This window comes from Nuphar pumila, chromosome 14 (genome assembly GCF_984573655.1).
Source record: "Nuphar pumila chromosome 14, dmNupPumi1.hap1.1, whole genome shotgun sequence".
Classification (NCBI taxonomy): Eukaryota; Viridiplantae; Streptophyta; class Magnoliopsida; order Nymphaeales; family Nymphaeaceae; genus Nuphar; species Nuphar pumila.
In genome coordinates, this window is record NC_143262.1 from 23167255 (window position 1) to 23455612 (window position 288358).

Genomic DNA, 288358 nt, shown 5'->3' on the forward strand with positions numbered 1-288358 from the left:
AAAAGAACTCTAATAACAGTCCCAACTATATTCAATTATAGGTTCAAATCGTGTTGGGTCTTGGGGTAGTTCTTGCACCCTAACTTGACTTTCAAGGAAAGATCACTTGTATATGTACATTTTTCTATGATGCTTTACAAATGAAAAATCCTATTAAACCTTTCTGTACCATTTGCAGTTTTCTTGCCTTTTTTTTTTTGCCATCCTTTAGTCATAGTCAGTCTTTCAGTGAATTTTTGGCGTTGCCAACCATGATCCCCCCACCATGTGGAGGGCCTTTAAACCTTTTTCGTTTTGGCTAATGGGATGCATTATTGCTGTGACAGGCAGTGCAAGGCGTGGTGAACTACTACAAAGAGAACGCAGAAACACTGGTTGATACGTTCAAGTCGCTGGGTCTGAGCGTGTATGGGGGCAAGAACTCGCCGTATGCTTGGGTACATTTCCCAGGGAGGAGGTCGTGGGATGTGTTCAGTGAGATCCTGGAGAAGGCACATGTGCTCACAATACCAGGCACAGGATTTGGCCCAGGTGGTGAAGGCTTCATAAGGGTCAGCTCTTTTGCTCACAAGGACAACGTCTTAGAAGCTTCCGGAAGGCTGAAAAGTCTCCTCTGATTCATGTCAACGACCAAAAACCATCCCTCATTTCCACCCCTTTTCCCTTTTAGAATAATTGCTGGTCCATCCAACAGACTTAGACCAACTCATCATATATATATATATATATATTCCCTTGACAAAGATAAAGGAAATGATTTCTTGACTAGTCACGTCTAAACCATAGCGGTGGTTTCTCCATGTTAAATAAAAAGAAGACGGGGGCTCGGCTTGTCTGGCAGGAGCAGTTACTGCACGTCAACTTGTGTATGGTTGTATAACTGGTAGGGGTCTGCCTAACCCCAGTTTTCTCTGTCCAAAAATAAATAAAAAGAAAAAGCTGATAGTTGACTTATGCCACACGAGACCTTAAGAATCCAAACAATAAAGATTTCTCTCTCTCTCTCTCTCATGCAATAGTTCAGATCCTAATGTGGATCCAAACAGATCTGATGAACACCCAGATTCCGTTCAACTAAGCCAGATCCAATTAGATACTGAACTAAACGCAAAACCAGCATGAGAAGACCCCAATGTTAGACCTGGGTCTAGACCCATTAGATCCAACGACGGTTTAGAGAGAGAGAGAGAGAGAGCTCCAAAATGAACCACCAAAAGGGAAAAAATTTAAAATTTAGATACTTTGTTAGATAAGTGCATTCAAACACAAATAATTTCAGAACTGAAATTTTAGAAACCCAAAATGCAGAAGTTTAGAAGATTAAGGGCCTGTTTGGAATCTAGGAACTGGGACAGGAGTTAAAGAATTTGGCAAAAAGTTTGTCAAACTACCACATGGTGCCAGTTTGGAAACTGTTAACTGGGATGGGAAGTAGCATTGTCTTTACACTCAAAAATGGAATTGACAGCTACCACCTCTAGGAGGTGGTAACTGACAAATCCAGGATAAGGCCACTTCCCATCCCAGCTACTAGTTTCCAAACAGGGCCTAAATTTCTTGATTTGCATCCAAACGTGCCCTAAGCACCTTATACACATGTAGTTGGTGTCCCACGATCTGCCTTGGTCAGTCATTTGCTCTGATCGAGGCTAAGAGGACACTAAACATGATTCTGCAACATTTCTCTTTGAGCTCTCGCCATCGTACACTCATGCTCTACATAGAGGAAAGGATCAAGTCAGGCCTCTGAAAGTGTAACTGTCAGGGGGGCATTTGATTCATGGGCAACCCTGAACAAGTACACTGATGGTTGTCCATGTTATGTCCTGTACTGTCCAGGACAATTAAAGTGGTGTTCTTGCCCAGTGTTTGCATCAACCACTTTAGAACACTATCGTCCATGTGACCTGCCTTTGATTCATCATCACAGACAACTTGAACACATATATCATGGGGTTGAACAGCTATATTATATATCCCATTCTGCTTATAATTTCATTCAAACACATAGACATGTAATTTCATACCTGCTCATACATTCATTGGACAAACATATATTCCATTCTGTTTATAAATTCATTCAAGCACATATCGATCTCATCCTGCTTATAATTTCATTCAATCACATATATTTCATATCATGTTCAGTCATTCAAACATAGGCATGTAATTTAATATCCTGCTCATACATTCATTCAACAAATATATATCTCATCTTGCTTGTAGTTTCATTGAAACACATAAATTCATTCAAACACATCATGCTTATAAATTCATTCAAATACATATATATCTCATCATGCTTATAATTTCATTCAAACACATATCACATCCTGCCTATAATTTCATTCAATCACAGAATTCAAGAGGAAAACATAATGCATTTTTTAAGCAATAGTCAAAGTGTATGTTGGAGTATCCAATCACAAAGATCAGAAAAAAAAAAGACAAGTCAAAGAATATAAAAATGTATCCACCAACCACCCATAGCAAATATATCAACCAACCAACCATGCCTACACCCCAACCACCAATATACAATATAAAACCAAAAGAAACCCAAACACCAGGAAGAGTCCCACGGCAACTGAAATGCAGAATCTTTTGCTACATGTGTTTTCTGGTGCACCTCTCGCCACTGCTCTTTTTCTTGCCATGTACAACTACAACAGATTATCGGCTTCTACATCAAGGCATTGTCTTCTTGTCCTTTGGAAACACAAACAAGGTAAAAACATGTACTGTTATCAACTAACCCTACAACAACAACAACTACGCCTTCATCCCAAAACAATTGGGGTCGGCGATATGAACCAAAAAAGGAAATCATTCTGGGTCCTCCACATGAATCCTTCTCCTCCAATCATTTCTATCCAATGCCATGTCCTCGGTGAGGTTCAAAGCCTTCGTATCATTTCCTATCATCTCTATCGAAGTCTTCTTAGGCCTACCTCGACCTCTTTTGACTAATATATTTTTTCATTTGTCCATCCTTCTAAATGGAGCATCATTAGGCCTTCGCCGAATATGTCCAAACCACCATAAACGATTTTCTCTCATCTTGTTTTCAATGGATGCAACGCCTACCTGTAAGTTTTCCTTCTTGCTCCTGTATTGAGAAAGAGATGAGAGAGGGAGGGAGAGAGAGAGAGGGAGAGATCGATTGCGGCTGTCACGATTTCTGTAAAAGAAATCGTGACCTAAATGTGTATTTAAGTTTACATTACACTATGGGTCCGGGTCTGGTATATCCAGACCCGATAACAAAATACATGATCTTTACATGGACGGTGACATGGATCGGGTCGGATCCTGCACCTTTTTCACCCCCCCTCAAGTTGATCATAGTTTTGGACCATGAACAACTTGCTTTTAAGCATCCAAAAGCGATCCTTGGTTAACCCTTTGGTAAATATGTATGCAACCTGTCTTTCAGTACTGAGAAACTCAGGCTCAATCTCTTTTTCTTCAACCTTCTGTCTCACAAAGTGTTGGTCGATCTCAATGTGCTTGGCACGACTGTGATGTACTGGATTGAATGACATATTGATAGCACTTTGATTGTCACAGAGCAAGGTAGTGTGGGAGATCTTTTCTCCTACTTCAGTTAGAAGATGCCTGGATCTATATTCAGCCTCAATGCTTGATCTAGCGATAGCTTTTTGTTTTCTACTGCTCCAAGAGACTAAATTTCTTTCAATGAAGGCACAATATCCTGATGTAGATCTTCTTTCGTCAAGATCTCCTGCCCAGTCTGCATCACAATATACAGTAATTTCGTGCTCGTTTTGGCTATAGGACTGTGGTAAATATATCAATCCATCCCCAATCCTCTTGACCGCTTCCATATGTCCAGTGTGTGGCGCATGCATAAATTGAGACACTTGATTGACTGAATAAACAATATCAGGTCTAGTGAATGTGAGGTATTGTAACATTCCTATTATGCTGCGATACCTGGTGGGGTCATCACACAGATCTTCATCATGAGCGCTAAGTTTTTGATGAAATACACTCGGAGTTCCTAGAGGTTTGCAGTCTTTCATGCCTGCCTTGCTGAGAACATCTACGGTGTACTTGTGTTGAGTGAGTGTCAATCCATGAGCCTGGTTATCAACTTCTACACCTAGGAAATAGCGTAGAACTCCAAGGTCTTTCATTTTGAACCTTTGACCTAATAAGTCTTTTATTTCTTGGATGTGGTCCGCAGAGTTTCCTGTGATGATAACATCATCGACATAAATTAATAATAGAGTGGTCACAGACTGGCTTTTAAAGATAAATAATGAGTGGTCCAGCATGGAACGTGAAAATCCATGTTTCTGAATCTCTGATGAGAAGCTATCAAACCAAGAGCGAGATGCTTGCTTCAGGCCGTAGATGGCTCTTTTTAGCCTGCATACATGGGTTTTACAATTTTGTTCTTGATATCCAGGGGATTGTTCCATGTATACCTCCTCCTTTAAATCCCCATGTAAGAATGCATTTTTTACATCAATCTGCCTCAACTTCCATCCATGTTCAACAGCCAGGGAAATGATAATTTGAATTGTTCCCATTCTTACAACTGGACTAAAAGTCTCATCATAGTCTTGCCCTGCTTCTTGAGTGAATCCTTTTGCTACAAGCCTTGCTTTATATCGTTCAATGGTTCCATCTGACTTGTACTTGATTTTGTAGACCCATTTGCATCCGACAACATTTTTGTCAGGTGGTCTGGGAACAACTTCCCATGTTCCACATTTATGCAAGGCTTGCATTTCATCATTCATGGCTTCTACCCATTTCATAGAAGCTGCTGCCTGATAATACATGATGGGCTCTTCGTCCTTATTGATGGCAGTTAAAAACAGTTGAAAATCCAAGGAGAAGGTGTTATAACTAACCCACCTGTCAATAGGATGTCGTATACGGTATGATTTTCTGACTGCAAGGGTATGAGAAGGAGTAGGATTAGCAACTGAGACATGATCTGAATGGCTTGATGTTGTCGGTCTCTGTCTGGAATAGGCAATGCCTTTGTATCTGCCCGGTACTTCCTCTGCATTCTGTGACCCCGACGTCCCAGTGTTCTCAAATACCTCTTCTTCTTGTTGCACGCAATCTGAGGAACATGTTTCATTGGAGCCAGCAAAAAGTTCTGAGCTTAGCCAAGGATAGTAAATTTCAGTTGACATATTCGTTGTGTCAGCTCCGTGATCAAAATTTTGTTCATCAAAGACAACATTTCTTGAGGTTCTGATACGTCTGTTGGTGGGATCATAACACCTATATCCTTTGTAGTCATCTGCATATCCCACAAATCTGCACTTTTGAGCCTTGTCTTGAAACTTGTTTCTCAGGGACTGATCAATATGCACACAGCAAACACATCCAAAAACACGCATATCATAATAACTAGGATAAGTTCCAAAAAGACAGTGATAAGGACACTTATTTTCCAGAATAATCATAGGCAGTCTATTTATCACGTGCACGGCAGAATGGAAAGCTTTTGTCCATAGGTTGATGGGAAGATTGCTGTCATGAAGCATACTCATGGCACTTTCAACGATATGCCTGTGTTTTCGTTCAGCAATTCCATTTTGTTGAGGGGTATAAGGACAGGACACCCTTCTTCCTATTCCGTTATTTTGAAGAAAAGAGATAAAATCACGGGATGAGAATTCCCCACCTCCATCACATTGGAAAAATTGAATGGACTCAGAAAATTGAATTTTGACAAGGAAAAGAAAATTTTGAAACAAAGAGAAGACTTCCGACTTATTTTTTATGAAATATATCCAAGTGTATCGAGTATAGCTATCAACAAAGATTAGATAGTATTTGCTCCCAGATCCAGAGGCAACTGGGTCGGGTCCCCATACATCAGAACAGATTATCTCAAAAGGTTTTGAAGCTCTCTTATTAATGGAATGAAAAGGCAATACATGACTCTTGCAGGAAAGACAACTGGAACATTTGTGATTGTTCTCATCCCTATTTAGACTTTCTTTTGGAATGAGATTATTAGATACAAGTTTCTCAATGAAATGACCCCCACAATGTCCTAATCGACTATGCCATAAGAATGGCTTATTACATTCAGAAATACTAAAAACATTAGCAGAAGAGGATGAACACGACTTTAATGAAGGCTTTGAATTCAGGTAGACAGGACGAACAGCATGACAAGGAGCTTCTTCAAAGACATACATATTGTTTTGTCTCTTTCCTTCAGAGAATGTTTCCCTCGTGCGTAAGTCCTTGACCTGCACAGAGAAGGGAGTAAATTCAACTGAAGCATTATTATCATCAATAAGTTTGGAAACAGAGACAATATTTTTCTTAATGTCAGAGGCATGAAGAACGTCAGAAAGAGTAAGAGTGGAATGTGACATGGGAATGACAGTTTTTCTAACATGAGAAACAGGATGGTGGGATCTATCTCCAGTGACAATCTTACTTTTTCCAAAATAAGGAATGAGATTAGAAATCTTACATGCATCACCTGTTACATGAGTCGCTGCCCCTGAGTCGACAAACCAGATGCCTTCATCACTCTGCTTCAATTTCAACTCTGACAATGCAGATATCAGCATATCTTTAATCTCTCCACTACTTGAGAACTTCTTTTTGTTTTCGGTCTGTGGACCCTTTCCTTTATTCTCTGGATTATGCCAACAATTAGCCTTGATATGCCCCTTTTTGTTACAAAGGAAGCAGGTAGAAATGGATCTTGACCCCTGCGCATGAGCTAACATATTTGGAGTGGGAAGCAGACCACGCCCTCCGTGTCCACTTCGCCCTTGTCCTCCTCGTCCTCGTCCTCTACCATAAGACACCCCTGTGGCAAAAACTTCTTGAGAATTTGTGTGAATGTGAGATTCTTGAGAGAACCCTTTCAGAGTCATCTCATACTGAATTAATTTTGCTCGCAACTCATCAAAGGTAGGAAGGGCAGGGAGACACAACAGGGAAGTGACGATCATGTTGTAGTCGGATCCCAATCCACTCAGAGTCTGTTGTACCATATCGTTGTCACTCACCGCGCATCCTATAACTGCAAGTTGGTCTGTGATAGTCTTCATCTTGTTCAGATATTCCATGATGGTCATGGAATCTTTTCTCAACATCTGAAATTCCCTCTTGAGAAAAACCATTCTCGCCTGCGAAACTTGTGAATATGTTTGAACCAATTTTTCCCAAAGTTGCAGAGCAGTCCAGTTGTCGGGAATTGCAACAAGAACCTCTTGGGACAAGGTGGAAGTGATGTATGCAACCACTGACTGATTTTTCCTTTCCCAGTTGAGGTACTCAACATTCTTGACATACACAATTGAACTTACTCCTTTGTCGTCTTTTTCTTCTCTCGTAACAAATTCGAGTGGGGCGGGAGTGGTTCCATCAAGGTGACCTAAGAGACCTTGACTCCTTATAAAAGGAATGATTTGTCTCTTCCAAATCAAGAAGTTTGAGGTAGTTAACTTTTCATAAACGAGTTGAGTGAGAAAACTTGAAGAAAGATTGGATGAAGAGGAATGAAGATCCATGAAAAAGAAGTTTTAACAAAAAGAGGAACCCCTTTTGTTTGTTTTTGTTTTTTTTTTGAAGTATTCACAGAGTGCTCAGTCTGCAGTCAGAGAGGTTTTCTGATCGCCTTTTTTTTCACTGAGTAACTCAAAGATTGACGACCAGAAGCTGTCAGAGGGAGGACTGAGTTTTCAATGTGAATCCCACTCGTAACAGTCAGAACAAATATGATATGAGAAAAGACAGATGAGAACAAAGAAATGAACAGATTTTCTGTCGCACAGCAGGCTAGACAGCAAAAATTTTTTTTTATGTCAGATTTTAGAATCCTAGATTATATGTCGCACGTCTGCCCAAAAAGAAGAAGGGATACGCAAGAAAAGAGATTTGAATAAAGAAAGAAGATTCATGTGAAACAGAAACAAAAACAGGAGATTCAAATAAAAAAGGAGATTCACGTGTCCCAGATTATATGTCGCACGTCTGCCCAAAATAAAGAAGGGATACGCAAGAAGGGAGATTTGAATAAAGAAAGAAGATTCTCGTGAAGAAGATTCACGTGAAATTCACGACCTTTTTTATGTGCAGTGTTCACGTGAACCAAGATTCACGTGAATCCTGTGTGAACAGTTTAGGGATTCACGTGAGACGTGAATCCACTAAAGGAAGAAAAGAAAAGGCTGGGAAAACAGAAAGGGGAAAACGAGGGGGAGATTGGGAATGGAGGTAGAAAAAAAATCTGAAGGAAAGAAAGAAAGAATGGACGAAACCTCAAACCTTGATTTGCCGCACCTTCGAAATCCTCTTCAACCCTTAGCTGAACCTGGCTCTGATACCATGTAAGTTTTCCTTCTTGCTCCTGTATTGAGAAAGAGAAGAGAGAGAGAGAGGGAGAGATCGATTGCGGCTGTCACGATTTCTGTAAAAGAAATCGTGACCTAAATGTGTATTTAAGTTTACATTACACTATGGGTCCGGGTCTGGTATATCCAAACCCGATAACAAAATACATGATCTTTACATGGACGGTGACATGGATCGGGTCGGATCCTACACCTTTTTCACTACCTTCTTACGTATCTCCTCGTTTCGAATCTTATCTTTTATTGTATTTCCACACATCCATCGAAGCATACGCATCTCAGCTACACTCATTTTTTGAATATGATGTCTCTTGACAGCCCAGCATTCCGTACCATATAATAAAGCGGGCCTAATTGTTGGCCTATAAAACTTTTCCTTCAACCGTAATGGCATTCTACGATCGCACAGCACTCCAGTTGCACTTTTCCATTATATTCTGTTATCAACTAACCATACAACAACAACAACAACAACTACGCCTTCATCCCAAAACAATTGGGGTCGGCGATATGAACCAACAAAGAAAATCATTCTGGGTCTTCCACATGAATCCTTCTCCTCCATTCATTTCTATCCAATGCCATGTCCTCGGTGAGGTTCAAAGCATTCATATCCTTACCTATCACCTCCATCCATGTCTTCCTAGGCCTACCCCGACCTCTTTTAACTAATATATTTTCCCATTTCTCCATCCTTCTAACTGGAGCATCATTAGGCCTTCATCGAATATGTCCAAACCACCGTAAACGATTCTCTCTCATCTTATTTTCAATGGGTGCAACGCCTACCTTCTTACGTATCTCCTCGTTCTGAATCTTATCTTTTATTGTATTTCCACACATCCATCTCAGCATACGCATCTCAGCTACACTAATTTTTTGAATATGATGTCTCTTGGCAGCCCAACATTCCGTACCATATAGTAAAGCGGGCCTAATAGTCGTCCTATAAAACTTTCCTTTCAACCGCAATGGCATTCTACGATCGCACAACACTCCAGTTGCACTCTTCCATTTCATCCACCCAACCTTTATCCTATGATTTACATCTCCATCAATTTCTCCATACTTTTAAATGATAGATCCCAAATATTTGAAAGAATCATCCACCGGTATTTCTTGCTCACCAAGCTTCACTACACTCCCATCTCTATTTTGTTGCTTACTAAATCGACATTCCATGTATTCTGTCTTACTTTTACTCAACTTAAAACCTCTTGCTTCCAATGTCTGTCTCCATAATTCTAACTTAGCATTAACCCCAGCTCTAGACTCATCAATCAAAACAATATCATCAGCAAACAACATACACCACGGCACATTTTCTTGAATTGATCTCGTAAGCTCATCCATCACTGTAGCAAATAGGAAAGGGCTTAAGGCAGATCCTTGATGTAACCCAACCGTTATAGGAAAATTGGTTGTCACCCCTCCACAAGTGCGGACATTGGTTACTACTCCTTCATACATATCTTTAATTATACTAATGTACTTGAGAGAAACACCTTTCTTCATCATTGTCCACCAGAGAACGTCCCTAGGTACTCTATCGTAAGCCTTCTCCAAATCAATAAAAACCATATGCAAATCTTTGTTCCTCTCTCTATTTCTCTCAATAAGTTGTCTAAGAAGATGTATAGCTTCCATAGTAGATCTTTCAGGCATAAAACCAAATTGATTCTCCGATATCATGACAACCTTCCTCAACCTAAACTCAATCACCCTCTCCCAAAGTTTCATAGTATGACTCGTGAGTTTTATACCACGATAGTTTGTGCCATGGTTGCCAGTTGAGGAAGCGGGAGCGGGAAGCGATACGGGAAGCGGGAGCGGGAAGCGAGGCACTTTCAAAATTTTAGGAAGCGGGGAAGCGTGGGACCACTTAGGAGCGATTCGGGAAGTGTCTCGGAAGCGACCTAGGAAGCGTCTCGGAAGCGACATAGGAAGTGTCTCGGAAGCGAGGGGGAAGCGAAAAAAATAAAAATAAAAATAAAAAATACAAAAAATTTGAAAAAAACAGGGGAAGCGTGGGGGAAGCGAGGGGGAAGCGAGGGGGAAGCGCGCTTCCCATTAAAGGGAAGCGCGTCCCCCATTAAAGGGAAACGTGTCCCCCATTAAAGGGAAGCGCGCTTCCCAAAAAAAGGGGATGCGCTTCCCAAAAAAGGGGGACGCTTCCCCCCACGCTTCGGAAGCGCGACGTTCCGCGCTTCCCCTTTTAGCTAGGCGCTTCCGGTAACCCTGGTTTGTGCAATCTTGTATATCACCATTATTCTTATATAGAAGCACCAAAGTACTCTTCCTCCACTCATTATGCATCTTATTTGTTCGCCAAATCTTGTTAAAAAAGATTTGTCAACCATTCTAAACCTTTCTCTCCCAAGCATTTCTAAGCCTCGATAGGTATACCATCTGGGCCAACTGCCCTTCTTGATTTCATTTTCTTCAAAGCCTCTGCAATTTCTTTCTTTTGAATCTTGCGCATGAAGTCACGATTCATCTCATGAAAAGGAATGGAAAAGTCTCCAAGATCCTGAGCATGACTTTCATTAAATAGCTTATCAAAATAATCTTTCCATCTCTCCTTAATCTTCTCATCTTTGACTAAAACCCTTTGTGTTTCATCTTTGATACATCTAACCATACCCAGATCCCTCGATTTTCTATCTCTCATTTTTGCAATCCTATAAATATCCTTCTCACCCTCTTTGGTATCCAACTTGTCATAAACCTCCTTATATATCTTATCCCTCGCATTCCGAACTACTTTTTTAGCTTCCTTCTTTGCTATCATATATTTCTCCAAATTCTCATTATCACGACTTTTACTTAGATTTCTATAACACTCTCTTTTAACCTTAATAGCTAATTTGACATCCTCGTTCCACCACGATGTATCCTTACCTAGCAGTGCACCGCCTTTAGACTCACCCAATACCTCCTTAGCCACCTTTCTCATGCCACCCGCTATCTTATTCCACATATATTCTGAATCCTCCTCGAGACACCAATCAACTTCCTTAACTACCCGCTCTACAAACATTCCTTGTTTAGCTCCTTTCAGTGCCCACCACTTAATTCTAGGATCTATCCTATGTCTATCCCTTTTGCGGCATTGTCTAATTCTAAGATCTAAAATTAAAACTCTATGTTGTGTAGCTACACTTTCTCCCGGTATAACCTTACAATCGATGCAACAACCCCTATCTCTCTTTCTAAGTAGGAAAAAATCTATCTGACTCGTATTAACCCCACTTTTAAATGTTACAAGGTGAGACTCCCTCTTCCTAAACCAAGTGTTTGCTAAGATCATATCATAGGACAAACCAAAATCTAAAATCCTTTCTCCACTATCGTTTCTTTCTCCTATACCATAGCCTCCATGGATACTCTCAAATCCATCCCTACTAATGCCTACATGCCCATTAAGGTCACCGCCGATGAAAAGTCTTTCTCCATAAGATATCCCTTGTACTACTCCATCTAAATCTTCCCAAAATTGACGCTTAGTGGAATCATCTAAGCCTACTCGAGGTGCATAAACACTAATAATATTAATAATATCCGTACATAATACTAATTTAATAAGTAAAATCCTATCACCCTTCCTACGGACCTCAACTACATTATCTATAAACTCACGACTCATAGCTAACCATACAGAATATAATTTTAACCATAGCTAAAACCAAACAAATCATGCATATGCAATCATCAAACATAAGTCGCAAGTAATTGAAGTTATAAATATACTTACTTTGTTGCCAATCATTCCACATTTGAGCTGCTATTACATTCATTATATCATTGTTACCATGCATAACTAATTGCCTTTTGTTTTCTTCCTCGGGGTCATGTTGGTTATCAATATTATGTGTGAATTGTTAGGCATCTAGATTGTTTTTTATTGCATGAACAATTTTCACTTAAGTGGGAACAGGATATTGTACTTGATACTTTAAAACTGGAAATCGAGCTTTTAACAAACCAAAAACACATTCTATTGTTGTTCTCAACGAGACTCTTATGGTTATATAGTTGTAACGCTTGAGAATTTTATCGCATAAATAAATTTAAATTTTCATGGTCAAATTGTTATACGAGGGTATTTTATTTTATTTATATTGGATCCCAGATATTCTTTCGGATCTCCAATATCAGATCCCGAAAACCTTAATTGGATATCTAATATTAGATCCAAAATATTTTGTGAGGATCTTTGATATTGGATTTCTGATACCTTAAGTGAATTTTTCATCGAAATCACAAAGGTCCAATTAGAATTTTGATATTGGATCCATAGCATCTTATTTGGATCCATAATATTTTGTCAAAGGTTTGGATCTCTAAACTTAGTACCAAAAAAATTGGATCTTTGGGATGAACCCGGATATCCCTATTATGGATCCGAATATGTATTGGATCATGGATTCCCATGTAGAAGATCCAATCAACAAAATTTTAATACCTATATCATAATAGTAGTAACGTACGATTATTTTTTTATTATTATTATTCAAGCTATCTCGTGTAGGGAGCATTTCAAAAAAAATTGAAAGATGGAAATGAAATGTGTCACACGTGAGTGGGTTCACTTTGAACCCTAAAAACGTGGCCATTTAGAAAAAAAAATAAGGGAAAACGAGGAGGGGGGAGGGGGGGGGCACGAAACCCCCATTCATGCATATGAGGGTGAGAGGGGAGAGAAAACCCTCTCTAACTTCCCATTTTTCCCCAATCTTCTCACCCCACGACCTCTCTTCCTTCCCATTCATCTCCAACTCCCACCCACGACTTCTCTTTCTCCCTCTCACGAAAATCTTAAAAACCCTAGCATGTTGTGACCTCTCTCTCTCTCTCTCTCTCTCTCTCTCTCTCTCTCTCTCTCTCTCTCTCTCTCTCTCTCACGGTCCAGAGAAGGGGCTTCACAAAATCACGGTAGCAAGAGGGAAAAGCAGCCAATCTGTTACTTATTTTCTGTATAATAAGTAAATGCAGAAATCACTGAATAGCTGCATAAGACACTAGTTTCTGGGTTACGAATACATGACAAAATCAACTATTGCATAATTTCTGAAAGGTTCCTGCGTTTTTACATTTAATACAGATCTCCTGTGTTAAATATAGATGTCTGTGATTTTATTTTTCATTAGATTGTTTGTCTACGTTAAGATTCGTAACAAAAACTGACTATTGTTTATGTTCTGAAAAAGAGTTGCACATTTACATTGTTAACAGTTTGTTCTCTTTGGTTCCATGGCCAAAAGTCGATGGCTACAAGGTTTCAATACGTATTTTCTATACTACGTCCAATGGAAAACAAAATTTAGAACCTAGGTGTTACATTAGTCATTATTTTTCAGTGTATGTCAATAATTGAGATTAGCCTATGCGTGTTTCAATAGTTGTGATTTTTCTGTGTAAGTACAATAATGGAAATCAGGATCTGTGGGTTCATATTAGTAAATTTTTTGTATAAAAATATTAAGACAGAAATTACGGGCTGAGTTTATGCAGCGGAATATTTCTGTGTCTTGTTCCATGAATAAAAACTTGTGTTTGCTTATTTGTATTTCCTGAAATATTCTAAATGGAGATCGTTGTAGAACTCTACGTATTGCCATTTGACAAATCTGTGTTAAGTTCAATGACCAAATGGCTATTCGTATGAAATTCATTGACAGAAAATAATTTCGGCTTTAAGATCAATAACTGAAATTATTCTTCTGCGTTGAGGGCAATGACAGAAATTGGTTTTCCGAATTATGTTCAACAATAGAAACCCAAGTCTACATTCTTTTTTTTCAATAGCATGATTTTTTTGTGTTAAAGTTCCTGGACATAAATTGACTGGGGTGTTTTGTTCTGAAAAGAATCTACATGTTTATATTGATTAAATCTTTCTGTGTCAAACTTAGATAATAGAATTAAGTGTCTGCAGGTTAGCATTAGTTGATTGTCTGAAAAAATTTCAATGACAGAAATCGATGACTGCATAATTGCAAAAATATATGTTTTTGGTGTTAGATTCCATGATTAAAAATCAGTGTTTGCATGGCTGATTTCTTTGTAAGTTCAAAGCTAGAAATCAGTGAACAGCTTGTATATCCCCTGACCTGTTTATTGCTAATGAAATGTTGATCTGGGAGATGTCGTTATATTATCCCTAATCTATGCAATGATAAATGGGGACTACATGGTTTCCCCTGTAATTATCATTTTGTGACAACCGCGAACTGCATACATACCTCTGGAAATTTTCATCAAAGACAAAATAGTTACATGCATGGTTTGCTTCTAAAAGTCTCTGACAGCTCCATCACTTGAAAATGTAGTCAATAAATAAAAGACAGAGCAACAAAAAACAGAATCAGATAGCAGTTGGTTGCTTAATCATTCAGAATTAACCAAGATGCTCGGCACAACCACAAAATGTAGCTGCACCAGGAGAATCATCTGGTCAATGCAACCTGTCAGAAGTACCTGCCACAATTCATCACTTTCATTGCTATGAGCAATTCATGCAATTTTTTGAAAAAAAAGTTCAGGAAAGATGAGTGAAGCCTCAAAAAATGAGTAGGAGAAAACTTAGCATTGGTTATTTATAGTTCTGCAAAACATTATAGAAGGTTGACAAAAAAGATACCTTGATTTGGAAAGAAAATTGAAAATTAAAGAAGACCATCCAAGCTGTTAGGCACAGAAAGGAAAAGGGGTGGCAATAACTTGTACTAATAACTCCAATCCTTCAAATAAAGAACAATGAAACACAATTCATATTCTGATTATATATCTAGAACACTGTCACTAATATCGCAGATATTCTGAAAATGTCGTGATATTATCAACTATTTCAAGGTAGCCAATAATATCGAGAATATATCGCGATATTTTCAAAATATTGCCCAATAAAAATATCACGATAATATAGCAATATTTTTTCAGAAATTTTCTTTTTTTTATTTTAAGTTTGCATTTCCTACTTTTTTGTTTATTTTATATTTTAAAACATTTAAAACTATTTCTTTATATTTTTTGAAAGAAAAATAATGCAAAACTTATTATTTTCTTAGCTTTTTGTTGTTATTTATATATTTTTATATTTTTTAAACTCCCGAGATTTTCCCGAGATTTATCAACTTTTGAAAATCTCTCCGAGAAATTACCTTTAACCATACAGGTGACTATGATCTAGAAACAAAACATATGGAAAAACCTTCAAAAAAAGGTCAAAGAAAATTCTCAGTATATGGCCTCAGATGAGTAAGGATAAAATCAAGTCCTGTCACATAGTCAATCATGGTTAACATTGTTAGTCCTCTTGGGAAGGACTAACAATGTTACAGGATTTTTTCCTCTCTCTTCATTGAACCCTGTCACTGGATAGGGCTGGTAAATGAGCTGAATAAACTGAACTTTGAGGCATTCAAGCTGCGCTTATTTTTGTGGCATGTCAGGCTGAGCTCAAGCTTATGCAGAGCTCAAGCTAAGCAAGCCAAGTATGCGCTGTCTTGTTTACAAAAAAGTACATTGTTCCAAAGCTAGAAGTAACAGAATTTGAACTCTAATCTATTGAACTAAGCTCAAGCTGACTCGTTTAGTGAAAAAAAAATGCATTGCTCCAAAGCTGGACAAAATAGAATTTGAATTCTCAACCTATTGCTTGCAAGCCAAACACTTCGACTATTTATAATCTACACTATGTTATGTGATATAAAATATATTTAAAATCTATTTATTACAACTTAAAGAGCATGTATGAGCTGAACCAAGCAGAACACCTGGTGTTCGTATTCAGCTTGCCGAGCCTATTTCATGAGTTTGAACAAGCTCTTTACACGCGGAACAAGAGACAAAACACTGAGTGGCTCGTCTCTTTTCCCAGACCTACAGTGAAGCAGAAAGCAAAATAAGATTTTTGGACCTTTTTTTTTTTAATTCCAAGTGTTAGGAGAGCCTATGGGACTCATTTACAAGCAAAAAATTAGCAAAAAAAAAAACAAAGCCAGAGGCTTTTCTAACAATCATACAAGAAAATTGAAATCAGGATATTGTGAAATGATACTAGATCAGTATTAGGGAGCAGGTCTGGCTTCTAGAGACTGAGCTGCAGAAGAGTAAGGAAAATACTGCACATTTAGGAAATGAGAATCACTGAAGCACAACATACATTTTAAACTCCCAACTGCAACCAGCCATAAACACAAAAACTGAAACCACAGACAAAAGAGTATAGTTATAAATGCAACTTTCAAATTTGTTGAGAAGAACCCAGCAGTGATGAACGAGAAAACATTGAGCAACAAAACGTGGAAAGCCTCCACAGTTTCGGCCCTAATCACCTCTAAATTCTATTTCTGAATGGATAGGGATCAAGCATCTTTGCCAAGAGATTTGGGTTAAAAATACAACGGATGTTCAGTCGAACCTGTGGTATCACGAAGAAATCGAATGATATTCGAGCTTCCGATCCCATCTCCACACGCAAAAAACAAAAATCGACGTCATATCCTGGAAAATACGAGATGTTACGAGATCAACAAAGGAGTTCCAGGGTCAGAAGAAAAACCCTAGGGGAGGGAAGAAAGAGAAGAAACAACGGTGTTTTGATCCCACAACCCTAGGGTAGGGTGTCAACCTCTCAATAGGGAGACAATGCATAAAACTAAGGTTGGGGTGCCCTAGTGGGCCCTACAAGCCCCTCTAAAACGCATAGAGCAAACGGATCCCATTTTGATCCAAATGGAACCAACACCCTAAAAATTGATTTCTATAATTAAACCCTAAACTAAAATAAATACTAAATGTTATACATATATACGAATATTGTCTTAACGTTTAAATTAAACTCAAATCTAATTTCATTTAGTTATTTAAACCCTATAAACCTAATTTTGGTCGATCCGTTTGGGTCCAACCTGCATTATTCATGTCCATAAAAAATCCATCTCTTTTACTAAACCACGTCCTAAGTTTTTGCTAAAATAAAATAAACTATTCTAGCTCAAAATAAATTATTGTTTTAGATATTCTTTAATTAATCAATATCAAGATTCAAATTACTCGCTTAAATTATTTTTTAACCAAAATACCCTTAATGACTAAAATTTAAGCATGGCTAGCTAATTACATCTAGTTAGCCTCAAAAAACCACAAAAATATTTTGATAACTCACAACACCATAAAAAACATTATCTAATTATAAATTAAATATATTAAATGATTAAATACCCACAATAGTTTTGTAAATATCGATTATACCCTTGTGAGAAAAATTTGGTCGCCGACTAACTAAATACATCTAGTTAAGCTCCAAACACTGTGAAAACACTTTGATAAGTCATAAACACACTTAAATATATATTTTTAAGTATAAATTAAATATATCTAATAGTTAATTGCTTGAAATAACTCAAAAAATATCGATTATACCCTTATTGGCCAGAATTGAGTAATTAAGCGTGTAATACATCAATAAATATAATTTTAAAACTTGAAACACCTTTCTAACTCGATGATAAAGATGTTGCATTATTTATTTATCTCTCAAAAAACTCACAATAGTTCAAAATGTGATTCAAGATAGATAAATCAGGCTTAGCTTACTTCAACTTGTTTTTTATTTTATCTAATGTAAACTCAATATCGTACTTTTTTATCATTTTTTTCTCCACCACCCTCATTGTTCTATCTCTTGGGCCTCCATTTGTTTTCATCCTAGGGATCCAAGCTTCTTCCAACACACAATCAAACAAAAAATCCATTTCGTATTCCATTGTAGTTTTTCTTGGGTATTTCACACATGGGAATTTTGCACTGCTTGCACTTCATAATCTCCCATCACTGATAAGTTTGAGCATGCCCTTAGTTTTGCTTGGGAGATTCAAACTTTCTTTTTTTTGGTTGAGTAGTAGTCACATTTACTTGGCTCTTGGATGATTCTTCCTTTTCAGACCAAGTATTAGCCAAAATCCCATTGTACATGCCTCTTTTAAGGTTGTCTTCCATAAGAGGTTCTATCTATCAGCTCCACGAAAGTGTCTCATGTTTGGTAGCTAGAAGCCCTCTCAATGGTTGGTTAAAGTTATCCAAGATGATGTTGAGTGTATGAAACTCTTTTATGAGTTCTTTCATCTTATGATAAGTCTTCCTCTATCGATTTATGGTAGAGCTGGCTAATAGTGGGTAATGCATCGACTTTGTACCTGGACCTTTTGTTAATAAGTTTATCAATGTGGTAAATTCTTTGATTTAGTAAATGTCTAGAGTGGAGAACTAGGTCAAAGCATCTTCTTCTGGACTCTTAGGAAACCACTTGATCAAGACTCGTTCATTACTTTTATTATCCCCACAGACAACTAGGAAGAGAGCAATGTGGGTTTCGATGGGATAGCACTCATGGGTTCATTGCTCCTGCCCAAAATGAAGTCTTGAATCTCATAGGGTCTTATCTCCCCCTTCACATTTATTGGTGTAAGTTTTATGAAATGAATTTTTAAAGATAATTTTTGATAAAACGTTTTGTGAAAGCTAAACACCAAATAATAAAATTTGGCTCACACTAGGATGAGATTCGGGTCGAACTTAAGGAACGCAATGAAAAACATTTTATTCCACAGAAATGCAGTCTTTATTGCCTTAAAAATTTAAAAATAACTAATTATAATGAGTTACCCTTTTGCAGAGGGCTCAAAAAAAAACAAGTAGGCCTTATTACAAACCTAATTAATTGAAAATGGCCTTAAAACTAAAAGAAAAGAAAAAGAGAGGGTCTTCTTGTGGCTTGAGCTTTAGTTCCTTGCTATGCACTGCTTCCTCTAAACCAGCAGACTTATCAAAGCTACTAGTATTTTCTTTTCTCTTAGGGACTCTTTTTTGGGGCTCTTTTTGCACACGCAATTGCTTCCCTGCAAAACACCAAAAGATAAAAAGAAAACAAACAAAAGAACTATGCCTAAAACTACTGTTAGTTTATCAAAAACAAGAGTCAAAAAGTAAAACCAACTCTAACAACTTGTAACAAACTAAAGTGTAACAACTTAATAACAAATTATGAAACAAACTAACTAAAACTAAAATGTAATAAACTATTTAACAAACTAACTAACTAGAGACACATTCAAAACAACCTAACTAATCTTGAAACAAGAAACACGTTGAATCTAAAATGACTAGAGTATTATATATATATATATATTTTAAATTAACTAATTAAAAACATGAAACATAACTAAATTTAATCCGACTCATTAATTAATTAAACTATTTTTAGCAAGTAGACTAATGCTGAAAAAGAAAACACAGCTAATGAAGGGAAAACATGAATTAAGTTATAACCAAATTAATAGTAACAAAAAAAAAACTAAGACAATATAATTGAAAGCAAGACGTTAAATCTAAAAATGAGTTAATTAAAGCTATAGGACAAGAAAGATCTAATCTAACAAACTAATCTAAAAATGAAATTACTAATTATAATTAACCTAATGCTAAATTGTTCTATTAGCTAATGAATGAAATAAAAAAAAAAGATCTCAAACTAAACTGCAACTAATTGATTCTGACTAAAAAATATTATAAAAATGAACTAATTAAATACTAAAAAGAACAATGAATTAAATACCTAACTAACAATACTTGAACTAAAAAATGAACTAACTAAATTCACGCTTAGACTAACTGAACGATGCAGAGCTGAACACGGTTTAGCGTCAATCACGTTGGTGAGTGATTTGTGCTTGACTGAACACGCTATAGAGCTAGACGTTGTAGTGGCTTGTTATGATTTAACGCTCATGGTATCCACTCTGGCGGATATAGATCGGGATCACCCTACTCAGATCCGATAGATCTGCTTTGGATCACTTGACCTTGCTACAAATCAATCTGATCTAAAAACAGATCAATCTGATTGGCTCGACTGTCATGGGATCACGCCGACATTGATTCCAGCATTAATTTACTCGGCCTGCAGATGGCTATCTTTGCGTGAGACTCGCTGCAGTCTATAAAGATTTATTTTTTGACTAGAACTCGTGTGGTATTAATGTGACTGCAACTTGCGTTAGAAACAAAATAAAAGACGTCAAATCTGGCCAAGGGTCGGATTTGACCTCTTCGTTGCGTAATCCTCTGAACCGTCAGATCTGCGTGACTGTGGATCACCCAGATTTGAGGCTGAGGACTGCACAACAATTCAGATTGACTAAAAAAAATATCACAACTAACGATGCTTAAATTTTTTTTTAATTAATAAAATAAACGAAAACAAACTGTATATTATAGCAACTACTCTAACATATAACTAAACGTATAATATCATGCATAAACCACGTAACTTTACATGCAATATCTAAATAAATCACTATATGCATTCAGAAATTTAAAACATCTATTCTACTTGGAGAAAAAGTAACGAGAAAGGGGGAGAAGAGGCGTACCTTGATGGTATGTTTTCGACATAAGGGTTGAGAAGAAGAGCAGCCTTTCTCTGAGTTGTTCGTGCCTCCGATGATGGGGACAAGAAGAAGCTAGCGACAGATGAGACGAGAAAGCTAGAATAGCAAAAAGGGGAGAAAGAAGAAGAGAAGAGGGAGAACTGACTGGGATCGAAAAGGGAGAAGAAGAGAGAAGAGAGAGAGGAAGGAAAGGGCTGTCATGAATCCCTATAGGAAGACTTCTCCTTTGTCTTGAAAAATACTATTTATACTAAAAAATTTAGGTTAAAACAAAATTTTCTAAAAACTCCTATTTAATTTTCAAAAATTCTAAAAACTAATTTTTAGAAAGACTCAATCCTAAACTAATTAAAATATGACTCAAAAACTCTTAAACTAATTAAGATATTGTAAAACACATAAAGAAGGTTAAAATTGACGATTTTTTCTCATTTTTTATTTTAAAGCAGTTTCTAAAAAAACGTTGACAAGAATGGGTTCTTAATTCATTTTTTTCGACAGATCATGCATAAAAAAATGTATCTAAAATGCAAAAAATATGCATGATCATTTAAGTTATGGTGGTTAACATTTCTCAACTCTTCTTCTAATACGTGAACCCAAGCCTATGTGTCAATTCAGGTAAGGCTCCAATTCCTAACTTGGGGAGCTGGATCCTTCTGGTGTTGGATGGGCTGGCTTTACTTTACGAGAATGGACTGCTAATTTGGCTTGCTCTGCCGATACTGGGCAACCCTGACTTGGATTTCATTCTCGACCATCTTTTGTTGCATCTCTTGAATCATGAACCTTAGAGTAACATTTTCATCTTCCAGATCTTGATAAGTGGATCTGACAATGATAGCTTGCATGATCCCTTTCCCATTGTCTTTGGTATGAGATACTTCTTGGACCTCTTCTTCTTCCTCATAATCGATTTTTGGACTTTCCAACTAGTTGTGCAAATCACTGATCTTGAGTTGGACTACCTCTAGTGCTTGGCCATTTAGATTGCCTTCTGACTCTAGGATTAACTGTCTTTGAGCATTTTTGAAGCCCCTAGTAATATGTTGACCTAGACGCTAGGTGTTGGTTTCTAGTTTGAACTTTCGATCTATACTTGTGGATCCTGAATCTGTCTTGAACGATCCTTAATTCTTGAAAGGATTTGATTGAGTACCCTTCTTTGAGTCTCAACCCATCCAATTTGGGTCACAAGAACAAACAAAAGTCCAAACAAAAGCAACCATCACACAAATTTTTGAAAAACATGCTTCTTAGATCTCCTCAAACTCCACGGATATATGAGGCCTCTTCAACAGGTTCTAATCGATGTGGTTTCTTTTTTCAGACCTTTCACGGATATACCCAAACTTTTGTTCCTAGTATATACGATCAAGGCATCTGGCTTATAGGTTCTGTCACCATTATACCCAAACTTTTGTTCTTGGTATGGATGCGGGGATCCAAAGATCCAAAATGATGGGACTATATTGGGTTTTGAAAAATCCACAAGCAAAAGAGAGAACTCTATAAATAAATTCCTAGAAAAAGTGAATCCAGAGAGAGGAAGTAAACACTATGCAAACAAGGTCTCACCCAAGCTGAATTTTTTAACTTGTTGGATGTTCCAATTTTCCTAAGAAACTACGTGCCAAGAAATTCTCCAACAAGGATTTTCTAAGTTCTTTGCAAACAGGAAAAAAATTATGTTAAATAGGAAGCACTCAAATATATATGGCCAACCTAGGATTTCTAATCTAAGACAAACATAAAAAAATATAGCTTAGAAATTGGGGTTTCTCAAGCTAAAACACAAAAAAATAAAAAATTAGACATGACTAGCTTTCTAATGCCTCAAATTTCTCTGAAATCAGAGGCTAAATGACAAAAGTATAGCCCAAAGAACCTCAAAACAAAGAAAACAAGGGATCCAAACCCTATTTTTGGTCTCAAGAAGCAACTTTGAAGAAAAATAATGTTTTTTCATAAAAAGATCCCAAAATATAAAATAAGGCCAAGTGTGTTGGGGATAAGAAGAAACATATTTTCATGAATCTAACACTGGGTCACAGAGATCTGATCAAAATACCGTAAGCTATTTGGACCAAATTCAACAAATTTCTGAATTAGTGCAAAGATTTTGAAGTAGATAGGAAGGTTTTTAGGAGATTTGTTAAATAATGGAATTGACCTAGAGGCAATAAGCTTTCAAATGGCATAAATATCAACAAAAAATGATGTCAGATCATAGAAATATCACAACTACAAATGGGAAAAGACTAGATCTTTTCTAGGTTTTAGGGTGTTATTTCTTCAATTGAGGTCTAGATCCCGAGGCCAAAGAATCAAAATCAGGAAAAACAGTAAACATAAAAAACTTAGATATGGTCTTAGTTGTCAAACAAAACAAACCACTCAGAGAGATGATCTTCGATAACTGAGATATGACATCCACACTGAAATCTACCAAAAATGAACAGATCACAATAAAAAGATCTAGAGTCATATTTCAATGTCAAAATCGGAGGTTAAAAAAACTATTTTGGTAGGGCACCACATAGTTGTAGAGGGTTGTCTTAGATTTCATAAAAAAGATCACCAGAAAATGACACTTTGATGTTGAGATATCAACTCTGCAACAAGGACTGGTCATGAAAAACCTCAAGGCAAAAGGGTTATTTTCTTAGTTTTCATGCAAAAAAGAAAGATTTTCAAAATGATTTTGGTTCTGCACCGAAAAGGTTAAACGTATTTGTGTGAGTCAGATTTCAAACGCCTTAAGAATCTTAGCAAAATGACATATGATCACTGAGATACACATGAAAAATAGAGATGGGTCAAAGAAAGGACTTGCCCGAATAAGCTTTATGGATCCAAATCTTTGGTAGCTTTGATAGAAATGCTGAGTCTCACTCGGTGTGCCAAAAATTGTTGATATTCTGATTTTCCACCAAAAATAATGGTTTTAAAAAGACAAACAATACTTTTAAATTAGATTTTGCAAAAGTGTGGGTTCTCAGCCAGCAAGTTGATCGCCTTTCCTCTCCAAATGATGAGGGATCAACTCCAACATGATTGTAGCTCCTTGATCATGCATAATATTTGCATTTTATTCATCTCTATTTATGCATGATCTATGAAAAAATTGCATTAAAAACTCATCTTTATCGTTGCCTTTGGAAAATTGATTTGAAATAGAAAATTCAAGAAAATTTATATTTTCAAAGCTTGCCCTACATTTTTCGGTGTTTTATTAGTTTATTTTTTTTTTAATTCAGAGGTTAATTAGATTAGGAGTGTTTTACTAATTTTTATTTAGTTTTAGAAAAAACCTTTTTGAAAAACATGTTTTCTAGAGGAGGACACTTTTGGGAATTGTGAAAATATTTTGGATTTTCATAAAAATCGTATTTTGACCTAATTTTTATTATAAATACTTCTTTTTCAACCAAGAGAAGTCATTTTTTCCTTCTGCAGTCAGTGCCTCTCTGTCTCTCTCCCCCCTTCTTCCTTTCTTCCCCATTTTTGATCGATCGGTTGCCTACCTTCTTCCTTTGTTGCTTCTTATGCTTTTCACGCCTTCTTCTAAACGCCGTCATTGTCGGTTCCTTGCATCCTCTGTGCCGGAAAAAGAGTTGAAGTTCGTTTGGGTACAATAAGGTAAAAACCATCTTCTTCTCCCTTGTTTTACCATAGTTTTTAGTTTTCACATCTCATAAAACATAGCATCGCATGTAGTTTTATTTGATTCTACATATTTAGCATAGAATAGTTTAAATTTAGCATCTGAAAAATGAAATGAAAAAAAATATATAGCTTGATCTATTTTAGCTGATTTTCTTGATTTGCACGGAGATCGTTAGATTAATATTTTTTTTAGTTCTTAGTGTTGATTCACGGCAAGTGATATTAGTTTAATTTTTATTTATCAGAATCTGCAGCGTCTATTGTGTTTAGGAGTCATTAGCTTAAGGTTTTCTTTGTTTTGGTTTTGTTAGCCTTAATTGTTTCTTTATTATGAATTGAGTCCAACAATTTTTATTATGAATTAAGGAAATTGATTATTTCTTTGCTGAACTATTCATCTGATTTTTAATTGATCTCTGGTTTACTTCAGCTTGTGTTTAGTTTAGTTTTAGGTTTAGTGTTATCTTAGTTGTTTAATCATAAGTCATTAACGTCAAACACGCAATAGGCGTGATTGACGGTACTTAACCTGTTAATTTCACTTTGGTATTAGTCTAGAATAGATTAAATTAGCTTGTGTTCTGTTTTTTTTTTTGCAAACTTAAGTTTATTATTTTATTAGTCGTCAGGTTTCATTAGAGTAGGCATTAGTCATTTTTATTTCTATGCCTGAATTAGTTGACATCTTTTATTTACATAGTGGTTTTGAGTATATGTTATTTCATTAATAGGTTAATTCTATGGAACGTTTTATGCAATCCTTAGTTCATTATTGGGTACAACATTTGTTCTTCATATATTGATCTAGGTAGTTTAATTAAATAGTTAAGGCAGAATTTTCTTGGTTCATTTTCATCAATTAGTAGTTTATTACTTTTGATGTTGTTTGCTTCATACATGGTTCATGTCATAATGGTTATTTCATTAAGTGTTTCATTAGTTGTGTTAGCCCACATGCCATTTCATTTCATCAATATTTGTTAGTTGCTTATTTGATTCAGCTGTGATGTCTTCTTGGTTAATAGGTTAATCTTTTATTTTGTTAGTTATTTAATAGTTAAAATAGATTCAGATTCTAGGTAGTGTTACTTAGTTACCTTATTAGTTTAATTTCTTAAAAGTTTACTTCAGACATTTTATATTGATTGTCTACAGTATCCGTTGTGGCATGTCATTAGTTGTTTATTTTATTCATTGTTTATTACATTAGTCAATTCATTTGATTTGGTTTGTATAGTTGGGTAGACTGCATTGATTAATTAAAACCTGCATCTTAGTGGTTTAGAATTAGTATAAGTTTGTTTTGATTTGTTATTAGTAGTTGTAGTTAGTTGTTATTCAGTTGTTTTATGTATGTTAGTTCCGCTCTTTCTTTTTTTAATATTTTATTATTAGTTAGTTTAGACCTATGTTCTTGCTGAATTTTTAATGAATTAAATCTTAGATCTTGTTTAGTTTGCTCCAGTTTTACTGTGTTTTGTTAAAACATTTGGAAATGTGGTGAGCCTATTTTTGTACCTTCAAATTTTTATCAAAATACCTAAAAGGTCCCCTCAAAAGGCCCTTCGGGCCCGTAGAGCCCCTTGAAGAGCCCTCAAAAGAAAAGAAAGGTTATAGCAACAAAACAAGAGGAACAAAAGACTCAAGCATTAAAGACTTTTTCTTTTATTTTTAGGTTAGGTTTGATTTCATTTAATTCAATTCAATTTGGGGTCTGTAATAAAACCATTTGATTATTTGTTTAAGCCCTTCGCAGAGGGCCACACTCTCATTTATTTAATTTTTTTTTTTTTGACAATAAAACATACTTTAGATTGTGTGCTTGAATACAAAGTATTTCTCATTCCCTGAGTTAGACTTGGACTCCACCACTAGTGTAGACCATTTTTATTATTTGATGCATGGTTTGCACAAACATTTTTAATGAAAATATATTTTTAAAATACTCTATTGAAAAAGTTGCTTCACTCCTTGGATCAAATCTTCATGTATTCGAATGCACGTACTTTTGTTCGACCTCCTAAAGATAATAAAATGAGACCTCGGTGGTGCTAGGCATCATCAAAGCTTAGGAAAAACACAAAAACAAGGTAAAATATAGAGTTTGACTACCTTATTTAAATGCAATAAATACTGATAAAATATTAGAAATAAGAGAAAAATTGTAATGCCCCAAGATTTTAAACCCAAAGAATGCATAAAATTCAAAACTTTTATTTTTAAATTATTAGCAAAAACTTAATTTTTTTATCAAAACCTCGAGCGGGTTACAAAATGATCAATCACAATAATACTGAATTTATGGCAATTACCCAAATGATTTCATTTCATAGGCAGAGTAATTTACAAAATCTGAAATTACAGTAATGTTTTTCAAAACAACTGGTGAAGTTCATCCCAAAACTCAACTTTCGAGAAAGGAAAATAATTGGCTCTTTGACGCTGCCTCAACTTCCTGCGACCCTTCTATCTCAGCTACTTAGTACCTAAAATGGTTTTTGTAGAGGGCCAAAACAACCCCCAACAGGAATACAATAACTAGGCATAGATGCATAGAAACAACCATACATAAAATAACAGTCTTTTTATGTACATAAACAAATTATCAGTGCAGATAAATAACAATTTAATACTATATGCAATAATCTTACTCATGCATGATCATTCAGTTCATATACGACTTACCAATGTAGGTGAAGCGATCATCATAGGCATGAATAATTTATAATTCTTTTCAATTACATTGTCTTTCTTAGATGGTGTATATCATGTTTCACTGTATGCACAAAATACTTTTATTCCTCGTTCTTTATATTCTGCTAGTATAACGCAAACAATAGTTGGATTAGAGCCTCGGCTCAAAGGTATATTCAATCAATTTCTATCTTATTACCCTAGTCTTACTTCTCTTCCCCTATTCTCTAGTGATGGGCGAATCAATGAGAGAGAAACTACAACACCTGCATCTTGATATATCAAACTTGACTTTCAACTAAAATAATCTCACTACTACCCTATGACACCGGTGGCAGTTATCTCCTTCTATCTGTGGCTGGGGAAGCAATCCTTCGTGCTTTAATAAAATCTCATGGAGGATAGTACTCTCTTATTGTAAGTTATAAGAGAATTAACATACACATTCTTTATCATTTACTTAATTTTCTTGACATACATGCTTTAAACAATAATTATTTTTTTACAAATTCAATAGCCTCTACAAAGCACAAATACCTATGATTTTATTTAACATATCTTAAGGTTATCGGCCACCCATTTGGGACACTAACATATATCAGTCTAGTTGAATATGCACAAGGTTAGGAGCCACTCATTCGGGCTTGAGCCATCATAAAATAACAATCGCATAACATGTTTTTTATCATGGACATTTTGCAATGCATGAATACATCATTCAATATGCATTTCATCATTCATTACGTCATAAGCATAAATATCATACTAATATGCATCATAAATCTAGATTGTACTCATGCATCAAAATCCGATTTTTATTCATATGCTTTAAATTACGTAAACATTTTTAAGCATGCATATTAAAAAAGCCTCATTCACATACATATAATTATTAAAAAACTTCCGAAATGCATTCATGTGTACATGTTCATAAAATCAGAATTACATGAATTTGCTCCTAAACTTGAACATATGCATATTTTCATTTGAAACATATTTGAAATATTCACATATGGTTAATTTTGAAACTTTTTACGCACATACATATTTTTGCTAGTAAAATCCAATAATTTCTTTAATATATACATTTCTCACACTACAAGAATTCTGCGGATTAACAACGGATGCTATCCGACGCTAATCCATCGCAAATCTGTCACTGAATTATTTAGCAATGGCTTAGCGATGGATAATGTCCATCGCATAATCCTGGTTGCTAAATATCAACATAACTGATATGTCACTAAGCCGTCACTAATTAGCGACGGATGTAATCCGTCTCTAATCCTAAACAAGCACGGATTTGGTTTTGCGACGGAATGTAATCCGTTGCTATTTTAGCGACAGATTACATTCCATCGCAAAACCAACTATTAGCGACAGATGTTATCCATCGCTAATCTGTCATAAGATTTAAAAATAAAAAATAAAAAAAATGTTTGAGCAGGCTTGATTAGAGTTACCAATGAAATTCTTAAATATTCAAAAGATTCTTCCTTTCTTAAATCACTAGATTGATCTGCTTCTATGAAAATTTCATCAAATCTCATGTCTTTCTCTTTATCCTTCTTTATATCTCTAATCATCTCTAGGTAAGGCAACAAGATCTCTGAAATGCAGTAGACAGAATGAAGGTACAACTTGTAATCTAGAGATTCAAGAAACATTCCAGAATCAGTAAATTCAGAATCATACTCTGTTACTAAGCTCATAATGTTCCCCAAAGCCCAAGCAAGGCTTGGAATCATGACATGGCCATAACTAGATAGCTTTTTCTTGTCTAAATTTGTCATCTGAGCAAATATATCATCCTTGGATATCTGCCACCACCTGTGATTCCTTGGTTAGTTATTGCACCATTAAGATTCAGTCCAAAAAGCTCATAAAGATGGACATAACAGTTGATGCCTAAGAGAAATAACTAGACAAAATATTACACAAATTTCAGGGATTTGTCAACTACAGATCTTGACATCCAAGTAATTTAAGCAGACATGCATGATTATCCACAAGATTTGAACCAAGGAGAAAATGATGATGCAAGAAAATGTAGGAAAAAGTATTGATGCTCAAAGAACAAAAGCACAAAAGCAAATTGTTACAGAAAGCAAGCATTTAGTCATGCACTCATACGAAATCATATCAATGCAACATAATCAAGTCTTAGTGATTCTAGGAATTGCACTTTGTTCTATGAAAACTGAGAGCTGGGCTAGTACAAGAACTAGTCCAGTAAGAATTTTGTCTCCTTGTATAACATCAGGTAGATTCTGATCCATATATTTTGCTGGTATATTGCTACCAAAGAACATAATAAAATGATCATGAAGTGATTTAAAAAAGTCCTGAAATCCTTCTTGCACCCAATCAATGATAGAGTCTCTTAGCTTTGCCAGTAATTCAAGGTTCTCATCCAGGAGCTGGCGAAAGTCCTGCAAACGAGTAATCTCCAAATTGTGAAGCTGAAGGGAAAGACGAACAATGTTCAGAAAAATTACACAAAATAAATAAAATATTCACTTGTCATTAGGACATGTAGAACAAAGATACAAGTCAACAACCAAGAAAAGATATAAAAAGTGATTGTGCAATTGGCTTTGACATAGAATCATCAATGAGTGACTAAGCTACTCATCAAAGTAATGGCCATTTAGTCATTGGTACTCATTTTTCTAAGCCATTGCTTGCCTATAGTTCAATATTGGTTTTCAAAGAGAAACATTAAATGGTGTTCCTCCAAAAAGATTAGTTTGTTAAAGTAGAAATTGAATCAGTGGAGAAAGAAGATCCAAGTGCTGCACAATCAAATCAAGTTGACAAAAGACATTAATAGTTCAACCTCTTATTTCAGATAACTAACTAGAAGGGGAAAAAATCAAAATAGAGGAAAAAAAGGTATCAGTAGGAGATCCATGTTGCCTTGCATCACAACCTTTTTGCTACTCTCCAGAGCAATCTATCATGTTACACATAGACTAGCAAAGATTTTGTCATCGGTACTATCGTTTCTAAATCAGAGAAGCAATATAAAGAATGACAGTAAACGAATTCAAGTTTGTCGCCAAACAATAACTCAATAAACAGATCATTACCTTCTTCAAATTTGGAAACATTCACACCATCTTGCTTATCCTTATTTAACGCATCAACCAGATGACGCTGAAGAGTCTTAGCTGAAGCGACGAGATCCTCATCTCGTTCCGACCTACTTCTTTATGGATTAGCTTTATTCTGAACATTTTGGTGCTGCGACAGTAAAGAATTCGTAAAAGACTTCAACTTATCATCCTCATTACTGTTAACCATTCGCTTCTTTGCTGAACTTATGTTCAGTGTCCCCCTTGATGGTTTCTCCAACTCCTCTGTCTTAATGATACCTGTTTTCCCATCGAAATTTTTCTTGTGATCACCAACCCTAAATGAGTTTTGGACCTTCTGGCTCTCCACTCTCTGAGAAGCCAAGAGGCGAACTTCATTTGCCCTCTTCCTCGCAATGGCAGAATCCCTAACCTTCCTATCTGCCTCCACCCAAGCAACTGAAGCCACATGAGTCATTGAGATGGTGGCAATCTGGGCAGCTGCCAGAATGATCTTAGCAACCGAGAGATCAATAACAACAGGTCGCAGCTTGATGGGCACGCTTCACGCATGGTCGTTCTCCTTAACACGCCGCGAGCCCTGCATGCTTCAGCACCGCACACGTCATTGCCGACCACCCGGCCGTCCCTGCAACACTGCAACTCCATTTGACACACACTTTACCACGCGCCCGTTCTGGCGTAGTAACTTGTAGGTTTGGGGGCGGACGAGGAAGAGAAAGGAAAAGAAGAGAAGGCTCGAAGGTGGCTGCGTACAGTGAAAGGGGGAAAAGTGCGAAAGTAACGAAAAAAATTTTGTGCCCCCGTTTAAATCGAAAAGTAGCGATGGGTTCACGATCAAAACATTCCTTCCCAAAATCCATCGCTAATGAGTGACAGCGTAGCGATGAAAAAATTTGCGTAGCTCATTCATTGCGAAGTTGTGATGGATTTTGAGACAGAATGCTTTTGTCGCTAATCCATCGCTAATTAGCGACGAATTTTGAGACAAATTTTTTCTGTCGCTAATTTCAATTTTAGGGACGACTAATTTTCTCTAGCTAATCCATCATAAATTTGCGACAAAAATAATCCATCATAAATTTCCGTCACTAATTAAGGTTTTTCTTATAGTGTCATAAAATGTGTGACATGAATCACTTTTAAAACTATATATATATATATATATATATATAACTACGTAAATATGGAAATCCACATATTTTAAATAACCTAAAACTATGCATGTACATAAGTTATCGTAAACCTATCTCGTAATGTGTGTGGTCTTACAAAAAATAGAAAAATCCCAAAAATACCCTTAGGGATTCTCCTCAATAAGCATGACATGAATTGTATTTTGCCAGTGATTCAAATTCAAACTAGGATGCATGTGATCGCCTTGGGTTCCATGTTACAAGTATGGGAACGTGTGTGGGTGCGATGTTTGCACTCGTACGTGGATCCAATGATGGCAGTGATGGTGTGGGTTCCGAAACCACTGTGATAGTGGCGACGATACAGTGACTACAACAATGGGGCCCTCTCAACACGATGGCGGTGACGATAGTTCGCAAGCCACCCCCTTTTTTTCTTTTTCTTTCTCTTCTTTCTTTTTTTTTCCCTTTATGACAAAGGAGCAGAGAGAGAGAGAGAGAGAGAGAGAGAGAGAGAGAGAGAGAGAGAGAGAGAGAGAGAGAGAAAGAGTCGACCCTCACTTGATAATGGTCGACTTCTCTCTCGAGAGCAAGAGAGCAGAGGGAGGGGAAGAGTTGGGAGGATCTTTTTGTCCTGCCGGAAAACAGAAGAGAGGCATAGGGTGGATGACCCTCTGCTTGCCGAAAATCATAAGAGGAGGGGTAGGTGGCTGCCTCCTTTGCCTGACAAAAAACTGAAGAGGAAGGAGACGTTGTAGCATTCGGTAGGGCATCAACAAGCCTCTAGATAGAGAGGGAACAGAGTGGGAGAGGCGGCAAGTGGTTTCCCGCCTCTTGTTCAACCAAAACACAACAAAAAGAGAAGAGTTGGGGCTGGTGTCTGGCTATAATGGTGGCATCAGCTGCCAGTGGCAGTGTCGACTGGTGCTGCCACCAACCAGGTTTTGCTCGCAAAAAAAAGAGAGAAGGAGGAGTCGTGCTTTCCTCCAACTGTGAGAGGGTGTTGTGTGTTCTCCCCGAAACACAAATTTGCGTGTTTCTGTGTGTACGAAAGAATGTCTTGGGACCTGCGATAATTCATATGCCAATGTTTCCCACGATGACTTTATAATAAAATAACATACAAAAAAGGTAGATATGCTTTTGACGGAAATGTCCTCCCGTAAGATAGATATACGTTGGATGAAAATGTCCTGCTCCCCTTATATAGATTTGCACCTCCCACCTTTGTTTTTAGCTTGTGCTACAACACATGGTCGCCTTCTCGTTCTTGCCTTGTGTTAGATAGAAAACTTATCCTGGTTCATTCCTACCTCGTGGAGATAACTATAAACTGAACGACTAGTTTGATCATTGGTGGGCGTCAAAGAGGGATTTGTCGACCATCTCTTTTTACAGTTTTCTCTTCTTCTTTGTTTTCGTTAGGCAGTATGGAAAAAAACAATGATGCACAAACATTCCAACAAGTGCCATTAAAGCATCGTGAGTACCTTTCCATGTCATCATGTTATTGTTGACGAACGTATGTCATCGTGAGTGTCATTAAGGCACTGTTTTGTTATTGCAGGTAGATTATATCATTTCAACAGTTGGAAACTTGAAGACACTTGTAAGATGTTGGGACCTATTAACAAGAATGCTTTGTTACAGATGCAAGCAAGGGTCTCTACCCCACTTGGCATCATCCATTCACTCAGTATATACAATGTAACACAAATTGCGGTTGTAGTAACATGTATATCGATTTGTGAGATATTGTTTCATTTATAATATATTATGCTGAATTGTCGTATATCGATTTGAAAGATATTATGTGTTTTCAATTATTGATTTATGAAATATTTTTTTGTTTGTTGATGTCGATTTATAATATTATGCTGGATTGTCGTATATCGATTTGTAAGCTATTATGTGTTTTATAGTGATGATTTGTGAGATATTGTTTTGGTTGTTAATATCGATTTGTAATATATTATGTTGAATTGTCGTATATCGATTTGTAAGATATTATGTATTTTCTATTGTCGATTTGTGAGATATTGCTTTGTTTGTTAATATCGATTTGTAATATATTATGCTGAATTGCCGTATATCGATTTGTAAGATATTATGTGTTTTCTACTGTCGATTTATAAGATATTGTTTTGTTTGTTACTATCGATTTGTAATATATTATGTTGAATTGTCATTTATCGATTTGTAAGATATTACGTGTTTTTGAGTATTGATTTGTTAGATATGGTGTTGTTTGTTAATATCGATTTATAAGCTATTATGCTTAACTAATTAGTAGTCATTGTTATATGCATCTTGAATAAATCGTAGTAAACGTATGTGCTAGCTAACACAAATTGATATTTTGCACATGACAATGTTGAGCATATCAGCTAGTTGCAGTGAAGATGACGTATCTCAATCATTGGGAAGTCATGGCGCAATGGGCATCCGTACTATCAATGCACTTGAAGAATTGAATATGTGCACTAATGATGCACATGATAAGAAGGGTGTTGGCATTGGATTCACTCTTCACTTGAATATTCCAGCAAATGAAATGCAAATCGATAATGAGGTAGACGATCATGACAGTGTACTTGACAAAGGTGTAGGCACCTCAAGTCTACATGGTAGTACACTTGACTCTGTTCCCGTAGAGGGAATGCAGTTTAATAATGAGGAATCTGCATACAAATTTTATAATGATTATGCCTTAAAACTTGGCTTCAGTGTTAGAAGGTATTCTTGGGCAAAAAATGCATAAGGTGTCGTGGTGAGAAAGGCATATGTTTGTTTTAAGCAAGGTTGGAAGAAGTCAAGTGGAAATCCAACAAGGAGCAAGCTAGATTCAAGATGCGGTTGTCCAGTGAGAATGGTGTTTAGAAGACTTCTAAATGGGAAATATGTAGTTCGTACTTTAATCAATGATCATAACCATGAATTAGCCGCTTCATTTATGACTCCTATGTTAAGGTCACATCGTAAAATAACTGAAGCGCATGCTGTAATTGTTGAAATAACTGATACCGCCAACATTGCACCAAGGAAGACATATAATTTCTTTGCGCACGTAGATGGTGGTCGCGGGAATGTACCATTCACACCTATGGATATAAAAAACCACTTGAAAAGAAAGATGTCAAAAACATGAAGAATGAAGGAATATGTTCTTTGGTTGATTACCTACATAAAAAATCAAACATTGACCTTGGTTTCTTTAGTGCAATGCAATTGGATGAAGATGGGTATGTTGTGAATATGTTTTGGGAAGATTTAAAGTCAAGAGTGGATTATGAATGCTTTAATGATGTACTTATTTTTTATACGACAGTAAAGATTAATACGGAACAGTGGTCATTTAGGCAGTTTGTCGGAGTGAACCATCACTCACAGAGTTGCATATTAGGCGGCGCTTTTTTGTATGACCAGACCAAGGAAACCTTTGAGTGATTGTTTAGAGTATTTACACAAGCAATGAATGAGAAGCACTCTGAAGCTATACTTACAGATGGTGATCATGCAATTGCATTTGCAGTGTCACATGTATGGCCATATGCACATCATCGTCTATGTTTGTGGCATATCTTTCAAAATACAACAAAGAAGATAGGATACATTTTTAATCAGAAGACATGGTTTGATAAAAAGTATAGACAGTGTGTACTTGAGAGCATAAACGAGGTCACCTTTATGTCTGAGTGGGAGCAAATGATTCAGATATACGACCTTGAAGACTGTGTGTGGTTACAACATTTATATACAAACAAAGAGAAGTGGGCATTGGCATATAGAAGACAATACTTTTGTGCAGGTATGATAAGCACATAAAGAGCTGAATCTATGCATGCTACACTGAAAAAAACATTGTATTCCTGTTTAACAAAGTTTTGTTTCATGGAACAATATGAATTATTTGTAGACGGTCTTAGACAGATTGAGCTTGAACAAGATGTGAAATGCTTCAACACCCGTCCTGTAACTTTGGGCATGAAAATATTGACGCGACTTGCAGATCTGTATACACTAACTGTATTTGAATGAACTAAGAAGAAGGTTATACAGGTCATGAATTGCAACATAGAAGGACATATGCAATATTAGAATATGCACAAATACCATGTTGTATGGGATGGCAAAGAGTATCCAAAAAGGCAAAAAGCACATGTTACATATAATATTGACAACATAACAGTTTAATGTACGTGCAAAATATTTGAATTCAAAGGTATTTTATGTCGTCATGCATTAAAGGCACTTAATCAAGAGAAGATACAAGAAATACCTGAGTCATATATAATGCGATGATGGACAAGACAAGCAAAGATTGAACTGCTAGAGATAAATAATGTCAGTCCATCTAGTGTTGATGAGAAGTGCGAGATAGTCACCCGTTACCAACAACTATGTAGATCACTTATGCATGTTGCAGATTTGGCATCGAAAAGCGAAGTAGCCTATGTATATATGATAAACGTGTCAAGGGAATTACTTGAAAAAATGCAATTAATTTACCATGAGTCTGTTGCAGCTCGTGAAGACCAATCTAAGAAAACAGGATCGAACAACGTTGGTGAAAATCACGCTTTTCCTGACCCTTGTGAGAAGTTGCATCAAAGCGTAAACATCATCTTTGACAAGGCAAGAGTAAACATTGTAGATTATGATGAAAATATTTACCTAGCGAAGGGTATCAAAAGAAAACCCGCCTCTAATCGCAGTCGTCGGAGGACAAAGGGTGCACTGAAATTGGTTGGCAAGAAAATGTCTAAGAAACAACCAACCCCTAAGCAGCCAAGCCCTTCGCATGAACAGGTATGTAATACAATATATTGCTTCACATGTAAATTGTATTACGTGCAACCTATCAATTAGGGGTGGCAATCGGGTCGGGTTGGCGGGTTGGCGTGTCAGCATACCTCAACCCGAATCCGACTCGTTTATTAAACGGGTCGACTGTGGCAAACACAAACCCAACCCGTTTAATAAACGGGTAACCCGACACGACCCGCCAACCCATTTAATAAATGGGTTGGGTCGGGTAAACGGGTTTTCAGGTTCGCGGGTCAGGTTGGCGGGTTGACGGATCGGGTTGGCGGGTTGGCGGGTCGGGTTGGCGGGTTGACCCACCCGCCTAACCCGTTTATTAAATGGGTCAGCCGGGTTGGCGGGTTGGCGGGTTGGCATACCCCCAACCCGAACCCGACCTGTTTAATAAACGGGTTACGCGGGTCGACCCGTTTATTAAACGAGTTGGCTTAAGCCCAACCCGAACCCGCCTAAGAGGCGGGTTGGCGGGTTGTGTCAGAAATTGCCACCCCTACTATCAATATCTTACTTGTGTAATTTCCAACATACAACAACATACAGACGTGTACTATAATGTTAGAACCTACAATCCACCTGATCTGTTTGAGTGGAAGGATGGCATGAGTATGACAAGTCTTTTGGTATGTAATAATTTTGGGAGGATTTTAGAATTTCTTGTTGAACATAATGTAGTGTTTGATACTGTTCTTTTTCATGATAGGCGTTGTTCAATTTAAAAGCGAGCAACGCAACACAGGAATCGCGTGTGGATTCTTCAGCTTTAAACTAGTTGTAGCATTTAGCTTTTATATCTTACAAATCGTTGTAATGTTTATCATTCTATAATTCTTTGTTGTAGTTCTATAATTCTTTATTGTAAATCGATAATTCTTTATTGTAATTCTATAATTATTTATTGTAAATCAATAATTCTATATTGTAATGTTATAATTCTTTATTGTAATTCTACAATAGAAATCATACTATAAATATCATAAAAATCGATACTAGAAAATACATAATATCTTACACATCGATATATAGAAATTGAGCATAATATATTTCAAATCGATATACGGAAATCCAACATAATAGCTTACAAATCGATATTACCAAACAAAACCATATCTCACAATTCGATACTCAAAACACATATCTTACAAATCGCAAAAGGGATTAGCAATGTATGCGGTGTACAAAGACTTGTAATGTTCGCCCTTCATCAATAAAAATCCAACAAGCGATTAGAGAAGTGTACTGTTCATAAATCGTTGTGATGCTCACCCTATATGAATGCAAATCACAAAAGGGATTAGCGATGTATGAGATGAACAAAGGCCTGTAATGTTCGCCCTTCGTAAATAAAAATTCAATAAGCAATTAGATATGTGTACTGTTAAGAAATCATTGTTATGCTCACCCTACGTGAATAAAAATCGCAAAGGGGATTATCGTTGTATGCGTTGTACAAAGGCTTTAGACTTTTATCAATCATTATGTAAATCGTGATAGGAACACAGCTCATAAAAGCAAATTAGTGGCATTTTCACGCTACATAACGCTAAACGCTTGTTTGATTTTTATTTTTGAACACCTACCAGTAGAATGATTTGTTTAGTGGCATTTGTGTGCTACACTTAAATCGATGTTAACAAAAACATCATATCTCACAAATCGACACTAGAAAACACATATAATCTTACAAATCGATATACGACAATTCCATATAATATATTACAAATCGGTATACGACATTTCAACATAATCTCTTACAAATTGGTATACAACATTTCAACATAATGTCTTACAAATCGATGTTAACAAAAATATTATATCTCACAAATCGACACTAGAAAACACATATAATCTTACAAATAGATATACGACAATTTCACATAATATATTACAAATCAGTATATGACATTTCAGCATAATGTCTTACAAATCGGTATATGACATTTCAGCATAATGTCTTACAAATCGATATACGACAATTCAACATAATATATTACAAATCGATATTAACAACCAAAATAATATCTCACAAAAATTGGTATAATATCTTAAATTGTTGCGAAATTTACATTATTGTGATTTTAGCGCTTGAGGTGGCGATTTGCGTATTAAACACACGTGTGCCAGGTTCATAATTTTGGTTTATAGATCAATGTGAATTTTGTACACATTCTTACAAAATTTGTTTCAAGTGTCTGTACAAAAAAAAAAATAGAAATTGGAAGTTAAACAAAAAATTGCTATCTCTCTCTCAGCAGTAGAACGTAATCCTCTTCACGTTATCCTTCAAAACAGGTAGACATTTAAAATGACTTCCTCTTACTGTTGGGGGCCTCACGTCCTTCGTAGCTTTTTAAGTAATCATGTAGTCTGGATTTTTGTATCTTCCTCAACTAGAAAATTCTTCAATTCTTCGCATAGTTCTTTACGGAATCCAGGTTATATCATCCTAAAAAAAAATGAAAATGAGAATAATATAAAAATGTAGTCATCAATAATATAGGTTAATAAAACATCTTTAAGTATACAACATACAATGGTAAATTTTGGTGCTTGTCCATAGTATATTGCTTTAATATACTTCATTACAAAGATACCACAATCAACGTCATTATTTTGTAAAGGAGCATCCTCTGAGACGTGAAGCCTCCACGGGCCAATGTCGACACCTAACATGTCTTTCAAAAATCCAACTTGTGGTTTATGCAAAAGCAAGTAAATTTCGGGCCACGATACAAGATACGGTAATCTTAAAGATAGAAACTTACCAAATGCACAATGTCACGGTCTACATCAATGTCATAGTCCAAGGAGTTGTATAGCCATAATTTTTGCTCTCATACATCCAACACGTATAAGACCCAATGCTTTTCCGATTGCCACAATGTAGGAATCAATATCTGCAAATCGATTATAAAATATCTTAAAAAATGGATATGGAAATGCGTACTGATACCATAAAAATCAATGTTAAGAATCAACATATAAATCGATATTAAGAATCAAACCAATATCTTAAATCAATATTAAGATTCAGCATTGAATCAAAACAACATCTTAAATCGCTATGAAAATTCCTATTGATAGCTTAAAAATAGATATTAAGAATCAACAGAGAAATCAATATTAAGAATCAAAACAATATCTTAAATCGATATTAAAAATCAACATAGAAATCAATATTAAGATTCAGAGCAATATCTTAAATTGATATTGAGAATCAAAACAATATTCTAAATCAATATTAAGAATCAACATACAAATCAATATTAAGAATCTAAACAATATCTTAAAAATCGACATTTAGAATCAGCATAGAAATCGATATTAAGAATCAAAACAATATCTTAAATCGATATGCAAATTCCTATTGATAGCTTAAAATCAATATTATGAATCAAAACAGGATCTTAAATAGATTTAACATCTTACAAATCGATATGGTCACAAACCTTTTCACTTGAAAAAAAGTCTGCCATTTGGTCATCGTCACCCCAGTATTGTATTCCGTCTAAAAATCCAGTTGTGTATAGCATTCGGTGGACAATACTTTGTTGAACGAAACAATAATAATAGTAAGTTTAAAACACGAAGGTACATTAGTAAATAAAATAACAAAATAAACATATCAGATAACCGATATACCATAAAATAAGGGGTGACAACGCAGACCGACATGGTTCTTCCCTTGCTTTGAATATACATGACGAAATCGTGTATAGTCTGTTTAGAACAAATGTGCATTTGTTAATATACATACCCATGACATACATTAATGTATAACTGAGAGTGGTTTCATACGTACAAAATTATTGATAATGTGCCCTTCTGCAAATTCATCTCGCATCCAGTCGATGTTCTCTTTGAGCACTTTGTTGAGTTTTCTGGCACCTTGTTTTGTAGATACTGCACTGAAATTAGTTGAATATTCAGTAAAATAATTATAGCATTATATTCAGTAAATGAACTGTAAATGACGTAAAAAGGCCGAAGCAGGTTATAGAAATTGAAGGTACCCTTTTTTTAGCACGTTCGACTGAATTGTAGTGTCCTTCTTCGACATTGATACAACTTGCTCTTAAAAGGAGGTTAGAGAAACGTCGGTTTTTCTATTCGTTGCTCACGAAGCAGGTTATAGGAAAGGCTCATTTATTTCTTTGAATAAAACGTCGTTTGTTCCGTGCTATTAAAGAAAATGACTTGTGTGCCTTGCGGAACATGGCAATTCATTCATTTATTGTTCACGTCGTTTCACATCCCGCCAGTTTAAAAAAATCACGCAAAAAGAATATTAACAAATAATAAAATTACAATGTGCATTAATTAAAAGACGTTGTTGAAAGTGCAGTAGGATCGAGGCAACGAGCACTAGAGGGGGGTGAATAGTGTTTTTAAATATCGTCTTCGGAATTTTGACAGATTTTGAAAAATCACAAAGCAATCACACAAAAAACACAATAATTTATTCTGGTTCGGTCTTTCTCGACCTACATCTAGTCCCCAAGCAAAACCCGCTTGAGATTTCCACTATCAACCTTGTGTAACTACAAGATCATACAGACCAAATCCGGTCTCACTTTCAGTAACGCACCTACTGAAAGCAAACAACTCCTTTAAACCAAGGAGTCCTTCCTTTTACAGAAAAAAAAAGTAACAACTTACAAAACAACCTATGAGCCCTTCTTATGAATGCAAATGAGATGCAATTGGCTTTTGAGGTTGTTGAAATACTCTACTCACGAATTCACTGTCTCTCAAAGGAATTTGAGTGAAAAACTGAAGTGAAAAATATCAAGTGAGTGAGAAACTGAATATGAGTGAAAAGCAAAGAGTAATTCAATGTAATTGCATTCAAATTGATTGATTTTGAATGTAGAATGCACTCATATTTATAGTTGAAAGATTCCATACGTTGAGGGTATGAAAGGATGTCAAAACAGTCCATTTTGAACGATCAAAATGTTTGAAAAATGAAAAGACACGCCTTTTAAAAGTTTCAGAAAAAATGACAAAATTAGTCGACTGAAACAATAGTTAGTCGACTGATAATTAACTATTAGTAGACTAACAGTTATCGTCGGTCGACTAATGTGTTTATCAAGCCGTTTGAAAATCTGAGGTTTTGAAACTTAGTCGACTAGAGAAAAAGTTAGTCGACTAATAATATCATTAGTAGACTGAAAAACCTTTCAGTCGACTGCTGCTAAATTTTTCTGAAAATACATGTTATGTCCGGTCGACTAATAAAATCATTAGTCTACTGCTGCTAAATTTCCAGTAAACAGACATTCTGTCCGGTCGACTGATAAAACCTTCGGTCGACTAATTTGACAAAAATGACATTTTGTTTAGAAAATTTGGCGCGAAAGAATTAGTCGACTGGTGAGTCTATTGGTCGACTAATAAACACAAAAAATTAAATAAAGAGTTTTCTGAAAAGATTTTCATGAAGGGTTCTTTTAGAAAAGATTTTCTATAGACTTTTTAGGTAAAATGCAACTGAAATATGCACTCTAAGTAAGGCTCTTACAAGAATCTAAGACTTTTAATGAATTTTACATTTGCACACTAGCTTCAAAGATTCTTTATCGAATTCTTTAATGCTTGACATCTTTCTTCATTGCTGAAATGCAGTTGATTCACTTGTTCATCATCAAAACCTTGTACTTGAAGTATCATGTACGGCTTCATTGTCATAACAATCTCCCCCTTTTTGATGATGACAAACTAATCAAAGATGGAGCATGTAGATGCATAGATGAAGATTTTACTCCCCCTATCAATATGCTGTAAAACATTAAAAGTTAGTACATTCAAAGCACATATATCACATATTGATTGGTTTGCATTTCCAGCATTACTTCATGCATTTTTAAAACTTTTTCATAAATGCAATTTTCAATGCTTTCACATGATGTAATTTCCATGTCATGATGCAATATGCAATTTCTATCTTTTTCTCTTAATTTCTCATGCAAGTTCTATCTTTTTCTCCTAATTTCTCATGCAAGTTCTATCTTTTTCTCCTAATTTCTCATGTAAGTTCTATCTTTTTCTCATTTCCATGTGATGCAATTTCTCATGTAATTTTCATCTTTTTATCCATATGTAATTTCCGTCTTTTTCTCCCCCTTTGTCATAATAAAAAAGAGTAAGGGCAGAAATAGTATAAGCAAAATGCAAATTCAAGTTCAAAATATTACAACCCATAAAGTACCAAAGTTCAGTAAGAACATTAATCAAAGATCAAGAGAAGTGTTGCTTGATCATTTCCTTGAGTTCAGCAATATCTTTCTGAATTGAAGAAAGTTGTTGAGTCACATCTTCACGAAAAGTGTGTTGATATAGCTCCAAAGCTTCCATTCGCTGCAAAACTTCATCATTGTCTTGACTAGTAGAGAATTTCTTTCGTTTTGCTTGAGATGAAGGTGTCATAGAAGATGGTGAGGGTTCAGAGATTGATGGTTCATATGGTTCAGTTTGGTCAAAGTTTAAAGGAGGCAGATATTTTATTTTCATACGTTTAAAAATAGTTTGATCAAAGAACTCCTTTTGTTCAATATATTTTTCATTGGTTAAGGGTACTTTGAAATATCTGAAAATACGAGTAAGAAGACATCCATACGAAAGAAAAAGTTTTTGTTTCCACAAATTAGTAAAATACACGCTGGCCCAATTTACAGAAATATTTCCAAATAAGACATAAAGAGCCGTAGATAGATCTGTGGAATAATAATCAAAAGAACCAGTTTTAGGTAGAACATTATGGGCAAGAATTCGTCCAGCAATGCGTGCACGAGTTTGAAGATTGGTATTTTTGAAAGGAGGGCAACGAGGTGCACCGAGAAGAAGAATTTGTTCAAAAATTCTTTCATCATTAAGTTTAATAGTATTGAAAAGAGTTTCTTAAGGTGGAATATCTAGGATTTGTCCAGGCAGTTTAGAATCAAACTCAATTTCAACATCGCGAACAAGAGAGAAATGAAATCCAGTTTCATGATCAATTTGTAAATTTCTGTAAAACAAGTAGATCAGTAAAGGATAATGAAGGGGGTCTGCTCCGGCATCAAAAAAGGTGGGAAATGACTTGGAATAATTCTCTGATTTTGTAACGAGAAAATACGTGAAACATGACATTTCGACTTGGTAAAATAGGAAGTGCAGAAATCGATCCAAAAGTATCATATAAAAGAGGATTTCTGAGTAGTCTGAGAGAAAATCCATGACGTGCTTGTGGTGTAGTTAGAGAAGAACCTTGTGCGGATGCAGTCTTCTGACGAGGCATGGTTGATAAGGAACGAAAAAATTCACCTGTAAAAAAAAATTCGCAGTTGCAGAGAGTGATTGATCAACACAGTTGTTGAGAGAAACAGTTGGAGATGGTGTTGATGTCGGCTTCCAAATGCTTTAAAAATGACGTTCGACGGAAGGAAGATGTTGTTCAGTGTCGTGGCAGAGAACCAATGCAACAGAAACACTTTGTGCGATGCAGACACTGTGCCTTCTATGATCAAGGTCGTTGGTAGTGGCCAAAACAATTGACAGTAACAACCCACCAAAAGGGATGTCGAGTTTCCATGGATTTTATTCAAGAGTGAAGAGGCAAGGAGGAGTTCGTCTGCTACAAAAATAGAAGATGACGCGGTGGATAACTGCAAGTGAGAAGAGATTGCCACAAGCGGCGTTGGCTGAAGAGGCACCCTGTCACGGCAAGAAGATTCTGGCGAGGAGGGGTTCGACCGACACTCCGATGGATTTTCGGAAGAGACAAAAGAGAGAGAGAGAAAGGGTTTCGTTTATGAAAAGGGGAAAACATATACGGGCATGAAAAAAAATGAAACGGTGCGTTAAAAAGAAACGGGTGTTAAAAAAAAATGATTAAAAAAAATCCAAGGGGTATCGGGTCCCTTCAATTGAATTTTTTAAAAAAATATCAGTCGATTAGAATTTTATCGGTCGACTAATATGGTGCGATTTTGAGATTTTGTTCAAAAAATTAACATTTTATAAATCTAAAAATGAGCAAATGCCTAGTTCTCTCCTAATTCTCATAAAATCTTCATTTTTAAGTGGTTTAGTGAAGATATCAGCATGTTGTTCATTAGTGGATATAAAATTTAACAAAATATCTCCTTTTAACACATGATCTCTTAAGAAAAGATGTCTAACTTCAATATGCTTAGTTCTTGAGTGCTGAACAGTATTTTTTATTTGTAATTCTTCTATAAAGTTTGTAAAATTCAGAAAAAACATCATTTTTGCTTTTTAGAAAAATCACCCATGTAAATCGAGAATAATCATCTACTATAACAAAAGCATACTTGCTACCATTCAAACTTTGAATATTAGATGGTCCAAATAGATCTAAAAATAAAAGTTCAAGAGGACGTTTTGTTGAAACTATATCTTTTGCTTTAAAAGAACTCTTGATTTGTTTACCCATTTGGCAAGCATCACATAAGTGATCCTTCTTATATGGTATTCTAGGTAGGCCTCTAACAAGATCATTCTTGGATAACTTGGAAATAATTTTAAAGTTAACATGTCCAAGTCTCTTGTGCCATAACCATTGAATTTCATTTGAAACAATAAGACATTTTTCATTAAAAGTGGGTAACTCATATAGATAAAGTTCATACACATTGTTCCTTCTTTTACCTTTAAAAATGATATTTTTAGATTGAAAATCAGAAATTAAGCATAAATCATGTTAAAAAAAAATAAAAAACCTTTATCACATAATTGACTAATGGATAATAAATTATGCATTAAACCATCTACTAAAAGAACATTTTCTATCAAGGAAAATTTTGGATTACCAATGTTACCAATACCGATTACTTTTCCCTTGTTATTGTCACCAAAGGTGACGGTTCCTCCATCCTTACTTTGGAGGGTGAAAAATAACTCCGGCCTTCCAGTCATATGTTTGGAACAACTGTTGTCCAATATCCATTTGCTCCTTATTTTGTGTACCTACAACAAAATTAGAAGACAAAGCATTTGACCCTTTTCTATTTTTGGGTCCATGAGAGTTAGTCTTAGGAACCCATATCCATTTGGATTTTGGTTTTCTTTGATAAAAATATTTAGCATTTCTAGAGTAATCATGTCTAGGCTTATAAGCATTATAAGTTCCATGATTAGATGCATTTCTATTATAACTAAAAAATTTAGTTCTTTGAACAAATGGTTGAGAATATTGTCTCTGATTCTTCACCACATAGTTTGGTCTATTTTGAGTATCAAAGAAGCTATATCCCAATTCAGTTTTATTAACCGAGCATCTTTGAGAACCAAGAAGTCTTTCTAGATTCTCTTGACCATTTGTGAATTTGGTCACTATAGAAAGAAGATCATTTGATTTTTCTTTTAGACTAGTTATTTCTTTTTGTAAGAGATTGGTTATAATTCCAATTTCTTTTATCTCAAATGCTTGACAAGAGTTTTTCTTCTTGAGATCTTCAATCTCTTGAAGTAACACTTTGTTTTGAGAGTCAAGAATTGAATTTTCAGTTTTTAACTCTTTGTTTTTAGAACTTGGACTCTTAAATTTAGCATATAAATCATTGAATGCTTCTAATAAATCATCATACTCAAATTGACTTACCGAGTCTTCTTGTACTACAAAGCACATGTTGGCGACTTCTTTATTTGATTCTTCATCGAAAGAGGAGTCACTATCATCCCAACATGCTTGAAATGTCTTTTTCTTCTTGAATTGGTCCTTAGGCTTGATTTTGAGAAGATGACAATCTTTCTTGATATGTCCTGTCTTTTTTGCAGTTAAAGCACTTGACTTCATTTGGATTGGAAGAATCCACTTTCTTTACCTTTCTTTGAAATCTTTCCTTTTTGATGAATCTTTTGAATTGCCTTATAATGAGGGCAATATCTTCATCTTCTTCTGAATTTTCAGAGTCAGGAGTAGCCTTAAAAGCAAAAGATTTCTTCTTGGGTTCTTCTTGTCTGTCTTGAAGTTGGACTTCATATGCCATTAAGTTACCAACCAAATCTTCAAGAGTGAGAGTGTTTAAATCATTTGCTTCCTCAATAGCTGTGGTTTTTCTCTCCCATTCGGGAGTTAAACACCTTAGGATTTTTCTGACTAAATCCACTTGTGAATATTCTTTTCCAAGGGATTTTAGAGTATTAGTGATATCGGTTATTCTTGTTACCATGTCCGATATAGATTCATTTTGCTTCATTTTAAACAATTCAAATTTATGAACTAAAGAAGCGATACCTTTACCTTTGACGTACCTTCATGAGTCACGAGAAGAGTATGCCAGATTTTATTTGCTGTAGAGCATTGAGAGATGCGATTGAACTCTACCTTGTCAATGACACAATACAATGCATTCATAGCTTTGGCATTAAGTGAATCAGTCTTCTTTTCATCATCGGTCCATTGACTGAAATCAGTTGATGGCATTTGGTACTTTTCTGAAACAACTCTCCAAATTTCAAGATCCATGGATTGTAAGAATATTGTCATTCTCACTTTCCGGTATCCATAGTTTGTTCCGTTGAAGAGAGGAGGAAGAACAGAGGAGCATCCTTCTTTGTGCTGAGATGATGTTGTTGCCATGCTAGATGATGGTCAAATCAAAGTAATAGCAAACCTGATCTGATACCAAATGAAAGTGCAGTAGGATCGAGGCAACGAGCACTAGAGGGGGGGTGAATAGTGTTTTTAAATATCGTCTTCGGAATTTTGACGGATTTTGAAAAATCACAAAGCAATCACACAAAAAACACAATAATTTATCCTGGTTCGGTCTTTCTCGACCTACATCCAGTCCCCAAGCAAAACCCGCTTGAGATTTCCACTATCAACCTTGTGTAACTACAAGATCATACAGACCAAATCCGGTCTCACTTTCAGTAACGCACCTACTGAAAGCAAACAACTCCTTTAAACCAAGAAGTCCTTTCTTTTACAGAAAAAAGAAATAAGTAACAACTTATAAAACAATCTATGAGCCCTTCTTATGAATGCAAATGAGATTCACTGTCTCTCAAAGGAATTTGAGTGAAAAACTGAAGTGAAAAATATCAAGTGAGTGAGAAACTGAATATGAGTGAAAAGCAAAGAGTAATTCAATGTAATTATATTCAAATTGATTGATTTTGAATATAGAATGCACTCATATTTATAGTTGAAAGATTTCATATGTTGAGGGTATGAAAGGGTGTCAAAACAGTCCATTTTGAACGATCAAAACGTTTGAAAAATGAAAAGACACGCCTTTTAAAAGTTTCAGGAAAAACGACAAAATTAGTCGACTGAAACAGTAGTTAGTCGACTGATAATTAACTATTAGTAGACTAACAGTTATCGTCGGTAGACTAATGTGTTTATCAAGCCGTTTGAAAATCTGAGGTTTTGAAACTTAGTCGACTAGAGAAAAAGTTAGTCGACTAATAATATCATTAGTAGACTGAAAAACCTTTCAGTTGACTGCTGCTAAATTTTTCTGAAAATACATGTTATGTCCGATGGACTGATAAAATCATTAGTCGACTGCTGCTAAATTTCCAGAAAACAGACATTTTGTCCGATCGACTGATAAAACCTTCGGTCGACTAATTTGACAAAAATGACATTTTGTTTAGAAAATTTGGCGCGAAAGAATTAGTCGACTGGTGAGTCTATTGGTCGACTAATAAACACGAAAAATTAAATAAAGAGTTTTCTAAAAAAAAATTCATGAAGGGTTCTTTTAGAAAAGATTTTCTAAAGACTTTTTAGGTAAAATGCAACTGAAATATGCACTCTAAGTAAGGCTCTTACAAGAATCTAAGACTTTTAATGAATTTTACATTTGCACACTAGTCTTCAAAGTTTCTTCATCGAATTCTTCAACGCTTGTCATCTTTCTTCATTGCCTTAGCTAAAATGCAGTTGATTCACTTGTTCATCATCAAAACCTTGTACTTGAAGTATCATGTACGACTTCATTGTCATAACAGCTGTTTCATTTGCTAGTATCATCGATATGATGTTAGTATGTGTAAATGAATGACACGTAGCATAACATTAGTAGCGTGTCAGATCCTAAACCCTATACTAATTTTATGCGACATTTCTTGCAACTAAAGGAATCACTATACATAATAAAATCAAAACTAGTAATCGCTATAATTGCTATCACAGGAAGTACAAATCGTGGTAACTGCATAATCACTATACCTATTAATCACTAAACTAAGTAGTCGCTATTACAAGAAATGCTATAAATAATAAACCCTAAACCAGTAATCGCTAACGTAAGTACAAATAATGGTATCTTCATAATCGCTATACTGAGTAATCAACATATTAAGTAATCACTATCACAAAAAACGTTAAAAGTAATAAACTTTAAGCTAGTAATCGTTATACAATTTAGCAAACGTAAGTACAAATCGTTGTAACTTCCTAAACACTATATATATTAAGTGGTATACAGAGTAATCACTATCACAAGAATCACGATACATAATAAACCCTAAGCCAGTAATCGCTATTGTTATCGTCGCGAAATTTTTCCCCGTCTTCCCTTCCTTGCGGAAGAGAAAGGAAAGAGGAAACGCTTTCGCGATTCAAACTTGACCGGATTTTGGAAATTGCTTTTGAAATACTCGCCTCCGTTTTTAAAAATTGCGGGAAAATCCATGGGATGGGGCTCGACCTGTCGGTACGAGGTTCGACCGTTCCTGCCGCCTTTAACAGTTGTAATCGAACCAAGGACCAAAATTGTGCTTGACTTAGAGAAATTATCAAAGTTATGTTCTATCCTAAATGCACAGAGAATTTAGGCATGTGCTATGAGATTTTGGAAAATGCAGCTTGGGAAAACATGATGTATGCTTGGAAAATATTTGGAGTTGAAAAGATTCTCTTTGGAAAAAGATGAAAGTCAATTTCTCAGGAAAACTCATGTGAAAAAAAGGGTTTTTGAAGTCACGGGAAAGTTCATGAAGTTGTGGGAAAATCATGAATGGTTGAAAATCCTGGGAAAATGGAAGTGATTCTTGAGAAAAGATGAACCTTTTGAAAAGGGAAACACTTCTTAGGAAAACTTGAACTTTGAGAGTTTTCTTAGGAAGATGATGGAAGATTTATAAGAAAATTCATTGGAGAAGGAAATTCAAAACTTGGAGAATCGAAATCCTGGGAATTTTACCTTTTGAAATACTTGGAAATCGATTTTGGATCTTGGAGAAAGATTGGGAAACTCTTTTGAATCTCTTAAGAAAATATCATTTTCCAGGGAAAACTGTGGAGAAACTTGTCTTTGGAAAACCGATTTTGAAAAATCCTTAGAGTTTCTTGAGAAATCGATTTCTTGAGAATGAAGTTTTCTTAAGAAAGTCATGGGAAAACCAATGATTTCATGATGCAAATGATATGAGTGAATGAGAGCATTTTGAAAGATTTTCCAAGAACTTTGTTGGAAAAATGTGTATTAAGTCAATGTAAATCCTTCACATATTCTGACTGTGGCCATGCATATGTTCAGAGTTTATTTGATTTAATGCACATGATTTTGAAAACTTTGGAAATATGATGTGCATTTTAAGATAGCCTAAGAGTGCAGGCTCAATGTGACTAGTAGAAAGATGATGGATCTGGGTCTCATCCATATTCCAACTAGGGCCGTAAATATGGATTCCACCGAGTTCATCAACTCCCTAAGAGTTGGTGCACGTGCCATTCGTGAACATCCATAGTGCTTTTGAAATAACAATGCATGAATCATATAAGCAGGATATTGCATAAATTTAAACTATATGATATGCATCCTAGTCTAAGCAGGAAATTAACTCTCTTATTCTAAAATTTACATTATTACATCACTAAATAAAGGAAATAAAAGAAATTTGCAGACTTCAGCTCCTTCTTTTGAATGTCCCTGCCAAGTTTGAAATAAAGTTAGCTCAAATATGTGGGTTTTTCCAAGATTTTCCAATAATATTATGAAATTATTGGATTTAATTGGATATAAACCCTATTCTCATGCTTCCTTGATGTTTTGAAATGATGAAAATGCAGGGAATTCAGTGGAAAACAGTTTGAAATTCGGAATTGGTGGTCAAAATGACCAAAATACCCCTAATTATAAAGTCATGCCTTTAAAATCAGGGTTTTTTGAAGGAAAACTTGGTAAAATTGAGATTTTGAAGTTCAAATTGAATCAAATGATGATAAAATGCAGTAAGAGATATGATGACATGCTGCTAGACACATTAAGACTGTAAAATCAGAATTTGGTATTTTGCAATTTATCAAAAATAACGATTTTCGCTTGTTTTTCGCTTGGATCCGGGTCCTGCGGGACCCTGTTTTGGTATTATGGATGATCCGAACCTCAAATGGATTCCAAATTGCACCAAATTCGATATGAAGCATCTAAACACTCTGATAAACAATCTAGAATGCTAAAAATCACGAAATGATATGATTTAAATGCTAAAATCAAGGAAATTCCTAAAAATGATGGATTTTGCCTATGGATCCGAACCAAATGCAATGCCTAATATGATAATGCAAGATTTACACCATGTAAACTTTTGATATTTTGCATACTGCTAAAAGACCCGAAATGGAACATTTTTGGTTTTTATAGCCTCGGTATTTGAGCCAGGGTGAGTTCAATAATAGAGATTTAGTTCTAAGAGAGGTAAAAATCACACTAATCTGATAAAAAATGCTAAATAAATACAAAACAGCCATGGAAATTTATGAAATTAATCATAGTTATGCACTACATCTACATGAACAACTTTCATGTTTATGACTTTGGCATTTGATCAACGGAAACACAGATAAAAATATAACTATTTCTGCCTAAACTAACAGAACAGACAAATGTAGCAAAACAGGGGGCTGACAAGAAAAATCCGAAGCAGGGGCCAACACTGTTCTAAAAATTACAGGCGTTTATATTCAAATAGAGGACATCTCGGACACCACTTTCACTTTTTACAGTTTTGGATTTGGAGCAACACACAAAGAGAAACCATAGCCCTAAGTCGATCCAAGATCTCAGAGGCCCAAATTAGGCTCTGACACGTGTCCCGAACTCTCGGATTTTTGTCAGACAATAAAAAAAATCATAAAAATCTTAAAAAATCATATTAAAAACTAGACATTCTCCCAAATTCATAACATTTTTCGAATCGAAAATCGGATCTTCCCTGAGGGATATATCGATTTTACAAGTCAAAAAATGATTTTCAAAACACATCCCGGGTGACAAAACCCGACTTGCCATTTTGAATGTTTACCGCAGTAAACAAATTCAAATGCCTCTTAATGTTTGGCACACTTTTAGGGACACCTAAGGGCGCATTTCGTGATTTTTTTGGGATTTTTAATAAAAAATAAATGCATGAAATGACGTATGGACTGACTGAAAAAAACAGAGACCTACTGAAAATAAGCAGAATTGAAATAAATGCTAAATTAATCCTAATTAATTCATGAAATGTACTAAATGAATGAAATAAAATGCAAATTAAATATAGCTAACTACATACATGTTAAAAATCATCAAGGAAGTATAATTATGTATTTTTATATATGTCGTTTTATGAGAAGCTCAATCCATCCCTCGGATGAGCTCTTTCTTCAAACGACAACACGAATCAAACCAAAAGAATTATCATAGTGAAATCAATAGGAATGAAGGCTTACCTTGTGTTCTCCAGCGGTTTTGGAACTCACAAAATGAGTAGCTACCTTGATAATGGGCTCCAGAGGGGCGTGAATCCAGAGGAAACCAAGAAAGAATGAAAATGGAATTCTGAAGTTCAATTCTCAAACAGGGCTCTCAGAGTGATAATGCTAAATCCAAAAGAAGCCCCCCTAGGCTGGGCATGGGGCCTTGTATTTATAGAGATTTTTGGAAAATTTTGAAATTCAAAGAAGCTTAATCTGAGCCCTCCATGTGGCGCCATCTCAGAGGGTGTTGTCTTGGAGTTTGAAATTCAAATTCTGCTTTATTCTGGAAGGAGGAGAGACTTCCATGTGGCGCCATCTCAGAGCATCCACATTGCCATGTGTCAGAAGGTAGGAGCAGAGGAAGCAGAAGACGCCACCTCAGAGGGGTTTGAATTCTACTTTTTCTGATGAAAGGAGAGACTGACATGTGGCGCCATCTCAGAGCATCTTCATTGACATGTGTCAGAAGGAAAGGCAGAGGATTCAGATGGTGCCACCTCAGAGAGAGTTTGAAGTTTAAATTTCTGCTTTTTCTAGAGGAAAGGAGAGACTGCCATGTGGCACCACCTCAGGGTGGCTCCTACAATGACATGTGGCAAGAGGGAGGAAAAGGGACACGTGGCACCATCTCACACAAAATAGAAAAGGTGAAGTTCAGGATTTGCGCCACCTCAGACTGGAGTTTGAACATTTGAATTCTAGCTTTCTCTGAAGGAGGCAGAAAATGACATGTGTCCTCTACTTTTTCTAAAGAAAGCAGAGAGAGACACATGTCCCTTGCTTTTTTTGAGAAGAGCAGAGGGTGACATGTGTCACTTGCTTTTTCTGAGAAAAGCAGGGAGTGACATGTGTCTTCTACTTTTTCTAAAGGAAGCTGGAGATGACATGTGTCATCTACTTTTCTGAGAAAAATAGGAGGGAGACATGTGTCCTCTGCTTTTTCTGAAAGGAGCAGAGATTGACACGTGTCGCTTGCTTTTCCTGAGGAAAGGAGAGAGTGACATGTGTCACCTGCAGGAGACATAATTCAAATGGTGCCACCTCAGGGGAGACAAGTTCTACTTTTTCTGAACAGGACAACACATGACACGTGGCATCTCATGGTGACCTTGGAATGACACTTGGCACAGGGTGAAGATGGTAGACATTGACACGTGGCATAAAATAAAGAGGATGACTAATGACATGTGGCTGCATCTTAAGGTGGTCCTACACTGACACGTGTCAAAGGGTGGCAGAAGAGAGAAGGTGACATGTGGCGCCAACTCTAGGTGAACCCTATGCTGACACATGGCAGGTAAATGAGAGGAGAGAGAAAGGACAAGTGGCACCAATCCAGGGGACAAGGCTCCTATATTTTTGGGTTTTTCAAAATTCAAATTTTTCAAAAGAAAAGCCTATGTGACACCACCTCAATGTGGGTCCCACATTGCTTTTTTTATTGAAATAAAAACAACAACCTCTTTTTGGAATTTTCATAAAAATTTGGACTAATTGGTAGAACAGAAATTTTGAAAAGAGTTGTCCCCTGTAGGGAGATTTTGTAAAAGGAAGATATTTGAAATTGTTTGACAAAAGGGGCAAAATCTAAGATGAAATTTATCTAGATTGTTTTCCTGAGGAAATATTTTGAAATTCAGAGCCCTGGGGGTAAAATGGGAAGAATTGATAATTTTGAAGACCCAGGGTTTTGAAATCAATTTTGAAAATAGTTAAAATTCGAATCTGGATTGAAAATTTTGAAATCAAGAGTTCTGGACCTCGAAATGACATGCTGTGCAGTGCAGTGATATGAGATGCTCATGCAATGATATGCAATGTCATGTCTTATGCAATATAATCTTGAACCAAGACTTGGAGATGCCTGTCTCCTGTCACGAATAAAATTTTGAACATCTGAGCTAAAATAGGGAGACTTTGAGAGTTCCAGATGAAATTTAGACTTTTACAAGGTCCAAACTCAGAAAATGACCATTTTGCCCTCCGGCGATTTCAAAGGCTGAATGATGATGCTTGGTGAAACTGTCGGGGAGGTGAGTGAAAATTTGGGGTGTTTACAGCTATATGTAAGTACAAATCATGAAAGAGTTAGTGGCACTTCTGTGTTACACTTATTAAGGAAAGAATTATATAATTACAACAAAGAATGTCAGAATTACAACATAGAATTATCGGGATACACAAATCATATATGTTTATTTACTTGCGCTTGACGACTCAGATAGACATAAAACTCGTCTTTTGCTTGCACTTGGTGGAGTCTCTTTATTCGGTGGCCTCTTCGTTCCCTTGATCTTAAATAACCCATTGGTAATCATCTCAACCAACGACCCAATTTATTTACTCAAATTCTGCATGTCCTTCCGTAACTCCTTATTCTCACTCTCCAGCATCGAAAACCTTTGGTTGGATGATACTTTCTCCTTTGGGAGTTGTGTTTGCTCCTTATCGTGTACTGCAACAAATGGAATCATAGTGTCCGCCAAATGGACACAATGGATGTTACGTCTATGCTGGAGGACGACATGCTTGGGGACAAGAGTGACCTCACTTTCTGGTTGTTTCTCCTCAATCTGTCGATTTCCATGCATGAGTTTCCAATATTGTTTGAAATAGTTGGGGTCATATTGTCATTCTTTATAATCATATGGTATGGCACAAACACCTTCTTTGTTTCAGTTATCCAATTGTTTTGTGAAGCGTTTGTGCCAATTCACGTTTGTGGCCCTACCACTATTCATCTTCCTTTTCAATGCCACATGCAATTTTTGGTATCGACTGCCCCAAGCCAGCTTGTAGGAGTACTCAACTACCGTGCTGCATCTCGGCTTCACATTTGCTAAAGAGCCAAATATTGCAGACAGACAGTCTCACAACCTTGGTAACAACCTCGTCGTCCTCTCCATCCCCATAAGGTTTCCATATAACCTATATAATCAAGATTGTGGTTTAGATATAGACATAATTATTCATGCAAAATGCGATAACAATTTGTACTAAAGAAGATAAAATGTTGAATGCGATTATTAGTTAAGAATGCTAAACATTACAACGATTTAATGTAATGAAAGTAAGATGCAAATATGATAACGATTTGTACTAAGGAAAATGATATAATGAATGCGATGATTACTTGAGAATGCTAAACATTACAATGATTTATGGTAATGAAAATTAGATGCAAAGGCGATGATGATTTATACTAAGGAAGACAAAATCTTAAAGCGATGATTACTTAAGAATGCTAAACATTACAATGATTTATGCTAATGAGAGTTAGATGCAAATTCGATAATGATTTTTACTAAGAAAAATAAATTCCTAAAGCGGTGATTACTTAAGAATGCTAAACCATATAACGATTTACGCTAATGAAAGTTAGATGCAAAGGAGATAATGATTCGCACTAATGAAGACAAAATCATAAAGCAATGATTACTTAAGAATGCTAAACATTACAACGATTTTAAACCATTTACCTCATTTAATTGCAGCCCATCTAAAATGAATTGAGCATTTTTGCACTTGACATTTATTGAAGCCCACACGCCGATCATGGAAAAACCACAAACCACAGAGCCACATTGAGGATGCAAGGCAACAATATGCTCCCAAGTCCAGGCCTACAAAAAACAATATATTAGTAAGACTACAACCTTCAATGAGCTTAGTTCAAAAACACTAAATATATAATAAACAAATACCTGAACAAATGGCCAACCCCCCCCCCCCCCCCCCCCCCCCACAGTTTTCATACCTATACTCGCACCGTAAACTTGATTGTATAAGTGTGCGAGCATAGCAACACCCCATGCCCAATTGTCGACTTCATCTAAGTCTTCCAGGAATTGCAGCCACAAGTAACTTATTCTCGAACCAGAACAATTGGAAAATAAAGTTAATTAAAAAAAATAAAGAAGGAAGCCACACAACTCTTGGTCAGCTGCTTTAGATGTACATGCAGCGGACCGGCCTTCTCATTTATTATGAAAAAAACTGAACTTTCATCGATGAGAAATTGCCTCCACCAGAAATACACTCACGTCATTCCTCCATCGACATTCTTAGAAGGGTCGTGCAATTGTCCCTTGGGTTATAATTTGAATCTCGTGTTAAGACAACACTTTCATGGCACTTAAGACCCGTAATTCATGCCACATCTTCTAAGGTCATGATCATCTCAAAACTCCCAAACTGGAATGTGTTTGTCTTATGGTTCCACTTATTGACCAGGTGGGTCATGGTGTTCCAACAATTTTTAAAATAATGTTGGTCCAGAAGGCCGCCGAAGTGCATCTTTCGTAATCGGTCCTTCTCATATTTACTCAGCTTTCTAAACCACGACAGAAATACACTGCCCTTTCAGTTTTTCACCTGCTGCTATGCTTCTCTTCTGACCTGCCTGTAACACAAAATATCAAATCACAGTTAATCGTTATACCTAGTAATCTCTATACAGAGTAATCTCTATCACATTAATCGCTATCGCAGTAATCGCTATACAGAGTAATCGCTATACAGAGTAATCGCTATAGATAATAATACCTACAACAATACACCGTGATATATAGTAGTGATTAACATACCTTGGTCACACTTTTCTCCTCTTCATCCCCTTCCTTCCTCTGCTTTTGTACTTCTTCCTTCCATCCATCCTTTGCAACCATCGTATGTTTTTTTCTTTTTTTTTCCTTCTCTTCCTCGTCCTGCTTCTTCCTTTCTCTTTCCTTCTCTTCCTCGTCCTCCTTCTCCTTCATTTCTCTTTCCTTCTCTTCGTCGTCTGCCTTCTCCTTCCTTTGTCTTTTCTTCTCTTCCTCCTTTTCTTTCTCCTTTCTTTGCCTTTCCCTCTCTTTCTCGTCCTCCTTCTCTTTCCTTTGTCTTTCCTTCTCTTTCTTGTCTACCTTCTCCTTCCTTTGCCTTCTCTTCCTCCTCCATCTTTTTTAATTGCCTTTCCCTCTCCTCCTTATTCTTTTTTTTACCTTTATGTCTCCTCTGCCTCCTTCATTTGCCTTATCCTCTTTCGCTGTGCTAAAAACTCCTTCTTCATCTTTTGCCTTTCATTTTCTTCCTCCTCCTTCAATTGCGTTTCTTTCTCCTCCTACTCTTCTTGCTTCTTCCTTTGTCTTTCCTTCTCTTCCCCGTCCTCCTTCTCTTTTCCTTTGCTTTTCCATCTCCTCTTCCTCCTTTTGCCTTCGCTTCTCCTCTTTCTCCTTATTCTTCCTTTGCTTTCCCCTCTCCTCCTCCTCCTCCTTTTGCCTTCGCTTCTCTTCCTCCTTCTCCTTATTATTCCTTTGCTTTCCCTTATCCTCCACCTCCTCCTTCCTTTGCCTTGGTTTCCTTTGCTTTTTTTTCATTATCCTCTTCCTTCCTTTCATTTTGATTCTCTTCGTCATCCTTCTTCTTCTTTTTCATCATTGGATTACTATCTTCAATATCTGACGGATTAGGCTTCGCTTTATACTTTACCAGTTGCTCCTTTCTTTATCATTCTCAATCTTCATTATTCTGTAGTACGCTTCTACTTGCTCATACAAAGCATACTCTTGGACGATTTCGTCAAGAGTTTTTCCCGCTGACGACGAAGTGTTTCTTCTCTTAGGAATATAAGCCATTGGTAACCTGCACAACACAAAAACTTACCAAGACGGCAAAGGGTGCTCCAACAAAATAAGATGAAGCATTAGAATTTTTGTGGAACGATTAGAGGGAAATATTGTGAAGAACTCCTTTTATAGCCGAGTAGTTTAATGCTTATGGGACCCACCAAAGATTTTTGTCGGTTCACATTTTTGGCGGTTCACATCTTATAATAAAAGATTTTAAAATGATGTCATTGTCGGCCACAAAGATCTGCCTTTGTTGCAAAAATATTGTCATAGTATAACGCAAGCAGATGATCAAATATCATATAAATCGATATGGAAATTACTATTGATAGCTTATAAATCGATATATAGAATTAGGATAGAAATCGATATTTAAAATCAAGTCAATATCTTCAATCGATATTAAGAATCAAAACAACATTTTAAATCGATATGGAAATTCCTATTGATATCTTAAAATTTGATATTTAGAATCACAACAATGTCTTAAAACAATATTAGGAATCAAAACAATATCTTAAATCGATATTAAGAATCAGCATAGAAATCGATATTAAGATTCAAAACAATATCTTAAATCGATTTGAAAATTTTTGTTGATATCTTTAAAATCAATATTTAGAATCAAAACAATATCTTAAATCGACATTAGGAATCAAAACATCTTAAATTGATATGTAAATTCCTATTGATATCTTAACAATCAATATTTATAATCAAAACAGTATCTTCAAGCAATATTAAGAATGAAACAATATCTTAAATCCATATTGAGAATTAGCATAAAAATCAATATTAAGATTCAGAACAATATCATAAATCGATTTTAAAAATTGTATTGATATCTTAAAAAATGATATTTAGAATCAAAACAATATCTTAAATCAATATTAATAATCAAAACAATATCTTAAATCAATATACAAAATCATGATAGAAATCGATATTATGCTGAATTGTCGTATCGATGATTAATATATTATGCGATATGTATATCGATGTGTAAGATAGTAGGTATTTTCTAGTATTGATTTTTAAGATGATATACAAAATTTTGCTTGATACCGATTGTCCTTTCGTGAATTAATTTTATGAGCTTTGTATAAGTGAACATGTCCTACCGCGATTTATACAATGACTGATTCATAAAAGACCAAAAGGAAAATACAGTAAACAAATCGACACGATGTTTAGGCATAGTAAACTATAAATTAAGTTAACTTCAACGATACATTACAACCACATTCATTTACAAAATATATGAGTGTTGCACATTCTTTGCTTCTCATGCAAATATCCTCAACTGAACATTCTTTGCTTTCAGAGTATTGCACATTCTTTGCTTTCAGAGATCCTCCAATGTTATCACTCCTGGCACAGAGTTCATATTCCGGCTAGCAAGATCTCTAGAGAGGTATATATGTGATCGGCACATAGAATCGCTTTGCAGCAGAAAATGAGCACACTCTTGAGAATATGCTTCACAAGCATCAGCTCAGGCATTGTCCCCTTGAAGGAACTGATTCTATGTGCATATTTGTTATGAAGTATATCGAAAGTAGGCAAATATTTTTTCAACTACGAATTACAGTTTACAAACAATGGAGGGTCCGACAGTGGGAATAGATCACATAGATGAACATCAACATCACCCCTATCTATCATGCAAAATATTTGTGCTTGCTTCGGTATGGCGGCAACGATTGAAGATGATTATGGTCGTTATATTCTGTGTAAGCTTTGATATACTTCATGACAAATACGCCAAAGTCGTATGTGTCATGAATATATTGATGTATACACAGAAGATAACAACCATAATCATCATCGAAGATTATACAGATTTTTCCTCACGACATGAAACAACTACGTTATCAACATCAAAACCCATCTATCAAGCACAGGTAGAAGGAACACAAAAGAACAAAGAAGAAAGAAAAATACAAGGGAGAAAAAGAAGAAGAATGCGGAGGAGAAAAAAGAAAAAGAAGTTGCGCTGCCGCAGAAAAGAGGAAGAGAAGTTAAATAGATTAGGGTTTTAGACATGGATAACGAGTCAGGTAGGGTCAGGTCAGTTAGGGTTTTACATAGAATAAGGTTTTACACAGATCTATATTAGGGCTTTACATAGAATAGGGTTTTACGCATGTGTACATAAATCGATACGACATTTAGACTTAGTAAAGTACAAATCAATTTACAACTTGATAATTATTAAAAAGTTGTAAATCACTATCACTGTTATATAGAAGAAGTGTTCTATCACGATCTGTATAGCAACAAACATTGAGTTAAAGTTGAAAATCGTTATCACTGTTTTATAGAAGAAGTGTTTTATCAAAATCTGTACAACAGCGGACCTAAATTGGAAATGATTTATCTTATTGCGATTTGCGTTTACCAGCTTTGTCTATGTGAATGATATCCTATCACGATTTGCTTTTATGAGGGTTTTCTACTTGAATGATATGTCGTATCACAATTTACCTAATGACTGATTCATAAAAGGCGAAAAGGAAATAGCTGTAAACAAATCGACACAACGTTTAGACTTACTAAAGAACAAATTGACACGATGTCTAGGGTTTAGGATTTAGGGTTTAAGGTTTATGTTGTAGGGATTGGGGTTTAGGGTTTAGGGTTTAAGGTTTAGGGTTTAGGGTTTCAGGTTTAGGGGTTATGGTTTAGGGTCAGAGTTTAGGGTTTAAGGTTAGGGTTTAGGGTTTAAGGTTTAGGGTTTAGTAATATATTAAAGGTTTAGGCTTTATGTTGTAGGGATTGGGGTTTAGGGTTTAGGGTTTAAGGTTTAGTAATATATTAAAGGTTTAGGCTTTATGTTGTAGGGATTGGGGTTTAGGGTTTATGATTTAAGGTTTAGGGTTTATGATTTAGGGTTTAGGGTTTCGGGAAAAGGGTTTAGGGTTTCGGATTCAGGGTTTCAAGTTTAGGGGTTATGGTTTATTGTTATTGTTTAGGGTTTAGGGTTTAGGGTTTAGAGTTATGGTTTAGGGTCACGTGAATCACTATCATCAACAATTATAATTCACTATTGCATCAAACATATAAATCATCCATAAATTAAACGTACAAATCGTTGCTTTAAACTTATAAATTGATGTATAAATCACACTCTTCATAAGTACATATCGTTGTAACGTTTGGGCTTCAACAGTAAACCTTGTTGTACGATTTATCAAACTTGAGTACAAATCTTGGTAACTTTATATATAATAAATCGTTACTGCATTAAATATATAAATCATTGTTGCTTTAAATGTATAAATCATAACTCATAAATCATGTTGATTTGGCTTTGTTACCAAAATATGTGTCATTCATTTATAAAAGAAACATCGTTTCACATCCCGCTCGTTGTCAAAAATCGATATGCCTTGTGAGGTCTGTATTCGGGTTGATGATTTATGAGATTTACGCAATGATGTCTATGTCAGCCACAACGATTTTCCTTTGTATAGAAAATATTGGAATAGTATAATGCAAATCACGGTTGTAGTAATATACTATCGATTTGAGAGATATTGTTTTGTTTGTTAATATCGATTTGTTAGCTATTATGTTGAATTTCTGTATCGATTTGTAATATATTATGCGATATGTATATCGAGTTTTCATTCTCCTCATTCTTCCTTTGCTTTTCCTTGTCTTTGTCATCCTTCTTCTTCTTCATCATCTTTAGTTCTTCCTCATCCTTCTTTGTTTGCTTTTCATCTTCAATATCTGATGGATCAGGCTCCGCGATTTGTATTTATGATTTATGAAGTTACCACGATTGCTGTTGTCCAGGGTTTGTGAGGCATAACAGTACTTACATTTATCGTATCGATTTGTAATATGAATAAGCGATTATGTTGAATTGTCGTATCGATTTGTAGTATATTATGCGATATGTACATCGATTTGTGTATTCAAATCGTTGCTCAGTTAGTGATTTCTATTAAATTCGTTGCGCATTTTTTGAAGTATGAATCATTGTAAATAGATATTATATGTTTGCTAGTGTCAATTATTACGATATTTGTCATATGAATCACGTCAAAACATGCTAATACTATAAATCGTTACTTTTATTGGCATGGTAAATAATAACTCGGAGATCATTACAAATAACTGAATCACCTTTCCTTTGGCAGGGTCAACCCATTCTTTGTAAAGATCTTCAATTATTTCTCTTCGATGACTATGTACAACCACCAATTGAAATAATATTAAACGTAACAAACATCTGAGAAACTGTATCGATTTGAATGGTGCAGTGGGCTGCCATTACGAATGAGCTCGTTTGCTTGCAAAGGATATATGGGATCTGACCCCTGATACAGAGTTGTTGTCAGAACTTCTGCAGAAGAACCTGGAGCTACCAACTGCAGAGTATACTTTTGCATCTGCTCTTGCTGATTTAATATCTGATAGATCCTCAGTTGCACGACAAAGGGTGGTCTGACAACAGGCGACAGTAAAAGGTGGTCCAGCAGCAGACGATGGTAAAAAGTGCTCCGGCAACAGAGGACGACAAAGGGTGCAACCGCAGCAGCAGACGACGACAAAGGGTGCTCCTCTGGAGGTGTAAGGGTGATCCGGAACGGAGAGAGCAACATATTTCGAGGTTGAGACTCTTCAAGCATAGGTGTTTACTGCTTAGGGCGAAAACAAAAGGTTATCCTCCATTTTCTGGCTAGAGGAGATTTTGGTACATTACTAGAAACGGCGTTTCATGGCGCTAATGGCAGGAAAGGATACTTAAGTCTTTGCAAATGCACCAGACTTTGATGCTAAGTGATGCAGACACACACGGGGAAATGAGCCCCACATGCTTACATATGTGGCGCTCATTCAGACCTGAGAACACGCACCTGCGTGTTCCGAGGGGGGACATATAACCTGCTTTGTCCAACTATTGAGTGAGAGAGAGAGAGAGAGAGGCGATTGGGGTTGAGGGAGGGAGACTCAAGTGAGGGGTCCACGTGAGAGAGGAACAAGAGATGTGGGATGCTTTTATAGGCAAAAAAAGAGCAAAAGGGGGTAGGGACACCCTATAAGAGGGAGGGTTTTACGGTGAGAACAATGAGAGAGGGGGCTGATGTGAAAGGACAGGCTCATAAATAGGGCAGGGGTCATTTAAACGAGAGATGTGAGAGGTGATGGGGTGGGTATTTGGGCCTTGGGTTTGATCTGAATGAGATCCAATCTTAATCTATCCATTGAGGGGATGGGTATTTGGGTTTGGATTTGGTGAGACCGATTTGAGTCTTATCAAATCTAAATTCAATCTATATATACTTATTATTATACATATATATATGCACATGTATATTTGATTAGATTTATTCGAGTCTCAAGTGGACCCAAATCCTATTTATTTAAATGAGATTCATTTGAGTCTTAAATGGATCCAAAATCTTATTATATATGTTTATTTTTGTGGGATCTATTTTGGTCTTTCAAACGGATCTAAATTCTCGTTTGACTTGGCGGATCCATTTGGATCTCAAATAGATCCAAAATCTTATTTTCTTAATGGGATCAATTGGGTATCCAAGTAGATCCAAAATCCTTATTTCACTTAGTGAGATCCTTTTGAGTTTCCAAATGGATTCAAAATACCATGTTTTAAGTGGGATCTATTTGGGTCTTAAAATGGATCCAAATCACTTTCTACTTTAGAAGAGGATCCATTTGGGTCTCAAATAGATCCAAATCCCTTCTAGGTCCAGTTCAAGTCTAAATCCATTTGGGTTGACCCGAATCATTTGGGTAGTTTGAACTTACATTGGTGTTGGTTGATCCTCTTGGATCTCCACTGAGATTCAGATTCAAATACTTTATACAAAACCCTGTAGTTGCCCAATTAAATAGCGAATAACTTACATAAATGTCAAAATATTATTGATAATTACTTAATAATTTATCAATCAATAATGGCTAATAAATTCCAACAAATACCAAAAAAATCCTTTTTTATTTATTTTAAATTTCTAAAAAATTATGGGTATTACAAAAATGATGAAAGAAGGGACTCACCACAAGCTTAGGTAGCCCTCCTAGATGACTTGGTAAGTGCAGGGTGAATCCAACAGAGCTTCCATAGGACTAAGGCTCTATGGATCTGGGTACGACTAATAAACTTAGTAGGCTAACTCTATGGATCTAGAAGTAGGTCAATTGGGCTAAGTGTAGCCACCTAGGCTAAAGCAGGTGTTAGTGCAATAAAATTCCTCTACTATGGTTGTAGATACTGAAATAAGAAGGGTAAGCCCCTATTTATAGAGTTTAAGATGAATTATGAAACTTGATATAGGATCCAGTTTTTATGAGGCTTTGGACGCAAATATCTAGATTCAGCTATTTGATTGGCTGGATGTTTAAGGTATCAAGCTCTGATTGGCCTAAATTGTATGGTTTATCTTAAAGGGTGTTTTGTTAAATATGCTGAATAAGTTTAAGGTAGGTTAAATGGGCTTGATTTGGTTAAGGAAAAGCTTAATCACAAAGTTTTAATGTTTTTGGTAAGTAGGATAGGATTTATCCTTATTTTCACGTGTCCCAATCCAAAATTGGCAACCCTCGGTTTGACAACAAGTCAAATTTTGTTTGACTCTATCTAATGACAAGTTAAAAGTGTCGGATGACAAGTCATGGATTCTAACCATTGTCTAACGAGAAGATAGGTGGTCTAACGACAAGTCAAATTTTCTAACTTGTTGTCAGACAGTGATCAACGACAAGTCAATTTTTTTGACTTGTCATTAGACAAAAATGACCCCGACTACACTAATAGACTAATTTGTTTTGGCCATAACTCCCTAGTCAGATGTCCTTTTGAGGTAATTTTTGATGAGTTTGAAATCTAACATTCTCTGCGTTAATTCATCTTTTAATTAAAAAACTAAATTTGATCCTTTTTTGTAGTCAAAATCACACTAAAAATAGGAATTGTCTGAAAAGACGTGTTTACAACCAAACAAGTTAACTTGTTTTGACTATAACTTTCTACTTCAATATCATATTTTCCTGATACTTATCACGTTTGAAAGCTAAGAATCTTTAGTTTCAACTTTGTGTTGGACAAAAATCTTGAAGATATCATTTTAAAAGTCAAAAATATATTTAAATCAAGTTCTTTTTTATAAATACCCGAAACACCTAGCTTTCAAAAGGGATTCTCACCATAAACTATTTTGGTCAAAATAAGGGTGTTTACACCGAACAATCTTAGTTAATGGCCATTCGCTGACTAAGTGCTGATAGGGAGAAGTTCCCTCCCTTGTCGGATGTTAGGACTCGGCCCTAGGAAGGGGAAAATTCTACAATAGGGCTTAGGGTTTGGTAAAGCCTACCATCTGGAAGGGTCGATTTTAGCAGCTGAGCTCTGAATTGTCTAATATAAAAGAGGGCAAGGGGGATGGAAAGTAGTGACTGACCTAGCATGATTCCCAATAGGGGTCATTTGATACTGTTCCAAGGTTGATCGTCTATAGGATATGAAGGAGATGATCAATTCCACCTCTAATCAATCTTTCAGGCAAGAAGTGAACCAAAGAGTGAGTAATAGAATTCTCTCAATAAACTTCACGAATTCTAATCAAAATCAAAAGTACTTATTTATAGAACCCAACCAAGAAGTCTAAAGAAATCAAGAGTTCTAAACCAAGAATCCTAACCCAAGAAAGCTAAGAGTCATAATTCAAGAAAACCAATAAAACCTAAAGAAATAACACCTCTAATTAAATAATTTCAAGAAACCAAGGATCTAGAAGCTAGATAAGGCTGGACGTCCCCCGAGGATGGCCGGTTGGGGCTCCTAGGGTTGGGTTGAGTTTAGATCTGGATCAGGTCAGATCTGAGGTGGTTCGTAACAATCCACCCCTCTCAAACTCGCCTTGCCCACAAGATGAGAACTTTGAGTACTGCTGCAATTCATCCTTAACCTACAAATGCATGCATTGGCTAGACTTTGTTGTTCCTCTTCAAACTCGGTGCACAACTTGGCCTCAAGTATGGTCTGCTTTCATTTCTTTCAGTTTCACTTGACTTCTAAGAGCCACGAAGGAAACACAATATTCAATGGATGCAAATCAATCGAACACTGATTGAGAGAAGCTAATGGTGGAAGGATGTAGTTTGTTGATGATCCAAATAGATAGAGTAGTTGGTGCCAAACAACTCCAAGCAGATTCACTTGTAATTTATGATCCAAAGTAGAAAGATCCAATTGTAATGACTTTTAGATCCAATTTAAGTAAGGGGGGAGGTTGATCCAGGTCCAAAACCGATGGCAACTGATTTGGGGTATGAGAACTAGTAAGATCTGGTTTGGGCCACCCTGTAACCAATCAAGAATGGGTATGAACCGATTGTAGATGGGTATAAACCGGGATTTTGGTCTCTATTTAGAAAGAAGCGATTCCAATTAAAATTGGTTCTCTCTCTCCCCTATCACAAAGTGTCCCACCTGATTGGGAATGGGAAGAAGAGGGAGAGATGGTGGTGCCCGTAGCCACCCCACCTAAGTCTTCAGGGTTAACCAGTAGAGGGACCACCATCCAGCCAAGTTCGTTAAGTGGAAGGGCAACAAACAGGTGGAGGATGGATCACCGACAGTCAACCCCTGGTTCACCAAAAAAAGAAAGAAAGAAGGAAGAGTTGTTGGGTAGGCTTCGTTCGACAGGTGGAGAGAGGGAGAACATGATCGAGCAGCGACAACAACAGGGGGCCGAGAAGGAAGGTGCACTCCGGCAAGAACTTCTGCAACACTCATTTTATTCTATCAGACCCTTCATCTACAGTGTTCATAAGACAATTCATGACACTCTTAAGATTTTCGAAGGATTTGTTAATCTTCTCCATAGCTTAAATGAATTTTAAACTCCCTACGTTTCGATCAATGTGATGATAAGATCCTGAATGGATTCAATAAGGGCATGAGCCCTTGCTGTTGTGAAAAAACATCCTGATCTGCCTCAAGGACACAGATTTACCATTCTTGATTCTGCAAAAAACCTTGCTCTGATGCCACTGTTAGAACCTAACCCTAAGAAGGAACACATTTTACAAAGAGGCCAAGGGGCAACAAAATGACACATCTAAAACACAAATAGTAATTTCCAAGGTAGGAGGGAGAAGCTCAATCTCACCTGTTATGCGAGCTATGCTAGGATGTGAAGAGGGAGACTTTCAATCCCTCAAGTTGTAAACCATGATTAAAAAACAAAGAATAGAAGAACTCTTAATAATCTTTATTAATTTTAATCAAAATCAAAAGTACATATTTATAGAATACAACCAATAAATCTAAAGAAACTAAGATTCCTAAACCAATAATCTTAACTCAAAATAGCCAAAGAGTCCTAATCAAGAAAGCTAAGAAAACCAAGAAACTTAAAGAACGTAATACTCCTAATTAAAGAACTTCATGAAACCACGTGCCCCAAGATTCATAACATTGGATCTAGGTATAGAAGAGAGGGGTGGAAAGGAGAGAAGTTGGCAGCAGCTACTGCCAACAGCGAATGATCCAATCGGCCGACGGGATATCGTTGATCGGACTCCAGCAACTGTCAAGCGCTCACCCTGCCAAGTTTGTTCCAACTGAGAATAGAGACCAGTAGAATCAAAGAAGGCTCCACCGGCTATTGTGAGGCATTTAACCACTTGGCCGGTGTCGACCAGGCCAACTCTAGCTGGTGCTTGTGGGGCTGGTGGGCATCTGGCTCCAGTTGGTGCTTTAGCAACAGTAATTTCAAGAAAGGCCGCTACTTGATCACCTCCAAAAATGCTTGGGTGGGCTGCTCAAACGTGAAATAGGGTTTATCATGGGAATGGCCAAAAAATTGACTCCACAATGTGAAGACCTCGAGTTGTGCTTCTATTGGTGAAAACATCATACCACCTGTGTGTAGAAGTCTAAATAAAAAGACAACTATAAAATTTTGACATATAATTTTTTTAAAATAGAAAAAATATATACATATATATATATATATATAAGTCTAAATAAAAAGGCAAGCATATAAAAAAAATTGCAATATAGCTATAATAATATTGGAAGAAAAACATTTCAATTGTTTTACTAACTTTGTTGTGGATAGAAGCCTGAAATTCTACCTATTGATTGGAGTTGTAGTCGGCACAACAGCTCCACAAGACCAACAGGAAAAGAGGCCACACACACACACACAGGGTCCACCAACCAATGGACCTCCTTTGCAGGAATTTCACGCTCAATGTCACCCACGTCCATGTCATCAATGTCGAGAATGTGTTTCAACCAGCTTATGACACGTGTCGGTGCATTACAGTTCGTTTTCTCAGAGGTTTCTAGAATGGCTGGCCCCATCCTTGTTTTTTTTTGCCACGTTATTGGACCTAATATGATAAAGGTACTTGGGTCACCATCTTTGATGGGGATCGATCCGTTAACCTGCCTCGGGTCAGTCCAGTGCTTGGTCCATGTTCTGGTGAAGCCAGTCCTGGACATGACATGATTGCAGTGGACCTACTCAAACTAGCGACGAGTGACCTGAAACTAAGCCAAGTTTCCATCATTGGGCTACCCAAAAGCTGCATCACCACCTTGCACTCCGTTTTGTGGTCCAAACCGAGTTCCGGCTCTGGTTTTGAAGGTAGTTTATATATATATATATATATATATATATATATATATATATATATATATATAGTCACTAGAATATGATTAATGAAAACTAATGTGTGAATCGTGATTTTCAAAGATTTTTTGTTCTTTTCTCTTGAATCTAACCATACTCATGCAAGAACTTACTCTTGAATAATCTGATTTTGATGAAAAAAAGAGAATTTTTTAAGGCTTTAACATCAATGACTCATAATCTTCATAAATATTCAAGCATTCAAAAATAATATTTTTCATCAAAAATACACGATCCAAATTCCTAACAAATTCACCATGCCAAGCAAATCCACATGATTGGATTTGCAAAAAAAATGTTACAAATGCCCACATTGCTAGCTCTCACATTCTAATATATATATATATATATATATAAGCGCATTTATGTGAAATCTATTTTGAAGGGAAAAAGTGTTTAAGATTTGGCATTTTCATCTCTCTCTCTCTCTCTAAAAAAAAAAAAAGATTTGGCATTTTCATTTCTACAAATTTTAGGTCTGGGAGAATCGGGCAAAGCTGCCATTGGGACCCGACCCATTTGGTTGAGTGCGTGAACCAGGATTTTAGGTCTTAGCAGGCCAGATCTTGCTGAGGCCTGGCTTGGCTTGTTGATGGGCCATGGACCAAGTCAACTGGCCTATGGGCTGTCAATGTGCCAGTTAAGTCGGCAATTCAGCATAATACTTTACAAATCGACACTACAAAACACATAATATCTTACAAATCGATAAATATATCGTAAAATATATTACAAATCGATATGAAAAATCAGCATAATAGCAAACAAATCGATATTAAAAAACAAAACAATATCTAACAAATCGGTAGTATGTTACTAAAACTGTGATTTGAGATACAATGCATATACTGAGTGAATGGAGGATACCGGATGGGGTAGAGGCTCTTCCTCGCATTTGTAAATAAGCATTCTTGTCAACAGGTCCTAGCGTCTTACAAATATCGATAAGTTTCCAACCATCGAAAGGACAAGATCCACTTGCAATAACAAAACAATGCTTTAATGGCACTCAAGACGACATACGTTCTTCAACGATAGCATGACGACATGGAAAGGTACTCACGACACCTTAATGACACTAGTTGGAATGTTTATGCGTCATTGTTTTCTTCTATTAACGAAAAAGAAAAAGAAGAGAAGACTGTAAAAAGAGATGGCCGACAAATTCACCTATAACGCCCACCAATGATCGAACCAGTCGATCGCGAACACAAAAATGTTTTGTAACACAAGGCAGGGACGAGAAGCCGACAATGTGTTGTAAAATAGGCTAAAAAACAAGGCGGGAACCTCGACTCGAAACGACAACAAAGTTTGCGTTGTCAAAGGGAGCTTCTGTTACAACAGTTGGCGCAAAAGTTTACTGCTTAGAGCGAAAACAAAACGTTTGGACTTTCAAGAGTTAACATCATACTTTTTGGATGGAGGACTTTTTTTGTCCTTTTCTCGAACCGTCTTTTCCCTTCTTTTGAATGGAGGATATTTTTGTAATTTTTTTGAACTGTCGTTTCATGGCGAGCATAGCAGGAAAGGGTACTTAAGTCTTTGCAACCACACTAAATTCTGATGCTAAGTGATGCCGACACACACTGGGATAAGAGCTCTTATTCATGGCACTCATTGGGACCCCCAAACACGAGATGTAGCTAACAGTCATCTTCGAGGGAGAACACACACTACCCTCCCAAAAAAAGAGCAAAAGGGGGTGGGGACGCCCAATAAGAGGGAGGGCTTTAAGGTGAGAACAACGAGAGAGCAGGCTGATGTGAGAGGGGAGGCTCATAAATAGGGCATGGGTCATTTAAACGAGAGATGTGAGAGGTGATGGGGTGGGTATTTGGGCCTTGGGTTTGATCCAAATGCGATCCAATCTTAATCTATCCATTGCGAGAATGGGTATTTGGGTTTGGATTTGATGAGACCCATTTGGGTCTTATCAAATCTAAATTCAATATATATATATATATATATATATATATATATATATATATATATATATATATATATATATACACACACACACATGTATATTTGATTAAATTTATTTGGGTCTCAAGTGGACCCCAATCCTATTCATTTAAATGAGATCCATTTGGGTCTCAAATGGATCCAAAATCTTATTATATATGTTTATTTTTGTGGGATCCATTTGGGTCTTCCAAATGGATCTCAATTCTCATTTTACTTTGGGGATTCATTTGGGTCTCAAATAGATCCAAAATCTTATTTCTTAGTGGGATCAATTGGGTATCCAAGTGGATCCGAAATCCCTATTTCACTTAGTGAGATCCATTTGGGTTTTCAAATGGATTCAAAATACCCTTTTTAAGTGGGATCTATTTGGGTCTCAAAATGGATCCAAAGCACTTTCTACTTTAGAGGAGGATCCATTTGGGTCTCAAACAGATTCAAATCTCTTCTAGGTCTGATTCAAGTCTAAACCCTATCTAAATCCATTTGGGTTGACCCGAATCATTTGAGTAGTTTGAACTTATATTGGTATTGGTTGATCCTCTTGGATCTCCACTGAGATTCAGATTCAAATACTTTGTACAAAACCCCGTAATTACCCAATTAAATATCGAATAACTTACATAAATGTCAGAATATTATCGATAATTACTTAATAATTTATCGATCAATAATGGCTAATAAATTCCAACAAATGCCAAAAAATTCCTTTTTATTTATTTTAAATTCCTAAAAATTTATGGGTATTACAAAAATGATAAAAGAAGGGACTGACCACAGGCTTAGGTAGCCCTCATAGATGACTTGGTAAGCGTAGGATGAATCCAACAGAGCTTCGATAGTGCTAAGGCTCTATGGATCTGGGTTCGACATAATGAACTTAGTAGGCTAACTCTATGGATCGAGAAGTAGGTCAATTGGGCTAAGTAGGCTTGGGCAAAGTGTAGCCACCTAGGCTAAAGCATGTGTTAGTGCAATAAAATTCCTCTACTATGGTTCTAGATACTGAAATAAGGGGGGGTAAGCCCCTATTTATAGAGTTTAAGATGAATTTTGGATCTTGATATAGGATCCAATTTTTATGAGGCTTTGGACGTAAATATCTAGATTCAGCTATCTCATTGGCTGGATATTTAAGATGTCAAGCTCTAATTGGCCCAAGTTGTATGGCTTATCCTAAATGGTGTTTTGTTAAATAGGCAGAATAGGTTTAAGGTAGGCTAAATGGGCTTGATTTGGTAAAGGAAAGGCTTAATCACAAAGTTTTAATGTTTTTGGTAAGTAGGATAGGATTTATCCTTATTTTCACATGTGTCCTAATCCACAATTGGCAACCCTCTATTTGACGACAAGTCAAATTTCTTGACTTGTCGTTTGACTCTATCTAACGACAAGTTAAAAGTGTCGGATGACAAGTCATGGATTCTAACCATTGTCTGACAACAAGATAGGTGGTCTAACGACAAGTCAAATTTTCTAACTTGTTGTTAGACAGTGTCCAACGACAAGTCAAATTTTTTGACTTGTCATTAGACAAAAATGACCCCAACTACACTTATAGTCTAATTTGTTTTGGCCATAACTCACTAGTCAGATATCCTTTTGAGGTAATTTTTGATGAGTTTGAAATCTAACATTCTCTACGTTAATTCGTCTTTTAAGTAAAAAACTAAATTCAATCCTTTTTTGTAGTCAAAATCACACATAAAATAGAAATTGCCTGAAAAGACATGTTTACAACCAAACAAGTCAACTTGTTATGACTATAACTTTCTACTTTGATGTCATATTAACTTGATATTTGTCACATTTGAAAGCTAAGAATCTCTAGTTTCAACTTTTTGTTGGACAAAAATCTTGAAGATATCATTTTAAAAGTCAAAAATATATTTGAAACAAGTTCTTCTTTATAAATACCCGAAACACCTAGCTTTCAAAAGGGATTCCCATCATAAACTATTTTGGTCAAAATTAGGGTGTCTACACCAGCCAATCCTAGTCAATGGCCATTTGTTGGCCAAGTGTTGATGGGGAGAAGTTTCCTCCCTTGTCGGATGTTAAGACTCAGCCCTAGGAAGGGGCAAATTCTGCAATAGGGCTTAGGGTTTGGTAAAGCCCACCTTCTGGAAGGGTCGGTTTTAGCAACTGAGCTCTGAGTTGTCTAATATAAAAGAGGGCAAGGGGGATGGAAAATGGTGACTGACCTAGCATGATTCGCAAGAGGGGACATCTAAAACTGTTCTAAGGTTGATCATCTATAGGATATAAGGGAGACGATCAATTTCACCAGCTTGCATGAGAAGGAAGGGAGGGTAGAGGGAGAGACTCAATCTTTCAGGCAAGAAGTGGACCAAAGAGTGAGTAATAGAATTCTCTCAATAAACTTTATTGATTCTAATCAAGATCAAAAGTACATATTTATCGAACCCAACCAAGAAGTCTAAAGAAATCAAGAGTCCTAAACCAAGAATCCTAACCCAAGAAAGCTAGGAGTCATAATTCAAGAAAACCAAGAAAACCTAAAGAAATAACACCTCTAATTAAAGAATTTCAAGAAACCAAGGATCTAGAAGCTGGACAAGGTTGGACGTCCCCCAGAGGTGGTCGGTTGGGGCTCTTGGGGTTGGGTCAAGTTTAGATCTGAATCATGTCAGATCTGAGGTGGTTCATAACAAAATCTCCTTGCTCATAAGACGAGAACTTCGAGTACTGCTGTAATTCATCCTTAACCTCTAAATGCATGCAGTGGCTAGACTTTGTTGTTCCTCTTCAAACTCGATGCACAGCTTGGCCTCAAGTATAGTCTGCTTTCGTTTCTTTCAGTTTCACTTGACTTCTAAGAGCCATGAAGGAAACACAATTTTCAATGGATGCAAATCAATCAAACACTGATTTAGAGAAGCTAACGGTGGAAGAATGCAGTTTGTTGATAATCCAAATGGATAGAGTAGTTGGTGCCAAACAACTCCAAATGAATTCACTTGTAATTTATAATCCGAAGTAGAAAGATCCAATTGTAATGCCTTTTAGATCCAATTTAAGTAAGGGGGGAGGTTGATCTAGGTCCAAAATCAATGGCAACTGATTTGGGGTCTGAGAACTAGTAAGAACTGGTTTGGGCCACCCTGTAACTAATCAATAATGGGTAAGAACTGATTTTAGATGGGTATAAACTAGGATTTTGGTCTCTATTTAGAAAGAATCAATTCCAATTGAAATTGATTCTCTCTCTCCCCTATCACAAGGTGTCCCACCTGATTGGGAATGGGAAGAAGAGGGAGAGGATGTGGTGCCCGTCGCCACCCCACCTGAGTCTTCGGGGTTAACCAGTAGGGGGGCCACCATCCGACCAAGTTCGATAAGTGGAAGGGCAACAGACAGGCGCATGATGGATGCACCGACAGTCAGCCCCTTGGTGCACCGGAAAAAGAAAGGAAGAAGAAGGGAGAGTTGTTGGGTAGGCTTCGTCCGACAGGTGAAGAGAGGGAGAACGTGATCGGGCGGTAGCAACAACAGGGTGCCGAGAGGGAAGGGGCACTTCGGCAAAAACTTATGCAACACTCTATCTATTTTGTCGAACCCTTCATCTACAGTGTTCTTGAGACAATTCATGCTACTCTTAAGATTGTCGAAGGACTTGTTAATCTTCTCCATAGCTTAAACAAATTTCAAACTCCCTACATTTTGATCAATGTGTTGATAAGATCTTGAATGGATTCAATAAGGGCATGAGCCTTTGCTGTTATGAAAAAAGATCTTGATCCGCCTCTAAGGATACAAATTCGCCATTCTTAATTCTGCAAAAAACCTCGCTCTGATACCACAGTTAGAAATTGACCCTAAGAATGAATGAATTTTACAAAGAGGCCAAGGGGAAACAAGACGGCACATCTAAAACACAAATACTAATTCCCAAGGTAGGGCTCCTACAAGGTAAGAGAGAGAAGCTCAATCTCACCTATTCTGCGAGCTATACTAGGATGTGCGGAGGGAGACTTTCAATCCCTCAAGTTGTGAACCATGATAAAAAAAATAAAGAATAGAGGAACTCTCAATAATCTTTATTAATTTTAATCAAAATCAAAAGTACATATTTTATAAAATACAACCAATAAATCTAAAGAAACTAAGATTCCTAAACCAATAATCTTAACTCAAAATAGCCAACGAGTCCTAATCAAGAAACCTAAAGAAAGTAATACTCCTAATTAAAGAACTTCATGAAACCACGTGCTCCAAGATTCATAACATTGGATCTAGGTATAGAAGAGAGGGGTGGAAAGGAGAGAAGTTGGCAGCAGCTACTGCCAACAGCGAATGATCCAATCGGCCGACGGGATATCGTTGATCGGACTCCAGCAACTGTCAAGCGCTCACCCTGCCAAGTTTGTTCCAACTGAGAATAGAGACCAGTAGAATCAAAGAAGGCTCCACCGGCTATTGTGAGGCATTTAACCACTTGGCCGGTGTCGACCAGGCCAACTCTAGCTGGTGCTTGTGGGGCTGGTGGGCATCTGGCTCCAGTTGGTGCTTTAGCAACAGTAATTTCAAGAAAGGCCGCTACTTGATCACCTCCAAAAATGCTTGGGTGGGCTGCTCAAACGTGAAATAGGGTTTATCATGGGAATGGCCAAAAAATTGACTCCACAATGTGAAGACCTCGAGTTGTGCTTCTATTGGTGAAAACATCATACCACCTGTGTGTAGAAGTCTAAATAAAAAGACAACTATAAAATTTTGACATATAATTTTTTTAAAATAGAATATATATATATATATAGAAGTCTAAATAAAAAGGCAAGCATATAAAAAAAATTGCAATATAGCTATAATAATATTGGAAGAAAAACATTTCAATTGTTTTACTAACTTTGTTGTGGATAAAAGCCTTCATGCACGGCCATAAAGATGACAATGAGTGGTTTCACTGGTGAAATTCTACCTATTGATTGGAGTTGTAGTCGGCACAACAGCTCCACAAGACCAACAGGAAAAGAGGCCACACACACACACACAGGGTCCACCAACCAATGGACCTCCTTTGCAGGAATTTCACGCTCAATGTCACCCACGTCCATGTCATCAATGTCGAGAATGTGTTTCAACCAGCTTATGACACGTGTCGGTGCATTACAGTTCGTTTTCTCAGAGGTTTCTAGAATGGCTGGCCCCATCCTTATTTTTTTTGCCACGTTATTGGACCTGATATGATAAAGGTACTTGGGTCACCATCTTTGATGGGGATCGATCCGTTAACCTCCCTCGGGTCAGTCCAGTGTTTGGTCCATGTTCTGGTGAAGCCAGTCCTGGACATGACATGATTGCAGTGGACCTACTCGAACTAGCGACGAGTGACCTGAAACTAAGCCAAGTTCCCATCATTGGGCTACCCAAAAGCTGCATCACCACCTTGCACTCCGTGTTGTGGTCCAAACCGAGTTCCGGCTCTTGTTTTGGAGGTAGTTTATATATATATATATATATATATATATATATATATATATATATATATATATATATATATATATATATATATATATATATATATATATATATAGTCACTAGAATATGATTAATGAAAACTAATGTGTGAATCTTTGATTTTCAAAGATTTTTTTGTTCTTTTCTCTTTAATCTAACCATACGCATGCAAGAACTTACTCTTGAATAATCTGATTTTGATGCATAAAAGAGATTTTTTTATGGCTTTAACATCAATGACTCATAATCTTCATAAATATTCAAGCATTCAAAAATGTTACAAATGCCCGTATTTTTAGCTCTCATATTCTAGTGATATATATATATATATATATATATAAGCTCATTTATGTGAAATCTATTATGAAGGGGAAAGGTGTTTAAGATTTGGCATTTTCATCTCTCAAAAAAAACAAAAAGATTTGGCATTTTCATTTCTACAAATTGTAGGTCTGGGAGAATCGGGCAAAGCTGCCATTGGGACCCAGCCCATTTGGTTGAGCGTGAACCAGGATTTTAGATCTTAGCAGGCCCGATCTTGCTGAGGCCTGGCTTGGCTTGTTGATGGGCCATGGACCAAGTAAACTGGCCTGTGGGCTGTCAATGTGCCAGTCAAGTCGGCAAAAATAGGACTTGGGTGCAATCGAGATCAACCAAACACGGGCCAAGTTTTTGGCTGGGCTCGTTATTCAACATAAACATTGAAGCAATGCTAGGAATAGCCGCATAAACACATTGCAGAAAACCTCAATTGCATGAAACAACCAATACTGACCGATTGAGGGTCATTGTTGAGAGCAATTGTGGTCATATTAATCATAATCAATCTCTGCCGTGCATCTCATTTTGGTGCTGTGAGAAAAGTGAGAGTGGGGCCCATGCACACCTCGATCGAGTGAGATGTGCGGTGGTGGTGTGTACCACCAATTTGATTATACACACAATACAACTGCCATTGTCATTGCTAGGTGCAACACTAAAGTGTTTCTTTCATATATAGCATGGAGTGCAGCAGCTTCATGCAACAGGCAGAAAGACTCCTGAAAGCGTTTGCTAACAACAGGGATCGATGCAAATGGGTCAGACCCAGGATGTAGGGATTGCAATTTTTGACTGTTTCGAAATTGATTCAGATCTGACTTTTCATATTTAGTTGTTTTGGATCCAAACAGTTTGCATCCCTAGCTTACAATTTAGAATATGAAAAAATACCAAGGGTATGTTAGGTTGTCTTTTTGCAAAGTGAAAACACTGTTTAAAAGAGATTTACTTTCAAAATTTCATGTGATTTACTTCCTAAATCTCAGTTTTGGGTTATGTGCCAACTTACTTTTATGAGGCTTATTTTGAGGATATGTGCTAATCTTTTTTTTATTTTTTTTTATGTTGGATTGCTTTTAGGGTATTGTTCAAATGAGATTTACTTTTTAAAATGTGTGAATCTCATATCGAGCCAAACATACATCTCATGTGATTTGAAATTACATAGAAAAGTGAATCTCATTTGAACAATACCCAAAAGCAATCAAACATGAAACTTTTTAAGAAGCCTCTTAGAAAAAAATTTAACACGTAATCCTGAAAATGAGAGATTTAGAAAGAGAATCTCATTTCATTTGTGTGAGATTCTTGCGGGCTCCAGTGAGATTTTGAAAGTGAATATTTTTAAACAATATTTTTACTTATCGAAAAAAACAACCAAAGGTATGACCCATTATAAACCAATAGGAACCAATTTAGGCAATCAAATGCATCTAATCAATCTTCTCCACAATCTGAAAATATACACTGGCATCTAAGATAAAGAGGCAACGGCAGTTAAAGCAATTTGCATCACCACCATTTATTATCACATTGAGAGGTAACCCAGTCCCATTCTATACATGTACGAACCTCACGCACTGGTAGTCAGTTGAGAAGTAAATCCGCGACATCCCGGAACACCATGCTTTACTTTTGTTTTCGATTGTCCATTTGGCACGTTCACCTGGGGGGGGGGGGTGAATAACAGACAGCAGAGGACAGGACAGCATGTCCTGTCCAGTATTGTCTGCAGACTGGACAGGATGGGCAGTCCGGCGCTGTTCCATGGAGGGGCACGGAACAGTGGGGGATGCCTATTTTGCATCCAAGGGATGCACCAAACAAGCATCCGCGCATCCTGCGTTTGCGTGGGCGAGCGCTCTGGGCGTCCCTCAACGCATCAAACGCTACCCACTGTCCCCCAAAAAATTACAGGACCCATCGAGGCGGTAAGCAGCCTAACTACGGTGTTTGGTGCGCCGTTCATCACATGGATGAATTGCATGGATTACCGTCAGAGTTACACCTGATCTGATCTGATCCCGGCAGAGTTAGATTGGCACAAAAGAGCCGTGCTTTTGTTAGTCCTGCCTTTGAGAACCAGGTGAGACTGAACCACACCTTGACTTGATCCACATACTGCAGCAGCGTGCCTCGTCCAAGACGCCTGCCTCATCCTTCCGTTCACCTTCTTCTGCCGTGTATCTTTTTCTGGCCACTTTTTCCGGTGATTGAGGTCGTCGACATAATTGTAGTCGGCATGAGACCAGTCCTCTAGCAGATAATTGAGCCGCTTTGATATTCTTTGGATCTCATATGAGTCTAGTAGTGAGTTAACCGGAGAACCTGGGCTGGGGCTATTGCTTGGCTGGCTAGATCGATCACACTGTTGTTGATCTCTAATCTCCTCGAGCTTGAAACGAGACGGCCTTGGTGGTTGCTTGGTCCTTGATGGATCGAATTCTCGAGCCGATTTGCCTTCGTTGCCCGAACCATGCAGGTACCAAGCCCATGCCGCAGCCTTGACCAGCGCTAACTCGTCGTCCGAACAGCCCGATCTCGATCTCCGGTTGCTCATAGAAGTTAAGCTTAATTTTAGAAAGGAACGGCTGCAGTCATGGAGATCATGGGGGTTGAGAGAGAGAGAGAGAGAGAGAGAGAGAGAGAGAGAGAGAGAGAGAGAGAGAGACCTTCGCGTAGAAAGAACGATGATTTTTTGTCAGACGGTTTTCAATTATTTGCCTTCACTAAGCCAATAATTCCATCAGAAGGGCCGAGGCCACTCAGAGAGAGAGAGAGAGAGGGAGAGAGAGACGCCAAAAAGTTTAATCAGTTCAGAAGCTTCTGTGGTCTTGCCATCTAAAACAATTTTATAAGAAACAATAGAAGTCTTTCTTTATGATATAGAATATAAATGTCATGTGAACAACAGGTAGGGGCCAGACTAACCCCACCCCAGCTTGATTATAAAATAAATAATTGTCTTGTAACAAAATATGTTATTGTTACCCCAGAAATGGACTGCCCAAATATCCAAATTATACTCACTATTTGTTTCTTTTACTTTTTGATAGCTTTAACATGTTCAATAAAAACTCATTGCTTATTCCCTTAAAAAAAAAAAAAAAACAGCTCGTTGCTTATGTAGGGTATGCTTTTTTTTAGAATATTGATATACTGTATCTAAACGACTTATTTTTTAGCCAGCAATTATATATATATATATATATATATATATATATATATATATATATATATATATATATATATATATATATATATGAAAAGTGATAGCTGCCTAACACTTTTTGTATTTACCGCCAGCCTACCATTCTACTTGTTTTTTGCAAATCTGACCCTGCAGATGTGTCACGCAATTTGTTAGGAAATGATACTTGGATCATGTTTTTTTGATAAAAAAAGATTATTCTTGAAGCATTGAATATTTTTTTAAATTGTAAACCGTTATTTTTTAAATCTTATCCAAAAGTTGATTCTTACAAAATCAAGCATGCATGTAAATCACATTTGTATGTACAGATTACAGAAAAAATAAAAAAAATCCTCCCAGTCGGCTAAAAAAATGTTAGACAACTACCACTTATTATATATATATATATATATATATATATATATATATATAATCCTTTAAACTTTTTTCTGTATTTGTCGGAATATTTTTGGAAATGCCAACCAATACTGACGAATAAAAACAACAGCTACGGTATTTTAAAAATTGTTTGTTGTTAACCTACTTCATGTTGCTTAATGTCCATTAAAAGCCGTGACATTTAGAGTCGATTATCACTATGCAATTAAATAATCATCATGATGATTCACATGTATGCTTTCATTTACTAAAACATGTGCAAAAGAAAAAAAATAAGCATACATCCCTTCTGGTCTTTTACGTTTCTATCCTTTGTAGAGAATCGATAGGTCCCAACTCCCTAACCTATTTATTCTCCAAGCAACATCACTTTAAAAAATCATGTTTGCAAGTATTTTTTACCTAATCTTAATTCATAGATGCATTTATAATTTCTTATTTATTAAAGACATACTATATATGGTTTGAATTAATCAAAAAAAAAAAAAATTGAACATTTTATCGTAGAGTTTTATTGCAATGTGAACATTAAAAAAAATCCGAAAACATCTTAGTTCAGATTAAACAAATATCCTGGTTTCCGATCCCTAATGAATTCTAATGCTTTGATCCTTAGATGTAACTGGTAGGGATCTGCCTAAACCCAGCTGGTCAAAAAACAAAAAAAAAGAAGAATAATCAAACATCTGCAACTATATATATATATATATATATATATATATATATATATATATATATATATATATATATATATATATATATATATATATATATATATATATATATATATATAGTTAGGAGACTAAATTGGTTCGGACCTACCAATTCCTCTTGATACTTCATTTCTTGAGAAGGTAGTTGACTATATAAATCACCCATCCTATATATGGATCTGGGTAAGGATGGGCAATGGACTGGATTTGAGCTGCCAAGCCAATACGAATCGTGTCCGACCCATCCTGACTGGTAACGGGCCTGGCCCAGGTAGGGCAAAATAAAATACCAATGGGGACCCGCACGACATGTCCTGTCTACTAGTCTGGCTTAAAGGGCCTGGCCTGACCCACATGGACCAGATAATAATTGGGCCTGACCTGAACCCTATCCGAATTGTTAAATTATGTATCTGGCAAGTTGGTAATTGAAAAATAATTCTACAATAAATATATGTATGGCTCATGTGGAATGAGATGCAGAATTCTCTGTATCATTCTCTATTCCACCTGTTCTTTTAATGAAAACCATGAGCCTATCAACAATTAAGGTGTTAAGGTTTGTAGTTGTTTATTTTTTTTCTATTTTCTGTGTGCCATTCCGGGCCTAACCGGTCCAGGATCTACGGACATTAACAGTTGCAAGCCATAGTTTGGCATCAAATTTGCTTATCTACTTTTTTCTTTTTAATTTCAATGACATTAAGTTTTTATAGTTTTTTAGTTTTTTATTGATATTTATTGAGGTGAAACTCTGGTTCAAGTAGTAGGGCCCAAGAGAGATTGATGTTTTGCCATATGGCCTACCTCAAGCAGATAAGACCCCTTGATCACCAGAGAGATTACTGCTTTAGCTCTAAAGAAAGAGATGCACACCCCTGGTATCGAACTCACCACATCATTCAACTTGAATGCCTTGAGCTGATCCACCTAGCCAAGTGTGCGGACCCTTGTGAGCTTAACCACGTTGCATTGTTTACTGTAAGAAAAATTAGATCCTACCTGATTGACATTACTTGTTAAGGCAATGTTATTCCCACACAAGGGGTATTTACATCTGCACCTATACTTCCTAACTAGGGATGGCAGTGAACCGGGGTAGGGGCGGGGCACAAGGTCTCCACCCCCGCCCCGTCTCAAAATCCTGCCCTCCATCCCTGCCTCCATCCACACATGGGTTTTGATTTTAACCTCCCTCCCCGGTCCAAATGGGGCGAGGCAGGGGCCGTTTCCCTTCGGTCCATTGGCATCCCTAAAGAAGAATTGGGGACGGGGTGAGGGAAAGCGTAAGTCCATCCCCGTACAGGTTTTGATTTTAACCTCCATCCCTGCCTCCATCCTCGTTTCATGTCCTCCATCTCCGATCCAAATGAGGCAAGGCCGGGCGGGGCCCGGTTTTCCCCCATCCCTATTTCTAACCAACTTTTTGAGAATTATTTTACCCTGGAGGAGAACTAGTAGCAAACGTTTACCTTGATACCAGGGGTTGGATTCTCTCTTTGACCAAAGCATGGAATCCGAGGACAACAGTCACAGTCTGAGTGCGTTTGTTATTCAACTTCCCTGTGAATTCTAAATGATGATGCAGTGAAGTCTCCACTCATGAACATGCCTATTAGTGACATTGCTCATAGACTTTATTATCAGCATTAATGCGAGAATTATTACTAATCGTACGTGGTGATGGGAACTGTTGAAAAAAAAAGAAGGATATCCGTAAATTCTACCGTTAATTCAGTCGCTAAATGTACTGTATGCATTGGTGTTTACTGCAGCAAGTAGGTAAAAGATGTGGGTAATTCCCCGCCAGTTGAGACCCAAACCTGAGGACTTGTAGGGGGGACCACTATAGATCGCACTATGCACAAACAAAAAACTGAAAAAGAGAAATCAACCACACAAACAATAAAAAGAAGATTTTACATGATTTAGAAGGAGTCCACAGTCGCACTGAGATCCTCTATTAAATAGATTGAGATACACACATTTTTTTACAAGAGATGGATTGTCCTCTTTAAATACAAAGAGTGTAGGGCTAACTATACAAGGGTAAAATTATAAAACTACCTTCAAAATATTTTTGCCCCGCGAGGCTGACGCCTCCGAACTCCATCTCTCCTACCTGAGGCGAAGGGGCTGCAACCCCTTGCCAACTTACCATGAAATTGGATCCATAGAAATTAAGAATTTATATCAAAATAGGAATCAGGCTCCACACTCCTCCAACCAAATTATTGTAAGCAGCCATATTTTTGAAAATCTTATGGTTTTATCATGATGTTTTTAAAGATCAATGTAATTAGGGGTGGCAAAACCTGACACCACCCGCCAACCCGACTCTTAGGCGGGTTCGGGTTGGGCTTAAGCCAACCCGTTTAATAAACAGGTCTACCCGCCTAACTCATTTATTAAACGGGTCGGGTTCGGGTTGGGGGTATGCCAACCCGCCAACCCGGCTGACCCGTTTAATAAACAGGTTAGGCGGGCGGGTCAATCCGCCAACCCGTCTGCCAACCCGTCAACCCGCCAACCTGACCCGCCAACCCGACCCGCGAACCTGAGAACCCGTTTACCCGACCCAACCCATTTATTAAATGGGTTGGAGGGTCGTGTCGGGTTACCCGTTTATTAAACGGGCCGGGTTCGTGTTTGGCCCGTTTAATAAACGGGTCGGGTTTGGGTTGAGGTATGCTGACCCGCCAACCCGTCGGGTCGACCCGCCAACCCGACACAATTGCCACCCCTAAATGTAATATAAAAAAAAGTGATGGCCATTAGGAAAGTATTTGATTTAACAAGTACAAGTCCCCGGCATACAGCTAGCTGGGTCGCCCGAGTGGTAGCAGCTTGGGGAGAAGGTGCTGTCCCCTTCGTCCCAGGTTCTGACTCGAAAATACTGATTTCTTTGGCATGGAAACTCTAAGAAACATTCCAATCTTCTCAACTTATTAAATCGGTATTTTCCTAGTATCATATATATAAGATGATGTATTAATGATGCTATATATGGAGGCAAGATTGCACCGGTTTCTTTGCATGCAAATTCTAAACAGAAATATGCAAAATCTTGTCAATTGAAAAGACAACAAAAAAGGAGCCCCGCCACATGGCAAGGTCTTGTTGACCATGGCAAGTTTGACTTGCTGGGGTTGACTGAGTTGGGTGGTAGCTGCAACTGGTGCCCCAATAGAAATGATCAAAATGCCCTCAAAAAGAAAAAATGGTTTAATTTATCTTTTTTCTCAAAACAAATCACAAGAATGCCATCCAAACATTTCAAATAATCTTGTACATGTCTCCCCCCATGTAGTTGAATGATCCCGTCAACTTTGGGTTGGACGACTATGACCTTCAGGATGAAAATACCCTCAAAATTGCCCGAAATACCCCTAAACTTATTGAGCCCGCTATGAACTCACTACAACTTCATTTTCGATGAAACAAAAATCGTTCTCAAACTTTCAATACGAACGGAACCACCAATTATAAAATATGTCTCAAAATTTTTATTATCTAGGTATTACATAAATTAAGAAAAACACCAAAAAAATGTTGTATATTGCAATTAATTAGCTCAAAAATAGCAAATTAAACTGAATGCTAAAATAATTTTCTTTTTAATTACTTCAAAATTTCAAAAATTTAGCGGATATTACATTTGAAAACTGGTAGTTGGGATGAGAGTTAATGCATTTGGGATGAAAGTGGCATTGTATTTACACTGAAGCATGAAATTGACAGCTACCACTTCTTGAAATGACATTTCCCATCCCAGCTACTAGTTTCCAAACAGAGCCTAATAATAAGAACCTGTTTTACTGGTTGGGGTCTACTTTCCTTTTTTTTTTTTTTTTTATCCAAGACAATTATCAACAGAACACATTGACTGGCCTCCTGTTGGTAAAATCTTGGCCGGTTTCCACTACAAACGAACTTCACAATTAATCTCTCTCTCTCTCTCTCTCTCCATTCATTTAAAGCTTCCTCTTTATGGATTAATAAAGTATAGCTCTATGGCTTTGGATGCTAAAGAGTAAAGACATCCTCCGACCCACCTCGTCCATTCTCATGGTTGAAATATAGTTTGCAATACATGAAACTTCAACAAATAATTAAATACTAAATACATTATTTGAGGGGTTTTGCATTCAAAAAGGTGGTTTATAAAAAAAAATAAAAAATGAGTTGCAAAAAAATCAGCAAACAATACATACCAGTTGAATTCAGTTTTAATTGTATATAACATGGTAAAAAAACTTTTAACCGGTCTAGTTGGGACATATCAGAATCGTTGTGATCTGATCCAATTCGGATCCATAATTAAGATTTTCTGAAAAGTAATTTTTAGTATAAATTTTCATGTCCCAAAAGTTTCTCTCAAACGAACGTATATTTTTGCTGGTCTTTTGAAAAAAAAAACGGAGTTTCAGTTGTTTTTTTTTTTTCATTTTCAAAGTTTTATTGAAAAAATCCTGTTTTTAAACGGAGTTTTGCTAACTATGCGTTGAACTAGATTTTCAGTTCTAAAATAATAATCCAAATTAAATTAAAAAATAAACTAGATTTTCCTACGAAACTTGGAAATGTCAAATACATTAGAGTTAATCAAGAAATTTGCTAAAGACATTGACCTAGTTTGAATCTAAGTACAAATTTAACTCAATTTAAATATCAAAATGGATCCTTTTTTCAGTTCACATAACATAAAGTACCAGATTCGAAATAAAGATCTGAAACAACATTATCTGAATTAGTACTTAATTCGAGTCACGCTGCATTGGATCCAAAGGTCTGACCTGAGTTATGATTAAAATCAATGATATCTCAATGTGAAAAAAGGTAAAAAGATATTATTTTTATCAAATATAGGCAGAATTTGGTTCATGTAGTTTTTATAGGAGCTGAGTATGGTTTTTCTTATGGTGTGTCCAATTGGACCCGAGTCTCGACTCAGTACTAGCACCTTAAAGTCAATCCTTATTTGGACCCATCTAGGTTCAACCCGTGAATTTGAGATCCTCATATCTCAAGAACCTAAGATCTGAGATCGGATGGATTTAAACACACCCCTAAATCATGGCCTATATTTGGAAATCATAGTCGGATCCGTATTGGAGGTCCGACTAGACCCGATCTGTTTCACACATATCCTACTTATGTGGGCAACTCGGTTAAATCACACCGACAGAGGCAGCAGAACCTTAGAGTCAGATCCGGGTCCGGACCCACCAGGTCCAGAGTGAGACCCGCTGAGTGCATTGTTTGGGGCTGTTTCATCTGAAAGGGCAAGAAACAAAGTAGAAGAAGGAGAAGAGGAAGAAGAAGAAAAGATGGATCCCGATTCGGTTGGATCAACGTTGTCTGGTTTGGCTCTCGGAAATGTAATGGCAGCAGCAGCTCGCGACTACCAAAAGGTTTTCTTTCTTTTCACCATTTCCTCCTCTCCTCTCATCCAATTTTCTTGATGCTGTTGTCCCTCTAATTTTGTTGAGGTTTTTTTCTTAAAAAATCTTCATTTGGATCCATTTGTCTTCATAAAATGCCAAAATGAGATATTGGTGAGATGCCGATTCATAGATGAGAAATCATGGAAGCATACAATTCCTATTATCGATATTCTCTGATTCTCAATGTAGAGTAAACATCAGTTTTTACATTGCTTGTTTTTGGTCAACATCTGCTTAATTGTTTCCTCTCTTTTTGCCTTTTCATACACGAGTTGTGGCATATTTCATGGTGGGATTTTAACTCGAACAAGTTGAATAAGATGGTGCCATGTTACTACTATCCCATCTATCACGTTTTGCTGCAGTGAACTTTTTTCTTTCTATAGTTTTCTTTATAAAATAACTAAAAGGTCAGGATACCATTCCAACCATCATGATTGATGGTGATGATGATGATGATGTCATTGTTGTTATTGTTTTTGCCATTGTTAGAAAGGGTTGTTGCTGTGATGACAGGTTAGATGTAGATGCTGCAAGGCCTAGGACTCATCGGTTGTTCATAAACATGGCCGTGGTTACTTGCCACACCCAACCTTGATGATAGCACTATGCTTTTCCATTAAGATAGTGTTCTTATCATTTACAATGAAGATGAAGTATAAATCAACATGAGATATTGAATGTCTTCTATAATGGATGGGGAAGATATTGTTCGGCTGATAATGAGACATGAGAGGCCTAATAACAGATCAAATCACCAAAATTCCGTGGCCATCCCCTGCCTGAATTTTCAAGGTTGTTGATCAGCTATGCCCCACGGACAGTTTACCTATCATGATTGTCCTGTGCCCATTATGCTTGACACCCCATGCCACTTCATGGATGCAATCAAACATATGTTGGACAGAGTCAATTGATCAGTATATCGGGTTTTCTCTCAGCTCCCCCCTCCATTTCTTGTTCAATCGGTAGATTGTGTGAAGGATAAGGGAGATCATCCAACGGCTGTAGAATGGACGAAAGTGATTTCTAAAATATTCAAACGCTAAAATTTGATACTAGATAAAGTCTGGGACATCCTAGCTTGTGTGGGTGATCGGTGGTGAGGTATTATCTTTCCTAAACCCATTTTGGTTGTGCATCTATTTCTGGGGAGGATAGCAAAACAAGCTGCCCTGTTGATACAAGGAGCTTGGTTGGTGGCACAGACCCCAGCCAATGTTTTCTCAATAGTGACGGGATCTATGCTTGATGGTTGGGCTTTGTTTGGCTAGAAAGGAAGGTTCTTTGATCTTTCTTTTTTTTGCTAAACCTGTGTTTTTGACCTTTTTAGGGAACAAAAGAATGTTTGGACTTAAAAAACTGAATTGGCCCAATACAATGGATGTGGAGACTGGATCTAGATTAGGACTAGAGACTAGTTCCAGATCTGGAACAACATCTGACCTGATTATTAAGTTTATATCAAGAACTAATGTGATGACGCGCCCAAGACAAAATGTATTTTGTGGAGAGGCATGTTTTAAGTTGAAGGCTTCTTTGTCATCCTCCCATAGATATTCATTGATCTCATTAACCACTTCATTTCATTATGGAGATTGGATATCAAGCTATATAATGGTACTCATGGGAGAGGAACATGGGATGGCAGAACAAACTGCAAAAATTCAGCATATTAAGTGGATGATTTTGGAGTATGACATTGTTAAGATATGTATATAATATTATATATGTATATACGTATATACATATATATATATATATATATAATATACATACATATGTATACATGTATATATGTTATACCCAAGTCAACTATTGGTTGACTTGGGGATGGCTGGTTGTTGGACTGCTGGTGGACTAAGTCCAACAACTAGTCAATCTAGCCGTTGGACTAGGTCCAACAACTAGATTGGTTCCCCTATCTCTCCTTTTAATCCCTCTCTTTTCTCTCTTATTTTCTATATAAAGGGTGGGTGTGTGCCTTTGTATTTGTGAGAGAGTGATGGGTAGTTTTCTAGGTTTTGAGTGTTTGAGTGTTGCAGTGAGGCTCTTTTGTAATTTTTCATTTCATTTGTATTATTTGAATTTCATACTTAATGAAATTGTTTATTTTTAAGTATTGTGTTCTATGGATATTTTCATTGTGAATGTGTGTTTAACTACATTGTATTCTTGACTCATGAGACACATTTTGGAGTGCATTGAGATCTGTACCATTTTGTGACATGGTATCAGAGCGAGACATTAAGGTCTTGAGAAAGATTCATATTAATGGATGGTATGGATTTACGAATTTTGTATTCCAGTATGTATCTTTGGCTTTTCTATTTTCATATATATGGTAAGTGTTTATAAAAGGGTTATGATAAAATAAAATGTTTTTGAAATATGTGATATGTGTAGTGAAAAATTATACTTTGCAAAATATGCGGTTTCTTAAAATCTTATGTGTTTCATGCTTTTGCAAAATACTAAATTTCATTTTTGAATGTCTCTTAACGTGTGTGTGGACTATCTTTTGGATTTCTTTTTTTTTTGTAATGTGATCAAGCATAAAGATTAAAAAGATGTATTGTGTGATCCTTTTTTAATATAAACGTGTTTTCTATGTTCTCGTAAGGTCTTTCTATTATCATGTGAATGTGTTATTTCATGTATGTTTGAGTGATATTGTTCTATTAAGTAAAACTATTTTCAAATGGCTTGTGTTGGATTAAGGCATCTTTATGTATATACCTCAAATAGTCTTTATTAAATAGCATAAGCATGACTTGTTATCATATACTCAAACCTTTTTTTGTACTTATCTTAGTGGTTTCTTTTTTGTGTATTGATATCTTACATCATGCATCTTGGAGATTGTATATTCATTGCATTGTGAGAAAAATATCTTTTTTAATATGATCATATGTGGGTTCATAGTTATGTATGTTACTAAAATCTCTATGGCTCTTTGCGAACATTTTATAAACAATGTCAACATTTTTATGTTTTTGCATAGCTCTTAGTTGGCTTTTTGTATCTCGCCCACTAGTGGTTTTGTATTTGTGTGATTGTGCACTTAGCTCTTTTGGAATCTCTATGTGTTGCCTTCAGTTGCCTCATAGTAGATTTAGATCTAAAGATTAGATATGTTATTCTTGTCTATTTAGTGAGATTTATTGGATCTGTTGTATAAGATATGCCTTTGTGCACTTGTTTATTGAGTAATGGACTTATGATCTTTTTAAAGATTCTCAAGCATCATAATTTGCATGCTTATTTGTTTATTTACTTATTTAATTTTGTAAAAATTGTCATAAGACATCCTATGTTGCATTGCATGTGATTGCATCGATTGACATATTGATTGTGTATCTAATTGCACTAATTCTTATAATAAGGTTTTCATCTAACTTTACTAGATTTGATTTGAAACTTATTTTTTCAAATCGGTTAAAATTGATTTTCGTGAGTATTTATTATCTTCTTATGACATTGTTTTTGTTCATCACAAAATTTTATATATGATGCATTATCTCTCTTGGCCTTGTTGTTGAGTCAGGGTTAGCCATTGAGGTGAGTTATGTGTGCACCCCATGTCATCCTATCAATCTAGATTCTCAAGGTTTATGAGTGACGTGTTGTCACTTGTCTTGGGTCTCAAGAGTTATGAGTGATGTGTTGTCACTTGTCTTGGGTCTGATTGATGGTTGATTGGCCTCTGAACTCATTATTGATGTTGTTGAGGTGAGTTATGTGTGCACCTCAAATCATCTAATCAATTTGCAATTATCAAAGTTTATGAGTGTCGTGTTGACACCAGTCTTGGATCTGATTTATAGTTGATTGGCCTCTGGATCCATATATGCTTTCGTTGTTTAGAAATGTTTGGTGGGGTAAGTTGTGTCCACTTCATTTTATGTCAGATTAGATTGTCAACTTATGCTTTGGCTCTAACTGACAGTTGTTTGATCTCTGGATCTGAGTGTGTTGTATCACTCATTTGTTGTATGACCATTGTTATTATGGATGCTTGTAACTCTGTTTATCTGTGATGGCAATCTATTTTTGAAACCATGGTGTTTCGAAAGATTGTCAAAATTGATATTCTTATTAATAACATTAGTGTGTTTCCATTACAAGCTTTCTTACCTTGAGTGTCTTCTCTTTGTTATGCCTCTTATCTAAGTGTCATTATATGTAGACAAGAGATGTTTGTTTACAGTTTTTGTGTGCATGTTTAGCCCATAAGTGGCATTGTGATTATGCTCTTGTTATAGTAGCTGATATACTCATGTTAAGTGTCATTATATGTAGACAAGAGATGGTTACTCACATGTTTGTGTGTTTGTTTAGCCCATAAGCGACATTGTGATTATACTCTTGTTTTAGTAGTTGATACACTCATGTTGAGTGTCATTATATGTAGACAAAAGATGTTTATTCACAATTTTGTGTATTTGTTTAACCCATAAGTGACATTAAGATCATGCTATTGTTTAGTAGCTGATATACTCATTTTTAGTGTCATTACAAGTAGACAAGAGATATTTATTCACACTTTTGTATGTGTTTTTAGCCCATAAGTGGCATTGAGATTATGCTCTTGTTCTAGTCGCTAATACACTTAATTTTTGAGGATTGAAGGTCTAATGAGGTGATTGCTTGTGGTGGTCAAACTAGTGTTTTAATTTATGAAATTCATTCATTATGATGTAATAAGATTTTTTAATCTCTTCATAGTTTTTTCTAAACTCATTTGCTCTTTTATGAGAAATGGTTGTTGAAATATGTTAATGTATTTTGCATTATGCTTTAGTTGCATGAGTTATTCCATGATTGTTGATTGTCTTGCATAATTTGCATAAGTGTATACTTTTCAAGCATATAATCAATAAAGAATATATTTTTTACTTGTTTGTGTTGCCCTTCGTTGGCGTTTTGTATTGTTCATTCTTAGACTGGTATGTGCTTTTGCATTTTGTTTTTGTAATTTCGCATACTCTATTACATGTTTTTCTAAGCATTTCATTAGTATGCCCATAGTGGCTATTGTGTGCATTTAATTGCTCTTGAGATTGATCTCACTTTGTATTACTTTTTGGTAAAACTGGTGCTTGGGCACTTCTATTGTATTTGTGTGGATCATCACTGGGATCTCTTTTTTCTGTTATTTTCAAGCATGTGTTCTTGAAAGATTGTTTATTGTTATTAGTCCATATGTGACTTCTTCATTGGTTCTAAATTATTGCATGGTTCATTCATATATGCATTAGTTGTTGGTTTAAATATTGTTTCTAATTTATCCATGCTTATTTATATCTTCCACTATGTAAAGATGATTTGTTATTGAGTTATTTCTTCATAGTATTAATAATGATGAAAATCTATGATTGTTATACATTAATATGCTTTTTATGATAGAAGAATGTGTGCATGATTTTCACGAATGATGAAAGTGATAAATGACTATCGTGTTTGAAATTTTTCGAAATTAATTTTTACTTTAAATGATTTTGAAAATTGTTAATTTGACTTATTAAATATCTTTTAAATATTGTATGTTTGTGTGCTTGGCCATCCTCTCTTCATAATATATAGTTATTTCTTATTAGATTGCTCTTGTTTTGCTCTCTTTATAGGTTTTCAAAATATTGGAGGCATTGATAATTATAAAGACAGTTTGTGCATATCAAAGAAGCTCTAGAAGCCCCTTCAAGAATTTGTATTATGAAGAACATGTTGAAATCTTATGTAATGAGATTTTTTTGTAATTATAAATTTACGGTGAGTCACCGTAAGTTTGAGGGGGGTGTTAAGATATGTATATACATATACATATTGTATATGTATATATATATATATATATATATATTATACCCAAGTCAACTATTGGTTGACTTGTGGATGGCTGGCTGTTGGACTGCTAATCTATCCGTTGGACTAGGTTCAACAGCCAGTCAATCTAGCCATTGGACCTAGTTCAATGGCTAGATTGGTTCATTTATCTCTCCTTTTAATCCCTCTTCTCCTTCTTATTCTCTATATAAAGAGTTGGTGGGTGTCTTTGTATTTGTGAGAGAGTAACGGGTAGTTTTCTAGGTTTTGAGTGTTGTAGTGAGGCTCTTTTGTAATTTTTCATTTCTTTTGTATTATTTGAATTTCATACTTAATGAAATTGTTTATTTTTAAATGCGTGTTTAACTACATTATATTTTTGGCTCATGGGACACATTTCGGAGTGCATTGGGATCCATACCATTTTGTAACAGACATGTCCATAGAAGTGTACTGTTTTGAGGAAGTTTTCATTAAGAGAGTTGATGGAAAAGGGAAGCCTTGGATAATTGGAAAGCGTTTTTAGGAAGAGCATGATTTGTGTGAAGAAAATGTACTCTCTTGAGGATGCACCAACAGTCTTGGATGCCTAGGGGAGGGAGGAAGGGTTGTGATTTGCTCATTTATCATTCTCTTCATCTGCTCGGGGTGGAAATTTATTTTGAGTCTATCAAGAACTTGGAACTAAAGTTCATAGAGATGGTGGCTAACATTAATAGGGGTGCATCAAATGTAGGAACACAAGAGGTAATTGGGGAATTTCTTTGAAGGATTGGCTAGAGCATAGAAGTAGGTTTAGGGGAATCACACTGTTAGTTCCTCATGGGAATTGGCTTGTGGAACATCTGCGGCCTCAATGATGAGCATTGACAACTCTTTTCTGTGAATCTATTGCATGAAGGCAAACTCAACATATTTGAAGTAGTTGAGACTAAAGTGGGATTGATTAATAAATGCTGGGATTTTGTGATAAACATGCCAGGGGGCTCTCTAAAGTTATCTTGGTTTTATGGTGTCAATCATCAAACTCATGTTGCATGCATATCAGGGACCATTTTGTTATGGTTTCTTTCACTTATGGGTTTGGAGATAGCCAATTTCAATGACGCTAGTCTATGGACTAGAGTTGAGTTTGCAGAAAACGTTTCGAAAGTGCTCGGTTTGGAGTTTCATACCCGCTTGTCTTACGTGTTGAGAGGTGATTGATGTCAAGCTATGTGTTGAGGATGAAACCAGAATGCTTGAAAAGGGGTTCCAACATGGGGAAGTACGAAGAATTTGTAAATAAACAGGAATTTAGTTAACATCCCATCAGATGGGGAATGAAATAAGTGTTTCTTGGTGTCACATGATTTTTTAAGAGGTTCTAAGGTTTGGTTGAGGTTAATGAGGCCGGGAAATTTTAAATCATGGTGTTGTTGCCGTGGAATGGGGTGTGCACACGTTGGTGAAAGGAAAATTTAAATACAAGTGTTGGTGGGCACAATTATCATACCAAGGTTGTAAGTAACGTATCGTAACCCGCAATGTTGTGAAAAGAGTTGAGGCGAAGCAAGGCGCTCCACCAAACACTGAGGCGAGGCGTAAGCCTCGAGGCCTAAAGCGTAAGCCTCAATTTTTTTTTGAAAACTTAAAAAAAAAACTATAAAAAATATCTAAAATTATAAATAAATAAAAAAATGCTTTATTGATGAAGCAACAACCGACAAGAAATAAATACCGAAAAAATATGAGATTAACATGTAAAAGTAACATTAATGCAACAACTTGATCTACGTAAGTATAAGAAACTCAAAGATTCACATGGTGCCCCTAAAAAAATTGAGCCAATGCTTTATCTAATCCAATGAATTCAAATTCATATTCAACATATATTACATTGAATTTCAAGAAAAAATTGAGATCTAAATGCAGTTGCATCAAAGGATGACTCCCTATCCATGTTGATTGTACATTAAACAATGAAAAATAACATTATTTTGATATTCAAATAAAACCAAATAAATTCAAATATAAACAAAAATCAAAGGGAATCATGGATATGTTTAGAAAGCAGCCAAAAAAACCAATAGGAGCTCGACTTGTTTGGTAGGAGCAGCTAGTGAACGTCACCTTGTGTTGGGATGTTGCAGGTTAAAACCCAATGGTATAATTGTATAACTGGTAGGGGTCTGACTAACCCCAGCTTGCCTTTCAAAAACAAAAAAGAATGGAAAGAGATAGAAACAAGACGAGAGAGAGAGAGAAATACAATACTCGACAAAGACAAAGAGCATGAGATGAGAGAAACAGGAGAGAGGACAAACAAAGAGAGAGAGGAGGGAAAGAGAGACGAAAGAGAGGGAGACACAGACATAGAGAGGGATGAGAGAGAGAGATATACAAACAAAGAGAGACGAGCGAAAGAGGAGAGAGAGAAAGATAGACAAAGAGAGAGAGAGAGAGGCGCAGGGAGATCGAGAGACAGAAGAGAGAGAAACAGAGGAGGTTGAGAGAGAAGCGTACCTTCTTCTTCTTTGCTAGAGACGCAGGAAGACCGAGAGAGCAGGAGGGAGACTTTGGGCTATTTAGCCTTAAAATTGAGTCAAATGGGGCTTTGACCCCCATTTAACTCGTTAAACATGAGGCGCACACCTCATGCTTGAGGCGTGCCTTACCCTGAGGCGCACACCTCATAGCGTATGAGGCGTATGCCTCAGGGCAAGTGCGCCTCAGGCTTGCGCCTCAAGGCAAAAAGGCCTTCACTTTAAGGCTAGGCACACTTTTTGCGCCTTGAGGTATGTTTTTAACACTGGTAATCCATATCGGTCGGGTCCAAAGTAAGATACGTATCATATCGTATCTTAAAAAATTGTAAAATTCACTAAATTTATTTTTAAAAATCTAAAAAAACAAAAAAATCATAGAATATAAGACCACTATATTTATGTAATAAGATTAACTAAACATAGATATGTCATTAAACATTTTAACAACTACACATCTAATCACCACAAATATAATCGGTTAAGACAAAATAATGATACATTCAAAAGCCAAAAGGTTTTCATAACTCATTACAAAAGTTAAAGTTATATTTTTTAGTTACAGAATGCCATGCTAAGGAGAAAGGCATAAAAGATAGAGTTCAAAAACATATGTTTATATAAAAAAGTCATCTTCAATATCAAACTTCAACTTAATGATTTCTTTCGTTTATTGCATCGTTCAGTGGCTTGAGATGATGATGGGTCATCTTCATCTTCTGAATTAGGGACCACCTCTGGCAATTTTTCTCCCATAAATGTTGCACATACTCGTGTTTTTTTTTATCCTCTATAAGACTAGTAAGAAGCTCAACACGAATATTAGTAGGAATGCGATGTATACATAATTTCATGATGGAGTTTCTGTGCCCCACAATATGTCATTTAAATCTATACAATCTTCCATGCATTATGAAACCACAAAAGTTACACTTCACTATTTCTTTAAAACATATCTAAGTCAACCAATGTACAATATTTTAATGGCGGATCTTTTGAAAGGCATCCTGCAAAACTTATACCCTCCATCGACCTCCTAGAGCACAAATTACTAAATCTAATCACTACAAAGATGTAAAACAATGTTTAATAACACACTTAAGGATAAATTTTGAGTTTTAAGGGCACAAAAAATGAGATTAAGGGTAAAAAAACTAAAAGTAAAGTAATATCTTCTAAAAGTATCAAAAAAGAAAGGAGCTTACTCTCTTTCAACTTCAATAATACACAAATGAGGCAAAAAAACGTAGACTTTTTACCTTATCTCACTTCTTTGAGTGAAAATGCACTCTTGCACCATAAAACCACAAAGGCCTCTTCCTTGCACAAGAATCGAACCACAAAATGCTCTCAAGTCTCCTATGGGTGCGTGGGTTTCCCTCTAATGGCCTCTACACAAATGAAGAAATCGACCCTAGTAAGGTCTTTAAAGCCCAAAGTAAAAAAAACGATTCGGCCCTTTTTAAGTGTGCTTGAAGTGTATCGTATGATACGGTACGATACAAGGGGTGTATCATACGATACACCCGATATGGATGTGATACAACTTGTATCGCTATACAAGTGTGTATCGTATTGTTAGAATACATAATAACGATATGTATTATACCGCATCGTATTGCACGATACTTACAACATTGTATCATACTGTTAAGATCAAGGTGGCTCAGTGGTGGCAACTAATCAAAATGCATGATGGGCTGCAGTTGGTGTTCGGAGGAAGAAGTGTTCTGTTAGAAGTCAAATTTTGAATCGGATAAAGGACATTAAAAGGGATTAACCAAACCAGATTGTCTGTTTGGAAGAGGACTAAAAATAGATGATTAAGTTAACTATAGATAGAACATGCAGGCTATGAAATGGGGATCAACATAAAAGTTTTTTTTTTCACATGGACTCTTTAAGAAATTGGTTTAATCATTACAAATCTTGATGACAATGTTATGATCAACACAAAACATAATCTCTAATGAGAAAGCTGCCGTCAGCACCTATTGATGACAGGGTTTCTTTTGTCAGTGTTGGCTTTAAATGTTGAATTATACAACTCAGTGTTCAACATGATAATTTCAAGTTCCAAATGGTGGAGTTGAACGGGGTGACATGAAATTGGTGCTCATGCATGGTTCTAACCTTTATATTTCCCAGTGCCAGATATCTAGTGAATTAGTATGCTAATGAAAGGCAACTGACATGATTCTCTTAATAGGTATTTGAAGATGTCTGATACAACATCCTTGAATTATTATTTTGGCTTACCAACTGTAACTGATAGCAACACAAAAAGATTGATAGTTTTCCAAAGTTAGCAAGTTGATCTAATTCATTCACGCCTTTAGGTTATGCCTACTTGAGTTGTTAAGCTAATTGTAAAATCATTGTAAGAATAACTATCATAGGCAAGGATACGTATAACTGTTACCATTGAAAACAGATGACATATTTGGTTGTATTCTGACAACGCATTTGACTACTTTCAGCTTTTTCCTTCATGGCATGCCTCTTTTGGGATGATGTCATCCAACAAAGATAAAATTCAGCTTATCCGAAGATGTTTATGCTATGTTGTTTTTAATGGCCTTTGGCTTGAATATGATGGCTGGATTGATATGTTGCCCTGCCCTAACTAAGGGTGACACCATCCTAACGGCCACAGCCTTATCAGAGGTTATACCGGATTTTGACCATCATAAGGGAATAAATAGAAGGACCAATAATTAATTATTTACTGCATCTACAATTGTATGATCTTTTACTAAATTTCAAGACCAAAATGCTGCATTTTATTTAAATTGTGCTCTTCTGACAGGAATTTCTAGCTCAAGAGAAGGCACAGGCTGCTGCTGCAGCTGATCAAGAAGTTGATTTGGATGAGTTAATGGATGTAAGTAAAGAGAACCTTCATTAATACCATCTTTGATGAACCAAGAATCATCAATGACTTGATTTGTATTCACAGGATCCTGAGCTAGAAAAATTACATGCCGACAGGATTGCAGCTCTCAAGGTAAAGATTTCTTTTCTAACAAGAAACATTGGATGCATTATTTGTTTTGTATAATATAATTCACTTCTGAACATTTTACATCTGGTACATTTCCCGCAGAGTGAAACTGAGAGATGACAAGTTTTGCAAAGACAGGGCCATGGGGAATACAGGGAGATATCTGAAGGGGAGCTTTTGGGTGAGGTCACTAAAACAGAGAGTAATATGTCACTTTTATCACCGAGAGTTTTATCGCTGCAAGTTTCCAGGTTCAAGTATCCAATTTTGAAGTTGACGAGTTCAAACTTAGAGTTTCATCTGTTATGCGTTTGCAGGATAGTTGATAAGCATTTGAAATGTCTTGCACCGAGACATTTTGATACAAAGTTCATTAAGCTTGATGCTGAGGTTAGCAAACAATGACTTCTATCACTTCCTTCTGAGAGAAACTTTACATTATGAACATGCTTATTTGCAGAATGCACCCTTCTTTGTAGCCAAACTTGCTGTGAAGACATTGCCTTGCATCATATTGTTCAGGTGAGAGCTGGACATGGTTGCTTATATCTGTTTTAGATGATCAGGATTCAGAAAGTATTGATTTGGGTTGCTTGAGTAATTGGTTCAAAGATTTGTTCTTTTTGTTTGGTTTTACACTGTCATAGTAGGGCGGTCCCGGGGTAGCCTATAGCCCAGCCCGAACGGGTCAGGCTTGGGCCTAGTTTTTTGAAAGAAATCCTGAGTCCCTGACCCAAACTAGGCTTAAACCCAACCTGACAAGATAGTAGATCAGGCCGGGCCAGCCCGCTGGCTAACGGGCTGGTCCGTGGGTATAAAAATTTTCATTTTTTATCGATCAAATGTTATGAATGTGATCTACATGGTTTGTTTAGTAAGAAACTTGTTTTGAATCATGTGATTAGGACAAGTAATTTTGTTTTTAAATGGGTCAAAAAATCAGCCAAATATTTTATAACTCAAAAGACCACATTTTTACATCAGAAAAGCACTATCCAAGGGCTTGATCCTTAGCAAACAAACCATGCTGAATACATGTGGTTAGATTGAGTCGATACAACTTGCACCTATGATTTCTACCTCATTAGTTTTTTTTTTTTGAAAGGCAAGCTGGGGTTAGGCAGACCCCTACCAGTTATACACCTATAACATTGGGTTTTGAACCTGCAACGTCCCAACACAAGGAGACCTGCACTAGCTGTTCCTACCAAACAAGACCTTCATTAGTAGCTAATATTTACACACACACACACACATATATACATATATATATATATATATATATATGGGTAAATATTGGCTACTAATGAAGGTAAGGAAAATAACAGTTTTCTTCAAAAAATTTCAACTTTTTGTATTTCAAATGTTACGGATGTGATCTACATGGTTTGTTTAGTAGAAAACTTGTTTTGAATCATGTGGTTATGACAAGTAATTAGGTCTTTAAAGGGGTCTAAAAATCAACAGTCTACAATGTGCCAAAATTTCATAACTCAAAATATCACATTTTTACTTAAGAAAAATACGATCCAAGGCTTGATCTTTAGCAAACAAACCATGCTGGACAGTCTCTGTGGTTAGATTGAGTTGACACAACTTACCCCTATGATTTCTAGCTCATTAGTTTCTTACCTTCATTGGTAGCAAATATATTCCCTATACACAAACACAAATAAGGTCAAGTATGTATTTTCAAAATTGTATTTATCTTGAGTTTCGATTTTTTTTTTGTATTTTACTAAAAATCTATGCATTGAAGGAGATGAATGCGGATAACTTGAAACCCAGCCTGGCCTGACCCAATTAAGCCCTTGGGTCAAACAGGTGGGCTGTGGGCTCTGTATTAGACCCTGGCCTGACCCGATTGGTCAATAGGTCAGGCTTGACCAGGCCTGGCCCATCAAAAACGTGGTCAAGCATGTCCACTAACCAGGTTGGGCCTAGGGATGGCAGTGGACCAGGTCGGGGGTGGGGGACAATCTCCACCCCCGACCCATCTCAAAATTTTGCCCTCCATCCCAGCACGGATTTTTTATTTTAACCTCCATCCTCAGTTCATTCTCCGTTTCATGCCCTCCATTCCCGGTCCAAATGGGACGAGGCAGGGTGGGGCCCACTTTTTGAGTCCCGCTCGTGTTGCTTTTCACCGTTAGAGGAAGGAGGAGAGAAATAGGAGCTCGTTAGAGGGAGGAGAGAGAAAAAAATTTGAGAAAGGGTTTTATGATATATATATATATATATATATATAGAATTTTATAATATATAAGGTTATAATAGTAATTTTTTAATGAAGATCGGGAACGGGGCGGGGTGAGACAGAGCAGGGGGGCAAGAGTAAGTCCATCCCCCCATGGGTTTTGATTTTAATCTCCATCCCCGGTTCATTCCCTGTTTCATGTTTTCCATCCTTAGTCCTGTTTTCCGCCTGTCCACTGTCATCCCTAGTTGGGACAGGCCGCCTGCCCATTGTCCAGCCTTGTCATAGTGACACACCATTTAGTGTGTCACCCATGACGAGTCAGACACACTGACATGTTAACACGACTTTAACACACAAGGGCATTATTTTAATAAATATTAATGGTTTTTAAAAAAAAATAATAATATTTCAATAAAAATAGTTTTATATATTAAAAATATCAAAAAATTATTTTTATTGATTAAAAATTAAAAGCCCATCTCCTTGCATCCTATTAAAAAAAATGGAACTCGGGGGTTGGGCAATATCTGTATCTTTGTGACAGGTTTAAAAATATCATAGATAAAATGGAAATAAATATTATATTTTTTATATTGTAGAAATGGAATTGCCATGGACAGAATCGTTGGGTTTCAAGAGCTCGGTGGAAAGGATGATTTTACAACTTCAATGCTTGTGCGTCTTCTTATGAAGAAAGGTACAGATAATTTTTATTTGATTAAGGCACATGTAGAGGTAGTGCATACTAAAGTCATCTCTTTTCAGGAATAATTGAAAAGAAAGACAATGATGATGAAAACGATGAACAGAACTCCAAAGGCAGATCAGTTAGATCATCAACAAACGATTCAGACTCTGATTGAAGATGAAATGATGCCATTTCAAACTGTTCTCTGCAATTCTGTGATGAACTGTCACATGCACATTACACAATATGATATAAATTCAAAAAGTATCGAATTTTCTCCTCTCAAGATGTTGACTCCCTAATTCCATATTACCTCCGAAGATATGTTACAAAGGTTCTCCCTCGGCTCTAAAACTGTATCAACCTGGAAATTCTCTAACGAGGGCCTAAGCTACCTGTTATGTTGGTTGGTTTGGCTGTAGAAACCCATAGCAGGGGGATGCAAAGGCTGGAAACTTGGGGGGCTAGGCTGATGTGCCAATGGTGCAGGTCTTGCCAAGACTGTGTGAGGAGGCAATGGTGGTGGTGGTGGCAATGGTGGTGGCGTGCTGCTTGGGTAGTTATATGGCAGGCTCATCATCCTGGTACCCTGAGCTTGCAAATACTGTTGAGGTGGAGGCAATGTGTATGCAGGTTGCTGAGCCAATACCTGCCCTTGAAAATTAGAGGTTGATGGTTGCTGAATAGTCATGGGGTATTGCTGAAGATTTGGCATAACTAGTTGTGGTGAAGGGAGGAATACAGTAGCACCATCAAAATTTACCATAGGCTCTTGAAGTTTCATTCGTTTAGCAGGTGAGAGATTTGGAAAGGTACCCCCAGGTTGGCTACTACTGATTTTTAGACCTGCATTCATTGCTTCCTCAGCAGCAAACGAAGAAAGTACTGAAGTCAGCATTTGGGCAGATGAGGTAGAGGCAGCAAGCTTAGCTGCCACCTCGGCAGCTACTTCTGCTGCCATCTTCTTGGTTTCTTTCATTGGCAACTTAACCTCCGTCAAAGCTGGCCGACCATTCTGATGTAAAGCAGGCATATTTGGAGAAGGGCTAGCCTCTGCAGCAACTACTCCCATTGGTTGTCCTTCTGAGGTGCCATTGCAAAGTCTTTGCCTCATATTGCTCGCCTGGTCTGAATGGGCATGTGCAACCTGTCATGGCAACACAAATGATTTCAGAATTTAATGGGCAAACATTTAAGGCACAGGTCAAAAAAGTTAACCACGGTGCATAGCAAGAACAATTATGAAAGAAAATTTGAATGACTTGATACTGACTTGTCTCATACAAAAAGCTTTCTAAAAATGGGAAAAAATAGGAAGCTCCTAAAGCTAGGACAAGCAAATGATTTCCAGAAAACAAACACCTTTTAATGAAACCAAGTATTGACTTACCTTATAAGTGTTTTTCTGAGTACTTCGGTTTTAACAAGTGTTGACCACATCGATCAAGTGAGAGAAGAAACCAAGCATAGTTTTCCAAAAGTTGATAAGCAACATGCTAAGTGCACCAAAACATGTCAATGTAAAAGGAAAAACAGCAGTAAAGGTTCAAACAAGAGAATGAATTACTGCATAAAAGAAACCAGGACTGTTTGATCCAGTAGCCAAATGCCTCAGCTTTTGATGACTATAAGCTCCATTTGAGTCACTTCCATGCTTGTACTGCAGATGACCCCATATACTCCTAGTTGCTCACTCACGCACAATAGAATAAACTGATTGCTCCCATGCAGAAAGGGCATGTGGGCATGGTTTTCTTGAACATAGAGAAAGTGGTTATGCTTTTCCAGACAATTATATTCATTTTAACAAGACATTCCGGTTCAACAAAATTGGAAGGCATCCATGGCTGTAACAAAAGTAAATACCTAAAAAGAAAATACAAAAGAAAGAAATGAAGAGGCAGAGTGATGACTTGTTATATTTGTAATTTTCAATTTTAACCAATTCCATGGACAGGAGAACAGAAATCAGAGGCAGCTTCAGCTTATCAATATAGTTCAAAATTCAAATCTACTGGAGATTAAATGACACAACCCATCTCAGTAATTTGAGAAAAAAGCAAGTTGAAGGCTAATTCAGGCATGTGATGATTCAAAATAGAAATGATATGATTTCTTCCATGAAAATTTCAAAAACTTTTATATGAAAAGATTCCATACAATTCAATTAAAAAAAAAGATTCCATACGGCAAGTTTAGTTGGAAGAGGCCACACAATCATAATGGCAGTATTAATATAGTAATAGGTCCAGCAAATTCAGTTATCATGTCAACTATGGATACGGGAGATCAAGCCATGTGATTGAAAACAGATAGACGAGTCCGCACACAGGCACTGTCATGCTTAAAGATAGGATTCACTACATAGCCAGTCAAGACAGCTCCGACAAAATCTCAAATCATAAAAAAAAATAGCAAAAAAGCCCAAACTACAATATTATCTGAAACTCAATCTACTGTATTCATCTACGAACTTGAAAAATTTAGTGTAGAACCTCATAAACAGAGTGCACAGTACAAACGATAACAGAAAGGAAAGCAATAGCATACAGGTGCTGGTACAGTATACAGAAACATAAAACACAAGCAATAGCAATGGTGATGCTACATTAGATGAGACCAAAAAAAAATCTAACACCAAGAATACAGGTTGGACATGAGACTTTAATAACAGGCATATGATGCATAAAAGAGGCAAAACTCAAGCAGAAATAAGTTAAAAAAGAAGCACCCTGAATGAAAATTAATATAAGGGAAGGGTTCCCTTGGCAGGGGAAGGAGAAAAAACCCGGACTTAATAAAGTTTACCTAGATGATCGTAAAACAAGCTCAGACTTGAGATAACATTAAAACAGAACACATGCTGTTAAACCCTACAGGAAAACACGTTAAGAGACCCAAAAAAACCAGAAGGCAACAAAAAGGAAATCATTCCTAGAAGTGGGCAGACTTGGGAAACTAAATGTGACAAGTGAAAAATGATTAGGGATGAAATGCAACTCATTTATGACATTTTATGAAATTCTTATTTTTATAATGTTCAAGTTGCTGATGTTAGCTGTTGATCTTGGCCTGATGATACCAGAACAGATGCAGATGAATGCACCAAGAGATGAGCAATAAGGATGAAGTCCTCGTCAATCTAAGCCTAGAACCACTTCTTTGAGGTTGATATGATAAAATGAAAACTTAGGAGGAAGAGAACTAATATTGCTTGCACAATGAAAATGGCTTTCAATGCCTAAATACATACACTACAAGGAGTACAAGACATAGATAACCCGTTATTATTATTTTGAAAAGCTTCAAAATGTAATACCATTATGTTACCAGAATATTATTCATATTTCTTATTTTAACCACAAAAGAATATCTTGAATCTTTATGAGCATTCCGCAAAAGTACTCTAAAAGCAAGACAATGTGTGTGTGTTCATATATATATATATATATATATATATATATATATATATATATATATATATATATATATATATATATAGAGAGAGAGAGAGAGAGAGAGAGAGAGAGAGAGAGAGAGAGAGAGAGAGAGAGAAGGTGGGTTGGGGGAGTAGTATGCACCTGCAGCTGAGTGTGAACATGCTCCAGCTTGGATTCCTAAAAAATCATGATTCAATAAGGAAAACAGACAATGTTAGGAATATCTTCAACTCAAATGAATTCAAACAAAGTAGCTCCATTTTAATTTGTGCAGACCTGCTCCTGTAGTGCTGCTCTTAATTGAGATACCAGGGCTTCTCTTGTAGCTTTTACTGTTTGAAGTTGATCAATACATTGTTTCAGAACAACTTCCTGCTCTTGCAGCTCATTCGCCAAAGAAGACTTCTGCTGCTCTCCTGCTTAATAATGTTCACAAAACAAAAAGAATGACCACAAATTAACCTAACAGTTCTAACAAGCAGGTACAATAATGACTCAGTTCTTTACACGTGCAACCATCCAACTAGCACCAAGCTTGAAAGGAAAAAGAATAAGTTCAGCTCCCTTCCTCATGAGTCATGACATACAAGCAACATAAACCAAGGAAACAAGTAATTGAATGCATGGATACAAATCAGGGTTTTCTTGGGCATAATCTTTTCTTTTTTAAGGCCATTTAGTCTTCTTTTAGATTAATATCAAACTCGAACATGTAAGTTAAGTCAATGGATTCTTATATACTGCAATGAACACAAAGGATCAACACATCTTCTGTAGCCGATCCATAAAAAAATTCTTCAATAAAATGTCCTCATGAAAACCATCACTCACTTCCTTGACTAATCTCATCTTTCTCCAGTGCAACTACATCCAGACTTTTCTTGTTTATTACAGTTTCTCATCCTAATAAGAATAACCTTTTTGTTCATGGTTGACAAATATTTATGGACATTCATTATTTATTGTCTATATGGTACGGAATGTTGGGCTGCCAAGAGACATATTCAAAAAATGAGTGTAGCTGAGATGCGTATGCTGAGATGGATGTGTGGAAATACAATAAAAGATAAGATTCGGAACGAGGAGATACGTAAGAAGGTAGGCGTTGCACCCATTGAAAATAAGATGAGAGAGAACCGTTTACGGTGGTTTGGACATATTCGGCGAAGGCCTAATGATGCTCCAGTTAGAAGGATGGAGAAATGGGAAAATATATTAGTTAAAAGAGGTCGGGGTAGGCCTAGGAAGACATGGATGGAGGTGATAGGAAAGGATATGAATGCTTTGAACCTCACCAAGGACATGACATTGGATAGAAATGATTGGAGGAGAAGGATTCATGTGGAAGACCCATAATGATTTTCTTTTTTGGTTCATATCGCCGACCCCAATTATTTTGGGATGAAGGCGTAGTTGTTGTTGTTGTATAGTCAATAAAAATAACGAACCCGAAGAGAAGCATACCACCAGGATACAAGAAAAAGAAAAATGACCATAAAGAGGGAAAAAAAAGAGCATATAAGGACAGAAAAAGTTGATGAAAGATACTATGACCATCTACAACATTGATATTTTTTATTTTTTGGGGATTTTCTATTTAGCTTAAAGGCCTTCAGTATGAGAAGCTACAGTCCGTCACACCATCAAAACAAGTCTTCATTATTATCATATTATGAATACTAAATTCAAGAAATAATATTTCAGATGGAAGTGAGTTTTAAACTTAAAAAAAGAAAGGCCGGAATGTAAATTAATATTTTTTCAGTATGAACAGCATATTAGCATCTTCTAAGATCCAAAAAAATGAGCATACCTAGAGGAAAGGCAATTTCAATATCTTTCTCCATTTTTGCAACGTGGCTGATGGCAACCTTACACTTGTTCAAAGCCATGTCTTCATAAGAGTGTTCACTATGCACAGATTGAAATGCAGATACTATCTTTTCAGGCATGCCTCCTACAGCTAATTTCTGCATTTATCATTATGAATTGCAGGAGTGTCATATACATGTGAACTGAAACATAAAAACGGCACAAGAACAGTTCATGAACTTACAGCTTTGATAGAATGTGGATCTCTCCTTACAATTCGTACAGATCTTGAACTCCTTCGGCTGCCCTCCAAAGGTGGAGGTGGCTCAGAACCCAGCATGTCTTCTTTAAGGCTCCGCGTACGAGATCCAAAAACTTTTCTTTCTTCCCATATATCAACCTACACATGCATCAATTGCCTGATTTAGATCAACATGATTAAGAGTTTCTACACACCATGCTACATGCTCAACTTTGACGAACTAATTAATCTGTAGCAGGCTATCAGTCTTGATGAGAGAATTCTGTATACTCACAAATATTTTGTAGTAAATTTCACTTTCTCATCACCTGACCTCTTTCACTTGATTCAAGTTAATAATGGAATAGTGATTAAGGTCAAAATATTATTTGACGAGGAATTGGTCACAATTTTGAGAATTCTTTTTAAAAGTTTATGACTAAGGGTGTCAACGGGTCGGACCTGGTTTGGATCCAGGTGGGTTCGAAACCGGATCTGACTTTGAGGTGCTGGTACCAGGTCCGGATCTGGATCCAATCAAACCGACCATAAGAAAAAAAATAACAAGGACCTATAAGGATTGCATGAACCAGACACATACCATACCCAGTAAAATAATAATCTTTATCTTTTTTAAATTGAAAAATTGCAGATCTTAATCGGAACTTGGGTTAAACCTGGGTCTGGTATGAAATTTTACAAACCATAGCTGGCTCCATATACTAATTGGACCCTTTGGGTCCAACCCAGATTCTAATTGGACCTACCGGTTTTTTTGTCTACCAAATGGGATGGAATTTCGATTATGTATCAAACCATAGTTATTTCATTGACCCTGGGTCTCCCAATATCGTCATCTGGCTTGTGTTCTTCATGTAGCACTCTGACCGAATGACTGAAATTATGTCAATATTTCCATTTCAGATATTACAGGTAACGTAGAAGACATTTCTATTTTTCCCCCGAGGGATCTTGGGAATATCACTCAATTAATGAAAGAAAATGAGGGCCTCTAACAAAGTCCACCAAATCACCAAAGTGGACACACAAAAGAGCCACAAAAGAGTTCACTCTCATAACCCACAAAAGGGCACACAAAAAGGCTCACAAAATATAAATATAATATTTTATTGATGTTCAAAATATGAAAAAAGCATTACAATGAGAGAGGGGTTCACCCCTATTTATATACAACATGGGAACCACAATAGAGCCATTGGACCAGTTCCAATGTCTCTAAAGTTGACTAGTTCAAAAAAAACTAAAAAGAAAAAGAAAAGAAATTATAGTTACAATGGTAACTATATATATACATTAACGCTCCCCTTCAAGCTTACGGCTGGACAATTGAAAGTTTGCCTAAGAGAAAGTGAAATCTAAGAGCAACGAGAGGTTTGGTGAAGAAATCTGCCAACTGATATTCTGAGGTAACATATGGCAAATCGATAGTGTCATGTAAATACTCTTCTCTTACATGGTGACAGTTCATCTCAATATATTGTTCAGTTGCTGACAATATAGATAAAACTTTTGTTGTCATAAGACATTCGTGAGGCTCCTTTTTATATGAACTCCCATATCAGCCAACAATCTTATGAGCTAGACCACCTCCATAGTGGTTGTAACCATGACTCAATATTCAACTTCAGTTGAAGAGATAGACCTTTTACTATTTCTTATACTGCCATAAAATCAACAATTCACCTAAAAAACCACAAAAACCCGTGGTTGAGTGTCTGTAATTGAGGTTACCTCCCCAGTCAGCATCAGTATAAGCAATTAAATCTAATATGAAAGAAGTAGATAAGAAAATACCTCGATAAATAAAAGTCTTAATATATCTAATAATACGCAAGACAACTCCCATGTGAACAAAAATGAAAGCATGCTAAAATTGACTGGTTGTGTGAACTGCATGCGCTATATCAGGCCTCGTAATTGAAACATAAGAAAGTGCTTCGATAAGCTTGTAATACCCGTGATTTTTATCGAATAAATAAACTTGAATCATTGTTTTAATTTTTATTTCAATTGGATCTGGGACACATCGTATTTCGGATCCTTGCATCGAAGATGCGTGGGTCAAGGTAAAATTGGGTGGATTCATAGCAATCTTGGATCCAAAGTTTCACCTCCTGGTAATGAAGAAAATAGTTTTGGATTGTAGGATCCCGATGGGTGTATTTGAGCCCATGGATCGAGGATCCATATCACATCAAGGCCCATTAGGGGTATTTTAAAGCTCGTAATAATAATAACCTAATAATAAAAAAGGTATAAATATATATGGATCTGCAGTTGGATCGGTATGGGTCCAAATATCGGACCCCAAACCATCGATGGGCCGTAGATCCAAACCGTGGCTAGATCGCGGGTCGTGGATCCGGTTGATCCATGCCCCGCACCACACCGTGCGTTAAGTATAAAAAAAGAAAAAAAGAAAGAAACGAAGTTAAGTATGAGGGCACTATGCAAGCCCGATAAAAAGAGTGTTAGGGTTCAGAACCCTAACACAGGCCAAATCACAAGAGGTGTAACGCCCCAAAATTCCGACTTGTGATTTCGAAAACATTATCGAAAAACCTTTCAAAGATTTAAAGTTTTTACTTTTAAATTCGACAGCGGAAGACATTTAGAAAGGAGCACAAGTCAACAAATCCTGGGTACGTTAGCTGAAAAACCATCATTCACATAAACCACAACTTAAAAGAATTAAGGAAATAAGGCAATAGATTAAAAATCTACAGTTTATTACAAAATGAGCATCTTCCCAAAGTTCAATAATCTAAAGAAAAACTCAAAAAGACTCAGAGTCAAGCCGCCAGCAGAAAGAAGATAAATCTTGAGCCATATTGCACCACGCCATCGGCCATCTGTGAAGTCCTACTCCTCACCTGCCCATGAAATGGGTCAGTTTCATAACAAACCAGTAGGTGCACGAATACATAAGTAGAATGAAAATAAAGCAGAACATTCATGAGATAAGTCATTGTTATATTAAAACAATCAATACAATTTTAATCTATTCTAACAAATGTAATATGTGCAAAGAGTTATTGTTCGAAGCAGTTCAAGCAGTGTAAGTCTCAATCAGCTACAACTATTCAAAAAGATATTCCTTAAATTCTGATATTAACTGGCCTGTGGGTACGTACAAACGCGAAACATAGAAACAACTGAGACCGATCCGGAGGTTTATTATGTCAGGTGTTTTCATTAACCCGGATGGCTGACTGAGTCCGCTCCTAAGGGGACGGTCAGTGACCAAGAGAGTAAATCCCCAAAGGCATTCATGGCCCATGGATGCATCCAACTTCTGCAGAAGTACCTGGGAGTTACCATCTAGGATAATTTATGGTAATCCCATTTCCCCTAACTTCGATGACTCGGGAAGCCGAGTCTTTTGCCCGTGAGGTGGTTGTTAACAACCTGTCCATCGGAGTTTTTGTACCATCCATCCTCTCCTTTGATGAACCGTGAAGGTCGAATGGGTACGACAGAGGTTTCTTAACCGCCGCCCCATCCTACATGCTCTGGTTTATGAGACCCACTCGAGCATCTTGCCTGTGAAGGCGAGTTGTCACCATTTATGTAATCTCAACATTATGCTAAATGCACGTATCGAGGTTGCTACAACCTCATCATCCAACCATCGTAACCCACATGGTACGTACTTGTCCAAAAAGTACGATCATACCTTCCTAGAGGTACGACTACGATGAAAGGGCAACATATAATGTTTTATGATTCTTTTGGTTCACACATGACATGTATTGCTCTTTTAGCAATTGGCCTGTGGAGTCCGGTATTATCTCATTGATATCAATAAAGTGTTGATGGTTCACTGCGAGGTACTCAATGACCTCCCGTACTATTTGTATCATACCTACCTTAAGGTCTGATTACGATAGTAAGTTCGTGGGTTTCTCGATAGATAACCCATCACAGTGTTTTATAAAATCAGTATTATACTTGGCATGCTCGAATACTAAGAAGCAAGAAGTCTCACACAAGATTCATCAGGCAATAACCAGTAAGGTAAGGCATCTACAGTAACTTACAACAGTGAGCAAGGCGGAAATACAGTAATAAGATCTTTCTAGCAATGAGTCTACTCGTAGAGCTCACAATAAGCATGAAATTTCCAAAAGAATACGGATGTGGAAACACAACAAGGACATTCGCCAGTTAAGTAATCCTACAGTTAAGCAATCCTACAGTTAAGCATGTATGCCAAATAAACCATTTGATCATAAAGTCCTTATATCTTATTTCATTCATACAAACTCTTCGTGCGACTTTCCCCTACCTCGGAATGTCGTGCAACTGTGTGCGTCTACGAGTGTAGATGATACGAGGGTCGGGCCGAGGAGCGTGAACAGGACCCGTTGCGTAAATCTGCAAGAGTGAAACATTTAATTATGTTAATCTAATTAATGGTGCGACGAGGGCATGGGTAGGATTAGGCGACAGAGACGAGCCACTGCCGAAAACAGCAAGGCGGCAGGGGACCTCGACCCCTACCGACTGAACAATGAATAGCAGGGGCTTCAGCCCCTGCCTGCCAAAATAGCGAATGGCAGGGGCCTCTGCCCCTGCCAAACAAGGTAACGCATGGAAGGGGCAGAGGCCCCTGTCTGACAACACAACATGATAGGGGCCTCGGCCCCTACTTGACAAAACAGCCGACAGGGGCCTCGGCCCCTGCCTCACGAAAGTGACAAGTAACAGGGCCTCGACCCCTTGCATGGCGAACAAGAAATGGTAGGGGTCTCGGCCCCTGCCTGGCACAATTATAAACGGCAGGGGCCTTGGCCCCTGCTCGTTCAAATAGGGAATGGCAAGGGCCTCAGACCCTGCCTAACGAAATGAGGGATGGCAGGGGTCTCAGCCCCTGCCTGACAGAATCACGGCGACACCAAAAAGGGGGGAAAAAGAGGGTGCCGCAGGGGTGACTGGGCCCCTGCCGGCTCTCTGACAACCCCAAGAGGGAGGGAGAAATCGAGACGAAGGTGACAGGGGGACAAGCCCCTGCGTGCCGAGAACCAAGGGGCAGCAGGGGGATATCCCCTGCCCTCCCAGAAGCCAAGAGGCGGCAGAGGGCGAGCCCCTGCCTGCCCAGCAAAAAAAATAAAGGGCGACAGGGGCATTGCCCCTGCCAGCCGAGATAGGAAGGCGGCAGGGGCACTACCCCTGCGTGCCAAAACCCCCCGAGGCAGCGGGGGCGAGCCCCTGCCTGCCGGGAAACAGGAAGCGGCAGGGGCATTGCCCCCTGCCTACCAGAGATCGAGAGGCGGCAGGGGGACTAACCCCTGCCAGAGAGAGAGAGATCGGGGCGACAGGAGCCACCAACCTCCTGCTGACCCCTACGCAGGCCATAGAGGAGAGGAGGGGGGGGGGGGCAGGGGCCGTCCGTCGCCTGTTGGTCTCCCGACGAGGTGACAGAGAGGGGGGTGAGGAGGAGAACGACGTACCTGGGAGGCGGTGGCCGACGTCGGCGTGGGTCGCAGCGACGGCGGCGCTGGTGGCGTGCGCAAGGAAGGAGGAGGTCGGCACGGGGCGGAGCGAAGGGCTTCGAGAGGGAGGCGTGTCTCCCCTCGCCCTCCCACGTTGAACTTAAAGGCCCCAGGGGGCGATGAAAGGGGAAACCCCGATGGGTTTCCCTAATCCTTCCGAAAACGAAGGTGGAAGGGGGGGGGGGTGTTGCGACGCTCGGGAAGAGGATGAGTCGGGTTATTAAAACCCTACCGATGACAGGCCCGGGTCGAGTCCGGACCCAACCCGGCCCGGGTCTGGACCCGACCCGGGTCCGATACAATTTAATTTTTTTTTTAAACTGTGGGTTTTACATCCTACCCCTCTTAACAGAATTTTGTCCGCGAAATATTTATTGCGTTGAAGAGTCAAAATACAGGTCAGGATATTTTTCCCTGATATCGCTCTCGGGTTCCCAAGTACATTCGTCAATTTCATGATGTTGCCACCGAACCTTTACAAAGAAAATAGTCTTTGATCTTAGCACTTGGTCACGACGGTCGACGATCTCCACTGGTTTTTCTTCAAATGTCAAGTCCCCTCTAATGTCCACATCATCATAATGAATGATGTGCGATGGATCGTGAACGTACTTCCTCAACACGGATACGTGAAAAACATTATGGATCTGAGCATACTGAGGAGGTAACGCCACGCGATAAGCTGCTTCTTCAATCCACTCCAAGATTTCGAACGGTGCGACGTATCTAGGACTTAGCTTTCCCTTCTTCCCGAACCGAAATACGCTCTTTGTCGGAGATACCTTAACAAAAACCATCTCGTCAATTTCGAAGGTAAGCTCTCGTCGGCGTTTATCTGCATAACTTTTTGCCGACTCTGAGCGGTACGGAGTCGTTCACGAATCATTTGCACTTGTTGAGTATAGTGTTGCAAAACTATAGGTGCCTCCAATCTTCGTTCGCCAACCTCGTCCCAGTAGACAGGTGATCGGCACGACCTCCCATACAAAGCTTCGTATGGGGCCATCCCGATGCTCGCATGATAGTTGTTATACGCGAATTCCGCCTGACTGATGTGGGAATCCCACTCTCCCTTCCAGTCCATCATACAAGCTCGAAGCATGTCTTCCAAGGTGTGAATCGTACGTTCCGACTGCCCGTCAGTCTGAGGGTGAAACGCAGTACTAAACTTCAACTTTGTGCCCAAAGCCAGCTGAAGTTGCCCCTAAAACCTTGAAGTGAATCTAGGATCACGATCGGAGATAATCGAGACCGGAACACCGTGCAATCTCACAATCTCTCTAACATAGAGATCAGCGAGACTATCCAACGATTGGTTAAGACGGATAGGTAGAAAGTGAGCAAACTTGGTGAGTCTATCGACAATCACCCAAATAGCGTCATGCTTCCTCCGCGTCCTCGGTAGGCCGACTATGAAGTCCATAGTAACATTCTCCCACTTCCATAGAGGGATCTATATCTGTTGCATGACCCCACCGGGTCTCTGGTGCTCGATCTTGATCTGCTGACACGTTAAACACTTCGAGACATACTCAGCCACGTCTCGCTTCATACCGTTCTACCAATAACTCTGTTGTAGGTCCTTGAACATCTTCGTGCTGCCAGAGTGAATGGTGTATCTAGACTTGTGGGCTTCCGCCAAAATTTCATCTCGTAAGACCGGGTCATCAGGAACCCAAAGGCGTTCCTTCAACCATATACTTTCATCCTCCAGACAAAAAGGTGTATCTGCCAGTATCGCTTGAGCCTTCAACTTCTCGTAGTGTACATCCGTTTTCTGCCCATTGATGATCCTAGCTAGTAGCTCAGGTTGAGCAACAAGGTGGGATAAACCGATTGAACCTTGAGTGATCGCGAAAGGTTCCCAAGAGGCTAGGTCTTCGACCAACCTTCATCCAACAAATAAAGCATTAATCGAAACTTTCGATGCTTTGCGGCTGAGGGCGTCAGCCACAACGTTCGCCTTTCCTGGGTAGTAGGAGAGGGTGAAGTCGTAATCCTTGAGGAATTCTAGCCAACGTCGTTGCCTCATGTTCAATTCTTTCTGCGAAAATAGATACTTAAGGCTCTTATGATCAGTGAATGCCTCAAACTGCTCCTCATACAAGTAGTGTCGTCATATCTTCAGTGCGAATATCACCGCAGCTAACTCTAAATCGTGAGTTGAGTAGTTCTTCTCGTGAATTTTAAGTTGCCGAGAAGCGTAAGCGATCACTTTCCCATTCTGCATCAGCACGGCCCCTAGGCCTGACCCAGAGGCATCAGTATAAATCACGAATCCGCCTTTACCAGAAGGTAAGGTCAAAATAGGAGCATTGGTAAGTCGCTCCTTCAATAACTGAAAACTCGCCTCGCACTTCTCGTCCCATAAGAATCTAGCCTCTTTCTTCAGCAACTTCGTCAGGGGTAACACAATTTTTGAAAAATCCTGTGTGAATCTTCTGTAGTAACCCGCTAGTCCAAGAAAACTCCTGATATCACGTGCGTTCTTTGGTTGTTGCCAACTGAGTACAGCCTCAACCTTTGCAGGGTCCACAGACACTCCTTCCTTAGAAATAACGTGTCCCAGAAACATAACTTCTTCGAGCTAGAATTCACATTTAGAGAACTTGGCATACAAACGTTCCTTTCGCAGGGTCTCCAACACGATGGTTAGGTGTTCCCGATGTTGCTCTCGACTTTCTGAGTACACCAAGATGTCGTCGATGAACACGATCACGAAGGTGTCCAAAAATGGCTTGAACATCCTATTCATTAAGTCCATGAAAGCTGCTGGGGCATTGGTCAGTCCGAACGACATGACTGTGAACTCGAAATGCTCGTATCTCGTCTGAAAAGCAGTCTTAGGAATATCATCATTCCTGATTCTGAGTTGATGGTATCCAGACCTAAGATCAATTTTCAAGAAAACTTTAGCCTTCTGTAACTGATCGAACAAGTCTTCTATACGCGGCAATGGGTACTTGTTTTTTATCGTGGCCTGGTTGAGCATTCGATAGTCGATGCACAGACGCAAGGTCCCGTCCTTCTTCTTCACGAAAAATATAGGAGCTCCCCAAGGAGATACGCTGGGGCGAATGAATCCCTGATCCAACAACTCCTGCAACTGCTTCTTCAGCTCCACAAGCTCAGTTGGCGTCATTCTGTAAGGTGCTTTAGAGATCGACGTCGTACCTGGTAGCAATTCAATATTGAATTCTACCTCACGAGACTGTAAAGAAGTGCCAAATGAAATAGGCGAAGTCTCCAAGCGAAAGCACGGAAGCACGCACATACACAAGAGGTCACAAGTGGGCAAAATAAACCACAAAAAGTGGTCAAACACACAAAGAGGTAAAAAAATATATTTCATTCATAGAATGCTTCACAAGAAGCTTGAAGAATACATGGGGCCATGCCCCTTATTTATACACAGCAAGGGACCCAAGGAGGGGCTCCCATAGAGTCGTTGGAGCCCCTCCAACGGTCATATTTATGACCGTTGGAGGGGTCCAACGACTCTATGTGGACCCCTCTCAACTAAATAAAAAGAAGGAAAAACTAAAAAGTAAAAGGAAAAAGAATAAAGGAAAAAAGAAAGAAAAGAAAGCATATCAATGATATGCGTGTACAGGTGAAATGACAGAATTACCCCTATCGGGTATTACAAAATAAATATACATATTTATATATGTAGATAGACACATAGACATATATATATATATCATATATATGTGTATGTGTCGTAATCTATATATAGATATATATAAATATACATCATATTTTAACACCCCCCCTCAAACACACGGTGAAATCACCGAGAGTTTGCTAAGAAGGAAGTAGAAGCGAGGCGATGGCAAAGCTTTGGTGAAGAAGTCCGCCAACTGATATTCGGTAGGAACATATGGGAGTTGAATGGTGCCCCGTAAGAACTCATCACGAACATAATGACAGTCCATCTCAATATGCTTTGTTCGTTCATGAAAAGTGTGATTGCTAGCAATATAGATAGAGCTCTTGTTGTCACAACACAGCTTTGAAGGAATTGAGAATGAGACACCCATATCTTTAAGTAGGCTTCTTAACCATATAATCTCAGTTGTGGTAGTGGCCATCGCACGATATTCTGCTTCGGTAGATGAGAGAGAAACTTTATGCTGCTTCTTACACCTCCAGAAGATAAGTGACTCACCAAGAAACACACAATAACCTGTGGTAGAAATACGATCATCGGGGTTACCCCCCAATCGGAGTCAGTATACGCAAGTAAAGTAAGAGGTGAAGAAGAGGATAAGAATACCCCCTTAGTTATGGAATTTTTTAAGTATCTGATAATCCTCATTACTGCTGCCATGTGAGTAGTAGTAGGAGCAGTCTGAAATTGGCTTGCACTATGCACTGCATGTGAAATGTCCGGCCTGGTGATAGATAAATATGTTAGAGATCCAATCAATTGACGGTAAGACGTGGGGTCTGCTAAAGGAGTGCCATCACTGGCTCTCATCTTGGCATTGATCACTTCTGGAGTCTCCACCCTTTTGTCATCTGTCAGCCCAGACCTAACAATAATGTCAGAGGCAAGCTTCATATGAGATAGGACATACCCCTTGGGGGAGTATGCAACTTCAATTCCTAAGAAATACCTTAGAAAACCCAGGTCAGACATATCAAAATTTTTCTTAAGAATATTTTTAATAAGGTCAATACCTTTCTTATCATTACCTGTGATAATCATGTCATCAACATATAACAACAAAATTGTTATGTATTCATTAGAAGATTTAACAAACAAAGCAGTATCTGTGTAACATGAGGAAAACCCATTATCAAGAACTACTTTGCTAAAAAGATCATACCAAGCTTTTGGTGCTTGTTTAAGACCATAGAGAGCTTTATTCAATTTTAGAATATTTCCTTTCCCAATTTCAAGACCCGACGGAGGGTCCATAAGAACTTCTTCACACAGAGTTCCATTTAGGAACGCATTTTTAACATCAAGTTGATATATCGGCCATTGTTTGATGGATGCTAAAGCAATTAAGGTTCGCACACTAGTCATTCTGGCTACAGGAGCAAAGGTTTCTTCATAATCAATCTCATATTCTTGGGCGTAGCCTTTTGCAACCAAGCGAGCTTTGTATCTTTCAAGAAACCCATCACATTTGGTTTTGACTTTATATACCCATCTACACCCAATTGCCTTTTTTCCCAAAGGTTGAGGAATAATGCTCCAGGTTTGGGCTTTGTTAAGAGCCTCTAATTCGATTTTCATAGCTTCAATCCAATGTGGATGATCTTTAGCTTCCTTGAATGAGATAGGATCATGATACGAATGTATTAACATCAGACAAGCCCTATAATTTGGAGAAAATGATTCACATGAGACGAGAAGATCTCCTAGGTGGATCGTTGTCAATAGATTATTCTAAAGAGAAGTCTTGAGAGTATCTATCAATAGCAGGTTGATGTTCATTTCCTAACCGTCGGGTATATACATTTATATCATTAAGGTTTTCATTTTGGGAAACATTATCATGTTGTGGTATATCATTATAATGTAAGATGCCATCACAAGTAGTATCACAAATAATTGCCTCAGGGGACTCAATTCTAGGAGCTAAGTCAAATAGAAAAGAATAATCGATGTCTTCCCTAGATGTGTGGATATCGAAACCATTTTGTTCTTCAATGAAGTTTACATTTCTCGACACATACAGTTTATTGTTTCGAATATCATAGCATCTATAGCCTTTTTTATTCTCACCATAGCCAATGAACACACATTCAAGAGCTTTAGGTGACAACTTATCTTGTCCTTGACTAAGTACAAAACATTTGCATCCAAAGATTCTTAGTCTATTAAAATCTGGAGTAATTTTAAATAATTTTTCAAAGGGTGAAACATTTTTTAAAGAAGAAGAGGGCATACGATTTACAAGATATGTTGCGGTAAGAAGAGCTTCGGCCCAAAAGTTTTTAGGAACATTTTTAGACACAAGAAGAGTTCTTGTGGTTTCGATTAAATGTCTATGTTTCATTTCTGCAAGACCATTTTGTTGCGGAGTTTTAGGATAAGATCGTTGGTGCAAAATTCCATTTGTTTTAAAATAATTTTGAAAATTTTTAGACATGTACTCACCTCCTGAGTCAGATCTAAAAATGGCTATATCGTGTTGGAATTGATTTTGAACAAGAGCGTGAAATTCTTTAAAATTAGTGAAGACATCGGATTTAATCTTGATAATGTAAACCCATGTTTATCTAGTAAAATCATCAATAAAAGAAACATAGTAAGAATAGCCCCCTTTGGACATAACGGGTGTCGGTCCCCATACATCGGAATGCACAAGTTCAAAAGGCCTTTTTGACACAAAATTACTATGTGAATATGGAAGAGAGTGGATTTTCCCAAGAATACAATCATTGCATGTAAATCTATTTGTATTACAAAAATTTTCCAAAAACGAAAAAAGGTACAACTTGGAAATACTAGGGTGTCCAAGTCTCTTATGTCAAGTCTCAATATCTTTGGATTGAACATGATTACAAAATGATTTGGATGGCAAAGACAAAAAATCCATATAATAAAGGTCCCCTCTTCTATGGCCTTGCCCAATCCGCTTCCCGGACTGGAGATCCTGCACATAGCAACGGGTTGGTGAAAACGAGACATTACATTTAAAATCGGTAATTTGAGAGACGGAAAAAAGATTTAAATTAAGTTTTGGAATAATTCGGATTTTGGGAACAAAAAATTCTTTGTTTTGGTCATGAGTTTTCTCAAGGTTTTCAATGCCTTCAACATTAAAAGATGTTCCATCAGCGGTGGATACATATGATTTGAATTTATTGAGACTTGGTTTTGACAAAAGTGATGCATTTGAAGTCATATGGAAAGAGGCACTCGAGTCAAGAATCCAAGAAGTCATACCTGGAAAGGAGGAGATGGTGGCAGCGGAAGTGGAAAGTGAAGAGGATGATGTAGAGGCGTTCATCTTTACAAATTGTTGAAGAGTTTCGGTTAGATGAGCGATGGACTCCTTTATGTCACCATCCTTCTCTGAATCTTCATTGATGATTGGAGGAGTTTCCCCCACGGAAGCCACCTTCTTTTTGAATTTAGGGCAATCGGGACGAATATGGCCTGGTTCATTACAATTATGACAAATGATTTTTCTTCCTCCACCACCATTATTCTTCCAAAAATGTGGTGGTTTATATGATCTTACATTGTTGTCGGGTCTAGACACGGCATGCACTTCATCAACATCTTTTTCCAAGGCCAAACGGGTTTCTTCTTGACATAAGTCGGTCAAACTATCGCTTAGAGGAGTAGAGGCCCTATGAAGAAGAGATCCTCTAAGTTGCTCAAATTTGGGACGAAGCCCATGAATAAATTGAAAGAACCTCTATTTTTCCATTTGCTCTTGTCTCATGGCAATAGCACTTCCTTCCCATTGCGGTTCGAGAAGAACAAGCTCATCCCATAAAGAGGATAGGGCACTATAGTAGTCCCTAATACTCATATCACCTTGCTTGGTAGCTCTTACCTTTTCTTGTAGAAAAAAATGCCTAGCAAGGTCTCTTTGGGTGTACATGCCTTTCATAAAAAACCAAGCTTCATTAGCCTATTTGAATTTTGCAAGATTTGCACAAATCTTCAATTCGACATTATTCATGAACCATGCTAAGATTTTAGCATGCTCAATTTCCCAATCTTCCATTTTAGAAGAGTAATCAATAATAGCCTTTTCTTTTTCTTCTTCGTTCAATGCTTTTTCCTCATCTCCAAACTTAGTTAACTTCAATTGTGGTTCCGGAATGGTTCCACATACGTAACCCCAAAGCTTTTTACCTTTGAGATTATTTTCCATAGCGGCCGCCCACATGCGGTAATTGTTCCATCCAATTTGAATGAGAGATCGATTTTTGCATCTTTGTTGGCCATTTATAGAAAAAGAATTTTTAAGACAAGAGAGAGGAGAGTTATTACTTGTCAAGAGAGGATCCGATGAAGCCTTCTTCACCAAGGCTCTGATACCATGTAAAGAAGTGCCAAATGAAATAGGCGAAGTCTCCAAGCAAAAGCACGGAAGCATGCACATACACAAGAGGCCACAAGTGGGCAAAATAAACCACAAAAAGTGGTCAAACACACAAAGAGGTAAAAAAATATATTTCACTCATAGAATGCTTCACAAGAAGCTTGAAGAATACATGGGGCCATGCCCCTTATTTATACACAGCAAGGGACCCAAGGAGGGGCTCCCATAGAGTCGTTGGAGCCCCTCCAACGGTCATATTTATGACCGTTGGAGGGGTCCAGCGACTCTATGTGGACCCCTCTCAACTAAATAAAAAAAAAGGAAAAAGTAAAAAGTAAAAGGAAAAAGAATAAAGGAAAAAAGAAAGAAAAGAAAACATATCAATGATATGCATGTACAGGTGAAATGACAGAATTACCCCTATCGGGTATTATAAAATAAATATATATATTTATATATGTAGATAGACACATAGACATATATATATATATATCATATATATGTGTATGTGTCGTAATCTATATATATATATATATATATATAAATATACATCATATTTTAACAGAGACAGTGGAAGTCCCGATAGTTCTTTAGGAAAAACGTCGGGATAATTGCGAACCACATCCAGCTCACTGATGGGAATAGGCATTGGATCTGATTGGATAACACTAACCAAAAAGGCAGTGCATCCCTTCCGCAAGAAGTTATGCGCTTTAAGCGCCGAGATCATTCGGCTTGCTCGAACAGGTCTGGGAATTCTGAATTCTACTCTCGGAGAGCTTGGAGGTGATAAAACGATCTTGCCATCACGGCAAAATATCTTGGCATGATACTTGTGCAACCAATCCATGCCTAGGATGACGTCAAATTCTGTCATCTCAAGCAAGATAGCACAAGCAGGCAAGTGTCGCTCTGCCATAACTACGTTCAATTCAAGTATGTAAGTGGTGCAAACTGTGTTCTTCCCAACGGGGTTATACACGTCTAAAGCGTTATCAAGTGGTTTTACAGTTATATGCAATTGTTTTACGAATTTTTCTAAAACAAACGAGTGTGTAGCACCACAATCAAAGAGTGCAAAAGCTGCTTGACCAGCAACAAGAATGGTACCTTGAACGAGATCCCCTTTTGTCAATTGATCGATCGTGGCTGCATAAACTCGACCCGGCTCCCTGGCACTGTTTGGTTGGGCTCGCTGTTGCTGCTGATGAGGTGGTCGAGGAGGCTGAGATGCGTTGCCGGTTCGCTTGAGGTCATCAGCTGCTTTCTTTCGACAATCGCGTATGAAATGACCCATCTTGCCACAGTACAGGCATCCGCCAGTGTCCCGCGGACAAGATTGTCCTACATGAGGCCTCTTGCACTTGGGGCAGTTTTCCCCAGACGGCTGTCTGGGCGGTGGATGGCTCTGCTGTCGTTGGCGCTTTGCCGGAGGAAACTATTTCTTTCCTTCCTCAGTCTTCACGGGTAGTGGTGGCTGCTGCCCTGGGCCGCCAGAATAGGTCCTCTTTTGATCACCACCTGTCACAGGTGACTTTTTCGCCTGAACGCTCTTGGAACGCTCCCAATCTTCGTTCAGTAGGTTGGCTGCTGCTACCGCCGCAGAAAAAGTCGCGGGCATGCTGGTGAGAACCCTATGCCTGAGTCCTTCCTTCAGTCCGCGAATGAACTTCCCAGCCCGCTCGTGATCATCCTCGAATAGGTGAGGACAGTAGCGCTCCAACCGTTGGAATTTGGCGATATACGCATTCAAACTTAAGTTGCCTTGGCACAGCTCCAGAAATTCCACCTTCTCCTTTTCCCTCGCATGAGGAGAGAAATAGTTTCCGAGAAAAGCTCTCCGGAAGGCATCCCAATGAATCACCTCAGCACCTGGGAACTGCACCTCCCGGGTAGTGTCCCACCACTCGCGAGCGTCGTCCTTCAATCGAAAGGACTCGAACATCGTCTTCTTATCGTCAGGGACGGACAACACTTGGAATACCCGTTCCACTTCCTTGACCCAACTCTCCGCCAAGTCAGGGTCAACCTTGCCAGAGAAGGTAAGAGGGTCAAGCTTCAAAAATTTTTCATATGTGGCGGTTGGTGTATTCCCAACAAGAGAACCCGAATCCTGCTGGGGGCGACCCTGGCTACGAATCGCCTCTGCCAAGAAGTTGAGGGTATCCATCATGAATCCCCTCTGCTCACGCAACTCATCAGCCATGTTGTTGCTTGAGTTTCCCGTCATCCTTAAAAAACAACCAAGGTTAAGAGTAAAAAATACTAAAGAAGCACAAGAAGACATAAGTATAGGAGCAAAGGAAAAAATATAAATCTTTATTACGAAAGTCATTTATTTTAACTCCAGCAGTGCTGGTACATAAGCAAAGTTCTATTCTTGTAATGATAAATAAGTTCACCGACTCCAACAAAACTTGGTAGGTGCTACCTCCCCTTAGGGACGGCTAGAGTACTTCTTAAAACATTCCCTTCTATTTTCTGTGCGCCTGAATCTGCGCTTAGGGGTGAAGGGAAGTGGCTCCCCGTAGGAGGTCTTTTGTCCGTAGAGGGGCGTCGTCGGAGTATATTCCGATGAGCCGAGACTATAACTTGACGAATCAGTTGCAGGCGTGTATGTGGGTGATACACCGCCCACTGGGTCAACTGGAGGTGATGGTTGCTCGCCAGCAGTCGAAATTGCGATCATGCCATCGTGTTGGGCCTTGCGGAGGCAGGAATCCATGGTGTGCCCTGATTCTCCACAGAATACACACTCCTCTGCTAACTCAGGGGGAACAAAATCTCCCGATGACTCTTGTGGTGTCTGATGGTGCACCCGAACGTGTGAATGCGCGAAACCACCTTCTCGAGCATACACCTAAGCCCACGTTGCTGCCAAGGGTATCTGGTAGGCGATCGGTAGTGGGAAGCTTTGTTCATCCGTAAAAATGGGTAGAGGAGGGCGGTTAGCCCAGTAACCAGCCCTGAACATCACATGTTCGCCCCTCTCCCTTACGGAACGGCCACGCACCCTACGCATGCCCCTAACATGACTACCACTAGAACCAACAAACGGATCCGTCTTTCGGACGGTACTACGAATAGAAGCAAGAATATAATTTAGTCTAACAACAACAACAACAACTACTACTACGCCTTCATCCCAAAATAATTGGGGTCGGCGATATGAACCAAAAAAGAAAATCATTATGGGTCTTCCACATGAATCCTTCTCCTCCAATCATTTCTATCCAATGCCATGTCCTTGGTGAGGTTTAAAGCATTCATATCCTTTCCTATCACCTCCATCCATGTCTTCCTAGGCCTACCCCGACCTCTTTTAACTAATATATTTTCCCATTTCTCCATCCTTCTAACTGGAGCATCATTGGGCCTTACTTATATCCAAGTCTAAACATGTTATAAAATATCGAAGACTTACTTACAGCGCGATGGGATGCTCAATAGTCAAGATTCACCTCTTTCTGATCTGGCTCTCATACCAAGTTGTAACACCCCAAAGTTTCGACTTGTGATTTCGAAAACATTATCGAAAGACCTTTCAAATATTTAAAGTTTTTACTTTTAAATTCGACAGCGAAAGACATTTAGAAAGGAGCAGAAGTCAACAAATCCTGGGTACATTAGCTGAAAACCCATCATTCACATAAACCACAACTTAAAAGAATTAAGGAAATAAGGCAATAGATTAAAAATCTGCAGTTTATTACAAAATAAGCATCTTCCCAAAGTTCAATAATCTAAAGAAAAACTCAAAAAGACTCAGAGTCAAGCCGCCAGCAGAAAGAAGATAAATCTTGAGCCATATTGCACCACGCCATCGGCCGTCTGTGAAGTCCAACTCCTCACCTGTCCATGAAATGGGTCAGTTTTATAACAAACCAGTAAGTGCACGAATAGATAAGTAGAATGAAAATAAAGCAGGACATTCATGAGATAAGTCGTTGTTATATTAAAACAATCAATACAATTGTAATTTATTCTAACAAATGTAATATGTGCAAAGAGCTATTGTTCGAAGCAGTTCAAGCAGTGTAAGTCTCAATCAGCTACAACTATTCAAAAAGATATTCCTTAAATTCTGATATTAACTGGCCTGTGGGTACGTACAGACGCGAAACGTAGAAACAATTGAGACCGATCCAGAGGTTTATTATGTCAGGTGTTTTCATTAACCCGGATGGCTGACTGAGTCCGCTCCTAAGGGGACGGTCAGTGACCAAGAGAGTAAATCCCCAAAGGCATTCATGGCCCATGGATGCATCCAACTTCTGCAGAAGTACCTGGGAGTTACCATCTAGGATAATTTATGGTAATCCCATTTCCCCTAACTTCGATGACTCGGGAAGCCGAGTCTTTTGCCCGTGAGGTGGTTGTTAACAACCTGTCCATCGGAGTTTTTGTACCATCCATACTCTCCTTTGATGAACCGTGAAGGTCGAATGGGTACGACAGAGGTTTCTTAACCGCCGCCCCATCCTACATGCTCTGGTTTATGAGACCCACTCGAGCATCTTGCCTGTGAAGGCGAGTTGTCACCATTTATGTAATCTCAACATTATGCTAAATGCACGTATCGAGGTTGCTACAACCTCATCATCCAACCATCGTAACCCACATGGTACGTACTTGTCCAAAAAGTACGATCATACCTTCCTAGAGGTACGACTACGATGAAAGGGCAACATATAATGTTTTATGATTTTTTTGGTTCACACATGACATGTATTGCTCTTTTAGCAATTGGCCTGTGGAGGCCGGTATTATCTCATTGATATCAATAAAGTGTTGATGGTTCACTGCGAGGTACTCAATGACCTCCCGTACTATTTGTATCATATCTGCCTTAAGGTCTGATTACGATAGTAAGTTCGTGAGTTTCTCGATAGATAACCCATCACAGTGTTTCATAAAATCAGTATTATACTTGGCATGCTCGAATACTAAGAAGCAAGAAGTTTCACACAAGATTCATCAGGCAATAACCAGTAAGGTAAGGCATCTACAGTAACTTACAACAATGAGCAAGGCGGAAATACAGTAATAAGATCTTTCTAGCAATGAGTCTACTCGTAGAGCTCACAATAAGCATGAAATTTCCAAAAGAATACGGATGTGGAAACACAACAAGGACATTCGCCAGTTAAGTAATCCTACAGTTAAGCAATCCTACAGTTAAGCATGTATGCCAAATAAACCATTTGATCATAAAGTCCTTATATCTTATTTCATTGATACAAACTCTTCGTGCGACTTTCCCCTACCTCGGAATGTCGTGCAGCTGTGTGCGTCTACGAGTGTAGATGATACGAGGGTCGGGCCGCAGAGTGCGAACAGGACCCGTTGCGTAAATCTGCAAGAGTGTGAAACATTTAATTATGCTAATCTAATTAATGGTGCGACGAGGGCATGGGTAGGATTAGGCGACAGGGACGAGCCACTGCCGAAAACAGCAAGGCGGCAGGGGACCTCGGCCCCTATCGACTGAACAATGAATAGCAAGGGCTTCGGCCCCTGCCTGACAAGGAAGCGAAGGGCAGGGGCCTCTGCCCCTGCCAAACAAGGTAACGCATGGCAGGGGCCTCGGCCCCTGTCTGACAACACAGCATGATAGGGGCCTCGGCCCCTACCTGACAAAACAGCCGACAGGGGCCTCGACCCCTTGCATGGCGAACAAGAAATGGCAGGGGTCTCGGCCCCTGCCTGGCACAATTATAAACGGCAGGGGCCTTGGCCCCTGCTCGTTCAAATAGGGAATGGCAGGGGCCTCAGGCCCTGCCTAACGAAATGAGGGATGGCAGAGGTCTCAGCCCCTGCCTGACAAAATCACGGCGACACCAAAAAGGGGGGGAAAAGAGGGTGCCGCAGGGGTGACTGGGCCCCTGCCGGCTCTCTGACAGCCCCAAGAGGGAGGGAGAAATCGGGACGGGGGTGATAGGGGGACAAGCCCCCGCGTGGTGAGAACCAAGGGGCAGTAGGGGGATATCCCCTGCCCTCCCAGAAGCCAAGAGGCGGCAGAGGGCGAGCCCCTGCCTGCCCAGCAAAAAAAATAAAGGGTGACAGGGGCATTGCCCCTACCAGCCGAGATAGGAAGGCGGCAGGGGCACTACCCCTGCGTGCCAAAACCCCTGAGGCAGCGGGGGCGAGCCCCTGCCTGCCGGGAAACAGGAAGCGGCAGGGGCATGGCCCCCTGCCTACCGGAGATCGAGAGGCGGCAGGGGGACTAACCCCTGCCAGAGAGAGAGAGACCGGGGCGACAGGAGCCACCAACCTCCTGCCGACCCCTACGCAGACCACAGAGGAGAGGTGGTGGCGGGGGGGGGGGGGGCAGGGGCCGTGCGCCGCCTGTCGGTCTCCCGGCGAGCTGACAGAGAGGGGGGGTGAGGAGGAGAACGGCGTACCTGGGAGGCGGTGGCCGGCGTCGGCGTGGGTCGCAGCGACGGCGACGCTGGTGGCGTGCGCAGGGAAGGAGGAGGTCGGCACGGGGTGGGGGAGCGAAGGGCTTCGAGAGGGAGGCGTGCCTCCCCTCGCCCTCCCACGTTGAATTTAAAGGCCCCAGGGGGCGATGAAAGGGGAAACCCCGATGGATTTCCCTAATCCTTCCGAAAACGAAGGTGGAAGGGGAGGAGTGTGTTGCGGCGCTCGAGAAGAGAATGAGTCGTGTTATTAAAACCCTACTGATGACGGGCCCGGGTCGGGTCCGGACCCGACCCCGCCCGAGTCCGCTACAATTTAATTTTTTTTTTTAAACTGTGGGTTTTACAAGAGGAGGAGGAGGGGGCAATGCGCAGCCGCCGGGTGAAGGGGAGGACAACGGATCCCCTTCCGATTTTCGTGGCACCCTCCCATATCTCGCCTCCTTCCTCTCCCATTTAGCCGAACCCTCTCTCTCGATCTTCCTCAACTCTCTCCCGTTTCCTTTTCAGCCACCAGCCGCCGGCAACGTTGATGCTGCTCCTCCTTCCCTCACATACTCCCTCGACTTCCTCAGCCCGTCAGAGGAGACCCCACGCCGGCAAACCTCTCTCTCTCTCTCTCTCTCTCTCTCTCTCTCTCTCTCTCTCTCTCTCTCTCTCTCTCTCTCTCTCTCTCTCTCTCGACAACCCCAACCATCGACAGCTGCCGATGTCGCCGGCGACCCTCCACCCGTGACAGCAACCGCTGAGCGCCGGAACAGGTAGGGTTCTGTATATTTTCTTTTGGGTATTGAGTGTGTTGGTGTGTGTGTGGGAGTCCAAGAAATCCCAAATCGAAAAAAAGGGGGCTTTTGTGTAGATGCAAAAGAATGTGATTTCTGTGAAACAAATCGGTCAATATCTTGGGTATCACTGATCGTCGGGAAATCAGGCGGCAGATGTGTGGGCCTGCCTATTTTGCTTTAGATTTTGCATGTGGAATACAGAAGTGAAAGGTCCGGCCTACGGGTGGGGCATTGGAGAACATGTTCTAGACGTGGGGTTATGTATATTTTCTGGAATTTGTTAAGATCATGTATGCATGCTTTACATTTTGAAATGTATGCATACTGTAACTCTTGAACTGCATGCTCGGGCTTTATATTCGATATTAGGACCCCTGATCTGCATCTTTCGCTTGGACATTATGGGATGGTGTTAGTCTAATTTTAGTTTTGGTACTGAAAATTTTGGGTGATTAATCCTGTCAAGTGGCATCAATTATGGAACAGTTACTCAGAGCTATTCTCTGTTAAAATGTGATTCATATGTTCTGAAGAGTAGTTATCATGATGGGAGATCGAAGTGCTTATTAGGATTATAAATCGAGACTGTATGCCCTTATGTTTATATATATAAGATTGCTAGTGATTTCAAGAATGGATACGATAGGTTTAACATGTCCAACCTTGATATGTGACATTACGTCGGTTACATGCTACTAGGGACTGTACTTCCCGTGTTTAACACATAGCATCATATGTTTGCATTTTTCTTCTTGTAAACCCAATTAAGTGCCTGTATTTTTAGCACCCGATACATATATTCTCACACATACCTTTGCACACACATAGATATACATTTCCATGATGAAAATGGCTGCACATTTATGCTGCACTTGCATGCTTAGTTGGGACATATTCTTCTTGCCTATGTATATAGTAGGTTATGAAAAACAACAATACCTAGGAGTTGTACAAATGAAACAACATATATAAATGTGTCTCTGGTTACATTTTGTCTCAGGTCAATCATGTATTCCAGATTGCTCAATGACTAGTTAACTGCCTGTTATAATGACTTTCGATTTCGTATGAAGCTGCATGTTATTCAACTGCTAGATGCCTAGTTAGCTGCATATTATGATAATATTCTGTTCATATGAAATTGCATATTAAATTGATGCTCAATGCCTATTTAGTTGCGTATTAAGTTGAGATTCAATTTAATATTTAACAACATACTCACTCTATGTTCAATGCATAGTTAGCTGCATATTAAGACGATACTCAATTGCTCATTTAACGACATCTTGAGAAGACCAGAGAGTCGACCCTCGAACCTGGCACAACATAAGCCAGTCCTTTGCTGTCTACGTATGGGCATTATGTTTATGGCTGAAAATGGGTGATGTTACACATTTGTGAAAAACTGTGTTTTTAATATTTATCGCCATTGAGAACGGTGATTCACTATGAAATTTTGTATGGCATTCTACTTGTAGTGGAAAATATGTGATGCTACACATTGTGAACGTTGTGTTTTAAACTCTATTGATAGAATGATCATGTCATGCGTAAATTGTTTAAAGCACATCTGCATGCTATTGTGTTTCACACAGGTTGCTAAAATACTACTGTTTTTTGGGGTTCAAGAACTGCGTATGGGCATATTGTTTGTAGCTGAAGTTAAAGCATTAAGTATGTTCTGATTAGTTTTCTTTTTGTGAAAATATAATGGACTCTCATATTGGAATGCTCAAGCTATGACATGTTTGGGGTATGATTCCATGGTTACATTCCCACGTGTTCTGAATGGGTCATTTGGGAAACCCTGCTTAATGGGCAATATGGGTTGAATACCCGATACGGGTACTCGGACTATTAGCTTGTATGATATGACAATAAAACTGATGAAAAACTTAATATTAAAGGTTGAGTGCATGACTGGTTTAAAGGTACCGGGGCTTATGTGCTTGACTGGTTTAAGGGCACCGGATCACTCTGAGTGGGTTTGTGCAATGAGAAAAAAAAAATGGATGTATGTGTACCTTGGCAAAATGACTAAGGTTGGGAACTTATTACTATGGTAGTATGAGGTAGATAGGGAAACACCCCCATACTTCGGGAAAATAATTAAATGAAAAGATTAACTTACTCAGATTCGAGCTTACCTTGGAAAGGGTAGGTGGTACAAAACTTCGGGGACATGTGTTTAACTGTTTCGAGCTAAAGTGACTCGTTGGTCTCCAGTCCTCGGAGTTAGAGGGACCCGGACTACCAATATGTCCTAGGTGGTAGCTCTTTGTTCTTCTGCAGAAGTTAGGGATGCATCATGTTTTGGTTTTGGCCTTTGGGAGGTTCTCTCGGTCATTGGTCGATCTCTTGGGATTTCAGTCTTAGTTAGAATGTTCGGGTTAATAAAATACCCTTGAATAATATACCCCCAAACGTTCTCTTCTGTGATGGTTGCCTTAGCCCGTGTGTACCCGCGAAATAAGATAATATAGACACTATTTAGAACAGTTAGGTATCATAGTGACTGGAGATACTAGAAAGACATTTTCATACTCTTTCAGCATTTTTATATTTTGAGCTTGTGATGAAACGAAATCCTGAAATGTGTAGATATAAGATAATTGAATTCATATTGTGGATGTTACATGAATGTTATGCATGTTACTGTTATTGTTGTTGCAGAATATGCTTTAATTGCTTAATACCTTACTTGCTTAATTGTTGTGGTCGCATAAAATGCTTTACTTGCTTAATTATAACTGTTGCATAATCTACTTACCTGCTTAGATATATGTCTGTCATTGTTGTTGCATAGACTTCATTACGTGCTTCTGTATAGGTTGAAAATCACGCACGACACCCACATAACATACTTAACACATGATATACCTGCAAGAAAAATTACAGTAAGTCCTACTTAGACAGTTGTAGTCTAATTCCAATCAATTTACTATTTTACAGGTAAAGAACAGGGTTTATGAGCGGCTGCGGGATGAGGCATCAGATCGAGATTTTTGGATTTATTGTTCCAGGGATAGTTTGAGTTAAAACTCTGATGTCATTATTCATTGATAGTGAAATGAAAGAAATAAACGTTTTGGCTTTTTCTCCAATGTAATGTTCCGGAATGTTTAACCCCATAATATTACTTGTTTCCGCTGTTATAAAAAAAAAAGAATTCCTCTTAAATTTGGGTTAAAATTTCGGGGTGTTACAAAGTTGTTTGTGCGAAGTCATATTTTCAAGTGATTCTCTATCATCAATTCTCGTCTTAGCATTGACAACCTCATGAATGTCAACCTTCTTATCATCTGAAATTTCAAACTCGAAAACAATATATAGAGCAAATTTAGACTGAGTCAATAAATAGCCTATAGGAGAATAAGCAACTTCAATTCCAAAAAAATATTAAAAAAACTCAAATCAGTCATTTCAAATGAGGAGTTTCTTAATGTTTTCAACTCCCTGTTTGTCTCATCCAGTGATGATCATGCCATTCACGTAGAGAAGAAGAAAAATAATACTTGCATCAGAAATTTTAACAAACAATGTTATATTAGTGAAACAAGATTGAAATCCAATATCAAACATAACTTGACTAAACCCTTTATACCAAGTTTTTTGTGCTTGTTTAAGACCATAAAGGGCTTTATCCAAACAAAGAGTTTTTCTTTTAGGAATAGTTATACCAAGTGGTGCTTCCATATAAACTTATTTAATCAAGTTCCCATTAAGAAATGCATTATTAACGTCCATCTGATATATAGGTTATCTTTTAACAGGAGCTAGGGCTACTAAGGTTCTAACTATAGTCATCCTAGAAACTGGAGCAAAGGTTTTTTCAAAATCTATGCCATATTCTTGTAAGTATTCCTTGGCAATTAATTTGACTTTGTATTTTTCAAGAGTTCCATCACTCTTGGTTTTCACCTTATAAGTTTCTTTCCTTGAGGAATGCCTTGAATAGTCCAATTATTGGCTCTTTCTAAAGCTTCTAGCTCTACTCTCATGGTTTCTACCCCATTCAGAGTGTTCACTTGTTTGAGCATAGGTCGAGGGTTCTATATATGAATGTATTAATGCAATGTAGGATTGAAACTTAGGTGAAAAAGAGTCATAAGACAATTTTTAGGGGGTTTTGAGACTCTAGATGACCTGCTAGTTTGTATTTTCGAGATTTCAATATCAAATATCTTTCAAGTGCACATGGATGTTTAGAATCCTAGAATATTGTATACAATTTTGGTCCTTACATGATTGATGTAAAACCCTTTAAAAAAAAACGTCGGACATGTGCCGTTGTTAGTCCTTCGTGTCGGACCCGGATCCGAGCCCGACCCGGACCCAGCTTCTCGAAGGATCGAGGGCCTGCATCTTTAAAAGGCGCAAGCTGTCTGGCGAAGGGCAAAAGCCCTCGCCCTTTTCTCTCTCCTCAACGCCTCCCGTCGTCTCCCATCCTCCGAGCAGCCGTCGGCCACCCTCGAGCTCCACCACCACCTTCTCTGTTAAAATGTAATTTCTTTTTTTATTTTTATTTTTATTTTTTTGTATTTTTTAGGAACCAAAAGGGGCTCCAACCATAGAGTCGTTGGGGGGCTCCCAACGACTCCATGGGAGCCCCTTTTTGGGCTCTTCTTTTGAGCCCCTTGGCCTTCCTTTTCCTTTCACTCCCTCTTGTATAAATAGGGGTGAACCCCTTGTATGTATTCATTCTTGAGAGCTCTCTCTCTTTTCAATAAGAAGCTTTTTATATTGTTGCCTTCTTAAAGGCTTGTGTTTGTATTGTCCCTTAGCGGACTTGTGATATTGTCTCTTTTATTCATTGTTGTAAGTGCTTATAAGCACTCTTTATATTTCCGCAATATCTCATTACACTTAAAACCACCAAGCTCTGATACCATGAAAAGAAATGAGAGCCTCCAACAAAGTCAACCAAATCACCAAAGTGGACATACAAAAGAGCCACAAAAGATCTCTCACAAAACCCACAAAAGGGCACACAAAAGAGGCTCACAAAATATAAAAATAATATTTTATTGATGTTCAAAATATGCAAGAAGCATTACAATGAGAGAGGGGGTTCACCCCTATTTATATACAACATGGGAACCACAATAGAGACATTGGAGCTGGTCCAATGGCTCTAAATAGAGTCGTTGGACCAGTTCCAATGTCTCTATTGACTAGTCAACTTTATGTTGACTAGTTCAGAAAGAACTAAAAAGAAAAAGAAAAGAAACTATAGTTACAATATTAACTATATATATACATGTATATAGTACACATATATATACATATGTATATATGTACATAATACATATACATATATTGGTATGCATATATAAATATGCACCATATATATTATATACATCTACAATATATATACGGATATATACAATTTAACAATTAAGAGTTACAAATACCATCATATGGAAAGGATAAAGAAAGTTACATTATGCTAATAATTCAAAACTAAAGAAAGCTAAAGGGTTGAAATGCCATAAGGTCTTATGGTTCTCTCCAGAAGTGTGGTAGTTATTTCAAAAAGAACAAAGCCTTCTCAACAGCAGATGTAGGATGATGACTTTGAATTATTTAAGAAATTTTGTGTTTTTGTGCTAATGAAATGGATAAGCACTTGCACCAGGTACTAAATACAGACATCAAATATGAGTTCTGGTGTAAAGAAAAGCCATATAGAAAAGGGGAGAGAGAGACCAGTCTAGTAACCACAGTCTTTCCACGATCATCACCACTCTCAAAAACAGCTTTGAGCGCTGCAGGAAGGACCTTCCAAAACTCACCAACAAATTCAAATCCTTTACGCCTGCTATTTTGCAGTATGTCATTTGCAAGATACAAAAAAGAAATCCTCTGTTCTTTCTCTGAGCTATTAAACTGCTTTTCCCATGTTTCAACAACCAATTTAGCTTTCTTTCGATGAAAAATACACCAGTGTGACAGTGCTACGTGAACGTTAAGACAACAAGTATAATTAATACCAACAAATAGCCATTTTTTGTAACTTGTTCAACAAACGTTGACAAATTTCAGACAAAGAGTTGTAATTAAAGCATCCTTCTCAAAGCTATTAATGACTTCACCGAGCAACATACTTGACTTACACCAGATAGCATCATAATAAAGGAAAAGTAAGCAACATGTTTTTCGCAAAGTATGACATCAACGGCAGCCACTTAGATTCCTCAGAAAAAAAAAGAAAAAAAATAGCAGCCACTTAAAGAGTAAGGATAAACTCAGGGGAGACAAAATGGCAGAACAATATTGCATCAGAGGTTTATTCATGTGATGGGATTGGATACAGAATAATCTCAGTATATACCATAGATTTACAAGAATTATTAGGTGATGGTAATTTTGTAATTTGAAACATCAAATTGTCTAACAATGAAAAACTAGGCTGTGCTACTTATTGGCATTGATATTTTTTTTCTTTGTTCTTACATAATCTCAAGCAGGATAGAAAGATGGCACTGTTGCAATTGAAGCATTTATGTCATGGACCAACCATAAAGAACTAGGCCGAGCTACTTTACATGCTTTTGATCCTTTCACCACAATTAGGAGTATCTTATGTGATGTAGCACTTCACTTAGCATGCAATCGCATGTCAAGATGACAAGCCATCAACACACACAATAAACATGCCACGACAATTCATGCACACAATAACCTACATGAGGAATGGTCAATACTGTGTCCCTAACTTCATTTATGTTTTTTATGACCTTAATCCATTATTTTGTAGTTGTTTTTTTCTACATTCATTATGTAAAATTTCATTTTTTTGACTTAGATTTATCATGTAATATTTATTAATCATGATGTCTTAGAACTGCTTTTTCAAAAATTTGAATGGTTAAGATTATAATTATATTTATGTTTTATTGCTTTTCATTAAGGATTCTGTCTTTTCACATTATACAAATATGTGGCCATGTCCTCATATCATGCCATGTGTGTCACTGTCATGACCATACTGTCTATGAAACTAAATATAAATAAGGCCATTGTGTTATCTTGCAATCCAAGCCACCAAAGAAACTATACAGCCCATGTAATCTAGATCATGATCCAAAAGATTTGTTAATGCAATGAGAAATGATAAAAAGGGCAACATTGGCAATCAAGTACAAAAAGTAAACCACATAAAATTCAAATTAAACCAAAATCCTATGCAAAGAGTTTGCCTAGGGTAAATGGTATATTCCACTGCCATTTAAGCATCATATACATGGTAATCTAAGCAAAGGATACTTTCAATGCTTTGCTGTGTATTGTTGAGCTTAGAAAGCTTTTCAGCTAATATCTGACTGTCAAATACGTTATTCATCCCAGCTTTTGAGCACTGATCTCATCAAGAAAAAGATATCTGCAAGAGAGAATTAATTAATGCAAGTAACATCCACATAAAACACAAACAAGCTGCTAATTGCAACATTCCTAAGGATTCAAAACTATATGAACAGGACACGAAAATAGGAAGGAAAATTAGCCACTATAAAAAACAAAAGGAAAAAAAACATTGAACAGACTTGAAGCTGAAAATAGTCATAAAGCCTACGAGAACACTCATACAAGTAGCTTTCAAAGGTAGAATCTACTTCCTAAAAGCTAATGAAAGCTCGCCCAAGTGTATGAAGCTAATAATAGGTGAACCTTTACACATTTAGTTTTTAATGGTTATCTTCTTCCAAAAAGCACCACAATATAATGCTTTTAGTTATCGATGTTTTAAGTTAACAAAGAACAACAAGAAGCCTTTCTTTTATGTGTAGTTGCCAGAAGTAATTAGAACCCGTAGGAACCACACTTCCTAGGAAGCATGAAGCAGTATGCTGCTTGCATAGGAATCCTGATTCCTAAATATAGGAATTGTGATTCTTATGTAATAAGAACTCCGATTTCTATGTTTAGGGATCCCAATTCACTTACATCCCCAATTTTCAGGGGTGCTCATTCTACGTTGAGGAAACTAATTCCCTTATACTGAAATCTGATTTCATGTTTGAGAATCCCGATTCCCTCAAGAATCTGATTCTTATGTTCACACATTTTCATATATTGTTTCCTAAATTATTCCCTCATGTTGCTTTCTACTCGCTTCCCACTTCTCAAATCCTCTAAAAACTTGAAAGAACTACTTCCAGATTCGGCTTCTTGTACTACTTGATTCCCATTCCCATCTTAGCAACTATGTTTTCACCTTATTTGCCACCAAACACACGAGTACTAAAATAAGGACAATATTATATTTCATTGTATACAGTAATTTACTTGAGAAAGTCCCTCATTTTGTTCGTTATAAATGAGTCTATTTGATAAACTACAATTGCAGTGCATTCACTGCATACATTCATTTAGAAAACCCAAAGTTTTCACTTCCCATACATGTTTCCTTTACATGTATAGCATGTCGCATAGGTGCGGGGGTATGGGGAGGGTATATATATTTTTAACAGTTTTAAGTTAACACTATGTGCATGTGTGTGCATTTATGTATTTATATATATAATATAGATAAAATTGGACTTGGTTAGGGTTAACTGAATCTACTTTTGGACAGAAATGAACCTCAATGTAGTTGACTTTACCTGACACAAAGGAAGCCCTGTCCAAGTGTCGCACCCACATGGTTGCGGGTGCGACGCCCTATTAGAAGAGTCTGTGTTACATGGTGTATAGCCTTAGTTGTCGAAACATCTTTACAAATGCTATCTCACAAAACTTTAATTTCTAGTTAAATTTGCAAAATAACATTATACATATAACTTGTTGAGATGCAAATACGGAAAAATATAATATAGTAGGTGACTACCAGCATGCTAATGATTCCTCAAGCCAAACATGTATAGAGGACTCACCAGTTCTATAGCCAGCATATTTATACTGGTTATATTTTGGTTAGTCCACTCAAGTGTATGAATGCAAGCACACATGCACCCACATAAGCATGTGTACACGCAGTGTAATATCGTGTATTTTCCCATGATTTTTAAAATCGGTAAATATAATTTTTTAAATTATATATTTATTCAAAATCGATAAAATCAAGAAAAAATAGTTGATTTTATAGGTGACATCAGCTGGGTCTAGGCGTGGCCCAAAGCCCACTGACAAGACCTAGTTGAGCTAATTATAATTTGAGATTTTTTTTGTTTTTAACCGTTAAATTCGAGCAAAATTTAGGTAGAAACGCCGTTAGATCCGCCTTGGAATACTGATCACGTTGGCGACCTGTTTTCCGAAATCGGATTACGGTTAGCTTGAAAATCGTATTTTTCAAAAATGTACTTTTTTGGATTGGATCGGACTAGATTTGCTTCGTTTGATCCAATTTAATATATATCTGGACCCAATCCAGGATCCATATCGACTAGGATCTGGTCTAGGTAGGATCCATGTGGATTTGGATATGAATTTGGATCTTAGATCCAGATCTGGATCCAAAATACACCTATGGCCAATTTAAAACTTTAAAATCAACTTTAAATTTAAATAGGATGAGGTAGAGTTCTACCTGAAACTCTACCCCATAGAGGTCTTCTAGAAGGGGGCAACACCCTTTGGAATATTCTCTAGAATATTAAATGAAATCATTAATAAAATAATTAAATAAGTAATTTAAAAGATAATGTCTAGAAGGTAGAGTAGAGTTCTACATGAAGTAGAACTCTATCTAACTAAGGCTCTCTAGAGGTTACGTCACCCCCATTTAGAAGCTATTAAGAAAATAAAACAAAACAAATTATAAAAAGAGGGTTAGTCTCTCCCTCTCTCTAGAACTAGTGTTCTACTGAGAGAGTGAGATAGAGAAAAAAGAAGAGAAAACCCAAAAACTCGTGTGAGGAGAAAGAGATAAAAAAAAGATAGAAAGAGAGAAAAGAAAAGGAAGAAAGAAAAGAAGGAGAAGAAAAAAAAATAGAAAATAATTTTCTAAGGCATCCATCGAGGTTTTTTTTCGGCCTTTTTCCGAACTTCGATCAAGGTACGGGTTTCTCTCTAAGTTCTTACGGGAAAAAATATGTATAAATCGATTTATGTATAGGTATTAGAGGAAAAAAAAAAAGAAGGAAATCTGATTTTATGTGTGTATATATATACATAATGTAACTCCGCCTGTGTAGTTATACACTGCCGGTCCCAAGCCCGGATAAAGGAGGAGGGTTGCGGTAGGCCTGTGACAGACAGCATAAAAACTTTGTCATATCCTATGAAAATGAACCAATATGAGAATTTCGTTGGGGCGTTCCCTACTGAGCGACGCGCTGTACTCTCTAGGCCCGGAGGCAGTGATAAATGTGCAAGGGTTGCTAGGTCGTCGCCCAGAAGCGACGCGTCACACCGGCGCCCGGGTGTGGTGTCAAATAGGCAAGGGTTCCCTCACTTTGTTGGACGGGTGGGGGTAAAGAAGTTAGTCCAAGACCATAAAATTAGGTTAGCCACTTGGAACATAGGGTCTTTAACTGGTAAGTTGGTAGAGTTAGTAGATGTTATGTGTAGGAGAAAGATTGATATTTTATTTCTTCAAGAGACCAAATGGGTAGGTGAGAAAGCTAAAGTGATAGAACCTTGGGGATATAAGATTTGGTATACAGGAATAAATAGGAATAGGAATGGAGTAGGGATTGTTATGAGTCGTCAGTTTATAGATAATGTAGTTGAGGTCCGTAGGAAGGGTGATAGAATTTTACTTATTAAATTAGTATTAGGTACGGATATTATTAATATTATTAGTGTTTATGCACCTCAAGTAGGTTTAGATGATTCCATTAAGCATCAATTTTGGGAAGATTTAGATGGAGTAGTACAAGAGACATCTTATGGAGAAAAGCTTTTCATCGGCGGTGACCTTAATGGACATGTAGGCATTAGTAGGGAGGGATTTGAGAATATCCATGGAGGCTATGGTATAGGAGAAAGAAATGAAAGTGGAGAAAGGATTTTAGATTTTTGTTTGTCCTATGATATGATCTTAGCAAACACTTGGTTTAGGAAGAGGGAATCTCACCTAGTAACATTTAAAAGTGGGGTTAATACGAGTCAGATAGATTTTTAAGAGAGATAGGGGTTGTTGCATCGATTGTAAGGTTATACCAGGAGAAAGTGTAGCTACACAACATAGAGTCTTAATTTTAGATCTTAGAATTAGACAATGCCGCAAAAGGGATAGACATAGGATAGATCCTAGAATTAAGTGGTGGGCACTGAAAGGAGCTAAACAAGGAATGTTTGTAGAGCAGGTAGTTAAGGAAGTTGATTGGTGTCTCGAGGAGGATTCAGAATCAATGTGGAATAAGATAGCGGGTGGTATGAGAAAAGTAGCTAAGGAGGTATTGGGTGAGTCTAAAGGCGGTGCACCACTAGGTAAGGATACATCATGGTGGAACGAGGATGTCAAATTAGCTATTAAGGTTAAAAGAGAGTGTTATAGAAATCTAAGTAAGAGTCGTGATAATGAGAATTTGGAGAAGTATATGATAGCAAAGAAGGAAGCTAAAAAAGTTGTTCGAAACGCGAGGGCTAAGGTATATAAGGAGGTTTATGACAAGTTGGATACCAAAGAAGGCGAGAAGGATATTTATAGGCTTGCAAAGATGAGAGATAGGAAATCGAAGGATTTGGGTATGGTTAGATGTATCAAAGATGAAACGCAAAGGGTTTTAGTCAAAGATGAGGAGATTAAGGAGAGATGGAAAGATTATTTTGATAAGCTATTTAATGATAGTCATGCTCAAGATCTTGGAGACTTCTCCATTCCTTTTCATGAGATAAATCGTGACTTCATGCGCAAGATTCAAAAGAAAGAAATTGCAGAGGCTTTGAAGAAAATGAAATCAAGAAGGGCAGTTGGCCCAGATGGTATACCTATCGAGGCTTGGAAATGCTTGGGAGAGAAAGGTTTAGAATGGTTGACAAATCTTTTTAACTTGATTTGGCGAACAAATAAGATGCCTAATGAGTGGAGGAAGAGTACTTTGGTGCCTTTATATAAGAATAAGGGTGATATACAAGATTGCACAAACTATCGTGGTATAAAACTCATGAGTCATACTATGAAACTTTGGGAGAGGGTGATTGAGTCTAGGTTGAGGAAGGTTGTCATGATATCGGAGAATCAATTTGGTTTTATGCCTGGAAGATCAACTATGGAAGCTATACATCTTCTTAGACAACTTATTGAAAGATATAGAGAGAGGAACAAAGATTTGCATATGGTTTTTATTGATTTAGAGAAGGCATACGATAGAGTACCTAGGGACGTTCTCTGGTGGACAATGATGAAGAAAGGTGTTTCTCTCAAGTACATTAGTATAATTAAAGATATGTATGAAGGAGTAGTAACCAATGTCCGCACTTGTGGAGGGGTGACAACCAATTTCCCGATAACGGTTGGGTTACATCAAGGATCTGCTTTAAGCCCTTTCCTATTTGCGATAGTGATGGATGAGCTTACGAGATCAATTCAAGAAAATGTACCGTGGTGTATGTTGTTTGCTGATGATATTGTTTTGATTGATGAGTCTAGAGCTGGGGTTAATGCTAAGTTAGAATTATGGAGACAGACATTGGAAGCTAGAAGTTTTAAGTTGAGTAAGAGTAAGACTGAATATATGGAATGTCGGTTTAGTAAGCAACGAAGTAGTGATGGGAGTGTAGTGAAGCTTGGTGAGCAAGATATACCGGTGAATGATTATTTCAAATATTTGGGATCCATCATTCAAAAGTATGGAGAAATTGATGGAGATGTAAATCATAGGATAAAGGTTGGGTGGATGAAATGGAAAAGTGCTACTGGAGTGCTGTGCGATCGTAGAATGCCATTGCGGTTGAAGGGAAAGTTTTATAGGACGACTATTAGACCCGCTTTACTATATGGTACGGAATGTTGGGCTGCCAAGAGACATCATATTCAAAAAATGAGTGTAGCTGAGATGCGGATGCTTAGATGGATGTGTGGAAATACAATAAAAGATAAGATTCGGAACGAAGAGATATGTAAGAAGGTAGGTGTTGCACCCATTGAAAATAAGATGCGAGAGAATCGTTTACGGTGGTTTGGACATATTCGGCGAAGGCCTAATGATGCTCCAGTTAGAAGGTTGGAGAAATGGGAAAATATATTAGTTAAAAGAGGTCGGGGTAGGCCTAGGAAGACTTGGATGGAGATGATAGGAAAGGATATGAATGCTTTGAACCTCACCGAGGACATGGCGTTGGATAGAAATGATTGGAGGAAAAGGATTCATGTGGAAGACCCAAAATGAATTTCTTTTTTGGTTCATATCGCTGACCCCAATTGTTTTGGGATGAAGGCGTAATTGTTGTTGTATATATATACATAATGTCAAATATATATATATATATATATATATATATATGTATATATATATGCAGATTTATCCTTTTTATGGATGGCAATTTCCCCTTCTGCATCAAAAATTTTAAAATATACATATCGATCATTGATTCATGCATCTAAATATGTATAGGCATATACATATTCAGATTTGACAATTTTTCATCCAAAAATAGGCATGTCGATTATCTGTTTCATCGCTTATGCATAGCAAAAAATACATATGATGCATATAATCAGATTTAGTAATTTTTATTGTTCATGCCATTGAATATATTTGTGAATACATGTTCAGATTTTTGGTCATGCAAAGAGGTTGAAGTATTTCGGTGTATTGATTTTATTAGATTTGCATCTAAAGGCATGCATAAAGTTTTGGATTTGACGAGCTTGATATTCATATATAAGAATATATGTTGTCAATTCTTTTAGGGCCATACATGCCGAATATATATATATATATATATATAAGCCTTGTCGACCTTCTTGATCATACCGTCCATGTATGATTTATTTTTTTTAGCATGTTTCTGAAAATATTATATGGTTCAAATTTTGTTTTGTTCATGCATATATATGGATGTGTGTGTATGTGTGTTTAAATCTGTCGTGTTTACAGATGCAGATCTGGACAAATCTGCCAATTTTCATATTAACAGATCTGGTTCAGATCTGCCGATTTTCATATAATGACAGATCTGGTTCAGATCTGTTGTGTTTACACATGTAGATCTGGTCAGATCCGCCGAGTTCTCATACTCACAGATCTGGTCTAGATCTGCCGAGTACAGGTTTAATTGATTCTTTTTGTTTGATTCAGATATGTCTAGCCACATGCTCATGCATCTGAATGCGATGTTTTGAATTATATTAGCTGGATCATACGCTCATGCATCTGAGTAGTTATTTTGATTCAAATTCTGAAATGATAGTATTCTTGCATCGAGATACGTATGAGTTTCAAACTACCGAGTATCATACTCATGTATATGGAGCTAGTATGTTTTGCAAGCTGGTATATGCATTCTTTATGGTCTGGCCGACCCATGTACATGGTTTCGATCATGTACATGGATCAGCCAGATCTTGGCCAACCCATGTAGTACATGGATCAGCCCCAGTTGTTGGCTTGATAGAAATTTTTGCATAGTTGTTTTAGTACATGAGTTTGATGTATTCTTTCTGAGATGATACATAAACATGATTTTGATTTGATCGGCTTGCCGTTGTGCATATCATATGCATGAATCTGAAATTTATTCGATGTTTGCATAAATGCATGTTTTGTTGTTTATGCATGAAATTGATTATGATAATGTGTTCTGCGAGCATTGATTGGCATGCGTATATGCTTGGCTTAATGTGCATTCATTTTATATGTTTTGAATGTGCTTTGTGAATATGTTCGAAAACCTTGAGTGTTGCATGTTCACTGAAATTTTGCAAAGATGCATAAATTATTTTTGAGATATGTTAGTGGTCAGATGCGAACCACTGCGGGCCGTGTAGGCCAGGAGCATGTGTTGCTCCAATTGTTATTGATTTTATTTATACATTGCAAAAATTTATTCATAGAAATTTAACAGTTTTCCAAATTAATCGCAATGTTAAATTGTGAGGGTCAGGATCCGAAATTGTTTTTGCATGTTGATTTGTAAAACGATTCTTATGTAAAGAACTTGAAAATTTATTTGAAATAGTAAAAGAGACCAAACAATTAATTAATCTCTTCCTTGATGTCCCTTCCACAGTGTGGGAATCTTGGATGGCGGTCTTGGGGAACCGTGAGGATACTAAAACTCTGTGTGCGATTGTACCATTGAACCCGATATGGTGGTTCACCTCCCAGCTACGATTTTAGTAAGATTCAGTTATTTTGCCTAGAGGTGATGCTGACTCAGTTGTAGTTATTGGTATACCAAGAAAGTGGTGTCAATGGATGATTTTTTTAATGTCCTGGCATTAGATGTTGATTTCTAATGTTTCGATAGATGGTGTTGATTTCTGTTATCGGTCGAGGAACAAGTGTGGAACCCAGTAATAAAATATAAATGATGTATTAAGGTACAATTGAGAACTTAATTTGGACTTCGAGAATTTGTACCCATTTTGAGTATCCGTGGGTTTAAGAAAAATTGAAAATTAAATTTGTATGCATCTAATAAGGACATGCATGCAAAAGCAACTTTGATAAATAACTTAATAAATTATTATGCATGTGCATTGAATCATGCATCTTTACTGTTCAACATTAACTCATGCATTTATGCATATTTGGCTTTACATAATATTTGATTTTACATGATATTTTGTTTAAATGCTTGAATGGTAAGTTGATTGTGGTAAATTATTCTTTGTGATATTCCTCTGAAATTTATGCATGAATCTGTTTATGCTATTTCCTTTATTGTTTGAATTTTTAGAGAAATTCGTACAAAAAACTTCGGTTCTTACCCGTTTTCTTAAAACTGTTTTACAAGCACGGATGCTCAGTGATGTCCTGACTAGCTAGCTAGAGACTACGAGCCTTGTGACTGGTTTCTGAGTTCTGACAGGATGACTCTTATGACATGAACGATTTTGATGTTCTAGACTATTTGACTTTTAATTTAAATTAATAAAGTTTGATTTATTCTTCTGTTGATTCAATGCACGCTATAGTTTGTGGTTTGGTATATTAAATTTGTGATGCCCTGGATACTTGGGTGTGTTTCCGTAATTGTTTAAAAAAGAAAAAAAATCTATTATTTTTACGAGAGTCAGTTGGGGTCGTTACACGCAAGCATGCATGCCCATCAGATATATGATACCACCCAGAGATGTTTAAACGTGAAATAATCGTCTTCTCAATATTGTTGTATCCCATTAAGGAGACGGCAGACTTGTCCCATCGTTTCTTCAATTGATAGGATTTTAATTCGGAAAGCATTTTAATAAATTAATATTTGGTAACTTTAAAAGCTTAAATGGAAAAGTGAAGTGAGGATAGTGTTGTAATGAAATGGTGGTCTACAACAAATGCACAAATAACTCACAAACAAGTGTCTATTGGAGACACTACAAGCATGACCCTTGAAAGGGTATAAAAGGAAGAACACTTGAAAAATAAATAATACTTTATTCATGAACAAAATGCTTAAGAAGCATGGTACTATACATTGAAGGGGTTCACCCCTATATATACAAAAAAGTGGAAGAGAGAGGAGAGCTTATTTTGAGCTCTCCAAAAGAGACATTGGATTCCAACGTCTCTTAATATAGCTGTTGGACTACAGTCCAACAGCATTTATTATTATAGCTGTTGGACTATAGTCCAACAGCATTTATTATAGCTGTTGGACTACAGTCCAACAGCTATTTGCACAGTCAAGTTCCAACAGGAACTTGACTGGATCAAATATCTAGTTTCTATTAAACTAGATGCTAAAAAAGAAAATAAAGAAAAATAGAAAAATAAAATAATAAAAGAAAATATAATAATATTAAATAATATATATATTACAATTTACATTTTAACACTCCCCCTCAAACTTACGGTACAATGAGCGAAAGTTTGTCTAAGAGAAAGTGAAATCTGGGAGCAGCGAGAGGCTTGGTGAAGAAGTCTGCTAATTGATATTCTGATGTAACATATGGCAGATCAATGGTTCCATGTAAGTATTCCTCTCTGACATAGTGACAGTCCATCTCAATGTGTTTAGTACGCTCATGGAATGTCCGGTTGCTTGCAATGTAGATCGCACTTTTGTTGTCACAACACATCTTTGAAGCTTGCGTTGCTTTAGCTCCCATATCCGCTAGCAATCGTCTGAGCCAAACAACCTCCATAGTGGTGGTTGTCATGGCTCTGTATTCAGCTTCGGTAGAGGAAAGAGAGACTTTTTGCTGCTTCTTGCACCTCCACAAAATTAAGGTTTCACCTAGAAACACACAAAAACCAGTAGTTGAGTGTCTATTATTGGGATCACCTCCCCCGTCAGCATCAGTATATGCAATTAAATTTAATGAAGATGAAGCAGACAAGAAGAGTCCTCGTGAAAGAGAGGATTTTAAGTATCTAATAATACGCAAAATCGCTCCCATGTGCACGGAGGTGGGAGCATGCTGAAACTGACTGACTGTATGAACCGCATGAGTTATATCTGGCCTAGTAATGAAAAGATAAGAAAGAGCTCCAACAAGTTGTCTATAAGGAGTAGGATCATCAAGAAGTTCTCCATCATCAATTTTTATTTTAACATTGACAACTTCTGGAGTGTCTACTTTCTTATCATCTGTAATGCCAGACCTGAAAACGATATCAAGAGCAAATTTAGATTGAGATATCAAATACCCCCGAAGGGAATAAGCAACTTCAATGCCTAAAAAATATCTTAATAAACCTAAGTCAGTCATTTCAAAGTGAGTTTTAAGAAGAGATTTGATATTTGCAACTCCCTGTTTGTCGCCTCCAGTGATGATCATATCGTCCACATAGAGAAGAAGAATAATGATGCCTGTATCAGATTTCTTAACAAACAAAGCAGTGTCAGTTAAACAAGGTTGAAAACCATTATCAAGCATAACATGACTAAATCGGTCATACCAGGCTTTTGGAGCCTGTTTAAGACCATAAAGAGATTTTTCTAGACGAAGAGCTTTACCCTTAGGGATACTAATACCAGGTGGGGCTTCCATGTATACTTTTTCAACGAGATTCCCATTCAGGAAAGCATTTTTGACATCTAATTGAAAGATAGGTCATGTTCTAATAGAGGCCAAGGCTATTAAAGTTCTAACAGTGGTCATACGGGCCACAGGAGCAAATGTTTCTTCATAATCGATGCCATACTCTTGGGCATATCCTTTTGCTACTAAACGGGCCTTATATCTTTCCAGGGTCCCATCACTTTTGGTTTTGACTTTGTATACCCACCTACAACCTATAGGTTTCTTACCCGGAGGAATATCTTGTATCATCCAAGTATTGGCCTTTTCTAGTGCATCCAATTCTATTTTCATGGCTTCTATCCATTCTATATGATTTTTTGCTTGAGAATAGGATGATGGTTCAACATATGATTGTATTAATGCAATGGCGGCCCTATACGTGGGTGAAAAAGATTCATAAGACACAAATTTTTCTAGAGGTTTAGAGATTCTAGACATTCTTCTAGGTGAGACTTCAGAGTATTTTTGTAATGCACATGGAAGATTTTGCTCTCTACGTCTTGAATATTGTAGACTAACATCCCTATGGATTTGCTCTTCATTATCACCATTTTCAACAACAATAGGACTTTGATCATTGTCAAGGTCACATCCAACATCACATTCATTGGATTTTGAAGTTGGATCAATTAAAAACGAGTATTCAGTGACATCCTTGGATTTTTCAAATTCAAAGAAGCTTTCTTTTTCCAAAAAAGATACATTTCTTGACACATATAATTTGTCATTTTGAAAATCGAAACACCTGTAGCCTTTTTTATTATCAGCATATCCTAAAAAGGCACATGGGATTGCACGAGGAGAGAGTTTGTCATTTCTGTTGGTGAAAACAAAACATTTGCATCCAAAGACTCTTAATCTAGAATAATCTGGAGTTAAATTAACAAGTTTTTCTATTGGAGTTGTATTCTTTAATGAGGAAGATGGTATCCTATTAATGAGGTAGGTGGCAGTTAGGATCGCTTCAGCCCAAAAACTTTTTGGAACTTGATTTGCAATTAGCAATGTCCTAGTAGTTTCCATAATGTGCCGATGTTTGCGTTCGGCTAGGCCATTCTGTTGTGGAGTGTGTGGACATGATCTTTGATGTGTAATACCATGTAAATTGAGAGTCTTTGAATTCGTTGGACATAAATTCTCCCCCTGAATCAGTGCGAAAAACAGAAATATCATTTTGAAACTTATTTTTAACCATTTTATGAAATATTTGGAAGTTAGCAAAGACATCAGATTTATGTTTAAGAAAATAAATCCAAGTATGTCTAGAAAAGTCATCAACAAAAATGACATAATATGTATAACCACCTTTGGAAATAACTGGTGCGGGGCCCCAAACATCCGAATCTATTAACTCAAGTGGTCGTGAGGAAACAAAAGTTCTACTAAGAAATGGTAACCTTTTCATTTTGCCAAGAATGCAGTCTTTACAAGAAAAATTTTCAGAATTATAAAATTTTTCCAAACTTGGAAAATATTGAATTTTAGACATATGAGGATGGCCAAGCCTTTTGTGCCATAAATCCAATTCTAATTTCTGAATATTATAACAAAATGCATTCTTGGGTAATTCCAAAAAGTCCATGTAATAAAGTCCTCCTTCTCTATGGCCTTCCTCAATCAGCTTCCCTGACTGGCGATCCTGTACCCAACAACCATGAGAAGAGAAGGAGATATTACATCCATAATCAGATATTTGCGAGACAGATAAGAGATTCAAATTAAGTTTAGGGATATATCTAACTTCTGGGATAAAAAATCTTTTGGATTTTTGAAGATTTTCAAAACATCTTATTCCTTTTACTTCAAGAGATGTGCCATCAGCTGTAAAAACCTTTGACACACTTGAGTTATTTTTAAGACATTCGGATAGACTATTAACATTTTGGGTCATATGAAAAGAAGCACCAGAATCTAAAAGCCAAGTAAAGTTACCTGGACCGGAGAAAGATGCAATTGCCGCTCCAGTTGAGGCTTCGGTTGAGGAGGATACCCCTTTGAGAAGAGGTTGAAGGATTTCCATCAGTTGAGCCATAGACACAGGTGCATCTTGATCTTTTGACTCAGATTCAACAGATGCAACTCTTTTTTCTTCTCTTCTTTTTAACTTTGGACATTGAGGCCTATAGTGCCCCGGTTCATGACAATGATGACAAATAACTTTTCTTTTATCAAAGTCGCCGTTTTGCCTTCCAAAATGAGGCGGCTTGTAAGTACGAGTATGATTCCTCGGTCTAGATACAGCTAAAACGGAGTCATCATCAACTTTTGGAGTACTTTTTCTAAGTCTATTTTCCTCCATAGTGAGCTCTTCTATAGTATCAACAATACAAGGAATTTTTCCACGATGTAAAAGGACCGATTTGGTGGATTCAAACTTCGGCCTTAGACCATTCACAAATTGATAGAAATGTTCCATATCGAGTTGCTTTTGGCGAAGCTCGATGTCTTCGGCACAATGCCATTTGGGCTCAAGAAGAGCCAACTCTTCTCAAAGTTCGGACAACTCATTATAATATTCTCGAATAGTTTTATCTTTTTGAGTCATTGTCCGAACTTTATCTTTTAAATTGCATACATGTGCAATATCTTTAAGGGAATACATGTTTTTGAGGTATTCCCAAGCCTTATCGGCATGCACAAACTTAGCTAGACTAGAGCATTTTTTAATGTCTATGCTATTGATGAGCCATGACATAATTTTTGCATGCCCTATCCTCCATTCTTTCCATTTCTTTTCATAAGTGGCTAATGCCTTACTCTTCTCTTCTTCCGTTAGAAGAACCTCTTTATCACCCTCTTTCTTGGTAAGAGATAGTTTAGGTTCCAAATCGGAACCATCCACTATACCCCATAAACGTTTTCCCCAAATGTGGTGCTTCATAATCGAAGCCCACATTATATAGTTAGTATCATTTAGCTTCATAGGAATGATGGTGATATTATCATTGTCATCCATCTTTTACAAGGGTAAGAGAGAAATAAATAGGAGGAGAGAGAGAGAAAAATAAAAAGAAAAGAAAAAGAGTAGACAAAGGAATAAGAGAGGATACAAAACCAAAATTTTTTGTAGCACAAGTTCGCCTTTCTTCAAACAAATCTTCTTGAGCCAAGAACAAGGTGATGAAACACCTTTTGTAAATGTGGCACGGAAATCGAGGCAGAAGCACTTCAAGATCTAAGGATTTTGTAGCTCTGATACCATGTAATGAAATGGTGGTCTTCAACAAATGCACAAATAACTCACAAACAAGTGTCTATTGGAGACACTACAAGCATGACCCTTGAAAGGGTATAAAAGGAAGAACACTTGAAAAATAAATAATACTTTATTCATGAACAAAATGCTTAAGAAGCATGGTACTATACATTGAAGGGGTTCACCCCTATATATACAAAAAAGTGGAAGAGATAGGAGAGCTCATTTTGAGCTCTCCAAAAGAGACATTGGATTCCAACGTCTCTTAATATAGCTGTTGGACTAGAGTCCAACAACATTTATTATTATAGCTGTTGGACTATAGTTCAACAACATTTATTATAGTTGTTGGACTACAGTCCAACAGCTATTTGCACAGTCAAGTTCCAACAGGAACTTGACTGGATCAAATATCTAGTTTCTATTGAACTAGATGCTAAAAAAGAAAATAAAGAAAAATAGAAAAATAAAATAATAAAAGAAAATATAATAATATTAAATAATATATATTACAGTTTACATTTTAACAAGTGTTAGGATGCCGATGACACAGGGTTGTTAGCTTAGTATGGTAATTCAGGATTTACTTGTGGTTAGTCTATTATGGTAGTGAAGATAGGGAATTATAGTAATGATCGAATCATTATTATTAACAATTATTTCCTTATTAGTAGGAATTCTATCTAAATGCCTTGCAGATGTTGCACGGGAATTATGAATGAAAAGAATTGCAAGTTACTCAGCACCGGAGTCTCTATAACGACCCCAATTCATACCCCTTGAAAAAAAATGTGATTTTTTTTTTAAGAGTTGCGGAAATCTTCTCATAGACCTCCTTATAGTTCCAATTTCAGTTGGATAACCACACACCACAAACAAACTTACATTTATCATCCGTAATCAAACAATCAAACTCTTTATTTAATGAATCAATAACAGTTTCATACTCAAGTCAAGAGTGAAGTAACAATTGCAGAAAAATAAAAAGAACTAAAAGAAACAAAAAGTAGAGTTACTTTGTCCATAAGTGAAGCTTTGAAGCAAGTGTGGCCCTCGTATACTCTTAGAAATTAGTTGACTTCACTAATCATTTGCGGCTGCGAAAAACCATAGAAGTAGGGTGTCAGGACCGAAATCCTGAGCACAGGTACTTCCAATGAAACAAGTGAGCTAAAGAATACAGATAAGATTTCATGCAATAATTTAGAGAAATGCAATGATGACAATTATATAATTCAATTTAAGCATTCATGCAACAAGGAACAATTTCTAAGCATGAATAATCATTTAAGCAATAACAGAGATCACAATTTTAAGTACGCAAAACATTAGAGATTAAACATCATGCATCCACCAACACGTAACAATTAAGAGAACAAATAACATATGCATGTTCTAATAAATAGCAGGAATATGCATGATTTATATGCAATGCATGTACATTTCATTATCTTTCATTAAAGTTTCTCTTTTTCCATATGTATGCCCTATTAAATGCATACAATTTAAGTTCATCTTTTCAATTATTGTTGTCTGCGGATACAACAAACGGGTAAAATCCCTGCGGTCAAGTTAGGTTTTCAGGGTAGCTTAACACACAATTTGTATTTTATTACTGGGTTCCAAAAGCATTTTTTACGTCAAGTTGATAAATAGGCCATTTTTTGGTTGATGCGACAGCTATTAAGGTTCTAACACTTGTCATACGAGCTACACGGGGGCGAATGTTTCTTCGTAATCAATACCATATTCTTGGGAGTATCCCTTAGCAACCAATCTTGCTTTATATCGTTCCAACGAGCCATCGCTTTTAGTTTTAACTTTGAAGACCCAACGACAACCAATAGGTTTTTTGTGTGAGGGTAGATCAACTACTTCCCAAGTATTGGCCTTTTTTAAAGCATTTAGTTCAACTTGCATTGCTTCAACCCAATGAGGTATAGATTTAGCTTGATTATAGTGGGTTGGTTCAAAATAAGAGTGTAGAGTTATCAAACATGCCCGATAGTTGGGAGTTAAAGAGTCATAGGAGACAAACCTATTTGGGGGTATTGATATTCTAGAAGAATGCCTAACTTGTGGTTCCTCAATGGATTCGGAAATTTGAGAGTATTTTTCGAGGGCACTAATAGGTTTTTCTTGATTTCTTCTTGAGTAAACATTTATATTGGCATTGCTATCATGAACATTTGTATTTGAATTATTATCATTTGAGAGTGTTATGTCAAGAGGGGATACCTCGTGAGTGTCATCTATGTTTTCAAGAGAATCTTCTTGTATGTCATCAATAAGATCATATAAGAATACATAATCAATTTCATTTGTCTCTTCTATTTTATCAAAACCGTTTTCTTCTTCGAGAAATGTTACATCTTTTGAAACATATAGTTTATCATTCTTAAAATCATAACATCTATACCCTTTTTTATTTTCACCATATCCAAAAAATACACATTCAATTGCTTTGGGAGATAACTTATCCCTTTTATGTAGTAGAACAAAACATTTGTAACCAAAAATACGAAGTCGATTAAAATCGGGTGAAAACTTAAAGAGTTTCTCATAGGGAGAAGCATTTTTTAACTTAGAAGAGGGCATTCTATTGATTAGATAGGTTGAGGTAAGAACGGCTTCCGCCCAAAATTTTTTTGGAATATTTCTAGACACAAGCAATGTTCTAGCGGTTTCTATAATGTGCCTATGTTTCCTTTCCGCTAGGCCATTTTGTTGAGGAGTCCTAGGACATGACTTTTGATGACAAATGTCATTTTGTCTTAAATAGTTTTGGAATTCGTGAGATAAGTATTCACCACCGGAATCGGATCTTAAAATAGATATGTTACTTTGAAATTGATTTTGAACCTTTTTATGAAAATCTTTAAAGAAAGTAAATACTTCCGACTTATGACTAAGGAAATAAATCCAAACATACCGAGTAAAGTCATCAACAAACGTAACATAATATGAATAACCCCCTTTAGACATAACTGGAGAAGGACCCCAAACATCCGAATGCACCAATTCAAAAGGCCTTGATGAGAAAAAAGATCTAGTTGGAAAAGGAATAGACTTCATTTTTCCAAAAATGCAATCTTTGCAATTAATTTCTTTTTCCTTACAAAATTTGTTTCCAAAAGGAAAGAGATACATTTTGGAATAACTTGGATGACCAAGTCTTTTATGCCAAGTTTCCATATTTTTTTCTTGGACATAAGAACAAAAAAAGTTTGTAGGGAGATCAAGATGGTCCATATAATAGAGGTCTCCCTTTCTATGGCCTTGCCCAATCCGCTTCCCGGACCGGAGATCCTGCACAAAGCAACCATTAGATGAGAAAGATATTTCACATCCATGGTCGGCAATTTGAGAAACCGAAAAAAGGTTTAAATTTAATTTGGGAACAACTCTTACTTTTGGAACACAAAAATTTTGAGAATCTTTAAAAGAGCCAATACTTGAAATTTTCAAAAAAGTTCCATCGGCCGTTGAGACACAAGAGTCCTTTGAATTGATGCAAACATCACTAAGTGCATTCTCATGAGGGGTCATATGAAAAGAAGCTCCGGAATCAAGGATCCAAGAATACGTACCCGGAGGAAACTTTAAGCATTTGTTGGAGAGCCATAGATATTTGTCCAAGAGTTTCTTTAATGTCATTGTTTTTGCCTTCATCTTCTTTGGAGGTGGTTTCTTCAAGAGAGGCTACTTTAGGCTTGAAGGCTCCCATAAGCTTTGGACAAACGGGTCTAATGTGACCCGGCTCATTGCAATAATGACAAACAATCATTTTTCTTCCTCCATTGTAGTTCCCTTGTTTCCCAAAATGAGGAGGCTTATAGGTTCTAACATTGTTACCCGGTTTGGATACGGCAAGGACTTCATCAACATGCTTACTCATGCCAAGCCTTGTCTCCTCTTGAGTGATTTCGGCAATAGCATCCTCAATAGGAGGAAAAATAGATCTATGGAGAAGTGAGGATCTCACTTGCTCAAATTCGGGGCGTAGCCCAAAAAGAAATTGAAACAATCGCTCTTGTTCCATTTGTTTTTGTCTTAAATCAACATCTTCCATAGAAACCCACTTTGGCTCTAAAAGAGCCAATTCATCCCATAGTGGGTTAAGGGCACTATAGTAGTCTTGAATGCTAGAATCACCTTACTTGGTGGTTCTAACTTTTTCTTGCAAGAAGTATGCTCTTGCAAAATCCTTTTGGGTATACATACCCCTCATAAAGGACCAAGCCTCATTGGCTCGACGAAATTTAGCTATATTAGCACATACCTTAAGCTCCACATTGTTCATAAACCACGCAAGGATTTTTGCGTGATTGCTTTCCCAATCTTCTACTTCCTTTTGATGATTTTCAATGGCCTTGAGACGAGCATCTCCCTCAAGAGCTTTTTCTTGATCTTCTTCCATTTTTGTGAGCATAAGCTTCGGTTCCGGAACGGTCCCCATGACATAACCCCAAAGCTTCTTCCTTTTGAGATTATTCTCCATTGCCGATGCCCACATCATATAGTTCTTTCCATTGAGTTTGAAAGAAAGATCAATCTTTGTCTCCATGATGTTGCCAAGAAGTGAGAAGATGTCCACCAAAATAAGAGATACACGAACCACACCTTTCCTTCAAGAATCGAGTGGCTCTGATACCATGTAATGAGATATTGCGGAAATATAAAGAGTGCATACAAGCACATACAACAATGAATAAAAGAGAAAATATCACAAGTCCACGAAGGGACAATACAAGCACAAGCCTTTAAGAAGGCAACAATATACAAAGCCTCTTATTGAAAAGAGAGAGGAGCTCTCAAAGATGAAAATACACAAGGGGATCACCCCTATTTATACAAGAGAAGGAGGAGGAAAAAGGAGGGCCAAAGGGCCTCAAAAGGAGAGCCAAAAGGGGGCTCCCATAGAGTCGTTGGGAGCCCCCAACGGTCACATTTGTGACCGTTGGGGGCTCCAACGACTTCTATGTTGGAGCCCCTTTTGGTCCTCAAAAATAATAAAAAAATAAATAAAAAAATAAATAATAAAAATTATATTTGATCAAAAAGGAAAAAATAGTTGTTTTCTAAAACAACTGTGAAATTACAAAAATACCCCTATCGGGTATTGATGTAATAAACAGAATATATATATATATATAATAGGTACATTTTAACACCCCCCCCTCAAACTTTACGGGGAAATGACGAAAAGTTTGCCGAGAAGAAACATGAACCGAGGAGCTGGAAGAGCTTTAGTGAAGAAGTCTGCCAACTGATATTCTGAAGTGACATATGGCAGAGCAATAGTTCCTCGTAAAAATTCGTCACGAACATAGTGGCAATCCATTTCGATATGCTTCGTACGTTCATGAAAAGTATGATTGCTTGCGATATAGATGGCACTCTTATTGTCGCAACACAGCTTGGAGGCTTCAGTAATATCAACTCCCATATCTTTAAGCAAACTGCGAAGCCATACAAGTTCCATTGTTGTGGTTGCCATTGCCCGGTACTCAGCTTCAGTGGATGATAGTGAAACTTTCTGCTGCTTCTTGCATCGCCAGGCAATCAATGAGTCCCCTAAAAAGACACAAAAACCAGTAGTTGAGACTCGATCATTGGGATTACCTCCCCAATCTGCATCAGTATAAGCAAGAAGATTCAAAGGGGAAGAGGAGGATAGAAATAGCCCTTTATATGATGGTATTCCGAATGTAGCGAATGATTCGGAGAACCGCACTCATATGCACGGTTGTAGGATCATGCTGAAATTGACTGACTGAGTGAACCGCATGAGTGATATCTGGTCTGGTGATGGTTAAATATGTAAGAGACCCAATGAGTTGTCGGTACGGTGTAGGATCTTCCAGAAGAACCCCATCTTCTAACCGTAACTTGGCATTAATAACCTCGGGAGTCTCTACCTTCTTATCATCAGAAATCTCAGACTTAGAACATATATCTGCAGCAAGCTTCATCTGTGACAAAATATATCCTCTAGGAGAATATGCAACCTCAATTCCAAGAAAATATCTGAGAAAACCTAAATCAGACATATCAAAATTATCTTTTAACATATTTTTAACATTAATAATACTACTTTGATCATTTCCAGTGATAATCATATCATCAACATAAAGCAACAAAATTATGATACTAGAACCTGCATTTTTAACAAAAAGAGCAGTGTCAGTATAACAAGAATGAAATCCTAATTTTATCATGATATCACTAAAACGATCATACCAAGCCTTAGGAGCTTGTTTAAGACCATATAATGCCTTTAAAAGCCGAAGTGTTTGACCTTGCTTAATATTTATTCCGGGTGGTGGATCCATATAAACTTCTTCACTTAAACTTCCATTTAAAAAAGCATTTTTTACGTCAAGTTGATAAATAGGCCATTTTTTGGTTGATGCGACAGCTATTAAGGTTCTAACACTTGTCATACGAGCTACACGGGGGCGAATGTTTCTTCGTAATCAATACCATATTCTTGGGAGTATCCCTTAGCAACCAATCTTGCTTTATATCGTTCCAACGAGCCATCGCTTTTAGTTTTAACTTTGAAGACCCAACGACAACCAATAGGTTTTTTGTGTGAGGGTAGATCAACTACTTCCCAAGTATTGGCCTTTTTTAAAGCATTTAGTTCAACTTGCATTGCTTCAACCCAATGAGGTATAGATTTAGCTTGATTATAGTGGGTTGGTTCAAAATAAGAGTGTAGAGTTATCAAACATGCCCGATAGTTGGGAGTTAAAGAGTCATAGGAGACAAACCTATTTGGGGGTATTGATATTCTAGAAGAATGCCTAACTTGTGGTTCCTCAATGGATTCGGAAATTTGAGAGTATTTTTCGAGGGCACTAATAGGTTTTTCTTGATTTCTTCTTGAGTAAACATTTATATTGGCATTGCTATCATGAACATTTGTATTTGAATTATTATCATTTGAGAGTGTTATGTCAAGAGGGGATACCTCGTGAGTGTCATCTATGTTTTCAAGAGAATCTTCTTGTATGTCATCAATAAGATCATATAAGAATACATAATCAATTTCATTTGTCTCTTCTATTTTATCAAAACCGTTTTCTTCTTCGAGAAATGTTACATCTTTTGAAACATATAGTTTATCATTCTTAAAATCATAACATCTATACCCTTTTTTATTTTCACCATATCCAAAAAATACACATTCAATTGCTTTGGGAGATAACTTATCCCTTTTATGTAGTAGAACAAAACATTTGTAACCAAAAATACGAAGTCGATTAAAATCGGGTGAAAACTTAAAGAGTTTCTCATAGGGAGAAGCATTTTTTAACTTAGAAGAGGGCATTCTATTGATTAGATAGGTTGAGGTAAGAACGGCTTCCGCCCAAAATTTTTTTGGAATATTTCTAGACACAAGCAATGTTCTAGCGGTTTCTATAATGTGCCTATGTTTCCTTTCCGCTAGGCCATTTTGTTGAGGAGTCCTAGGACATGACTTTTGATGACAAATGTCATTTTGTCTTAAATAGTTTTGGAATTCGTGAGATAAGTATTCACCACCGGAATCGGATCTTAAAATAGATATGTTACTTTGAAATTGATTTTGAACCTTTTTATGAAAATCTTTAAAGAAAGTAAATACTTCCGACTTATGACTAAGGAAATAAATCCAAACATACCGAGTAAAGTCATCAACAAACGTAACATAATATGAATAACCCCCTTTAGACATAACTGGAGAAGGACCCCAAACATCCGAATGCACCAATTCAAAAGGCCTTGATGAGAAAAAAGATCTAGTTGGAAAAGGAATAGACTTCATTTTTCCAAAAATGCAATCTTTGCAATTAATTTCTTTTTCCTTACAAAATTTGTTTCCAAAAGGAAAGAGATACATTTTGGAATAACTTGGATGACCAAGTCTTTTATGCCAAGTTTCCATATTTTTTTCTTGGACATAAGAACAAAAAAAGTTTGTAGGGAGATCAAGATGGTCCATATAATAGAGGTCTCCCTTTCTATGGCCTTGCCCAATCCGCTTCCCGGACCGGAGATCCTGCACAAAGCAACCATTAGATGAGAAAGATATTTCACATCCATGGTCGGCAATTTGAGAAACCGAAAAAAGGTTTAAATTTAATTTGGGAACAACTCTTACTTTTGGAACACAAAAATTTTGAGAATCTTTAAAAGAGCCAATACTTGAAATTTTCAAAAAAGTTCCATCGGCCGTTGAGACACAAGAGTCCTTTGAATTGATGCAAACATCACTAAGTGCATTCTCATGAGGGGTCATATGAAAAGAAGCTCCGGAATCAAGGATCCAAGAATACGTACCCGGAGGAAACTTTAAGCATTTGTTGGAGAGCCATAGATATTTGTCCAAGAGTTTCTTTAATGTCATTGTTTTTGCCTTCATCTTCTTTGGAGGTGGTTTCTTCAAGAGAGGCTACTTTAGGCTTGAAGGCTCCCATAAGCTTTGGACAAACGGGTCTAATGTGACCCGGCTCATTGCAATAATGACAAACAATCATTTTTCTTCCTCCATTGTAGTTCCCTTGTTTCCCAAAATGAGGAGGCTTATAGGTTCTAACATTGTTACCCGGTTTGGATACGGCAAGGACTTCATCAACATGCTTACTCATGCCAAGCCTTGTCTCCTCTTGAGTGATTTCGGCAATAGCATCCTCAATAGGAGGAAAAATAGATCTATGGAGAAGTGAGGATCTCACTTGCTCAAATTCGGGGCGTAGCCCAAAAAGAAATTGAAACAATCGCTCTTGTTCCATTTGTTTTTGTCTTAAATCAACATCTTCCATAGAAACCCACTTTGGCTCTAAAAGAGCCAATTCATCCCATAGTGGGTTAAGGGCACTATAGTAGTCTTGAATGCTAGAATCACCTTACTTGGTGGTTCTAACTTTTTCTTGCAAGAAGTATGCTCTTGCAAAATCCTTTTGGGTATACATACCCCTCATAAAGGACCAAGCCTCATTGGCTCGACGAAATTTAGCTATATTAGCACATACCTTAAGCTCCACATTGTTCATAAACCACGCAAGGATTTTTGCGTGATTGCTTTCCCAATCTTCTACTTCCTTTTGATGATTTTCAATGGCCTTGAGACGAGCATCTCCCTCAAGAGCTTTTTCTTGATCTTCTTCCATTTTTGTGAGCATAAGCTTCGGTTCCGGAACGGTCCCCATGACATAACCCCAAAGCTTCTTCCTTTTGAGATTATTCTCCATTGCCGATGCCCACATCATATAGTTCTTTCCATTGAGTTTGAAAGAAAGATCAATCTTTGTCTCCATGATGTTGCCAAGAAGTGAGAAGATGTCCACCAAAATAAGAGATACACGAACCACACCTTTCCTTCAAGAATCGAGTGGCTCTGATACCATGTAATGAGATATTGCGGAAATATAAAGAGTGCATACAAGCACATACAACAATGAATAAAAGAGAAAATATCACAAGTCCACGAAGGGACAATACAAGCACAAGCCTTTAAGAAGGCAACAATATACAAAGCCTCTTATTGAAAAGAGAGAGGAGCTCTCAAAGATGAAAATACACAAGGGGATCACCCCTATTTATACAAGAGAAGGAGGAGGAAAAAGGAGGGCCAAAGGGCCTCAAAAGGAGAGCCAAAAGGGGGCTCCCATAGAGTCGTTGGGAGCCCCCAACGGTCACATTTGTGACCGTTGGGGGCTCCAACGACTTCTATGTTGGAGCCCCTTTTGGTCCTCAAAAATAATAAAAAAAGAAATAAAAAAATAAATAATAAAAATTACATTTGATCAAAAAGGAAAAAATAGTTGTTTTCTAAAACAACTGTGAAATTACAAAAATACCCCTATCGGGTATTGATGTAATAAACAGAATATATATATATATATATAATAGGTACATTTTAACACCCCCCCCTCAAACTTTACGGGGAAATGACGAAAAGTTTGCCGAGAAGAAACATGAACCGAGGAGCTGGAAGAGCTTTAGTGAAGAAGTCTGCCAACTGATATTCTGAAGTGACATATGGCAGAGCAATAGTTCCTCGTAAAAATTCGTCACGAACATAGTGGCAATCCATTTCGATATGCTTCGTACGTTCATGAAAAGTATGATTGCTTGCGATATAGATGGCACTCTTATTGTCGCAACACAGCTTGGAGGCTTCAGTAATATCAACTCCCATATCTTTAAGCAAACTGCGAAGCCATACAAGTTCCATTGTTGTGGTTGCCATTGCCCGGTACTCAGCTTCAGTGGATGATAGTGAAACTTTCTGCTGCTTCTTGCATCGCCAGGCAATCAATGAGTCCCCTAAAAAGACACAAAAACCAGTAGTTGAGACTCGATCATTGGGATTACCTCCCCAATCTGCATCAGTATAAGCAAGAAGATTCAAAGGGGAAGAGGAGGATAGAAATAGCCCTTTATATGATGGTATTCCGAATGTAGCGAATGATTCGGAGAACCGCACTCATATGCACGGTTGTAGGATCATGCTGAAATTGACTGACTGAGTGAACCGCATGAGTGATATCTGGTCTGGTGATGGTTAAATATGTAAGAGACCCAATGAGTTGTCGGTACGGTGTAGGATCTTCCAGAAGAACCCCATCTTCTAACCGTAACTTGGCATTAATAACCTCGGGAGTCTCTACCTTCTTATCATCAGAAATCTCAGACTTAGAACATATATCTGCAGCAAGCTTCATCTGTGACAAAATATATCCTCTAGGAGAATATGCAACCTCAATTCCAAGAAAATATCTGAGAAAACCTAAATCAGACATATCAAAATTATCTTTTAACATATTTTTAACATTAATAATACTACTTTGATCATTTCCAGTGATAATCATATCATCAACATAAAGCAACAAAATTATGATACTAGAACCTGCATTTTTAACAAAAAGAGCAGTGTCAGTATAACAAGAATGAAATCCTAATTTTATCATGATATCACTAAAACGATCATACCAAGCCTTAGGAGCTTGTTTAAGACCATATAATGCCTTTAAAAGCCGAAGTGTTTGACCTTGCTTAATATTTATTCCGGGTGGTGGATCCATATAAACTTCTTCACTTAAACTTCCATTTAAAAAAGCATTTTTTACGTCAAGTTGATAAATAGGCCATTTTTTGGTTGATGCGACAGCTATTAAGGTTCTAACACTTGTCATACGAGCTACACGGGGGCGAATGTTTCTTCGTAATCAATACCATATTCTTGGGAGTATCCCTTAGCAACCAATCTTGCTTTATATCGTTCCAACGAGCCATCGCTTTTAGTTTTAACTTTGAAGACCCAACGACAACCAATAGGTTTTTTGTGTGAGGGTAGATCAACTACTTCCCAAGTATTGGCCTTTTTTAAAGCATTTAGTTCAACTTGCATTGCTTCAACCCAATGAGGTATAGATTTAGCTTGATTATAGTGGGTTGGTTCAAAATAAGAGTGTAGAGTTATCAAACATGCCCGATAGTTGGGAGTTAAAGAGTCATAGGAGACAAACCTATTTGGGGGTATTGATATTCTAGAAGAATGCCTAACTTGTGGTTCCTCAATGGATTCGGAAATTTGAGAGTATTTTTCGAGGGCACTAATAGGTTTTTCTTGATTTCTTCTTGAGTAAACATTTATATTGGCATTGCTATCATGAACATTTGTATTTGAATTATTATCATTTGAGAGTGTTATGTCAAGAGGGGATACCTCGTGAGTGTCATCTATGTTTTCAAGAGAATCTTCTTGTATGTCATCAATAAGATCATATAAGAATACATAATCAATTTCATTTGTCTCTTCTATTTTATCAAAACCGTTTTCTTCTTCGAGAAATGTTACATCTTTTGAAACATATAGTTTATCATTCTTAAAATCATAACATCTATACCCTTTTTTATTTTCACCATATCCAAAAAATACACATTCAATTGCTTTGGGAGATAACTTATCCCTTTTATGTAGTAGAACAAAACATTTGTAACCAAAAATACGAAGTCGATTAAAATCGGGTGAAAACTTAAAGAGTTTCTCATAGGGAGAAGCATTTTTTAACTTAGAAGAGGGCATTCTATTGATTAGATAGGTTGAGGTAAGAACGGCTTCCGCCCAAAATTTTTTTGGAATATTTCTAGACACAAGCAATGTTCTAGCGGTTTCTATAATGTGCCTATGTTTCCTTTCCGCTAGGCCATTTTGTTGAGGAGTCCTAGGACATGACTTTTGATGACAAATGTCATTTTGTCTTAAATAGTTTTGGAATTCGTGAGATAAGTATTCACCACCGGAATCGGATCTTAAAATAGATATGTTACTTTGAAATTGATTTTGAACCTTTTTATGAAAATCTTTAAAGAAAGTAAATACTTCCGACTTATGACTAAGGAAATAAATCCAAACATACCGAGTAAAGTCATCAACAAACGTAACATAATATGAATAACCCCCTTTAGACATAACTGGAGAAGGACCCCAAACATCCGAATGCACCAATTCAAAAGGCCTTGATGAGAAAAAAGATCTAGTTGGAAAAGGAATAGACTTCATTTTTCCAAAAATGCAATCTTTGCAATTAATTTCTTTTTCCTTACAAAATTTGTTTCCAAAAGGAAAGAGATACATTTTGGAATAACTTGGATGACCAAGTCTTTTATGCCAAGTTTCCATATTTTTTTCTTGGACATAAGAACAAAAAAAGTTTGTAGGGAGATCAAGATGGTCCATATAATAGAGGTCTCCCTTTCTATGGCCTTGCCCAATCCGCTTCCCGGACCGGAGATCCTGCACAAAGCAACCATTAGATGAGAAAGATATTTCACATCCATGGTCGGCAATTTGAGAAACCGAAAAAAGGTTTAAATTTAATTTGGGAACAACTCTTACTTTTGGAACACAAAAATTTTGAGAATCTTTAAAAGAGCCAATACTTGAAATTTTCAAAAAAGTTCCATCGGCCGTTGAGACACAAGAGTCCTTTGAATTGATGCAAACATCACTAAGTGCATTCTCATGAGGGGTCATATGAAAAGAAGCTCCGGAATCAAGGATCCAAGAATACGTACCCGGAGGAAACTTTAAGCATTTGTTGGAGAGCCATAGATATTTGTCCAAGAGTTTCTTTAATGTCATTGTTTTTGCCTTCATCTTCTTTGGAGGTGGTTTCTTCAAGAGAGGCTACTTTAGGCTTGAAGGCTCCCATAAGCTTTGGACAAACGGGTCTAATGTGACCCGGCTCATTGCAATAATGACAAACAATCATTTTTCTTCCTCCATTGTAGTTCCCTTGTTTCCCAAAATGAGGAGGCTTATAGGTTCTAACATTGTTACCCGGTTTGGATACGGCAAGGACTTCATCAACATGCTTACTCATGCCAAGCCTTGTCTCCTCTTGAGTGATTTCGGCAATAGCATCCTCAATAGGAGGAAAAATAGATCTATGGAGAAGTGAGGATCTCACTTGCTCAAATTCGGGGCGTAGCCCAAAAAGAAATTGAAACAATCGCTCTTGTTCCATTTGTTTTTGTCTTAAATCAACATCTTCCATAGAAACCCACTTTGGCTCTAAAAGAGCCAATTCATCCCATAGTGGGTTAAGGGCACTATAGTAGTCTTGAATGCTAGAATCACCTTACTTGGTGGTTCTAACTTTTTCTTGCAAGAAGTATGCTCTTGCAAAATCCTTTTGGGTATACATACCCCTCATAAAGGACCAAGCCTCATTGGCTCGACGAAATTTAGCTATATTAGCACATACCTTAAGCTCCACATTGTTCATAAACCACGCAAGGATTTTTGCGTGATTGCTTTCCCAATCTTCTACTTCCTTTTGATGATTTTCAATGGCCTTGAGACGAGCATCTCCCTCAAGAGCTTTTTCTTGATCTTCTTCCATTTTTGTGAGCATAAGCTTCGGTTCCGGAACGGTCCCCATGACATAACCCCAAAGCTTCTTCCTTTTGAGATTATTCTCCATTGCCGATGCCCACATCATATAGTTCTTTCCATTGAGTTTGAAAGAAAGATCAATCTTTGTCTCCATGATGTTGCCAAGAAGTGAGAAGATGTCCACCAAAATAAGAGATACACGAACCACACCTTTCCTTCAAGAATCGAGTGGCTCTGATACCATGTAATGAGATATTGCGGAAATATAAAGAGTGCATACAAGCACATACAACAATGAATAAAAGAGAAAATATCACAAGTCCACGAAGGGACAATACAAGCACAAGCCTTTAAGAAGGCAACAATATACAAAGCCTCTTATTGAAAAGAGAGAGGAGCTCTCAAAGATGAAAATACACAAGGGGATCACCCCTATTTATACAAGAGAAGGAGGAGGAAAAAGGAGGGCCAAAGGGCCTCAAAAGGAGAGCCAAAAGGGGGCTCCCATAGAGTCGTTGGGAGCCCCCAACGGTCACATTTGTGACCGTTGGGGGCTCCAACGACTTCTATGTTGGAGCCCCTTTTGGTCCTCAAAAATAATAAAAAAAGAAATAAAAAAATAAATAATAAAAATTACATTTGATCAAAAAGGAAAAAATAGTTGTTTTCTAAAACAACTGTGAAATTACAAAAATACCCCTATCGGGTATTGATGTAATAAACAAAATATATATATATATATATATATATATATATATATATATATGTATATATATATAATAGGTACATTTTAACAAAAACAACATCCAATGTCGGGGACACCATGGAAAACAGCATCCACTGACGCCACTTTTTTGGTATATCAAAACAACAACAGCTGTGTCAAACACACCACCCCTAGGCAAAGTGGCGGATTCTCCCTAAAATCGTGGCTAGGAAAAGAAACCTCAATATCGAGTTCAGAGAACAAAAATAAAGCACACGAAGTTTTTGTATCATTATAGTCTCCCCAAGACCGGATCTCTAAGATCCCCATTCTCCAAATGAAAGAACCAGAACGTATATTACATTGTTCTTATTCATTATCATTTTATTAAAAGCCAATTATAGAGTTTCGCAATTCAGCATGCAAAAACAAGGCAAAAGCTCGCATCTACCCCTACGAAAACCATCACGGGACTCCCGCTCGTGGAAACACATAGAATAGTGCAAATAAAAATAAATGTGAATTTTGCGATGCATTTAAACAATTAAAGTAAGAGCAACCAAAACTCAAGGCTCTCCAGGCCTGTGATGATTCAATTAGACCATCGATGCATCATACGCAAAAACCATAACTTGCAATGTATGCAATGAGGTCAAAATGCTTCCAAATGCATATTTATATATGTCAATTCAACCATGTGCATATGTCACATTCATATGCATGTGCTCACCATTCATGTGCATGTGCCTTTATGAAATCATTCCACATACATGCATTCTCTCATGAATTATCTCAATTGGGACAAGTAAACAACTCATGTATTTATGTACATGCGAAACACACATCAATGCATGTATGCACATGCATTTGAAACAAACTTCATATAGTATGGTGCTTAAGCACATTACATCAAATCAAAGCATATAAATAATTCCAAATCTTGGCATGTCTCGATAACCAAAATATATGTACACCACACATCCTGGAAAGCTATATGCACATTCAGAAATGCAAACATGTATCATGTGTATGCCACAAAAATATTTATAAGTACAAGAAAAATATCATTCTTTCCTTGATTCACCTCTAGCAAAACATGCATACAAGTATATAAGCATGTGAGTGCAATAACAATAAACTTTTATGATCCATGTTTTCAATAAATGCACATGTTCATACATTCACATGCGTAGAACAAAAAACTAAATCTTTAACACATGTAAACCAGGGGATAACATGAACACTTTTTATATGAGAATCTATATATAGCCATATGCAATTTGTTGAGTCAATGAACTTGAAAACAATTTTGCAAACCTAATCACCACCTAAGCATTGATCTTAAATGTGCTAAAAAAAATCAGTTTCATAAGAATCGATCAAGTCATTCAAACTATATCCAGCATGAACCCAATTTCAAGAACAGAAAACGCAGATTAAGGTATATATATACAAGCATAAATCTTGATCATAACAAACAGAAATAAATCTCGATCATAACCCAATATGAGTCCGTTTTTGTATAAAAACCTCATACACAAATTATTTTTTTATGTGTAAAGAACCGAAAACACCCATATAAAAGAAGATCTATGAATCCTCATCCATGTAATCTAGAGTGAACACATAGAATCACTCTTTAACCATAGATTTTCACTAAATATTGCATGGAAATCGAATCAGTATTTGATTTCTCACATGATTCAAAAGAAAGAACTCGTACCTCGGAACCGATGCGGGGGCGAGTGTGCTCTGTTGCGCAAACCTGCGAAAGTGTGAAAACTTATAAGGTTGTAGCCATACTAAAGAACAAAAAGGGACAGGGGTACAACCCCTGTCTACCTAACAATAATTAGTGAAGGGATAGGGGTGTAGCCCCTGCCCGCCATACTACCGTTAACCCTAAGAAGGGGGCAGTGGCAGGGCCTGCCCTGCCGACAGAGAGTATGAGTGGCAGATGTGCTCCCACCAATTTTGTTTAGTACTACGAATTTTCAGCCATTCACTAGGATTTCCAGGAGACAGTAACTGACTGTGAACCTATGATTAAGAGAAAGAACATCAACTCCATGAAATTTTTGGGATGAAGGCCACAAAAAAAAATCTGTTATATATAGGTAGTTTGTATATACAGGTATAGGTTCAGCCATACATAAGTGTATGCGCAGGGGGTTCTTCCAGTTTACTGACTCAGTTCTGTACTTTGCAGGATACCACAAGGATGTATGTTACCATTCACTACGCACATGCTTCATAACACACAGTGAAAATCAGAGTACCCCTACATTTATAAATCAGTTACATGGATATTACAGACTATCTACCGCTGCTTGCACATTAAGTTATCATATGCAAATCATATAAAACTACAGGAGTTCCACGTACAACTAATAGAAATAACTCAGTTAAAATGGACATCCATTGATCTATACAGCTACAGTTTGGCACCTTGATTTTTCATATGCGTATCACAAAAAAAAAAACGGTTTACATATACGCATGGCAGAACTTAATCGGATAGACTGAATATCACAACACCAAAAAAACTAAAATTTCTTCCATGCTAAATCATGTACGCATAACCAACAATTTTGTTTCTGTGAATAATGAAAGGTTTAATACCCGTACCCAACCACAGGTTAGGGTTCAGTCTACAGACCTCACCCAAAAGCCGACTATCTGATCAAGATGAACTTGGAACAAAAAAAATAACAGTGGAACTGCCATGCTAAGTTTCCCCCATGATTACCTGCCGAAATCCCCAAATCTGCTGATTTGCGGTTTCGGACAACCCACACCCCATACGAGACCCATGCTATACCCGAAAGAGCAAGTACAGGGTTCCTACCTTTTTCGGCAAGAGGAGGAGGAGTTGACTGCCGCGGGTGGAAGGTCGCCAGCTCTGGTTATGGCGATGGTGGCTGCCGCCGCAAAGGGTTTGAGAGGGATGGAGAAAGGTTGGGAGAGACATAAAGAAGGAGAACGAGAGGGGGAGGAGATGAGATTCGGGACCCCCATTGGTCATGCGCTGACCTTGTTGTTGTTAAGGCCTCTGTTGGAGCTGTTGCGGTGGTTATTGTTGCTGCCCTCCCTGAGCCGCTAGCTTGTTTGGATAGAAAGGAGTGATGTGCCCTGGTTGCTGGCACTGAAAGCAAACCCCCTTAAACATAGGGCAAAAACTCGGTTGATGGCTCTTGCCGCATTTGCGACACACTGGCGGGGCCCTTCCCTGCTGCCTCTGATGTTGGGGTCGACCCTGCTGTCGCCCATCATGGGTCCGTTGTTTCTTGCCACCTTTTACCTTTCCGCCCACCGGTGGGTTCTTCCTCGTACCGCTCGAAGAACCATCTTCGTTGCCACCTCCTTTCTTAAAGGTAGCCCTGAACTTCTCCCAATCCTTGGTCAGAACGGTAGCCGACTCGATCGCATCGGCCAAAGTAGTAGGTCGACTCGTCAGGATGCGAGTCCGCAACCCATCCTTCAATCTGTGCACATACTTCGCCGCCCTCGCCTTCTCACTCTTGAAGAGGTTCGGACAGTACCTCTCGAGGTTCAGAAATCTAGTAGTGTAGTTCACCAGACTCATGATCCCCTGAGTCAAATCGAGGAACTCTCATTGCATTTGTTCCTCGGCGTAAGAGGGAAAGTAGGCATCCAAAAACTCTTCTTTGAACATCTCCCAGAGAATCTCGTCCCAGTCAGCGAACTTCACCCTTCACAGGGTGTCCCACTACTTTTTAGCATCACCCTTCAGACGGTACGTGTCAAAAGGTGTCTTCCTGCCCTCGGGGACAGGTAGGACGTCGAACACCCGCTCCAACTCCTCGACCCAGCTCTCTGCTGCCTCTGGGTCGGCCTTTCCTGAAAAGGTAGGCGGGTCCAACTTTAGAAACCTTTCGAAGGAAACGTCACCCACGTTTGAAGCAATATCGACAGGAGGGTCCTGTGCGGTTGCCTGCGCAGCAGCCTGTGCCGCTTGGGCCGCTTGCGCAGCCTGTGCCGCCTGTATGGCCTGAGCTACTTGCATCGCCTGTGTTGTCTGTGTCGCCTGAGCCGTCATGCTCTCGGTTAGGGTATGAATGGCTTCCATCATAAAATCTCTCTGCTCCTGTCAGTTTGCGGGAGCAGCAGTAGAGAACAAATCACCTCTACGTGAATACGACATCTACAACGCACATACAACAACTACGCCTTCATCCAAAAACAATTGGGGTCGGCGATATGAACCAACAAAGAAAATCATTCCGGGTCTTCCACATGAATCCTTCTACAACGCACATACGTTTCACAAAATTAGACCCTCTCTGATTCTACCCTCCTTGGGGTCGATCCCGTACAAATACATTTAAAGATCACATACGATTACTAGTGTATTCTATAATGAAGTTTACTCATACATACAATCAAGCATACTAAATGTCAATGCTTAAATGAAAGTATTTCAATAACCTTACCAGTGAAGACGACTGATCAGGAGTCCGAGGCACGACTTGCTGACCCTTCAGGACAGGGCTCACTTACCAAAATTAAAACTTATTGCAAAAAGGATAATAAAAGTGTAAGATATTGTGGTGGCTCTAATACCAAACCTGTAACGACCCCAACTCACACCCCTTAGAAAATGCAGATTTTTTTTTTAAAACCATTGCGAAAACCATCTTAGAAACCCAGAGGCCTTTACAGTTTCATTCCCAATTGGATGACACGACCAACTACAAGAGAAACTTACACCTATCGTCCAAACCAAACCAATCCTTTATTAAAATACTGAAAAATAAGTCTAAAGACAATTGCATAAAAGAGTTATTCAGAGTGCAGTAACAACTAAATAAACGAAAAGAAAACAAAAGTAGTCATGATGTCCATCTGTAATCTGTCTAGCAAGTGTTTGACATTTGTGACCTTCCCAGACGCCAATCGCTTCAGCTCCTGCGAAAAACCATAAAAAGAGGGGGTCAAAAATCCGAAGAATTCTGCGTAGAAATTCCTCTAATGAAAATAAGTGAGCATAAAGAACACAGGTACAATTTTATGTCATTTTTCAGAGGAATGCACTTATGACAATTATCTAATCCAATTTAAGCATTCATGCAACATTTATTAAGTATACAAGAACTTTAATCAACAGCAGAAATTTCAATTTAAGTAAGCAAGGTATTTCACATACATTAAAAATTAACCACCACTCATCCAACACATATAGCATTTAAGGAAAGAAGTAAAACATGCATGTCCTAATACATAGCAGGATTATGCATGATTTATATGTCATGTATGAACACCTTATTATCTTTTGTTAAAGTTTCACTTTCCATTTGCATGCCCTATTAAATGGATACAATTTAGGTTCCTCTTTTTAATTACCATCACTCACGGATACACCCAACGGGTACAATCCCCGAGGTCAAGTTAGTTTCCCAGGGTAACTTAGCACACACATTTGTATTTTATTACTGGGTTCCAAACTTAGCCCTCGACCGAATCACCTTCGGAACATTAGACCTTCACATCTAATGTCGGAGACACAAGAGACACCCCACGCCCACAAGTGTCACTTCCTTGGTACCATAAACAACAATTGTGTCAAAACACACCACCCCCAGGTAAAGTGACAGACTCTCCCTAAAACCGTAGTCAGGAGAAAGAACCTCAATATCGGGTTCAGGAAACAAAAATAAAGCACACGGAGTTTTTGTATCCTCACAGTCTCCCCAAAATCGGATCTCTAAGATCTTCATTCTCCAGATGGAAGATCTCAGAACATAAGTTATATTGTTCTTATTCTTATATATTTTTTTTTAAAGTCGATTCTTTAAGTTTGCAACACCATATGCAAAAGTAAAGTAAAAACCTGCATCCTCCCTTGTGGGGACCCTTACGGGACTCCAGCCCATAAGAACAACAGGAACAGTGTAGTAGTGTGTCATACCAACTTGTGTGGTTCAAGTGATGCAATAAAACATATAAGAAAAACAACCAAGTTCACGACTCTCCGGGTCGGTGATGACCCATTAGGCTATCGATGCATCACACAACAAAACTAACATGGTGTTATATAACATCAAACTATTGTGCCAAATGCACGTGCACCCATACAAAACAGGGTCTATCATAAGCATGAAATTTTTCACCTCACATGCATTTTTGTCATGTGTATTTCCTACATCCATACACACGTATCTTTGTCAAGGCATACTCCATGGGGGGGGTGCATGTGAACAAAACTGTTTATTATGCATGTCCATGGTAAGTAAACCTTCAATCAGTTAGCATCTGCATACTTTTCTTGAAGAAGTGTATTCATATCAATGCATAGATACCTTAAGTAGATACTTAACAGTCAATGAAATGTTTTCTTTTCAATGAGATGATTTCTCTTTGGTGTACACATTTGATACATACACATACCCAATATTCAAACTTAATGTAAATGCATAATTTCAGCTAATGCGTGGATTCACCATCAGCAGGTAGATACTCAGCAATTATACATATGCCCTAACATCCCTAGATTTCCGATTTCACACCTGCTCCCAGTTTATTCATGTAGTTAACACTACATTTGAACATTGAATCATACAGACTTACTTAGTTATAGGCATTTGAAAATTTTGTTCCAGCATGCACATAGCTGAAACCCTACCATTCGTCAAAGTCCAGAAGCATACAGATACAACACCTGCTACAAGACATATTTCTTTATTTATTTATAGTTTTAGTTTATCATTTTTTTTTCATTTCGGCCATATTGATAGAATGACTCAGATTTTCCATGCAAGAGGTTCATTTTCAAAGCCTCTAATATAAAATATAGCAACGAACATGATTCTGGGAAGATCAGCAAATGCAAATCCAAATCAGGAATTTATTGCGATAGGCAGACATGCTGTTTAGGATGTTCAGTGCTTGGAACATCTCTTCACCTTCTGTTGTGTGTCCAGTTTAATTCAATTCCACATAGCATGTTTGTATGCTATTACGATTGACATGTGTATTAAAACACGTGATAGTTTGAGTATTAAAAATTTAGAACATGCGCTAATGTAGGTATGGGGATGTACTCAGAACAGGAAATTATCTGAACAGTATAAGGTTAATATGGAAAAACAATCAGAACCTGCTAAAATCAGTATATTAAATCGATAGCATCTAAATATACTCAGACACCGGTTAAGCAATTTCATGTTCAAGGGAAATACACAGTCTTTATACAGGTTTACTAAGAATATCAAAAAAAAAAACTCAACAGATGACAATACTAAAAAAAAAAATTTATCCTGGCAGTCGGAACCACCAAATCGATCGATTTGGGGTTTCCGACAACCCTCATATCCTCCTTTAAGCGTAAAACTGAAAACCAGGTTCCGCTTTTTTTTCTTTCCCTTTTTTTTTGTTTGGGCATGACCCAGCCACCTAATCGGCTGAGCCTGCCGTGAAAATGATCCACCCTACCCCCCATCTGTTTCCCAGGGTTTCCATCCAAAGAAACACAACACAAAATCGAACTTGGGTTCGATTTCTCATTCATTTTCACAAGAGGGTACTCGTACCTCTGTCCGGCGTTAGATGGATGCTGCAACCGCGTGAGGATGATCCCGCCGACCCCGATTGCTCACTGTGAGGGGTTGATATCGTCGCCTCTGGTGACCCTGCTGTCAAACAAGGGTTGTGTCCCCTTCACGTCGCGCGCACGTGAGAGAGAGAGAGAGAACGGGATTCGGGATCCCCTATTTGAAGAAGGGGAGCCCCCGAAAAGGAAGGAGGGGATAGGTTTTTCCCCCTTTCCCTTTGGCAGCCTCGCACGACCCCGCCTCCCCTGCTTCCATCGTGTTAGGGTTCTTTCAGAACCCTAACCACCTCCTCCCCTTTGTTTTTATCGGGCAGACCCATCCTTTTTACTAACCCTTTTTTTTGTTACACAGGGCGCAACCCGAGTCCGAATCCGAGACCCGATAACCAACCCCGAGTTGGGTTCACGTCTTACCCTTCTATATGGATCCACAAGTTGGATCCATGGGATCCTCGTATTAAGTTTATATATATATATATATATATATATATATATATATATATATATATATATATATTTATTTATTATTAATATTTTTATTATTATTTTTAGTATAAACGTGGATGACATCATTTTTACATGAATACCCCTTTATGGGTCCTAGATCCGAAATGTGGATCGCAGGCCCAAATTTGCAAATTTCAAAATATTTTATTATATATAAAAAAATATAATGGCGAAAACTTACGGTTTTTACAGTCGAATTTCGCACAACTATTGAAATCAAATGGTTTTAAAATGCAGTTTCGATAATTGAGAATTTGTACATCAGATTTGCAACTCATTATATTTATTGAAACAAAAAAGAAGTTTAGTATAACAGTTTTAGTAACTCAAGGTTTAATTAAAAGAGAATTTTTGAAAGACACTTTATACCAAATTTACCAATATGTCCTCAGGAGCAAAACGTCAGGGAAAGAGCTTCATCTTGATCTCATCACGTCATTGTGCCATCGCAAGCTGTATCACTTGTACACCACTTGCCCATGAATGGGTCAGTTTCACGAAAAACTGGTAGGTAAGCAAGAGAGTCAATATAGAACTTAAATAAGCAATTAAAACAAGTTATGAGTTATATTTAGCAGGTGTAATAGACTATGCAAATGAGTAAGCATTTCTAACATGAACATTTGAATATGCAAACAAATAAAAATTTACAAAAAATTGACGGCAAGTAACTACCTAACTCACAAGATGCAAGCAATTGCACAACAAACAGTTTATAAGTTGCACGCGGTAAGCAATCATACAACAATAGTTATATTAATCACAAGCTGTAAGCAATTAATAAGACAGGCAACTCCATTAGCCTTAGTTAAAACAGTTCACGGATTATGAGCTGTAAGCAGTCGCATTAATCTTAAAATGCAATCAGTTCGTAGATTACGAGTTGTAAGCAATCACATTGACAAGCTAGGATACTTCGACCAAGTAGTAAAGCATGTCACAGGTGTCATATTGCAACTAGCATAATGCTATTATCATAAGCATTTAAGTAGCATGAGCAGCCAGTTATTACTAACAAGGAACTAGTGTAATGCTACAACAAGCGTGTATAATTCGAGTAGAATACTGAACTAAACAAGCAAGTCATGTCACAGCGTGCATATCTCAATAATGTGAATAGTTTATCTTATGTTTTGATATTAGCTAGCTAGACAGGTACACGCAAGGCACGAAACGTAGAAACAGCCAAGACCAGTCTGGGTGTTTATTATGCTATGTGTTTTAGATAACCCGAATGGTTGACTGAGTCCGCTCCTAAGGAGATGGCCAGTGACCAAGAGAGTAAATCCCCAAAGGCATAGGTGGCTCGTGGATGCATCCAACTGTAAGCTACCATTTGTAGCCCATTTTCCCTAACTTCGATGACTGGGGAATCCGAGTCTTTTGCCTGTAACTGCCATTAAAAGACCTGTCCATCGAAGTTTTGTATCATCCATCCTCTCTCTTGACGAACCGTGTCGAACGAGCACGACGGGGGTTTCTTAACCGCCGCCCCGTTCTACATGCGCTGGTCTTTCGACCCACTCGAGCATCTTGTCTGTGAAGGCGAAACCATCACCATTATGTGAGTTATACGCACCATTGCATGTTCAAGGTAAACATGGACCTCTCATCCTACTCATCGTAATACGCAACGTACATGTTCAAAAGTACAACCAGGATGAGAGGGGAATGAATTTCTCATATGAAATCCCCCAACACATTTGCTTTGTAAAAGTACACAGTGTAAGCACTCGAATTCATATTTGTCATGCTCTGTTCCTTTAGACCGTCACGAGCCTTTTGCCTGTTAGGCGATCATCAACATTACATGATTACAATAAGGTGCCAAAACACGTTTCAAGGTTACCACAGACCTCTTATCCGATCATCGTAACACCAATGTGGCGTACATGTCCAAAGGTACGACCATACCTGTCAAAAGGTACGACTACGATAAAAAGGGAAAACGGTTTCTCAAAAGAAACCCCAACATTTATCTTTTATAAAAAAAGTAATACAATAATTACTCAGTTTGATATGATCAAGTCTTTTAATTTATATTAACAACAATGGCATATTGCACGATACGAGATTTTCCTCAAATCCCTCTTTTTAAAGTAACGATACAATATTGCATGAAGGAGATCGCTAAAGATCTTGCTTTCGCTCTCCAAAGACATGGAAATTTGGGAGACTTGCTAGGTATATTGCAACTCCCAAAACCTTCGAGCTTGCTTTTCAAGACTGCGCCCTCGATAAGTTGTAACCCTTTTCAGAGTTTCTGAATCATATCAAAATATCAAATTAGAGTTGTAAAACATTCTATTCGAAAGTGCTGACTTGGAAAACTTAGTTGCACTTTCGCAACCTGCGAGACTTCCAATCTTCGCTTTTGCAAAACGGTTCATTTGAAAACTGGATTCGCATAAAGAATCCTTTTAAAAGGAATTGTTGCGCATAAGCGCAACTCGTATCCTTCAAAAATTAGCGAAAATAGGATACATAAAAAGTTGTGTTTACTTGTATACCATAATTGTGAGCATGTGCACATTATAGCGTGATAGCAAAGTATAAGCAATACTCGATATGCAAAATCACACATTGAGCAAAGGATGCATAAGCAAAATGCACGAGGTACAAAACCGTACATCGATCAAATATCTAAGCAAGCAAGTAAATGTGCAAATAAGGCACGAGGTACGAAACCATACATCAGTCAAATATCTAAGCAAGCAAGTAAATGCGCAAAGCAGATAAGTACAGGAAGGAAATAAAGTACAACTAGGCATATTTAGCATGAATATTTTAATTATCTCAACTTAATTCAGTTCATCTACTGCCCTTTTGTGCAACTTTCCCCTACCTTGGGAAGTTGTGAGGTTGCGATCGCCTCTGAGCGTAGGTGATGACGGCTCGGGTCGCGTGGCACGAGCGAGCTCCGTTGTGCAAGCTGAGAAGGGGCCGACAAGGTTGGTGTCACCGGCAATGGCTCTGACGAGCTGCACGCCAGAGCTCGGAGGTCGATCAGAAGGGGAGAGCGGGTGAACACAGAGAGAGGGTGAGGATGGTGTTGGGGTCGCAGCCGCCCGCAGGGAGCCGGTGGTGTTCGGAGCACATCGGACGGGAGGGCTACTCGGACTAGCTCCGACGAATCAAGGGAGACGAGAGAGAGAAAAGGGTGATGGGGGAGAGGAAGAAGGAGTCGTGTGCCCTCTCTCCCCTCTGCACAGCCTCTTAAAGGACCCAGGGGGAGGCATGAATCAAGAAACCCCAGTAGGGTTTCCTTTTTTTTCAGGGCGAAAGGAGAGGAGGGAAACGAAGCGACTGTGGGGGGAGGAAAGAAAAAGGCGAGGGTTTAAACCCTCGCAATAACAGTTTATAACCCTAACGGGTTACGGGTCTGGGTCGGATCCGACCCGAGTCCGAAAGTTTTTTTTCCTGAAAAACTTCGGTTTTACACTTTGTATCTTGCCCATTAGTGGCTTCTTACTTGTGTGGTTGTGCACTCTTTATAGCCCCTTATGGCATCTCTTGTGCACTTGAAATTTCATTATATGATATCAAAGCTCTTTGGGTTCTTTTGATCTTGGAGGCTTTGTTCGTGGTGATCATGGATCGTGTGTTTGTGGTTAAAGTGTTTGGTGCTCTCTCTTCTTCTTTATCCATTTCTCTTGTTGTTTGTCATGGAGCATGAATTATCAAAGTCGAAGAAGGGGTTGAAAAGGCCCTTGAAGGAGATGATCACATTAAGGTTGTTGAGAAACTATACGAGGTAGTACCGTAATTATTTAATAGCTTGGGTATATCGTATTTCCTCATTATAGCTAAGGGTATTTTTGTACATGTTTATTTTTGTCTAATCTCTCTATTTAAGTGAGATTAGACCTAATGGAAATTAACGACTCTCTCTCTCTCTCTCTCTCTCTCTCTCTCTCTCTCTCTCTCTCTCTCTCTCTGATTTGCGTAAAACCCTAGTTGTCTTCAACATGGTACGCAGTTCTAAGCATCTGACTGTATCAACCCACCAGTGGATCGGTTTCAGCGTGCGCAGCATCTGACCTAATTTGTCGCCTTCTCATTGGGGTATCGAGTGTACAGCAGAAACACAGATTAGATGGTGATCGTTTACAACGTCTACAACTTGTGGAAGTTGAGTTAGTTGTGCGTGGAAGGAGCAGGCAAAACGATCGACCCAAACTGCAGTCTGGATCGGGTTTTTCATATGGTGATCCAACTGTGTTGGATCTGATTTCAAAGTGTGTCATGGTGGTCAAGTGGATGTTGAATAAGTCTACAGTTTTGAGCATGAACCAGAGGCATCTCTATCGTGTTGGATGTGTGGTCTTGGTACGCAGCATATCGTAGTCGTGGTATGCAGCCTATCGCAGTTGTGGTATGCAGCTGTCGTGGTATGCATCCTATCGCAGTCCTTTGTTGAGGTGGATGGTTAGGTAAAGTTTCATTCAAAATTATTTTTGAAAGTTTAGATCTAAACAGTTGTTGTGTTACAGCCGGCGGTTGTATATCTCGATTTCATCGGTGAAATCAAAACTTGATATAGTCAGTTTCATAGTTGGTTGTTGTTGTGTATCAGATCCGGACTTTCAGCAGGTTGTGTTCGGGTGTGATTGTACCTGCGTTTTGAATAAAGTCCATTATTTTATCCCATGGCTGAAACACAGAAGTCAGATATAAAGTCCGAAATAGTGGTTGATTATAAAGCCTTTGCAAACCCATTTTCGTATGGATCAACGGTAAAATTGGATGAGACCAACTATGCTAGATGGTCTCGTACATTCATGATGTCTGTATCAGGGCATCGTAGAAAACATATTTTGTTGGAAAATGAGCCCAAAGACCAAACTGGAAAGTATGCTACATGGGAAGAGGATAATGATATTGTCATGTCATGAATTATGAATAGTGTGCAACCTCACATAGCCGATGGGCTTATTTATTACACCTCCGCAAAACAAATGTGGGATAATTTGCAAGATACTTACTCTCTAAAAACTAATGTTAGTTGGATTCTTCAAGTAGAGCAACAGATTTATAAATTGCAACAAGGAAAGCAAACTCTAGCCAGTACTATGGCTCTGTGAAGGCAGTCTTTGAGAGGCTAAACGCACATAGACCACTGTGTTGTGACAAACAGAAACTACATCAGGAGCACACCATGGTTGCACGGTTTCTTACTGGCTTGTCAACTGAATTCTCAGTTGCTAAAGTTCAGATGTTGACAGGCTCAGATGTTCCCACTCTTGCTAAGGCATATAATCGACTAAGTAGGCTTACCATGTCCCTTCCTTCATCGCAATCGGAATCACAATCTTTTGCTCTGTCTGTTTCCTATGGTCGAGGCAGAGGTTTTATTCCTAATACTCGAGGTCGTGGTCGAGGCATAGGAGGACGAAGCAAGCTTCAATGTACCTACTGCGGGAGATTTGGGCATTTAGAAGATAGATGCTTTGACAAGAATGGAAGACCTCCTGCACCTTCAGCTAAAGTTGTTCCTACGGCTCAAGTTGCTAAACTCGAGTCTCTCGTTGTTCCTCCTAGTGATTCAATTACTCTTACTCGTGCTGAATATGATGATTTGATGGCACATCATTCATCTGTGGTTGATGTTGCATGTTCTGCAAGTGATGGATTAAATTCCCAAGGTAGTCGGTGGATTATTGATTTAGGGGCATCTAGGCATTTGTGTGGAAATGAATGTGATTTTTCATTTTTGAATAGTGTTGCTAACCATAAAAAGGTAGTTCTTGCCGATGAAAGTTCTTCTCCCATTGTGGGTCAGGGAAATATCTCCATTTCTCCTACTCTTCAGTTATCAAATGTTCTCCATGCCCCTTCATTCCCTAAAAATTTATTATCTGTTAGTCGTGTTGCAAAAGAATTGAATTGTAGAGTAATATTTGATCCTACTTGTTACACTTTTCAGGACTTGCTGACGGGGAAGACGATTGGTGGAGGCTATGAGGAAGGTGGAGTCTATTATCTACACCAACCTGTTGGCTCTGTTCATTCGACAGTTAAGTCATCCTCTAGTCCGCTACTTTGGCATTATCGTCTTGGTCATCTTCCGTTACTCAAATTGCGTAGAGTTATTCCTCATATCTCATCGTCCTCTACTCTGCTGTGTGAAGCATGTCAGCTTGGGAAGCATCATAGGAGTTCATTTCTGTCTAGTCAGAGTCCTTCAAGTCAAAATATATTTGATCTTCTTCATGTGGATGTTTGGGGTCCAAGTAGAATTCCTAATCGTTCTAAGTGTCGTTATTATTTAGTCATTGTAAATGATTTTTCCAAATTATCTTGGGTATTCTTGTTAAAAGATAGGGTTGAAGCCCCCATTATTCTTAAGTCTTTGATTATTGAAATAAAAACTCAGTTTAATTTTTGCGTCAAATTAGTTCGCACTGACAATGCTCTTGAATTCAAATCCTCTAAATTATTACAATTTTACAAAAATCTTGGAATCCAACCTCAAACTTCATGTCCTCATACCTCTCAACAAAATGGAGTAGCGGAGCGCAGGCATAGGCACATTTTAAATGTTGCCCGTTGCCTCATGATTCAAACTAATATGCCCGTGTCTTACTGGGGAGATGCAGTTCTAACTGTGGGATACCTAATAAATCATATGCCTTCAACCTCTATGGGGGATCGTATTCCCATTCAAATTCTTAGTCTTGATGTAAAACCCACATTTAAAAAAAAATTTGTGTTGGACCCTGGTCGGGTCCGGACCCGACCCGGGCCCCTCTTCATTAGGGTTTTAATAACCAGACTCAGGAAGAGGATTTTAAATCCTCTTCCCGAGCGCCGCAACACCCTTACCCCCCCCCCCCTCTCCTGCGATTCCGGGAGGATAAGGGGAAACCCATCGGGGTTTCCCCATTCATCGTCCCCCCCTGAGGCCTTTAAAAAGCACTGTCGGGGGGCAAGGGGAGGCACACAGCACTTCGCCCCCATCGCGTCGACCTCCACCTTCCCTGCGCACGCCACCAGCGTCACCATCGTTGCGTCGACGCCGGCCACCGCCTCCCAGGTACGCAGTTCTCCTCCCTCTTCTCCTCCTCACCCCCCCCCCCTCTCTGTCACCTCGTCGAGAGGCCGACAGACGAAGCATGGCCCCTGCCGCGCCCACCCGCCTCTCCTGTGCTCATTGAAGGCCCGACAGGTGGCCTACGAGGCCCCTGTCGTCCCCTCTTCCGTCTGGGGGTGCGCCGGAGTGCTGACAGGGGACCAATGGCCCCTGCGACATCCCCTCACCCCTGTGGGTGATAGGGAAACCGACGGGAGGTCGGTTGCCCCCTGTCACCCCCATCCCGAGCTCTCTCCCTCTCTCTGTCGGCAGGGGTTGGCCCCCTGCCTCCTCTCGATTGTCGACAGGGGCTGGCCCCTGCCTCCTTGTTGTTGTCGACAGGGGCTCAGCCCCTGCCGCTTTAATGTTGTCGGCAAGGGTTGGCCCCCCTGCCGCTTCGATGTTGTCGACAGGGGCTGGCCCCCTGCCATCTCGTGCTGTCGGCAGGGGCTGGCCCCCGTGACGCTTCGATGCTGTCGGCAGGGGCTGGCCCCCTACCGTCTCGTGTTGTCGGCAGGGGCTGGCCCTCCCTGCCGCTTTGATGTCGTCGACAGGGGTTGACCCCCCTTGTCGTCTCGTTGCTGTAGGCAGGGGCTCGACCCCTGCCGCTTCGGTGCGGTCGGCAGGGGCAGGCCCCCTGCCGCCTCGTTGTTTTCGACAGGGGTTCATCCCCTGTCACCCCGCTGTTGTCGGCCGGCAGGGGCTCGCCCCCTGTCGCTTTTCTGTTTTCGGCCAACAGGGGCACACCCCTACTGCCTCTCTCTTTTTCGATCGACATGCCTGATTTCTTTCGCATGATAAATAATGTAGTGCTGAATACTCATACTTTTGCAGACTTTGTATCGAACCCCGCTCTGGCTCCGCGGCCTGAGCCGCGTATCATCTACACCCGTAGACGCACGCAGCTGCACGACATCCCGAGGTAGGGTAAAGTCGCACAAGGGGCAATTGATGAACGTAATTAAGTTGAAATAATTAAGATGTCCATGCTAGATGTACTTAGATTTATATTGCTTCTGCATTGCATATTTTCTTGTCTGCATATTTATGAGTCGAGGTATGATTTTACTCTTTGAGTATTAATTTGCGTATTTGCTTATGTGGTTTCGTACTTTTTGCAATACTTATACCCTTAATTGCTTGCATATATACTTGACTGTACGTTCCTATGGGTCGATGTACAATTTCATTCTTCGATCGTTATTTTGCATAGTTGCTTATGAGTTGAGGTGTGGTTTCGTATTTCTTGAAATACATATGCCTTTGTTTGCTTGCATCAATTTTTGCCTGCACGTTTCCTTTGAGTGAGGTACGACTTTGTGTCTCGTGTATTACTTATGACCTTATGTGTTTGCCTATCTAAGTAGTCAAGGTATGGTTTTGGTACCTCGTGTGTTACTTATGTGCTTTTCGCTCGATGTGCGACATTGCAAGTCGAGAGTTGCTTGTTGTCATGTTGTAATCTGCATATGCTCACACTTATGGTAAATATGTACTTACATAAATGTAGTCTTGTGCCTAACCTGATTTCAGTTGTTTTCAAAACACTAGAAGTTGCGTTTGTGCGCTATAGTTCTTTTAAAGAGGATTTCCTTCTGCAAACCCAGTACTCTTCAAAATGCACAGCTTTTGCAAAGTTAAGTTTTAAGTCTCGCAGGATTGCGAAGTCACATTTGGGCCCTCCCAAGTCCACACTTGGGAGAAATGTTTTATAACCTCGATTCAAGTTGCGGCTCAATTTGAATAACCCCGATTGAGGGCAGGATCCTGTGATCGAGTGAGGTTCTGTTGAAGGACCCATTCTTCATTTATTAAACTTAGTGTCGCGTGTCGTGCGAATCATGTCGATATTAAGATAAATTTTGGATGCAAGATTGATAGTGTTGTGCCTTATGTGAATGATTTAATGGGGCATTGTGGCTTTTAAGGATGAATCGTGTCAAATGAGTACTCCTATATTCTTTGGATCGTTATGAAGTTGTGTGTTGGGTGTTCCTTTTGAGAAGCCTACGCACCTCACTTTTTCAATGTTGCGTACTTTTAGACATGCACGACATGTTAAGTACTTTGTTGATCGGACGAGAGATCCGAGACGACCTTGTATCCTGAAATATGCAAAATATTGTTGAAATGAATTCAAGACTTATCTTGTCAAATTGTGTTGTGTTACTTCTTATGCAGATAATATTTTTTGGGGTTTCTTTGGTGAAACCATATCCCTTTTATCGTAGTCGTACTTTTGACAAGTACGTCCGTACTTTTTGACAAGTACGTCTTCTTACGTTGCGATGATTGGATAATTAGGTTGTGGCAACCTTGATGAGTGCAAATAACAAAATGCTGAGATCACCTAAATAAGTGATGATTTCCGCCTTCACCGGCAAGATACTCGAGTTGGGTCGAAAGACCAGAGTATGTAGAATGGGTCTTCAGTTAACTACCCCTGATGTACTCATTCGAACCGCTGACTCCTGTCAAGAGAGAGGACGGGAAGGTACAAAAACTTCAATGGACAAGCCATTAATGGCAATTACGAGCAAAAGACACGGCTTCCCCAATCATCGGAGTTAGGGGAAAGGGACTACCATAATTATCCTTGGTGGTAGCTCTCCATGTTCGGGATGCATCCATTGTTTATGCTGCTTTGGGATTTCTCTCTTGGTCACCGATCGTCCCCTTAGGTGCGGACTGAGTCAGCTATCCGGGTTATCATAAAATACATAGCATAATAAACCCCCGGATCAGTCTAGGCTGTTTCTAGAGTCGTGCTTTGTGCGTACCCACTTGGCCAGTTAATATCGAAACCTAATTTAAATTTGATCACACAATTTGTTGAGTTATGCACGTATGAAAGCTATAGCATGCAACGGGTTTCAATACTTATGAAATTGTGTGTGTGGTTGATGTTGCATCGTATTTTGCTAGTTAAATTGCTTATGCAGTGCTTTGCTTATAATAATTAGCCTACTTGTGCCAGTGAAATGCTTGTATTAGTTTTAGCATTTTGCTCATGATAGTTACTCTATGAATCTGTTGAAATTAAATTGCTATATGATTGCCTGTCTACTTGACATATTAAATTATTTTGTTTAACTATGTTTTATATCGTCCTTTATGTGCACCTACCAGTTTTTAGTGAAACTGACCCATTTTATGGGCAGGTGATATATAGGTGATACACTCTGTGATGGCACGATGGCGCGATGAGATCAAGATAGAGCTCTTTCCCTGACGTTTCGCTCCTGAGGACATGGTAAATTTGGTACGGAGTATATTTCAAAAATTCTCGTTTAATTAAACCTTGAGTTACTAAAACTGTTTTAGTAAACTTCTTTTTTGTTTCAACAAATATAATGAGTTGCAAAATCCCATGAACAAATTCTCAATTATTGAAACTGCATTTCAAAACCATTTGATTTCAATAGTTGTGCGGGATTCGACAAAGGAAAGTTTACGTTGTAATGCGCTCAAGGTCTATTGACTTGTGGTTTTAAAAAAATATCATTTTCCGCTGAAGTACTATTTCAACTCTAATAATTATATGATTTCAAAGCTTTCTAAACTATTCTAAAGGTTACAAGTCCTGGATTTTTGGGGCGTTACAACTTGGTATTAGAGTGGCAGGGAAAATAATGATTCTTGACCATCCGACATCTACATCGCACAGTAAGTACTATTGATTTTGTTGTTTTGTACTTAATTTGATTAAAATATTTTGCTTCGATTTAGATGTCGTATAATGGGATAAGCGAGGCAATAAATGTTTTGACTGGAGCCGTTATTCATCTCCAATCTATGGTCCAGAACCTGAGTCATAGTGTAGCTTGCGAGAACACCTTCCAGGGTCAGTGCGATAATCAGATGGATAACCATCAAGTTCCCCCGAATCTATTATACTCCCGAAATTCTATTGTTTGCTCTTTCTGTGGTAAGGTGGACCATTCAGTGAAAGAATGCCGCTATAAGCGAAAGTACGATAAGTGGCAACTGGCCACACAAGGCTTGGAACAAGGGAAGCAAGTTAAAGATATTCAGAACAAAAAGTCAGTTAGCAAATGCCGACTTGCCAATGATATAATGCAGGGATCCCCATCTAAGAAACAAAAGCAAGGCAAAGGAATCAAGCTACAACGATCGTCTAGTCGAAAATGCTCGAAGTGTAATTATGGTCATCATGTACAACCATGCCCTCGAGACACTGGAGGTTGTTTCTATTGCGGAAAGATAGGGCATTTCGCCAGAGTTTGTCGCAAGAAGGAAGTTGATCTGAAGAAGCGAACCGTGAAGGAAAGTCAGCAACAACAACACAAACTGCCTCACTAGTAGCAATGAGAGTAGTGAACCGTGTTTATTTTCGTCATGACGGGTTAGTTAGAGAATTAATGAATAGACACTTTAATAAGTTTGGGTAAGACTTCTTATTTTCCAATACGGATCTTGTCAAGTAAAAGCTTATTAATGAAATTACGTATGAATTTTGTCCAACCTAGACCCTTATGATTATGATGCTTATGCAGGTAAATGACATGTCACGCCTACAACTAATTAATTGACTTGTTACGCCTACAAATGATTAACTTTTAGGTGGTTGACTTATACGCCTACAAATTATTAGTTTAGACTATTTAGAGGAATGACACCTCACGACTACAAACGCTTAATTTTCTATGATACATCACGCCTACGTAGTTGTATTGCATTGTGATTGTCTGAGTAAGTATATTGAAGAGGCATGTGTAAAATTGTCTACGAAGAGATAATAAGCATACAAGCATAAATACTTAAAAAAGAAGTGCACGAAGGCACTTTCACAACACTTGAACACAATACGCAAAAAGCGTAAAAATAATAAACATGCAATAATGCATGTGTTTCATAAAGAAAGAGGAAATGCTTGAAACTCTCAAGCTTAGGAAATACAAGGGGGGAACACCCCTATTTATACAAATGCAAGGAGGTGCAAAGGGGGGGCTCCCAAAGGAGTCGTTGGGAGCCCCCAACGGTCACATTTGTGACCGTTGGGGGCCCCCAACGACTCTATTGGGGGACCCCCAATGCGTATTAAAAATATCAAAAATAAAAAAGAAAAAAAGAATTACAAAAAACAAAAAAGAAATTTATAACATATTCTAAAGGGGAATATGCGCAAAATAGGAAATGACAAAAATACCCTTTCGGGTAGAAAAATATATAAATATATATATTTATATATAGAGAGATATATGTACATATAATATATTATATGTAAATATATCTCTATGTATATAAATATATATATTTATATTTACACTAATGATTTTTTTAAGAGCTACATTTTAACACCCCCCCCCTCAAACTTACGGTGTGATAACCGCAAGTTTGTCAAGAAGGAAATGAAATCTGGGGGAACATAGAGCTTTTGTGAAGAAGTCGGCAAGTTGATACTCAGATGTCACATATGGTAGATCAATGACCTTCTTCAAGTATTCCTCTCGGACATAATGACAATCCATCTCTATATGCTTTGTTCGCTCGTGAAAGGTGTGGTTCTTGGCAATGTAGATTGCACTTTTATTGTCACAGCATAGCTTTGTTGGTTCTTTGACAACTATTCCCATATCTTCCAAAAGACGTCGAATCCATACTATTTTCATGGTGGTAGATGTCATGGCTCTGTATTCTGCTTCAGTGGATGATAAGAAGACCTTCTGTTGCTTTTTACATCGCCACGAGATCAAAGATTCTCCTAAGAAAATACAAAAGCCAGTGGTGGAGTGACGGTTACTAGGGTCACCTCCCCAATCTGAGTCAGTATAAGCAAGCAATTTTAATTCAGAAGAAGAGGATAGGAATACTCCCTTATTCACCGTTCCCTTCAAGTATCTGATGATGTGAAGCACAGCACTCATATGAACTGTTGTAGGAGCATGCTGAAACTGACTGGCGATGTGTATAGCATGTGACAAATCGGGTCGAGTACTGCTAAGATACATTAAAGAACCTACCAACTGCCTGTAGGGAGTAGGATCGGTTAAAAAAACACCATCGTCAATCTTCATTTTGGCTCCCACAACTTCAGAAGTTTCGCATACTTTGTCATCAGAAATCCATGATCTGTCAATAATCTCACAAGCAAGTTTAGACTGAGATAGAAAATAACCAAGTTGCGAATAGGCAACCTCAATTCCAAGAAAATATGTCAGAAAACCTAAGTCTGACATCTCAAATTTTGAAGTCAAGACGGACTTAATACCCTTGACTCCTTGAACATCATCACCTCTAATTAACATGTCATCAACATATAGTAACAATATTACAATTCTTGCTTTAGATTTTCTAGTAAATAAAGCAGTATCAGTATAACATGAGGAGAAACCATTTTCTAGCATTACACTGGTAAATCTGTCATACCAGGCTTTGGGGGCCTGTTTCAAACCATAAAAAGCCTTTCGAAGACGAAGAACTTTATCTTTAGGAATCTCCATGCCTGGAGGGGCTTCCATATATACCTCTTCGTTAAGGTCACCATTTAAAAAAGCATTTTTCACATCCATTTGAAAAATATTCCAATTTTTAATAGATGCAATAGTAATGAGGCATCTAACTGTAACCATTCGGGCTACAGGAGCAAAAGTTTCTTCATAATCAATTTCATACTCTTGCCCATACCCTTTGGCAACTAAGCGAGCTTTATACCTTTCCAGGGATCCGTCACTTTTAGTTTTAACTTTAAAAACCCATCGATAACCTATAGTTTTCTTTCCTATGGGTAGAGTTTGGAAATCCCAAGTTTCAGCCCTTCTGAGAGAGCTAAGTTCTTTTTGCATGGCTTCTTGCCATTCTATACATTTTTTAGCTTCTTCAAAATTCCTTGGCTCAAAATAAGAGTGAATGGCACTAAGACAAGCCCTATACCGGGGTGAAAAGGAATCAAAAGAGACAAAACGAGTTGGCGGTCTCCTATTCCTCTCAGATCTTCGGTGATCGAGAGTAGGTACAAGCTCACTATATTGGTCAATGGCACTTCTAAAGGTGTCTTGGTTTCTACGGGAGTAGGTTATCGGATCACTTGAAACCCTGTTTTCTTGATCATTGAGAGGGTTATGTTCTTCGACATCACCATCGTTTTCCTCATCGTGATCATCATCACTAGATATATCATCATTACTAGCCAATAAATCAAAAAGGAATGAGTAATCAAAACTTTCTTGTTGAGAAACATTTTTTTCAAATCCACTCTCATTTTCTAAAAACGTTACATTTTTAGAAACATATAACTTATCATCTCGAAGATCATAGCAACGAAACCCTTTTTGAGTTTCGGAATACCCAAGAAAGGCGCAGGGGATAGCTTTGGGAGAGAGCTTGTCATTTTTATCCGTAAGTATAAAACATTTACACCCAAAAACACGTAACCTATTATAATCAGGTTCAAGTTTATATAAGATCTCAAAAGGGGATATTTTTCCTAATATCCTAGATGGTAAGCGGTTTATCAGATAAACAGAAGCGAGGGCTGCTTCAGCCCAGAAGTTCTTAGGAATATTTTGAGAAATAAGCAGGGTCCTAGTGGTCTCAATGATATGCCTATGTTTTCTTTCGGCCAATCCATCCTGTTGAGGGGTTTTAGGACAAGACCTTTGATGAATAATTCTGTGATCCTCAAGATATGTTTTAAATTGGTTGGAGAGATATTCTCCTCCAGAATCGCTTCTAAAAATCTTTATATTACTATTGAATTGATTATTGATCATTGAGTGAAAGGTTTTAAAACATGTAAAAACTTCATGTTTGTACTTTAGAAAATAGATCTATGAATACCTGGAGAAATCATCCACAAAAATAACATAGTAAGAAAAGCCTCCTTTTGAAACAACAGGTGCGGGTCCCCAAACATCGGAATGAACAATTTCGAAGGTTTTAGATGAGAACATAGTTCTTTGCTTAAACGGTAAACTTTGCATTTTTCCGATAATACAATCATTACAGGAAAATGAACTTTTACATAGATCCTTTGCAAAATGTAAATAAGATAACTTGGTGGCATTAGGATGACCAAGTCTTTTGTGTCATATGTTTATATCTTTGTTCTGGGCAACATTACAAAATGATTTTGGAACTTGGAGAGATTCCATATAGTATAAGTCTCCTTTTCTAAAGCCTTCCCCAATCAATTTCCCAGACCGGCGATCCTGTATTAAACATTTGTCACATGAAAATTTAATATCGCATCCATGGTCCGAGAGTTGAGAAACAGAGAGAAGGTTTAAGTTAAGTTTAGGTATAAATCTAATTTTTGGAATGGAAAAACCTTGAGTTTCAAAATTACCTATTCATTTAATTTCAAGGGAGGTTCCATCCGCAGTGGAAACAAAGGATGGAGAAACATTTTTTGAAAAATCGGAAAGTGAAAACATGTTTGGGGACATATGAAAAGATGCACCTGAGTCCAAAAGCCAAGAGACTTTACCTGGAATGGAAGAGGTAGACACGGGGGCACCGGATGTAGCTCCCTTGAGAAGAGGTTGAAGGGCTTCCACTATTTGATTCAACGAGAGTGCCCCACTTGATGATGCCTCTTCCTTTTGTGGTACACCGGTGGTGGCCATAGCGAGAAGCCTCTTCCATTTGGGACATACGGGCTTGATATGCCCCGGTTCCTTACAAAAGTGACAAATAGTCTTGCTATAGTCTCTCTTTCCTCTTTGTCCACCATCTCCTCCTTGATTTTGGAATTTGAAATGAGGACGATAGGTCTTTACATTATTTCCGGGTCTTGATACGGCATTGACCTCATTGTTTTCTTCATGATTACAAAGAACCACAAGAACATTTGATCCTTGTTTACATAAACTCATACGAGTTTCCTCACCACTTAATTTGGTGAGAACATCTTCAAGAGATGGAGGAGTAAATGAGGATAGAAGGGATGACCTTATTTGCTCAAATTCCGGTCTTAACCCATTCAAAAAGTTGAAGAACTAATCTTCTTCAAGTTGCTTGTGGCGGAGTTCAATTGCCTCTCCACTCCATTTTGGTTCAAGCATGGAAAGCTCATCCCAAATGGAGGAGAGGTCGGCATAATATTCCCTTATGGACATTTCACCTTGAGTAAGGGAGAGGGCCTTCTTTTGAAGGTAATGTTGGCATTAATCTTTGTTTCGACGGATGCGAAGAACCAAGAGAGAATCTTGAAGTTCTTCATTTCCCATTCGTCGTGCTTCTTGGAGTATTCTTCAAGAGCTTTGATCATTTCCTCTCCCTCAAGAACCTTGATTTCATTTCCGTCCATCACGGTTATTTTGGGTTCCGGTTCCGGAATAGTGCCTTGCACATAACCCCATAATCCTTTACCGTTTATGTGAGCCTCTATGTTCCCGACCCAAATATGGTAGTTGGACCCATTCAACTTGAAGCCAAGGGCGAAGTGAGACTCTTTTTCACCCATTAAGGAGTAAAGAAAAAGAGGAGGCGTACCAACACAATGTTTCAACTTCTAGCTTGCACAAGATCCTTCTAAAATATTTGAGAAGCAAGATCCACCACTTCAACTTCCAATAATCCGAAGGCACGGTTTTCGAGGCACTCGAAAAAAGAAGAATCCCACGATCCTTAATCACCAACCGAGCTCTGATACCATGTAAAATTGTCTACGAAGAGACAATACGCATACAAGCATAAATACTTAAAAAAGAAGTGCACGAAGGCACTTTCACAACACTTGAACACAATACGCAAAAAGCGTAAAAATAATAAACATGCAATAATGCATATGTTTCATAAAGAAAGAGGAAATGCTTGAGACTCTCAAGCTTAGGAAATACAAGGGGGGAACACCCCTATTTATACAAATGCAAGGAGGTGCAAAGGGGGGGCTCCCAAAGGAGTCGTTGGGAGCCCCCAACGGTCACATTTGTGACCGTTGGGGGCCCCCAACGACTCTATTGGGGGAACCCCAATGCATATTAAAAATATCAAAAATAAAAAAGAAAAAAAGAATTACAAAAAACAAAAAAGAAATTTACAACATATTCTAAAGGGGAATATGCGCAAAACAGGAAATGACAAAAATACCCTTTCGGGTAGAAAAATATATAAATATATATATTTATATATATAGAGATATATGTACATATAATATATTATATGTAAATATATCTCTATGTATATAAATATATATATTTATATTTACAATAATGATTTTTTTAAGAGCTACATTTTAACAGCATGAATGTCTAACTAAATTACTTAAGAGGTATGTCCGTGTGTTTCATGTTGAATATAGTCGAATGTGATTTGATGTAAAAATTGTGAATGCTTATGAAGATGATGCAATGATCTGAATGTCTTAGATGCATATATGACTTAAATCCGGTGTGCATAACTCGAACTGCGTAGAAATTACGCATTTTGATGTTTAGTTAATTCTTGAAATATACATGATCACATTGTATAGAACTCATGCTTTGAGGTTAGATTTGGATAATGCAATGCTCCTGGTGGCAATGATATAATGCATAGGATAATATGCTTTTGTATGATATGATTGAAATGCATGTGACCTCAAATTTTGAAAGTATGCGATATATGTTTAAGTTCAATAGTGAACTATGATTCATGGAACCTTATTAGTGAAATGGGTGATTTTATGAATTGAATACCATATGAAGTGATGTGATGCTCATTGATGATATATATATATATATAGATATATACTTTTGCCCATTATGGGTGGCGATCGACCCTGTGAGTGGTCGTTTGTTTTGATGCATGTATCATTGATTTCGGTACCTGTTGAGGACCTTATCCGCAAAGGATTCTCTGTGAGGGTATGTATGATCAAGATCAGGTAATCCGACTAAAGTGGTGAATCTCTGTGAGGAAGTACATTGTCCAAGATCGGGTAGCCAAAAAGACGGTGAATTCCTGTGAGGAAGTATATTGTCCAAGACCAGGTAAACCATCTAGGACGGTAATTCCTTGTGAGATCGTACATTTTCCAGACCAGGTGATCCAGCGTGAAACTTGTAGATTTTGATTTCGTAGAGAATTATGGTGTGTTATGATGCTCTTCTGAGAGCATTTGATATAGCCGGTTATGAATCTTTAAATTTGGCTTTCTGTTGTAGCATGATTATATACTGGTTTTAGATTAGAGAATCGGATCCTTACTAAATCTAGATCTTGATACAAGGATGTGTTTTTTGTCTTCTATGAAAGTTGGGGCCATTCTAAGAAAGATAACTTAAGCGAAGATAGGACAATTGGCCATATAAGGCCTTGGGTTATGGGGATAAGTTGAGGCTATTCCGGACATAAAGTCTGTTAGAAATAGTAAGGGTAACGAACGACAACCTCATTATGATAAAGTACAGAAACCCCCGTTCAAGGATCGTAAACAAACTAGAGCAATGTCTCGTTGTGTCTCTTCATTCGTATCGAAACTATTAGAAGGTGATGAATAAACATTCTTACAGTCTTCTGCCAAACCCTTTTTGTGACTCCATATAAACTCTTGCGAAGGCAAATTATTAACAAAATCACTCACATTTTGTTCGATCGAGTTGTTAGCTTCGAACCTTTCTCAGGAATTTATTATGTGTTGTCCTGACTACTTTAATAGCATACGTGTTTCAGATCACTCACACATATAATGCATCCTCATTAACAGTGATTAACTAAGAACCAGATTGTTGCAGATAATCTTTTAATGAAATTTCGCAGAAGAAATTCTTTTAAGAGGGGTAGGATGTAAAACCCACATTTAAAAAAAAAATTGTTGGACCCAAGCCGGGTCGGGTCCGGACCCGACCCGGGCCCCTCTTCTTTAGGGTTTTAATAACCCGACTCAGAAAGAGGATTTTAAATCCTCTTCCCGAGCGCCGCAACACCCTTAACCCCCCCCCCCTCTCCTGCGATTTTGGGAGGATAATGGGAAACCCATCGGGGTTTCCCCATTCATCGTCCCGCCCTGAGGCCTTTAAAAAGCACTGCAGGGAGGCAAGGGGAGGCACACAGCACTTCGCCCCCATCGCGCCGACCTCCCCCTTCCCTGCGCATGCCACCTGCGTCGTCGTCGCTGCGCCCCACGCCGACGTCGGCCACCGCCTCCCAGGTACGTCGTTCTCCTCTCTCTTCTCCTCCTCACCCCCCCCCCTCTCTGTCACCTCGTCGGGAGGCCGACAGGCGGCACATGGCCCCTGCCGCGCCCTCCCGCCTCTCCTGTGCTCATCGGAGGCCCGACAGGTGGCCTACGAGGCCCCTGTTGTCCCCTCTTCCCTCTGAGGGTGCGTCGGAGTGCCGACAGGGGACCAATGGCCCCTGCGACACCCCCTCACCCCTGTGGGTGATAGGGAAACCGACGGGAGGTCGGTTGCCCCCTGTCACCCCCGTCCCGAGCTCTCTCCCTCTCTCTGTCAGCAGGGGTTGGCCCCCTGACGCCTCTCAACTGTCGGCAGGGGGCTAGCCCCTACCGTCTCTTGGCTGTCGGCAGGGGCTGAGCCACTGCCGCTTCAATGTTGTCGGCAAGGGTTGCCCCCCCTGCCGCTTCGATGTTGTCGGCAGGGGCTGGCCCCCTGCCGTCTCGTGCTGTCGGCTGGGCCTGGCCCCCCCTGCCACTTCGATGCCGTCGGCAGGGGCTGGCCCCCTGCCGCCTCGCCGTTTTCGACAGGGGTTCATCCCCTGTCACCCCGCTGTTGTCAGTCGGCAGGGGCTCGCCCCCTGTCGCTTTTCTGTTTTCGGCCAACAGGGGCACACCCCTGCTGCCTCTCTCTTTTTCGATCGACATGCCTGATTTCTTTTCTTCGCATGATAAATAATGTAGCGTTGAATACTCATACTTTTGCAGACTTCGTATCGAACCCCGCTCTGGCTTCGCGGCCTGAGCCTCGTATCATCTACACCCGTAGACGCATGCAGCTGCACGACATCCCGAGGTAGGGTAAAGTCGCACAAGGGGCAATTGATGAACGTAATTATATTGCTTCTGCATTGCATATTTTCTTGTCTACATATTTATGAGTCGAGGTATGATTTTACTCTTTGAGTATTAATTTGCGTATTTGCTTATGTGGTTGAAGGTGGTTTCATACTTTTTGCAATACTTATGCCCTTAATTGCTTGCATATATACTTGACTGTACGTTCCTATGGGTCGATGTACAATTTCATTCTTCGATCGTTATTTTGCATAGTTGCTTATGAGTTGAGGTGTGGTTTCGTATTTCTTGAAATACATATGCCTTTGTTTGCTTGCATCAATTTTTGCCTGCACGTTTCCTTTGAGTGAGGTACGACTTTGTGTCTCGTGTATTACTTATGACCTTATGTGTTTGCCTATCTAAGTAGTCAAGGTATGGTTTTGGTACCTCGTGTGTTACTTATGTGCTTTTCGCTCGATGTGCGACATTGCAAGTCGAGAGTTGCTTGTTGTCATGTTGTAATCTGCATATGCTCACACTTATGGTAAATATGTACTTACATAAATGTAGTCTTGTGCCTAACCTGATTTCAGTTGTTTTCAAAACACTAGAAGTTGCGTTTGTGCGCTATAGTTCTTTTAAAGAGGATTTCCTTCTGCAAACCCAGTACTCTTCAAAATGCACAGCTTTTGCAAAGTTAAGTTTTAAGTCTCGCAGGATTGAGAAGTCACATTTGGGCCCTCCCAAGTCCACACTTGGGAGAAATGTTTTATAACCTCGATTCAAGTTGCGGCTCAATTTGAATAACCCCGATTGGGGGCAGGATCCTGTGATCGAGTGAGGTTCTGTTGAAGGACCCATTCTTCATTTATTAAACTTAGTGTCGCGTGTCGTGCGAATCATGTCGATATTAAGATAAATATTGGATGCAAGATTGATAGTGTTGTGCCTTGTGTGAATGACTTAATGGGGCATTGTGGCTTTTAAGGATGAATCGTGTCAAATGAGTACTCCTATATTCTTTGGATCGTTATGAAGTTGTGTGTTGGGTGTTCCTTTTGAGAAGCCTACGCACCTCACTTTTTCAGTGTTGCGTACTTTTAGACATGCACGACATGTTAAGTACTTTGTTGATCGGACGAGAGATCCGAGACGACCTTGTATCATGAAATATGCAAAATATTGTTGAAATGAATTCAAGACTTATCTTGTCAAATTGTGTTGTGTTACTTCTTATGCAGATAATATTTTTTGGGGTTTCTTTGGTGAAACCATATCCCTTTTATCGTAGTCGTACTTTTGACAAGTACGTCCGTACTTTTTGACAAGTACGTCTTCTTACGTTGCGATGATTGGATAAGTAGGTTGTGGCAACCTTGATGAGTGCAAATAACAAAATGCTGAGATCACCTAAATAAGTGATGATTTCCGCCTTCACCGGCAAGATACTCGAGTTGGGTCGAAAGACCAGAGTATGTAGAATGGGTCTTCAGTTAACTACCCCTGATGTACTCATTCGAACCGCTGACTCCTGTCAAGAGAGAGGACGGAAAGGTACAAAAACTTCAATGGACAAGCCATTAATGGCAATTACGAGCAAAAGACACGGCTTCCCCAGTCATCGGAGTTAGGGGAAAGGGACTACCATAATTATCCTTGGTGGTAGCTCTCCATGTTCGGGATGCATCCATTGTTTATGCTGCTTTGGGATTTCTCTCTTGGTCACCGATCGTCCCCTTAGGTGCGGACTGAGTCAGCTATTCGGGTTATCATAAAATACATAGCATAATAAACCCCCGGATCAGTCTAGGCTGTTTCTAGAGTCGTGCCTTGTGCGTACCCACTTGGCCAGTTAATATCGAAACCTAATTTAAATTTGATCACACAATTTGTTGAGTTATGCACGTATGAAAGCTATAGCATGCAACGGGTTTCAATACTTATGAAATTGTGTGTGTGGTTGATGTTGCATCGTATTTTGCTAGTTAAATTGCTTATGCAGTGCTTTGCTTATAATAATTAGCCTACTTGTGCCAGTGAAATGCTTGTATTAGTTTTAGCATTTTGCTCATGATAGTTACTCCATGAATCTGTTGAAATTAAATTGCTATATGATTGCCTGTCTACTTGACATATTAAATTATTTTGCTTAACTATGTTTTATATCGTCCTTTATGTGCACCTACCAGTTTTTAGTGAAATTGACCCATTTTATGGGCAGGTGATGTATTGGTGATACACTCTGCGATGGCACGATGGTGCAATGAGATCAAGATAGAGCTTTTTCCCTAACGTTTCGCTCCTGAGGACATGTTGGTAAATTTGGTATGGGGTGTATTTCAAAAATTCTCGTTTAATTAAACCTTGAGTTACTAAAACTGTTTTAGTAAACTTCTTTTTGGTTTCAACAAATATAATGAGTTGCAAAATCCCATGAACAAATTCTCAATTATTGAAACTGCATTTCAAAACCATTTTATTTCAATAGTTGTGCGTGATTTGACAAAGGAAAGTTTATGCTGTAATGCGCTCAAGGTCCATTGACTTGTGGTTTTAAAAAAATATCATTTTCCGCTGAAGTACTATTTTAACTCTGATAATTATATGATTTCAAAGCTTTCTAAACTATTCTAAAGGTTACAAGTCCTCAGATCACTCTCTTTTTATTAAAAAGACTGGTACAAGGATTGTGGTTATGGTAGTATATGTTGATGATATTGTTAAAATATGGTATGCGTATGGATCTGGATCGTTATGTTTTATCTTTTAACACATGCTCAATGCCATTTCATTAATGGCATGTCTGTAATTTTTCCAACATTTGTATTTTTCCCTATTTATAATGTTTAGGGTTGGGAGGTTGGGTTAACGTGCGCCACCCCCAGCCATTGTGAATCTCCCTCTTCTCTCTCTCTCTTTTCTTAGTTCTTGCAGTGAAGGTTGAGCCCACAGAGAATCTCATATGGTATCAGAGCTCGGTTGCGGAACCCTACCAGTCAGTTGTTCAGTGAGTCCTTGTAACTTCTGAAGGAACTGTTTTGATACATTTCCTCCTTCAATTCTTCCTTCTTCACGGTAACTTCTGCACTTCTGCAAACTTTTTTGATACAGTTTTTTTTTTCTGATTTCTGGTAACTTCAGCAAACTGTTTTGATACAGTTTTTTTTCTGATTTCTGGTAACGTCTGCAGCAACATTAACGACTGCAGTTTTCCCTCTTTAACTGCAGTTTCCCCTACGTTTGCAGTTTTCACATCAACGACTGCAGTTTTCCCTCTTTAACTGCAGTTTCCCCTCTTTGATTGCAGTCTCCTTTTGATTGCAATCAAATCTACTGCAGTTATTCAGTATTTCTTTGATTTATTTCCTCTTTGATTACAGTTTATTTCCTCTTTGATTATAGAAGTTCCCTTTTCTATTACTGTTTAATGATTTTTGTGCAACGCCTATAGGCAGGTTATCACAGTCTATATTCTTGACCCTAAAAAAAAAAAGGGTTTACGTCTATTAACATCACGGGTGCATTCCTTATTAAAGTTCTATTGATTGATTAAGTGATTTTCAATTTTCTTCTCTTTCTCTTCATTCGTCTTGTTTGTTTATTCGTTGTCCCATTGATATGGATTACTCTTCGTCATCTACCTTGTCCTCCGGTCCTTCTGCAAATTTCTTGAGTCAGCTTGTTACAGAAAAACTTAGTCACTCTAATTTTTTGACCTGAAAGAGACAAATACTTCCTTTTATACGGAGTCAGGATCTCGATGAACATCTGGATGGTTTAGTTCCTATACCCCCACGGTTTATTTTGCAGGAAACCACCAATAAGAAGGGTGACACAATTACTATTTCTTTTAAGAATCCAGAGTATACAGTCTGGAGGAAGCGAGATCAGTCTTTGGTTGCTTATATTACGTCAACACTGTCTCAAGAAGTGTTGGTTGCTCTTTCAGATGATTGCACTGCGGCGGATCTGTGGAGTAAGTTGTCTCAGACATACTCTCATATATCAGAAGCTCGAGTTATGTATTTAAAAAATGAGTTTCAAAGTTTGAAGAAAGGCTCCATGCCAGTCATGGAATACATAGGCTGCTTGAAGAGTATTACTGACCAATTGGCGGTTATTGGAAGTGCTATTTCAGATAAAGATAAAGTTCAACAACTCCTCAATGGATTGGGCCCTGATTTTGACATGTTTACCACAGCTTTGTCATGCCTTCCTCACTTGCCTACTTTTGACGATCTTCAAGCGAAACTTCTCCAGCATGAGATGATTATGAAACAAAGAGCAGAAGGAAATGAATCAGTTCGTTCTCATTCAGTTTTGGCCATGGACACTTCTGTCGGTTTTGGACGAGGAAATGGAGGGCATCAAGGAGGCAGAGGCCGCGGACGTTTTGGGCAGGGAGGTCGTGGTATCTTGCCTACACCTAATATTTCTGGTGTTTTTAATAGAGGGAATCAGAGGAGAGTTCCCACTTGTTTCTTATGTAACAAAAGAGGACATGTGAAAGTTGATTGTTGGTTTAATCTACAAAATAGAGGAAAGGTAAACAAAATTGAAAATAAGTCTGCTACTACTGTGGACACGAAAGCGCCATCTACAGATATGCAACAACTTTTGTTATCAGCACTGTCACAGATGATGATCAAGCAAAATGAACAAGGTGAGTGGTATGTTGATTCTGGCGCTGCCACTCATGTTACGGGTAATGTCGGTATGTTATCTCACTTATTGCCTTATTCTGAAAAAGGTAGTATAGTTATGGGAGATGGAACTTGTCACTCCATTAGTCATACTGGCAGTGCACATATCCCTATGTCAGAGTCCTCACTTCACTTGTCTAATGTTCTCCTTGCTCCTAATATTAAAAAGAACATTGTTTCTATAGCTAAACTTGTTGACGATATGAATTCTTCCGTCGAATTTACTTCATCTTCTGTTTATGTTAAGGATCTACGAACGAAGAAGACGTTCGCTAAGGGGGAGCGACAAGGAAACATGTACGTCTTCAAGGAGATTCCCTCAATGTCTTCACCTTCAGCCCCAGTCCTCCAGTTGAAGTCGTCCAAGCATTCTTCAATGTCTTCACCTTCAGAGTCTTTGCTTTTCCCTTCGTTGGGAGTTTTTAATTCATCTTATTGTAATAAGCCAGACATTTGGCACAGTCGTTTGGGTCATTGTAGTCGGGGCTTCGTTGAAAATCTTGTATCTGATGGTCTTCTTCCAGAGTCTAGTTTATGTTCATTTTTAGATAATAATAAATGTTCCTCATGCGAACTTTGCAAAAGTCATGTTCTTCTGTTTCATATTATTAATAAAAGGGCTTCAAAGCCATTTGAGATTATTTGTTCCGATGTTTGGGGACCCGCACCTATTCCTTCTCTTTCCGGTAGTCGTTACTATGTTATCTTTATTGATTCTTATTCCCGTTATACTTGGATATATTTCTTGAAACATAAGCATGAAGTTTTTCAAGTATTTCGGGAATTCCATTCGATGGTCAAAACAAAGTTTTCCTGTGATATTGTGCACTTACAATGTGATGGTGGGGGCGAGTATTCATCAAACGAGTTTATTGCCTTTCTTCGGGATAAAGGAATAAGTCGTCAGGTTTCTTGCCCTCATACACCTCAACAAAATGGGGTTGCGGAAAGGAAACAGAGGCATATTGTCGAGAGTGCGATGAGCATGTTACATGATAGCAATGTGCCCGTTAGTCTCTGGACAGAAGTTTTTCATACATCTGTTCATGTTATAAATCGTCTTCCTATGGCACTTCTTGATCAGCACTCTCCATATTATACTTTTTTGGTTGTGTATGTTATGTACATATTGATTCATCTCTGCGAAATAAGTTTCAGGACAAGGTCGTTAAGTGCAGATTCGTTGGGTATGCGGATGAATACAAAGGCTATCAATGCTATGATCCTACTACAAAACGTATTAGGACCTCTAGGAATGTTGTTTTTGATGAACAAAATTTTCAGGTAAATGACTCTGAAGCGTTGCTATCTCGAGAAGTAGAGGTATATGATCCATGGATGAGCGCAGATCTTTTTGCTAATATAGAAGAAACTTGTCAGGCGAATTGTATTTCCTTTGGCTTGAGCCGGGGGTTGGATGACTCACAGATGCGTGTTGAACCAACCCCAATAGAACGCTTCTCTGGACAGATATACACTAGACGGGACAAAAATATAAAGCAGAGGAATGTGAAAAGCATCGCTAATGATCTGGCTCAAAGGTCGTCACGCATTAGGCATCCTATTCAACGATGGGTGAGTTATGAGACCTTTTCTCTTGATTTCCAGTTGTTTATGTCTCAGCTCACAAAACAGGATGAACCCACTTGCTTTAATCAAGTTGTTCAATCTCGTCATTGGACTGAAGCTATGAATGAAGAAATAGAAGCACTTCATGAGTGCCAGACTTGGTAAATAGTACCTCGGCCAGAAGGAAAGAATGTAGTTGGCTCAAAATGGGTTTATAAAACAAAGTATAAGCCTGAAGGAAGTATCGACAGATATAAAGCACGACTTGTTGCTCGGGGATTCATACAACAATATGGTGAAGATTACGATGAAACTTTTAGTCCAATAGTCAAAATGGGTACAATTTGTGTCATCATATCCCTAGCAGTCGACCGAGGATGGAGACTTAGCCAGATGGATGTTAAAAATGCATTCTTGCATGGAACTTTAAAGGAAGAAGTGTATATGAGGCAACCTCCTGGTTATGTCGAAAAGGATCCTACTGCCTGGGTGTGCAAGCTAAGGAAATCTCTGTATGGGTTGAAACAGGCGTCCCGTTCTTGGTTTGAAAGTTTCTCTATGCAAATTCAAAGTTATGGTTTTAGAAGATGCTCTCTGGACCACTCGCTCTTTATTTATCAAAAGACAAGCATTGTTATACTTCTTCTTATATATGTTGATGACATTGTGATCACTGGGAGCTCAGATAATCATGTACAAGACGTGAAACAGTTTTTAATGAAAACTTTCAAGATGAAAGATTTAGGGGAGTTGAGGTACTTCCTTGGTGTGGAAGTTGACAGGCAACAAGACACATTGACACTCATGCAACAAAAATACACTTTTGATCTTCTAGAAAGAGTCGGGATGACGCATTGCAAACCAGTCAACACTCTGAGTGTATTACATCAAAGGCTGAGCTCTGAAGATGGCCATCTCTGTGTCAACCCAACAACGTATAGAAGCCTTGTGGGGATGCTGCAGTACTTGACTTTTACCAGACCTGATATAGTTTATGTTGTCAATCAGGTATCCCAGTTTATGCATGCTCCAACGGAAGGTCATATGGAAGCTGTGAAGCGCATTTTACGATATTTAAAAGGAACTATAGGAGATGGACTTGTTTATCGCAAAAACGATAACCTGCATAGAGGGCATGAACTCATCACTTATACAGACGCAGATTGGGCAGGGGATCCAGATGAAAGACGATCTGTCTCTGGATATTGTGTATATATTGGACACAATTTAGTGTCCTGGAGTAGTAGAAAACAAAAGGCAGTGGCACGGTCAAGTACAAAGGTTGAATACAGGTCGATGGCTGCAGGCACGGCAGACGCTACATGGATTAGACACTTATTGAGTGATCTTGGAGAGACAATTATTCGATCATTTCTTCTATGTGACAATCAAAGCGCAATAAACATTGCATGTAATCCTATTCAGCATAGCAGAACGAAGCACATTGAGATTGATCAACATTTTATACGGCAGAAAGTCGAGATAAACGAGATAGAACTACGTCATGTTCGAACAGAAGATCAAGTAGCAGACTTGTTTACCAAGGGGTTAACAGGACAGCAATTTTGGTATTTGAAGAGCAAGTTGTACATGCTCCAAGACCACGTACAACTTGAGGGAGGGTGTTAAAATATGGTATGCGTATGGATCTGGATCCAGATCCATACGCACATTATGTTTTATCTTTTAACACATGCTCAATGCCATTTCATTAATGGCATGTCTGTAATTTTTCCAGCATTTGTATTTTTCCCTATTTATAATGTTTAGGGCTGGGAGGTTGGGTTAACGTGCGCCGCCCCCAGCCATTGTGAATCTCCCTCTTCTCTCTCTCTCTTTTCTTAGTTCTTGCAGTGAAGGTTGAGCCCACAGAGAATCTCATAGATATTATAATCACAGGTAGCAGTGAAAAAAACATCTCTGAAACCAAGTCCCACTTGCAGAAACACTTTGTAACTAAGGATCTGGGACAACTCAGATATTTTTTGGGCATAGAGGTTGCAAGGAGTAAAGAATGATTGGTTATGTCACAACATAAATATGTATTGGACTTGCTAAAGGAGACAGGGATGTTAGGTACCAAACCTGCAAGGATTCCTATGGATCCTAAGGCTCACCTGTTTGATGAAAAATCAAAGTATGTGGAAAATAGCAGTTATCGTTCCTTAGTTGGCAAGCTATTATATGTGATTGTAACTAGACCGGATATACCTTTAGCCGTGAGCAAGATAAGTCAGTTTATGGACAAACCTACAAAGGCTCACTGGGAGGCTGCAATGATGATCCTTAAATATCTAAAGTTATCCCCTGGCAAAGGACTATGGTTTAGACAAAATCCCTCTCTAGATGTTATTGCCTACTCTGATGCTGATTATGCAGGGTCGGTTGTTGACAGAAAATCAACAACAGGATTTTGTGTGTTTGTTGGAGGGAATCTGGTTACTTGGAGAAGTAAGAAACAAGTTGTTGTTGCTAGGTCGAGTGCTGAGTCAGAGTATCGGGCTATGGCTCAGACTGCTGCTGAGATGATAGTGGGTTAAATCTGTGTTGATTGATCTCCATGTAAAAGTCTCATTACCTATGGAGATGATCTGTGATATAGAGCTACTACTTATATTGCTAATAACCCAGTGTTTCATGAGAGGACAAAGCACATTGAAGTGGATTGTCACTATGTACGTGACTTGGTACAAACTGGGAACATCTGTACCAAGCACGTATCTTCAGAAAACCAAATTGTTGATGTTTTCACAAAACCCCTAGCCAGTTCAAGTTTTTCAAAGTGTTGTGACAAGTTGAACATCATTGATATATATGCTCCGGCTTGAGGGGGAGTGTTGAGAAACTGTACGGGGTAGTCTCGTAATTATTTAATAGCTTGGGTATATCGTATTTCCTCATTATAGCTAAGGGTATTTTTGTACATGTTTATTTTTGTCTAATCTCTCTATTTAAGTGAGATTAGACCTAATGGAAATTAACGATTCTCTCTCTCTCTCTCTCTCTCTCTCTCTCTCTCTCTCTCTGATTTGCGTAAAACCCTAGTTGTCTTCAACAAAGGTTATCCATGAGCATCAACTAAAGTTAGAAGATTGGGAAAGCAACCATGCTAAGATTTTAGCATAGTTTATGAACAATGTGTCAACATTGCTAAGTTTAGAAAAGTCAATGAGGCATGATCCTTTCTTAAAGGTATGTATACCCAAAAAGACCTTGTTAGATAATATTTTTTACAAGATAAGATTAGAACCACTAAACAAAAGGACATGAATGTTCGAGATTATTTTAGTAATTTGTCTCCTCTTTGAAACGAATTAGCATTTTTTGAGCCAAAATTGGTGGCCACTGAAAATATTAAACTTAGAGGAGAGCAAGTTGAGAGAGAACACTTTTTTCAATTTCTTCGTGGCCTAAGACCTGAATTTGAACAAATTAAGTCATCTCTCATTCATAGGACTTCGGCTATGCCGCTTGAAGATGCTCTTGCCGAGATATGCCACGAGGAGACCCGTCTTGGCATGACTACTAAGGGTGAAGATGTTTTGGTCGTTACTAGGTCGGGTAACAATGTAAAGGCTTATATCCATAGAGTTTGATCCACAAAAGATCAAGAAAATGTGATAGAATGGGATGTTTTTACTAGAGGGTATGGTACACTTGAGGGTAGCCTATATATGTATATATATATATATAGAGAGAGAGAGAGGGAAACATGCTAAATGGGTTTTTTGAGCTTTTTCATTTTATTTTTAAATTCTAACTGTACAAATGTGATCTACGTACTCAATTTTGTACGGATCAGCTCTTGGAGCGTTTAATTCTGATGCATGGTTGGGTTTTTATAAGGCTCGAAAAATCAACGATCCAAAATCTTTATAAGTTTTCGGGGCTCTAAATATTGTTTTCTTTATCGAAAACACATGGTTTGGTCGTTGATTCCTAGTAAATCGACCATGCCAAACACATCTATGGGGTTGGAATTGTGAAAGAAACACCGAAAAAGTTGAAAACTCATCTCTCTCTCTCTCTCTCTCTCTCTCTCTCTCTCTCTCTCTCTCTCTCTCTCTCTCTCTCTCCGACAGAGAGAGAGAGAGAGTCTAAAACTCCACTTGGTTGGGACGGACTCCTAAAGGACTAAACCTCAATGCCTTCATTTACTACCTTTAAACTAGTGGAGTGTTGGATTTTCATTTAGTCTTCAGGTCACATCCATAATGCGCCACTTCAACCATGTTTCATGGAGATGGTTAGTTATATTTGTAGTTTTAGGAGTGTCGCTAACTAAATAGTGTTTCATATGAATTAAGAAAAGACTCCATCACTATTTCTACAGCAATCAAATTTGCCTCACCCTCCTAGGCATTTCATTCTAGAACTGTACCAAGCTGATGCACACACCCCTCCCTTTCTTCTCTCCCTTCATTCTTTTTTTTTCTTTGAAGAGATAAATTTATTAAGAGGTGACAAGTAGCAACCAGGTGAAAAGACATGTATATGTGTATCTGAGTCCAAATTGGGTCAGAGTCAAGGTCCAGACCCGTGTCCATATATTATACAAGATGACGCATTTCATTAATGGCATATCTGTAATTATTCTATGTTATAAAAGGGTATTTTAGTACCCTAAACTTTGTATTAGAGAAAACATATAATGAGAATAGTGATAGTCGATTCTTGCATTGGGAATCGTGGGTTTCTCAGCAGCTCCTCTCTCTCTGTTCCTTCATTCTTCTCGCATGATGAAACTTTGGATTTCATAAAATCTAACATGGTATCAGAGTCACGCTAGAGCTAGATCTGGGATTGCTTCCAAAAGGTATGTCTAGAGAAATCTTTTAGTCTCCAAGTCAGAAAATTGATTCTTCCTTTCTATTCATTTATCTATACATCCAATCGATTCTCAATCTCATTCTGCGTCCTTTTCTTGATCAGATCTGATCAAAATCAGATCTGATCGTGTTTTTATTATTTCTTAACCTCGTCGATCTCTTCTTGATCAGATCTGATCGTATCCCCTCAATTTCATTCTTTTCTCTCTTGAGCAGATTTGACTGCATTATATTCCTTTAATTTCACATCGCAATCAACTAACAGATCTGAATCAATGCTTATTCAGACCAGCTAGTTTGATCAAATCTGAATAATAATCAGGCCTGATCAAAACTTGATATCTGATCTGAATAAGTATCAGATCTGGGCCTTTTTCTTTGATTTCTGTTTCATATTTGTATTTTCTTTCTTAGCGTTCACTGAATCCGATCAATAATCAAATCTGATCAGAACTCAACATCTGATCTTAATCAATACCAGATTTGTGATTTCGGCCATTGTCCTTCACATAGCCTGATATAGTCTCTTTACAAAAGAAACTAAATTTCAGTTTCTATTTAGTTCTCTCCATGACTAATAAAAAAAAAAGGAAGAGGTTGTAGGATTTTCTTTGAGATTGAAGGTTGCCTTTTGATATACTGATTTCTTTAGACATATTCTCTTATTTTGAAATATGAACTCATTTTCTTCCCGGTCAGTCTGTCTTTCTTCTAGCTTTCTTAGTCAACTCGTGTCTTAAAAGTTGAACAATTCTAATTTCCTCACTTGTAAGAGGCAGATCATTCCTTTCATTAGGAGGCAAGATCTTTCTGGACATCTGGATGGATCTAATACAATCCCTCCAGAGTTTATATCACGAGAAGAAAGGGACAGTAAAAGAGCATCTACCACAGTATATGTCAGAAACCCAGAATTTGTAACTTGGATGAAAAGGGACCAGGCATTAGTTGATTATATCACCTCTACATTGTCACAAGAGGTGCTTGTGACAATTCCATATGACTCTTCGGCTATGTAACTTTGGGACAGATTAGTTCAAACATATTCACAGGTTTCTCAGGCCAGGATAGTGTTTCTTAAAAGAGAATTTCAGATGTTGAGAAAGGATTTCATGAATATCATGGAATACTTGAACAAAATGAAGATCATTACAGATCAACTAGTAGTTGTGGGGTGTGCAGTGAGTGATAAAGATATGGTACAACAAACTCTGAGTGGATTGGAACCTGACTACCACATGATTGTTACTTCTTTATTGTGTTTATCTGATCTACTCAAATTTGAAGATCTACGTGCAAAACTATTACAATATGAGATGACCTTAAAAGGGTTCTCTGAATAATCATAAATGCATACAGGCACACAAGATGTTCTTGACACAAGAATAGCTTATAGATGAGAACGAGGAAGTTATAATGTCCGGGGAAGGGGAGGACAAGGAATAAATGGGCAAGGAGGTTGTGGACTATTGCCTACGCCCAACATACCTCCCAACTCTCAGCGACAGAGTCCAATTCCCACTTGTTTCCTTTGTAATAAAAAAAGGCACATCAAGGCTAATTGTTGGTTTAATCCTCAAAATAAAAGAAAATCAACACAAATAGAAGCAAAGAGAGAAACAGATAGTTCAAAGGCCAGTGGAGAAGTAAAAGAGTTGTTGTTAGCTTTGGCAGGATTAAATCTGAAACAAAATGAACAAGGTACTTGGTATGTTGACTCCGGGGCAGCGACTCATGTTACTGGTGGTGTTGATAAGCTCCTAAATCATGTTCCTTACATTGGTAGAAATAGCATAGTCACTGGAGATGGATCTCACCATTTTATCTCTCATATTGGAAACTTTGTTATCCTTATGTCAAAGTCCTCTCTCAGTCTGTCAAAAGTCCTTTAAGCTCCTAACATCAAGAAAGACATTGTTTTTGTTTCTAAGCTTGTTGATGATATCAATGTTTCAGTTGAATTTACTCTATTTTATGTTCTTGTCAAAGATCTTTGCACGAGAGAGGCGTTCGCTGAAGGAAAACAATAGGGCAATACTTTGGAGAACAAATCTCCTTACTTTTCCCTGTTTGGAGTCCATCCCAACTACCATGATTTGTGCGTGTTTGATTGTCTATGTTACGTTTATATTGACAGTTCAATGAGACATAAGTTTCAGGACAAGACTTTAAAGTGGAGGTTTATGAGATATGTGGATAACTATAAAGAATACAGGTGCTATGATCCCATGAGCAAGCGCATCAAAATATCAAGAAATGTTATCTTCGATGAACTGAATTTTGATCACCAACCTATCACTTCTTCTGAATCAAATTCCAAAGTTGAGGTCTATCATCCTTGGTTGAATTCCGAGCTTTTTTCTAGTAATAATGATATTTGTTCTTCAGATTGTGATCAAAGGGATAGGGGAACTATGCCTGCTGATAGGTTTATTGCACAAGAGAGCACAGAACCACCCTTGGAACCAGAAAGGTATAAAGGTCTTCTTTATACTCGACGAGGAAGAGAGGCGCCCTCCATTTTTAATTAGGAGATGGATACACCCTCTACTTCTGCTCCTACTTTTGATGTTAGAAGATCCACTCGCTCTCGTCATCCAATCGAAAGATGGGTCAGTTATGAAAATTTTTCACTGAATTTTCAACTTTTTCTACCTGCTTTGGGCATGAAAGATGAGCCCACAACATTCACTCAGGCAGCAAATTCTAGAAGATGGGTTAAAGCGATGAATGAAGAAATGGAGGCCCTTCATAAATGTGGTACTTGGGATGTTGTTCTCAGACCACCTGATAGAAATGTTGTTGGGTCAAAGTGGGCGTACAAAATAAAGTACAATCAAGATAGCACTATTGAACGATACAAGGCGAGACTTGTTGCAAAAGGATTTACACAAGAGCAAGGACAGGATTATGATGAGACTTTTAGTCCAGTTGTAAAAATGGGAACAATCAAAGTCATATTATCCTTAGCTATTGAACATCAGTGGACAATTAGTCAACTTGATGTCAAAAATGTTTTTCTACATAAAGATCTGAATGAGGAAGTGTATGTAGAGCAGCCCACTGGATACGCAGAAGAAAATCCTACAAAATATGTGTGCAAATTAAAAAGGGTGATATACAGGTTGAAGCAGGCATCCCGTTCTTGGTTTGATAGTTTCTCTCTTTAAATGCAAAAATATGGCTTTAACCGATCTCTTTTTTACCACTCTTTGTTTATATTCAAGAACCAAGATATAGTTACTCTGTTATTGATATATGTAGATGATATTATCATCACATGTAACTCCAAAGTTCACATTGAGAAGGTCAAGCAGCTCTTGAATCAGAGATTCAAAATGAAGGATCTTGAGAAACAACGATACTTCCTTGGAGTCGAAGTTGACAGTACCTCTGAAGGAATGACTCTCACCCAACATAAGTACACTATCGGCATTCTCAACAAGGCAGGTATGAAAGAGTGCAAACACTTGGGAACCCCTAGTGTCCATCAGAAACTCAGTTCCCAAGATGGAGATCTATATGAGGATCCTACGAAATATCGCAGTATAGTCAGGATGTTGCAATATCTCACTTTCACTCAACCTGATATTGTTTACTCAGTAAATCAGGTATCTCAGTTCATGCATGAGCCGCGTGTGAGGCATATGGAAGCAGTTAAACGAATACTTAGGTACTTCTTACTTCAAGGAAATTGTTGAGGATGGTCTTTTGTACAGAAAAAGGATAAATGGGCATAATGCGCATGAACTTATTGTTTACACTGATGCAGACTGGGCGGGAGATCCAGATGAACGCAGATTGGTATCAGGCTATTGTGTTTTTGTTGGGATGGATATGGTATCCTGGAGTAGTAAGAAACAAAAGGCAATTGTTAGATCAAGTACAAAGGCCAAATATAGGTCAATGGCAGCCACCACTGCTGAAGCTACATGGATTAGGCACTTACTGACAGAGGTGGGGGAATCGATCTCACGATCCCTTCTCTTATGTGATAATCAAAGTGCCATCAATATGTCCTTCAATCTCATTTATCACAGTCGTGCCAAACACATCGAAATAGATCAACATTTTGTGGAACAAAAGGTAGAAGATAAGGAAATTGAGCCTGAATTTGTACGAACTACTGATCAAGTGGCTGATATATTCACCAAGGGATTGACCAAAGCCAGGTTTTGGATGTTAAAAGGCAAGTTGTGCATGGTTCAAAACTACGCACAACTTGAGGGAGGGTGAAAAGACATGTATATGTGTATGTGAGTCCAAATCGGGTCAAGGTCCAGATTTCATTAATGGCATATATGTAATTATTCTATGTTGTAAAAGAGTATTTTAGTACCCTAAACTTTGTATTAGAGAAAACATATAATGAGAATAATGATAGCCGATTCTTGCATTGGGAATCGTGGGTTTCTCAACAGCTTCTCTCTCTTTGTTCCTTCATTCTTCTCGCATGATGAAACTTTGGATTTCATAAAATCTAACACAAAGTCAACACCATCTATGGTGCCAGAATTTAATTTATTCCCCCTTACCCAGCTTGACATGAAACCTTGAAAAACTAACAGCTAGTCTTTCCATATTAATAATCTCAACATTCTTTGTAATGGTCAATTACCAAGGTACATTACTCATGTTGTGCTTGCCTCAAAGTGTCCTAGCCCACTACCTATGCTCTAAACATAGAGTTCACCACCCTTTACCAAGCAAAGCTTTGTTATGCAGCACCAATCTCTTCCCCAATCCTCTAAACCTGTTGCAATGTGACTATATTTCAACTCATCAAGCATGGCCCCTTTGTGTTCCTTGATCCCCTCCGCAGGAAGTCCCTCAATAGATACATTAATCTTCCTTTGATACATACAAAGGAATGGCTGAGATCACAAATTTGACAAGGATGAATCTCCCCATGAAAGATAAACTAAGTCACACGGACTCGGCTAAAAGGCCCGCGTCGACACGCCCCGACATGGGTGCAGACACAGGTGCGGCTTCAGACACGGGTCAGGCATGGTCAACGAAGTGTCAGACTCGGTCAACGCACCGGGGCTGAGTCCATCCACATTTTGGACTTGGTCAACTTTGACCAAGTCTATTTTTGTCCATTTATTAAAATTAATTTTGGACTCGGTCAACTTTGACTGAGTCTATTTTTGTCCATTTATGATTGTTATATATATATATATATATATATATATATATATATATATATATATATATATATATATTGTTATTATTGTTATATATATTGTCAACTTTGACTGATCAACTTATTGCTTTAAAATTTACAATCTTATTATTGTTATATATATATATATATATATATATATATTTAAATATATATATATATATATATATAGTTGTGTCCCTGTGTCCAAAATTTTTGAAATTGCTCTGCACCTGTGTCGCACCCGTACCCGCACCCATGTGACATAGGAGGTTGGATCCTTTTTGCCCCGATTTTCCACTTCCCTTCAAAACAGTTCATGCCACCCAAGTTTAGCATCAACAAATCAAGGTATTTCAATGGGAGGGCACCTTCTTTGCAGCCAAATATAATTTTAGCTGCAAGTTTGATGTTTGCTTAGAATTAGCTTGCATTTTTTTTTACATTCACTTACATTCCAAAGCCCTTAATATCAGCCAAGTGCAAGCTATTTGGAGAATAGTTGCTGTTTTAAACACCATAATGTCATCTGCAAACTATGGCAAGGAGATAGAGTCGTTATTATTGAGTGGAATACCTAAACTGAACCCTTCCTGAACACCTTTCTTCATGATAAGAGCAAGAGTCTGGACGAAAATATTGAATAACATTGGAGATAGTAGACATCCTTGGCACAAATCATGGTTCTACCAAATGGAACACTATCTTCAACTTTCAAGAGGACTGCTGGCATTTTAGAGTAACTAATTGTATGTATTGTTTAGTTTGTGATTATTGCACATTCTTGAATTTTCCAACCTTTTGTGGAAATGCACTAGAAGGATGAGATGTACTCCTCGATCATCAACACAAGCCTCACAGCTAGGGTCTCACCTACTAATTAAAATAGCTTTCCAACAATGATATTGATCTAAATCTAGAAAATTATGCATTCAATGTTTTAGGGATGATGATCAAAGAGATTGTAATGAAAACCTTTAGTAGGACTCCTTTATTGTGGAATTCCCTCATGAATTCCATCAGATCATCTCCTCAACAGGCTCATACCCATTTAAAAAGCTCAAAGGTGAAGCCATCGGGAGCTGGGTAGTATTACCTTTAGCCATGGACCATATGGTATTCCTAACTTGTAGTTTCTGAAAAGGGTGCCTCCAGGTGCCAGGCTTTCTTCCAATTTTCTATAAAAGCTACTACTAATAGACCCACTACCAGTGTTATTAAAAGCGCGCCTCAAGGCGCAAAAAGCGCGCCTCGCCTCAAGGCGAGGGGCTTTGTGCCTTGAGGCGCAGGCATAAGGCGCAAAAGCCTTGAGGCGCACGCCTCATACGCCTTGAGGCGCACGCCTCAAGATGAGGCGCGCCTCAAGATGAGGCGTACGCGCCTCACTGCAAACTGCATATTTTTTCACGAGTTCTTTATTACAACCAGCAGAGAACATTTGTTGAACTTATGCCATGATATATTGTCATTCAGACAATGTCTGCCTTATCATTTAAGTTTAAATGCATGTGCTCAAGAACTCTATTTGACAGTAGTTTCCTATATATATATATATATATATATATATATATATATGCACAATTATCCTATATTTTATAAAATGCTCTAGTTTGAAGCATCTCAAACGTATATAGTTAACTAACAAATATCAACAAGTATATAGTTACACTGCTATTGCCAAGCATAGACCATACAACGATCGGATCATAAGATGGATAAATTGGGTCGACCTACGTAAAAACCTGGTTGAGCACATGCATTTTGGTCCATTTTTGGATTTATTTATTTTTTTTTAAATTTTCCCATTTGAAATGGGCTGCTGAATTTTTAAAAAAAAAATCTTAGGAAGGGCGTTGCCCCCCTATAACCCCCCGCCAGGGGCGGCCCCCCCTGGACCCCCGCCCGCTGACCGCGCCGGGGGGAACCCCCGGACCCCCCCTTCTGTAAGGGAAAAAACTATGAATCGGGCTCCACAACTCATCAGTTTCTTAATATATTTTAACTTTTATTGGTTAATCTCATATATTTTTCAGTTATGTAGTCAGTTTTTTAGTTACTTTTATATGTTAATCGTATATTTTTTAGAATAATCTCATAGATTTTAACTTTTGTAGGTTAATCTCATATATTTTCCAGTTATTTCAGTTATGTAATCAGTTTATTAGTATATTTTAACATTTTTTTGTTAATCTCATATATTTTTGAGTTATGTAATCAGTTTTTTAGTTACTTTTATATGTTAATCTCATATTTTTTAGTACTTATTTGAGATTTTCTATTTTTTATTGATTGTTATTTAATCAATAAAGCATTTCTTTATTTATTTGTATTTTTAGATATTTTTTATGTTTTCAAATTTTTTTTTGAGGCTTACGCTTTACGCCTGGCCTCGGTTTTTGGTGGAGCGCCTCGCTACGCCTCAACACTTTTCACAACACTGATTTAGACAAAAAATTGACGCTGTTATTAGATATTTGTTTTGATCAAAAATGCCAATTGAAGGAATTGACAATTCTAATATGATGGTGGAAAAAAGAACAGGTCCCTAAGTGTAGACGTCACCATCGATACAATGGTAGAAAGATTTCTACTTATCATTCATGGAGGGAAAAATGATCATAAAGCTCATAGCCCTTACAGTGTTCGTTCACTACTTAAATGAGCCAGAACGCATCACGTAGTCTTTCGATTCTGGTTCAAATTGTGAGTAGGTAATTTCATTTAGTTCACTAGTAAATTGCATCAAAGCATCTTCGGTAGGTGAGGTTGGTAAGTATGAAGGATTGGATGAGATATGATAGTAAGGCACCTCCTCATAGTGATAAAATTAGAATGGCAAAGACAGCAGCGATTGAAGTTCCAATCGAAAAGCTTCACAAGTGGTCAGATGGCAGAACTGTTTGTTCTAATAGCAAACACTAGCTGCAAGTTAGAGCTTATAAGAGAGGGGGAAACGGAAAGATAGACATCCTCCTATTTCTTCCATCTTAAAACGTAAAAATATGACATTCATTTTAGGAAAAAGAAAGGCTTCATCTTTATCTGATAGATTTCATTTCCGATGAAATTAAACGACGGAAATCCAAACCATTTTAGCTGTAGCTGCCCAAGCCCTAAAAAACAACCAAACAAAACGGTGCATACCGTATCCATTCGAGGGGATAAGATCGATCCCTACCCCCAACCTGCCCTTCACGAATCAACATCCAGACCGACGTCGAAACGCGAGTCGCGGATGCGGATCATGCCATCATCACCAAACTTAAACGGCAGATCCAACTTTCAGCTAGATCCTTAGCCATTAATTCTTTCAATTGGTCAGACAAATTGGAAGGGGAGGCATACAGTGAATTTGCTTTATTCAAGGAAATGTTGAACGGAACCTCATCAAAGTCACACACACACACATACACGCACCCAATACTAAGAAGAGAAGAAGGGGAAAGGGAAAAAGGAAAAGGGGAATGGTTAAAGAATATATGCATTTGAGCATATTGGGCAGGAGACCAAGAACCAAGAAACCCAACATCAATCAAAAGACAAGAAGAAGAAGGGTTTACCTGGAGAGCAGTTTGAATCCTCCACTTGGAACCAGAGAGAGAGAGAGAGAGAGGGTTTGGGTTCTAACCGCTAGCCTGCCTCAGCCTTTCTCTGCCACCCTGACCTTGACTCGTACCTGCATGCGGCTGCGAGTCCGCCGCTATCATGTCAACGAGTAGGGGTCGGGAGCGTGTCGATCTTTTAGGTGCTGGTACTGGGTCCGGGTGGGTCCCACCGAACCTCCTATAAACAGAACCAGATTCGGGTCTGAAAATAGATAGCGTCAGCTGGATGTTGCGGGGGTGTCGTGGGTTCTCCCTCAAAGACACGGTTTTCTAGAGTGCATGTTTGGGGTTTGAATGAGCGCTACTTATATAAGCACGTGGGGCTTGTACCCTCGTGTGTGTCGGCATCACTTAGCATCGAAGACCGGTGCAGTTGCAAAGACTTAAGTATCATTTTCCCGTCATTCTCGTCATGAAACGATGATTTGAGAAAAAGATGAAAATATCCTTCATCCAGAAAAAGGAGTTCAGTTTTCGCCCTAAGCAGTAAACTCATATGCTGTCAGCAGATTACCCTTTGACAACGCACCATCTGCTGCAACAAGAGCTCCTTTTGACGAAGCACACTTTACTGCCGTTTGTTGCCGTCGAAACACCCTTTGTCGTCGTCTGCTACCATCGGAGCACTCTTTGTCGTCGTCTGTTATCGTTGGATCACCCTTTACCGCCGTCCTGAGTCTAGGATCCCACCTTGGTTTTTAGCTTGTGTTACAACACCATGCAACCTTCTCGTTCGTGCCTTGTGTTACAAAACATTCTTGGGTTCGTTCCTACCTCGTAGAGATAACTATAAATCGATTGACTGGTTTGATCATTAGTGGTCGTCATAGGGGCATTTGTTGGTCATCTTTTTTTAGAGTCTTTTCTTCTTCTTTATTTTCGTTAGGCAGTATGAAAAAAAGCAACGACACACAAACATTCCAAGAAGTGTCATTAAGGCATCGTGACTATCTCTCCATGTCATCATGCTATTGTTGAAGAACGTATGTCGTCATGAGTATCATTAAGGCATTGTTTTGTTATTGCATGTGAATGTATTTTCGACGGTTGGAAAATTAAAGATATTTGTAGGGATGTGGGACTTGTTGACAAGAATGCTTGTTTACAGAAGCGAGAAAGGGTCTCTACCCCATCCGGTATCATTCATTCACTCAGTATATGCAATGTAACGCAAATTACGGTTGTAGTAACATAATACCGATTTGTGAGATATTGTATTGTTTGTTAATATCGATTTGTAAGCTATTATCCTGAATTTTTGTATTGATTTATAATATATTATGCGGTATGTATATCGATTTGTAAGATATTATGTGTTTTGTAGTGTCAATTTATAAGTCATTATGCTAAATTGTCTTATCGATTTGTAATATATTATGCGATATGTACATCGATTTGTAAGATATATGTTTTTTAGTATCGATTTGTAAGATATTTGTAGTATGATTTAAAAACATGTGTGCAAAAATATATTTTTGCGCGCCTATGGTGGCGATTTGTGTATTCAAATCAATGCTAATTTTAGCGATTTCTATTGAAATCGCTTCACAACATCGTACATATAATTAAATTGTTCTCACGTGAATCGCTATCGTCAACACATGTACGTTAAATCGTTTCTTTTATTGGCATGGTAAATAACAAATCAATGCATAGTATAAGCAAATACTATGACTCATTCAATTGTTTCTTTGACTTACTTAACTAATCTGTATCCGTTGTTATATGCATTTTGAGTAAATTATAGTAAATGTATGCACTGGCTAACGCAAATTGATATCGTGCTTATAACAGTGGTGAGCTTATCATCTGGTTGCAGTGAAGATGATATATCTCAATCAGTGGAAAGTTATGGAAAAGTGAACATATGTACTAATGACACACCTGAAGAAGTGAACATGTGCACTAATAATGCACATGATAAGAAGGATGCAGGCATTAGATTTACTCTTTACTTGAATCTTCCAGCAGAAGGAATGCAATTCGTTAATGAGGTAGACGATTATGACAATACACTTGTTAAAGGTGCAGGCACTGGTAATGTACACGATAATATACTTGACTATGTTCCCGTAGAAGGAATGCAATTTAATAATGAGAAAGTTGCATATAAATTTTATAATAATTATGCCTTAAAACTTGGCTTTAGTGTTAGAAGGTATTCTCGGTCAAAAAATGTACAGGGTGTCGTAGTGAGAAAGACATATGTTTGTTCTAAGAAAGGTTGAAAGAAGTCAAGTGGAAATCCAACAACGATCAAGCCAGATTCAAGATATGGTTGTCCAGCGAGAATGATGTTAAGAAGACTTCCGAATGGGAAATATGTAGTTCATACTTTAATCAGTGATCATAACCATGAATTAACAGCTTCACATATGAGTCCTATGTTAAGGTCACAACGTAAAGTAACTGAAGTGCATGCTGTAATTACTGAAATAACTGATAGCGTCGGCATTGCACCAAGAAAGACATGCAATTTGTGCACACACATAGATGGTGGTCGCGAGAATGTTCCATTCATACCTATGAATCTAAGAAACTACTTGAGAAGGAAGAGGACATATAACATGAAGAAAAGAGAAATATGTTCTTTGGTTAATTACTTACAGAAGAAATCAAGCAATGACCTTGGTTTTTTTAGTGCAATGCAACTGGACGAAGATGGATATACTGTGAATATGTTTTGGGCAGATTCAAAGTCAAGAGTGGATTGTGAATGCTTCAACGATGTGCTTGTTTTTTATACGACAATGAAGATTAATACGGAACAATGGCCATTTGCGCAGTTTGTCAGAGTAAACCATCACTCTCGGAGTTGCATATTAAGCGACGCTTTTTTGTATGACCAGACCAAGAAAACCTTTGAGTGGTTGTTCAGAGTATTTACACAGGCAATAAATAGAAAACACCTTGAAGCTGTACTTACAGATGATGATCACACAATTGTGGCTGTAGTATCTCATGTATGGCCATATGCACATCATCACATATGTTTGTGATGTATCTTTCAAAATGCAGCAAAGAACATAAGACACATTTAATCAAAAGACAAGGTTTGATAAAAAATTTATAAGGTGCGTACTTGGGAGCGTAGACGAGGTCACCTTTATGTCTGATTAGGAGGAAATGATTCAGATGTACGACCTTGAAGACTGTGTGTGGTTAGAAAATTTATATGCAGACAAAGTGAAGTGGGCATTGACATATGGAAGACAATACTTTTGTGCATGTATGATAAGCACACAAAAAGTTGAATCTATGCATGCCACACTGAAGAAAACATTGTATTCATGTTTAACAATATTTCACTTCATGAAACAATATGAATTATTTATAGACGGTCTTAGACAAAATGAGCTTGAACAAGATGTGAAATGCTTCAACACATGCCCTATCACTTTGTGCATAAAAATATTGATGTGACCTGCAAATCTGTATATACTAACTGTATTTGAATGGATTAGGAAAGAGGTTATACAGGTCATGAACTGCCATATAGAAGGACATATGCAAACCGAGAATATGCATAAATACCATATTGTATGGGAGGGCGAAGAGCATCCGAAAAGGCAAGAAGTACATGTTACGTACAATATTCACAACGAAACAGTTAAATGTATGTGCAAAGCGTATGAATTCAAAGGTATTTTATGTCGTTATGCATTAAAGGCACTTAATCAAGAGAATATACAATAAATACCTAAGTCATATTTAATGCGAAGATGGACAAGACAAGCAACGATTGAATTGCTGGAGACAGATAATGGCAGTCTATCTGGTGTTGATGAGAAGTGCCACATAGTCTCCTGTTACCAATAATTATGTAGGGCACTTATGCATATTACAGATTTGGCAGCAAAAAGTGAAGAAGCCTATGTATGCATGAGAAAAGTGTCAAGGGACTTAATTAAAAATGTGCAGTTAATTCACCATCAGTCTGTTGCAGCTCATGAAGAGTATTCTAAGAAAATGAGAGCGAACTGCGAAGGTGAAAATCATGCTTCTTCTAACCCGCATGAAAAGTTGTGTCGAACCGTAAACATCATATTCAACAAATCAGGAGTCAATGTTATAGATTATGATGAAAATATTCACCTAGCGAAGGGTATTAAAAAGAAACCTGCTTTTGATCACAGTCGTCGGAGGACAAAGGGTGCACTAGAATTGGTTGGCAAGAAAATGTCTAAGAAACAACTAACCCCTAAGCAAAAGCAACCAAGCCCTTCGCATGAACAAGTATGCAATACATTATTATATCGCTTCACAAGTATTTTGCATTATGTACAGCTTATCAATATCTAACTTGTGTAATTTTCAACATGCAGCAATACCCCATAAACGTGCACTCCAATGTTGTGGCCTTCAATCCTCTCGACCAGTTTTAGTAGAACGAAGACATCTGTTTTATAAGTCTTTTGGTATGTAATCAATGTTGGGAGGATGTTTGCATTTCTTGTTAAACTCAATATAGTGTCATATATTGTTTTGTTTCATGACAAGTTCAGTTCAATTCAAATGCGAGCAATGCAACACAGGAATCACATGTGAATTCTTCAGCTACGTAATTGTATTTGATTGTCTTTCCTGTATGTTCGATCGTTGTAATATGTATTCTTCACATGTATAAATTGTAAAAGCAAATCACGATAGAACAAAAATTATTATTCTATGAAACTTAAAGAATTTTGGTTCTAAGTCAATTTGTATTTATCAAGTTACCTAGATTTGTATTTCATCAATAAAGATCATTGCGATTTGTTTTTTTTTTCCTCTTTTTTGTCTTTTATCAGTTATTGTGTAAATCGCGATAGAACAAATATTTTTCGCTTTATGTTTGTGGTTGTACAAATCATTATAGTGAAATCAATTTGCAACTGTTACTTAAACCGGTATCAAAGTTGTAAATCGATTTGTAGTTTACTAATAAACATCGTGTCAATTTATTTTTCCTTCCTCTTTTTCGTCTTTTATCAGTCATTGTGTAAATTACTATATAACATATCATTGACATAGATAAAGCCCGTAAAAGCAAATCGCGATAGGACAATTTTTTTCCGCTTTATGTCCTTGGTTGTACAAACCGTTACAGTGAAATTGATTTACAACTGTTATTAAATCGGTATCAAGTTATAAATCGATTTGTAGTTTACCAATAAACATTGTGTCGATTTGTTTTTCCTTTCTCTTTTTCATCTTTTATCAGTCATTGTGTAAATCGCTATATAACATATCGTTGATATAGACAAAGCCTGTAAAAGCAAATCACGATAGAACAAATCTTTTATGCTTTATGTCCATGGTTGTACAAATTGTTATAGTGAAATCGATTTGTAATTGTTATTAAACTGGTATCAAGTTGTAAATCGATTTGTAGTTTACTAATAAACATCGTGTTGTTTCATTTTTTCTTTCTCTTTTTCGTCTTTTATCAGTCATTGTGTAAATCGTTGTATAACATATCATTGACATAGACAAATCCCGTAATAGCAAATCGTGATAGGACAAAAGACTTTCAGCCTTTTATCAATGTTTGTGCAAATCATTTTAGCCTTTTACCAGTCATTGTGTAAATCGCAATGGTACAAATCATTTCGGACATAAGAAGAAGAATAAAGAAGTATGAAAAAAAAGGACATAGGAAAAAAGAAGAAGAAGAGGTACACGTGCATAAAACCCTAATATAGATCAATGTAAAACCCTACCAGACACGTTCTCCAGGTCTAAAATCCTAATCTATTTAACCTTTTGTTTTTTTTTTTGCGGCAGCATAACTTCTTCTTCAATCCCTTTTTTCTCTTCCGCCTTTATATTTTTTTTCTTTTTCTTCTTCTTCTCCTTCTTCTCTCTTGTATTTTTCTTTCTTCTGTGTTCCTTTTACCTATGCTGATATCTTAGTTGTTTCACGCTGTGAAGAAAGATCTGAATAATCTTCGATGATGATTATGGTGGTTATTTTTTTTGTATATATCCTTGGCAGTTGGAAAAATATTTGCCTAATCTTCAATATACTTCATGACAAATATGCTACAGTCGTGCAGATTCATGTTCTCTGCCTGTTGACATCCATACCTTATGCAGCTTTGTCAGCTCTGCCTCCATACTTCTCTCTAAAGTATTATACAAGAGTGATGAGGAAAATGGTGCAGTGGGTTGTAATTACTAATGAGCATGTTTGCTTGCAGAGAATGTATCATCAGCTGCACATAGAATCACTTTGCAGCAGGAAATGAACTCGACGATGAACGTGGGTTTCATGCTCGTGATGAACGTGGGCTGCAATACTAATATTTTTTGTAAATAAATGTGGTTGTAAATCATGTAGATTTGTAGTTACGAAGTTACCGTGACAACGATATATCTTTGTTTGTGTTTGTGAATGAAATTGATTTGTATTTAAGAAGTTAACTCGATTTGTATCGTTGAACTTATTTTGATTTGTACTTTACTAATTCTAAATAGGACGTCGGTTTGTACCGTTGAATCAGTCATTGTGTAAATCACTGTAGAACATATCGTACAAACTGCTATAGCACGTAGCCTTCATATGCTCAGATCGATTCAACCATTTATCAAATTTTGTGCAAATCATGACAGAAAGACCGTAAAAGCAATCGTGAACATTGCAACGATTTGTTCACTGTACACAACGCTAATCGCTTTTATGATTTTTATTTACGAGGGACAAACATTACAACGATTTGTTCATAGTACACAACGATAATCACTTTTACGATTTTTATTTACGAAGGACAAACATTACAACGATTTGTTCACTATACACAACGCTAATAGCTTTTAGGATTTTCATTTATGAAGGGCGAACATTACAACAATTTCTTCACTATATACAACAACAATCACTTTTATGATTTTCATTTACAAAGGGCAAACATTACAACGATTTGTTCGTAGTACACAATGTTAATCGCTTTATGATTTTCATTTACGAAGGGAGAACATTACAACGATTTGTTAACAGTACACAATGTTAATCGCTTTTACGATTTTCATTTACGAAGGTTGAACATTATAACGATTTGTTTATTGTACACAATATTAATCTCTTTTACGATTTTCATTTACGAAGGGAGAACATTACAATTATTTGTTCACCATACACAATGCTAATCTCTTTTATGATTTTTATTTACAAAGGGAGAACATTACAACAATTTATTCCCATAGACAAAGTTCACAAAAGAAAATTGTGATAGGATAAATACTATTTGCAAATTGACGTCTATGTCAGATACAATGGTTTACCTTTGCTACAAATAAGAGACCAACTTATTCGCGTGTTTAGTAAAATTAAAATTTTATTTTGACCCAGAGAGATTTACATAATTTGTATACAGTCTTACAAAATTTGTATACGCATTCTACAAAATATGTTAGAAATCTTTGTACATCATATTACTCCTGGGGGGGGGTCGCGTCGTTCGTTGCCTTCTAAGTATTCTTGCCGACTGAGTTTTTTTCTCTTCCATAATTAGAAACTCTGTCAATTTTTTGCATAGTTCTGTGCAGAATCTAGGTATATCATCCTGCAACAAAAAGGTAATGTCACACTAATATATAAATTGAGTCTCTAATAATAGAGGATAATAAAATATGTTTAAGTGTAGAGCATATAACGACGAAATTAGGTTTTTGTCCATTGTATATTGCTTCAATATACTTCAATACAAATACGCCACAATCAATGACATTATTTTGTAAAGGAGCATAGTGTGCACAACTCAAGCTCCACTCGCCAATGTCGACACCCAAAACATCATTGACGAATCTCGCCTGTGGTTAATGTAGAATCAAGTAAATTTTGGGCCACCGTACAAGATACGATACACTTATAGATAGAAACTTACAAAATGCACAATGTCACATTGTATACTAATGTGAAAGTCCAATGAGTTGTAGCACCATAGTTTTTTTTTCCGTAAATCCATCATGTATAAGACCCAATTTTCAAAAGTTTTCCAAAGTGTAGGAATCAATATCTATAAATCGATATAATATCTTACAAATCAATAGTATAAATTGTGTTAGAACTGTTAGGCTTAAACCTTGGACAAGATGTTTCTTCACTTACCTTCTCACTTAACCAAAAGTCTCTGCAGTGATCATTGTTACCCCAACATGGTAGTACATCTTGAAATCCAATGGAGCATGGCATTCGACGAATGTAAGTCTGTTGAATGAAACAATGATAATCGTAAGGTTAAAACACAAAGCAACAAGAGTAAATAAAAAAAACAAATAGGAGAACCGATATACCATGAAATAAGGGGCGACGATGTGCCTAGTATTGCTTGTTGCATTGCTTTTAATATACATGATGAAATCAGATATAGTCTGTTTGCAACAAATATGAACTTGTTAATATACATACCCATGGCATACGCAAATATATAACTGATAGTGGTTTCATACGTACAAAATTACTGATAGTATTCCCTTCTGCAAATTCATCTTGCAGCCAATTGATGTTCTCTTAGAGCTCTTTGCAGAGTTTTCAGGCACTTTTTTTTGTAGATGTTTCATTGACATTAGCAGAATATTCAATAAACAATATTGAAATTCTTTTTTACAGTACACAACACAAATCAAATATATGCTATAAAAGAGGCAAATGTTGAAGAAACTCATCATAAGGTTTAGACAATATATGCCTGAATAGCCATCGTTGGTCATGTAGCTGCCATCATCTCCTTCATCGCCATCACTGGCCATATAGCTGTCATCGTCTCCTTCGTCACCATTACTAGCCATGTAGCTGTCGTCGTCTCCTTCCTCGACATCGATACCCTCTTTGCGATGAAGCAGGTTATATATTCGATTCAAGAACATGTCGTTTATAAAAGAAATATTGGTTCATCTGTTCCTTAATCACGAAGCAAAGTGAAGCGACACCCTCCTGAACTTGTGTGAAGTGTCATTCATATATAAAGGAAACATCGTTTCACCTACCGCTCATTTTCAAAAACTGTGCACAAATTCATCGCATTACGCATTAATTAAATTAAAAAATGTTGTTTTATCTACCTTTTATAAAACTAGTCAATGTGATAGGACGTATCAAGCAAATCACGATAGCAGTTATCGTTATAGTGAAATTGATTTGCAACTAAGTCTAAACATCGTGTAGATTTGTTTATTGTTTTTCTTTTCTGCATTTTATGAATCTGTAATTGTGTAAATCGCAATAGGATAAATCGTTCACACAGACAAAGCTCGTCAACGCAAATCGTGATAGCATGAATCGATTTGCAACTGTTACTTAAATCAGTATCAAGTTGTAAAACGATTTGTATTTATGAAGTTACCTCGATTTTACTTTATCCAGTCTGAACATCATCTCAATTTGTTTATTGTTTTTCTTTTCCACCATTTATAAATCAGTCATTATGTAAATCGCGATAGGACATATTGTTCACAGTGATGAAGGTCGTAACAACAAATTTCAATAGGACAAATATTGTTAAATTATGAAACATAAAGTATTTTGGTTGTAAGTCGATTTGTATTTATTAAGTTACCTAGATTTGTAATTTATCAATAAACATCATGGTGATTTGTAAATCGATTTGGATTTATGAAGTTACCTTGATTTTTACTTTATGTAGTCTGAACAATGCCTCGATTTGTGTGATAGGTTTAGGTGGGAGAGTGATTGGATTGGATTGTTAGTGAGACCCATTTAGCTGTCATGAAATCCAAACTCAATCTACATCCTAAACCCTAAAACCTAAACTCTGAAAACCTACATCCTAAACCCTACAACATAAAACCCTAAAACCTTAAACCCTAAAACCCTATAACATAAAACCCTACAACCCTATACCCTAAACACAAAAACCTACAACCCTAAACCCTAAAACATAAAACCCTAAACCCTAAAATCCTAAACCCTATACCTACAACATAAAACCCTAAACCCTATAACATAAAACCCTAAACCCTAAATCCTAAACCCTAAAACCCTATTGGTTGGATTTTTGCAAATGATATTTTTAAAATAATATTTTCAATAAAAACAATTAGAAAATCGTCAACCAAAAGTAATAAAACCGACTTTCCACAGAAGTGGCAAGTACGGGTCGAATCCACAGGGAACGGGAAATATTCAAATTAATTCTAAAAATTCCAATTTATTAATATACAATTCTGAATCTAAGTTAACAAATACAATTCTAATGAAATTACAGAATAAAAACTACAATTAACTAGAAAAGCAATTCTAAATTCTTCTTCTGATCGCCAAGGGCAATTTTATTCTTTCACCCAAAATGTCACTTTTTCACGCTGGACAAGATTAACCATGTAATCTTTAGTAGCTTTTCAACCTAAAACAAAGAAAATAAGAAGTCAGTACACAATTACAGCACATAAATCTAAGAATTAAAATAAACCTAATTCTACGAAGAATTACTGAATTAAATTCTAAGTAAAACTAAAAATTAAACAAAATATCAAAGTTAATTCTACTAACTAATTAGGTTGTGCCTAACTACGTTAATTGATGCAGATATACTAACTAAAATGCAGAAAAATAGTAAAACTACCAAAAATCAAATTCCTAATGAAATGACTGTTTTACCCCTAATTAGTGCAAAAGTGGATTCTGATAGCTTTTTGCAAACAAAGGATTTGAAAGGGCAAACAAAGTCCAATTTTCACAAAATCTTTTCTATTCTGTTCTTGACAGATTCAAAAATCTGACAGTTTTTACGGATTTGAAAAATTCATTCTGCAACTCCAGATATAAGCGTTTCAAATTCGAGATATTTCTGAAAATCGCAGAACCCGAAACTGAAAAACCCGAAAAAGCTATTTTTGAAAAACACTTAAAAATCAGACCAAATCAACTCAAAATGAGCTGATTTTTGGTATGCAGACAGTGAACACTCTGATGAATAGAATAGAGCAAAAGTTTCTAAAAAACTTTAAAAATTTGCAACTAAAATGATGAGTGCAAAATGCAGTAAAAATCAAGTTTAAAACTCAATGCACTATTCACTTTACTCAATCCACTTTTGACACTATGACTTTGGATAACTTGTAAAAACAGTCTTAATGCTGCTAAATGAATGTCAAAAGATAGAGAATGAATGCAATTAAAAGGAATACACGAACATGAAAATGAAACACGAAATTTAAGGATATTCTAATCTAGACAACACGCCAAATGGAAGCTATCTTAAACCACTATGTAAGACTAATTAAAATATCTAAATGGCTAAACTTAAACCAATCTCGTGCACAATTATAACTAAATGCTGAACTAGAAACACACAATTCACATGCAAAGCTAAATTAACATTAGAATTAAAAAGACCACTAAATCAAATAAACTAATTAACTTAACTAAAATGAGTAACTAGCTAGAATCAATTGAGAATTAGGGTTAATTAGGTGAGACGGTTTGGAATAGACATGGACTTTGACTAGGCTCACTTCACCCTATGAACCCACTAGGTTGACTAAGGAAGCAAGTTAATTAAAATGGAAACCTACAACTTAAAAGCTATTTAGTTAAAACCGAAAATAAAAGAAACTAAATAAAACTATCTAAGTTACACGCCTAAAGGGAGACAATTAAAACTAATTAAAACCTACCTAAAAGACACATCACAATTACTAAAACCTAAGGCTAATTCAATATTAACTAAAATGGTTATTACTAAACCTATGCTAGGTCAAGATAGAAAGATAGAAAAGGGGTAATAATTGAGCAATAACGAAATTGGAAAGCTTGGGCTATCCTCCTTAATTGCCTTAGAAATCAATTTAGAAAGCTTGAGAAGGTGAAACCGTCCAGCTAGAGGGGCCCACACGGTTTTGATTTGGCTCTCTTTAAGATAAGATCTAACAATTAAACCCTTTCCCAAAAATCGTGTATAGCACTTTTAGAAAGTGATTTTTGAAATCAAATTTTGTTTCCAAACTTGAAAAGCTCAATCAAAGCTCAATCCTTTCTAGCTTGTCGGGAAAAGAAAAATTTTAAAACTTTACTTAAATGAATCCCATGAATTGGGAGGGACCTTTCACTTACCAAACTCGATTTCACTCAAAATTACTCCAATGCCCTTCTTTCAAAAATTCGACATTACCTATGGACTTAACCTATACTATCAATGTCCTAAATAAACTAAACTATAAGCACCATGGAATGAAGGTTAGAAAGGGAATGTAACACACGATTTTCAAATGGATTAAATTAGCCAACATTCAAAATTTAAAACTACCCAAATAAGACCACTAAACGTTTTTGACATGAACACTCAATTCAATGAATCTAGACATGCTAGCTAACTTACCTAATCCTAATAACCTACCAAATGGAACCTAAACTCAAACTGGACTGTAGTGGCAGACGTCCCTACTTGGAGAAGAAAACCTTCTAACTAAAAAATTTCGATTCTACCTAAACTAAGAAAATCGACAATTTTTCTTGCTTTTTCTTTTGAACAAACTCCAAACGAAATTGAAATCAATCTAATTATTAACTAAATCAAATGTAAAAACTAATGGGACACGATCTACTAATATTGCAGCAAAAATAAAACTAATAACTAAACTACAACGAGACAAATATCATTAAATATGAACACCACACGCATTATCCCCTCGATTCAGCTTGACACATATGCAGCATGAATAAAGACCCAACGCGAAAATTAAACTAAACTAAACTGGACATGACTGGAAACAAGATCTACTTGACATACTATGCTACCAAAAAAACAAGAAACATAAAATACGGAAACACCCCAATCGGCTAGAATAAATCTAGTCGATTTTGGGTTTGGGCTAAAACGAAATTGCAACCAAGACTCAACGACACACCTAGACCTAGACCTCACTGGAAATTAAATCAGACTAAACACATTTTAACACAAGTTATTACTGAAATAAATTCCAGAAAATAGAAGATAAAAAAATGCTGGAATTGGCTAGACTAAATCTAGCTGATTTCCACTTTTTGGCTAAACGATTTATCAAACAAGACCCAACGCCTATTTCTGGACCAAATCCAGCATTCAAACACAAAAAATATTGGAAAAACGATAGTGGTTTGCTGTCAAATAACTGAAAAAATCAGAAAAAGGGCTGACGCTTAGAAAGACACGATGGTAGACACGATTCTATCTAGAAGAATGGAGGAAGAGTAAGACCTACCTCAAGGGCGATCTGACGACTGTGGGGGTGGAAAGAGCGGAATCAACCTTTGGACACGTGCCTCATCATCTTCGTTGATGCTGGAACGTCACAATGGTACTCTCCTTTGCAGCTGCACCACGTTTGAAGTACACCGAGGATGGAAAATGAACCGATTCGCGATCGGGTGGAGTAGAGGATCGGATGGAGGTAGAGTCGATCGTTCTTGTTGGAGTAGACGACACTCCACGCAAGAAAAATGTATTTAACCTCTACTACACCTGCAAAACAAAGCAAACATGATCAATAACCAGCAAGGATGAAAAGAAACGACAAGACATGCAAGAACAAATCGAAAGAACACAAGGAAAATGCTTGAATCTCAAGCAAAACCCAAGGCTTCAATGGAGATGGCATGAAATGAGTGGGGAAGAAGGTGGCTGGAGCAAGAATCAGATGAGGATGCGCAAATCCCAAGGCAAAAACGTCTATGGCTTTTTGAAAACATGTATTTATACTTTGGGCACTTTTCAGAAAGAGGTTTATAAAAAACTTTATTGCTCTGCACCCCTTTTGGAGGGGGTTTTCTAAAAACCTTTTCTAAATGGATCTAGGGTCACGTTGGATATGGATTATGAGGTTTTAAATACTGATCCAAGGCCCAAGACAGTCCATTTGGGTCGGATCTTGATTCGATCCACCTTGAAATCCATGCCCAAACACTAAAATAGCCATATCTCACACAATTTAACTTCGATTTTCCTGAAATTCGAACCATGACTCCTTGATATCAAAATACATCCAATCATGGGTTTTAAACCTTAAAATCACCACAAAATGCATGAATAAATTAATAACATAATGTGCATTTCAAGCATCATCAAATACCCCCATGCTTGAATGTTTGTTAGTCCCTTAACAAACAACTAACTATGTTATGAAATTGAAAATAAATATGCACTAAACAATTAAAATTCTAACTCACTTTCGTAGAAATCACGGTTGCATTTAGCTCATGCAACAAGCCCTTTAAACCTCTGGGTTACCCCAGTGGACGAGTAAGGTCTCGTGAGGGTTTGCAGAGATGCTACCCATAAACATCAATGTCATGCAAGAATGATTTTAATGCAATGTACACTCTCACAACAAATTTAGAATTCTTATGCCACCACAATAAAAAATTTTTTCCTTAACTTTTCTAAAACTGTAATTGTCTATGAATTTCTTAGAAAGTCAAGTATTATCATGTTATCACTCATTTATCCTCACTTGTATATTTTCTGCACAGTCCTTCACCATTATTCTTAAGCAATGGATTTTTCTCATTAAACTCATTCTTTTTCTTTTCTTTTGATTTTCAATTTTTCACCCTTTTTTAATTTCTCTCACTTGAGCATTCTTCTCACTTGAGCACTATTTCAAATATCCAGTTTCGTGACCCATGTAGCGAGCTTTGGGTCAGTGACTCCAAGGCCAAACAACCTTAGGGCACCAAATACAGAGTATCTCTCAGACTTAATTGCTCGAGTCACTAGACCTTCTATTTGAATGAGTTACGTATACTCTTCTTCTCATCATGTGCAATGTCTCTATCTATTAGGCTTTCTATGAAGTTCATATAACAAGCTTTTGAATCAGTGGCTCCCAAACCAGATGGCTTTAGGGCACCAGGTGTAAAACACCCTTCAGACTCTACTTACTTGAACTATATAGGCCACAGATATCGACTAGACAAGAAGGTGATCTCCTTCGTTATCCTTTTCGTCAAGAGACTCAAACACTTCAACTCGTGTCTGAGTTCTACTACTAGGAATCATGAAGACATCAACAACTAAACGTAGCTCTTTTCTTTTAAGCTCATCTTTCAAAGCATCTTTTCATTGCTTAGTTTTTCCACAAAACATACTGTACATACTTATACTGAAGTGATTCAAAACTTTCTAACATTCAAATACTATCTTTTCTTTGAATTTTCTCATAAATACTACTCTTTTTGGATCAGATTAGAAAAAAATATTTTACATGGGGCTAAAAAAAATTCTAAATTGTCAGATTATGCCAAAAACAATCATATATGCTATAAACTTGTTCTCAATGACCTAATTTTGTGAGTTTTGAGCTACCAATCATAATTTTTTTTTTAGTGTGCATCTAAACCACCCCCATGCTTGAATGACACTGTCCCTAGTGGCATACAGAATAAGTAAACATGCAATGCAAATGGGAGAAAGGATAGATACAACCTAATATGTGTCGGGTTTCTGCAATTGATGATTGAGTTGACTTTGCATCATCCTATGCATATCTGAATGCATAATTTTCTACTAATCTGGTCTGCTCTGCTCTGAAAGTTGTGCCCTGTACCTGGTAACTAATCCTCACACATTGAATATTAGATAAAACCTGCATGAATGAAAACAAATGCCAGTTCATATGAAATAAAATAACTGAACAAAAGCAAATGCTGAACTAAAAAACAAAACTATTCTACTATCTACATATGATACAATCCTCTGCTCAAATCCTATGCCTTCTTGAGATCACAGACCTCACCCTCACCAACCTGTAAGGAATCTGAAATGTAGGGCTTCAGTCTTTGCCCATTCACCTTGAATGTACCTCCGGTCTGTGGATCAAATAATGTCACAGCCCCATGTGGAAATACTTTTTTCACAATGTAAGGTCCATCCCATCTTGACCTTAACTTGTCTGAGAATAGATGCAAACGAGAATTGAATAACCAAACTCTCTACTCCGGCTGAAACACTTTTCTGATAATGTGCTTATCATGAAATGCCTTAGTGCGAGCTTGTAAACACCCCAAATTTTTCACCCTCATCCAGTGCTTACCTTTTCATGTGTCATTGCATATCATTGCATGCATTCAACATACCATTTCATTGCATTGCGTGGCATTGCATGTCATTACATCTCATCATCGAGATCCAGCATTCCTGTTTTCAAAAATATTTAATCCAAATTTAGGTTTTAAAACTTTTCTTCCAAATTTTTTTTAAAACCTGGGTTTTTAATCAACATTTTGTCATTTGCCAACCCCCAGGACCTTATATTTTGAAATGCTTTCTCAGAAAACAATCAGGATTCGTTTTAAACTCAATTTTCAACTAATTTCAATTCTCAGACGAGACCCATTTAGGTGGTGTCGCTTCTGGATTCCTTCATTTATCAAAAATCTTAGAGTCCTAGTTGGATCAGGACTCTTTTTTCAGAGTCCTAGTCGGATCAAAACTCTACTTTTCACTATTTTTTTACCTGTTTTCGGAGAAAACCTTTCAAAATCTTCTGTTTTGGCCAAAATTTCAGAGTCTTAGTTGGATCAGGACTCTTCTTTAGAGTTTTAATTGGATTAGAACTCTAATCTTTTACAGCTATTTTATCCGTTTTCAATCAAATCTTTCAAAATCTATCAAAATGAGTCAGAAACTAAGAGTTTTAGTCAAAACAGGACTCTGTTCAGAGAGTCCTAGTTGGATTAGAACTTTGATCCCGATTTCAATTTTGAAGAAAATCTTTCGAAATTCTTTACATTTATCAAAACTGTTACACTTTTGTCAAATAATTTCAAAATTCTGAGGTTTTATCCGAGAGTCCTGATCAAATCAAGACTCTACCCAAGAGTCCTGATCGAATCAGGACTCTATTCAAAATTGGTTTTCATACTTCATTTTCACTGGTTTTCAAAAGCTTTGCTTTATCATTTACTTACTAGAAAACCATTTTTTTTTAGAGTTTTGATCGAATCAGGACTCTTTCTCAGGGTCCTAATCAAATCAGGACTCTGAACTAAAACTTCCATTTCATCCTGCTTTTAATTGTTTTTTAAAATTCTCTCATTTATTTTCTCAGAAAATCCAAAAATTGGAAAGTTCTAGTTCAATCAAGACTCTGTCCTCAGAGTCTCAGTTGAATCAAAACTTTGTTTTATTTCAATATTTGTTATTGCTTTCACTGTTTTCACAAGTTTTTTCATCTATGTTTCAAAAAAATCTAGAGTTTCAGTCTGATCAGGACTCTATCCTAGAGTCCTAGTCCAGTCAGGAGTCTGTTTTGAAGTCTGTTGTTACTTCCATTTTCATTTATTTTCATTTGTTTTAAAAAATGAGGTCATTTTGTAGAGTCCAGTTGATCCAGGACTCTATTTTAGAGTTCTGATTGAGTTAGGAGTCTAACCCTGACTGTATTTTCTGACTTGTTTCATCGTTTTTGATAAAATCTTTTCAAAAACTCCTTCATTTGGCTTTTAAAAACCAAAATCACAGAGTCCTAAAAATCTAGGACTCTAACCCGGAGTTCCAGTTCGCTTGAGACTCTATTTTCGAAGATTTTGAATTTCAATTATTGATTTTAACCTCTTTTCAAAGTTATTTTCAGTGTTTATTTCAAATTTCTCAAAACCTGATATGGGTCCACTCAGTTGGTGCCACATCCAGAGGAGTTCTAACCCAGTTGGAACTCTATGCCATTTCAAAACTTTTAATTTCAAGCTTACTTTTGGAAATCTTTTGAAAATTCTCTCAATTTCAAGTTTTAAAATCGTTTTTGAAAATTCAAGTGGAGCCCACTCGAGGTGGTGCCACATTTGAGAAAGTCAGGGCTAGACTAGGGTTAGTCAGTGTCTTGGTTAGTTTTAGAAGTTTAAAAGAGTCAAAATCCATTTTGAAAAAACCCATTTTGAAAATTTAGTTTTAAATTGTTGTTTTTAAAAGTTTTAGTTAAAACTTTAAAAACCCAATGTGGGAAAACGCCAAGTGGCGTCACATTTGGGGGTTTTCTAGATTTAGCTGGGGGCTAATTAAGAACTAATTAGGATAATTTATGCTAGGGGTAGTTAGGTAACTCCACCCAAAAATCGCCCCCCCTTAGAGAGTCCAAAATTTTCAAAAGTGTGATTTTTAAAACCTAATTTTTTTATTATAAAATGGGGCTATAGGGGGGACGAATTTTCAAGCTCTCTCATTGAGGATTCTTGGAGCTTCTCTCTCCTCTCCAGACCTTCCTCCATTGCTGCAACCTCAAGGTAAGAAACTTTCTTAATTTTTTTGTTTTATTTAATGCTTTTATTAGTTTAAACATGAATTTAGCCATTGGTGCCTTCTATTTCATGGATTTAACCATGGATTCAAGTCTAAGAACCTCAAGAGAGGTTCAAGAAGATGATCTAACTCTGTTTTGATGTTTTCCCAGGGATTCTAATTCGTTAGAATCGATTGTAGCATGGGTTTTCATGTTCTTAACCATTAAAACATGCGATTTACCCGTTAAGTGGGTCAAATCTATGCTTTTTAAGGTAAAATCAAATTGCAGCCAATGATTCCCTGTGTTTATTTATTTTTTTTACTTATTTATGTTTATTACATGTGTTTTAGCATAGAAATTAATTTCGTTTTACTGTTTAGTAATTTTTATTATTATTTTCATTAGTTAAAGCATGATTTATTAGGTTTTATCAAATTTCTGTGTGTTTTAAGCTTGAATCAACAAAGAACATGTTATTTCGTATTGAAGTACTCACTGTAAATTTCTGATTTTTTAATATGTGATACATGGATATGTAAGTGAACTACTGTAAAAATTTTGGATGTTTTAAAATTCGAAAACCCTTCCAAAAAAATAAAAGATTAAACCGTGATTTTCAGTCGTTTAGAATTGATATTGAAATTCATAGGTAACTTGCTGTTGGTTTATTTTTTTCATCCAATATTCGATTCAAGATCCGTAAAGTGCTGTGAATTTGTGTTGAGATGATATTTTTACTGTGAAATTTTGATAATTTTTTGTCTCTGTTTAGTATTTTTCCTCTGTCAGAGAATCAGATTTGAAGTTTAAAACTCGTTAGGGTTTACCAAAACCTTAATCCAACTTGTACTTTTCATAAATCTCAAACCACAGATCCAATTCATGATCTGTAAAAAAGGAGTTTCATTATTTTTGTGTCTACTATTCACTTCTGAAATTTCAGAAATTTTTGATTAGGTTTGCTATTTATTTCTGTATTTTCAATGTGAAGTAGGTGTTTTAACCCCTGTTAGATTTGTTATATTTTGGTTCAGATTGTCGGAAAAGTTTCTCCCTAACCGAAGATGTTTTTTCCTATCTGTAAATAATAAAAATTCTGTTTTTCTGTCTAGTTTTTCTCTGTAAAATTTCAAAAAATTTCATAGAGATTTGACTCCTGATTCGGGTCTAACATTGCAACTGGTATGTAACCAAGGGTAAAAATAGCTTATTTTAGGGTTTTAATGCAATTTTCGAGTTGGAATAATTATAAAAATATGTTTCTGCAAATCCAATCTGATTTTAAAGTTATAATAAGTGCATGTGCCAATTTTTATGAAATTTGGAATTCATTTGATGTTTGAATAGATCAAAGTACAAAACAGGGTACCTAAAAGATCCAAAAACACTGCTAAAATTATGATATTTGTGATATTTCTTGATTTTCGTGTATAATTCATGTTTTTAGGGTTTGTTTATGTTTAGAATCATGTTAGGATGTTTCATGCTTGATTTTGTATTTATTTCAATCATAAATCTCAAGTTTTTATCAAAATCTATTTCAGAAAACCCTGATTTCAAGGCCATAGTCTTGCTATCAGAGATAATTTGGTCATTTGACCTCAATTTCGAAATTTAAACCCTAATTTTATCATTTTTAATCATGTCATATCATATTTGAGTTAATTTATCATTATTTGTATTTCAAAAGTTGTATTTTACAAAATATCTTTCTAAAAACCCTGGTTTTCAGGCCATAGTCTTGCTATCAGGGGTATTTTGGTCATTTTGACCCCAATTTCGAAATTTCAAATTCCATTTTCATATTTATTCCATCTTATTTCATATTTTATTAAGTTTATATAAGGGTATCATATGAAAAATGACTTATATCTAGCAAAGTCCTGTAATTTCTAGATATTACTGGATAAATCTAGAAAAGCCAACATATCTTCACTAACCAGTTTTCTAGTTTTGCAGAAACATTGAAGACTTTATTTCCCTTTATTCCCTGTATTTAAATTTGATTTGTGATGTAAATTGTAATTAATTTTGGAATAAGATTTACATTTTCTGCTTAGATTAGGATTTGCATTGCATATAGTTTAATTCTGCAAATTTTAATATATGATGAATGTATCATTCATGCATATTTTTTACAAATTCACTATGGTCTACACGAATGTCACGTGCACTAGCTCTTATGGAGTTGACAAACTTGGTGGAATTTGTATTTATGGCCATAGTCAGAATACAAATGATACCTAGATTTGTAATCTTCGTATTAGCCACATTCAACCTACACTATTAGGCTAACTTAAAAAATACACTGCATTTCTCAAAAATACAAAAAAGATTTTCTCAATTCCTCAAAAGCAAGTCTTTCAAGTCCATATTCATTCATTTCATTCATTTGTAAATTCTAATTCCAATTCCAAGAAATCATTTTTCTCAAAATTTTCTAAGTTTAATACATAAATCGATTTTCTCAAAAATATTGAGTTTTCAAATAATATTTCAAGTATTTTTCAAAGTTCAAAATTCGATTTTCCAAGTTATGGCTTCAATTTCCAAGTTCTAATTCAAAAAAATTAAGTTTTTCAAAGTTATTTGAAATTCCTCAGAATCGATTTTCACAAAACTTTAAGATTTCTTCAAAAATCGATTTTCACTTTCCTAAGAAATATTCTCTCACAAAGCTCACGATTTTCCAAATGACATCTTTTCCAAGAATTCTCCAAATATTTTCTAATATTCAAATCAAACATCATTTTTTCAAATATGCATTTTCAGAAATTCATAGCACATGTGTGATTCTTTGTGCATTTAGGAAATAGAATATAATTTAGACAAGTTGAGCAAAGTTAAACATACAATTGATCCTTGGTTCAATTACCCCTGGTAAAGGCGCTAGGAACGGTTGAACCTTGTACCGACAGGCGAGTCCCATTCTTCGAAATTATCCCGTATTTTAAAACGGAGGCGAGTTATTTTCAAAAATCTTTTTCAAAGGTCAGTTTGATTTGCAAAAGTAAAAATTTTGCGATGATAATAGGTTTGGCGACCGAGATGGGACCTGTCTTCGCCTGATCAATTGTGTGCTTGACTTAATTCAAATTGTCAAAATTGTGTTCCATGAAATGTCAGCTTTTACTTTCTGATATCATGTGAACCTAGGAGCCTAGACTTGAACCCAGCTGACATGGATTGCATATAGACTAAGTATGGTTTGGTAGGACCATATTGAGGAGAAATTTTTTATGCTCACATAGACTTAGGTTTAATACAACCCTCCTCAATCTAGGCTTGATTGAAAACAATGTTTGCTACTTCAAAATTTTTAAAAATCTCTACTTCTTTAGGTCTTAGAGCCATCTGTTTGCTTGAATGTGCTCATGTTTTAAAAAACCACCCCACCTACTTTTACCCGGTCTTCACGTTGCTGGGCTCTCTTCAAGAACCATAGTTCGGGACAGAGCCTCACAACTGAGCCACTTATTTGGGCTAACGCCCCCTGCCACATACCAAGGGTCATAGTCCAACGTATATCGGCAGGTGCTCAAGGATGTTAGAAAACTTGAACCTAGAACCAGAGAAATTGATTTTATGCCATGTACATCGAGCCTCGGCTCGATTATATAGGCATAGCGTGATTGGACACAGTTGATCTGAACCTTAGAGATAAGATTAAGATCCTACAACTATTTCAAAACTTGTGCATCTAGAGTCAGCTTTTAGGGAATGCTGTATATGCATACTTGTTTGTACAGGATGTGATTGAATGTCAGTTTCTTTTATTACATTTTTCCATAAGTTTTCTCAAATACTGGATAATTTTCAAAAATCTCCAATTTTTCCATCCATTTCCATATACTATCTAAAAATCCTGTTTATCCAAACCCTGGACATTTTATAAATTCCCCTTTATTTCCTTCAAAACTCCAGGTAACTTTCCATCCTTTCGTTCTTTTGGATCTCGAATTTCTTGCTTTATTTTTATCCTGCCTGCAATTTTTCAAATTTCCTATATTTTCCTAAGTCTTATTCCAAATTTTCCATGTTTTCCAGTCTATTTTGATGGCATCTAGTCAACTCGATTCAGTCTTTTTTGAGGGTCACATCTCCTACGAGGTGCGACAAGGTCTTCCAGAATATCAGACTCTCAGCACCGAATCCTTCATTCCCCGGTGGTACTATTCATGGTTCAAGAACTTCTCTCGTATGTTTCCGGACCATTTGGACGAGTGTGGATTGGAACTGGCATCCGCAGTGGGAAAGCAGTCAGTTAACGACAATTTGATCCACGCACTGGCAGAGCGGTGAATTTGAGCACTAGTACCTTCTGGTTCCCATGAGGGGAAATGACTTTGTTGATGGACGAATTCTCAGAGATTATGGGATTACCCGAACCACTTGGTCAGCCTGAAGATCCATTAGAGAAACAATTTTTTATCAATGTCAAGGGTCTGGACCCCCGAGACGCTTTAGCCCGCATGACAGGACGCAAGTCTTGGCCCTTGATCGATGAGAATGGAAAGGAATATGTGGACCTGCTCGAAATCTACAGACAGTATGGGACATTTGTGGAAGTCAGTTCCTTATCCCGAAGAGCTCGAGAAAGAATCCAACATGTGATGGTCTTATGTACTGTGGGATTAGCTCTCTTTCCTGATGGACAAAATTACATGGATATCAGAATAGTTCAACTTCTGCGAAGGTGGGGAAGTTGTGAGACCAGCCGCCACTCTATAACTATGGCCGCACTCGCTTTTCTGTACCGAGGGTTGACCCGTTTCACACTCAGAGAATCAATTCTAGTCGAAGGGTGTACCTACGCATTATAATCTTGGTTCCTCCGACATGTGTCAGCCCGAGCCAGCTCATTCAGATACAATGGTGAAAAGCTCCTTCCAGTTGCGCGATACTGGTTCTTGATCGATAGCCTTATGGAGGAAGAGGTCGTGTGGGACTACTTTAATCGTCAGAAATCACCTCCCAGATATACTTATGCATACGGCAAGCAGTTCAGGCTACTTGGCCCATTCTTCTGTGCATACTACCATCCAGAGCGGTGTGTCAAGCAGTTCTCTAAGAGACAAAAGCGCATAAAAATTCATCTACTATCAGGGATCTTGCCAGAATTCGATCTCACATCAGATCAGTGGTCCAGAGCATACCATTATGCCAGACATGGCTGGGATTCTTTTGTTACTCTCACTATTTTTCCTAGTCCTCGAGTGTCCTCTGATTATCAGGAGTGGTGGAAAATTGTTCGACCCCCTCCCTTTGTCAAGTTTATTATTAATAAAATCATGTTTTTCCTTTAATAAAATTCTTTTAGTTTTCATCCTATCTTGGTTTGACGACCTCGCCTAGGTAACAAGGCATATTTTTCAGTTGTTTATTTTTTGCAAAGGAATGACAACGCAATTGTCATAATCCCAGCGATGACTCAATCCCTAGTAATGGGATACTCTTTTAATTGTCTACCAAAATTCTCAGTAAATATTTTCCTCCAATCAAAATTTCTTTCAAAAGCCTAACCATCAATTCTGCTCTGCAAAGAGCGTTAGCAACCTCCAGAGAGCTTTCGTGACATTCACTGGTTCATACAAGGTCCAAAAAGAAAACCGCACCAGTCGAAGGCGTGGCACACTCAACAACTTCAGAAGAAGAGATGGGTTCCCCGCATTCTGGCAGAAATCAAAGGCAGCAGGTTGATGATGACATTGATCCTTAAATGTATGCCATGTTCAAGAAAATGATGACTAAAATGCTGGCAGAGCAAGCCGAAGCCAGTGCAGAGCAAACCCAAGTTAAGCAAAAGGCGAAAGGCCGAACAATGAAGGAGGTCTCGAAGGCAGCCAAGAGGTCCATTCAGTATGCTGATTCGACCGATAAAGAAGAATCAACGATAGATTCAGATGAAGAGTTCGAGGCTCATCAGGAATTTCAGAAGTCAACTCAGGGGCAGGGGTCAACCCATAAATTCAAGGATCAGTCTATCAGTGACTCTAACCAGCCACAATTCAAAGATGTGGTCAAAATAGTTCGAGATCTGCAGGCCCACGACAAAGGAAAGAAGGTCTTCACCAGCAAAGACTTCTATAACGGTTTGGAAGGAGACGATAATATGGATAATCTCCCTAAAAAGTTCATCAAATTTGATGGTTTTGGTGATCCCAAGGCACACCTCGCTATGTTCTTCGCTGAATGTTCCAGATTCAAGCGAGACAATTGGGCGCTTTTTCTTTGTTTCCCTCGCACTCTGGAGGGAACAACAACTAAATGGTACTCGAAGCATGTTAACCCAATTGAACTGAAAGAATTTGACAAGGTAGTGAACATGTTCATTGAGCGATTCCTCTTTAATGCTGAGGCGCTTCCCACCCTCAGTCATCTCTGCGGCCTCAAGCAGAGAGAAAATGAAAAAGCTAGAGATTTGATTCATCGCTGGAGGTCAGCTTGCAATAAGATAAGAGACCCCATATCAGAGGGGCATGCTTTGTCATTGATTCTAAGTAATTTCTCACAGCCTCTGAAAAGCCTCATCTCCACCGCACCATCCAGAACATTTATTGAGTTAACAGAGCGAGCCGAATGTCTCGAGCTAAGTATGGAAAATGGTTTCTATGAAGGCTTCACTTTCACTAAGAACAACGACTAGAACGAATCAAAAAAGAAGACTCATTTTACTCACTCTGCCAGAAATGATAAATGGAATCATCGCAAGGGGCAGAACGAAGATTTCTGTTATGGGGCCGAAAGTTCGAACAAGAATGATCAGAAAGGGAAGTCGATCCCGCAATTCAACAAGCCACTTCAGTTAGAACAGGGACCGAAACCCCGGGAGAAAATAAAACATGAAGAATGGAGCTATGATAGGAAGTTCACTCCACTGAACCAATCACTCGTGACTGTGCTTGAGTACATATTGACCAAAGAAATGGTCAAATTGCCTAGACTGGTCGATCCCCCTGTGCCCATGGGAAAATTCAAGGATCAATTTTGCAAATTTCACAGAACAGTGGGGCATAATATTGAGAACTGCTTCGTTCTCAAGAATATCGTCCAGGATCTCATCGACAAGAATCTTCTGGTAGAGAGTGCCGAAGATGAAAATATGGATATTTTGAAGAAACCATTTCCCCATCATTCTACAACAGTCATCTCTGAACAAGCTTTTCAACCACATGAGCATATCAGGCCGTGCTCTAAAAAGGATATGCAAGCTCAGCATCAGGTCCTTGTACTGCAACATGCTCAGTCTAAAGCTCAGAAGATGGATCTTATCTCAGCCTTTGGAAAAATAAAAATATCTGTCAATCCCGCTGGGGTATCTCCCGAGGTAGCTAAAAGAATGTCGTGGTTCCCCAAACATTTTATTAAGCCCGCCCTAGAGGAAAACGAGACATTGACTGCAAAACAAATTACAACATTATCCAATGTCTCAATTTTGGATTTAGCCCAAGCTTCCGCCAAGCATCAACAAGTATTGGATAATCTATTGCGGAAAATCAAGGTGAAACCGAGCACAACTCCTAAGGATATGGCCCAGATAGTCAATCAGGCCATGACAAATGCTCTAATTACTTTTTCAGATGAGGATCTCCCAAAGCCTCATGTATTTCACAACAATGCTCTGTATGTTGTGATTCAAACCAGAGGGATGACAGTTCCTCATGTGCTGATAGATGGAGGTAGCAGCCTCAATATATGCCCGAAAATGACAGCCAAAGCTTTGGGCATCAAAGAAGAAGAATACATCCCAAACCCGATCACCATCTACGAGTTCGATAATCATGGCCAAACAGCGAAAGGAAAAATCTTCCTAGAGATTTTCATTGATTACTCGGTCCATTCAGTTCTCTTTCATGTGGTCAATGTGCCGCCTACCTATAATCTGCTTCTCGGGAGACCGTGGATTCACAATACGAACGTTGTTCCGTCTACTCTTCATCAGTGTGTCAAGTAGTCAAAAGGCGTAATGATCACAACAGTCTTGGGCGAAGATCCAGAGCAGAGGCTAGCACAACCTATGGTTCCTAGACCCACTTTTACTACTGATATCTCTAGCATTAGGGGCATTGATGAGGTCAGCATAAAAAAAGATTCAGGAATACTACAGGCAGCGGAACATCCAGAGCATACAGTGGCTATGACTTGTTGGAGAGGCCCGCCATTCTTCAAAATTGGAGGGCAAATTGACTATAGTACATTTAAAGATCATCCTTTATTCTCTCGGTTTATGAAGGCCAAAAGAGGATTTGATCTATTAATGAAGCATGGTTATCAGCCTTTTCAAGGCCTAGGCAAGAATGGGGATGGTCGTCTCGAGCCTGTAGTTCCTCAGTACTACCCTAAGGGAGTCAGATTGGGTTTCACTGGCAGAAGATCTCAGAAGGGCACTTTTTTTGTCAAGGGGACACATTAAAAGAATATGCTTGTCTTTTCATTTCTATTCTTTCGTTGGGATGATATCCCATTTCATCATTGTTATTTGATCAATTCAATCTTTCAATAAAGTTGTAAATTTCCTTTATCTGTCTGGATGCCTTTTGTCTCTATACTTCTTATTATCAAATCTTTGCAAAATTATCATTATTTTGCTCTTTTATCTTTCCAATTATTTTCTCAATAAAAATAATTTGTTTTATGATGGGCGATTTTCTCGAATCAATTTATTCTCCAATTTTTATAATGTCTTCTCGATCTATCAAAAAGCTCGTTCTTAATCCAAATGCCTTTTTGAAGCCAACAATGATTCGTCAGATTAAAATAAGAGCAGAAAGCAGTCAGAATACAAAGCAGTCAGAAGAACCTGTAGAGTTTGATTCAGCTCTTCAAGAACTACCAGAATTTGCAGCAATTCAGAAACAAGATGAGCCATTATCCTTAGTTCAAGATCCGACTGAGGATATCAATATCGGATCAGAAGATGATCCTAACATTCTCAAGATTGGTAGCAACTTGAGTCCGAAAGAGAAATAAAGACTCACCAATTTCCTCAAGCAACATAAAGAAGTGTTTGCATGAACGTATAAAAATATGCCAGGTCTGTATACCAAATTGGTTGAACATCGCCTCGTTCTAAAACCAGATGTCAAGCCAGTTAAGCAGAAGCTGAGAAAGATGGATCCCCGAGTGGAACAACAAGTTAAGGAAGGCCTGGAAGACCTACTCAAAGCACTGTTCATTCGAACCATTGACTATCCAGATTGACTAACAAATATTGTCGTTGTTCCCAAGAAGAATGACAAAGTTCGAATTTGCATCAACTTCAGAGATCTCAATAAAGCAACTCCTAAGGATGATTATCCACTTCCTAATATTGATCTTTTGATCGATAGCACAACAGATCATGCTATATTTTCTTTTATGGATGGATATTTCGGATATAATCAGATCAAGTTGGTCGCTCGTGATCAGTCCAAGACATCTTTCACTACTCTTTGGGGCACTTTTTGTTATACAGTCATGCCATTTGGGCTTAAAAATGCTGGAGCCACCTATCAGCGTGCTATGGCTGTTATTTTCCATGATCAGATGCACAAAAACATGGACTTATATGTCGATGATATTCTGGTAAAATCCAAAGAAGAGGAAGATCACATCGAAGCTCTCAATCAAGTTTTCAAGCGGCTCATTCTTTACAAGCTAAGACTCAATCCACAAAAATGTGTTTTTAGAGTCGAATCTGGCAAGTTGTTAGGCTTTCTAGTCAGCAAAAAGGGGATAGAAGTGGATCCCGCTAAGGCCAAGGCCATCATTGACATGCCGCCCCCGACTAATCTCAAAGAATTGCGTAGCTTTCAGGGACGTATGCAATCAATTCGGAGATTCATATCCAATCTCGCCATGAGAAGTGAACCTTTCAATCATTTACTCAGAAAAGGAGTGAAGTTTGAATGGGGACCAGAATGTCAACAATCATTTGATCGTATCAAGAAATATCTTCTTAACCCACCCGTTCTGAAGCCACCGGAATTAGGAAAGCCTCTTTTGCTGTACGTTGCAGTTAACCAGGTCGCTTGTGGCGGATTCTTGGCACAATATGAAGAAGGCAGTCTGATAGAGCATGTCATTTACTATGTGAGCAAAACCTTCATTGATTATAAGAAGAAATACTCTCAGATAGAGAAGACATGTCTAGCACTGGTCTGGATGTGCAGAAGCTGAGACATTACCTGTTAGCATCTGAAGTCAAGATTCTATCCAAATTAAATCCTCTCAAATATGTCCTCGAGCAACCATTTCTCAGCGGGCGGATTGCCAAATGGCAAGTCCTGTTGATGCAATACAACTTGGAATATGTCTCTCAGCAATCTATCAAAGGCCAAGCAATTACAGATCAATTGACAGATTTTCCTCTAGCAGAGGATGTTAAAGCCGAGGATGATTTCCCCGATGAGCGGATCTGCAATATTCAACAATCCCCTATTTGGAATTTATTCTTCGACGGTTCCAAGAATATGGCAGACATAGGAATTGGGATTCTGCTAATCACACCAAAGAAGGAGATGATCCCCTTTTCTCTCAAACTGTATTTTCAGAGCACTCACAATATGGCCGAGTATGAAGCTTTGATACAGGGTCTGAAAATTCTACAGGACTTCAATGTCAAAAGAGTGCATGCTTATGGCGTTTTTTTGCTCGTCGTAAATCAAGTCCTAGCCGTATGGCAAGTGAAGGATCAAAAATTACTTCCTTATTAGAAGATTGTTTCAACTCTTGCCGACAAATTCGAAGAATTCCAACTTTTCCATATCAAGAGAGACTTCAATCAAGTTGCAGACAGTTTATCTAATCTGGGATTCATCATGTCTTTCAAGTGCGGAGAATCTTGTCGATCCTTTGAAATTGGTAGACTTGATCAACCTGCTTTCGTCCCAGTAGAGCAGATAAACCAGGCTGAGCAAAAGAAAAAGCCCTGGTATCATGACATCAAAAATTTCATTAAAACTGGCGAATTTCCTCCAGAATTCTCAAAGAAAGAGCAGCGAGCAATTCAGCGCATGTCTGCTCGATATTTTATTATTGCCGACGTCCTTTATCATCGTGGATTCAGTTCTGAATATTCCAGATGTTTGGACGAAGAAAAAGCCAAAGAAGTTATGCAGGAAGCACATGAAGGCATTTGCGGTGGTCATGTTGGCTACCAAACTCTTGTCAAACAAATCATCCGAGCAGGATATTACTAGAGGACCATGCAACACGATTGCTATCATTTTGTGAAGAAGTGTGTTCAATGCCAGATGCATGCACATTCTATTCATGCACCATCGACATACTTGCAATATGTCGTCTCACCATGACCATTTTCCATGTGGGCTTTTGATGTCATAGGCCCCATTACTCCGTCTGCCTCAAATGGTCACAAATACTTTCTTGCCGCAACAGAATATTTTACTAAATGGGTAGAAACAGTGACTCTACGCACAATAGAAGGTCGACATGTGGTCTCATTCATCCACAAGAATATCTTATGTCATTTCGGCATACCACATGATATTGTGTCAGATAATGGCAGTCATTTCAAGAATGAGAGAATGAGGACATTTTGCTCAAAGTTCAGAATCCATCATCATTTTTTCGCTCCTTATTATCCTCAAGGGAATGGTCAAGTAGAGGCCACCAATAAGATTCTGATTCGAATCCTGAAGCGAACCTTGGAAACAGGCCGTGATTGGCATGAAAAGATTCATGATGCGTTGTGGGCGTATAGAACCACCATTCGAACTCCAACTAATGCAACTCCGTCAGAACTTGTCTACGGAACTGAAGTAGTACTGCCTCTACATGTTCAGAAACCTGCTCTGAAATTTGCATCACTTCTAGAATTACCTCTTGATCAATATCAGCAACAGCGGCTAGTACAACTTGATTTGCTAGATGAAAGAAGACTTAGAGCAGCAAAGCACGCTCAATCATATCGTCAAAGGATAGCCAAACAATATGCAAAATCTGTCATTGAAAGAAAGTTTCGAGTCAATGATCTAGTGCTCAGATCAATGACTTATCTCAAACACCGCCCGGGTGGCACGTGATCACCCAATTGGGAAGGTCCCTATATTGTCAAAGAGGCATTACCTCGTAACTCATATCGGCTCATCAATGCCGACAGAGTGGAATTACCAGATCCCATCAATGCTCGACATTTGAAAAATTCTATACTTAAATCATGTCTTATCCTTTGTAATTCCTCCAAAATTTTCTTCGAATAATGATCAAATTCTCTTTTCCCAGTTACACTGGGGCATTTTAAAATTTTGTTTTTATCTATAAATACCCTGTATGCAGGCAGGATAAACAAATCTCCTATTTCGCACACATGTGCACTCAGTTATATCATTTTCATATCCGCATACATCTGCATTCATCGGCGTCGATATTCATTGGCAGGTTTCTGCATCAAATTCACTACCCATTTAGGATAAGGGATAATCCTGATACCCCGACCAACATTCTCATTATAATTCCCAAATACTTTAAGAGCATAGGTCTCTTTCAAAATTTCAAGTATTAATTTAAAAACAAGGTATGTTTTCAAAATCCAGAGCTCGAGCTGGTATATCTTTCAAAACCCAGTGCTCGAACCAATATATTTTCAAAATCCGATGTTTATACATTTTCAAAAAAATCAGTACTTATACTGGTATTCTTTCAAAATTAAGCACTTGTGTTAATGTCTCACTGGTTGGCCGTGTCAGCCGACCTCTTGGGTTCAATTTTCGTACTGATTATTCATCAAAATTCAAAGTTTCAATTACCAATTTCGACCTTCGAGCCATCCAATTACCACCTCGGCCCTCAGGCCACCCAATTTTCAAATTTTCAATTTCGACTTTCGGGTCACTCAATTTTCAATTTCGACCTTCGGGTCAATCAATTTCCAAATTTCCAATTTCGACCTTCGGGTCAATCAAGTCCCAAATTTTCAATTTCCAATTTCCAATTTCGACCTCGGGTCAATCAAATTTCAATTTCGACTTTCGGGTCATTCAATTTCCAATTTCCAATTTCCAATTTCAAATTTCAAATTTCAAATTTCAAATTTCAAATTTCAAATTTCAAATTTCAAATTTCAAATTTCCAAATTTCCAATCTCCAATTTCCAAATATCAATTTCCAAATTCCAAATTTCCAAATTTCTAATATCAAATTTCAAAACATCAAATTCCAATTTCGACCTTTTGGTCACTCAATACCAATTTCAATCATTTCTCTTGCGAGAGACCCTTTTCATAGGGAGAGTTCGAGGGAGCTTGTTCTTTTCGCATGCTATCCTTTGTTCACTTTTCCCCTTTTTAGGGAGAGTTTGAAGGGACTCGTGTCTTTGTGAACCGTTTGCAAAACAAAATTCCAATTTCATACAAGGAACCCTTAGTTCAGGGAGAGCTTCGACGGAAGTTCGCTTTCCTTGTGACCACAATTTCATACTAGACCATTTCATCATGAAGGACCCGCTTTTCAGGGAGAGTGTGATGGACTCGTTCCTTCATGACCAATTCACCGACCTCACCATTACCGGCCCCCTTTCCATAAGAGAAGCCTAATGTTAGGAAGTTTTGATGAAAGCTTAATTTCTCTTCGAAAGTTTGTTTTGCAAACACCTCCTCTTCAGGGAAGAGAGGAGTAATTCCTATTTTCGATTTCTGAATCTTCTTCTTTGGGGAAAGAAGAAGAAAATTTCTGTCATGGATGAGTTGCGCTGTGCTTCAAATGCTTGCTTCCACAAAGGATTTTAAGAACATTTTATCAATTTGTCGTTAAATATTTGTTGATTTCAAAATCTTTGTTACACAAAAGAATTTCCTCAGAATACCATCAGTATTATTTCTGAAAGGACAAAGCTTTCATGAATAAGGATTTAAAATTCAAAATCTTTCTATTGGCCAACCAAAAGGATGAAGAATAAATCCTCGATATGGCCGGCAAAGAAAATTCAATGTTGTTGCAAAGCCATAAGTGATCGGTATTGAACGCAGTCAATGACACATTTTTAAAGATCATTCTTGGAAAATAAAGCAGTCGAAATATCCTGGGTGATACAGAAAAATCCACTCAATCTCCATATCTCCTCAATCACCTAAGCTGAAATTAAATATCTGCAAAAGGGATCTCTCAACTGTCATCAAGATGAAGGCGAGTAGACCCCCGGGGCCAAAGAAGATTTGAATCATCTCTAAGATGACAAAGTTTGTGACGGATCCTTTCAGGGAAAGTTCAGAACACCGTCAAGATGAAGGCGACTGCGATGAGCCTCCCGACAAACCTTAAAAGATATTTAATTTCTCCTATCACCAAGAGATTTCAAACCCATAACCAATAATCGTCAACATAATCTCTGAGTGAAAATATGGATCTGAACATCTCTGAGATGAAGGAGTTTGTGACGTACCCTTCCAAAAAAAAGGAGAGAAAAGTCAGGACATCTCCAAAATGAAGGATGATGTAATCCCCAAAAAACCCAAGAGAACTCTAATTCTGCCAAAAAAAAAGTGGGTCGAAAGATCATCATGAGAAAAGAATTCCAGGATATCAGACTGCTGAATTTGCCAAAAGAATCTTCTTTAATTTTGTGAAATTCTATTATCAATACTCTTTCACCATTTGCTTTCACAATATCAAGAATACTCTCTTTTCTGTTCATATCAAGGAAATTGATAGCTTCCTTGATAGAAAGCCAATCACAAGCAATTTGAATTCGAATCTTGATTCTACGGAGTTAAGCCCAATCAGAGGTAATACTTCAGGTAGAAAAGAGAGATTATTTTCAAAACAATGTGCATCACTTTCAATCATTTTAAATCAACAATAATTTTCAACATTTTGACAATATATTCTAGCTATCCTGGCGTGAAGCGAGAGCTTGAGGTTCATCTTGGGCGTATCCTGACATCAGTTGTTATCTCTTTTAGGACTTGAAAACGGGAGTTTCCAAGATTCTTTCTCTTCGTTGGTATAATCTGAGCGCCTGGGCTCTCAGATTCACACACTTCCCTGTGTCCCCACTGTCCCACCATAGACAATCCAATTTCGGCTTGAGGTTAAGCCACCAATCATTTTCTCGCAAAAGGCCACCAATTTCAAAAGTTATTTAGTCTCAGCGATGAGGCATCCAAGATCAATCCCTTTTCAAGCTTTAGGGATCCCAATTTCATCCTTTTGCAAAACCCCTGTCGGATTTATTGTGCAAAATCCGAAGGTTCCATCACGGTCTGTTCTTTCGAGGATTTCGTTCATTTCTGTCCGATCAGGTTAAGGGTACAAACCTGAGCCTCATTTGATGAGGTATTTCATTTTCTGCCCAATCAGGTTAAGGGCATAAACCTGAGCCTCATTTGATGAGGTATTTCATTTCTGTCCAATCAGGTTAAGGGTACAAGCCTGAGCCTCATTCTGATGAGGCACTTCATTTCTCGGTCAGGTTAAGGGTCAAACCTGAGCTTCGTTTCTACACGAGGTATTTCCTATCCCATCTAGAATAAAAGCAAAACTTGAACTTCAATCTCGTAGGATGAATATTTCTTTTTTATTCTCCATCCCATACCTATCATGATCACTGTCAGAGCCAATTCTTTCACACCTTGCCAGATTTTTCTAACTGGGGCATTTTTATAGTCCAAATTTGGTATGTTTTTCTTTGCCACTAAGCTCGGCCCTATATCGGCTTAGTAGCAAAGAGGGGCATCTGTAAACACCCCAAAATTTTCACCCTCATCCAGTGCTTAACTTTTCATGTGTCATTGCATATCATTGCATGCATTCGACATACCATTTCATTGCATTGCGTGGCATTGCATGTCATTGCATCTCATCATCGAGATCCAGCATTCCTCTTTTCAAAATTATTTAATCCAGATTCGGGTTTTAAAACTTTTATTCCAAAAACAATTTTAAAACTTGGGTTTTTAATCAACATTTTGTCGTTTGCCAACCCCCAGGACCTTATATTTTGAAATGCTTTCTCAGAAAACAATCTGGATTCGTTTTAAACTCAATTTTCAACTGATTTTAATTCTTAGACGAGACCCATTTAGGTGGTGTCGCTTCTCGATTTCTTCATTTATCAAAAATCTTAGAGTCCTAGTCGGATCAAAACTCTTCTTTTCACTACCTTTTTTACATGTTTTCGGAGAAAACCTTTCAAAATCTTCTATTTTGGCCAAAATTTCAGAGTCTCAGTCAGATCAAGACTCTTCTTCAGAGTTTTAATCGGATTAAGACTCTAATCTTTTACAGCTATTTTATCCGTTTTCAATCAAATATTTCAAAATCTGTCAAAATGAGTCAGAAACTCAGAGTTTTAGTCAAAACAGGATTTTGTTCAGAGAGTCCTAGTTGGATTAGGACTCTGATCCCGATTTCAATTTTGAAGAAAATCTTTCAAAATTCTTTCCATCTATCAAAATTGTTACACTTTTATCAAAGAATTTCAAAATTCTGAGGTTTTATCCGAGAGTCCTGATCAAATCAGGACTCTACCCAAGAGTCCTGATCGAATCAGGACTCTATTCAAAATTGGTTTTCATACTTCATTTTCACTGGTTTTCAAAAGTTTTGATTAAATTTCATCATTTACTTACCAGAAAACCAAAATTTCTTAGAGTTCTGATCGAATCAGGACTCTTTCTCAGAGTCCTAATCAGATCAGGACTCTGAACTAAAACTTCCATTTAATCCTATTTTTAAATGTTTTTCAAAATTCTCTCATTTGTTTTCTTAGAAAATCCAAAAATTGAAGAGTCCTAGTTCAATCAGGACTCTATCCTCAGAGTCTCAGTTGAATCAAAACTCTGTTTTATTTCAATATTTGTTATTGCTTTCACTGTTTTCACAAGTTTTTTCATCTATGTTTCAAAAAAATACCAAAAAAATCTAGAGTTTTAGTCCGATCAGGACTCTGTCCTGGAGTCCTAGTCGAGTTAGGAGTCTGTTTTGAAGTCTGTTGTTACTTCCATTTTCATTTATTTCCATTTGTTTTAAAAAATTAGGTCATTTTGTAGAGTCTAGTTGATCCAGGACTCTATTTTAGAGTTCTGATTGAGTTAGGAGTCTAACCCTGACTGTATTTTCTGACTTATTTCATCATTTTTGATCAAATCTTTTCAAAAACTCCTTCATTTGGCTTTTAAAAACCAAAATCACAGAGTCCTAAAAATCCAGGACTCTAACCCGGAGTTCCAGTTCGTTTGAGACTCTATTTTCAAAGATTTTGAATTTCAATTATTGATTTTAACCTCTTTTCAAAGTTATTTTCAGTGTTTATTTCAAATTTCTCAAAACCTGATATGGGTCCGCTCAGTTGGCACCACATTCAGAGGAGTTCTAACCCAGTTGGAACTCTATGCCATTTCAAAACTTTTAATTTCAAGCTTACTTTTGGAAATCTTTTGAAAATTCTCTCAATTTCAAGTTTTAAAACCGTTTTTGAAAATTCAAGTGAAGCCCACTCGAGGTGGCGCCACATTTGAGAAAGTGAGAGCTAGACTAGGGTTAGTCAGTGTCTTGGTTAGTTTTAGAAGTTTAAAAGAGTCAAAATCCATTTTGAAAAAAACCCATTTGAAAATTTAGTTTTAAATTATTGTTTTTAAAAGTTTTAGTTAAAACTTTAAAAACCCAATATGGGAAAACGCCAAGTGGCGCCACATTTGGGGGTTTTCTAGTTTTAGCTGGGGGCTAATTAAGAACTAATTAGGATAATTTATGCTAGGGGTAGTTAGGTAACTCCACCCAAAAATCGCCCCCCCTTAGAGAGTCCAAAATTTTCAAAAGTGTGATTTTTTAAAACCTAATTTTTTTATTATAAAATGGGGCTATAGGGGGGACGAATTTTCAAGCTCTCTCATTGAGGATTCTTGGAGCTTCTCTCTCCTCTCCAGCCCTTCCTCCATTGCTGCAACCTCAAGGTAAGAAACTTTCTTAATTTTTTGGTTTTATTTAATGCTTTTATTAGTTTAAACATGAATTTAGCCATTGGTGCCTTCTATTTCATGGATTTAACCATGGATTCAAGTCTAAGAACCTCAAGAGAGGTTCAAGAAGATGATCTAACTCTGTTTTGATGTTTTTCCAGGGATTCTAATCCATTAGAATCAATTGTAGCATGGGTTTTCATGTTTTTAACCATTAAAACATGCGATTTACCCGTTAAATGGGTCAATTCTATGCTTTTTAAGGTAAAATGAAATTTCAGCCAATGATTCCCTGTGTTTATTTATTTTTTTTACTTCTTTATGTTTATTACATGTGTTTTAGCATATAAATTAATTTCGTTTTACTGTTTAGTAATTTTTATTATTATTTTCATTAGTTAAAGCATGATTTATTAGGTTTTATCAAATTTCTGTGTGTTTTAAGCTTGAATCAGCAAAGAACATGTTATTTCGTATTGAAGTACTCACTGTAAATTTCTGATTTTTTAATATGTGATACATAAATATGTAAGTGAACTACTGTAAAAATTTCGAATGTTTTGAAATTCGTGAACCTTGCCAAAAAAATAAAAGATTAAACCGTGATTTTCAGTCGTTTAGAATTGATATTGAAATTCATAGGTAACTTGCTGTTGGGTTATTTTTCTCATCCGATATCCGATTCAAGATCCGTAAAGTGCTGTGGATTTGTGTTGAAATGATCTTTTTACTGTGAAATTTTGACAATTTTTGGTCTCTGTTAGTATTTTTCCTTTGTCAGAGAATCGGATTTGAAGTTTAAAACTTGTTAGGGTTTACCAAAACCCTAATCCGACTTGTACTTTTCATAAATCTCAAACCACAAATCCAATTCATAATCTATAAAAATAGAGTTTCATTATTTTTCTGTCTACTATTTACTGCGGAAATTTCAGAAATGTTTGATTAGGTTTTCTATTTATTTATGTATTTTCAATCCGAAGTAGCTGTTTTAACCCCTGTTAGATTTGTTATATTTTGATTCAGATTGTTGAAAATGTTTCTCCCTAACCAAAGATGGTTTTTCTGAAATGTAAATTTTTTTTTTGTTTTTTTGTCTAGTGTTTTTCTGTAAAATTTCAAAAATTTTCATGGATATTTGATTCCTGATTCGGGTCTAACATTGCAACTGGTCTGTAACCAAGGGTAAAAATAGCTTATTTTAGGGTTTTAATGCAATTTTCGAGTTGGAATAATTATAAAAATATGTTTATACAATTTCAATCTAATTTTAGGATTATAATAAGTGTAGGTGCCATTTTTTATGAAATTTAAAATTCATTTGATGTTTGAATAGATCAAATTGCAAAACAGGGTACCTAAAAGATCCAAAAACACTGCCAAAATCATGATATTTGTGATATTTCTTGATTTTTGTGTATAATTTCATGTTTTTAGGGTTTGTTCCTATTTAGAATCATGTTAGAATGTTTCATGTTTGATTTTGTGTTTATTTCAATCATAAATCTCAAGTTTTTATCAAAATCTATTTCAGAAAACCCTGATTTCAAGGCCATAGTCTTGCTATTAGGGGTAATTTGGTCATTTGACCTCAATTTCGAAATTCAAAACCCTAATTTTCTCATTTTTAATCATGTCATATCATATTTTAGTTAATTTATCATTATTTGTATTTCAAAAGTTGTATTTTACAAAATATCTTTCTAAAAACCCTGGTTTCAAGACCATAGTCTTGCTATCAGGGCTTTTTTTGTCATTTTGACCCCAATTTCGAAATTCTAAATTCCATTTTCATATTTATTCCATCTTATTTCGTATTTTATTAAGTTTATATAAGAGAATCATATGAAAAATGACTTATATCTAGCAAAATCCAGTAATTTCTAGATATTACTGGATAAATCTAGAAAAACCAACATATCTTCACTAACCAGTTTTATAGTTTTTCAGGAACATTGAAGACTTTATTTCCCTTTATTTCCTGTATTTAAATTTGATTAGTGATGTAAATTGTAATTAATTTTGAAATAAGATTTACATTTTCTGCTTAGATTAGGATTTGCATTGCATATAGTTTAATTATGCAAATTTTAATATATGATGAATGTATCATTCATGCATATTTTATGGTCTACACGAATGGCACGTGCACTAGCTCTTATGGAGTTGACAAACTTGGTGGAATTTGTATTTGTGACAATAGTCAGAATACGAATGATACATAGATTTATAATCTTCGTATTAGCCACATTCAGCCTACACTATTAGGCTAACTTAAAAAATACACTGCATTTCTCAAAAATACAAAAAGGATTTTCTCAATTCCTCAAAAGCAAGTCTTTCAAATCCATATTCATTCATTTCATTCATTTGTAAGTTCTAATTCCAATTCCAAGAAATCAATTTTCTTAAAATTTTCTAAGTTTAATACAAAAATCGATTTTCTCAAAAACATTGAGTTTTCAAATGATATTTCAAATATTTTTCAAAGTTCAAAATTCGATTTTCCAAGTTATAGCTTCAATTTCCAAGTTCTAATTCAAAGAAATCAAGTTTTTCAAAGTTATTTGAAATTCCTCAGAATCGATTTTCACAAAACTTTAAGATTTCTTCAAAAATCGATTTTCACTTTCCTCAGAAATATTCTCTCACAAAGGTCACGATTTTCCAAATGACATCTTTTCCAAGAATTCTCCAAATATTTTCCAATATTCAAATCAAACATCATGTTTTCAAATATGCATTTTCAGAAATTCATAGCACATGCCTGATTCTTTGTGCATTTAGGAAATAGAATATGATTTAGACAAGTTGAGCAAAGTTAAGCATACAATTGATCCTTGGTTCAATTACCCCTGGTAAAGGCGCCAGGAACGGTTGAACCTCGTACCGACATGCGAGTCTCATTCTTCGGAATTATCCCGCATTTTAAAACGGAGGCGAGTTATTTTCAATTTTTTTTTCAAAGGTGAGTTTGATTTGCAAAATTAAAAATTTTGCGATAATAACAGAGCTTTATATAACTTGGCATTCTCATATGCATCATTCTTGAGTTCTTCTAACTCGGTGAGCTGGAATGATCTTTCTTTGCCAGCCTGGGTGAGGTCAAAATTAAATTTCTTGATAGCCCAATATGCTCTGTGCTCCAGCTCGACAGGGAGGTGACATGCTTTCCCGAAAACAAGACGATAGGGGGACATGCCAATGGGAGTCTTAAATGCAGTCCTATATGCCCAAAGTGCATCATCTAAGCACTGGGACCAATCCTTGCGGTCCGGACGAACTGTCTTTTCTAAAATCCGCTTTATTTCCCTATTTGAAACCTCTACCTGTCCACTGGTCTGCGGATAATGAGTGGTGAATCTATGATTGACAGAATACCTTCTCAGAAGAGAAACTATCTGTACATTTCTGAAATGCTTGCCACCATCACTTATCATCGCATGTGGCACACCAAAATGACTGAAAATATTGTGCTTAATGAACTTAAGCACCACTCTATGATCATTGGTCTTGGTTGCCACAACCTCGACCCATTTGGACACATAATCAACCGCCACTAAAATATACAAATTACCGAATGATGGCGGAAATGGGCCCATAAAATCTATGCCCCAAACATCAAAAATCTCTACAATCAAAATCGGGAGCAAGGGCATCATGTCCCTCTTGGACATGTTCCCAGTCTGCTGACATCTAATGCATTTCCTACAGAACTCATGTGCATCTCTGTGGAGTGTGGGCCAAAAAAATCGAGACTGCAAAACCTTTGCAGCTGTCTTTCTACTACTGAAATGCCCTCCACAGGCTAAGAATGACAAAAACTGAGGATGGACTCATACTCCTCCTCTGGAACACATCTTCTAATGATCTGATCTGCACAATATTTGAACAAGTCTGGTTCGTCCCAATAATATTGTCTCACCTGAGATAAGAATCGCTCTCGCTCATTCTTATTCCAATGCTCAGGGATCTGCCTCGAAACCCGATAGTTCACAATATCTGCAAACCAGGGTAACTGTGATGTTCTGACTGTCATGATCTGCTCATCGAGAAAAGAATCACTGATTGGTCCTTGATTCTGCGTGGTCTCCACGATCAGTCTAGATAGATGGTCTGCTACTACGTTCTCGCTTCCCTTCTTATCTCGAATCTCGAGATCAAACTCCTGTAGTAGCAGGACCCATCAGATGAGTCTCGGTTTGGTGTCTTTCTTGTTGAGAAGATACTTCAATGCAGCATGATCAGAATAGACAACCACCTTCGAACCGAGAAGATAGGACCTAAACTTATCCAATGCAAATACGACTGCAAGTAGTTCCTTCTCTGTCGTGGTATAATTCATTTGAGCATCGGACAAAGTTCTACTGGCATAGTATATCACATATGACTTTTTTTCAATCCTTTGTCCTAAAATGCCCCCCATAGCATAGTCAGAAGCATCACACATACTCTCGAATGGAAGCGTCCAATCCGGAGGTCTCAAAATGGGCGCAGTAGTCAAGGCCTCTTTGAGTATCTCAAAGGCCTTCATGCAATCATCACTAAAATCAAAGGGATGATCTTTCTCCAATAATGAACAAAGCGGTCGAGAGATTTTGCTGAAATCTTTGATGAACCGCCTATAAAATCCAGAATGCCCTAATAATGACCGAATCTGCCTCACAGTGGTGGGTGGAGTCAATCTAGAAATAGATTTCACCTCCGCTCTATCAACCTCAATCCCTCTCTTGGACATAATGTGTCCCAACACAATCCCCTCCTGGACCATAAAATGACTCTTTTCCCAACTCAAAACCAAGTTTGTCTCCGTACACCTACTCAGTACTCGACTTAGTTTATGGAGGCAATTCTCAAATGAAGAGCCATACACCGAAAAATCATCCATGAAAACTTCCATGACATCATCCACCATGTCAGAGAAGATAGCTAACATGCACCTTTGAAAAGTTGCCGGGGCATTGCAGAGCCCAAATGACATACGTTTGAACGCAAAGGTGCCGTACGGACAAGTAAATATGGTCTTCTCCTGATCGTCAGGATGGACAACTACTTGATTATAACCCAAATATCCATCCAAGAAACAATAGTAGCTCTGTCTTGCGAGTCTCTTTAAAATTTGATCAATGAAGGGCAATAGGAAGTGATCCTTCCGTGTTGCCACATTCAGCTTCTCGTAATCAATGGAGACTCGCCACTCTGTGGTGGTCCTCATCGGAATACTTTCCTCATTCTCCACAATAGTGAGTCCAGATTTCTTCGGTACCACCTGAATCAGACTGACCCAATGGCTATTCCGGCATCCAACCACTTGACTACCCCATTCTTCACCACTTCTTTCATGTTGGGATTTAATCTTCTCTGCATGTCTCGCACTAGCTTGACTTCTTCATCACAATGAATCCTGTGCATGCAAAATGAAGGATCAATCACTTTCAAATCAGCCACTCCCCAACCAATCGCTGCCTTGTGCTCTCGTAAAATATCAAGCAATCTCTACTCCTGCTCCTCTATGAGCATTGACGAGATGATCACAGACAGATTCTTACTAACTCCGAGATATGCATACTTGAGTGAATTCGGTAACGGTTTCAGCTCAAGTTTCGATGGAGACTCAATCGATGATTTGGCGGGTGTCTCAGCAAGTGGTGGAAGAGGCTCAATGCTTGCTTTCCAAGGAGGTAATCCCGTCGACACTACAGACACATCTACACTAACTCTACAACTATCCTCTCCTGTATGATACAAATCTAAGGAATCCTGGTTGCAAGCCAATCACGATCTCTTATAAAAAACAAATCGCGATCACTTTTATTTATGAAGGCCGAACATTACAATGATCTGTTCAGTGGCACTTGTGTGTTATACTTATTAAAAAAAGAATTAAACAATTAAAGAATGCCATGTTACAAAAAAGAATTATAGAATTATAATAAAGAATTATAGAATTACAACAAATAATTATCTAGATAAAAAGAATCTCTATTGTTTATTCAATGGCACCTAACGACTCATATGGACTCTGACATACAAATCGTCTCTTTCTTTTTCTTGGTGGACTCATTTTCTTCGGTGGCTGTTATCGTCGCGAAATTTTTCCCGCCTTTCCTTTCTTGCGGAAGAGAAAGAGGGAAACACTTTCGCGCTTCAAACTTGACCGGATTTTGGAAAATGGTTTGAAATATTCGCCTCCGTTTTGAAAATTGCGGGAAAATTCATGGGATGGGGCTCGACCTGTCGGTACGAGGTTCGACCGTTCCTGCCGCCTTTAACAGGGGTAATCGAACCAAGGACCAAAACTGTGCTTGACTTAGTTAAATCATCAAAATCGTGTTCTATCCTAAATGCACAGAGAATTCAGGCATGTGCTATGAGACTTTGGAAAATGTAAGTTGGAAAACATGATGTATGCTCAGAAAACCTTTGGAGTTGAAAGATATTTCTCAGGGAAAAGGTCCAGGAAACTCAGATAAAAAAAAAGTTTTGAAATCACGAAAAAGTTCATAAAGATGTGGGAAAATCATGAATGGATGAAAATCCTAAGAAAATAGAAGTGATTCTTGAGAAAAAGGTGAACATTTGAAAAGGGAAACACTTCTCAGGAAAACTTGGACTTTGAGAATTTTCTTAGGAAAATGATGGAAATCCTGAGAAAATGGAAAGAATTCTTGAGAAAAAGGTAAACGTTTGAAGGGAAAATGCTTGTCAGGAAAAGCTTCAAGTTTTGAAAGCTTTCTTTGGAAAATGATTGAAATTCATTGGAAAATTCTCTAGAGAGGGAGAATTGAAACTCGGGAAACTGAAATCCTAAGAATCTTGGCCTTGAAACACTTGGAAATTGAGTTTGATCTTTGAGGAAGATTGGAAACTTCTTTTGGAAATCTTAAGAAAATAACCTTTTCCATGGGAAACTGTGGAAAAAACTTGACTTTGGAGAACTGATTTTGAAAATTTCTCAGAGTTTCTTGAGAAATTTATTTCTTGAGAATGAAACTTTCTTAAGAAAATCACGAGAAAACCAATGATTTCATGATGCAAATGATATGAGTGAATGAATACACTTTGAAAGATTTTCTAAGAAATTTGTTGGAAAAATGTGCATTAAGTCAAAATAAATCCATCACATATTCTGACTGTGGCCATGAATATGTTCAGAGTTTAATTGATTTAATGCACAATACTTTGAAAATATTAGAAATATGATGTGCATTTTAAGATAGCCTAAGAGTGTAGGCTCAATGTGACTAGTAGAAAGATGATGGATCTGGGTCTCGTCCATATTCCGACTAGGGCCGTAAATATGGATTCCACCGAGTCTATCAACTCCCTAAGAGTTGGTGCACGTGCCATTCGTGAACATTCATAGTGCTTTCGAAATAAAATGCATGAATCATAGGAACAGGATATTGCATGAATTTAAACTATATGATATGCATCCTAGTCTAAGCAGGAAATCAAAATCTTATTCCAAAATTTACATTATTACATCACTAAATAAATGAAATAAAAGAAAATTGCAGGCTTCAGCTCCTTCTTTTGAATATCTCTGCCAAACTTGAAATAAGGTTAGCTCAAATATGTGGGTTTTTCTAAGATTTTCCAATAATATTATGAAATTATTGGATTTAATTGGATATAAACCCTATTCTCATGCTTCCTTGATATTTAAAATGATGAAAATGCAAGAAATTCAGTAGAAAATAGTTTGAAATTCGGAATTGGGGTCAAAATGACCAAAATACCCCTAATATTAAAGTTATACTTTTAAAATCAGGGTTTTTGAAGGAAATTTTGGTAAAAATTGTGATTTTGAAATTCGAATTAAAACAAATGATGATGAAATGCATGATGGGACATTATGACATGCTACTAAACACCTTAGGACTGTAAAATCAGAATTTGACATTTTGCAATTTATGCAAAATAACGAATTTCGCTTGTTTTTCGCTTGGATCCGGGTCCCGCGGGGCCCTGTTTTGATGATATGGCTAAACCAAGCCTCAAATGAATTCCAAATGCTGTCAAATTCGTTATGAAGCATCTACCTACTCTGATAAACAGCCTAGAATGCTAAAAATCATGAAATGTTATGATTTGAATGCTAAAATTTAAAGAAAAGCCTAAAAAGGGTGGATTTCGCCTACGGACCCGAACCAAATGCAATGCTTAATATGATAATGCAAAATTTACACCATAAAAACTTCTGATATTTTGCAGACTGCTAAAGGACCTAAAATGAAACAATTTTGGTTTTTACAGCCTCGGGATTTGAACTACGGTGAGTTCGGTAACGGGGATTTGGTTCTGATGGAGGTAAAATCGATCTAATCTAATATAAAATGCTAAAAAATAAAAAACAGCCATGGAAATTTCTGATATTTGACTTAGCTACTCAGGACACCTACGGGGACAACTTTCATGTTCATGACTTTGGCATTTGATCAACAGAAACATAGATAAAAATATAACTTTTCATACCTAAATTAACAGAATAAACAAATGTGAAATCCAAAACAGATATCACAACTATTCTAAAAATTACAAGTTTTCCGATGCAAACATAGGACATCTTGGACATAATATTCACTTTTTACATATTTGGATTTGGAGCAATACCCAAAGAGAACATATCTCCTTAAGTCGATCCAAAGTCTCAGAGGCCCAAATCAGGCTCTGACACGTGTCCCGAACTCTCGGATTTTTGTCAGATATAAAACAAAATCATAAAACTCTGAGAAAATCATGTTAAAAACTAGACATCCTTTCGAGTTCAGAACATCTTTTGGATCGAAAATCGAATCTCCCATGAGGGAGATATCGATTTTACAAGTCGGAAAAGATATTTTAAATTGCATCCCGGGTAATAAAACCCGACTCACCTTTTTGAACGTTTACCACAGTAAACGAATTCAAATCTCTCCGAGTTTTTGGCACATTTCTAGGGACACCTATAGGCGCATTTCATGATTTTTTTAGAATTTGTAATGAAAAAAATATGCATGAAATGACGTGTGGACTGACTGACAAAAATAGAGAGCTACTGAAATTGAGTAGAATTGAAATAAATACCTAATTAACCTAAAAAAACATGCTAAATTAATGAAATAAAATACAAATTAAATCTAGCTAAATGCATGATTGCTAAAAATCATCAAGGAAGCATAATTATGTATTTTTTTATATATGTCATTTTATGAGAATAGCTCAATCCATCCCTCGAATGAGCTCTTTCTTCAAACGACAACACAAATCAAACCAAAGGCATTATCATGGTGAAATCAATAGGAATGGAGGCTTACCTTGTGTTCTCCAGCGGTTTTGGAACTCCCGAAAAGAGCGGCTACCTTGATAAGGGGTTCCAGAGGGGCGTGAATCCAAAGGACACCAAGAAAGAAAAAAATGGAATTATGAAGTTCAATTCTCAAACAGAGCTCTCTCTGAGCTGGGCATGGGCTAGGGTATTTGTAGAAATTTTGGAGATTTTCAAAATTCAAAGACAGTGAATCTAGACCTTCCATGTGGCGCCATCTCAGGGCATGCCATTTTGATGTTTTGAGAAAATAAAAATAAGTATTTTGTGAGTGAGACACCTCATCAGGGGAATTTGGAATTTTTCAAAAAGCTTGCTTGATTTTCTCTGCAGGAGTCTCCCAAATGGCGCCACCTCAGAGGATGTCCTCTTGGAGTTTAAAATTCAAAGCTTGGTTTTCTTGGAAGAAGGAGAGATTGCCATGTGGTGCCACCTCAGGGTGGCTCCACACTGCCATGTATCAGAAGGTAGGAGCAGAGGAAGCAGAAGATGCCACCTCAGAGGGGTTTGAATTCTACTTTTTCTGATGAAAGGAGAGACTGACATGTGGCGCCACCTCAGGGTGGCTCAACATTGACATGTGTCTGGAGGCAAGAACTGAAGAAGCAGAAGACGCCACCTCAGAGGGGTTGTCTTGGAGTTTGAAATTCAAATTCTGCTTTATTTTGGTAGGAGGAGAGACTGCCATGTGGCGCCATCTCAGAGCATCTACATTGACATGTGTCAGAAGGAAAGGCCGATGATTCAGATGGTGCCACCTCAGAGAGAGTTTGAAAATTAAATTTCTGCTTTTTCTAGAGGAAAGGAGAGACTGACATGTGGCACCATCTCAGGGTGGCTCCTACATTGACATGTGGCAAGAGGGAGGAAAAGGAGGGAAAGGGACACGTGGCACCATCCCAAAAAATGAATTTAGGGAGGAGACTTCAGAATTTGCGCCACCTCAGCCTGGAGTTTGAATATTTGAATTGTTGCTTTTTCTGAAGGAGGCAGAAAGTGACATGTGTCACTTGCTTTTTCTGAGAATAAAGCAGAGAGAGACACGTGTCCCTTGCTTTTTCTGAGAAGAGCAGAGGGTGACATGTGTCACTTGTTTTTTCTTAGAAAAGCAGGGAGTGACATGTGTCACTTGCTTTTTCTGAGAAGAGCAGAGGGTGACATGTGTCACTTGCTTTTTCTGAGAAAAGCAGGGAGTGACATGTGTCACTTGCTTTTTCTGAGAAGAGCAGAGAATGACACATGTCACTTGCTTTTTCTGAGGAAAGCAGAGGGTGACATGTGTCACTTGCTTTTTCTGAGAAAAGCAGGGAGTGACATATGTCTGCTGCAGGAGAGAATACCTCAGATGGTGCCACCTCAGAAGGGGACAACTCTACTTTTTTTGGACAAGGCAGCACATGACACGTGGCATTTCAGGGTGACCTTGGAATGACACATGGCACAGGGTGAAGATGGTGGACACTGACACGTGGCATAAAATGAAGAGGATGTCTAATAACATGTGGCAGCATCTTAAGATGGCCCCCACACTAACACGTGTCGGAGGATGGAAGGAGAGAGAAAATGACATGTGGCGCCACCTCTAGGTGAACCTCACGCTGACACTTGGCAGGTAAATGGGAGGAGAGAGAAAAAGACAAGTGGCACCAATCCAGGGGACAAGGCTCCTATATTTTTGGGTTTTTTCAAAATTCAGGTTTTTCAAAAGAAAAGCCTATGTGACACCACCTCAATGTGGGCCCCACATTGCTTCTTTATTGAAATAAGGACAAGACAGTAAATCCTTTTTTTGGAATTTTCATAAAATCTAGACTAATTGGCAAAACAGAAATTTTGAAAAGAGATGGCCCCTATAGGGTGATTTTGTAAAAGGAAGATATTGACAAAAGGGCAAAATCTGAGATAAAATTTATTGGAAATTATCCAGATTGTTTTCCTGATAAAATATTTTGAAATTCAGAGTCTTGGGGGTAAAATTGGAAGAATTGATAATTTTGAAAACCCAGGGTTTTGAAATTGATTTTAAAAAGAGTTGAAATTCAAATCTGGATTGAAAATTTTGAAATCGAGAGTTCTGGACCTCGAAATGACATGTTGTGCAGTAAAGTGATATGAAATGCTCATGCAATGCTATGCAATGACATGTCTTATGAAATGTAATCATGAACCGGGATTTGGAGATTGTCGTCTCCTGTCAGGAGTAGAATTTTGAACATCTGAGCTAAATATAGAGAAATTTTGAGAGTTGCAGATGCAATTTAGACTTCTGTAAGGTCCAGGCTCTGAAAATGACCATTTTGCTCTATGGCGATTTCAAAGGCTGGATGATGATGCTTGGTGAAAATGTCGGGGAGGTGAGTGAAAATTTGGGGTGTTTACAGTGGCCTATTGGTTCCCTCGATCTTATTATAAACACTATAAGAAAAACTCCAATTAGATAAGAAAATTTGTGATGGATTTTTTCCGTCGCCAATTTGCGACGGATTAGCTAGAGAAAACTATCCATCACTAACATTCAAATTATTTGTGGAATTAGCGACATAAAAATTTCTGTCATGAATTCGTCGCTAATAAGCAACATATTCACGACGAAATTTTTTTGTCTCATAATGTATCACAACTTTGCGATGGATCAACAACAGAATTTTTTTGTCGTTACTCCATCGCAAATTTGCGACAGAGTTTGCGACAAAATTTTGCCGTCGCGAATCCGTCGCTAAATTTTCCATAAATCTCTAATGCGCGCCCCCTTTCTTTTCTATTCTCTCACCCAGTTGCTCTCTTTCCCTTCTCCCCCTTCCGGCGATCACCTCCCTCTCCGGTGACCTCCTTCTTTCCCTTCGCCCCTTTTTCGGTGACCGCCTCCCTCTATGGCCACACCAACCGACGCCCATCCCTCTCTGGCCACATCGATCGATGCCATCTCGCCTTCTTTCCTCAGCGACCTTGCCGGCGACCCATTACATGTTCCTTCGGCTCCGACAACTCGACTGAAGTCCACCAGTGACCACGCCGGTGAGCTCTTCTCCCGTACCATCATGCCTCTCCCTGTCCCTCTTTCCAACTTGTCGGTAGTGGAATCGCCCCTCTGCCCTTGTTTAAGCAACAACGATAGGAAGATCTGCCCCACTGCCATTGTGTTTGATCGATCGACAGGGGGCGGAGCCCCCTACTGCTGGTATTTTTCGGCAAGTGGGTGGAGCCCCATGCCCTTATTTAAGCAATAGTGGCAGGGGGATCCACCCCCCTACCGTTGTGTTTGATCGGCCTGCAGGGGGCGGAGCCCCCTTGCCCTTGTTTAAGCAACATCGACAGGGGGATCCGCCCTCTGCCATTGTGTTTGATTGACCGACAGGGGGCAAAGCACCCCTGCTGCTGATATTTTTTGATAGGGGGGCGGAGCCCCCTGCCCTTGTTTAAGCAACAACGGTAGGGGGATCCGCCCCCTGCCATTGTGTTTGCTCGGTCGGTAGGAGGTGGAGCCCCCTGCCGTTGGTATTTTTTGGCAGGAGAGCAGAGCCCCCCTGCCCTTGTTTAAGCAACATCGACAGGGGGATCCGCCCTCCCTGTCGTTGTATTTGCTCGTCCGGTAGGAGGCGGAGCCCCCCTGCCGCTGGTATTTTTTGGCAGGGGGACAGAGCCCCTCTGCCCTTGTTTAAGCAATAGTGGTAGGGGGATCCGCCCCCCTGCCATTGTGTTTGCTCGGTCGACAGGCCCCCCCGCACCCCTACCGCTGGTAGTTTCCGGCAGGGGGCTCCGCCCCCTGCCTTTGTTTAAGCAACAACGGTAGGGGATCCACCCCCTTGCTGTTGTGTTTGCTCGACCGGTAGGGGGGCCCACACTTCTGCCGTCGGTACTTTCTGGCAAGGGGCTTCGCCCCCCTGCCCTTATTTAAGCAACAACGGCAGGGGGATCTGTCCCCCTTACCATTGTTTTTGCTGGGTCGGCAGGGGGCTCCGCTGTTATCATTGCAAAATTTTACTTTTGCAAGTCAAACCGACCTTTGAAAAAGTTTTTGAAAATAACTCACCGCCGTTTTAAAATGCGGGATAATTCTGAAAAATGGGATGCGCTTGTCAGTACGAGGTTCAACCGTTCCTGACACCTTTACCACGGGTAATTGAAGCAAGGATCAATCAAATGCTTTGCTTTACTCAACTTATCAAAATCATGTTCTATTTCCTAAATGCGCAAAGAATCAGACATGTGCTATGATTTTTCTGAAAATGCAGATTGAAAATATGATGTATGCTTCTGAGATTTGAAATACTTGGAAAATACTTGAAAAATATAACACTTTGAAAATCGTGAGCCTTGTTGAGAAAACATTTCTGAAGAAATGCAAGTGCTTTATGAAAATCGATTTCTGAGGAATTTCAAATAACTTTGGAAAAACTTGATTTCTTTGAATTCAAACTTTGAAATTGAAAATATTATGACTTGAAAAATCATGGATTGAGTTTGGAAAATACTTGAAATACCATTTGAAGGCTCAGAGTTTTGAGAAAATCAATTTCTCTGTACTAGAATTGGAATTCGCAACTTAAATGAAATGAATGAATATGGATTTAAAAGACATTGTTTTGCAGAATTGAGAAAATATTTTTGTATTTTTGAGAAATGCAGTGCATTTTGAAGTTAGCCTAAGAGTGTAGGCTGAATGTGGCTAATACGAAGATCACAAATCTGGGTCTCATTCGTATTCTGACTATGGCCATGAATACGAATTCCACTGAGTTTGTCAACTCCCTAAGAGCTTGTGCATGTGTCATTCGTGTCAACCATGGTGAAATTGAAATATGTGCATGAATGACAAACATAGCAGTTACATATCAAAATTTAAATTATATGCAATGCAAATCCTAATCTAAGCAAGAATTGAAATTCTTATTCCAAATTTAATTACAATTTGCATCACTAATTAAATTTAAATAAAGCAAAGTAAAGGAAAATATAGCCTTGAATATCCCTGCAAAACTAGAAAACTTGTTAGTGAAGATATGTTGGCTTTTCTAGATTTATCCAGTAATATCTAAAAATTACTGGATTTCTCTAGATATAAGTCGTTTTCCATGTTTACCTTGATATAAACATAATAAAGAATAATATAAAATTAAAGCAATAATAAAAACAAATAACTTTGAAATTTAGAATTTGGGAAAAAAATGACAAAAATACCCCTAAAAACAAGACTATGGCCTTGAAATCAGGGTTTTCAGAAAATATTTTCGTAAAACTTTTGATTTTGAAATCACATAAATTCAAATAAGCACAAAATCGATTGTGAAGCACTCCTATATGATTAAAAACATGCACAAACCCTAAAAACATGAACTTTTATATAAAAAACTAAAAATATCACAAAAATCGTGATTTTGCCAGTGTTTCAAGATCCTTCGGGCACCCTATTTTGTAATTTAATCCATTCAAGCATCAAATTAGATCCAAAATCAATAAAAATTAACATCACCACTTTTTATAACCCTACAAGTAAATTGGAAATATAAAGATCAAATTTTGACATAATTTTAATACAAAATTTGCATAAAACCCTAAAATATGCTATTTTTAACTGTGGGCACGTATCTGTTCCAGTGTCAGACCCGGATCAAGAGACAACCCATCATGAAAATTCATAAAATTTTACAGAGGCATAATAAACAAAAACACAAAGATTCTCTTTTTTACAGATTGAAAAAAGCATTTTCAGTTAGGGAGATATCATTCTGGCAATCTGTACTTGAATTTAACGAATATAAAACTTATCAAAACAGATACTTTTAGTTTCAAATACAGGAAAGAATAGAAGACGTCATCAAACAATTCCGAAATTTTGGCAGTGAATAGAAGATAGACAGATAACCAATTTCCTTTTTTAGAAATTGTTGATCGGATCTTTGGTTAGGGAGATACGATCAACACAAGTTGAATTAAAGTTTAAATAAAACATAACGAGTTCTAAAAAGTTGATCTGACTCTCTGACAAAGGAAAAATAGCAAACAGTGATAAAAAATTACAGTAAATAATATAATCTAATATGAAGCTACTTCAATTTACGGATCTTGAATCAGATCTCAGATGATAAAAATAACGCAACTGCAAGTTATATTTGAATATGAATAACGATTTTAATTGACATGAATCACAATTCGACTTTGTATTTTTCTAACAGAGTTTTCGAATCCCAAAACCTCTAATTTTTTTACAGAGACTTACTAACAAATCCATGAACTAAATATAAAAAAATCAGAATTTTATAACAGAGATTTAAATACAAAATAGCATGATTTCTACAGACCTAGAATCAAAACACATAAAAATCTAATAAAACAATAAAAACTATGACTTAAACATGGAAAATAACAAAAAAAACACATAAATAGCATAACAAAATTTAATTTAATGCTAGAACATGTAAAACAAACATCATTATAATAAAAAAATAAAAAAATTACAGGGAATCTATGGCTGAAATTGATTTTACCTTTGAAAATATGGATTTAGCTCATTTAAGAGGTAAATCTCATATTTCATTGGTTAAGAATATAGAAAACATACCTCTTATCGATTCTAATGAATTAGAATCCTGGTAAACACCCTCAAACTGAGTTAGATCATCTTCTTGGGTCGATTTTGGGGTTCTTGGATGAACTCCATGGTTAAATTCATGAACACAAGGGGGCGCCCATGGTGAAATCTATTGAAAAATAATAAAAAACTAATAAAAAAGCACAAAATAAAGTATAAAAAATTACCTTGAAGGCTGCAGCTGCAATGAAAAAAGGAGGAGGTGCTAGAGAGGAGAGAGAGGCCACAAAATTGGGAGAGAAAAAGAGCCTTCTTTGACCCCTCTAAAGACCCCTTTTTATAGATTTTGGAAAATCCATGTAATTAGGGCTAATTTGGAGAGTTTTAATTTTTTTGGAGTTTATCAAGATAGGCTAAATAGAGAGAATGATTTTTGGTGGCTTCCTAATCCTAAAGGGACCCAAACTAACCCTAATTAAACTTCTAAATGTTTTAAGGAACTTCCCAAATGTGGTGCTACTTGGCATTTTTCAAAAACCTTAATTTAAAACTTTAAAATCAAGGTTAAAATCTAAAGTAAAAATATGACTTTTAAAATCAAATTTGGACTCTTCTAGATTCCTAACCTAACTAGGACACTGACTAACCCTAAACTAACCCTAACTTTATCAAATGTGGCACCACCTCGAGTGGGCCCCATTTATTTTTTCCAAAAGCGATTTTAAAACTTGAAAATGAGAGGTTTTTCAAAAGATATTTAAAAGTAGACCTAAAATTGAAAGTTTTGAAATGTCACAGAGTTCTGACTGAGTCAGAACTCCTCCAGATATGGTGCCAACTGAGTGGGCCCCACATCAAAGTTTTGAAAAATTTGAAATAAAGACTGAAAATAGCTTTGAAAAGGGGTTAAAATCAACAAATTGAATTCAAAAGTTTTGAAAATAGAGTCCTAAGCAAACTTAGATTCTGGACCAGTGTTCTGAACCAATTAAGCGATTTTAGATTTTTGAAAGACAAATGAAGAAGTTTTTTGAAAGATTTCATCAAAATTGGTAAATAAGTAAAAAAAAAACAGTTAGGGTTAGAATCCTAACTCAACCGAAACTCTTAAATAGAGTCCTGAACCAATTAGAACTCTGCAAAATGACCTAATTTTTAAAAAACAAATGGAAATGAATGAAAATGAAAGTTAAAACAAACTTCAGAATAGACTCCTAACTGGATTAGGACTCTGGGATAGAGTCCTGATCGGACTAAAACTCTAGATTTTTTGATATTTTCTAAAAAACAGATAAAAGAATTTATGAAAACAATGAAAATAGCAACAAATATTGAAATCAAAACAGAGTTCTGATCCCACTGGGACTCTGGGGACAGAGTCCTAATTGGACTAAGACTCTTAAAATTTTAGATTTTCTAAGAAAACAAATCAAAGGATTTTGAAAAACAGGTGAAAATAAGATAAAATTAAAGTCCGGTTCAGAGTCCTGATCCGACTAGGACTTTGAGAAATTTTTGGTTTTCTAGAAAGTAAATAATGAGATTTTAAAAATAACTTTTTGAAAATCAATGAAAATGAAGTGAGAAAATAAACTTTGGATAGAGTCCTGATTCGATCAGGACTCTGGGATAAAATCTCAGAATTTTGAAATTCCATGATAAAGGTGTAACAATTCTGAAATTTGGAAAGATAGATAAAGAGTTTTTTGAAAGATTCTCGCAAAATTAAAATCAGGGTCAGAGTCTTGATCCAACTGGGACTCTTCGAATAGAGTCTTGGTTTAACTAAAACTCTGAGTTTTTAACTCCTTTTAAAAGATTTAATTGAAAATAGCTACGAAAGATAAAGTCATAATTCGACTGAAACTCTGAAGAAGAGTCTTAATCCGACTGGGACTTACAAAAAAAGTCATAATCTAACTTGGACTCTGGGATGTCGGCCCAAACGAAAGATTTTGATTGGTTTTCTCAAAAACAGGTAAAAATGGTAGTAAAAGGTAGAGTTCTGATCTGATTAGGACTCTGGAAAAAGAGTCCTGATCCAACTAGGACTCTAAAATTTTGACCAAAATGACAGAAATATGCAAGAATATGGCCACAACTGATTTAAAATCAGAATGGAGTTTTGAAGAGATTCAAAAAGATAAAAATATAGAGTCCTGATCCAACTAAGACTCTAAAATTTTTGAGATTTTTGACGAATGAAAGAATCCAGAAGTGTCACAACCTAAATGGGCCTCATCTGAGAATTAAGATCAATTGAAATTGAGTCTCAAACAAATCCAAATTATTTTCTGAGGAAAATATTCTGAAATATAAGATCCTGGGGTTGGCAAATGGCAAAAATGTCAATTTAAAACCTAGATTTTGAAATTGATTTCGAAAGAAAGGTTTTTAAAACTTGAATCTGGATTTAATATTTTGAAAACATGAGTTCTAGATCTCGATAATGACATGCAATGCTATACAATGCAATGAAATGACATGTCAAATGCATGCAGTGACACATGAAATGTAAACAGTGGATGAGGGTGAAAATTTGGGGTGTTTACACTCGCCCCCTTGCCGCTGGTACTTTCCGGCAGGGGGCTTTGCCTGTTTTCTTCTGTTTCTCTCTGTGTCTTTGTCTTTAGCTGACAAGAGTAATGTGCATTGCAGGTGCGTAACTGAGCAAAATGCGTGATGCTTAATGCTAAGCATCGCATGCGGCTTAAAATGCTATGCGAAAAGAAATAAGCAAAATGCAAATCGGGTAAATACTTGTGGTGAGTAAGTGATGCAAGCGCATCACAAGTTATTTAATTTCTTGGATGCAACACTTTTTTGTTCACATACTCACTTAGTTGTGAATATCTGGGTTTGCTTTGATGGAGTTCGGAGATCATGCTGAGCATGATTTTAATGTATGAAAATAGAAGTGTTTTTATTTTTGGAGTTCAGATTCTATGCTAGTCATGGTAGTAGTTAGCAGGATATTGGACTATGTTTGCTGTAGGTACATGTTTGTCATTGTTTTGATATGAATGATTTGAATGTATTGCAATGTTTTATATGACTGTATCCATGCTTGCATGAAGTTATTTTCAATTTGATTATGCCTTCCATGTGAAATTGTATCATGAAAATATGCTTCAAATGAATGGTTTTGCACATGAAAATATTAAGTTATCAATGCATGCATCATAGTTCTTGTGATTGAATGACATCTTATATATATATATATATATATATATATATATATATATATATATATATATATATATATATATGTGTGTGTGTGTGTGTGTGTGTGTGTGTGTGTGTGTGTGTGTGTGTGTGATATCAAATTATTACATTCACCATGAATGTATGATAAATTAGATATTTTTCTTCATCATAATATTCTTATGATTCTTTTTTAACTTGTTAGGATAATATCCGTACCATCATAGGACAAAATGACTGCAAACCATAAATGAATGTACCGTAGGATAGTTGACAATGAGGCATCACTTGAATATATGGATGGTGTTGATAGTTTTATTAAATTTGCAATGACAAGTGTCAGTACAGTGGATCCCACAGGTCGGATCAGATGCTTCTGCACGATGTGTAAGAATAATCGATTTGTAGAACCTCATGGTGTTAGACATCACCTATACATGAAGGGTTTGTGAGTGATTATCAGAATTGGACGCTTCATCATGAAGAATTTTGGAATAATTTTGATGCACAGGTGGATGTGGTGCACGATAATCCATATATGGATTTGATATTTGATGTCGCAGGACTAGAACTGGGTTCTATTATGGGTCCTAGTGATGTACCAACTAGGGTAGAGGGAGAAGTAACAAATGATGCAGTTAGTAGTTTTTATGATTTATTTAGAGAGGCTGATGAGCCACTTTGAAATGGTTGCGAGAGTCGCACTATCTTGTCTGCAGTTTTTCAACTAATGAATTTGAAGTCCGAGTATAATTTGAGTTAATCATGTTTTGACCGTCCATGCTTTATTGTGAAGAGTATGTTGCCCAAAGATGAGAAATTGCCATAAAATTTCTATCGTGCGAAGTTTATGGTCAACGCTTTAGGTATGGGGTATCAAAAGATAGATACTTGTCCAAATCACTGATGTTGTATTTCAAAGATCAAGAAAATAGCAGATCATGTTCGTCATGTGGGTATCCTCGGTTCAAGCCAAAGACAAGGGGCAATGGTATTACGAGGTCAAAAGAAGTGCCATACAAGTCGCTCCGCTACTTTTCTCTCACCCTGTGAACACCCAAATTTTTTTGAAAATTAAAAAAAATTCCTTTTTTGCCCCTAGCCCCAATTTTTTGAGTAATTGAGTCAATTTTAAATTAAATTCCAGTTATTTCTCAGATTTTACTAGAATCAAATCCATTTTATATATCTGACTCAATTTCAAATCAGGATCTAGTATCAAAATCCAAATCTGAGTCTCGTTATCCAATTTTTAAACCAAATTTACAAAAATACTAAAAATAATTTCTTAAAGGCTCAAGCCGTTCATCCGGTATCCATTTTGGATCCACTATCCTATATTTCTTGATTTGAGGTCCAAAAACTTGAATATTTCCTCAAAACCTGGATCTAAACCCGTTTTCTAAAGAAATTTCCAAAGATCAAAACCCAAATTCTCAGAAAACCCTTCTTTTATAAATACTTTTAAAGTTATTTCAAAATCCTTTGTTTTCTCGTAGTTTTAGAGTTTTTATTTCAAAAACAAAAAAAAATATAGAAATTATAAAGAAAAAGAACAAAAAATATAATAATAATAATAAAAACATAATAATAATAGCAAAGAAAAATGCAAAAGAATAGGTTTTAGAAACCTCTTTTTGAAAGTGTTTCTTTTGCCAAGAACCCCTTTTAGAAAATCTTTGAAAAGGGGCCGTTCTTCCGAAAATTTTTAAAAAAATCGTTACCCGATTCGTATTTTTTCTAACGGCCTCTCGTTGCAAAAGAGAGACCGCAAGGAAGGGAGGGGAGAATGCTTCATCCGCCTTCCACCCTTCGATCATCTTCCTTCACGGATCACCCGTCCATCCCCAACCACCCCTTTTGGATTCTTCCTTCTTCTCGATCATTCTTCCCCTTCTATATAAACAGGCATCGAGAGGGGGTAAGGGGATCTGTTGTTCACCTCTCCACCGTCTGAATCCATTGTTCGCCCGACATCCATTATATCTCAGATCATCGATCAATCCCGCATTAGCCCCATCTGGCATCCGAACATCTGTTTTCACCCTTCCCCTCTTGACTCTTTTCTCTGAGATCGCCTTCACCCCTCCAGATTCACACTTCATCTTCTTCTTTCTCTCAATCCCCTCCTCTTCTTCTTCAACAGTAGAAAGATCTCTCCTGAAGCTTCTGAAAAGGGAGCTCTCCTCCTGTCTTCAGAATTCATGCAAAAACCTAGGTAAGAATCCCTCCTTTACCTCTCATTTGTCTTTATATTTTAGATTTTTCTGGTTCTGCCCCATCGAAGCATCCATGGAAGCATTGGTTTGCTTATAGCAAATCAAATTACCTCAGATGCAACAGCAATGGAATAGCTCTATTCCAACATATTTCCTTTTTTTCCTTCTTTTATTTTTGTATCTTCGTGTCATTCCCATCTACAAATAACTTTATTTCTGATTTCCTTTTCCTTTTTTTTGTTGTATTTCGATGCTTTTAACCAGATTACATTCTTTTTTTTATTATTTTATTTTATGTTTACATCTCGATTCCTGTTGCTTTCTTATCGCTTTTCTATTAATAAGGATTATTTGTGATATTTCAATATCATGCTTCCCCTTTTTCTTTGCTTATTTTTTATTTTTGATTTCCTATTTATTCAGCTCACCTGATTTTATTTAGTTTTCTGTTTTGATAATGTCTGATCAGATCTCTTCCTCTCCTATTAATTCTGCCCATGTTTTACATTTGGAATGATTTTCACACTGATCTTTGATCTGATCCAATGTCAGATCGAGTTCATTTTGCAGAAATCGTCAATCGATTTCATATTCTTCTGTGATGACAGTTACCTTGCTCACTAGATTTCCATGTTTTTGAGTTTTCTCGGTGTAAAGCCCTTCTCATCAACTATTATTCATCTGCTGAAAACTCACTGTGGGCTTTGGCTGATCTAGAATTATCATGTAATCACTGTTTGAGGCAATGTCTCTGTATTTGCATCTGAGTTGCCATAGATAGCTTTGACTGACCGTGGAAATTGGATCTCTGATTCGCTGTGAAAAGCAAATCAAGTCTGCGGGAGTCGCTCATCTCGTTTGCAAAATTCTTGTTGATTCTTTAATCAATGATTCCCTGTTTTGATCCACCATGGAAAAATTTGATGTGCCATCACTCTGAAGGAAGATTGGATTTACCTTGAAAATGGTTTTGCTCTGCTGAAAATCCACATCTGCATTTTTTAGAAGATCTGCATCATCAGATCATCAACAACTTCTCTTCTCGTTTCATAATTATTCAGTTTATCATTTTTGCATGGCATCATACCTTCATTGCCTGATAGAAGCATCAATCGTATGGTTTTAATCCTTGTCTGTTTTATTTTTGTAATTACTGTATTGCATTCAGGGATTGCTAATAGCCTTTGCCTACCTTTTGAATCTCTACTTTATTTGCACGTAGTATATTCACCTTCACGTGCCAACACCTTCATCACCACCTATGTTCTCACCCCTTATGGCAGCATCACCTTTGCACATATCCACTACATCACAATCCTCTGTTGTACTAAATCCCCACACTCCAGCCACTTCCACTTAGCAATGGCTAACATATCTTTTCACTTAAACATTGCAGCACATCAGTCCCTGCACTCACTTTCCCACCTGCATGCTGATACACATTCTCTAATTGCTAACATCTACTTCACTGCATTACATTCTCACTACCATCACTGCTGCATATCACTGTTGTCCACCCTTTAGCTTCAGCAACTATCACCTCCTTCACTTTCCTGCACTTTCAGCACTTTCCAGCCATGTACCCATCTTCCACTTCCCAACCACAGTCACACTCATCCCTGACTTTGTACCCTCTGCATCTCGCAATATAAACATGGATAGCAGTTAGTGAGTGATGATCTTAAAATGTCATTGGTGTCAATTACTCAGAATATGACAGAATATCATTCATGGAATTGTCTATAGCGATGTTGGGTTACCTCATTTTGTAAGGGGCGATTGCTAAAACTGAGCTAATAGCTGGAACCACTTTTGTGAAGCCCATTGGATTTGTGAAATCGATCTACTATGAGAGGTGGATTTAAAAAATTATGCTAAGTGCATACAGTTTGCCGAAAAGGACTGCTGAAATCGGTTCATTTGGACAAACTCCTGTACATTTGGGTGGTGGTCCGAAGAGGTATTTACAATTCATTATTCAATTCATTGTTTAGCATTTCTGTAACATGTATAATGTTTAGATGCCATTTATATGTAGCTAGTCATTTAACATCCTTGGGCAACTGGGTCAGATTCCATGATCAAAAACTCAAAAAAAAAAGTCAAGTAGATAGTAATCAGGCCACAGGGTTAAAGCATTTCATAATCAATGACCATAGAAGGAAATACTTTTATAGGCTGTAAAGTATCTATTGTAAAGGCATGTTGTCACATAGGAACCCCTGAAATTTATCAAGGGCAAAAGACCTTTGAAGAGAGAATACACAACTGATGTCATTGAAGCCTTAACTGGTGTGTATCTTTTGAGTAAGGGCAGAAGTGGCATCTGTAGATTGATAGGGCTGTTGAGAGGATCACTTCTCTAGTCTTGTGCAATAGCAGGAGTGGCCTTCTCGGCTCCTTCAGGTTTTCTTTCATCCCCAGTCTACATTCTTTTGAGAGTTATTGCTTCTGCCCACACATCTTTCATTCCTTGCTCAAGCTCTTGGCAGTCAACATTTTTGCAATGATTTTGCTTTAAGAATCACCCGATGGTCTTACCACAATGCACATTGATTTTGAATGCACATCGGATCCCAGATTTTCTGCAAAAGGTACAAGGGAGCCCTTCTACTTTGGTTTCTTGACATTTCTGGAAGCAACCTCTGTTGCTGGAGGCTTTAGAAGGGTGTAGCAAATAGCATGTGTTGTTGTCCCTACAGGTGTTCACAGGAATCAGATTAACCTGATGCGGCTATGATAATATTATGTTTTTGGATTGTCATGAAGTCCACCATTTGCATATGATCAACTGCAAGTTCCTTTCTCCCTTACTGTAAATCCCCATTTCCTGCTAATCTTTCTAACTTTAGGTGCAAAATCAGAAGCGTTGTAGTATTAATTCAAGATTTCTAATGTCAACATACTGTACCATAGGTTGGTTTAGGGTCTGTAGTCAGTTGCAAATGATTGCTAACTTGCTGAAAGGTGAAAAATACTTGCTGTAAATTGCTTCGCAAAATGCATTTGGTAGGTACTTATTGTAAATCATCCTTTAAAACATATTTTGCTAGATTATAAATCGTTCGTTAACCATGTAAACTTTGGAGTAATTAAGTTTGGGTTTGTTTTGATTAACTCCGTACCTCAGCCTCCACCACCCTGCACATCCCAATACAGGTTACTTGCTAACAACAATGTCAGATTGGCTACAGCTCCCTGCAACCTCCTTCACAAATGCATTAAGCTTCTCAACCATGTTAACTTTCAATAAGCCATGTCGTGGGGAAGGTGGAGTTAGTTATTCCTTTGTTAATAATTGCAATTTTCTTATTTATGGGTATGACCAAGTTATATCATCAACACTTAAGGTTCTCTAGTCAGATCTAGAATTCTCTATTCCTGTGAGTTTGCCTTTCACAACTCAGTATGGAAGGGCAATATTGGCAATGGAAAGAGGTTTTAGTACAGACTCTACAGGAAATGAGTTTCTCAGAACCACAAATTCAACATTTATCTTGCACTTTGACAGGAGGATAGTGTTTGCCAATTTGGCTGCATACATCCCCACAAAGGCACTCCAACTCAATGCTGAGCCAAGGATGGTTGCAGCGATCAATAACAACAGGAACTTGAGAATCCATTGGGCTTTCTCTGCTTTTGTTCTGAATTCATCCTCTAAAATGTTAAAGTCTCTTCATGCTAGTTATGACTCCCTTCATTCTCTACATCTGTTACACCACTCCCATCAGCATATAGCTATAGTAACCTTCATCAACTATTCACCTACTAACTGCCCTACTTCACCTTCAACAACAGTACCCAATGCACATTCTCCATTTTTCCTTCATTCACCCCTTCACCATCATATCCATCTCACAGTCCATGCCACAACCCCATCGACCTGTCATACACCCACAGTTCAACAATCTTCTCACTGCATTTTCACTACCTGTCGGCACCTTTACCTCACAATCACCCATATGCTACATCCACTCCATAATCTTCTCTCTCAATCACCTGCTACACAGCTTCACCCATCTTCACTATGTCACCACCATTCCCCCTGCTGCACAAGTCTATATTAGCCCCAACACCACAACATCAATACCTTTATTTTTCTGCTGTAATTGCCATCCTACTGCCAGCATGTTCATTGCACATCTTCACCTCACTGCTGTAATGCCACTAACAACCTTTCCCTTGCATTAACCATCATCCCCTGCATTTACCCTCCATCGGTCTCAGCGCTATCTTCATCCTATCCACCATCACAACAGTTTCATTCACTGAAAGCTCACCCCTTTTACACACCCTTCCCTATAAATACTTTATCTGCATTAGACATGATGCCTTAGGCTAATGAATATAGGTTTGCATCTTGCCTAAAGTATTATGTATATCTTCATCTTTCTGTTAGTTTAGGATATTACATGTATATTCCAATATTTACTCAACACATAATTCCAGTATATATTTTATCATTTACATTGCACTTTCGTTAGTGTAAAGTACATGCATGAGCATTTCGTTGGATCCAATGTGATATTATGTAAATTACTTTCTATATACATTTTTTTTTATCTTATGCTAACTTGAATTTTGCAGGAATTAGGCAAAAAAGGCTATTTCCTTCTTAATTTAGGAATTTGAATTTCAATTCCATTCAAAACTTGTAATAGCTAGATATCAATGAGAATATTTATTTTTTAGCTTAGAATAGAATGTATGAGCATGTAAATATCATAAATTGCTTGTTTCATATCTTTTTGCCTTTATTTTTCAAAAATCCATAAATGGTGAACACGAATGACACGTGCACTTTTCTAATAAAAGGTAACTAATCCTAAGCAAATGATTCACATTGATGGCCATAGTCAAAATGTGAACAATGCTTATAATTTTTATCTTTTATGGAATAACATTGGATCCACACTGGATCTCTTTTAAAAAATCATCTTATTTTTAAGTTTTTCTTCCTTTATCAGAGTTTAACTTGAAATTAACTTAAAATATATATCAATGGCCATAGTCAGGATATATTGAAAGTTAATTTCATTTTAAATTCTATAGAGGCACCAAAATGTAATTTATTCTTTATCTGAATTTAAATACAGATTATTTTATAATACATTTTATGACCATAGTCAGGAATGTATTATATCTTCAATCTCATTTCAATTCATTTAAAGAACAAAATATGCTTTTCAATATCTAATTTTCAAAATTCTTTAATTCATTTATCATTTAGGATAGAATTACATCATATTTTTAAAATTATTTCAAATTTTCTTAAAAAAATCCAAGTGATTTTGAGATAAATTTTCAAATATCTTCTTCATTTCTCAAATCAATCTTCAATTTTTATTCAAATTCATCTTCCTACTCTCAATTTCGTTTTTCAAAATTCAAAATATTCTAATTTCAAAATTCAATTCAAACTTTGAAAATTCAGATTCACTTCCATTTTCAAGATTCAATTCTGAATTCAATTCAATATCTCAGATCGTATTTCAAAGTTCAATCTAAACTTTAGAATTTTCAGGTTCATAATTCAAGTTTAAAATCAAGTTTTATTCAAAATCTCTAAAGTTATATCTAAAGATTGAGTTTTGATTCTCAATTCAATTCATTTATCCAAAACAAGGTTTTGAGATTGATTCTGAATCTCAAAAATTTGATTCTCTCTAAATTCAAGTCCACTTTCAAATTCAATGAGGATTTCTCAAATCCAAATCCATCTTCAAGTTCTATTTGGATTTCTTGAATCAAAATCCAAATTCTATCCGGGTTCCCAGAATCCAGATCCATATTCTAAAATTCTATCTTGGATTCCAGATTTCAGCGCCAATTCCATCTAGGATTCCATATTTCAAATCCAATTCCATCTAGGATTCCAGATTTCAAATGCAATTCCATCTTGGATCCCAGATTTTCAAATCCAATTTCATTTTGGATTCAGATTTTCAAATCCGATTTCATCTTGGATTCCAGATTACAAAATCCAATTCCATCTTGGATTCCAGATTTCAAATCCAATTCCATCTTGGATCCCAGATTTTCAAATCCAATTCCATATAGGATTCCAAAATTTCAAATCAAATTCCATCTAGGATTCCAGATTTTCAAATCCAATTCCACCTTGAATTCATACTTTTTAAATCCAGTTCCATTTTTCAATTGGATTTCCAATTCCAAATTCAATTCTATTTTCAAATCTCATCCGGATTTCAAGATTCCAGTTTTAATTTCTATTCTCCAAAACCACTTTTAATTCTATTTCTCCAAGTCTAAATTTAATTTCCAAATAAAAAATTCCCATTTAAGGTTCTGAATTCAAAACTCAAAACCAAAGATCCCTTTTCAAAATGAATTCTTGAAAATTGATCCAAATTCAAAGTTCATCTTGACTTTGAAATTTCATTCTTACTTCAAAATTCTAAATTTGAATTCCAATTCTCCTTTTTCTCTTCATCCAAGATTTTTTTTTCAAACTCTATTATTCAAAGACTTAGAATTTCAAAGTCTCTTCTTCGAGATCCATTGTTTAAGTTCTGAGTTAGATTCAAAATCTAACTTTTTCAAACCAATTTCAACCCTTTGAATCATTTTTTTCAAGCATCTTCAAAATTTATTTCAAAAATCACTTGAAAAATCCCAAAAAATTCTGGATTATTCTTCTCAAAAGAGTACACGTCTTTGTATTCCCGTAAGCATGATTCTTTATGCATTCTTAGACTTAGAATAAATTCTTAGACAATATTTAGGCAAAAAAAAAAGGCATAAGTTCATTCCCTGGTACGATTACTCCTGGTAAAGGCGCCAGGAATGATCGAACATCGTACCGACAAGCGAATCCCATCTCTTCATTTTCCCGTAAATGTTCAAACAGAGGCAAGTAATTTCAAAACATTTTCAAAATTTAGGTCAAGTGAGACCTTTGCAAAAGAGTTCCCCTCTCTTCTTTCTTTTATTTTCTCTCTTCTTTTCTATCTTTTTATTCCTTTTTAAAAAGGGAATAGAGGCTAGAAAGGGAAAGAGAAGGAAAAGAGGAACGAGAGGAAAATTTTTGCAATGATCACACACCCCTAGATTGCAACGATTGTATGTCTTTGAGGACAACTACACATATGAGATTGCATGCAAATAAAGTTCAACATGATGTAGACAAGATCATGCATCCTGTTGATACGGAAGCTTGAAAGCACTTTGATCGTACTCATCAGAACCTCGCAATGGAAGTAAAAAATGTTAGGCTCGGTTTATATACAGATGGATTTAATCCATTTGGGGGTAGATCAACCCCATACTCATGTTGGCCAGTATTTGTCACCTCATACAACCTTCCTCCAAGCTTGTATATGAAGCATCAAAATCTTTTCTTGTCTCTATTGATCTCTGGCCCGATGTCTCTAGGCCAAAATCTTTATGTATATTTAAGGTCATTGATTGATGAACTGAAAATACTATGGGATGACAGTTTTCTCACGTACGATGCCCACAAAAAATAAAACTTCAATATGAAGGCTGCTGTTCTATAGACAATTAGTGGCTTCCCTGCATATGGTATGTTATCTGGTTGGATCACACATGAGAGGTTGGCATATCCGTACTACATGGAGGATACAAAATCTTTTAGATTGACACATGAAAGGAAGCTGTGTTGGTTTGATTATCATCATCGATTTCTACCCAGCGACCATCCGTTCAGACGATAAAGGAATGCATTCAAAGCATGCACAACTGAAATAGAAGGTCCATCTACATGGTTGTCTGGCATAGAGATTTTAAGACGATTGTGATAGTTTTCATATGGACTAACAGATGCCCGTAGTGCGAGGCCCTTCATTGGATTTGAGAAGGATCATTACATTCAGAGCAACCCAACGAGCAATACAGTACGCATCATCAGCCCGTATTTCATGGTATGTCTGGGCCGCTGTTGTTCTGTTTGCTTTCATGACGTACTCACGTTTCTTGGTGGTTAAACCTTGCTATTTCGTGCAACAGATGTACGTCCGGCGAAAGCCATACGGCATAGGATTCGAAGATGCACTACCTTGTTGGAACAGCGATGATGAGTGCATAGACATTTCGAAATTTGGAAAGGTAAGTGAACAAACCTCTTATCCAAGGTTTATTCGTAACATCCCTATCACGATAAGTCTCTGGAACGAAAAATGATTTTATCGATTCGCAGATTTTACTTCCTACACTCTGGCAACATCCAGACCATTGGGTCCTATACGAGATGAATTTTCAGCTAAAACAACTATGGTGCTACAACTCATTGGACTGCCACAGTGGCGTAGAACGCGATGCTATGCATTTGGTAAGCTTGTACCCAAAGGTGAAGTAGCTATTCGAGGTGGACCGGACTGTAATATATTATCCTTTTTTCACAGGCGGGATTCCTTAACGGGCAAATGGGTGTCGACATTGGTGAGTGGATGTTGCTCTGTGCTGACGATGCTCCGTTACAAAGTAATGGGGTCGTGTGATCATCGCAAAATTTTTCCTCTCTTATTGGTTTCTCTCTCTTCCTTCTCTTTTCCCTTTTCTAACCTCTATTCTCCTCCTTTTTGAAGGGAGAAGAATAAAAGAAAGAAAAAGAAAGAGAGAAGAGAAAAGAAGAGAAAGAAAGAGGCGTTTTCACTTGACCTAAATTTGAAAAAATATTTAGCAAATAACTTGCCTCCGTTTTGAAAATTTGCGGGAAAAAATGGAGAGACGGGATTCGCTCGTCGGTATGAGGTTCGACCGTTCCTGGCGCCTTTACCAGGGGTAATCGAACCAAGGATCGAATCTATGCCTTTTGCTTTGCCTAAATATAATCTAAGAATTTATTCTAACTCTAAATGCCCAAATAATCATATTTGTGCAATGCAAGGATGTATGCTCTTTTGAAAATTGATTTAGAAATTTCCAAGTATTCTGAGATGAACTCGGTAAAGGGATGAAGAAATGATTTAATCTAACTTAGAACTTGAGATAGATCAGAGGAGTTTTAAGTTTTTGAAGTAAATCAGGATCGGAAGAATAAATGAGAAAGAATAACTTGAAGCTTTGAAATGAAATGAAATGAATTTTCAAAGTCAGAAATGGATTTTGAATTTGAACTTGAATTTATGAAAGGAAATGAATACTTGAGATGAAATTGAATTTAGATTTTTAAATTTGGAATGGATCCGAGATAATCAAATGGTATTTAAGGATAGAAATGGATTTAGGGAGTTTAGATAATATCTGAAAATGGGATTGGATTTGAAATCTGGAATTGGGAATGGAATTGGATCTAAAGATGGATTTAAGATCTGAGATCTGATATAAAATTGGGTTCTGGATCCTAAGGTGGATTTGGATCTGAAGTCTGAGATCCGAATATAGAATTGGGTTCTGGATCCTAGAATGGATTTGGATATGAAGTCTGAGATCCAAAGTAGAATTGGTTTCCGGATCCTAAGATGGATTTTGGATTTGTAATTTGAGATCCAAGGTGAAGTTGGATTCTGGATCCTAACACGGAATTGGATCTGAAGTCTAAGATCCAAAGTGAAATTGGAATCTGGATCCTGAAGGGGAATTGGATCTAAAGTCCGAGATCTAGAAAGTGGAATTGGATTCTGGATCCTAAAGAGGAATTGGATCTGAAGTCTGAGATCCAATATGAGTGTTGAATCCTGGATCCTAAAATGGATTTGGAGTTAAATTCAGAAGATGAATCAAGAACTTCCAAGTTTAATTTGAACTTGGAAAATGATTTTTAGAAATTGAATCTTGAATATACAAATGAATTTCAAAGTTTAAATTGGATTTTAAATTTAAGATAGAATTTGGAATTTAAAATACAAGATGTTTCTGAAGTTTCAAAGTCAAATGGGACTTTGAAATTGAATTCTTGAATCCTTTTGAGAAATAGAATTGAATTCGAATTTATAAATAGGATTTGATCTGAGAAATGAAGGAAAGAATTACTTGTATTTATGAAAAAGAAATTTTAAAAATATGATGCAATTCTATCCTAAATGATGAATGAATTTAAATTTTTGAAATTGGATTTTGAAAAGCTATTCCATTCTTTAAATGAGTTAAAATAAGATTGAAGATATAATACATCCTTAATGTATTATATAATAATCTATATTTAAACTCAGGTGAAGAATGAAACACATTTGGTGCTTTTATAGAATTTAAAATGAAATTAACTCTCAATATACCCTGACTATGGTCATTGGTATATATTTTGAATTAATTTTAGGTTAAATTCTGATAAAAGAAGAAATATTTAAGGAAAATGTGATGAATTTTGAAAATGGATCCAGTGTGGATCCAGTGTTATTTCGGAAAAGATAAAAATACTAAGTTTTGTCCACACCCTGACTATGGCCATTGATATGGATCATCAACTTAGGATTAATTTACCTCTTACGAAATGGTGCACGTGCCATTCGTGTTTCACCATTTGTGAATTTTGAGAAATAAAGGAGAAAATATGAGAACAAGTAATTCATGGTATTTATAATGCTCATTTATTCTATCTAAACAGGAAATAAAAAATTCTCATTAAATGGGATTATTATAATTCTAAAAGAAATGAATATTAAAATCTCCTAATCCAAGAGCGAAGACAATTTTTCGCACTTACCTGCAAAACAAGAGGCAAAAAGTGACAAGGACAACATAACAATTATGAAGAAAGGAAGTAAAGGTAGGATTTAGATGTATAAGATAAAAGAGAAGAAATGTACTTAAATGAGAAATAATGATATCATGAGATTGAAAATGTGATGATAGAAATGTATAGATGATAGAAATGTAAAATATGATAGCTTATGACAGTAATACTAATGTGATCTCTTTGATCATGTCATAACAAGATCAAATGTTTCAGATTTACTATGTTGTTAGGCGATGAACCTAGAATAATGTAAAGTAACTAGACCATTCATTTTGCTCACTTCGACTCAACATTTGAAAGATCAAATAGACAATAGCTTTGCAAACAACAATTAATAGACCAGAAGTCAAACCGACAGATTCATTAGACAGCAATCAACAGTTTAGAATGCCACAGTGAAAAGTTATAAATGTAATATCAATGATAAAAGTTAGAACTCAGAAAGTAAAAGGTCCTGAATATGACATCAAAACATTAACAACTAGAACTTAAACAATCAACAGGAATTTGACATTCAGCGAATCGATTAACGCAGAGGATTAGTTGATTTACTTTCAAAACAGTACTCACAGGAGATCTCAATAGATGATGTCTAATTAAGCCAGAAAACTCAACAGGTCAATGGTTATTCACGCCAGAGATCAATAAACAATTGATCAAACACTCAGATTGTTATCAATTTATCTATAATGCTCTTTAAAATAACCGCTTATCAGTAATCACATGTTCAAACAGTGAGGATCCGATCATCAGGATGAATCCAGAGATAAATCATTCTGATAAAAATAGAGTAAAATCAAGTAATTCTTTACAAGTGATCAAAACAGGATAATCCTAAATAATTCTGATAAAGAAACACAATTAAAATTTACCTGGGAAGAAATCCCCTTTGTCAGAGGTTGAATAGTTGGTTCAGACATTTAGGTAGTCGTTTGATCGAAATCAAATGATCGATCACTTAATACCAGGGATGAATCATAGTTATGATATTATCTCAATTGCAGACAATCAAATGGTCAATTTCAGATTTTAAACAAACGAATTTGGAAATGAAGCACAAATCTGGTTTCAAATGTCAAGTTGGAATTCAGATGATCGAGTGCTGGAGTCCCGACGATCATCGATCAAACAGCTTGCCGACAATCAAATTACCACCCAGCAATATGCAAATAATCAATGGTTCAAGCTTTAATCAGACTCCTACCTATCAGAATTGATCCAGGAACCTGAGCGATGCTGAAGGAAAACCCAAAGTCAAAAAGATTCTGGCAGAGGTCCGGTAATACTCACTGGAGATTGATGGAGCTGGTAGAAACTTCAGGCGTCCGATTCCAAATTTCTGATGGCCTTTAATCAGGTAGAATATTAACAAAATTCCAGCAGAACTCCGTTCAGGTTGATCCAAACTTCCATTTGAATCAGAGATCAGTAGATCTGGTGATCATACTGTCACCGAATTTCACCATTTTATCGCCGGAAATGAGTAATAAAACGATCAGATGATCGATTACTCTTTTACAAATCAGATTTCAGTCACTGGAAATCTCATGGTCAATCACTGGAATTCCATAACTCGATTATTATAAATCAGGTCTTTGATGAATTATAGACAATCAACCGAACATTGAAACAGTTGATCTGTTTTTCCCCTTTTGAAACAAATTTAGAAAACATTTGCCGGAAAGATCACCACTCGATCAATCGTTATGATTTTGCAATCTTATCTTCTAAACTTGTTACAGAAAACAGGATGTGCTAAAGTTAATACGCCTAATATGATTGGAATTAGAAGTTTTATGTACAAATTGCAGGAAATCAGATTAAAGAAAGAACAGGAAAGAAAGAAAAAAAAAACTTACCGGTTTAGCTCCAATCGATCTTGGGAAGAGAGGGCTCCTCTGTTTACCAACCGGATTTCTTTCTCTTATCAGAAGAGAAAAGATGGGAACCCCAGGGAAAAGAGAAGCCGTAGATACTTGATGCGAGAGGGGATCCTCCAAAGAAAAAGCTCCTCCTTAGAAGAGGCTCGGGTGCCTCTTCTTAAAGAAGATGGGAAGCCCGATGGTTGAAGATGGAGGGTAAAAAAATGAGAGGGCTGTTTTGAGATCAACGGTGGGAGAGAGAGAAAAGAAATGCGCGGGAGATGGTTGTTGGAGATTTTCTAAAATTCCCAGGGGGGGCTCCTTTTCAGAACTTTTCTAAAAAATGGTAAAAAAGGAGGGTTTTCTGGCAAAAATTCCATTTTTCAAGTTTTAAAACCCTTTGCTTCCCTCAATTTTTGATTTTTGTATTGTTTTTCCCATTTTTTTGTATTTTTGTAGTAGAAAACTAAGATTTTAAAAGAAAACTAAGTTTTAAACACTATTTTTTTTGTATTTTTCTGAGAAATATTTACAAAAGTATTTTTCTGAGAATTTTAATCCATTTCGAGAGAATTTCTTCAGAAAAAGGGGTTTTTGACCCAGGTTTTGAGAAAATGTTCGAGTTTTGACACTCGAGTCAAGAAATACAATGTGATGGATCCAAACGGATGTCGAATGGATTGTCCGAGCTATTTAAAGGCTATTTTTGGTATTTTCTATAATTTTGATTTAAAATTTGAACAAGGAGACTCAGATTTGGATATGGACAATGGATCCAGATCCAAAATCAATTTAAACATATGAAATGAATTTAATTTCAATAAAACTAGAGGAATGAACTGGAATTTAGATTTGAAATGACCATTTGCTCAGAAAATGAATTTAGGGGCAAAAAGGGAATATTTAAAAGATTTTGAAAAATTTGGGGTGTTTAGAGGTCGATTGTGGCATATTCGTAATGAAGCATATTGAAGCAATATACAATGGAGAAGAACCTTGTTTCCACGCTGTATGAGCTTCGTATCCGATGTTATTGGGTATTCCTGTTATATATTTGTTTCACATTACCTGTTTTGTTGCAGGAACATATGCCGGTAATACGCGATGAAATATGCGGAAAATTGATTGAGTTTAAAACGAATGGCAGACAAAATAGTATAAAGTGAAACCTATCGATTGCTCTGTCTGTGCAACCTAACGAGCCCCTCCATCACTATTCTCGCCGTCCTCCTCGACAACAACCCAGTCGGTGCAGTCGCGCTGAGGGTGGCCAGCAGGAGCTCCGCCAAGTCCTCTTCCTCTCCCTAGCGAGGTCTAAGCGGATTTGTCGTTCCGGTGACGGGTGTTCATCTCGTTCCGTTGACGGGTGTTTTATGAAAAGTAAATTGTATTCAGAAATAGTTTTCTGTTGTATACGCATAACCAATGCTGGTAAAGTTGTTCTTAAGCAATGAAGAATACTGTACGACAAAAGATATTTCTAAATATCGCATTACGTGAACTTATCAATAAGAAAGGTTTGTTCTTAGAAATCGCTGTATTGATGAACCGACGGTAATGTACACCTAAGGCGATTTCTTGAGACGTACTTGTGGATTTATTTGAGACCCAAAGATTCGGTCCAATCGCATTGACTACGATTCAGAATAGCCCTCTGGCATGACATTGTTTTCATTAATGCGGACTGCTTTTTTATTTAAGATTTGCTTTTGGTTTAATGAAACTGACGTATATACTCGAAAACTGACGGAGGGTGATAGGACGTTTCATTAATATTTGAATGACACAACACACAGTTCCACTTTGCTTCGCGAATAAGGAACCGACATAATCGACAATTCCTGCATAAACAACTTATTCTTGAATCGAGTGCTAGGCGGCTTCGACGCAGTTGTCGTATCCGTTTATACCTTTTTCATAGGTCTGTAAGATCATAATTAAAGAAACCGTCATTTAAAATTCAAGCAATTTTCAAATGTTGGCACAGGTTTTCATGGTTGTAGAAGTGTAGTTTGACGTTAGACCACCAAGCGTATCGCTTTGTACTATTCGTAAAATACGAACGCGACATTAAAGCGATGTTTAAGCATACAACATTTCATAGCGATGTTGAATATTATCATTTCGAACATTAGAAGTCTTTGTTCATTGCACACATCGCAGTCTCACCCTGCGACTGTCAATCACGCGGGTTGAGCGCACATCTTTTATCAATTACAAGCCTTTTAGATCCTCGCCTTCGTCAGTTTCTCATCCGAAATTAGAAAGAACGTCAACTTTTTGCAGAGTTCTTCGCGGAATCCGGGTATATCAATCTGCAAAAACAGATTGTAAACTAGAAGCAATAGACATGCCCTTAATTCCCAATAACAGAGGCCAAGGAATGGCATACAACGTCGAAACAGGGTTCTGCACCATTGTATATCGCTTCAATGTACTTCATTACAAATACGCCGCAATCAAAGCCATTATCTTGTAAAGGAGCATGGTATGCCGTGCGATAGATCCACTCGCTGACATCGACTCCCAAAATGGCTATGAGGAAACCGATCTGAGAATAATGCGACCGAAAGTAAATTCATGACCCTAGTACACTACACGATACTCATATAGATGGAATCTTACGAGATGGGAAATGTCTAGCCATAAACCACTGTCAACTTCCAACGAATTGTAACACCATAGTTGTTTTTTGCTTAAATCCATCACGTATAAGACCCAATGCTTTTCAGACTGCCAGAGTGTAGGAATTAGTATCTGCAAATAGATCGAAAAAATGTTGTTACCACTGTCACGCTGTAATATTGCACTGTAGGTTTGTTTGCTTACCTTTTCACTTGTCATAAGGTCTCTGCAGTGATTACCGTTAACCCAATAAGGTTTGCCGTCTTGAAATCCACTGGAGTATGGCAAATGGCGTAATATAGTCTGCAAATCGAAAGAAACATTGCTAACACCAACGTTAACATACGAATCAATTGGACTAAATCAATAATGAAAAGCAACATAAAATACAACCGATATACCATGAAATATGGGCTGACGACGCTCACAGTCTGGCTTGGTGCATTGCTTTTAATATAATTTACGAAATCGGATATAGTCTGTTTGTAGCAAATATGGTGTTGTATTGATCATACGTACACATGGCTTACGTTTATAGACAACTACTACTAGTTTCATACTAACAAAATTACTGATCATGTTGCATTGTGCGAATTCACTGCGCATTCGGTTGATGTCCTCCAGGAGTGATTGACTAAGTTTTCGCCCAACTTCGTCGGTGGATGTTCGACTGAAATGAATGCAGACATTGCAACGACCGATATTTAAATTACATTATATAGTACACAAAAACAAATCGCAAAAAACACATGAAAGAGACGGATTTTGCTGAACATGTAGACTATGTGTAGACAATATACCCATGATTCGCCATTGTTGGTCGTGTAGCTATCTTCGTCTGCCTCACCGATTATAATTTTCTATGTTCGAGGGCGGATCTCCAGGTTTATGAAGGAACCGTCGGTTTGGTTGTTGCTGGTTCACGAAGTAGAAGACAAACACACCTTCCAGTGCTTGTGCGACTATTTATGACCTAAAAGATGTACTGCTCAACCAACATGATCAATGAATACTGTACGACAACTCAAACATTTATGGGTATCCGTTGGAAAATACACATTGAGTAGCCTTTTATTTATAATATATGGATACAACTTTTCACAAGATAACAATAATGATTTCAAAAGGCAAGTGGAGGTGTCGGGAACACGAAAGATTTGCTGGAGAAGAAGTTGACTGGAGGTGTATGGCGATTTGTGGTTATCGTTGAATAGCGATCTGTGGCATCGCAGCACAGTGATTGACAGTCCTACGCTGCGATGCCACACATCGCAGCACACTTGAACAATCCTTCGCATCACGCTAAGATTGACAGTCCAACAATAATCAACAACGTTCTACGCTGTGATGCCACATATCGCTATTCAACGATAACCACAAATCGCCATACAGTGATGTCATCATTCGCCTTCCTGCAGAAGCAAAAACCCGCTATCTATCGATTTGAACAAATTCAACCACGAACCGCAAGTCGTCAATGCCAAACGACTATAAACTCTCAAAAAATCCGACATTGTGGAGATCGGGTCATGCAAAGAGGCATGACAACTAAGTTAATAGCCCACACGAGATTCCTGTGTCCCAAACCTATCTGTCGACTACATCATAGCCTGTCATGAAAGAGAAAATATTAGACACTGAATTAAGTTTCACAAGAAATGCATACCTCCTCGCAACATCGATTACATACCAAAAGCCTTGTAAAACTGTAGCGATCGTTGCCAGAAATCTGGTCGGGAGGAATGTAGGTTTGAACGTTTGCCGGTACTTCTGCAGGGTATTGCTGCATGATGGACATTACACGAGTTAGCTATTTGACAAGCTTCACGCAATGGAAAGCAATATAATGTTTTACATACCTGTTTATTCGAAGGGCTTTGTTGTTTTTTATTACAGGTTGGTTGTTTCTTAGTCCTTTTCTTGCCAACCAATTCTAGTGCACCCTTTGCCCTCCGACGACTGCGATTAGAGGCAGGTTTTCTTTTGATACTCTGCGCTTCATGAATATGTCCATCATAATCAACAACGTTCACTACTGACTTGTTGAAGATAATGTTTACGCTTCAGCGCAACTTCTCGGGAGTGTCAAGCGAGACATGATTTTGACCTACGTTGTTCGATCCCATTATCTTCGGCTGGTATTCATTCGCTGCAACAGACTTAATGTGAATTAACTCCACATTTTCAAGTAACTCCGTTGCAGCTTTTCTCACACATGCATAGCCTTCTTCGCTTCTCGATGCCAAATCAGCAACATGCTTGAATGACCTACACAGTTGTTGGTAACGGAAGGCTATGTGGCACTTCTCGTCAACACCAGATTTACTCGCATTGTCCATAACGAGCATTTCAATCTTTGCGCGTCTCGTCCATCTTCGCATTACGTAAGACTCAGGTATTTCTTGTATCTTCTCTTGATTGAGTGCCTTTAATGCATGACAGCATAGGATACCTTTGAATTCATACATTTTGCACAAACATTCTACCCTTCCGTTGTCGACATTGTACGTGACATGCGCTTCTTGCCTTTCCTGATGCTTTTTGCCCTGACAAAAAATATGGTATTTGTGCATATTCTCGGTTTGCACCAGTTCTTCTATTTTGCAATTCATGACATGCAACACCTCTTTCTTGATCCATTCAAATACAGTTAGTGTATACAGAGCTGCAGGTCACATCAATATTTTCATGCCAAAAGTTAGAGGTCGTGTATTGAAGCATTTCACGTCTTGTTCAAGCTCATTCTGTCTTAGACCGTCTACAAATAATTCATATTGTTCCATGAAATGAAACATTGTTAAACATGAATACAGGGTTTTCTTCAACGTGGCATGCATAGATTCGGCTCTTTGTGTGCTTATCATACCTGCACAAAAGTATTGTCTTCCATATGCCAATGCCCACTTCTCTTTTTCTGCATATAAATTTTGTAACCACAGACAGTCAGCAAGGTCGTATGTCTTAATCATTTTGTCCCAATCTGACTTAAAGGTGACCTCGTCTACGCTATGAAGTACACACCTTGTAAAATGTTTGTCAAACCCTGTATTCTGATTAAATATGTGTCCTATGTTCTTTGCTGCATTTTGAAAGATATGCCACAAACACAGGCGATGATGTGCATCTGGCCACACATGAAGCACTGCAGCCGCAATTGCGTGATCACCATCTGTAAGTACAGTTTCAGGATGCTTCCCGTTCATTGCCTGTGTAAATACTCTGAACAACCACTCAAAGGTTTCCTTGGTCTGGTCATACACAAAAGCACCGCCTAATATATAACTCTGTGCGTGATGGTTCACTCCCACAAACTGCGCAAATGGCCACTGTTCAGTGTTAATCTTTACTGTAGTATCAAACACAAGCACATCATTGAAGCATTCATAATCTAATCTAGACCTTGAATCTGACCAAAACATATTCACGGCATATCCATCTGCGTCCACTTGCATTGCACTAAAGAAACCATGTTCATTGCTTGATTTATTCTGTAAGTAACGAACCAAACAACATATTTCTCCGTTCGTCATGTTATCTGTCCTTTTCCTGCTCAAGTGGTTTCTAAGATCCAAAGGTGTGAATGGCACATTTTCGCGACCACCATCAATGCGGGTAAACAAATTGTATGTCTTCCTTGGTGCAATGCTGGCGCTATCGGCTATTTCAGCCATTGCAGCATGAGCTACAGTTACTTTACGATGTGACCTTAGCATAGGAGTCATAAATGATGCAGATAAATCATGATTATGATCACTGATTAAAGTACGCACGACAAATTTCCCATTCGGATGTCTTCTCAAAACCAATCTCGCCTGACATCCACATCTTGATTCTGGCGTGCTCCTAGTTGGATTTCCCATTGATTTCTTCCAACCTTGCTTGGAACAGACATATGTCTTTTTAACCAAGACACCCTGTGCATTTTTTGACCAAGAAAACCTTCTCACACTGAAGCCAACTTTTAAGGCATAATCATTGTAAAATTTATATGCATCTTCTTCGTTATTAAAATGCATTCCTTCTACAAGAACATAGTCAAGTGCAATTCTATGTACATTCCCAGTTCCTACGGTTTTATTAAGTGTACTGACATCAAAATCAGGATCATTATTGAATTGCATTTCTTCTCCTGGAACATTGAAGTCAGGTGTACTTCCGTGTACATTCCCGATGCATACACTTTTATTATGTGCGCTGTCATGGTAGTCTACCTCATCATTGAATTGCATTTCTTCCACTGGAACATTCAAGTCAATAGTGGGTCTAATGCCTGCACCCTTCTTTTCATGTGCATCGTTAGTGCAGATGTTCAATTCTTCAGTTGGGTCATAAGTATAGATATTCAATTCTCCAGATCTTTCTATTGATTGAGCTACATCGTCTTTATTACAACCTGATGATAAGTTCAATAATGTTTTAAGCAATATATCAATTTGTGTTTGCAGTAACATGGCAAACAAGTCGATATTATCTCACAAAAACGAGAGTCTGTTACTAATACAGCGGTTTGAGATACAATGCATATGATGAGTGAATGTAGGATACCTGATGGGGTAGAGGCCCTTCCTAGCATCTGCAAACAAGCATTCCTGTCAACAGGTCCCAGCGTCTTACAAATATCGATAAGTTTCCAACCTTCGTAAGAACAAGATCTACCTGCAATAACCAAACAAAGCCTTAATGACACACAAGAAGACATGCCTTCTTCATCGATAGCATGATGCTGGGAAGCTACTCACGCCGCCTTGATGGAACTGGTTGGAATGTTTGTGCATCATTGCTTTCTTCCTTAATGCCTAACAACAACGACAAATAAAAGAAGACAGTGGAATGTTTTGTAAGCAATATATCAATTTCCGTTAGCAAGCGGCATAGGTTTACTACGATTTAATCAGAATGCATATAAGAACGGATACCACTTGGGTTACGCAAGTCAAAGCAACGATTTAATGAATGAAAGTATCAAAGCAAGTGCGGTTTGATGTTTGCTTATGCTGAGCATCGACGTGTCGCTTACCATGCCAATAAAATAAACATGTTGTACATGTGTGTTGACGATAACGCTCTCATAATATCCACGAGGCTCTAAAGCGAGTTCAATAGAAGTCGCTGAGAGAGCAACGATATGCATGCGAAAATCGCCCCGCCATGCGTGTCAAGATGTGTTTCTGCACCCAAACGTTTTCAAAGTTTGTGTACAAATATCTTACAAATACATATTACAAAACATATAATATCTTACAAAACGATATGTATAGCGATTTGTCAGATATTGAAAATCGATACGGCAGTTCAGTATTTATAACTTATAACTCGACGATACAAAAACATACTATCTAAAAGGTCGATAAATATATCGCACAATAAATTACAAATCGATAAGGAAGAACTTGAACATAATAGCAAACAAATCGATATTAACTAACAAAAATGTATCTCACAAAAACGAGAGTCTGTTACTAATACAGCGGTTTGAGATACAATGCATATGATGAGTGACTGTAGGATACCTGATGGGGTAGAGGCCCTTCCTAGCATCTGCAAACAAGCGTTCTTGTCAACAGGTCCCAGCGTCTTACAAATATTGATAAGTTTCCAACCTTCGTAATAACAAGATCTACCTGCAATAACCAAACAATGCCTTAATGGCACACAAGACGACATGCCTTCTTCATCGATAGCATGATGAGATGAAAAGCTACTCACGGTGCCTTAATGGCACTGGTTGGAATGTTTGTGAATCATTGCTTTCTTCCATGATACCTAACGACAGCAGAAATGAAGAGAAGACACTGGAATGTTTTGTAAC

The 288358-nt window shown here is 37.6% G+C and overlaps 2 protein-coding genes and 1 pseudogene across 8 annotated transcripts in view; 2 read left to right on the forward strand and 1 right to left on the reverse strand.

Moving 5' to 3' along the window:
• LOC149816626 (putative LL-diaminopimelate aminotransferase, chloroplastic) overlaps positions 1–858 on the forward strand; it is a 7618-nt gene extending 6760 nt beyond the window's left edge. The window contains exon 8 of the mRNA XM_089987834.1: positions 327–858. Coding sequence (XP_089843960.1) covers positions 327–617 — 291 coding nt within the window. The 3' untranslated portion in view covers positions 618–858. The remainder of the gene's footprint in view (positions 1–326) is intronic.
• An 84757-nt stretch (positions 859–85615) lies between these two features.
• On the forward strand, positions 85616–100299 carry LOC149816627 (thioredoxin domain-containing protein PLP3B-like; annotated as a pseudogene). The gene is made up of 8 exons (XR_016427582.1): positions 85616–85740; positions 96931–97005; positions 97081–97128; positions 97228–97368; positions 97443–97515; positions 97586–97647; positions 99925–100022; positions 100091–100299. The product of XR_016427582.1 is annotated as a thioredoxin domain-containing protein PLP3B-like (transcript).
• On the reverse strand, positions 100154–210161 carry LOC149816628 (uncharacterized). Of its 6 annotated transcripts, none has more exons than XM_089986792.1 (8): positions 210007–210161; positions 133520–133634; positions 131960–132207; positions 105510–105665; positions 105267–105423; positions 103730–103869; positions 103595–103630; positions 100154–101160 (listed from the first exon to the last, which is right to left on the reverse strand). In XM_089986792.1, exons 2-8 carry the CDS (start codon positions 133593–133595, stop codon positions 100405–100407), a joined length of 1569 nt encoding a protein of 522 aa, XP_089842918.1. In that variant the 5' UTR covers positions 133596–133634; positions 210007–210161; the 3' UTR covers positions 100154–100404. The 6 variants fall into 6 exon arrangements, with proteins under 6 accessions (XP_089842918.1, XP_089842916.1, XP_089842920.1 ...); XM_089986790.1 differs by having other exon boundaries at positions 103730–103872; positions 210007–210159; XM_089986794.1 differs by lacking the exon at positions 210007–210161 and adding an exon at positions 163855–163895.
• Positions 210162–288358: the final 78197 nt, after the last annotated feature.

Bases quoted from the DNA above. Each gene is read 5' to 3' on its own strand.
- LOC149816628 (XM_089986790.1), bottom strand. From the start codon at position 133,595: ATGAATAACGTATTTGACAGTCAGATATTAGCTGAAAAGCTTTCTAAG. The intron at 103,873-105,266 runs GTATGCTCATTT...AACATTATTAAG, and splicing joins TGAAATTGCCTTTCCTCTAG to CAGGAGAGCAGCAGAAGTCT. The intron at 103,631-103,729 runs GTCTGCACAAAT...ATGATTTTTTAG, and splicing joins GAGCAGCACTACAGGAGCAG to GAATCCAAGCTGGAGCATGT.